General features: G+C 41.1%; 23 protein-coding genes and 4 long non-coding RNA genes across 47 annotated transcripts in view; 10 read left to right on the top strand and 17 right to left on the bottom strand.

Annotated features, from left to right (window-relative positions):
* sp4 (sp4 transcription factor) overlaps positions 1-201 on the top strand; it is an 8,773-nt gene extending 8,572 nt beyond the window's left edge. For all 5 annotated transcript variants that reach the window (XM_046417016.1, XM_046417017.1, XM_046417018.1 and 2 more), the window contains one exon: positions 1-201. This exon is cut by the window's left edge and continues 2,256 nt beyond it. The gene's annotated coding sequence lies outside the window, so the exon portion shown is untranslated.
* A 1,107-nt stretch (positions 202-1,308) lies between these two features.
* Positions 1,309-7,373, bottom strand: cdca7b (cell division cycle associated 7b). Its single transcript, XM_046417021.1, has 10 exons — positions 7,097-7,373; positions 5,604-5,747; positions 5,402-5,502; positions 4,527-4,764; positions 4,352-4,414; positions 3,972-4,154; positions 3,050-3,205; positions 2,723-2,872; positions 2,189-2,325; positions 1,309-1,791 (listed from the first exon to the last, which is right to left on the bottom strand). Exons 1-10 carry the CDS (start codon positions 7,112-7,114, stop codon positions 1,770-1,772), a joined length of 1,212 nt encoding a protein of 403 aa, XP_046272977.1. The 5' UTR covers positions 7,115-7,373; the 3' UTR covers positions 1,309-1,769.
* A 2,674-nt stretch (positions 7,374-10,047) lies between these two features.
* Positions 10,048-10,732, bottom strand: LOC124074289 (lactose-binding lectin l-2-like). The gene has a single exon (XM_046417023.1). It carries the CDS (start codon positions 10,640-10,642, stop codon positions 10,154-10,156), a length of 489 nt encoding a protein of 162 aa, XP_046272979.1. The 5' UTR covers positions 10,643-10,732; the 3' UTR covers positions 10,048-10,153.
* A 10,947-nt stretch (positions 10,733-21,679) lies between these two features.
* LOC124074290 (lactose-binding lectin l-2-like) lies at positions 21,680-22,383 on the bottom strand. Its single transcript, XM_046417024.1, has one exon. The coding sequence runs from the start codon at positions 22,302-22,304 to the stop codon at positions 21,816-21,818; it is 489 nt and encodes a 162-aa protein (XP_046272980.1). The 5' UTR covers positions 22,305-22,383; the 3' UTR covers positions 21,680-21,815.
* Positions 22,384-24,661: 2,278 nt separating this feature from the next.
* LOC124074291 (lactose-binding lectin l-2-like) lies at positions 24,662-25,475 on the bottom strand. The gene has a single exon (XM_046417025.1). The coding sequence runs from the start codon at positions 25,390-25,392 to the stop codon at positions 24,904-24,906; it is 489 nt and encodes a 162-aa protein (XP_046272981.1). The 5' UTR covers positions 25,393-25,475; the 3' UTR covers positions 24,662-24,903.
* Positions 25,476-28,161: 2,686 nt separating this feature from the next.
* rapgef5a (Rap guanine nucleotide exchange factor (GEF) 5a) lies at positions 28,162-72,096 on the bottom strand. The gene is made up of 26 exons (XM_046417573.1): positions 71,684-72,096; positions 62,830-62,880; positions 60,664-60,770; positions 60,103-60,224; positions 58,548-58,725; positions 53,191-53,272; positions 53,031-53,079; positions 52,789-52,862; positions 49,565-49,756; positions 42,998-43,143; positions 41,895-41,995; positions 38,088-38,166; positions 37,850-37,994; positions 36,582-36,673; positions 36,435-36,465; positions 36,058-36,136; positions 35,623-35,772; positions 34,809-34,906; positions 33,786-33,908; positions 33,155-33,333; positions 32,954-33,044; positions 32,824-32,874; positions 32,590-32,677; positions 32,411-32,475; positions 31,711-31,765; positions 28,162-31,344 (listed from the first exon to the last, which is right to left on the bottom strand). The coding sequence occupies exons 1-26, from the start codon at positions 71,825-71,827 to the stop codon at positions 31,226-31,228; spliced, it is 2,691 nt and encodes an 896-aa protein (XP_046273529.1). The 5' UTR covers positions 71,828-72,096; the 3' UTR covers positions 28,162-31,225.
* Positions 72,097-84,973: 12,877 nt separating this feature from the next.
* On the top strand, positions 84,974-87,833 carry LOC124074869 (interleukin-6-like). Its single transcript, XM_046418198.1, has 5 exons — positions 84,974-85,167; positions 85,255-85,448; positions 85,580-85,678; positions 85,779-85,919; positions 87,091-87,833. The coding sequence occupies exons 1-5, from the start codon at positions 85,152-85,154 to the stop codon at positions 87,268-87,270; spliced, it is 630 nt and encodes a 209-aa protein (XP_046274154.1). The 5' UTR covers positions 84,974-85,151; the 3' UTR covers positions 87,271-87,833.
* Positions 87,834-88,475: 642 nt separating this feature from the next.
* tomm7 (translocase of outer mitochondrial membrane 7 homolog (yeast)) lies at positions 88,476-92,587 on the bottom strand. Its single transcript, XM_046418199.1, has 3 exons — positions 92,418-92,587; positions 90,623-90,671; positions 88,476-88,907 (listed from the first exon to the last, which is right to left on the bottom strand). The coding sequence occupies exons 1-3, from the start codon at positions 92,518-92,520 to the stop codon at positions 88,892-88,894; spliced, it is 168 nt and encodes a 55-aa protein (XP_046274155.1). The 5' UTR covers positions 92,521-92,587; the 3' UTR covers positions 88,476-88,891.
* Positions 92,588-93,388: 801 nt separating this feature from the next.
* On the bottom strand, positions 93,389-112,477 carry fam126a (family with sequence similarity 126 member A). Of its 2 annotated transcripts, XM_046418196.1 has the most exons (12): positions 112,282-112,477; positions 105,021-105,102; positions 104,554-104,655; positions 104,062-104,241; positions 103,106-103,186; positions 102,907-103,022; positions 101,406-101,501; positions 100,822-100,938; positions 100,439-100,526; positions 98,485-98,647; positions 97,019-97,362; positions 95,506-95,644 (listed from the first exon to the last, which is right to left on the bottom strand). In XM_046418196.1, exons 2-11 carry the CDS (start codon positions 105,069-105,071, stop codon positions 97,064-97,066), a joined length of 1,293 nt encoding a protein of 430 aa, XP_046274152.1. In that variant the 5' UTR covers positions 105,072-105,102; positions 112,282-112,477; the 3' UTR covers positions 95,506-95,644; positions 97,019-97,063. The 2 variants fall into 2 exon arrangements, with proteins under 2 accessions (XP_046274150.1, XP_046274152.1); XM_046418194.1 differs by lacking the exon at positions 97,019-97,362 and having other exon boundaries at positions 93,389-95,644.
* A 1,020-nt stretch (positions 112,478-113,497) lies between these two features.
* Positions 113,498-116,310, bottom strand: si:ch73-345f18.3. Its single transcript, XM_046418197.1, has 5 exons — positions 116,254-116,310; positions 115,475-115,576; positions 114,909-114,987; positions 114,566-114,787; positions 113,498-114,462 (listed from the first exon to the last, which is right to left on the bottom strand). The coding sequence occupies exons 2-5, from the start codon at positions 115,526-115,528 to the stop codon at positions 114,065-114,067; spliced, it is 753 nt and encodes a 250-aa protein (XP_046274153.1). The 5' UTR covers positions 115,529-115,576; positions 116,254-116,310; the 3' UTR covers positions 113,498-114,064.
* On the top strand, positions 115,577-121,364 carry klhl7 (kelch-like family member 7). Of its 2 annotated transcripts, XM_046418193.1 has the most exons (13): positions 115,577-115,704; positions 116,291-116,397; positions 116,504-116,606; positions 116,874-116,967; positions 117,160-117,284; positions 117,586-117,761; positions 117,915-118,089; positions 118,267-118,409; positions 118,557-118,797; positions 119,014-119,215; positions 119,600-119,697; positions 119,804-119,987; positions 120,587-121,364. In XM_046418193.1, exons 2-13 carry the CDS (start codon positions 116,368-116,370, stop codon positions 120,750-120,752), a joined length of 1,737 nt encoding a protein of 578 aa, XP_046274149.1. In that variant the 5' UTR covers positions 115,577-115,704; positions 116,291-116,367; the 3' UTR covers positions 120,753-121,364. The 2 variants fall into 2 exon arrangements, with proteins under 2 accessions (XP_046274149.1, XP_046274148.1); XM_046418192.1 differs by lacking the exon at positions 115,577-115,704 and having other exon boundaries at positions 115,942-116,397.
* On the bottom strand, positions 121,152-125,722 carry aste1b (asteroid homolog 1b). The gene is made up of 7 exons (XM_046418191.1): positions 125,572-125,722; positions 124,972-125,222; positions 124,392-124,658; positions 123,301-124,268; positions 122,933-123,164; positions 122,620-122,812; positions 121,152-122,124 (listed from the first exon to the last, which is right to left on the bottom strand). The coding sequence occupies exons 2-7, from the start codon at positions 125,207-125,209 to the stop codon at positions 121,812-121,814; spliced, it is 2,211 nt and encodes a 736-aa protein (XP_046274147.1). The 5' UTR covers positions 125,210-125,222; positions 125,572-125,722; the 3' UTR covers positions 121,152-121,811.
* Positions 125,723-125,824: 102 nt separating this feature from the next.
* On the top strand, positions 125,825-134,114 carry smarcc1b (SWI/SNF related, matrix associated, actin dependent regulator of chromatin, subfamily c, member 1b). Its single transcript, XM_046418190.1, has 28 exons — positions 125,825-126,098; positions 126,460-126,579; positions 127,111-127,196; positions 127,278-127,359; positions 127,457-127,549; positions 127,738-127,807; positions 127,905-127,974; positions 128,070-128,145; positions 128,587-128,712; positions 128,850-128,929; positions 129,029-129,135; positions 129,263-129,322; positions 129,434-129,462; positions 129,569-129,684; positions 129,796-129,867; positions 129,963-130,076; positions 130,359-130,512; positions 130,620-130,730; positions 130,885-130,944; positions 131,101-131,359; positions 131,474-131,545; positions 131,631-131,677; positions 131,769-131,874; positions 131,957-132,096; positions 132,727-132,861; positions 133,346-133,478; positions 133,583-133,669; positions 133,776-134,114. The coding sequence occupies exons 1-28, from the start codon at positions 125,922-125,924 to the stop codon at positions 133,841-133,843; spliced, it is 2,850 nt and encodes a 949-aa protein (XP_046274146.1). The 5' UTR covers positions 125,825-125,921; the 3' UTR covers positions 133,844-134,114.
* Positions 134,115-134,251: 137 nt separating this feature from the next.
* Positions 134,252-135,801, bottom strand: LOC124074873. The gene is made up of 3 exons (XR_006845931.1): positions 135,672-135,801; positions 135,153-135,270; positions 134,252-135,027 (listed from the first exon to the last, which is right to left on the bottom strand). It is a non-coding gene; the product is annotated as an uncharacterized LOC124074873 (long non-coding RNA).
* A 1,440-nt stretch (positions 135,802-137,241) lies between these two features.
* Positions 137,242-138,125, bottom strand: LOC124074872. The gene is made up of 3 exons (XR_006845930.1): positions 138,012-138,125; positions 137,481-137,598; positions 137,242-137,342 (listed from the first exon to the last, which is right to left on the bottom strand). It is a non-coding gene; the product is annotated as an uncharacterized LOC124074872 (long non-coding RNA).
* A 1,380-nt stretch (positions 138,126-139,505) lies between these two features.
* Positions 139,506-140,500, bottom strand: LOC124074871. Its single transcript, XR_006845929.1, has 3 exons — positions 140,255-140,500; positions 139,745-139,862; positions 139,506-139,606 (listed from the first exon to the last, which is right to left on the bottom strand). It is a non-coding gene; the product is annotated as an uncharacterized LOC124074871 (long non-coding RNA).
* Positions 140,501-141,752: 1,252 nt separating this feature from the next.
* LOC124074783 lies at positions 141,753-142,721 on the bottom strand. The gene is made up of 3 exons (XR_006845917.1): positions 142,502-142,721; positions 141,992-142,109; positions 141,753-141,853 (listed from the first exon to the last, which is right to left on the bottom strand). It is a non-coding gene; the product is annotated as an uncharacterized LOC124074783 (long non-coding RNA).
* Positions 142,722-145,534: 2,813 nt separating this feature from the next.
* cspg5b (chondroitin sulfate proteoglycan 5b) lies at positions 145,535-158,470 on the top strand. 3 transcript variants are annotated; one of them, XM_046418510.1, is made up of 6 exons: positions 145,535-146,240; positions 150,555-151,320; positions 152,417-152,605; positions 153,093-153,171; positions 155,359-155,523; positions 157,280-158,470. In XM_046418510.1, exons 1-6 carry the CDS (start codon positions 146,159-146,161, stop codon positions 157,910-157,912), a joined length of 1,914 nt encoding a protein of 637 aa, XP_046274466.1. In that variant the 5' UTR covers positions 145,535-146,158; the 3' UTR covers positions 157,913-158,470. The 3 variants fall into 3 exon arrangements, with proteins under 3 accessions (XP_046274466.1, XP_046274465.1, XP_046274467.1); XM_046418509.1 differs by having other exon boundaries at positions 145,536-146,240; positions 153,093-153,255; XM_046418511.1 differs by lacking the exon at positions 157,280-158,470 and adding an exon at positions 156,470-156,770 and having other exon boundaries at positions 145,541-146,240; positions 153,093-153,255.
* Positions 158,471-167,656: 9,186 nt separating this feature from the next.
* On the bottom strand, positions 167,657-175,505 carry mrpl3 (mitochondrial ribosomal protein L3). Its single transcript, XM_046418314.1, has 10 exons — positions 175,271-175,505; positions 173,972-174,153; positions 173,789-173,880; positions 172,631-172,729; positions 170,460-170,559; positions 170,229-170,289; positions 169,883-169,994; positions 169,681-169,758; positions 169,399-169,476; positions 167,657-167,881 (listed from the first exon to the last, which is right to left on the bottom strand). Exons 1-10 carry the CDS (start codon positions 175,339-175,341, stop codon positions 167,732-167,734), a joined length of 1,023 nt encoding a protein of 340 aa, XP_046274270.1. The 5' UTR covers positions 175,342-175,505; the 3' UTR covers positions 167,657-167,731.
* Positions 175,506-176,883: 1,378 nt separating this feature from the next.
* On the bottom strand, positions 176,884-197,761 carry cpne4b (copine IVb). 2 transcript variants are annotated; one of them, XM_046417785.1, is made up of 16 exons: positions 197,211-197,761; positions 193,538-193,729; positions 190,467-190,646; positions 188,338-188,409; positions 188,001-188,075; positions 187,335-187,418; positions 187,152-187,241; positions 185,238-185,336; positions 184,103-184,189; positions 183,252-183,311; positions 182,989-183,122; positions 182,756-182,810; positions 182,504-182,555; positions 181,770-181,903; positions 181,152-181,388; positions 176,884-177,863 (listed from the first exon to the last, which is right to left on the bottom strand). In XM_046417785.1, the coding sequence occupies exons 2-16, from the start codon at positions 193,706-193,708 to the stop codon at positions 177,732-177,734; spliced, it is 1,662 nt and encodes a 553-aa protein (XP_046273741.1). In that variant the 5' UTR covers positions 193,709-193,729; positions 197,211-197,761; the 3' UTR covers positions 176,884-177,731. The 2 variants fall into 2 exon arrangements, with proteins under 2 accessions (XP_046273741.1, XP_046273740.1); XM_046417784.1 differs by lacking the exon at positions 197,211-197,761 and adding an exon at positions 194,007-194,556.
* Positions 197,762-197,826: 65 nt separating this feature from the next.
* Positions 197,827-206,062, top strand: dync1li1 (dynein, cytoplasmic 1, light intermediate chain 1). Its single transcript, XM_046417786.1, has 13 exons — positions 197,827-198,777; positions 199,029-199,102; positions 200,608-200,724; positions 200,830-201,060; positions 201,372-201,520; positions 201,606-201,699; positions 202,378-202,513; positions 202,607-202,718; positions 202,996-203,055; positions 203,194-203,238; positions 203,352-203,439; positions 203,527-203,649; positions 205,237-206,062. Exons 1-13 carry the CDS (start codon positions 198,674-198,676, stop codon positions 205,353-205,355), a joined length of 1,452 nt encoding a protein of 483 aa, XP_046273742.1. The 5' UTR covers positions 197,827-198,673; the 3' UTR covers positions 205,356-206,062.
* Positions 206,063-209,103: 3,041 nt separating this feature from the next.
* On the top strand, positions 209,104-217,794 carry LOC124074736 (catenin beta-1-like). Of its 4 annotated transcripts, none has more exons than XM_046417948.1 (17): positions 209,104-209,271; positions 210,262-210,311; positions 210,796-211,005; positions 211,115-211,365; positions 211,707-211,945; positions 213,501-213,702; positions 213,821-213,965; positions 214,161-214,264; positions 214,458-214,592; positions 214,798-215,001; positions 215,114-215,272; positions 215,385-215,504; positions 215,631-215,781; positions 215,910-216,031; positions 216,222-216,282; positions 216,537-216,732; positions 216,841-217,794. In XM_046417948.1, the coding sequence occupies exons 2-16, from the start codon at positions 210,299-210,301 to the stop codon at positions 216,725-216,727; spliced, it is 2,307 nt and encodes a 768-aa protein (XP_046273904.1). In that variant the 5' UTR covers positions 209,104-209,271; positions 210,262-210,298; the 3' UTR covers positions 216,728-216,732; positions 216,841-217,794. The 4 variants fall into 4 exon arrangements, with proteins under 4 accessions (XP_046273904.1, XP_046273905.1, XP_046273908.1 ...); XM_046417949.1 differs by having other exon boundaries at positions 209,128-209,280; XM_046417952.1 differs by lacking the exon at positions 209,104-209,271 and adding an exon at positions 209,424-209,571.
* A 1,742-nt stretch (positions 217,795-219,536) lies between these two features.
* On the bottom strand, positions 219,537-220,856 carry LOC124074846 (forkhead box protein H1-like). Its single transcript, XM_046418159.1, has 3 exons — positions 220,497-220,856; positions 220,302-220,397; positions 219,537-220,196 (listed from the first exon to the last, which is right to left on the bottom strand). Exons 1-3 carry the CDS (start codon positions 220,638-220,640, stop codon positions 219,552-219,554), a joined length of 885 nt encoding a protein of 294 aa, XP_046274115.1. The 5' UTR covers positions 220,641-220,856; the 3' UTR covers positions 219,537-219,551.
* Positions 220,857-222,647: 1,791 nt separating this feature from the next.
* On the top strand, positions 222,648-225,277 carry si:rp71-45k5.2 (uncharacterized protein LOC560783 homolog). 5 transcript variants are annotated; one of them, XM_046418155.1, is made up of 5 exons: positions 222,648-222,781; positions 223,027-223,242; positions 223,696-223,958; positions 224,058-224,153; positions 224,259-225,277. In XM_046418155.1, the coding sequence occupies exons 2-5, from the start codon at positions 223,236-223,238 to the stop codon at positions 224,901-224,903; spliced, it is 1,011 nt and encodes a 336-aa protein (XP_046274111.1). In that variant the 5' UTR covers positions 222,648-222,781; positions 223,027-223,235; the 3' UTR covers positions 224,904-225,277. The 5 variants fall into 5 exon arrangements, with proteins under 5 accessions (XP_046274111.1, XP_046274113.1, XP_046274110.1 ...); XM_046418154.1 differs by having other exon boundaries at positions 222,767-222,852; XM_046418157.1 differs by lacking the exon at positions 223,027-223,242.
* A 9,883-nt stretch (positions 225,278-235,160) lies between these two features.
* ndrg1a (N-myc downstream regulated 1a) lies at positions 235,161-248,994 on the top strand. Of its 2 annotated transcripts, XM_046417134.1 has the most exons (17): positions 235,161-235,317; positions 239,819-239,893; positions 240,518-240,553; positions 242,654-242,759; positions 243,032-243,152; positions 243,505-243,567; positions 243,668-243,728; positions 244,467-244,553; positions 244,672-244,728; positions 244,818-244,921; positions 245,095-245,151; positions 245,261-245,312; positions 245,698-245,745; positions 246,220-246,255; positions 246,594-246,645; positions 247,436-247,738; positions 247,964-248,994. In XM_046417134.1, the coding sequence occupies exons 2-16, from the start codon at positions 239,837-239,839 to the stop codon at positions 247,690-247,692; spliced, it is 1,194 nt and encodes a 397-aa protein (XP_046273090.1). In that variant the 5' UTR covers positions 235,161-235,317; positions 239,819-239,836; the 3' UTR covers positions 247,693-247,738; positions 247,964-248,994. The 2 variants fall into 2 exon arrangements, with proteins under 2 accessions (XP_046273090.1, XP_046273089.1); XM_046417133.1 differs by having other exon boundaries at positions 247,436-248,994.
* On the bottom strand, positions 248,587-255,984 carry ccn4a (cellular communication network factor 4a). Of its 2 annotated transcripts, none has more exons than XM_046417137.1 (5): positions 255,700-255,984; positions 252,443-252,731; positions 251,209-251,463; positions 249,907-250,100; positions 248,587-249,820 (listed from the first exon to the last, which is right to left on the bottom strand). In XM_046417137.1, exons 1-5 carry the CDS (start codon positions 255,745-255,747, stop codon positions 249,521-249,523), a joined length of 1,086 nt encoding a protein of 361 aa, XP_046273093.1. In that variant the 5' UTR covers positions 255,748-255,984; the 3' UTR covers positions 248,587-249,520. The 2 variants fall into 2 exon arrangements, with proteins under 2 accessions (XP_046273093.1, XP_046273092.1); XM_046417136.1 differs by lacking the exon at positions 255,700-255,984 and adding an exon at positions 253,272-255,268.
* A 15,827-nt stretch (positions 255,985-271,811) lies between these two features.
* On the top strand, positions 271,812-277,904 carry sla1a (Src like adaptor 1a). 3 transcript variants are annotated; one of them, XM_046418223.1, is made up of 8 exons: positions 271,812-271,983; positions 272,451-272,531; positions 272,963-273,062; positions 273,252-273,338; positions 273,448-273,551; positions 275,506-275,637; positions 276,119-276,248; positions 276,622-277,904. In XM_046418223.1, the coding sequence occupies exons 2-8, from the start codon at positions 272,459-272,461 to the stop codon at positions 276,824-276,826; spliced, it is 831 nt and encodes a 276-aa protein (XP_046274179.1). In that variant the 5' UTR covers positions 271,812-271,983; positions 272,451-272,458; the 3' UTR covers positions 276,827-277,904. The 3 variants fall into 3 exon arrangements, with proteins under 3 accessions (XP_046274179.1, XP_046274182.1, XP_046274181.1); XM_046418226.1 differs by lacking the exon at positions 275,506-275,637; XM_046418225.1 differs by lacking the exon at positions 271,812-271,983 and having other exon boundaries at positions 272,027-272,531.
* Positions 277,905-282,403: the final 4,499 nt, after the last annotated feature.

Genomic DNA, 282,403 nt, shown 5'->3' with positions numbered 1-282,403 from the left:
GATGTTTGTTCGTCTCCATGACATTTGATAATGGGTTTTTTGCCAGGTTAGCCTAAAAGGCTCCAGTTTATTGATATTTTTAAAACTGGTTTGTACAAATGTGTTATGTCAATAAAAAAAATGAAAGAAGGACAACTTCAAGCAGAAAAGATGCTTTGCCTGCATAACACTTGACAATAAAGTGATTAAAACTGTCTTAAATTCTCTGGTGTTTCTGTGAATCCAGCCTTAGTGAAACCCGTCTCAGCTGTGCTGTGACAGCAGACATGACCGGGCATCTCTGCTGCCTTTAAGAATAATTACTGCTCTCTGTAAGTGTTTCTACTGTTGATGCTGCGAGGATTGAAACTATGACCATTCAGTGACAGGACCATCTGTTGTCACTCACACAGCTGCTTGGACGTATTTGAGCGATTTTGGTTGGTGCGGACAGATAATGAGTCGATCAACTGTCTACATATGAAAGCATGATTTACAACAGCCCAAGAATGTAACTCAGCCATGATCAAAGTATGGCTTGTGCGAGTTCACCATCTGGTCACACACACAAAAAAAAAGCATCACATAGTATGCAGCTCACACATACCTTTGAAGCACTTCAAAGACATCTAAGTCTACAACTGCTCTGCAGCCTCGGGTGTTTTTGTGGAATTTTTGAAGGCACAAAAGGAGTTGAACACATTGAACTCAAAGTATTGGAACAGGGAGAATTTTGTATTTTGTAATTTTTATCACTTGACCAAGAAAATGAGAGCAATTGAAATCAAAACTACAGACCTGAACAAAGAGAGGTGTTTCACAGTGGGATGAAACCCTTTCTAGGAGCGGTCTGCAGATCTCAGTCACCCTGAACGTGCATGATAAGACTGACAGTGAAGACAGATAGTTAAGACAGCAGTGGTAAGATTAAAGCTAAAATAAATGTTCCTATTTCTGACTCTGACTGCATGCTAGAGATGCCGCACGAAGGCCAGTTATTAGTTTGACCTCCACCCCACCTCCCACCACAGAGGTACCTCATTATTACTTGAGATCAGCTGACCGGCACTCTGATCACTGCACAAACCAAGACATGACCTGGCTCTGACTCCACTCACCTGAGGGAAAAAAAAATAAATCACACCAGACGTACGCTTACACAAACACACACATCACTACACACTACATGTACAATAATGTTAGGCTTGATTTTCCTCCTTAAAAACAGACTCTATGGTGTAGTTTGGCATGTGTGAGACCTGAATAAGCATCCAGCAGAAAGAGGACTGCAGATACATATATAAAAACATGGCGAATCATTTAGACAATGCCACTCTTTATTAAAATTTACAGTGAACTGACAAGAACGCTGCAAAGTTACTCACTTTTAGAAAGGTAGTTGGTATAAAAGATCCTTTTGCATTTTGCATCCGTAACACAGAAAATAAACATACCTTACATTTGCCCTAGTGAACATCAAGAGTAGAAACATTGAAATGAAAATATACAACTCGAAACTGAGTAGCAACTTTGAAACAATAAAAAAAAAAACACCCTGCATCTTATGCAGCTTTAAATCAGGATATATAGAGCATATTAATAGTGTACATATGTGCCATATGTTAAGGTGACATGAACAAAACAAAATCTTGCTTTTGTTTCTCTAGCTAGATAAAAGGTTGCTCTAAACCTAATTATGTGCATTAAAATGAGTTCTACAGTACTGTGCAGCACCAGAGTCTGCTCCTGGTACCAGCTGTACAAGCAGGTTCTGGTCTCCTCTCTGGACTTTATTGCAGCTCCTTCTGAAGGCTGCGATGGGGACAAAACAAAAAATGAGCTACATCTGTTGCCAGTATAGTGATTAACTTACCAATAAACATTTAAGCATAATATGTCAGAAAACAAGACAAATAAAGAAAAACTACATATTTTGCAGTTCAAAAAACAAAGATATACAATTTTCAATCTTATGAAAAAGAAAAACAGCAAATTCACAACTGTCTGTCGTTCAATTAACTCTTTAAAAATAACAGTAACCAGATATTTTTAGGTGTTTGTAAAATTGCCTTAATTCTAGCAGACTGTCCTAATGCCACGCTCATTATGATCTTAAATACATTCAGAACATTTCACATCACAGCAGTTTCAGGGAAATCCAATCCAGGTCTGTAACATTTAGCAGGACGGTGAGAATGAGGCGACATACCTTTCCAGATACTTGTGGACATTGTCGTGGCCATTGTAGCGGGCCAATCCCACCAGGATGCCTGTAGCACAGCGGCCCTCCTTCTTACGACACAGGCTGCAGTTACACATCCCTCGGCAGATGGGACACGACCAGTTCTATAAAAGAAAAAAAAATAATAATATGTGGGTGACCACCTGTGTCTTTACACTATTAAACATGGAAATCCATGCTGAGGTTTACTGAAGTTAAGCTATTTCAGACTACTAACAATACGACTGTGATTGGAAATGTAAACCAAATCCCATGTTTTTCCGACCAGGAAACATGAAAGTTAGACTGTGCACGCCTTCAATATCGACCATGACCTAAAATCATATTTCTTATCATCATCCAACTCCTAAAATTTATCCAATTCAGGTGTGACAAACATTTTGTTTATCTTTACTGGTGTTCTTTCTGGCTTTAAAGACCCCACATATACCTCAAGCTTTACCAGATTCAAAGTGAGAGAAATGGAAAAAGAAAAACTTAACACGTGTATTAAGCACTGACCGGATCAAGCAGCACAGTGCGTACATCCTCTCCATAGCGGTTCTTAAGGCACGGCCCACAGAACTGACCTTTGGCCCCCACACAGAAACCACTGCGACACACTGTCTTGGTGTCCAGAGTCTTCTGTCTGCACTGGTGACAAGAGCTGCCCTGGAAGAACAACACATACACATACACACACAAGTCAAGTTGCTGTTTATATCCATGTCTGCTCAGACTGACATGTAGTAAATGACAGGGAGTGAGTATCATCAAACACATGAGTTGAGAAAACCTAAAAGTACAGCACTGGCAGCACTAAATGGGTAAAAGCCTGATGTGACTCACATTCTCCTTGTCCCAGATCTTGTCTTTGCTGCGATACGCTATGTTGTCCAGGTCTTCTTTGGTGATCTCGTCGACTGACCTGACGTCATACTGGCTTCTCCTGATACTGCAGCTCTTCCTCTTTCCCCGTTTATCACCAACATGTTCCTTGTCCACCTGCCCAATCACAATCAGCACATTGGAGGAAAAGCAGAAAAAGTCACTGCTATGAGGCCATTAAGGTTTTAATACCAAATTTTAAACATAAGAATGATAATTTTACTTTATTCTAAGTATAATTTGCTTGAGATTCTTTTTTTTTTTAAAGACTAAAGTTGACAAGGTAAATAACTGGTCACTGCAATTATTTATTTTGAATACATAACTTATTTTACTGAAGATCTTAAGAAACATCTCTAAATCAGTTTGAAGTGCACTACAGAGACAAAAGTATTGGGACAACCGATAATTACACCAACAGGAACGCTAATGACATTGCATTCTAAATACATAGACAGCTTTGCAGCTATAACAGCTTCCACTCTTCTGGGAAAGTTTTTTGCCCGTTCACGCGGTGAAGTATTTGTGAGCTCTGATGTTGGACAAAAAGGCCTGGCTCGCAATCTCTGTTCCTCTTCACCCAAAGGTGTTGGATGAATTTGAAGTCAGGGCTCTGTGTGTACTTGTACTTGTGTACTAGGGCACAGTCATGCTGGAATAGAGAAAGATTTTCAAAAAGTTGCCACAAAGTTGGAGGCATAGCATTGTTCAAAATGCCTTAAGCATTGAGATTTCCCTTCACTGGAAGTAAGGGACCTGAAAAACAGCCCCGTACCACACCTGAATACAATAATAAAGAGGTGCGTCATGCATCACATGTATAGGAGCTGTACAGGACTGCGTGTGTACCACGGATGTCAGCACACAGTGTTGCATATTATACCTTGACTAGTTTCCTGACGTCTACAGTCCTGGGGCTTCTGCAGGTGAGTGGCTCGCTCTTTTCCTCTACCGCAAAGTTCTCGGGAGGACGAGCCTTACGTGAAGGGTTTCTCCTTTCTGACCCCACCTCTGGTTCAAATTTGTGCTTCCGTGCTGTCACCTTCTCTGGTGCCCGCTTCTTCTTCTGCGGAAATAAATCAGTCACTGTTAAAAAATACATAAATAAAAAGTTTGAGTATGTATGTAGTATGAATGCACTTACTGTAAGCTGGCTTGGACAAAATAGTACCATATTAATACTGGGGATCAATATGTTTTTGTTTCCTCAGAGAACATTCATTTTTTGTTGTATGACTTTGAGAAACCGGTGGGTACATTCACCTGAGGGGTGGTGGGCAGAGTCAGGTCAGCCATGGTGCTCAGATCAGCAAACAGCTTAGCCAACTAAAAGACAACAACAGAGAAGACCAGAGTCAAACAACATCAGACAAGGGAGGGACAGATCACAGTTTGTCAGAATATGAAGAAAACTCCCACGGTTTTAAAGGTTGACTACCATGGCCTTGTTTTCCTTAATGTTCTTGTCTCGTTTCCTTAAGCTCTGAGACAGGAGCTCCTGTTTATCTTTGTCATCATCTTCGTCCTCGTCTTCCTCCTCCTCTTTCTGCTGCTCTTGCTGCTTCATCCTCTGCCTTCCTCTGACTCTCTGTGAAGGGGGAGTTTCTTCAACCAGCTTTTTGACATTTTTCTTTTGCGGGTCGTGTTTGGGGGCAGACATCCTTTTCACTGGAAACCTGAGGAGCAAGATTAAAAAAAAATAAATAAGACTGTTGTTCAATCACTGGAGAATCTATGCAATTCTAATGATGCAGACATGCATATCCTAAAGTCCAGGGTTCAATTTATATGTGTGTTTTTCCATTCGCCCAGATGGGTCAGAAAGCTAAGTGCCCAAAGTCAGTTCTTACTTGCTGCCACACAAATTGTTTTATTTATTAGCGGTTATCAAATAACAACAAAGACAAAAGCTAATTGTCTGTGTAATCTTGTGGCAAACTGCACAATACATATAGGTTTCATCTACATCATTTAACACTACACAACTAAACTACTTTATTATTATTATCCCGTTTCAAGGGTAACTGAAGGGCTTTGCGTCAGGTAATAGACAGTTTCACCCACCACCATGTTCTCGCAAGTGACCAATTGGTCCACATGCAGATACTTCATATTAGTGTTTATACTGGCAGTAGAAAGGCCCCATTTAGACATAAATAGTTGGTGCTTTGTCCTGCAACAGAGCTGACTGTCTGAGGAGAGACAGAACTAGATGTTCCAACATACTGAGATACAACCGATCATCTTTCGGCTAATAAAAAAAAAAAAAGGTACAACATATGTTCTTTTGCTTGTTTACTAACTGACACACACCTCAGGGCCACTAAAAGACTCCTCCTTTTTGATGGGGGGGCCTCCTCCCCATCAGAGTAGAAGCCTGTGTCCATGTCACTGTCATCCTCTGAATCCATCATCTGGAGAAAACCAGAGAGAAAAGGCTTTTAATCTAGCACTTTGGCTTCGGAATCACACCTAGTTCCATTAAATAATACAAGTAAGAATAAACATTTCATACCTTGGTCTTTAGCCATTTGTTAAAACATCCTCTGTCCTCTTCCTCCTCATTCTCGCTGAAACCTTCAAACTCCTCCTCACTGTCTGACTGGCTGAACAGATGAGCCAGCTCCGCAGTGATAAACTTTGATTTGAAACATGGAGCCTGTTGATAGACATAACAAGTGTAATATTATATGTTGTAGACATTTTTTAAAGGATGACATGTTATACTTGTCAATTATCACAACTCAGAACTAGAAGTCGGAATACAACTAATAAATATTAAAATACTGACTGTGACAACACTGTATGTGCATGTATTTCTTTAATACAGCAGTGAAGGTGCTGCACATATCACTGAGGGGCCAAAAGTTGCATTTTCTGCATCCTTCATTTGTCAGACCACACAAGGCCTACTATCCAAAAAGTTAAAAGGCACCCCGTGGAGTTTTTGACCTGTAGTAGCGTTATGGAGCTGGATCAGTTCTCACATTTTACACCAGAGGGATCACCAGAATCGAGGTCTGCTGTCATTTCTGATGGAGGATAAGTTGGCAGTTATGAAACTAAACCCAAGAACATCCTTGTCACTACAGGCCTGTGCAACTTTTCAGCCACGTCAGGGCAAGACTAATGGCAAAGTCAAACAGAAAAGGAAAAGACACTTAATGCTCATACCTGTTGAACACTGGCTTTACTTCCTCATTGTTTGGGGTCCCAGAGACCCAAATGCTGTATGCGCAATTAATAAATATTAGTTCAACCCTTTTTTAACTAAGCAACTTTTGTCAGTTGTTAAGGAAGGCCAAAACAGAATATTAAGGTTAAGTGTTTACATGCTCATCTTTTATAGCCACTTATGACAATAGTGTACAAGCTATTATTCTTATCTAGGGACAAGGCTGAATTATTTAGACCCCGCGTCTTTAATAGATGTTTGCAAGACTGTGATTTTAAGGATATAAAAGAGAGTCGAGTTGTGTCTGATTCATGTAATTATGTCCCTGGTTCCGCTTGTTGATAATTACGGAACTTTCCCCTGCAGCCTAAGGGGTGTTGGCCTCTGACCTTCCAAGAGGTCGAAACAGAGTGGACACACCTACCAAGCTCCTTGCCAAAGCACTGAAACTGCACTCCTTCGCTCCGAGCATTAGCTAACTGTTCAGGCATTTAGCCAGCATGTTAACGATCACCCCAACCGTAAAGTGAAGCAGGTCACGTGAAAGGCTGCTGGTTAATCAGGTCAAAACAAAAAGTTAAGACAAATGTTTTCAGTCTTTCTTTGACATGATGTGTGGGTTAAAGAACCTACAAAACCTACAGTCAACAAACACCTTCTTCGGAGGAGAAAGATTTGAGTGTATCTTCACAACAGAGCAGATTCAGGCCAACCAAGCCAACGTTACACGTTGATCAAATGTGATCATTTTTTGACTCACTATGACTTTTCTTCACCACAAAAACCAGAGCGGAGAAGAGAGCTACATCTCCACGATGTGCTCTGTCGCTTACCTTTGAGGTGAGAGTCATTTTATCTCCGTTCTGCAGCAGATTTCCGTCCAAGAGAAAGTTTTCTGTTGTACCATGAAAACCAACGAGTAAAGGAGGATTTAAAAATTAACCGCTAGAGAAGCCCGGCGATTGCAAAAGTAGGGGTTTTGTTGTTGGTCGCCTTATGCCAAATTTTGAAGTTTAGTCAAATACTTATTATGTTGAGATTCCACTAAAGACAACGCATTACAAAAGTCTTCGCTTTCTTTCAAATTTTCATCCAGGCCTTTCTCTGTATACTTACTATTAATCTCTCTTCTCAATCCCCTCGCTCTCAGAATGGTGCAGTCCATGATTTCGCGCGAAAACAGCTTGTGGGCGTGGTCATCCCAGAGAGCCAAATGTCTGCCATTGTGTTTTGGACACGTTTAGAAGAACAAGAAGAAGAATCAGCTTTATTGGCAATATGTTACATACATATCACATATGCTAAATTTTTTCTTTGCATAAACCATCCTTGGTTGAACATACGTGCAACACCCAGCAAATTACATGCCGTGAACACACACAGGAGCAGTGGGCTGCCATATCAGGTGCCCAGGCAGCAGTTAGGTGGTGAGGTGTCTTGCTCAAAGGCACATCAGCCGTTAATAATGGGGGGGGGGTGTTGATCATTCACCCACCCAAACTTTTCCTGCTTTTCCAAGGAATTGAACCAGCAATCCTGTGGTCAAAAGCCACTTCTCCAAACGCTAGGCCACTTAATAGTGGTGTAAACAGACATTCAGTGGTGTGGAATGTAACTACCTTCACTAAATTACAGTACCAAAGTACACAGAGGACTTGAACTTTCTTTAAGCATTTTATACCTTTATACTTGCTATACATTTCAGAGGTAGACATTGTAGCCAACTTTTTACTTTACATTTCTTTATCAGTTATAATTATTACCACTACATTGCAGATTAGGGCTTACATATGATCAGTTTATAAAACATAATGTGTTGTTAATCTACCAAGCATATAAAACAGTGAGGTCAGTTATTTTTTCAAAATAATCATAAATAAATAAACTAAAATCCTTTGTATATAAATAAAAATATAATATAGATAAAGAAAAATGCATCAGGAATATGATATGCAATGTGATGTTTATGTAGGGCCTCTTATAGCCTCCTTAATTGAGATTTTCAATGTAGGACTTTTAATGTTTGGCAGCTTCTCAGAATTATACTGGTACCAAAACAGTAACCTGCAGTTCACAGGTACGCATGGTTTGTGTATGGAATGAACCAATGTGATAACAAGTGAGCTTTTGTGGCGCTGGTAGGTGAATTGTGACAGGTTGACAGAATCAGGTTAGCAGTTTCTTCCTTTTTCCAAGATAAGCTAACCGAGTGTTAGCTGTAGCTTCATATTTACTGGACAGGTATGGCAGTTTTGTTGATTGTCTTATTTCACTCTCTGCCAGAAAGCAAATAAGCATATTTCCCTGAAATGTCAGACTTATGCTTTAATGTATTTGATTTACAACTACTTTTGTGGCAAGAAAAAAACAATAAAGGTCAGCAGCCCTACTTTGTAATGTCTAATTTTTCAAAATCAATTTCTGCATAGTTTCCAAGAGCACTCAGTCAGATGGACAATGACAGTGCACCTGCATCACACCAAGTCTGTCTGTTCTGTTTATCTCACTTCCCTGGCTCGTTTCTACTTCATCCTCCACAGTTGTTTAGTTGTCAGAAGCCTGAAAATGATAAAATGATAGAGGTTAGCAGCATCAGGAAACTAGAGCTGCACCTTGGGTCTAAACCACCACTGACCATACCTCCTCTCCACACACACAGGACATGGCAGGGATTGTTTAACGCTTCTCACAGTTAGCTGAACTCAGCTGAGATGAGACAGGGGCAGCTGGTCACGCATTGCAAAGTTATTCTGCCTTCTCCTCCCCTGCCACCACAAACTGTTTGGTTTTAAGTCTTCCAGCAGTCCTTTAAATTGAAACGGTCTTCTGTCTTCTCAGTCGCTCTCATGCTATTCCCAAACAAAAAGCAGCTTGTTGGTAGCTTAATAATCATTCATTTTACATGAATTGCAAAGCAAATCTGTCTATTTGAAAGTAAAGGTTACATGACTAAGTTGTTAATCGATAGACTCGCTGTCAACAGGATAACTTTAAAGCATTTTGAAGCTTCACTGTTGTGCTGAAAAAGACAAATCTGGATATCTTTATTCCGGTCTACCTCATATCAAACTAAGCTTTATTGGGTTTATGCTGCAATGGAGTACTGATATTTAGTCATTTTTGCAGAAATGTTCATATGAATGTTCATATGAATAAACAAAAATGTTCATAGGAATAGATGGACATTAAACTGAGTGTCCCTGTGATTATGTCACAAATATTGTGCTTTAAAACTGTATTCTGTGTATTTGTGCGTTACCACAGAACAACAGGTGGAAAGTCACTGTTCTTAATCAGAAAGAGCCTTCTCGTTGGCTAAGGACAAACTGTATGAGGAGCACAAACAAAACTGCATGCATGAGAATAGTAACTGTCGTTCCATTTCAAATCTGTGCCAAAATTTGTTTTCTTTCTTCTTTTTTCCCCTATATGAAGAGATACACATTCAACTGGATACCAGGTGTCCTGGTGATTATGCTGAACCATCAAACATAAATTTAATGAACACCCACACAGCGGATGACAGACAGCAGCAGACCTGCAAATACACAAAAATATAAATCTACACTAAACCTGCAGGACGTAGGTGGATTGAATCAGTAGATTGAATTGTCATTGTGTTTACTTTACTTACTTGTGTGGCTTTAATTCTAATTCTCTTAACAGTGTATGTTTGATACAATCAATGGAGAATATAACATCATTATGAGTCAGGACTGGTAACATTAATTTGCAAATTTTAAGGAAATTTGATCTTCTGTTCACATCAACACACACACACAGATAGAAGTGCACATTTGTATCTTTATTGTAGAGGCTTAATGCATGTCCTCAGACCAACAGGTGAACAGTGACCTGACTGAATCAGAAATTTGAAACCATTTCACTTGTTAAGTACAAGCTATGTGTTTTTCACAAACAGAAGTGTAAGTTGAATCACAGGGTCTGTCGTTCCATTTAAAGTCGCTGCCGAAGTTGAGGTGGGCACAGTTTTCATTTCCACCCTGGTTGTTTGGCTCTTGTGGTGCCCAGAAGGTAAAGTCGACTGCAGATCCATCAGACCACATCCAACTTCCTTCCTTATGGGTGTCACTGAGTCCAATCCAGGTCCAACCTTCATTAGGGTCGAAGTTCTTGACTAGGTCTTTGACAAACGTCTGTTCCTCCTGACTGTGGATAGACACCAGGTTGGCTCCCTCTGACACACAGTGTAGTTCTGCATCAGCCCAGTTCAAATGTGAGGAGACGTACTTGTAGCAACGACCATTGAAGCTGTACCAGAACGTGGGACAGTTTCCAACCTGTAGATTCACTTCCACTTTAGCTGTAGGGGACTCGGCACCCAGAGCCAGGCCAAACAAGAAGAGAAGCAAGAGCATGTTGGCGTCAGACCTTCTGTCTAAGTCTGCAGAGAACAAAATGTGCAATGTTGGATGTTTTGAAGAATTTTGTAGAAACAGCTGAGAGGCTAATTTCTTTTATACACTTCAGAGAGGGTGTTTGCACTGTTGGTGTGATATCATTGGTCAAATCCACTTGGCAATCACCGAGTTGTACACAACCACACAGTGTGTGGGTAGGAGTCAGAAAAGTTCACAAGCTCAACTGAGATGCCAGACAGAGCCTATATCCAATTCCTTTCAGCCAAATTATGACAGTAAAAAGTAGTATCTTTAGTATCTTTGTGGTTGACCAAAATTTAGATCAATACACGACAGGCAGTCAGTTTGCTGACTTTATGATTTCTCTCCACTTGTATTTACATTTTAGCTGAATGCTAATTAGATTAGCATTAGAAGATGTTTAGATTCCTGCTATTTACAATGCAAAAATTATTATAACCTATGGGAACAAAAAAAATATAGTACAAATGACTGCTCTATCCCTACATGACTGTATCATGCAGGTATATTTTCTTCTGTTATCTATTTCACAGAGATGCCGGGAAACTTTCAATGCCATGTATCCTAAGATCACTGGCCAAGTGAGGCAGCAAAAGTCATCATCGATCCATAAAACTGTTATCTCTGCCCTTGACTTTGGCACTGAGCTCTTCATTGGTAAATCCCTAAATACCTATTAATTTCAGTGTGTTACAAGAGTAGGTGTACTGTGGATCCTGGTAAATAATCAATATCTTCTTGCAACTTTGCACTGTTGGTGTGGTATCATTGGTCAAATACACATGGCAAACATTTTCTGTGGTACATGAACATAAGCCAGAAATAACCACAAGCCCACCTGAGATGTCATGTCAAACCTGTAATTTATTAACTTAACTTAACTAAACTAACTTAACTTAACTTAACTTGACATAGCGTAGCTTCAGAAAACACATTCGACTTCAGCTGTCAGAAGGTTGAGAGGATGAGAGAGTATTGCTTTGTAGTTGACTATTTTTTTTATTTACAACAACTGATCAACAACAACAACAATACTGCGACTACTACTGATGATGATAACAACTACAACTAACAATAATAACTAAGGGCAAAGGGATAAAGGGCAGTGGTTAGCACTGTCCCCTCATAGCAAGAGGGTTTCAGGTTCAAATCCCGGTCTGGGCCCTTCTGTGCGGAGTTTGCATGTTCTCCCTGTGCCTGCGTGGGTTTTCTCCAGGTACTCCAGGTTTCTCCTGCAATACCAAAAACATGCACATTAGGTTAATTGACTACTCTACATTGCTCCCAGGTGTGACTGTGTGAGTGTGGTTGTCTGTCTTTGTGTGTCAGCCCTGCAATTGACTGGTGACCAGTCCAGGGTGTACCCCGCCTCTCGGCCGTAGTCAGCTGTAGGGATAGGCTCCAACCCCCTCCAAGCAGTACAGACAACGGAGGGATGGATGGAGAAGAAGAAAAAGAAGAGGAATAACAGCAACATACCAAACATGGGCACATATTTGCATATCAACAATATTACATTACAGTAGTACAAAACCTTCAGTGTGTCCTCCCTTGCATTGTGAACTTTTTGTTATTTTTTCTTCTAACATGCAAACAAGTTTAAACTACATCATCTTAAAAATAAGAAACATTACAGTAATGACAACAGCTGATAACACTTTAGATACACCTTCTGTTGGTTTCCTGTCCCTCACACCATCTGACACCAGAGCGAAGAGATAAGGATCATCTTTCTCCTCTTCTGCCCTCTAGTGGCCACAAAACATAACAACAGGTACAGTTACATTCCAGACCTGCAGCCTTCCACCATGAACATTTTCTCAAGAATGAGCTTCCTCAGTTCCTAACCTCTGAACTTTTTTCATCTCAAAAAACATAAATAAACAATATGTTACAATAAATAACAAGTATATCACTGTTATTTAGGTCTTTGAACACACTGAGCAGATGTGTGCACCATGTACAGGTTCACTGACAAAATGACTACCAAGAACCTTTCTATGACACTAATAAAAACAGACCTTGGCTCTGATTTATCAGCTCCAGCAGGTCAAAGAATTGCTGACTTTGTCAATAATTAGAGCCAATGTTGGAGTGGTAAGTTTAATTGGTGAGTGAACCAACACAGCCTTACTGTAACAGAAAAAGTCTTTGCCATTGTGCTTTCAATATTTTGTCCATACCCTGTGTTGGTTTCCACACAATTTACAAAACACCTCTTCTGAATGAAGTGATATTCCCAGTCAGTAAGAATGACTCATCATAATCTCCCCATGAACATGATTTTGTTGAATAAAGCTACTTCTTAACAAAGGTCTGTTTCTACACTAGCTCAAAACAATGATATGATGTAGGTCAAAATACCTCTGCAATCTGTTCCACAGAAGCCAGGAACCTTTCAATTCAAAGTAACCTTTCATCTTTGAGCCAAGTCACCAAGATCTCTAGCCAAACGATACATCAAAAGCTACAGTGCATCTGGAAAGTATTCGCACTGCTCTGCTTTTTTCACATTTTGTTATGTTACAGTCTCATTCCAAAATGGATTAAATTCACCCCCCCCCCCTCTCAAAATTCTACACAATATATCCCGTAATGACAAAGTGAAACAGGTTTACTTGATTTTTTTGCAAATTTATTAAAAATAAAGAAAACAAAAATATAACATTTACATAAGTATTCACACCCTGTGATCAACACTTTGTTGAAGCCTTTTTGGCAACAATTACAACCTCAAGTCTTTTTGAGTATGATCCTATAAGCTTGGCACACTCCTTTTTAGGCAGTTTCTCCCACTCTTCAATGCAGAACCTCTCAAGCTCCATCAGGTTGGATGGGGAGTATCAGTGCAAAGCCATTTTCAGATCTCTCCAGAGATGCTCAATAGGGTTCAAGTCTGGTCTCTGGCTGGGCCACTCAAGGACACTCACAGAGTTGTCCCGAAGTCACTCCTTTGTGATGCTGGCTGTGTGCTTAGGGTTGTTGTCCTGTTGGAAAATAAACCTTCGCCCCAGTCTGAGGTCCAGTGCACTCCGGAGCAGGTCGTCAGGAAAGACGTCTCTGTACATTACAGTCATCTTTCCCTCAACCCTTACTAATCTCCCAGTTCCTGCTGCTGCAAAACATCCCCACAGCATGATGCTACCACCACCATGCTTCATAGTAGGAATGGTATGGTGATGAGCAGTGCCTGGTTTCTTCCAGACATGACGCTTGTCATTCATGCCAAAGAGTTCAATCATTGTTTCATCAGACCAGAGAATTTTGTGGCTTCATCCTGGCCACTCTACCATACAGGCCTGATTGGTGGAGTGCTGCAGAAATGGCTGTCCTTCTTGAACATTCTCCTTTCTCCACAGAGCAACACCGGAGCTCTGTCAGAGTGACCAATGGGTTGTTGGTCACCTCTCTGACTAACGCCCTTCTACCCCAATCAAGATTCAAGATTCAAGATTCAAGAGTCTTTATTGTCATTATGCAAGCATAACGAAATTTTGTGCAGATTCTCAGCTTCAAAACACACTTATAAATAGAAAAAATTAAAATTGCACACCTTAGAAAAAAATATAAAAATATAAAATGCAAAGTACAAAATACAGAGTGCGGTAGATAAAAACAAAGTGCACTTAGTGCCAGACTATGTGCATGAGTGTTTCACTGTAGGGGGGTTATTGCTTTAACAGCTCTGGGGAAGAAGCTGTCCCTGAGTCTGTCACTCAGTTTAGTTGGGCGGCCAGCTCTAGGAAGAGTCCTGGTGGTTACAAACTTCTTCCACTTAGGGACTGTGGAGGCCACTGTGCTCTTTGGGACCTTTAATGCAGCAGAAATCTTTCTGTACCCTTGCCCAGATCTGAGCCTTGACTCAATCCTGTCTCAGAGGGCTATAGACAATTCCTTTGACTTCCTGGCTTGATTTGTGCTCTGACATGCACTGTCAACGGTGAGGGCTTGTATAGAAAGGTAAGTGCCTTTCCAAATCATGCCCAATCAACTGAATTTACCACAGGTGGACTCAACTCAAGCTGTAGAAACCTCTGAAGTATGATCAATGGACAGGAAGGAACAGGAAGCACCTGAGCTCAATTTTGAGTGTCATGGCAAAGAGTGTGAATACCGAAGTACTTGTTACAATTTTCGTTTTTCATTTTTAAGAAATTTGCAAAAAATTCAAGCAACCTTGCTTCACTTTGTCATTATGAGGTATTTTGTGGGAGAAATTTAATCCATTTTGGAATGAGACTGTAACATAACAAAATGTGGAAAAGGTGAAGCGGTGTGAATACTTTCCAGATGCACTGCATCACTGGTCTATGAACCTTTTGTCTCTTCCTTTGATTTTGTCACTGAGCTCTTCATTGAACAAACTAAATAAACCCAAATAACTCTTTACCCCAGTTTGAAATGAACAATTGAATGAATCTCTTAATGCTCTTGGAGTCACAGCCATCCATAGGTACAACAATGTCGAGGAAAAGGAAGTCAGGCTAGTTTGGTATATGTTACATTAACACATCCGCTGATTCATTAAAATAAATTTAAAATAAAGGAAACAAAGTCCTGTATGGCTAACATCAAGGCTGGTATGGATTCATAAGGTTAGTAATAAGGAAGACGTTGTTTACAAACAGTTCAGTCGGATTAGTTTCATATCTGATTTGGATTCCAGATGAGCCTCCTAAAGGCCTCAGCCAGCAGTTCAACGACTGACTAATAAACATGGATACAGGGTCTCACTGTCGGCTACATCTCTCCAACAGGAACTCAGACGATCACATGTCATCAACCAATTGGAAAGAGTTACAAAATGGAGGACCCAATATGCAAATTCCCACATGTGGAATAAGTGAGAAAAGAAACTTTAATGAAAAGAAATTATTTACAAAGAACAGAGACAAACTAAAGGTGGCTGGGAATCCAGGTAATAATAGTCCAAACAAAGAAAATAATCCAAAATAACAAACTAGGAGACTGGGAGTCCAAGTAGTAAAAGGCAAAGTGAAGGAATACAGAGTTCACAGAGAAGCACAGGACTCAGAAGAATAAGAAAACAGGGAATAAGAGACAGACAAACTAACAAAACACACAAGGAGAGCACAGGTATATAAAGGGTGAGGTGGAGGTGAAAACACTCAGGGTGGGGCAAGCAATCAATGTTTTACTGTATGATTATACTTTTATTGCATCATAACAGCACTTACAAACATCATCATACTATTGAACAACACAGACATGAGCACAAACAGAGGAAGAAACAATTTCTTTACATTATCTCTAAGTGTTTCTATGATTTAGGTAAATCTACATTTATACATGTCCAAGGTGCCTTCTTTAGTTGGCCTGTATCTTAACAAATATTGTGCTTTAAAACTATAAAATACAGAAAAAAATCTGGGATTATTCAAAAGCTTTGGAAATATTTCTTTTGACACACAATTGAAGTCATCAGTTAGTATCCAACATTCTTGAGACTGAAGGCTAATGAAATAACTTCTGTGCACACATAATGTAGTGCATGTATCGCAATTGCAATTGTCATTCCATTTCAAATCTGTGACAAAGTTGGTTTTCTTTCTTTTTTTTTTCATATGAAGAGATAAACAGTCAACTGGATACCAGGGGCGCGTTTCATGAAGCAGGTTATGTGGAAACTCTGAGTATGTTAAGCCTGAAATCAGCGAAACCCTGAGTTAAGCGTTTCAAGAAGCGAGGTAAGTTAACCCTGAGATCGGGGTAAGTTCAGGAGTAAGTTAAGCCCGTTTCATAAAGCGAGGTAACTCATAGTCGGAGTCTGTTACCGCGGTAACTTAGTCTGTGAACATAACCTGGTCGGGAGCAGGTTTTATCCCAGAAACCCCGAGTTTGTCTCTGACTCCTCCCCTTTACGGAACATAAGCCTGAACCGTTTCCTTATTCACCGCGTCTCCGTCGAACCTGCTAAGTTTACAAAAATCGAGTGTCTGTTTCTGGAGGAGCCTGTAGACGAAGAAGCAATACTGATTCACAGAGAAATGTGATTGCGTCGGGCGAGGATTTTCCGAGCACGTCTGGGTAATTTTTCATCCTGTCCCGACTTTTTATATGAGCCTTATCGTTTTTCGTTACAGTCACTGCAATACCTTCACAACCTCATCCGTCCTCTCATCACTCACATCACCCACCGTGGCCGTGAACTCACCACTGAAATGTATATGCTTCAGACAGGCCGTTTGCACTGTTGGTATGATATCATTGGTCAAATCCACTTAGCAAACACTGAGTTGTACAAAATCACACAGCGTGTGGGTAGGAGTCAGAAAACTCACCTCAGATGTCACAAGATGTATCACTTACTAAAGGCAGCTGGGAGTCCAGGTAGTAAAGGTTCTAACAGGGAAATCACTCAAAAGACAAACTGAAGGAATACAGTGAGGCACAGGACTCAGAAGAATAAGGAAACAGGGAATAAGAGACAGACAAACTGACAAAACACACAAGGAGAGCATAGGTATATAAAGGGTGAGGGAACCACATGCAGCTGAAAACACTCAGGGTGGGGCAAGCAATCAAAAAAGGAGGGAAAACAGACAAGGAAAGGAAATGAAAAGCTCAACAGGACACAAGAGGAGAACAACTACAAAATAAAACAGGAAACTAACTTAATACACACTTCAAACCAAGACACCAGGGCACTGGCTCTGGGTCAGCAGTATATCAACTTAATCAAGTTAGTAGAACCATTCCAAAGACCAAACTTTGCCATGATGCTGTATCAGTCCACTTCATTTGTTTAAAGGGCTTTCATTCCTGTCTGAATGTCAAACATCCATGAAAGCTTAAGAATAAGAATAAGATGAACTTTATTGATCCCGCAGTGGGGAAATTCACCTGTTGTGGCAGCTCACAAGGACAGAAGAGGAGTGCAAAAAGCAAAGAGTGTGCAAAAACAGTTACAAGAGAGTGTAGAGGTAAAATAAATTAACAATATACAAGGTAAGTAAAAATAGTACACTATAACGCTATATACAAGTCCTCGTAAGGGAAGAAAGAGGACTAGACCATAGAATTATACAGTCAAATTACTGTATAATTCTTAATGAAATGACTTCTGTTCACACCAACACACACACACAGATAGAAGTGCACATTTGTATCTTTATTGTAGAGGCTTAATGCATGTCCTCAGACCAACAGGTGAACAGTGACCAGCTGAAAGGCTCATTTCTTTTATACGCTTCAGAGAGGGTGTTTGCACTGTTGGTGTGATATCATTGGTCAAATCCACTTGGCAATCACTGAGTTGTACACAACCACACAGTGTGTGGGTAGGAGTCAGAAAAGTTCACAAGCTCACCTCAGATGTCAGACAGAGCCTATATCTAATTCCTTTCAGCCAAATTATGACAGTAAAAAGCTTTTAGTATCTTTGTGGTTGACCAAAATTTAGATCAATACACGACAGGCAGTCAGTTTGCTGACTTTATGATTTTTCTCCACTTGTATTTACATTTTAGCTGAATGCTAAACAGCTAAACTGCACATTAGAAGATGTTTAGATTCCTGCTATTTACAATGTAAAAATCATTATAACCTATGGGAACAAAAAAAATTATAGTACAAATGACTGCTCTATCCCTACATGACTGTATCATGCAGGTATATTTTCTTCTGTTATCTGTTCCACAGAGATGCCGGGAAACTTTCAATGCCATGCATCCTTCACCTTAAGATCACTGGCCAAGTGAGGCAGCAAAAGTCATCATCGATCTATAAACCTGTTATCTCTGCCCTTGACTTTGGCACTGAGCTCTTCATTGGAAAATCCCCAAATGTGCAAACTATGCAACTTTGAAGAGAGGGAGTAACAGTGTTTCTCTTGCCATTGAAAAGCTGAATTCAAAAGCACAACAAACACACTGTTGCTGAATCCAACACACTAAACGGTGCTCAGCTGTATAAAGAGACTGTAGGGCTCTGAATAAAATGGCTTGAGGCTTCACCTTATATACCTTAAGGTTTAGCCCTTTCCACGCCTATTGTCCATCCCTTTACCATCTCTATTTTTACACCATTAAGTCATCTTTTTGCCCTGGGTCAGCCCTGGGTCAGTTGGGGACATTGTACACCATTAGGTTAGCTCACCCTGGGTTAGCTGGGTACTTTCCCCAGGCCATTATTTTTGATTTATCTTGCACCTGCTTGTCTTATTCCAGGGTCCTTCCACTAATTTATTTATTTATTTTAATTACTTCTTAAGTACAGTTTACACCAATGTTTCTCTTCTCCTGGCCCGACTTCCAGTTTTAACCTAAGTCACAGCTAGCCACAGACACCATTATTTCTAGGCCTTAAGATTTTTTAAAAATAATTGCTTTATGCAAGATTACAATAAGATATTCTTTTAAGGCTTACAGTGATAATAATGAGGTTACTTAGACAGTGTTTTTCTAGACAGTGACAGTGTTTCACTATCATAAACGGTTCACAACTACAGTTTTTACCTTCCATAGTTACAGGCCCTTAAACAGTTGTACCTTTTTAATACAGCTGCATCTTGCTTTTCTGTCAGTGGAAATCGGGACATAACATGACTACTTCATGCTATCATATGGCATTGCATACTACAACTTTAGCTCACCACAACTTATTTAGAAATTATACCACAAGTCTTCACCTCCATCTTTTTCTTGTAAGGAAATGAAGATGTTTTAGAGGAGCAGCTCTGTGATCTGAAAGGCTTCGTGTTGAGATTATTGTGAACACTTGTGGCAATAACATTTCTACTGTATCGCTGTACGCCCTGTATCCCCCCCCCCACACACACGAGCTTCCAAACATGCATCGCTACATAGCATGTAGGAATCTTGGCTTTGGATGTCTCCTCCTACTCAACAGGAACCACTAAAGTGACTGACTACACACAAACAGATAAAGATGCTTATAATACATAACCCAATGATTATTAAGGTGTGTTTTAATAAAAAGTAATCCTGGACTCTAGCATTGATACAAGGAAATAAATGTTTTTGAACTCTGGCAAGCTTCTACACTATCTTTAAATGATTATTTCATTATTGTCTGTGAAGAGGTGGATTACTTATTCATTTTGCATGATCACAGATTGGAAATCATTCAGTAGATAAGACAAGGAAATACAATTCTGTGGGAAAAAAAGACTTTCATTTATAAACAACCCAAGAGCTCTACAGTATATCTGTGCTGCAGGACTCAATATGTCCTATATGTCCTATAATATACTCAATATTTACCGCTGACAAAGTTTAAGTCCAAATTATTCACGTTAGAATGTAAAATCACTACCTGTTGTACCAAAAACTTTGTAGCTCAGGGAGAAACGTACATGAAGAATGTTTGGCTGGTTAGAGGAAGATGTTAGCCAAGCACCTCTCACCCTCTGCATCAGACAGTGGAGACTCTGAGCAGCTCCTTCAGCAGCAGACTGCTACACCCTCAGTGTAGGAAGGAGCGCTACCACAGGTCTTTCATCCCCGCTGCTGTTAGACTGTATATTTCTATGGTCTAGTCCTCTTTCTTCCCTTATGAGGACTTGTATATATAGCTTTATAGTGTACTGTTTTACTTACCTTGTAAATTGTTAATTTATTTTACCTCTACATTCTTTTGTAACTGTTTTTGCACACTCTTTGCTTATTGCACTCCTCTACTGTCCTTGTGAGCTGCCACAACAAGTGAATTTCCCCACTGCGGGATCAATAAAGTTCATCTTATCTTATCTTATCTTAAAAATAAACCACAGCTCTGAAATGAAATCAAGTAAATTAAAGGCGAGCAATAACTAAACTATTCATAAACAATTGCACTGTTGCACATTCAGGAGAACTAGTGTTTGTTGTTCTTTAGAATTATGCTTTTATTGAACCCTGACAATACTTATGAACAATATGATATTACTTAACAAACTACACCTATAAAAAGGAAAATATATTTTGCTAAATAAATTTTAACACTGAGTTGTGCACAGCAACGTAGTGTGTTGTGTATAACATAGGCCAATGATCTTTAAGGTGTGTTCGGATCAAACTTAATCCGGACTCTAAACTGACTACAAGGATTTAAAAGTTACTACACTGTCAATAAATCATTCTATGATACAGGCTATTTACTTCTGTTATCTGTTCCACAGGAATCTTTCAATCTCATGTACCTTTTCCTCTTTAGACCAAGTCACTAATATCACTGGCAAAGTGATGCATCAAAAGCCATCACTGCTCCGTGAACCTGTTGTCTCTTCCTTTGATTTTGATCACAAAGCTTTTCATTGGATAAATCCTCAATAACTCTTGGATGCTGTTAAACAATAAATATTTTCATGCAAAGAAAATATTCCATTCATTTTAATCATTTCATTTATTCCCTCTGAAATACTTCTGTACTACAGGATACATTATTAAACAAAATAGAGGTGAGCAAAATCAAAGAAAGAACATATTTCTACTATCTCTAAATGCTTGTGTGATTCAGGTAAATATACTTCGGGATTTATATGACTCCAATGTGCCTTCTTTAGATGGGCTGTATCATGGAACACGGAAAACATGGAAAAAGAGAAATCTTAGATTATTCAAAAGCTTTGGAAATATTTTCTTTGACACACAGCTGAAATCATCAGTTACTGTAGTTTCCAACATTCATGAGACTGAAGGCTGGTTAAATTACTTCTGCACACACGATGTATTTTTGTGTCTTTTTCATGTGTCACCACGGAGCAACAAGTGGAGCCTTCTCGTTGGCTGAGGACAAGCTATGTGATATGCACAAACAAAACTGTATGTATGAGAATAAGAAGAGAATAATTCATTTCAAAACTGTGCCAAAGTTTTTTTGTCCATGAGAATAAACCGACATTCTACTGAATCCCAGGTATCCTAGTGATTATGTCAAGCTGCCAAACATATATGGAATGAACACACACACAGTAGATGACAGACAGCAGCAGATGTGCAGATTCACAACAATGTAAATGTACACAAACCTACAGGGTGTAGGAACCAGTCATTTTGTTGAATATGTGTGGCTTTAATTCTAATTCACTCAGTAGTATACTTTTTGTACAGTGAGTGGAGATGATATTATTAATGCAATTATGAGAGCAACAATAGGAAATACAGGAAATATGACACTGACTCAGCTGTTAAGTACAGGTTAGGCGAGAAATACAAACAGAGGGTTGAGTATAAGAACAAGGTCTGTCGTTCCATTTCCTGTTGGTGCCAAAGTTGAGGTGAGCACAATCTTCATTTCCATCATTGTTATTTGGCTCTCCTGGTGCCCAGAAGGTAAAGTCGACTGCAGACCCATCAGACCACATCCATCCTCCTTCTCTTGGTATGTCATGGAGTCCAATCCAAGTATATCCCTCACTGTGGTCAAAGTTCTTGATTAGGTCTTTGACAAACGTCTGTTCCTCCAGACTGTGGATAGACACCAGGTTGGCTCCCTCTGACACACAGTGTAGTTCTGCATCAGCCCAGCTCAGATGTGTAGAGACGTATTTGTAGCAGCGACCATTGAAGTTGTACCAGAACGTGGGACAGTTTCCACGCTGTAGCATCACTTGCAGGCCACCTGAAGGGGACTCGGCAGCCAGAGCCAGGCCAAACAAGAAGAGGAACAAGAGCATGTTGGCGTCAGACCTTGCGTCTAAGTCTGCAGAGAACGAAATGTGCAATGTTGGATGTTTTGAAGAATTTTGTAGAAACAGCTGAGAGGCTAATTTCTTTTATACGCTTCCGAGAGGCTGGTTGCGCTGTTGGTGTGATATCATTGGTCAAATCCACTTGGAAAACACTGAGTTGTACACATCCACACAATGTGTGGACATGAGTCAGAAAAGATTACAATAAAATCAATAATTAACTGCAATCACACAAGTTATGACATAGTAAAATGTTCTACTTCTACACACAGTGGACTCTTGTCCATTTGTCCCTGCTAATTACAACGTAAAATTATTATTATCTATGTGAAGAAAAACATCACAACCCAATGATCATTAAGTTAGAAGTTAGAAGTATACCAGCCTAATCAAATCAATTGAATCAAAGAATGTATTTTTACTATCTCTAAATGCTTGTATGATTCAGGTAAATTTACTTCTGGATTTATATTTGTCCAAAATGCCTTTTTCACATGGTCTGTATCTTAACAAATATTGTCTTATAAAACTGTAAAACATGGACAAAGAAAAACTGAAATTGAAATCACCAGTTAGTTTCCAACATTCATGAGACTAAAGGGTGGTTAAATTACTTCTGCACACATGATGTATTTTCGTATCCTTTTAATGCGTTATCATGGAGGAAAGTCAGTGTTTTGAATCAGACAGAGTCTTCTCGTTGGCTGAGGACAAACTGTGTGGGGAGCACAAACAAAACTGCATGTATGAGAACAATTCATCCATCCATCCATCCATTTTCTATACCGCTTATCCGTCAGGGTCGCGGGGGAGCTGGAGCCACCTGAAGGGGACTCTGCATTCAGAGCCAGTCCAAACAAGAAGAGGAACAAGAGTATGCTGTGTCAGACCTTCTGTCTAAGCCTGCTGAGTACAAAATGTGTGCTGCTGGATGTTTTGAAGAATCTTACAGTTGAAAGGCAACTTTCTTTCATATGTTTCAGAGAGGGTGTTTGCATGCACTGTTGGTGTGATATCACTGGCTGACACTTTATTATATGCTTTTGTTGGTAATAAGGAAGATGTTGTCTACAAACAGTTCAGTCTGATTAGTTTCATATCTGATTTGGATTCCAGATGAGCCTCCTAAAGGCCTCAGCCAGCAGTTCAACGACTGACTAATAAACATGGATACAGGGTCTCACTGTCGGCTACATCTCTCCAACACAAACTCAGACGATCACATGTCATCAACCAATTGGAAAGAGTTACAAAATGGAGGACCCAATATGCAAACTCCCACATGTGGAATAGGTGAGAAAAGAAACTTTAATGAAAAGAACTTATTCGCTAAGAACAGAGACAAACTAAAGGCGGCTGGGAATCCAGGTAATAATAGTCCAAACAAAGAAAATAATCCAAAATAGCAAACTAGGAGACTGGGAGTCCAAGTAGTAAAAGGCAAAGTGAAGGAATACAGAGTTCACAGAGAAGCACAGGACTCAGAAGAATAAGGAAACAGGGAATAAGAGACAGACAAACTAACAAAACACACAAGGAGAGCATAGGTATATAAAGGGTGAGGTGGAGGTGCAGATGAAAACACTCAGGGTGGGGCAAGCAATCAATGTTTTACTGTATGATTATACTTTTATTGCATCGTAACAGCACTTACAAACATCATCATACTATTGAACAACACAGACATGAGCACAAACAGAGGAAGAAACAATTTCTTTACATTATCTCTAAGTGTTTCTATGATTTAGGTAAATCTACATCTACATTTATAAAAGTCCAAGGTGTCTTCTTTAGTTGGCCTGTATCTTAACAAATATTGTGCTTTAAAACTGTAAAATACAGAAAAGAAAAATCTGGGATTATTCAAAAGCTTTGGAAATATTTCTTTTGACACACAATTGAAGTCATCATTTAGTATCCAACATTCTTGAGACTGAAGGCTAATGAAATAACTTCTGTGCACACATAATGTAGTGCATGTAACACAATTGCAATTGTCATTCCATTTCAAATCTGTGCCAAAGTTGGTTTTCTTTCTTCTTTTTTTTTCATATGAAGAGATAAACATTCGACTGGATACCAGGTGTCCTAGTGATTATGCTGAATCCTCCGACATAAATTTAATGAACACACACACACACAGAGGATGATGAATAGCAGCAGAGGTGCAAATACACAAAAATATAAATCTACACTAAACCTGCTGGATGTAGAAATCAGTGGATTGAACTGTCATTGTGTTTACTCTGTGTGGCTTTAAATCTAATTCTCTTAACAGTGTGTTTGATACAACCAATGGAGAATATATCATCATGAATCAATATAGATAGATAGATAGATAGATAGATAGATAGATAGATACTTTATTGATCCCGAGGGAAATTCAAGATTGGTGACATTTGCAAATTTTGGAAGAAATTTTCTCTTTGATCAGCCACTGGAGTTTCCTGTCTGAATGTCAAACATCCATGAAAGCTTAGTTAAACGACTTCTGTTCACACCAACACGTAATGGCTTAATGCATGTCCTCAGACCAGCAGGTGCACAGTGACCTGGTTGAATCAGAAATTTGAAACCTTTTCATTTAACAGGCTATGCGTTTTTCACAAACAGAGGGGTAAGTTGAATCACAGCATATGTCGTTCCATTTCCTGTTGGTGCCAAAGTTGAGGTGAGCACAGTCTTCATTTCCACCCTGGTTGTTATTTGGCTCTCCTGGTGCCCAGAAGGTAAAGTTGACTGCAGACCCATCAGACCACATCCATCCTCCTTCTCTTGGTATGTCATGGAGTCCAATCCAAGTATATCCCTCACTGTGGTCAAAGTTCTTGATTAGGTCTTTGACAAACGTCTGTTCCTCCAGACTGTGGATAGACACCAGGTTGGCTCCCTCTGACACACAGTGTAGTTCTGCATCAGCCCAGCTCAGATGTGTAGAGACGTATTTGTAGCAGCGACCATTGAAGTTGTACCAGAACGTGGGACAGTTTCCACGCTGTAGCATCACTTGCAGGCCACCTGAAGGGGACTCTGCAGCCAGAGCCAGGCCAAACAAGAAGAGGAACAAGAGCATGTTGGCGTCAGACCTTGCGTCTAAGTCTGCAGAGAACGAAATGTGCAATGTTGGATGTTTTGAAGAATTTTGTAGAAACAGCTGAGAGGCTCATTTCTTTTATACGCTTCCGAGAGGCTGGTCGCGCTGTTGGTGTGATATCATTGGTCAAATCCACTTGGAAAACACTGAGTTGTACACATCCACACAATGTGTGGACATGAGTCAGAAAAGATTACAATAAAATCAATAATTAACTGCAATCACACAAGTTATGACATAGTGTTCTATGTCTACTTCCGTATTCTACTTCTCCGTGTTCTACTTAAGTATTCCAGGACACACAGTGGACTCTTGTCCACTTGTCCCTGCTAATTACAACGTAAAATTATTATTATCTATGTGAACAAAAACATCACAACCCAATGATCATTAAGTTGTGTTTGGATAAAAATGACATTGGCTCTGGGTTAGAAGTATACCAGCCTAATCAAATCAATTGAATCAAAGAATGCATTTTTACTATCTCTAAATGCTTGTATGATTCAGGTAAATTTACTTCTGGATTTATATTTATCCAACGTGCCTCTTTTTAGATGGTCTGTATCTTAACAAATATTGTCTTATAAAACTGTAAAACACGGACAAAGAAAAGCTGAAATCATCAGTTAGAGCCTTCTCGTTGGCTGAGGACAAGCTGTGTGGGGAGCACAAACAATCTGCATGTATGAGAACAATTCATTTCAAGTTTTTTTGTGTGTGTTGTTCATGTCTTTGATGGCTGTCTGGCTGTCCTGCAGACCCATCAGACCACATCCATCCTGCACCAGGCTGGCTCCCTCTGACACACACTGAAGTTCTGCATCAGCCCAGGTTAAACGTGAGGCGACGCACTTGTAGCGGCGACCGTTGAAGCTTTACCAGAACATGGGACAATTTCTACACTGTAGCTTCACTTGCAGGCCTTTTGGAGGAGACTCTGCATTCAGAGCCAGGCCAAACAAGAAGAGGAACAAGAGTATGCTGTGTCAGACCTTCTGTCTAAGCCTGCTGAGTACAAAATGTGTGCTGCTGGATGTTTTGAAGAATCTTACAGTTGAAAGGCAACTTTCTTTCATATGTTTCAGAGAGGGTGTTTGCATGCACTGTTGGTGTGATATCACTGGCTGACACTTTATTATATGCTTTTGTTGGTAATAAGGAAGATGTTGTCTACAAACAGTTCAGTCTGATTAGTCTCATATCTGATTTGGATTCCAGATGAGCCTCCTAAAGGCCCCCGCCAGCAGTTCAACGGTTGACTAATAAACATGGATACAGGGTCTCACTGTCGGCTACATCTCTCCAACACAAACTCAGATGATCACGTGTCATCAACCAATTGGAAAGAGTTACAAATGGAGGACCCAATATGCAAACTGCCACATGTGGAATAGGTGAGAAAAGAAACTTTAATGAAAAGAACTTATTCGCAAAGAACAGAGACAAACTAAAGGCGGCTGGGAATCCAGGTAATAATAGTCCAAACAAAGAAAATAATCCAAAATAGCAAACTAGGAGACTGGGAGTCCAAGTAGTAAAAGGCAAAGTGAAGGAATACAGAGTTCACAGAGAAGCACAGGACTCAGAAGAATAAGGAAACAGGGAATAAGAGACAGACAAACTAACAAAATACACAAGGAGAGCACAGGTATTTAAAGGGTGAGGTGGAGGTGAAAACACTCAGGGTGGGGCAAGCAATCAAAAAAGGAGGGAAAACAGACAAGGAAAGGAAATGAAAAGCTCAACAGGACACAAGAGGAGAACAACTACAAAATAAAACAGAGTATGCTGGTGTCAGACCTTCTGTCTCAGCCTGCTGAGTACGAAATGTGTCTTCTTCTGCATATACAAGCACTTCAGGAATACACAAATACAATCTATCTAACAAACGGTAGTAGCTATCAATACTTCAGTATCTTGGTGGCTAATGTGACCAAACTTTAGGTAAATACACTACTGGCAGTCAGTTTGCTGACTTTATGACTCTTGTCCACTTGTAATAAAATTTTAAGTAAATGTTAAACCGCTGAACTGCACATTGGAAAATGTAGAGGTCCCTGTTAATTACAGTGTGAAATTAATGCCTGTAAAATCTATTCAAACCAAAACAACATAACTCCACAATTATTAGTGTGTTTGGATAAAAGTTAATCCGGACTCCTTACTGACTACAAGGATGTAAAAGTTTCCACACTATCTCCATATTATTATATGATACAGGCCATTTTACTTCTGTTATCTGTTACACAGAAATGTCAGGAACTTTTCAATCCCATGTGCCCTGGTCAAATGTTGCATCAAAAGCCAAGTTTGATTTATCAAAATGAACTTTATATCCTGACAAGAAAACAAAGTCCTATATTATTGACATTAAGGTTGGTATGTATTCATGAGATTCAAGAAATGAATTCTGTTCATAGTGACACATGCATGTGTACATTTGCATCTATTGTTCAGGTTCAATGTCATTTGAACAACCGGCTGAATCAGAAATATGGAACTATTTCATTTACAGGTTGTGCAAAGGGCCCAAACAGAGGGGAGAGTAGTCATTCCTTTCAGCTCTGTGCCGTGGTTGATGATGGAACAGTTTTCAGTTAAATGACCATCGTCTTTTATATGCTTCATAGAGGGCGTTTGGACTGTTGAAGTGATATGATTGGTCAGTTGGTCAAACACTTTCTGTTGTATACAACCACACAGTGTCTAAACATAAGTCAAAAAAAGACCACAAGTCCAACTGAGATGTCACATAAAACCTGTAATTTATTCATTTCAGTCATATTTCGACATAGTAAAACATAGCTTTAGAAAAGACGTGTGGCTTCAGCTGTCAGATGGTTGAGAGGACATGAGGGGAGACGTATTGCTTTATAGTTGATGATTCTTTCATTTACAACTTATAAATAATAATAATAGTAATAATAATAACATAGCAAACATGGGCATATATTTACACATCAACAATATTACAATAGTACAAAGTTCAGAGTCCTCTTTTGCATTGTGAACCTTTTTTTCTTTTAACATGCAAACAGGTTTTGAACAACATTGCTTTAAAAAAAATCTGAACATTACACAGTCATGACGACCACTGATAAAACTCTAGATACACCTTTCTGTTGGTTTCCTGTCCCTTACGACATTTGACACCAGTGCAAAGAGATGAGCATCATTTTTCTCCTCTGCTGCCCTCTAGTGGCCACAAAACATAACAACAGGTACTTTTACATACCGGATCTGCAGCCTCAAACCACAAACATCTTCCCAAGAATGAACTTTACATTTACATTTTTGAACCTCTGAACATGGCACATCAACTTTTGTCACCTCAAAAATACATAAATAAACAATATATTACAATAAATAACTAGTATAGCACAATTATTTAGGTCTTTGAACACACTGAGCAGATGTGTGTTTGTGCATGTGTGCATCATGTACAGGTTCATAGTCAAAATGACTACCAAGAACCTTTCTATGACACTGAATATGAACAGACCATGGAGCTGATTTGTCAATTCCAGCTGGTCAAAGAATTGCTGAATTGGTTTCACAAAAAAGCGTTAAAATGAGAAAGTAAGACTGTGCAACTTTGAAGGGAAGGAATAACAGTTTTTCTCTTACAATTAAAAAGCTGAAGTCAAAAGCACAGAAACACACTGTTGCTGAATCCAACACACTCTGGAGTTTGTTTGGGGTTGTTAGTTTTGGGTGACTGTAAGAATGTCCATGAAACTGGCTCCACATTCACTGACAGAACATCCACAGCAGGAGTTGATGACAGCAACAGGTTAGTGTTTGTTTTGATAAAAGGACGAAGACTGAGCAGCTCATAACTCAAGAAAAATGTTTCAAAGGGAGTCTTCACCTCCATCTTTTTCTTGTAAGCAACTGAAGATGTTTTAGAGGAGCAGCTCTGTGATCTGAAAGGCTTCGTGTTGAGAAGTGTTGACCTGCACGCCCCCCCCCCCCCTTCTTTGACAAGCATCCAAACAAAGACATGCATTTAGGAATCCTCCTCCTCCTACTCAGCAGAAATGTACCACTAAAGTGCCTGACTACACACAAACAGATAAAGAACAAGGAAATATAACAGAAACACTTATAAGGTTAGTCAGATAAAAACTGCTCGTAGCTGTAAAGGGCGTGTTTCTTTTCTTAATTTGTATGTATCATTATTTTTCATGTACAATTTCTGAATAAATCCCCTCATCATATGCTGCATTTTATTTCCTGGTAATTGTACTATGAAGACTTAATGGAGGGGATTTAGGGTTTAATGGAGGGGAGAATGTAAGCTGTCAAAACCAGACAGCGTTGCCAGTGTTGTTTGTGCTTCTGTCATTATGGCCACACCCTGTGCTGGTTTCCACACAAGTTATACAAGACCGCTTCTGGAGGAAGTGATCTTTTCAGTCAGTAAGAATGAATCATCAATTTCAAAATTTCCCCATGAACATAATTTTGTTGAATAAAGCTATTTCTTCATAAAGGTCTATGGTGCAGTGTTTTTAACTATCTGATAACATAATACAACCAAAGGATTGAAAAAGAAAGAAAAATAGCTCTATTATGGGGCTGTGTTTCCATAGCAACCCAGGGTGAATGGGATACCATCCTGAAATCACTCATCGTACTGTCAGAAAGGATCTCTGTTAGGAGTCAGATCTGCTTTACATGATCAAGGACCAGACGTCATTCCAGTGCTCATTCAAGGAAATCAAACTGTGATAAAAAGACACTGGTGCCTCAGCAAATCAAGAGCTCGACAATACATCTATGCTGCAGGACTCAATGTGACATTTGGCACTGAAAAATGTATAGGTCCATTTTATATACAACGTAAAATTAACTATATCTATTCACACAATAACATCATAGAGAAGAGGGCATGAGGACTGTTTGACCAAAAGTCAACCGGGACTCTAAAACAGAAAGGAGAAGCAATAACTGTTCACTGTTCATTAATGGTGATTCAAACTCTGGCAAATTCAGGAAAGCTTTAGTGTTTTAAACACAACACAGTCAGTCAATAAACCTTACACAGATACAATACACTGTTAAGGTTATACCTTTTGTCACTCACTGAGACTATACAGTGAGAAAAGGTAAAACGATTGTAAATAAAAGTGGAAATAAAGTGTTGCACTGCCTCAGCACTGGCTGCTGCTGCTTGTGTCACATACCTAAATAACTATCACATGTATCCTGGATATACATGCATCACAAGGTGGATATGTGATATGCAGATAAAATCACATGAGACCATCATTGAGGGTAATGGTTGTGGTTGTCAGGTTATAAACAAACCTGACTTCTCTACACACTGTTTGGTGTTTGGAACTTAAAGGATGAAGAGGCTCTCAAGTCCTTGTTGACCTCGGGGAGTCCTACTAAACAAAAATAAAAGGAAACAGGCTGATAAATAACCAAAAAGCTCATCACAAGAACAAAAACAAGGGCATATTCAGTCCAACAGACACTGTACAAACTAATTACAGCCTCCTCTACGCACTGTCTCAGTTTGGCAAATCTCCGCCTTGCTGTGCAGGATCTCCTCCTGTGGACAGTTCACAGAGCGTGCGTGGATTTAGAAACACGTCTGGTGTCAAAGCCTTTAGACGACAGGCAGCTCTGTGTCTTTGTGTCAGAACATATGGCGCTTTAAAGTCCACTTGGCACCTCTGCTGGTACTGCGATTTTGTTGCGGTGAATGTGTGAGTGTGTGACATTTTGCTATACAAAGCGTCCTCTGTGTCACACGAACACATGCTCCAGTGTGTTTGTGTGTGTGTGTGTGTGTGCATGTTTAAGCACGTGGCTCCAGTTTGTGTGACAGTTCGAAAAGCGTCTGCTGATTGTCGATAATGTGCAGGTACTGAACGCTCGCCCTCACCTCTGCACTGTCGACCCCGATTACCTCGTTGCCTAAGAGATAGACACAAAACACGCACATTAGTCACACAGGAGACCTTTCTGCTGGATTCAAGAACACACACACATTGACACACATCTGGTCCAAACACACTGTATTATGGCCATATAAAGAGAGTAAAAAAACTGGAAATGGTTGCTTAGAAACTGACCAACAGACTCAAGCTGATGGTGCAGCACACTAACTTAGCTGCAGATGGCAGTAGATTCCTCACAATGAAAGGATCCAAATATAAATATTTCATCCAACAGTTTGTCACAAGAGGGGAGATAATCAGTCAGAAGAGCCCCTTTAACTAAGCCTCTCATCACATATTTGTGATGTTAGGACTACTAACTGAGTTCACTCATAAGACTCACCTGGTTGGTCACTTTGGCAGTGGCGAATCATTCTCACCGTGTCTGCGATCATATGCTGTTGGGTTAAGAGAACATATAGTGCATCAGAGCAATACCAAAAAAAAAAAAAGATTCATTCATTCATTCATAGCATACTATAATATATTTGGTAAAATATCAGCCCAACTTTTGGTTGTCTAACTTAACCTGCAGTGCAAGCCGTGTTTTTCCTCTCACACACCAGAACCTGACTGACTGGTGTTTTCTCAATTCAAACGTTTCTTTCTTTTTTGTGACATACTGCTCTGATTAATTACTGTGAAATGAAAGGATGATGGGAGCAGCTGTGCTCAGCAGGTAGAGCTGGCTGTCTACCAAACGCAGGGTTTGGCAGTTGGATACCCCAGCTCCTCCTGTCCTGGGGCAAGAAACTAAACCTCAGCTTGCTCCTGCTGGTTAGGCCAGCACCTTGCATGGTAACTTGTGTGTGTGTGTGTGTATGTAGGTGAATGTGAGGCAAATTGTGCTATCCAAATGACTGCATTTTTATGTCATTTACCATTTAAGTGATAAATCAATCCCCTGCTGATGCATCACATCTCAGTATGAATGTACACTAGTTAAAAGATGACAGTAATACCTGTCACTCATTTAATATGGGGCCTGTGTGACATTTTGAAAGACATACACTGACAGACAATTGACAACTGACTCAACTCACCAGCTTCTCAAAGTTGACCAGGTTGTCATGGAAGGTCTTATTTCCCTCATGGATGAAGGTGATATCTAAAAGCAGGTGACAAGTGAATTAAAGATTCGCTCACCAAAAAGAGTAAAGTTTGTGTGTGTGCGTGCGTATGTGTGTGTGGATGGGGATGGGGATGGGTGGGGGTAGGATACCTTTCAGGAGAAGAGGCATAAAAGGGATCTTAGGAGGTTTCATCCTCTTGAAGGCTTCCCTATAGGCTTTGTGGTTCAGAGATGGATCCTGAAGAAAGATGTAATAAAGAGGACAGAAAAGAGAGTGGAAAGAAAAGGAATGGAAAAGGAGAAGAGATGTCAAAATTTGACTCTCACTTCAAATCAAGAACAGGCACTGTGGTCTTATCTCTGCATCTGCTGAGTAAGTCTCACCGTGATGAGCTCCAACTCAGAGAAAAGCTTCTTGAACTTCCCCGGACATTTCTGAAAGGAAAGTATTCGGTCAGAATTTGATATAAAACACAGATGTGCAAACACTAAACGTAGCTACGCACACACTTACCTCCCATGTTTGGTTGAGTCGGCTTACAGCTGCTGTGTTCAGACCCATGATGATGGCAAATGCAGAGTTCAAATTTCTTTGGGCTTTACAGCTACAAATACATAAAAACATTGAGAAACCAAAGATCAGTATGCTTGGAAATCTTAATAAGTTTGATGCATGCACTTGTATTTGAATGTATTTTGGAGGGTCTGTTCTTACTGAGCTGCGATCTTGATGAACTTCTTGAGCAGTTGTACTCTCTTGTTGAGAGATACACACATGAGCACCTCGGACATGACCCACTGCTGCACCTCGTTACAGCGCTGGAGCAGGACTGAGAGCGCCGCCGTGTGGCCCGCACCAGGAGCACGGCTGAGGGTGTAGTACACCAGCTCCTGCTGCATGTGGAGGGAGGCAAGAGTGTGAGTAAAAGACATCATTTTGCTTCTCCATGAAATTTTTGATTATTTGATGAAGCATTTAGTCTTTCAAATGTCCAGTCACACAAGGTGATGTCTTGCTCTTTTTGTAAAGTCCAAAACCAGGATAAAATATAAACAGAAAAAGGAGTGCTCACAGTTGGGAATGGGAATCAAGCACAAAATACTGTAGCTGTAAGCTGTAGCCTGTGTTTCTTCATTTGTGCTATGCTTCCCCCATTTTCACAAATATTCAGCTCTTACTGACAGCCACTCTGCTGAAAGACGTAGACTTTCTGAAACCATGATCCAGCAAGTAGAGCATTTGCATCTTTAATGGTTATGCTCCCGTAACCTCTGTCATGAATATGAATTTATTATACAGTGTGTGCACATGCGACATGCATATATTTGCGTGTGTGAACATGTACCTCATGGATGGATTTGAAAAGGGTCCAGTCCAGGTGTGTGAGAGCAGCTGCCACATCCCAGGTGTTAATACCTAAGAGTCGCACAGGCCTCCTGCTTAGCTCAGCACTGTCCGTTAAAGGAGGCTGCACACACACACAGAAAGTTAAGTTAGTGCATAGAAAGGCAAAACAGACACAAAAAACACAGAACATGCTGCGCATACACACAGGTATGTAGGGAATGTGGCTGTCTCTAAATAACAGTTACAATCTGTGACCTTCACAATAAACTATAGAACAGTGAGGGGGGGGGGGATTCAAACAACACACCATTCAAAGGAAACAATATAGCACACAGCCATTACAGCCTGCATACAAGTGGACGTGAAAGTTGAGATGTTCTGTCCAACTCTGGTTATGCTCACCATATCAACTGCAATTCTGCATTTGTAGACCAGACAGCTGACCTTAACTCCTTGGACAATATGCTAATTAAAACTATTTAACTAAAACCTTTTTTTTTTTTTAAATTGGCCCAGTGTAGAGAGTCTACTGGTTTGTCAATGACGGGCTGCTGAATATACCTATCCCAACAAGAAACCAAAATCCAAAATGCATAAAAGGCCCATTATTGCAAAATTATTTAACGTTTTACAGCTGAAACTCCACTGTGAAAATCATGCCGTTACAGAACAACACTTTGCCCTGATACAACACTTTTCAATCCTGCTGTCATGGTCGGGCAACAACAAAGTAACTGCTGCTCACACCTTCTTTCTGCTGTTGAGTCAGAGTTAATAAAAGTCTTTCCAGCTTCCTCATAATGCATGACTCATTGTAACATTGTGAAAATGTGTCAGGAATTAGAATATTCATTTTCATGCCTGATTTAGCCAGAAGATGATAAAGAGTCCACCAACAATATCAGAAGCAGCAAATACCTAAATTATCATATCTCTGTGCTTTGTTGTAAAGCTGCAAGCTGCATCTCATGCTTCTATCAGTGCTCATGAGAGGCACACACAGAACAGTGCATTTATATACCAAGATATCAGTGAGATCCCTGCGACAGGCCATGAGCTTCCCCTGTGGGGTCAAAGACTCTGAATACACACAGTCGCTGGACTGTAAGACCCGACGCTCTGTAGAGACAAATATATACAGAGGAAAAAAAGGAGAGAGAAATTATAATTTGAAAAAAACAACAAAAACCTGCATATTATATTGCTTGAACACTTCACTGTGCACTGTGATTGAAAACTAGCAGAGATGTGTAAACAATGAGCTAAGTTACAGATAAATGGTCAAAGTAGATAACTAAACATAAAACACAGTTAGCCAAGAGTACCGAATAAGCAGTTGAAACAGTAACATTAAATAAAGCACAGAATAAATGGTTGAAATTATGACGTTAGCTAAAAGTACCGCATAAACAGTTGAAATTGTGAAGCTAGCTGAAAGTAAAAAAAGAGCTGAAACGTAAAATTTTGCTAACAGTAAGAAAAACAGCTAATTTTAGCTAAAAATAACAAATAGTTGTAATAATGTACATGAGAGAAAAGTAAAGAATATACAGCTAAATCATAAGATAGTCAATGAAAAGTACAGGGTTGAAAATATCCAGTTTCTTGTTTCTGCCACTTGACCAAACACACCGAAACACTGACTATTCAACCGTATTAAAAATATCACAACAATATTGACTTTTATGTAATAAATAGTGTTAAATGCCATCCAGTTTATGATCCATCTGCAAAAACTGCACTGCACTGTGTTGATGAGGGATGTCATCTGACTCTGTTGGCGTGCTGACTGTGTGCTGTATATGCATTTCTAGAGTGTGTTTGTGCGTGTGTACCTCCAGTGTGCGACACCACAGCGAGCAACATGTCTTCTTCTGCTCTGTCCATTTTCAGACCCACAATCCTCAGCAGCTCGTGGGCCTCCATTGAGGGGTGTATGTGGACACTCAGGTAGGAGTCAGCACTCACATACACGCAACAAATGACTGGAAGACGCAGGAGAAAATGTTCAGTGAAAGCAGTAAAATAGCATAAAAATACTGTGAAATCATAATGAAGCAGATGCAGCAACAATTCACGTATTTACAGAGAGAGACTTGAGTTTATTTTGTCAAGTACTCAAGCAGAAAAAAAAACTGCACACACTATGTATTAAGCAATTTGCATGTGTAAAACTCAGAGACTATCATGCATGACTACGAACAGTTCAAGGCAGTGTGTCTTGTTCTGTTTATGTGTGTGCACGTGTTGTGTTTGTGTCTGTTACTCACCCTCTCTAGTCTCAGTCGGGGGACTTCGAAGTTGCAAGCAGTTTTCCTTTAAACTCAACTGCTGATACATTTGTTTACTCTGAGAGAGACAGATGGAGAGAGAGAGAGAGAGAGAGAGAGAGAGTAAGAAATATATGTGATAAGACTGTATAGTTCACGGAATATAGAAATTCACTCATAACTTCTGTAGCATCTGTATCAGCCCGGTTACAACTCGGATTTAATTATTACAACTGAATGCACACTAGTGTATGACTGAAGGTAATTCTCATTAACATAGGCTGACACCATCAGGAAATTAGTACTTTGGTTTTGACAAAAAGGATATCATTGCTCGTCTACCAAATGACACCTTTATTTAATATGCCCCCCTTTACCTTTTGGTTTGGAGGGCAGTCATCCACAGTGCTAGGAAACAAGCAAACACAACAGTGAGGACAGATGAAGGTACGTACGAATAAATGAAAAGAGAAAAGCATACACATGGACCGCCTTTGATATTTACTATTGTCATATGTACTTACTGTCTGCGACGCAGAAGTTTCTGGAACTCCTTCAGGTCTTTCTCCAGGGTGGGGAACTCATACAGATCTTCCAAAACATACCTGTACAGGGTCTGACAGAGAAAGAAGAAAACCAAGAACCATTAAATCATACTCGTGTTAACACTTGTTGATTGATTATGAAGTATTTGCTTGTTTGGCTAGATACCGTTTGAGGGCCTCATAATAGATCAAAACATCCTAATGGCCTTCCATAGAAATGCTTACCAAACTTCTGGCACATTTCACCATGCGTATTGATGATCAAGGTGAGTAAAAGACTTAAATCCCCGTGACAACAGTGAAAGAGAAACAACAAACATAGGCAGACACACACACACCTGCTTATCGCTGTCATTGACCCACCGTAGCCTCCCATCCCATTTCCCTCCTCTGTTACTAGGCAACCATCACCTGGGTTACGCACTCCATATGAGATTATACCCATGCCAACCCTCGCACTTTGGTTTCCATGGAAACCCGGCATCGTGCAATGGAGCTGTCAGGTTGTGGAGGGACAAGTGATTGGCGAGTGTGTGTGCGCTTGTGGTGAGTGAGCGTGTGAACGAGTGCAAGTGTGATGGTGTTGTGTGTCTGTCTGTCTGTGTTTGTCCGTTTCTCTTTCACAGTCGTCACAGGGATTTAAATCCAATTCAGTCAACCATGTGAAAACATAGCAGGAGCACAGCAAATACAGGCAGGATATGTTGTCAGGAGAGTGATAATAATGTGACACTAAGTATGCGTGTGTTTGTAACACTCCTGATGTCCTGTGTAGATACTGTTTATTGTTCATGCAATATGTGGTAGAATACTTTATTTTGAGATGTGTTCATTTTATTTATTATTTGTTATTAGACACAGTTAATGTGAACAATTCTACCTCATATCTGGTATTGGTCTTTAACAGAAAAACACATATGATATACCCCCATTCCAATGATACATCATCGAAGTGCTCATATTTTTTCTTTCTTATTATCTTGCTTAGTCAGAAGAAGGGAAAGAAAAATCAGCAAGATGCGGGAGAAAGCTACAACACAGTTTACGTAAAAGACGGAGGAAAACACACACACAAACACAGCCACTCACACAAAGCACCAGTTCTCTCCATAAAATGCTTGATGTCTTGTCGTGCAGAACTCGAGAAAGAACATTTTAGAACAAGACAGAGAGACAAATGAAGATGGATGAGAAAGAGTGACAAGAATAAAAAAAAACAGATGTGATGAAGGTGAGTGGTACCACACCTTCATGAAGCTCCTGACGTGTTCCTCTTCCTTGAGGAAGTCCTTGTAAAGCCTGCTCCAGTGGGAGACCAGCTGCAGTACCTTACGTTTCCTGAAGAGGGCATCTTTGCCCTCCTCCTGGCCCCTGCAGCGGGCGCTGCTATAGGTAAGAGCAGTCATGGAGGCAACAAAGGACAGTGTGGAGGAGATGTGTATGTGTGTGTGTGTGTGTGTGAGATTATGTGCCAGTTAAGGATATTGTCCCAGCAGAGCCTGACAGAGGTCAGGGGTGGACATGAACACCAGGTAGGTCAACAGGAAGTCATCCAGCAGCATTTCTGAAACACAGGAAATGTTTCATCAGTCACTTTCAAGACCTTTGCTGGCAAGTGTTAGAAGAGAGAGTTTTGAGCATATTTATGGCATTAATACGTGGACAGTCACATGAATGTGTGTAAATGATCCATCCCATTTTCCCTTTTAATTGGCCCTAAGTAGCTTCAAAGCTGTGATAATATCATATCAGCAGTGGATCAAATGACAGCTGACGATCAATTGTGGCTCCTCATGGTGACAATCCCACAGAGAATCATAATCAGCTTTGTAAATCCCCTCCTTCCACAAAGCTGTGTAGCTTCTTTCACCTGATACTCTTTTCCTGGCTCACAATCTTACCTTTACTCACTTTCATGGCACTATTTTTTGCTGTAACATGGATCTTGGAAAATCAAACACATCAGACAACAGACAGACAAAGTAAGCAAATAGCGAATGGTGAATATCGTTCATGAGCATTTAGCAGCCGAAGAGCCTGATCTTTCCCCTTGTGAGTTGGTGGAGGCAAAAACTGAGTTAAAATGAGAGTGAAAAATAAACTTTTTATTAATCAGGTGGACAGAAACTCCTATTTAATTTAACATGCAACTCTAAGCTAACATGTTCATCCTATTGACTTAAAAAGTTAATTGTATGTCTTTTATGGCTGCTTTGTTAAATCAAATAGAAACACTTACAATTTCTTGCGCATACTTTCATGCACATTTCCTAAATAATCAACCTGACATATTATGTATCTCTGAAGACTTTCTCCACTGAAAGTCAAAATGAAGATCTGCAGAAAACCAAAGTTTGGCTGCACAGAATGAGTTTGGGGTTGAACAGGTTAAAATAGGCCTATGCTTATTTCCCTTTAAATAATGGCCTTGGATATTGCTTATTTTTTTCGATATATACTGCTATAGAGAAATAGGTCAGATTTGAAACCAAGTTTAAAGAAAAAACATTTGCCATCAAAAAGGGAGCAGGTTTTTCCTTCTCCTTTTCCTTACCTTAACAAATTCAAAAAGTAGAAATCATCAGAATAGAACCGACTACAGTGCAAGTGAGACTACAAAGATGTGTGTGTGTGTGTGTGTGAGTGACTCAGCAGGTGTTCAGTGGGTAAGAACCGACTATAAAACAGCCCTCATGGCAGCTGGGTAATGAGCCGTTGTTGGTGGTGTGAGGGAGCTGTGGTGTGTGCGTGCACACGTTATGTGTGGTGTCAAACCCTTTCTCTGAGAAAACGCGTGACCCAAATATGACTCTGTTGGCCAGAGAGCAAAGAAATCAATTATAGAAGACTGAGCAGAGGCTGTGGCATTCATATTTGATCAACCGTCTTGTCTTTAGAAATAAAAACACAATTTTTCTTAAGAAATATTTTTAGGCAGGTCTGAGTGAGCTTATCACTTTTCCAAATGCCAGCTGACTTGCTTTCATTTTCCATTTCTTTTTGGAGCCCTTTTCAATCTGCAGATGCAGAGCTCCTTCATCTATCAGTCTTTTTTTCTGCCCTCTATAACCCTCTCTCGCTGTCTCTTTCTCTCCCTCCCAAACTATGCTCATTCAACCCCCCTCAACCCCATTTTTTCATTTTCTCCTTCTCAGCAGCTACATTTCCTCCTGCTACTGCTCTCCTCCTACACTCACCCCTCTCTCTCTCAGCCCTCTGTGATGATAAATATCCATTTTCATCTTCAACATATGCCCTCTGTATTTGCCCGCTGGCACACACAAAGTCAAACACATACACAGTGGATACAGGAATACACACACACACACACACACACACACACACACAGAGAGAGAGAGAGAGAGAGAGAGAGAGAGAGAGAGAGAGAGAGAGAGAGAGAGAGAGAGAGAGAGAGAGAGAGAGAGAGAGAGAGAGAGCACCCTGATGAATAACTCATTCAATTCTGACCTTGGGGACTTTATCTCCTCTAAGAAAGACAGGAAAAAGAGAGAAAATGTGCATGTGCTGAACTAATCGCCATAATCTGCTGCTGTGTTTTTTGTTGTGTGTGTGTGTGTGTGTGTACATGGGCAGGGGTGGTTGGGGTAATCGCTCTCTTCTCTCTGTGGAAGCGTGTTCAAGCCTGTTCAACATGCTGCACGCCTAAGCCCACTAAAACGGCACACTGAAGCTCAGCGCCATCCCAGAGGGCCTCAGCATACACACACACACACACACACACCCAACCTCATGCTTATTCAACGCACACAGACCAAAAGATGCACACACACAGACAAAGACAGCCAAACATGCACATACACTTTTGATCTGCATCCCTACTCCTGCCTCTCCCTCTGCAAAAAAATATATATAAAAAAGTGAGCCTTTTCTCTGTTGAGTGAATAAATATCAGGTCGTCTTCCTCCACAAAGACCATCTCAGTTCTCTCCCCCTCTCCCTCTCTCACACATCATCCTATCTCCTTCTTTCTTCATTTGCTTCCTCCTTTTCAGTGAGATGGCTCCCTGTGGACTGATGGGAACTGGTGGTGCTGAGGAGTTGATACATAAAGACGCCTTGTTTTAAAGTAGCATAAGCAGGCAAGACCAGGGCTTATAAGATACAGATTGGGACCCAGATGTCCCTGTGGGACAAACAAAAGTATTATTTTATTGGACCTGGACTCTATTGTGATACTTGAGTTCATCATAGAAGAAAAAAGTGACTATGACGAGAAATTAGTTGCTTTGTTTTTTTTTTAAATGTACAGGAAGGATTACATCACAATTTAACATCATTTAGACCAGCTCACTTCACAAATGCTTTCAAATAAACACTTATCTAGCAGTTATCTAGTTGGTTAAAAAACTAATTAACACTTGATTGCCTCCATTGTTATCTAGTTTTGTTGAGACAATTTTTAACTGACAAAGAATTCTTGCATCTTTTAACATCTTTTTCACTGCTTTTTAAACATTTTACATACCACACAATTAACTGATTATGTTCAAAATTAGTGAAGAAAAATCAAAATGAAAATCATTAATTGAAGCTTTTTTTTTTTAAACGTGATATATGTGCTACATGGCTATTAAAACAAATGGCAAAACGTTTCCCAAGGTAAAGCAGTATAGCCAGTAGCCAGTAGCCAATAGCCAAACAGTAACTGCAGCATTGTCAAAAAGCCCAGAAGTTATTGAGAATTGTGAAAAGAAGATTTGAGACGTAACAGACCAGTGACATAGCTTGCAGCAGAAATGCCTACAACACCCTGAGGAAATCATTTCACAAACTCATTAGAGCATTTCACTTCTTGAATGTGCCTCATATCTACAGGCAGCGACATGGCCGAATGACTGCACACACGCACCTGGATGTGGTGTGAAGTGCCGACTGATTCATGTAGCCACACAAACACACGCACAGGTGGTGTAATCTCAGGGAAGCACATACCTCCCAGGTTTGAACCCACTTCGGGGAAAAACCAAGAGACAAAGAAAGGTCCAGGTTGGGTTGTGTTGTAACTTGTTGTGTGGCACTGAAAATGAAATTCCTCTGAATAAGCGGGCAGGGAGTTGCTCAGTTTTAAATACACTTTTGGTCAAACGGCCGAGACAAACATTTCAGCTGCGGTATTTACATGACAAACTGTCTAATTTTCCACTAACTTTTTGTTTTATTCTGATCCTTTTCAGCTATTTAATTCTATATTTTTATGGAAATACAACCTGGCCCTGTGCACATTATTTACAAGACAAGTGTGTTCACCCGTGTGCCTGTCGACAAACTTACCACTCTCTCTGCTCTCTGGCGCCCCTCTTTGGTCATCCAACCGCAGGTCACTCAGCAGGTGCTCCAAGATCTTGAGCGGTGTCCCCGACACCACGACGTACCTGTAAGACGAAGAGTTGCAACAGTCTTCCTCATCAGAGAATGAGCACCAAGTATGACCACTTTCATTCCTCAGTCCTCCTGCCTCCTCTTCGTCCTTGCTCTCCTCCACATCATCGTCATCGATGTAGCGAAAATAGGGAACATCAAACGTACAGATTTCTGAACTGCTACCATCTTCACCATAATTGCTATCCTCATCATCTATGTCCTCCTCATCTTCATCTATGTCTTCCTCTGCCTCTGCAAGCGTAGCTAGCTCGGTGGTCATCTTCATATCTGAACACTTCCCGAGGATCAGACCTCATCTGAAGCCTGGCGCACCCAGGAAGGGTGCTCTCCTGTGGGGCAAAAACTGCCTTGCCTTCTGCCCCTGTCACCTGAGAGCTCCAGAGATTAAAACCCTCTCTCTGACAGCTCCTTCAGAAGCACTCGGAGGGAACTGATTTCTAGCGAAGATGCTGAGCACTGTACACACACACACACACACACACACACACACACCCACATAACCTGCCTGTCACTGACACTCCCTGTATTGTGCCTTAGGTCTTGGCTCACATTTGTTTAAGTGCACACCGCTCAAAACAAACTGACTTTGAGGAAAGCCATATGTGTGTGTGTGTGCACATGATCCCAAACACATACACTGATTTTCAGAAAGAAGTAAACCAGTCTTGGTGTCATCTTTGTTTCCCTTTCAGCTGAAAACAAAAAAGCCATTCTCTTCCTTCCGCTCTGTGCCAGAAGCTAAAGCATACATTATCTAAGATACTCTCACATACACACACACACACACACACACACACACACACACACACACACACACACACACAGGGTTGACAGCACTACTGGTATTTTGCATGTACATGCAAGAGTGAGTGATTGCAACTTGAGATCCCAAAGTAAAAAGCTGAAAAGAGGAGGGAGGAGCACTATGATTATGTGTTTCTGTCGCAAATGTTAGTTTGGAGGGCTCTCATTATGTAGGAGGAGGGGCTGACCTCTTGTCGCAATCCTCTTCTCTGGACCCGCCCCCTGACGATGTGGGTGAGGGCCGGTCCGATGGCGACGTCACTGACGATGTCACTCTCTGCAGCACCAATACATCCCTTCCTCTCTCCTTCAGACAAACCCTCCCCACGGCCTCCTGTGAGAGACAGAAGGCAGGGGACAGATGAGAGGGGATAGTGAAATAAAGTGAGGCGAGGACACAACTGTTGGGAGGGAGTGAAGACACAGTAGATGCTTTTTAGCATCAACAGGCAATAAAATTAACGCACCTGTCTACATTATTATATCATCTTATAAGCTCATATAAACATTACACACCCAGGAAGAGAACAACATACATACCTGTGTGTTCAGTAGAGACTGACTGATATATCAGTTGATATCAATATTATGGGCTTATTATGGTTTATTACAAGCTATATAGGTGTCTTTGTATGTGATGGTCAAAGTGTAACAAAAAGTTACAGCCAGATGCTGTAATGCTGTATGTTTGAGGTAATTTAATATCAGTCACTACTCTTTATTGATCAAGTTTTGGGGAACATTATGAATACTGTCTCTTGTGAAATCTGTTAAAAAAAAAAAACAAATATATAATTGGTAGATTTTAAACTCTCAAATACTGTTCTGGACCTAAAAAAATGCACCATCAGACCAATTCATTTAAGATCAAAATGCCTGTCCTACACAAATGTAGCGCAAACAAATTTTCACCATTTCACACATGCACACACAGACGCTCTCATCAAAAGGAAGCATTGCATTTCCTGTCTTGAGAAGAAATACTATTGCATAACAAATAACAATGGGGACAACTAGGAATGCGGGCTGGCATTTGAAATGATCTCCCGCTCCAAAAAAGAACAGCAACTTGATCTGCGACTACGGTACACACCTGCAGTGACGGTGCAGCAGCGACAGAGCTCAACATGCACAAAGGAGCACAATGAGAGACAGACCAAGGAGAGTAGTGAAAAAGGAGAGGAAAGAGAGAGAGAGAGAGAGAGAGAGAGAGAGAGAGAGAGAGAGAGAGATCAAAGGCAGTGGACAGGAGCAGCGTCTCTCCTCCAGCTGCTGCCGGAGGGATTGAGAAGCAATCACAAGTGACACAGAGACCTCTCTATGCAGGGCTGTCTGTCTGTTGTACACAAAACACACACACCACACACACACACACACACACACACACACACACACACACACACACACACAGGACTGCATACTTCAACACTTCGATGCCACAATTACATAACATCACAGTGACGACAGCTCTTGTTTTGTTTTGTTAGAAAATATAATCAAAAAGTCCTAGGGTTCATACAGTATGCCAACAGTACAGTAATCAATTTCTGTGATAACAACATCAACCTTGATTTCATTTGAGACATCAAGGAGCCCTAACACAGAGCATTGCTAATGCAGTCACAGATACCTTTGTAAGAAACAAAAACAAGTCAATGGACAAGTAAAACACACACACTATCTCTGTGATCGTCTGATGAAAGTAGAGTCTGATTCTGAGAGACAGCAGGTGGGGTGTGGGTGTGGGTGTGTGTGTGTGTGGTGTGTGTGTGGGGACATGCCCTGATGACTCATAGTCTACAGGGGGGTTGTACAGATGTTCATCATTCTGAGGTCTGGACCCCATCTCTCAGGTGTGCTGCTGTAGGCCACATTTTCTCCCTTAACCTTCATTTACTTGTTAAAATCTAACACAATTTAAATATTGTATGTTTTTATTACTATTCTGACAAATCATTTAGGCTCATTCACCACTGACACTGATCTTATTTAACAACTTCCACATCCACAGCATCTGGAAAAAAATCTGATCTGAATCAAAGGGCTGAGGATAGAGGGTCTCCTATACTGCATGAGTCCTTTCAGTCAGTTAGCTGGTTAGTTAACTTAACTTAAGTCCACTGTCCCTATCTACGTTACAGCTAAATGATAATGCTGAGATAGCACTTGCAACTGCAATACAGAATATTCTGGTTTATTTTGACACCTTATAATGATTCATTGTTGAGGCGTTCAGGAAGTTCATAGAAAAAAACAACACTTGCCCACTCTGGTTTGATTCCCGGTAGCAAAGCCTTCATTTTGGCTGAGCATTCGAGAAAACAAAACCGGAGGTGGTTAAGCGCAGTACAGTCTTGTTCAGGACTTGATTTAGAGAGTCTTCAACTTGAGTAAGATGTCTGGAGCTTGCAGTTTCATACTGCAATTTAAAAAACTCTATAAATATTTGGTTAGTCCTCCTACTCAGCCATTCTTGACTTGAAACTGAAAAAAACACAATGCTACATAGCAGTACAGACTCACTTCAATGTGAATGAAGCATAAGGCAAAGGATAAGACTGTATTACTACCCAGCCTTTAGCTGCCCCATGAGTTTCATATCAACCAGCACAAAATAATCAAGAATCCAGTCGATACACAAACTGTAAACAACAACGTCATAATGTACAGTATATAAAAGACTACATGGTCCTCAAAGTAAACCAACCTGTGGACAATATGTACTTTTAAGCAAACATTGCTATTTCATTATGTAACCAGCTGGCTGATGTAAAGAGATCAGACACGGCATGTCATTAATTACAATATGGGCTGGCACCCAGACCACACCCAGCGGCCCAGATGTGATGGCAAGATAACAAGCTTGGTGGCTAAGTGGTCTAAAGGGGACATGCCATTAGACCACATCATCCAGGGGTCAAATATGAACTGGGACACTTTATCGCATGTCTCCCCCTTTAATCTCTCCTGACCCTTCCCCTTCCTCTACACCATCAACTACCTAATGAAACCTTAGAAATACTGTGGTAAAAAAATGAAGAAAAAGAAAAAAAGAGGGATTATGTAACTAATTATGCAGTAACTATTATAAAACAAAGGAGGAGAAAATGTTGTGCTGTGTTCCTGATACAGTTGCAGACCCCTGATCTTTCTGATAACACACTCACACTCTTTACACAGATGCCAAGAAAAACAACTCTGAGCCAAGAGTGGAGGAAGGCAGGATAATCTCTCTCTCTCTCTCACACACACACACACACACCCAAACACAAACTGAAGGCTAACAGAAAACACAGAACAAAAGTAAAACTTACAACACCCCCACTGTGCATATGTAACTATAAACAGCATTTCTCAAGAACAACATTAATGGAGCCTGAGAAAGAATGCGAGTCATGAAAAGAAAAATCACACAAAGTACGTACTTGAGTGCTGTGGAGAGCAGGGGGTCAGAAAGTTATGCAACAGAGAAAGAGGGAGAGAACAAGAAAGGAAAGCAAAATGAAAGGCAAGAGACCGAGACGGAAAGTGGAGTGTAGGGGAAAAAGTGAGAAATACAAGAGACAGCATCTTAGATGTTGTGTCAGTCCAACTGTCATATCGTATTTATACAAACTCTTTAAATTTAAAAGAGCATTTTACATTTTACAGTTTATTCAGCTGCAGAAACAAATGTCAACACTACAGACAAAACAAATACATGATACGTGGGTCGCAGGTTGGGTGGGACATTTCTAAACTGTTATGGTGGACAGCAGAACCTTTAAAGACAAAATTTCAGGATCTCCAAACTCTCTTCCAAACATAATGCATAAAACTGGATCAGTCATGTAAGGTCTGTACTGACCTCCATTACTCATTTCCCAGGGCACTCACTCATTCTCAGTTAGCAGGTGCGTCAGACCCTTTCCTCACATTTCTTCCCATCCCTTCCTTCAATTCATCCATCTGTGCTTACACCCCATCTCCACCCTTCCCTGCTCACTGTCTCCTCTCTGCAAACACTTTTTCGGCCCCCACGCTTGGGCCAAGTCTCTCCCTCTCGGGCTCTGTCTTTGAATGGTCAGACTTTATGCTCTAGAGGTTTGACATTTGGGAAAAGAAGAGGGGAAGAGACGAGGACATGCGTTGGCTGTGGCCTTCACGGGGTCAAAAACCGCGATCACAGGTCTCTCACTCACAGGAAGAAAAGGACAACGCAAAACATCTTCTGCCTTTCAATAAATCAGGACTTGTGTGACAAAAGCACTTTTGCCCTCTCTCCGTCTCTCTGTCACTCACTCAGTCCTCTTTTCTTTCTCGCTCTCACACACACAAACAGAGCAATGGGAAGGGAACACAGAGTGTTTCCTTTAGGCTCTCCACAAGGCCCACCTTTCCTCTGCACAATCTGTCATATTGTGTGTGTCTGTGTGTGTGTGTGTGTGTGTGTGTGCTGGTGTCTGTGCTGATAATGACCAAGCCATATCTGTGTTGTGATAGCTCTGGGGTCCGATTCCTGGAAATAATGGATAACAATATGAAAACACAGTGTTTTTAGGCCACCAGCACACATACGTACAACCATACATGCAAAAACACACACAGTGAATGCAACACAAGCTTCCCAAAAAGCCTGCCTGTGTAAGAGTGTGTGTGTGATGCATGCTGTGACCTGGTATAAATCCCTTGTGCAAGTGGACCTGTGATAGACTCAAATACAAGTCTGAAGTGACTAAATGACAAAGATGTATCCAATAATGCTGTACTCATATCTGAGTTATATCACTATGGAAACAGCCCACACTACTTTGTCAGAAGTTGTCTGTCACGGAAAAAAAATCACCATGACAACCCAGTAAAAGGAGAGAGGTCTTTGTGGTGAACTGAGCTGTTTGCTTGGTTTTGGTTTCTGCCACATTTTGCAGCCTAAGCTGGACAATCAGACATGCTGTTACATATCTACTTACATGTGCAGTGAATGGAAGCAAAGACTCATAACGCATGCTTCCCGTAATTACTACAGGAAGACTAAGAGCCTCTTATCAAGCCCATAAACCTGCAAAAATGAAGAATCACCGGGTTCACTTTTACTTTGCACACTTTTATCAGAGTCACTGTCGCTCTCTGTGAATTAAAGTGCTTGAGTGTTTGATGGAGCACAACTGATGACTTTTAAAACTATGAATCAGTCTAACACAAACAACATGTATTCTTATGGGTTAGATAAATAAGATCAGGATAATAAAGTGCATCTTTTGCAAAACCCTTAGCTACAGCACCCCTATAGCTGCCAATAACTCCCTTCCTCTTCCTCTTCTTGGTTATATAAGGATTTTATTGCTTGCTCAGCAGTGACATGATATCTGAAATATTTTTATATCTGACCCGTTCTACTTTACTTTTATACTTGTATTCTTGTATATGGAGGTGTACATATAATCATCATTTGACAACTCCAGAATGAGCTGCCGATGCTGTTCCCAATTAAAAGATGAGCCTGATGTTAGTTCCTATTTTGTCTGATCTGAGAAAAGGTACTTTCTGATGTGACAAAATGGGGATTGGTGTGCAGAGTGAAGGATCTTTGAACTACATGAAGGGCTCATCATGAACCTTTTAACAGTAATCAGTTTTAAAACAAAAACATTGTTCTATTCTACAATAAAGTCCTAGTCTGGACTAGTATTTAAAGTTCTGTGGATCAGAAAAATGCTCGGCTCTGTACATCTGTGTAAAAATGTGCTAGTGATGAACGAGAATATGAAATGACAAAATTCAGATGTTTGCTGACTAACATAATGATTTTAGCAGTAGCTTCACCGATCATCATAAAACTGTAGAAATATTTCTAAAGTAATGCCGTCATAAAACACCATATGTTACTATTTTTTTTGTATATGGAATGAAAGTAAAAGCATATGTACTCTGGAAAATCCCTGAGGCTGAACTTGTCGTGCTCGTGAGATATGCGTCACATTTCTCAAATAAATGCATCATGATGTTGAGTGAAATCAGACTGCATTTTCATTGCAGTTTCATTTCCTGCCTTCAGGTGTACTGTAGAGCGAGATTATACAGTACAGCGCTTCACTAACACCCCACTCATTATGCGCACACTCTGACTCAGCCTGCCACAGCACCGACAGAGCATGAACACAGGCACACAAGCTCCCACACATGATTACAAGCTGACACACATACATACACACACACACACGGACACAACTTGACAGACTGTGAAAAGAGCGTGAGATCACACTACTTAACCCATTATTAACACGTACAGTAGACAAGCTAGAGAGCTGGTGGCTGTTCTAATCTAAAGTGATCTGAATGAAGTTAACTTCTGTACATCTTCAATTTGTGTGTGTGTGTGTGTGTTTCATGTCAGTCCTCATGTAGACATATGATGCCCAAAAGTGAGAAGACATGCTGTAAACATGTGCATGTGTGTGTCTGTCCTTTACACTGACAGCAACATAAATCACGACAGTCCTGAGCAGGACTTCCCATGATTCCTCACTTAAATCCATGGGTAACTCAGACATAAAACGTGTGTGCTTAAAAGTGACGACAGTAATGACAACATTTACCACATGATGACATCCATTACTCTCTACTCATAATGACCATGCAGCCACAACTTGCCCTGCAGATTACGTGGTGAAACACCAACGAGTTTGCAGAACATCATCATCAGCTGTATCAGATATATTTCATTATATTAATGACATTTTTAAAATGTAAGCGCCACGATCACGCTCCCTACTCACCGCCTGGTTCCTGTCGGGTAGCCTGTAGTTGTGGTTCTGCAGCAGCCGGCAACCATCCTTGGCCAGCCGTTGAACGGCCTCCAGCCCCAGCCGACTGGTCAGCTCCTCACGGCCACACGTTCCCATTCCCCCACTGCCGCCACCGCCGCCGCTGCCACCACTGCTGCCCCGCAGTGCACACACCCCGCCCAGCTGCAACACAGGAGGCATGAACACATATCTCAACCCGCAGTCCCAGGACATGCCAGGAACTGTCAGAAAGTGTTAATGGGACTGAGGTCAAGACAGAAAGTTTAGTGCTTTGGTCCAAGGAAGAAAGAAAGCAGTTTGGGCATAATCCAGGATCATGCAATGACAAGTTTTCTGTTGCTCTTTAACGTCCATGTGAGGAGAATGAGATGAAATAGGAATCCTGGATCTCTCTGTCTCCCTTCGTCTCTTATTCTTTCTATCTGTTACAGTATGTAATTCCCTTTATCTGTTGCACTTCTCTCTTTGTCTCAGTCTGACTGCTCTGTGTCAGAGGATCTGGTGGAGAAAGAGTGTGTGTGATTACTAGTATGAGTGGGCGGGAGTGTGTGTCTGTGTGGGAAGAGAGTATGCTGAGTGTGTGTGTCTGTCTCCACCCTCTATAGCTGGAACTTAGAAAAGTGGGAGCTATCCTAGTAGCCCAGCAGAAGTAGACAGAGTGTGTGACAGAAAACATGACTACGTGTGTGTGTGTGTGTGTGTGTGCTCCGGACAGTGCTGGTAGTATGATGGTTATCACCAGTGGTGAGCAGCCTGGTCTGTTTATTTTCCTTGGAAGAGGGATAGATGATTATTTCCATTGGCTCAGAGCTGGTTGTGGGCTCAACTATCCCACGGTGCCATGTTCATGCAGGGGGAACACACACACACACACACACACACACAATGGCATACTCCCATGCCTTACTTTGTTTACTAGGAACACCGCCCCCCCCATGACAACACTTATCTGGTAGAATAGCCACGTACACACACACAGACGTTCTATCAGAGACACAGCCCCCTGTCCCCTGCTGCTTCCTGTAAACCTGTTTTCAGCTTCCTGTCCCAGACAGAGACCATACCAAGATAAACCTGTGTCTGTGTGTGTCTGTTGTGTGGCTGTCTCCGTCTATCTTCCCTTTTCTCCCTTTGTATCCTTAATTCTTCTTTGATCTCATGTGTTTCGGATCTATGATAAGCTAAAACTTTCAGTGGGCTGAAAGATAACCGAAACCAGATCAGACTCCAGTCTAGTTAGCTTCCAGTGGAACTGAATGAGAAAAATATTTCACTGGTAATTAAAAAACTGCATTCAAACAAAGTCTGCAATGAAATACATTGCATGATGAATCTTGCGGCCCATGTCCACTGAATCAGGCAGTGCTGTGCAGCCGCCTTTGTGACCGGAGCATCTCATTCATGGTTCATGAGTGTCTCTTTTCCTCATTCAGCTATTATTACATGGCAGTTGATCTCCGAAGAGTGAAATCCACTTGTAAAACCTCAACTCTACCCCCTCCTGCTGTCTGTGATCACAAATAGTGAGTTTAGTGCAAGTGAACTTTAATATTATTGTTATAAAGAAAATGTTCTGTTGTCAGACAACAGGTCAAGTATGAAATTTGATCGTGGCTCATTAAAAAGCCCACCATGTAAACGTAGATCTTTCCCAAACGCAGACAAAATCATTGTTCTATGAACATGACAAAGGTAAGGGTTAATGACAGCAGCGGTGCTGTGAGCACGGCTGTATCAACATCATATTCAACTACACCCACAAAGCATCTGTTACCAGATCTCAATGAGCTGCAAACGTGTTGTCAGTGAACTTGTAAAATATGAAAGAGAAGTCAGGAAAACAAAGTTCAGCTTTGAGGAACAGACATTCTGCTTCTGAAACGTTCCCAATAGCAGCACTATGACTGAGCCGCGGTGAATGCAACCCAGCTGGATCCAGTGAACATGAGGACTATGAGGTCTTGAAAAGATTACTGGGGTCAGAAACGAGAATAAAAAAAACACTTAAGCTTTATTAAACTTTCACTTGTAAAAAAAACAAAATAAAATAAAATAAAATTGCAGCCAACGGCATAAGATTTTCATGATGTGATAACAGTCTCCAAAAATATCAAGTTTTATTTTGGCTGAACACTTAATTCACAAAATGAGGACAGAAATGAAACATGACATGAATCATGTCAATCAATATAGCTGATAAGCAAACGCACACGCTATGATAATTTTCAGACCACGACACGCAGCTGCAACGCTACTTCAGGTCTCCAAAAACATCCAGATACTATGAGAGGGGGAACAATCTCTCTTTAGTTGCACCTCCAAAGTCACACACATAATGCAGCCTGTGATGAGGCTTCGTATTAAGGGGTCACAAGGCAAAAACACGTGAAGCACTGATCTAATGGTAGTGTAGTTATAATTGTGTTTAAATGTAGTGTTTTTTTCCCTCCTCCTCTTCCTTTCCCCTCATCTCTAATGTAATCAGAGAATGAATAATTGATGGAGAAAAAGAGGTTTCCACTGTACAAACATGGGACCAAAGAGTAAACTGGCCTCCCACTGCACTCTCTCAATACTCCATTTTCTATATTCAGAAACATCATGGAGATACACACATCTTGCATTCACTGACCTTTAAAAGAGAGCAAGGTAGTCAGAATAAACCAGTTATGATCTGGTATTATGGATGTCCCAACCCCGTGTTTGTCGGAGATGATGATATTTTAATTGGCCAGTATTGATCAAGTTGATCCTGATTTCCAGTCCTTTGTTTAAAGCAATCTGGTTACAGCAGCTGTCAAAATGCTTTATTGTGCTCTTAAAAAAACACGGAAATCTCTCTCGAACGCACCGCGCTGCAACAAGCAAGCAAACTGTGGAGTGGCATGGACAAACAGATAGTGTCCAGCTTTTTCACATAATGATACTCACCGTGACAGCATGCGTTTTCCCAGCAAAGGCTGACACAACAGCCACATGTATTTCAGTAACATTTCATCAGTGCACAACAACTCTAACAACCTGATTTTGGTTAAAACTGCATTTGGCCTTTTTGTTTATGCCGCATTTGAAGAAAGTTTAACAATCCCAGACTAATATCAATCTCTCTACCGATAATACACCTGTGCTATAAATGAAGGATCAGGACATGAAGCATTCCTATCATTTAGTTTAAGTAGAAGCGTGTACGTTACCGGGCTGCTCTCCTCGCTGGGTGTGCGAGCTTCCTGTTGGCTCGTCTCTGTCGTCTCAGAGTCCTGCTCTGATACTGCAACAACCAGCAACAGAATCAATTTATTAATGATAATTTGTCACACTCATTATGTAACATTGGCTTTGTCACTCCCTGTTCTTAAAAGGCAGTTGGGAAAAAAAAATCACACAAGGAGAACATCTCAGAAAAGCGCACACACTCTCAGAATAAATGCATACTTACAAGCTTTGCGAGTCTTTCGGGCAAGAGCAGCCGCCAACTCACTTTGCACCTGATGGAGGCAAAGGTGTCAAAACAAGGCAAGACACAAAAGATACATGTTTGGATTTTGTTGCCTTTATTAGATGTTAACCAATCCTTAGACACACATGCACACACTGACCGTAGAAGTGAGCCTCTCAAGAGCTTTCATCTGGAGAATCTCACTGCAGATGTCCCTGTTGCCCTCAGAGTCCTCCTCTGACCTACAACAGACACAAACAAACAATGAAGAGCTTCAAGTGCATTATATTCCCATCCAACACTGTCCAGAGACAAAAGTTTGCCACAGAACTTTGTTCTCTATGCTGCCCCCTGGCAAACCTAGAGACCGATTACATCCTGCAAACCATATACTTTCTCTGCTGAATGTTCTTACCACAGCTTGAACATTTTTTCACCTTTCTATTCTCATTCTTTGTATGAATAAATATTGACATTACATCCAAACAAAAGAGATCAAAGAGTGGCTTCCTGACGGGTGCTCAGTGGTTTCTCAGAGGCCAAACCAGTTGGAAATCTGATCACAAAGTGAACTGAAAGAAGACCAGACCACTCTAATCAAACTTAAATCAACTGTTCAAATCATTCATCAAGTCTACCAGGATCCAACTTCTCAAAATGTCAAGATTCACAGTGTTTATCCACTTCACATCATTGTAAAATTTTGTGTTTTGAAACATAAATTGGACCAAAAAAAAAAAAAAGCTTTTTAAAGACCATTGGGTTTTGGGAAAATTACAATAAGCTTTTTCACAAGTTCCTGACATTTTATACATTAATTGATGAATTAAAAACAGAACAAACATAGCAGCTCCTACATATGATAATCATGCAGTAGATGAGTGAATATTTTATACTCAGCAGAGTTGTACTGGCATGTTTTATCTTCCCTCCCATCTGTCTTTCTAGCTCTTCACTGCATGCATGTCTTTGTATCGAGCATCCCTCTCGGCACCCCCATTCCCCCTTTCATGTGGTTTCATTTTAAATAGCTCCCAGACACACCCTTCTATTGATGTTAGAGAGGCTGTGTGTATGTGCGGCAATGAGGCAGGCTGCACGTGCATGTGTTCAGAATGTATACAGATGTGTGACTGTCGAGGATTTTTTTTTTTTTTTTTCAAGCCTGAGTTCATCTGTGGTTACATTTGTGTACATCTTTATTTGTGTGTGTGTGTGTGTGTGTGTGTGTATGTGTGTGTGTGTTTGCTGTACAGACTTTGTTTTGGGGTAAACTCACTGCATCATTCCATTGTAATAATAAAAGGTTGTAGAGTTTGTCTTCGACAGTGGCAGACTACACCCGAGGGCACCTCATCCAATACCTTCTCTTACAAAACCACTATCTGGATTGGTCTCCTACACATTGCCTCACCCCCCACACACTCTTTCTTGAGCACGCACGCACACAAACAGACCAATTTGCATACAATTTGGATTTTATCAACAGATCCCAGTGGCACAAGTAATAGTTGTGAAGGAAAGAAGATGAAGCCCAGTGTGACTGTGTGTGTGTGTGTGTGTGTGCGTGTACACTGTAATCAGATATGGGAATGATAGATGCAGCAGCTGGAGAGGTGGTGATAACATGTAGCCCTCAGCCTGACACTTCAGCTATCGGCTCTCACACAGATGAAGGCAGGTAGACCAACTGACGCCTTAAAGGACTGTGAAAATAACACATTTTTGCTGTGGCAATAAGGGCCCTTTGGTGGTTTTGCTTTCCTTTCAGCATTTATGGTCAAAAGGACCTTCTCTGGAATAAGACCATCAACTTCTGACAGAACCAGATGAACAAATTATCAAGCAGTCAGTGCAGCTTAATTTCATCTTTCGCTGAGTGTTAGCGAATCGTGAGATGTGCGACGTCTATTCTCAGTCATCATGCTAAATTTATTCTTATCGGGGTCATTAAGCTTTTGTAGCTGGCGCTCATTCGGCAATTTGGTGACTCACCATGAGCCTGAATGTACCAGTGCCAGAGTGCGAAGAGGGGCACAGTGGGAGGTTTGTCACCAATCATTAAGCAGCACAGAGCAGTATTGATAGAGGATTAACATGACTGGCGCTTGCAACGCCTGCATTTTCACCACGTCAAAAATGCCTGCAGCAAGGTGTAGTCACATAATGTGATGTCTCGGATTAACTAGAACACATCCCATCTAAAGGCTTACCGGATCTTATTGTGGGCAATATATCAACCTATCTTTGATATAGATTCCTTAAGCATGAAAAATATAAAACTGCATCATTTAATCTACCTAATGCATACTCACATGTGGCTGTGATCTGAATACAGCAGAGAATTAAAAGCTTGTGCCACAATGCAGATTTGTGGAGGAGGAGAATATGATCTCTGCAGGAAACAGTGACTGTTTGGTTACCCTCCTCTCCAGTCTTTAGAGCTTGAATCTTATTGGCTTTTGCCCTTTTTGGACCACAGCACCGTGCAAGGCAAGCAAGTGTGTTTTCCCCTCCTAAGCTAAGGAGTCATTATTTTAGCTCCTGGCAGTTCTGCACCTCCTGCACACTGATATGCAGGAAAACTGGCAATTTAATTGTTATTGACCCACGCCACATCCAACTACAGCAACAATAAAGTATGTATCTAGATAACGTCCTGTATATAATATACAGTATAATGTGGGAGCACAGAGGGAGCCTTTGGAGAGTACACAGATTTGTGTAAACAGCAGCATGTTGTACAGGCAGTGGAAAAAATATGGTGTTGTCAAATTCACAGTAATAGTAGCTCAAAGTACTGTTGCAGTGCATTGCATAATATTACAAGATAAAAATAATTTAGATTAAGACATAATTTCTATGCAGAGTAACAAAATATGAAACATTCACAACGTAATCCAGGAATAAAGCCTTATGAGTTTAGTCCAGTGCTATTGGATTAGATTGGATTATACTGTGCAGGTGTTCATGTTACTGTGTCCGTCCCTTGTGTTTGATGTCTACCTGGAATCTGTATGCAATTAACATAAAGGACTGAAATCAGTGCACACAGTTTAATTTCCTGGATGGGATGGTGTTCATATCTAATCTGTCCATGCAGTTCACACTCTGATGAATCTAAAGTTGAAACAGGCTGAACTTTAAATGAACAAATGCAGTGAATTCTGCTGCAGGGGCAAAGTGGAGGACATCTTTTCACAGTTAAACTTTAATGCCTTCTCCTTACACAGCTTTCATAAAAAACACTATATATGCAAGTTTTGCCCTTACTGTAATGTGAGGCAAAGTGGAAAAGAGACAGAGACTCTCCCTGCCAATGAAACCCATTAAATTGAAACTGAAGTGGATTCAGATAGAAATAGAGAAAGAGAGAGAGTGAGAGATGTGTTTTTTCTGTATAATGTACAGATTTTAGCGTTGCAGTGAACAATAAAGCAATCAACTTTAATGAACACAATGTGCCTGGTAGAAAACATTACCGTTCGCTCGCAGCGATCCCTGGAGGCAAGCTGGCAGTGTTGACACAAACTGATTAATGACGCACACTAAGAAACATCCTCTACACATGATGCAGAAGAGATAACCCATTTAAATTAGCAGCCTGTTGTTCTTGGGCTTCAGTAAAGTAGAAATCGCATGGAGGAGGCACAACAGTCGGCTAATGTTGCCTTATCGCCTTATCAGTATCAATTTAGTGCTTGCCTCATTAGATTAAACTGCAGCAAGAGATACACAACCATAATTTAGGAGGAGCGTCGGCATCCGTTACACCTGGCTGCCTTTACAACCTTGACGCAGCTCCTTCAAAATTTGTGTATTTCTCCAATTCTAGATTTTGTAATGCCAACACGGCTGATGTAAGCAGAAGAAAATCCATGCAGATTTGCTTGCTCTGCATGCACTGGCACTGGTTGAATATAAGGTGACCCTCCCAAGACCTGTCTTTGACTTTCTGATGATGAGAAGCACTCGGATTGGAACAGATGCATCACAGTCCTCTAAAAACTATGTGTATCCATTTTTATTTAAATTACTGCATTTTACCAGTCCTCTGGTATTCTTCTTTTTACAATTTCTACAATCAAGAATTAACATTGGCCAGTGCATCCCTCAAGTCTCCTGGAATCAGCCAGTGGAGTTACAGCAGGTGTTTTCCCTCACAGCTGCAACTACTCCCCTTGTTGGTGACAAGGGAGAGCAAGACGAATAGGGGAGGGAGGCAAGGAGGGAGGGAGGGAGGAGAGGGGGGGTGAGGTGAGAGACAGAGGAAGACAGAGAGGATGCCTGCAGAGAAATGGTGCGACAAAGAGAGAGGCACAGACAGACAGCAGGGTCACAGTGACAGACAGAGTGAGAATGTTGAATATATAATCTTATCTTTGTCGACTCTGTGAAGGTGAAACATACGTGCTAAAATGACATCAATATGTCAATACCCCCCCACACCCCATTTTTCTGCACCCTGCAGACACTGTGGTCTAGTACCTCTTCATGTCATTCTTTATAATGTATCTAATATGACAGATAGAGAACACAGGAGTGCGTACAGTATGTTACATGAGATTTATATGACATTCAATTCCCCTTGCGCTCTCCCTGGTGTCTGTAAAACCCTTTTGAAGTTGACAAAGGGATGAATGTGTTGCGCCTGTTCCCTCGCTCTCTATATATACTCTATTTTTTTTCCCTCTGAACTGTCTCATTCTCTGTCTCTTTCTCTGAGTGACAGATTGAGTTCAGTAACAGCCTCAGCCGGAATCCCACACACAGGAACAGCAAAGCAGGAAACTCTGGCTGACACCACTGTGCATCTGTGTGTGTATTAGGATCATGTGTCAGTTTTTGCGTATGAGTGTATTTCTTCTATGGATGTGGTGCGAAGGTGTGTTCGCCTGCACACGAACGTGTTTCTCACATAAACAGACTGAGGATTTAAAATGCTGTGTGTGCGCTTCCACTGAATCGAGCACAGTTTCTTGTCACTTTTAAGAGCAAATCATCAGACAGACAAATGACCTCAATGTTAAATCTAAACGGAAACGCTGTCACTTCAACTTTGATATTTTACCAGAGCATTGAGCTTCCACTTCAGGTCAATGGAGATCACCCAGTATTTTACAACTGAGTCACATTCCCATTCAACTATTATCGACCTTCTGTAACAGTTAAACATCAGTGGAAACCACTAACTTGTCATTACAACAGAAAAATTTGACTTATCTTCAGTAGGGTTCACTTTTTATTTGAAATTCAAAATATTAAATTGTCAGTCTTTATAAATATCTCAATTCACAATGTATAAATGCTGCCTTAGAACAAATCTGAAGTTACCCGTTAGCCATTTACTAATCAATTTTACATCATAAAGTCAGATGAGGATTGGACTACATGACTTGTGTCCAACTTGAATCTAATTAAGTGTTAATTCCCATTTTTTCAAACTCAGTTGTTTAAAAAGTCCTACCATCCATGCACCGCAGCGTAACTTGCAGTCAGATCGTAGCAGACACTTACGGGCTGTTGGCCCCGCCTCCAGAGCGAAACTGGACATATGGGGCGAGTTGTAGGAGGAGCCTAACAGCTTCTGGCCAATCCCCCTCACTGGAACGAAACTCGCAAGAGGCGGAGTCACACTCTTCAAAGCTGAACTGGTAGTAAGAGTTGGAATCAGAAAACACCACCCGCTGATCCACTGGAGAAAGAACACACACACAAATGTGAGAAGTAGCAGCTTCCTGTCCTGTTGTGTTTTTCGTTTCTCATTTTCACAGTGACAATGAGGGACCACTTTAATAATTTATCTTTTATAATACCCGATGAAAGTGCACGTTTTATAAACACCATCATTACAGTGCAACCAAAGAGTCGGACCAAACACTTTTCAGCCACCATGTTAGCTCACCGTCCTGCATCATAAGTGAGATTACGCTACAGAAAGAAAAGCAATTGAAGCACGTATTGTATTGTTTGTACAACTGTACACAGTCAATGATAAAGTTAGTGCACAACTGTTCAGATTCAAATCAAGTAAGCTATTCAATGTGTGAGCATAGCAACCTACAGGTATCAGCGATGCCACCACATTCAACTCACCAGTTAAAGTACTTAAAAAAAAAAAAGGACATAGTGTGAATACTGTGATGTGCGAGTAATTACCACATTTAGGGCCCCACTGATGGATTTTTAAATGCCAGGCTTGGCCCCTGTTCAGCAATGTTACATTGTCTTTCATTTATTATTATGGCTGGTTATTGAATCTGATATTCAGGATTATTTTGATCACTGGAATCGGCGTTTTTAGGTCCAACCACCGATAAAATGAATTAATTTACACTTACATTAATTTACACACTACTTTGGCTCTGATTGCAGCCCCCCTTTAGGAACTAAAGCTATCAAACAAATGTGGTAAAAAGTACAGTATTTGCCTCCAAAATGTAGTGAAGTATAAAATATCAGAAGATATCCAAGTAATTGCACTTTACTTGAGTATTACACAAGTACACTAATTCAAATATTACTGTATTATTACTGTAACTATCAGTCTCTTCGATTACTAAAGATTTGTCTCTAAAAAAGAACAAATTGCTGATCACTGGTATTTACTATACTGGTGCACTAAAGGATCAGAATGAAAAAATTAAGCAAACTGTACATTGGTGCTTTATATAAAATCTGGATAAACTCTCTGTATCAGCTACGGTAGATAAGCCAGGCTGATTATTAGGATCAGGCCATGAAACAATAATAGACTTTGAATTTTACACCCCCTTGTGTCATCCATAGCACACTGAGTGTACTTTGAGTAGTTAAATACACAATGCCACAGTGTCACTTCAATTTATGGAAAGTTAGGCAGGTGAATGAAGCAGTGAAGTAATCTCTGTCTTTTCTGTTGTTAATTACCTGGTGAACTGGTTCATTGTTTGTCTCTTTATGGACGTGTTGAATGTTGCTCTGGTTTCGCTGGAGGGTTACTATAAATTTTGAAGCACGCCACAACCTCCAGGCAGGTCAGTGTGTGTGTGTGTGTGTGTGTGTGTGTGTGTGTGTGTGGTTGTGTTTTTACCGGACAGCAGGATTCCCAGCTCCAGCAGCACCTGCCAGACACGCACGGCAGTAGTCCGACAGCGCACATACACGCACTGCTCACACAGCCACTGCACCAGTTCTACGCCCACGTAGCTACGCCTGTCAAACACACACACACACACACACACACAAACACAATTTCAGTACTGTGCAGCCACACACAGCGTTACACACGCATGTGCGCTTTCTTCCCTCGGCACAAGGCTTGTCTTTTTTATTTAATCAATATCCATTGATTATTCATTAGTTCTCTGTAAGCCCTTTCCTCTGAAACACTGAATGCTTTCCATCTGCTTTTCCCCAGGATAAACTCCTAATGTATGTGTGGGGGTTTGCGTGCAATGATGCTTAAGAGTATCTATTTATATAGTCCAGATGTTCACATGATTTTTGAATGTATTTGCATGTACTGTATGAACAGCATGAGAGGTCCTTTTTTGCTCATCTTACTGCACAGACAACCAGTGTATATGCTTCACTGGACACATCGATTCAGCCCTGTACACAGACAGACACACAAATGCAGAGACAAGTGTACCGTATGATTCTGGCCAGGTGTATCTTGTCTTTAGCTGGGTATGGTCCATGAGAGAGGAAGGCATTCCTCACGGTCCGACCAGCACACGGAAAACTCTGGGAGCAGGACTGAAACATAGGGAGATCACATAAAAAAAATGTTTGCTGTTACTTTAAAATCTGAATCCGTGCATCCCATTTTCTCAACATTAATTTGAACAGGAACATTTGGACCACAGAGAGCTTTTGTGGCTACATGCAGCTGCCACTGACCGGCTCACAAGGACAGCTCGATTTCTTTCCCCCTGAGGAATGAAACATTGACTGTATGTATATGTTAGGCAATAATCCTGCTATTGACACTGTGGTAAATAAGACTGCATTTCAATCAAGCTGTTCTGTTTACATGAGCGGCTTGCTCTGGTCCATCCATATTCACATTTACACTTTACAGAGCAAAGCCGACTTAATGGCTTATGAGGATCCATTCACATTATGTTACAGCATGAGAGGTTCCCTCCAGCGTCAGTGTCTTTGGCTCTACGCCACAACTTTGTGGTTACATGGGAGCAGATTTCGCATGAATGGCTGCACTTCAACATGTCTCTATAACTTGTGTTATAGGATAGTAGGGCAGGCGTTACATAAATGGGCCAATGTATTGCAGAATTAAAAGGCTCCTTGTGAATTTTTGTAGTGCGTAATGGAGTGACGCTTCTAAGAGTGTGACTCCGCTTTGCTTGCATCTTGTACACATGCAACCACAAAATGCACATGGCTGACATTCTTGCAAATGGTTTTACGTTGGCAGAAATATGAGGGCTAAAGGTAGGAAAGACGATAAAACCTTGGATGTAAACAATTCAGGTTTTAAAAACACTAAATTGGCTTTTCAAATGTTTCATTAAGAAGCAAATGAATTTAACATGTACGTTAGACCTCGAAAATTAAACAGTGTGTTTAGGAGATAAAAACTGAACATACACATAGAATGTCTGTCTTCAAAAAAACTAAGCGAGGTCCATTTATGGCACATTAAAGTACTGGTGATTTTATCTTCCTAACTGGTCTAGCACACTGTGGTATTTGACAGGCACAGTTTTCATTTCAGCTGTTGGGCTCATATCAACCTGGGCTCAAAGGAGGTTTGACTTCAAATCAAAAGTACTGATCATCAGCAAAAGTGGCAATTCAATTAAAGACCCTGGAGTCAATCAGGGTCACACAGCCAGCCCTTATGGGTGTCGCTGATAAAACAAAATTGATTTGACAGGTAATTAGATCAAGTTTTGACAATGACAAATGATTTACAACTCTACGTTTGCTGAAATGTGCCTTGCTGCAGTTTCTCAAATGTCCCATCAACTGGGTTTTTATTTTTTTGAGAATAAGTCTGAGGTGGAGTCACATATTTGCACAATCATGCCTAATTTTTGATGCAGCTGATCACAAAGTTTGACAGTCAAGAGGTAGAAGTCAACACTGTCTTTGTATGCAGCAACTCCTTTTCATCAATATATTTCTTGATAAGTCCAGCTCTCAGTGACTGGCTTCAATCAATTCTTCAGAAAATATTTTCCAGACTAATGACTGAGGTTAGGAGATTTAGATTGGCTTAAACTTGCTTGTGGCTCCACTTTTCAAGCATCTGCCTGCTTATGTGCTCATGTGTGAGTTTTTACCAGCGTCACACTGCTTTGGGTGCCACATCAACATTAGGCTCCAACGAGCCTAAAGAAAAATCTAATTAAACACAACCAATAAAAACGCTGAACAGAGCTGAGGAACAAACACTCACACAGACCCACAAGGTTTTATTAGCACAATGGCAACAGCATCTAACCTTCACACGTTGATTTCTGTCATTTCTAAAAACTTTTTAGTTAGCTAGCAGTTTCAAATGTTCAAAGAAAAATATACCTGTGTAAGACATATAAGCCCTCAGGTCTGTTCAGAGTGCAGTACTGAAGTATTTGTCAAATCGCATTATAATGATGCTTGACAAATTAAGACTCTCTGTGTGAGGCTGTGAGTTTGTGTATGTAGCTGGTGAAACGATATCAGAATAAAGCCCAAGGTAATATCACCAGTGATGTCATATGTATTGAGGCAAAACAAACACAATTTTGCTGCACAGAAAAACTAAAGAGATGACATCACTGCTGTGTGTGTGTGTGTGTCTCCTTACCTTGTGTACTGTAGTTCCAGTGCTCGGTCCCGGGATAGTGTCAGGTGATTGCTGTTGAAAGAAAATACACACAGGTGCGCACACACACACACACACACACACACACACACACACACACACACACACACACACACATACAGGGTAAATACACTGAACAAACAAGACTGACATGAGATGGACCAGTTTTACCATTTCAAAAACATTAGTCAGGTTTTGTTTAAACCAATAGCAGAAACCTCCATAGCTATTGCACACACTTTCTGGCAATATTTAGAGCTTTAATGTATCACAACACAATGACACATATTATTGCAATAGACTTGGAGAACATGACCATGTATTTTTGCTTGAGATAGCATGATGATTGCCTGACTTTATCAGCGACACACATTAACTTAAGCACTCATCAACACAAACCAGTACAATAGTAAACAATAATAAAAACACTTTTATCAGTTCAATTCCTCAACAGCAAAATTCAACTGTCAGTCGAACAGATAAGATAAATGTCTTCATGGCTACTATCATCATGCTGTAGTCCTTGCCCTGGGTGTATCCACTCCACCTCTACCTGCCCTGTCAGGAAATAAACACTTAATCTTTATGGAATATTATGCCACTGGAGGAGCTCGATGGCAGCGTTGACACTGCGATGATAGTAAGAGTTTGATCAAACAGAGCGGAAAACAGCACTACATGCAGCCATCTGGTTTTGTCTCTCACTGCAATGCAGTATGTTGTAATGTTATTTACCAACACCCCATCTCGTTGCTGAATGAAAAGTTCGCTTCAACTGTTTCACAATCTCGTTTTCAAACTCAGATTGTTTCAAACTCACATTAACAGACACTTTGACAGGAACAAACACTATAAATTTAACTAAATTAAGTAAACATAAAACAAAGAATGCTTGCAGAAATACTGATGCCTTTTACATTATCAGGTCTAAAATAACCAATTAGCCAGGATTTTTTATCTGAAGGCAGATCACCTGTGTGTGTGATCAAGGTGTGACGAGTAATCCAATAGCTGGCTAGTAAAGTTCCTGACTAAAACTACATGACCAAAACAAAAGCAATTAGTTCAGTTATATAGTGGCACACATTACAATTTCTGCAGTGGCTCTTTTCTATTTGAATGAGCCAGCATGCACAATACTAAGACCCCCGAAACTGGAGCAGCAAAATGGAACTCAGCCATTATTCATTTGGTTATTTAGTTATTTTCCTACTGTGACGTGTCAAAACGTTTATTCCTATTGTCTCTGTATATTCCAAACAAATCTTTGAAAGAGTTACTGAAAAGTACCTGTCTGTAGAAAGTTACCTGACAGCCACCTTCCATGTATATAACTCAGTGTTTGTGCAAAAGATTGGCGAGTGAGGTCATCAAGAGGCCACTTTCTGACTTTCTGACCATCTCACTAAATGCTCGGTCATGCCTGCAATATACAGAATAATCTTGCTGCTGTGACTTGCTGCTGTCTGCAAGAAAAGGCTTATAGAGAATAAAGCCAAGGCTAAAAGGCTTTCAGAACAACAATAAAGTCCTGTACGGGCAAAGTCAAGTGGCCAATTAAATGCAGGACCTTAAAACTGCTCTCCATGCAACTTGACCCAACTTGAAAAAGATTGAATAAAATGTTGAGTCCAGTGTTGAGCACTGTCAAAAATCCCCACATGCAAACGTCCAAGAGAATATATTTCATCAATTTTATGAGCACTTTAATTCTTGCAGTGGCATTTGTATTGAGTCTTAGAACAATACAGCATCATTATAAGTGGATATGCCTGAGAAAATACCAAATACTGGTGTGTGTCTTTGAAAATCCCTAATAAAAATGCAAACTATGGATGGGAACACATTGAGCGACAGTTCAGTAGCAATGCAACTGGTGTGTGAGATCACACAGTGAGGCAGGATCACTGATAGGGCTGTGGGTTTGATTCCCACTGGAAACATTCACAAGTTGGGCTTGTGCTGGCAATCAATGCTGCCCTTCGACACTCAATGGCTGACATTAACAAACCACCAGATGATGACAAACAGAGAGAAACAAAGAGATCAAATCATGGAACAAATGAAAAGCACCGCAGCAACTGTGGAAGATGGAGGTAGACAGAGAAAAATAAATTAGACTGCAAGAGGAAAAGGAGGTAGGAAAGCTGAACAAATTACAAAGGTCTATGAATATATGACCGGGAATATGAGCATGACAGATGGAGAGGGAGAGAGATGAGGTGGTGAGAGACGGAGAGACTGTTTTAATTGTACTCGTGAAAGGGAGAAAAAGTGAGCAAGACAAAGACAGGGAGGGAGAGAAACGTACGACCATGGATTCCAGTTGCAGGCGAATGAAATACAGGGATGATTAGAGAGATGTAGAGCAGTGCGTGTGATCCTCATTAGAGCGATGATACTGTCTGGGATGTCTCGCACACAAGCAAGAGGGAACACACACACACAGTCGTGTTTCCATCACTTTTGGGGACATTACATAGACTTCCATTCATTTCCTGGAGGCTTAACCACCACCTAACCCTAACAATAAACATTACTTGCCTAATTCTAACCCTAAACTTAAAGCAAGTCTTCACCCTAATATTAAATGATTTACGTTGTGGAGACTGTGGCATTTTGTCCCCGTAAGTAAGGTGGGTCTTTGTGTTTAAACAGATTTTTCTCCCAACAACTACAGGAATACGTATCCACACACACACACACACACACACACCTTATCCAAAGCACATGTCTGCATCACAGTTCACCAACTCTTCATTAAAGGAACGGTTTGACATTTTGGAGAATATGCATATGTTCTCATGTCTGTGTGCTAAATCTAAAGTTATAGCAAACAGCTGATTCTCTTAGCATAAAGACTCAAAACAAGGAGAAAGCTAGCTTGGCTCTGGAGAGGTCAACAAAAAAAAAAAACAGATAGTTTGTGGCAGAAAAATGTTTGATTAGTTCGATTAACCAGCTGTTAGCTTCAGTAAATTAGGTAACAATCCAGTTGGATAATGTTGAGAGTAACTAGCACACTGCTAACGGCGGGTTTGTGGACTGCTAATTTTTGCACCGTTTTGCTGGGGATTAACAAACCAAGTGCCTGCACTATGACAACGTGGTTGTTTTTCTCACCTTACCGTGAACTGCTAATCGAGTGACTCAGTCGGTGTACTGGTGGAGTAGAAGGAACTTTGTCAGACATTTAATCGTCCAGATAGCAACAAAGGACGATATATGGGAGCACGTGAGACTGGATTTTGAAAACGTTGCATGGTAATGTTGTCGCTTTTTCAGTTTTAAAAGGTGCTCTAACAATTAAGTCTACATTTAACCAGCCTCACACTGTAGCAAAACAGAGACAGTGTGACTCCAGTCCAGAAAAATTGTCTTACAGAAAGTTAGATTTCAGCTAAATGTACATCATCTCAGACAACCATCGACATCACCCCGACATTGTGTTCGAAGCCTCCAGGCAAAAACCAGTGATTCACGTCCCCTCGTGAATGGAGGAGACTGTGCCTCCATGGGCTACTACTGGAGCCAAGGGGGCTCATGTGCCAGACTATTTTTGAGTCAGGTGCAGTGACTTCAGCGTCACCAGGAGGTTGGTACAGAGTCCAGTAAGCCTTCAGACAGAGCCGTTTCTAACGTTTGATGCTAAGCTAACCAGTTGTTGGTTTAGTCTTACTGTGTATTTACCAAACAGATCAGCGGAAGTGACACTGATCTCACGCTTGGCTGGACAGTGAATAAATACAGTTCCTAAAATGTTGAATTACTCCTTTAAGACTACGTCCACATTTATCTGGTCTCATCCTTCTCTCTGTAATCACTTCAACTGTTTTCATCCAGTCTAACTCACATTTTAACTGCTCCCATAGTCATACTGTTCTCTTTCTAATATTGTCAGACAGCTGAACAGGAATAAAATAGTGATTTGACTGCGGCTCATAAAGGCTACGTGATGACCAAGAGAACAGTAATCTCTACGCTGCTGCACTGAGAGGTCGATAAAATCACTACTTAATGATCGTGAAGTCTACTGACAAATTACTCATGAAACACAGGACTACTCACTAGTCAGTCTACAGACAATGTAAAACTTTTTGGATAATTGATTAATCAGTAAGTAACTTCCACACTAAAATACATAACATTCCAGCCTCTGAATTGTGAGGATGTCCTGTTTTCTTTAGTTAGGAATATTATTGAGCATGTGAACCGTTTGTTGTGAAAACAATCATCAGTTGAACCCCTACTGTATTACTGACATTGAATGAGAGGCCACAGAGAAAGCTGGAGGTGACACAAAGTCCAAAGATGCACAGTTTTATCCCTGTCACAATAAAAGGCAAGGCTGGAGTTTCAGATGCACCCAAATTGGAAAACATTTTCAAAAGGGCTCAGTTTCTGGTTGTGAGAGAACGGCAGCTTAGTGTGGACGTCCTCCGAGATATCAGCAAAGATGAGAGGTTTTCTTTTCCCTGTGTTTGTGTCTGTGAAGACATGCGGTGTTTGGACTGGGGGTTAAGTAGAGCACACCAGCCAGCCAAGCACACAGACTAAATAAATTGTTTCTGACTCTCTCTGTCTCTGTCTTGCTCCTTCTTTCTCTCGTTTGTCTTGGTCGCTCTATCTTATCTCTCCATCTCTCCCTGTCTGGTGAATACAGATCTCTCGAGGGGTCTTTGTTTCTCCACTGTCGGCTCCTCTCACGAACACACGCTGCTGGAGGAGGTGTTTCATTCAAACTGTATCACAAGGCGAGAAGAATATCTGCCGGCTGAGTTCCTGTGAGTCTCTTTGTCTGTGCTTCAGTTCCTCACAAAGACACACCCCTCCATCACTGGGTGTACAGTCCATTTCTGTCAGTACACCGGAGGGCCACAAGAGAGTGACAGAAGAAGAGAGGAGGTGATGAATGAGGAAGCACATGCTGACACGCTTATCTGTGTGATGACTTCAAAGTGTGTATACAGCGCGAAAGAGAGAGAGAGAGAGAGAGAGAGAGACCAGCAGAGAGCAGGGTCATTATCTCTAAGAAATGGATTACTCTCAGATTAGATTGCTGAGCACAGTGAAGAGCTGTAGCACGGTATGCTTGGCAAGCCCCCTCACACACTCACGCACACACACAGCAAGCTCCTGTCGACTCCTCGACAGATCCATCATACGAGGAAGTCAAAATGGAGACATCAAAGCAGCTACAGCTCAATGAAGACAAGAAACCCACCTGCCAGCCCACGCCCATGTGCCAGCACACACGACCTTTGGCTTACCGACACTGCACTGTAGTTATAAAGTTAGAGTCAGAGTTAATAATAAACAAAATTTGGGAGTTATATTTCAAGAGAAAATAAAGCAGCAAAAGTTTCAGTCAGTTAATCTTTAAAGCAAAAATTCCAAAACAAATCGTGTCATTTTTCACCATATTCTGACGTGTCTAGGATCAAACTATCATTTTATCAAAGCGGAAAGCAATCTGCATATTGTTAGCGTGTGCATCCAAAACAAGAACATTTCAGACACTATGAAACTAGATTTGGCTTTGAAAACAGATGTATGTATTCTCTTCAGACAAGTGTTCATCAAATATGACTGATTTAATCAAGATCGTCAATACCATGAATAAGTAAGATATTCATAATTCAAAGTGGAACTCTTATTCATTTTAAAGACAGTATTTTCAACATTTCCTATTCTGAGTGAGAATTAATGGCCACAGTTATGGTCACGTTTGTGATGCAGAGCCTTTAGGTTATCACAGTTTTTAACCAACATAAACGCCCTGATATATTCCACTTGGACATTTGTCTTGTATTTTCTTTCTTTCATGCATAATCTGCTTTTGACAATCCTGCATATACACTTAAGCACGTATTATTGTGCATATTTTTTCTTTCGTCAAGGTAAGGTATCCCTAACTTGAAGTGAAAGCTTTTAATGACGTTCGGAAGCAAAAAGGTGGTTCTGGTGATAATGTGTGTGTAGGTTTATACAGCGAGAGTGAATGTATGTTGAGCCTCTCTCTCTCTCTCTCTGTCACACGCCACCTCTCACTCACCCTTTCATCTTTCTAATCTCAATGTATAATGCAGCTGTGGATGTGAAATATTGCTTGCAGACATAAGAACACATCACAAGCTACTGTTTTGCCGCATGTATAATGCAGAAATGAGATCATCTTCTGAGGAATATCATCAACTTTCCTCTAAGACAGTGATCATAAAGTCTGTTGGGCTTACATTATGACTATGATAATCACATTTTCCAGTCTAAATGATACACTTTGAGCATCAAAATATATCCTTTTTGTGGGTCCCAGTATTGTAAGTCAAGGTCTGTGATCAAGTTTTAATCCACAAGAAGATTTGACTTGACAACTAGACGTCACATCAGTCAGTGTGTTTCTTTTATAGAATACCTCTCCAAATGTCACATTTAATTAACAAAAATCTGGTATTGTGTGGAGACCACAGCATAGTTTTCATTCATTTTATTAAGAGGAAAGAAAGACAAAGAAGCTAAAACCCCAAACAATACAGCACAATCAAATTGGGAGTGCCTTGATTCAGCTGCGTTCTCAAAAATACTGCATATTTCCACTTCATCTGCCTTCAACAAGCATAATTTCCTTTGCTTGCATGAAGAATATAAACAAATAGAGAGGCAACCGCAACAACACACGCGCACATGTGGGACATGCACACTTTCAAGCCTATTACTACAGTATGTGTTTTTAAGTCTAAGGTTTCCTTGTAGTTTTAATGTTCTATTGGTCTGTGATGTTGGTTCCACATATCGGTTATCAGTCTATTTGATTACTAATAATTGGTATCGGCCCTAAAGAAAAAAAAAAGCAAGCAATCAGCTTTGCCTGTGAGCATCTGCCCTTCCATCCCAGCTAGTGTGTGGATGAATGGCTCAACCTGACACCTCACTGAACTGTGGTCAGATCTTTGAAGAAGGAAGATTAGGAGATAAGGAACCTTGTCAGGCAAGTGCGATGAAAGTCAAAAAGTGGGAGAAGTGTTTCTTCAAGCAAATCTCTCCGCTCCCGCTGTCATATTACAGCTAATAAAGGACAAATAATACCAGAATACCAGAGCAAGTCACAACAGAGGACAATGTAAGACAGGACTGTCAAAGGTGAGGTTGCTGCAGGCTGCAAACCAAAGGCAACAGATGGCTCTGTGCAACACAACAGTTTCCATTCACCTCCTAAGCTCTCAGCAAATATCAAAGAAGCACATGAGGTAACGTGAAAAACTGCTATGTTGGTTGTTTTGCACTTCTAAAGGTCCCTAAATATGAGAACAAAAAAGAAAAAAAAACTGTCCAGCTCATATCATCCCTCCACCAGAGACAATAAGAGCTGACATAATGTCACTGCTTTCTTTTTTTTCCCCAGCATTTCCGATATTTATTGCTGTTGTAGAGCAGGGCAAACACAATGCATGGTAGATGCTCTGTCACATATTTTTGGAGAATTTATGTGGACAAGTGTGTGTCTGTTAAAGTGTTTGTGCCAGGTGAAGCATAGCCAAGTGCCAGTGTCTGGAGAGAACCGGTCTGCACACAACAGCCATACCTTTACACTATTTACCAACGCCTCATGACAGACAGACACACACACACACACACCACAAGTTAGATGATGACAGACGGAAGAAAACTCGCCAATTTTTTATTCAAGTCAGTAGTCCCTTTTCTTTCCTTCAGTTCAATCACAGGAAACAAACAATAACACAAACATGAAACAGTACACTCCTCAGTTAGATGACTAAAGCACAGCCTGCTACTGAAGTAACACATCTATTCATCTATTCTTTCTGGTTTTATTGGAATGTTTTTGTCTGGACTGTCTTGAAATTCATTATAGGATTTACTATCGTTGACTTATTACCACAAGAGAACAATACTGCATTAATGAAACAGGTAACAAGAACACTGAGCAGCCTCAAAATGAATGCCCATAGAGGGAATCAGAGACATGTTTTGCTTTTTTCCCAGCTGCCACTGACGATGAAGATGAGCGGAGCTGACACTCTGAGCAGATATTTGGCTTGTCAGGTGTGTTCTTTCCACATCAGGGCACACGGAGTCACACACATTTACTGCTTAGTAGGCCGATCATCACATAACAGAACCAGAGGACCCATGAGACTGGGGATGTTAACTGAGGTTACTTATTTGTGTATTAACTAGAGAATAGAGTTGCAACAATTAGTCCAGTAAGTGGTTAGTCAATTAACAGAAATTTAATCTACAACAGCTTTGATAATCACTTCTTCATTTAAGTCTTATTTGTTTCTCAAACGTGCTGTTTTTCTGTTTTAGATGATCTTGAGCTGACTATCTTTGAGTCGTGGGTGGCTGGATGTGAAAAATAAGACATTTGAAGACATCACCTTAAATGTGAAGGGCACTTTCATTCACCGTTATCACATTTTAAAGACCAAACAACAATCCGTTACATATATATGTATGCATTGTGTGTGTGTGTGTGTGTGTAAGCAGGTGTGTGTGTAGTGAATCTGCTGAGGGGGGTAGCAGCGTTGCCTTGACTACCGGAGTGTGAAGGTATGATGTCCAACAGCAATTGGTTATTATGGATATAGCAAGCGCGCGCACGAACACACATACACACACACAGCCTCTGCGACAGTAAGGCTTGAAACAAAATGAAAACACCTGAGTCGTGACGGGGTTACGAAACAGTCCCACAGCACAGAGCGGTGTCGGGAAAACTGACGGTTGGAAAGATGAAACTGTCAGTCGTTGCTAACAAACATAAAACACGGAAGGACGGACAGTCACTCAGCGGTCGCTTTGAAATACTCACGCTCTTCTTCCGCAGGTGCAGCCCGTGCTTCAGTAGCCCTGGCAGATCCCGGATTTTGTGTTTGAGCTGTGCCTGGTCCCGTGCGCTCCGGTTCCATCGCAAGCCCGCGAGCAAGCCGTCCTCTGTGGGCTCGGATTCCTCCATGGTTCCCTTTCCCTTCTCCCGTCTGTCCTCGAAGTGCCGCCTGCCTCCGCTCCGGCTGTCTACTGTATCCTCACGAGGCGTACCGCCGCCGCCCGCGCCCGTTCGCCATTTCCCCCCGCCTCGCGCTCACACTCAGCGACCTGCATCTGCAACCAGACCGCGCGCAGTCGACCTACCGAATGTATTCCGCAGCACGCGACGCTGCTCCACCCAGCGTCCTACTCCTCAGTACTACCACGTTGAAGTGTGTGTGTGTGTGTGTGTGGGGGGGGGGGGGGGGGGGGGGGGGGTCACAGGTGCACAGAAGCATTGCATCACTTCCACCTTTCATACGTTGACCGGTCTGACGAAGGAAGAGAGGCAGCCTACATTTGAAAAACGCACCACATTTTAACTGTTGCACGAGTGAACTTGACATTTCAGCATCTTTTTTAATGTTTATTGATGTCATAAGTTGTAAATTTCATACGATATTGAAGATAATGTTCGGGAGGGGAGACAGGCTACGTCATCACATTACCTGGCTCAAATTTCCATAGGTAAACAAAGAGCAGCCACAGAAGGTGTATGTGGGTGTGGGAGGGTGTAGCCAGTGTGGTTCACTGACAAAGCCCATTTTTCAGCCACCCACCCCCCCCGGTTTGTGTTTTGCCCTGACCGTGTGGGGCTGCTGTGAAGCCTGGGGCTTTGCATTCCAATCAAACCTGAAGGCAAGAGGTGGGTGAGCTGAAACAGGAGAGGGTCTCACCCCTCAGTGCCGTGGGTGGTTGAAGATGAGACACCGTGCCTCTCATGTGGTTTTCATGACATGCTGCTTATTGGCGGTGGTTTAAACTAACTCCAGACACACAGTGTGTTTCTCTTGTGCATTAACTGGAGCATGATGGAAAAATTTGCAGGGCAATATCAACACACATATGTGGCACCTGGTGCACCTGGTGGTTATTGTATCAAAGAGGAAGCATCTTCTCACGTCTCTAAGGCTTTCAGCTTTTTTCCACAGGAGTTCCCCACATCGCTTCATAGTGGATCTCTGATTTTGCCATTACGTTTGTCCAGCAGAGAGCACTAATGAGTTCATGTTTCAAATGCAAAATGCCCTGCACAGAACATGCCTTCATCACACTTATTTAAAAAACAAATTTAAGGCATCCTTGTCAACAGTTTGTTTACATTAGAATCAAAGGTCCGGACATGATTTGGACTCAGCATTTACGTCACAGCTAAGCATATGTTTTTCTGAGAAGTAAATACTCAGCAGTCTTCATTTAACAACACTAGCTGCTGCTCTCAGGGTATTTCCAGAAACCCCAATGACTTTTCCTAGGATCTGGATGGAAATCTATTCTATCGGCTGTATGATTCACCTCTAAGTCAAACAAACTTCTGCTATCTAGACTGTTTTGGTGTGAGAAGCTTGGTTTTGAAAATATCACCTGTAAGGACGTCTGCCTTCTCACAAATATAATCGAAAAAGATGTGACTTCACCTGTAGTGCTCAAAGCACCAAAAAAATACATCTGAAGAACTCAACAGCCATGTCTCTTTCCAGTGATCATGAGCTGGCAAGATAATCCACTGACCTTGCTGTGAGAAGGTCATGTTTTTCAACAGCAGTCAGCAGAAAACTATTCTCATTTTTAATTGGAAACCAACTGGTTGCACTTCCCTTCCACTGCAATGGGAAGCTATTATTCTCCAGAAATTCACTGTATAACTATAAAAAGAAGTCTTTTAAAAGAACTTTCAGATGAATGTGATCTTAAAGATAATTAATTTGGATTCAGCTGACCCAAGAGGATCTGAGCCTGGTACTCAAGAGGACATAAATCAGAGCAGAGTTCAGCTTGTGAGGAGTGGGTTCAGTTGTATAACTCAGATGTCGAGTCCACTTTCCTGATAGGCCTTGTAATCTGGGATAATTGGCCCCTTTCAGGGACTCAGATTATACCAACACCACCGCTGTTGGAGATAATGGGCCGGAATACATCGGCTACAATTTGGAAGCTGAATAACACACACACACACACGAGGAAAAACTCTTTGTTTCAGTCTAGTTAGCTGTAACATTTCATCTCTCAACATCGTAAACTCAATTTGGTGCTGCATCCAGACTCCTACGAGGGGGGAAAGGAACAGTCTACAATACTCAACACAGACACACAGTTAGGACATATTTATCCACTGTCTCCATCGCTCTTGGGTTGTATATCAGTGTCACCTTTCCTATTGCAATAACGGCATCAAATCTGAAAGTTTGTACAGGATCAAAGTAAAGTTGCACTCAGCTTTGCACCTCGTGATTTTTTCTGTCTAGGTTGTCAGATTCAGACTGTTGCATGAGTAAAAACTATGAATGATACGAAACTGTAATCTCATGTTTTTTAGACCTCAGATTAAATCAAGTTTTGTAGCTGTGTAGTCTTCTCACAGTGGACATAGAAAGAAAACAAGTTTGTGCCTACTTGGTTTGTGAATCCATCACATTGTGGTGAAACTATCAAGAAATGCAGTGGGGGAAAGAGAGAAAAAGGATCTATCTCTAAGTATTTCTCTGTAACATTAAATATTTACAACCAAATCAGTGGCAAAGTTTGGAAAACCCTAAGAAATTTTTGATATATTATTCCATATTAGCTTCATTTCTTTATTTGTCATTATTTAATAAACTAAATAATGCTTCTGACGTTGACTGTGTGGGTATTGTTTGATCAGATTTGAACGATGGCACTGGCAAGCACATTCTGAGTGGTCGACTGAAATATATGACATCATCTCCACCCACCTCAAACCAGTGAGAAAAGAACGTGCAAAAGAACCGAAACGCAGAAGGCGCTCATGTGTAACAACCAAAGCTGTTCTAACTTTGGTAGGAAATAGTGGGTTTGTGTAGGGGCCCCATCACTCATAGTAAGAAGCTGATTGAGAAAATGGGATTTCAGCACCCAGAATTTTACTATCAAGATCAAATATTGTAAAATATTTGCATAAGATGTCACTGAAGAGTTTGCATTGGATACAAATCCTGTAGTAGCATCATATAGTTGCATATGTCTATGTGTCACATTGGACAAGACGGAGGACAAGCTTGATAATCAGCATTCCTTATTCACAGAGGTTCAGAGGACTGAAAAAAGCAGTTTGTATTTAGACTTAGAGCACGAGCAGCCGCCTGAAAGAGAAAGAAGGAAATAAGGAAAACACTCAGTGGTTGCTGAATTGCTGAAGAAGCAAAAGAAGAGAGGGGGACTTTGGGCTTTCTTGTGCCGAGTCTGGGGGATGATGAAATATGCTGATCTGCGGTCCCTGGGGATCACTGAGACCAGCCACTGATGTGCACACACACACACAACACACACATACACGCACGCACACTTACTGTCACATATGCACACACAGCAAAATCAAATAAACCTGAATGTACAGCATTTGAATGAATGAGCTCTACATAGTATTGCACATACAGTACTATACAGTACAGCGGGGTTACATGATGATACACGGGGAGATGGATTATGGGGGAGGGGAAGTGGAGCAAAGGAAGAGATGGAGAAAGAAAGAGTGAGAGGAACAAGAGGGCCAAAGCAGGGAGAGTGAGATAGTAAACCAATTACCATAGGACTGGAGAAAGCCTTTCATCCCAAAACTGTCACCACACACACACACATATACACACTTCTATCTGCCGCTCTCCTGCATACAAATACAGTCTCCACACACACATGTTCAGGCATCTTTCTTTATCACTCACTCACACACATATTCAGAGCTGTTTTCAAACAAATGCACTCCTGATTAAATATTGAGGAGTGCCTGTGGCAAACTGAACAGAAATACAGTTCCTCCCGTCTCTTATAGAGCTCGCCATGTGTGGAAGAAGGAGGACAGTGCGCCAAAGGACGGGAAAGAGAAGAAGACGCAATGAACACGGTGGCCTGAAAAATAGGCACAAAGGGAAAAGGAGAGGGTAAAGAGGAGTGAAGGAGAGGAGATGAGATGAGAGAAACTGAGAGCAGACAGAAAGAAGGAGCAGTACGCAAAATGCTAGAAACAGACGTAGACAGATAATGTTTAGAAGAACACAAGCAAGACTCACATAGTGAAAGAGCTGATACTGTTCTGTGCACTTTAAAGCAACTGCCATGATCTTTATGCATGACAGATGCTAAAAAGAAAAATAAAAAAAACAGTTTTTTAGACATCCTAGTTAGCTTGCTGGTCCATCACTTTGGTCCAAAGTGAAAAAAAAAAAGAAATTTGGTACATACATACCTGTGGCTGAGCAGGGTGAAATGTAATAACTTTGGTGCTCCGCTGATTGTTCATCGGTGTCATAATCAGGCCATATTTTTGCTTTGCCCAATAAAGACCAAACACCTGCAAAACTAAATAGCATTCCCTTTAAGCTGTACTGTGAAGCCTAACAATTAGCAAATGTTAGCATACTAACATGCTAAAATGTGAACATTTCTAGCAGTATAGCCTACTTTCTAAACATCAACATGTTAGTATTTTCATTGTGAGCATATTAGCATGCTGATGTTTATAATTAGCTCAAACTGTGCCGCGGGACAGCCTCACACAGCTGCTATCGACACTGTGGTCGATACTCATAGTCTTGTTTAAAGGTTCAGTCTGTTGGATATAGTGGCATCTAGCGGTGCTGTTGCAGCCAACTGAACACCCCTTGTCTCATCCTCCCCTCAGGTGACAGCTAAAAACGTGAAAAACACGAAAGGCCCTCCCTAGAGCCAGCGTATGGTTTGTTCGCTCTGGGCTACTGTAGACATGTAAACATGGCGGGGCAATATGGTGGGTCTATGTGAAACAAGACCCACACCTTCTGTAAATATGAGGCTTATTCTAAGTAACAAAATTCAACAGCTCTTAGTTTCAGGTGATTGTAGACTAATGAAAACATTAGTATGAATATTATATTCCTTTTCTGCCCCTTAATCTTACACACTGGACCTTTGACTCAGTCTGGATGTTGGATTGACTTATTGTTATTATAGATGATACTACAAAACTTTTTCCAGATATATGTTGTAGAAACTCTTAACTTTAGGATGACACTTATTTGTTCTTGCTGAGACAATTAAAAAGCCTTTAGATAAAAAATATTTCAGATATGCCACAGTAATTTATACATATATGACTGCTTAGACTCATTTGTACAAAAGTTCAAGTCCAAACACACACCTCCGTGTCCACACAGGCCCACAAGTGATTTCTGTCCAATGTGAAAGACATATATTATTTCTGCGATTTGTGGAGAAAGCCAGAACAGTTCATTCCATATTGTTGCTTCGGGATGTCAGAGAGGATTGGGTGTTCATCCCAGATGCTGCATGACTGCCATCTAGCAGTGACTATGGTAAACTGCAGGTTGAGCAGAAGTTCACTGGTACAGACTATGTTGCAACCTCTTCATGCATCAAATTGTTAAGTGCAAACTTTGAACCTTGTCTTTAGCGATTTTGAAGGCAAGCAAGTAGGGATGCAGGCTTTAAGTGACTCATTAAGCTTAAGGTTTTTAAGATCAGTGCAGTATTTCAACTATCTATATTTCAGCTATATCAACAACTTCCAGTTGATTCCAAAACGTCATTTTTTTACATGCTGACCCCAACATAGCACAATGATTAGGCAAATTTATCATCAAAAAGAAACAAAAATGATAAACGAAATAATTATCTATTGCAAATAGGAGTTAAGGTATTATATCCACTGATAAAAAAAAGGCCAACTTGTTGATTTGATCATCTGTATAATTATTTAGACCATCGGCTGGATATCCAGTGTATAAATTCCATAAAATCTGCTACTTTTCAAGCCTGTGCCATTTTCACATTTTAAGTCAAACCATATAATGACCCTGAACCCAAGGGGTCCTGAAAGTCCCTGGTTGACTGCAAATCTATTGGTTTCGGTTATATATGCAAATTTCATGGGGAATTTGCACTGCTGAAAAACATTATTAGGCAATTTTGTGGCTATAAATGAATAGATGAATAAAACTGACTTCAGAATTAATTGTCTTTTTGTGCAGCCAGTGTCACAGAAACACACAGCGTAGGATGTCTGGTTTCACTGGACTTAATGGGAACTTAGGGGCAAACTTTGTGTTTTGCTATTACAAGTTAAGTTGCAAATGTAGGAGTAGGACTGCTTTATTGTAATATTGGAATTTCAGGATTTATGCATGTTGTATTTGTCAGGGATTGTCACTGCATTTGCCAAAAACAAACATCACATCTGGTTATAACATACAGTATCATGATATAAGTTGATATTGTCAAAGAAAATTGTATAAACTGTGACAGAAGATTTTATTTATACTACTAGCCTCCCATTACTATACAAGACTCATTGTTTATATTATTTGGGAATTGTTTCACAGAGATTTATAATTTCACAATTATTTTTTGTATATATATATATATAATATGACACACTGAACTATATTCTGTGAGAAATAAAAAACTGCATATAATGAAAGCTTACAGAGGCACTACACTGAATACGCAAGCAATACACATCTATACAGACTTAAAATGTATGTTTATGTAAAAAGTCAATAAATTATGTGCAAGATTCTCTCCAGCCTTATTTTGATGCACATGCTGTAATATTTATTCAAGTTAAATTTATATTAAACTTCTAAAGAAAATGGCCACTGTCACTCACACATTCATCCTGACAGTACAACTAACAACAGGAATTGTGGTCTGAATTTCCCTGAATTTGAGTATTATTGATAATGAAAGAACAAAAAGAGGATCTACCTGATTTAGAGGCTGGATGTTTCCATTGTCAGTAGAATTAAGATGACACTGACTTTGAGGACATTAGAGGTTACAGGAAAAGACCAAGTGGGATTTTCAACTCATTTCCACTGGGTAGCCTTTAGGATATAGGCAATATATAATTACAGGGTTAATGCTACATACATTCTGAAAACATTACTCAGCATATTTCCACTAGTCCAAGGTCAGCTAGTTTCCTGTTGCTCCACAGTTTGTGCTTTTGTTCCTCTCATGCCTCTACTGTAATTCTTATGACTAAGAAAGGGAGGGATCATATTGGTTACATTAAATACTGCGCATATAATCCCTCTGCCACATTGAACCTAAACAAGGTGAACCAGTTCACAGGCATGTAACTTACTACGTTCTGATGTTTTAACTTATATGAGTTATAATGTTCTAATGAGTTATAATATCAGTCATGATAGTGATGGGAGCATCCCTGCATGCAGCTGCCTGCCTCAGTGGGGAGACTGTCTGACCATGGGATAAACTCATTTGTAACTTTGCAAATGAGAGAAGGGGGAAAATAAGTAAGCTTCTAAAAACCTCTGACTGTTCATGTTTCACCAAGCTTATTTGTTGATGATCTCCTCATTCTCACTTCTTACTTTAGTGTGGGTCACACATTAGTGGTTTGTTAAGGTTATAACAGTGTTTCACATGCTTACACAGCACTGCGATGGTTCCTACACTGATCTGTCCTCAATCTGTATTACTGAAAAGTCTCTGGATGTGGTTTGTTAGATGATAATCAACAGAGATATTTCACTGCAGATATTTAGGATCCGATTTTTTTTGATGACATCATGTGTTGGCAAGAGTCCACAGCAACCATACAGCTGTAGGAGGTCTGTGTGGTCTGTAACATTATAACTTATATACTAACAACATAAGAGTCAGCCCATCCTGGTGTACATTCTGTATTTGACAAAATAGCCTCGGCTTAAAGTCCATTATTAGCTCCTCTGGAATTTTTGATCATTTCCCATAATCTTTATTAGCAGTTGCAATGAAGATGTTCATATTTCCATTTTTTCAGAGCACTTCATGGACTTGTCATCCATGTTGGCTTAGAATTCGAGTTATCGAAAGCTCAGAACAACAAGTAATGGACCTTAAAATTAGATTGTTTTATGGACTACTTTGTGAACTTTGACACTCCTCTGTAGTGCTATAGTTAAATGCACAACATCCTTTTTATTCATGCATATGAAGACAAAAAGGTCAGAATTTCTTATTTTATTATATGAATTATTATTTTATCTAAGCAATCTGAAAAAATGCAGTAAAGCACAATGTACATTCAGTCCAAGCTGCTTAGTGTTAAGCCCCTTTTTAAATGCAAATCAACAAAAAAAAAAAGTCCAAACTTTACAGTTGCACACGTGCACATTTTGGATCAATCCCTCTGCAATACACTGAAGAGAATAAATATAATAAATATAATTTAAGGGTGTAGAAAGTTCATTTTCAATAGGCAAGACACTGCTGTAGTTAATGAAGTGTGCATGCTCTGAACTTTTGTGGTAAACTATAAATTACTATGGCCATAGACACAAAAAGAAATGAGAGCGAGAGCTACTGCTTCCAGCTCAGCATTCTTTCTTCCAAGACAAGAGAATTAAGCACAGTAATCACTCAACTTAAATTAATGAATGTACCTCAGTACATTGAAGGTTCAGAACTAGGACAGATACATTATAGTATATTAGCCAAAATTTTGCATGTCCACCAAGCAAAGTGGAAGTGTGTCTTGAGCTTTTCAGCAGGGAGGAGAATCTCCACTATCAGCACTTTCCATTAACCTCACAGCCTCAGACCCTGCAACCACTGGGTTATTCTAAAATCCCAAATTGCCCACTGAAAGTACCAAAACACTCCCCGATCAAAAGTGGATATAAACCCGTTCTTACATCATCCAGCAGATCCAGCATTAGCTAGAATGCAGGCTATTGCTTTATTTTTTTTTTTTTTTACCCAATTTGGGAGTTCTCAGATTTGATTCCCCGTGAGTAACACCAACATACAGAGGGAAAGTTACACATGAAAAATAGTAGCAGGGGGAATTATAAAGAATTAGATATTTTTATTACAAAGCACCTCACAGAGCCTGTGGATTAAAGCTTTAATGATGAGAAGCTCCAGTGCTGAATTGAATGGAAGCAAGATAGTTGCAAATAATGAGTATTTGAAATGAAACGTGAAGAAAGAAAAAGAAAGTTGTGAAAACATAACTGAAAGTTAGTGAAGGGAGTGGACTTTTCAGAATAAAGAATAAAGGAAATGATTTTTCTGCAGCTCGTTATTAAGATAAAATCGTTGGTACTCACTTGTTCCTTCTTTCAAGTAATTACAAGGAAACAATGTGTGTGAGTAATTACATAAAGTACAAATGAAACATGAAGCTCATATCCAGGTTAAGGTCATATTTTGTCAAAGTTATGAGCGTCATATCCCAGCCAAGTTTCACAGAATGATGACGCACTGTAGAATATCCTGGATCTCAACATGCTTTTTTCATTAGGAAAACTGAACTCAAGAATTCCACATAGTGTAACAAAATCCAATTTTTTATGTATAAAGGGTCAGATAAAGTGGCGAAAGTCAAAATACCAATCTTACAAGAAACACTCCTACTGTACTTCTACTAAAAATGGAAGAAAAATCCTCCTCTCCTACCCCAAAGGAGATTCCTCAAAAACACTTGAGCACCACAAATGCTATAACTTAAAAAGACAGAAGTTAGGAAATGCACTTACATTGTTTTTGCAATTAAATTATTGTGTGCTATCCCTGAGTCACTTCTGAAATACAAGGCAACAATTGGTCCCTTGATAGTGAAAATAAACAGAGCTCATACAGGAATAAAAACACATTTCAGGACTTACGTTGATTATCACAGCAGGGACAGCATTCCGGGAAAGGGAGGTAGATGAGAAATCCTTCTGCTGTTTCAGGATTACATGCAAGAATTAGTCAGAGCCTCACAGTGTGTGGATGGTGCAAAGTGGTACAGTGATAATCAGTGTTAAATCTTATCAAAACCAACTCAGAATAATATGATACATGAAATGAGAGTGTGTGCAAAGAAGATCAGATAGCTGTTGTGTTTTCCTGTTATGGTCAGGACTTAGACTGCAGCTTAGAGACAGTAAGTAAGACAGTGGGTTTTCTCCAGGTACTCTGGCTTCCTCCCACAATCCCAAAAACATGCAAATTAGGTTAAATGGCTACCCTACATTTCCCCTAGGCGTGAGTGTGTGTGTGTGTGTGTGTGTGTGTGTGTGTGCTTGTCTATCTTTGTGTGTCAGCCCTGTGATTGATTGGCACCCAGTCCAGGGTGTACCACGCCTCTCACCTGTAGTCAGCTGGGACAGGCTCCAACCACCCCACGACCCTGACAGATAAGCGGTACAGAAAATGGATGGATGGATATTGGTTTAGTGTTTTGGCATGCTAATAATTGTGAATTAGCAATAAGTATATTATAGCTGAAGCTGATGGGAATGTTATTAGTTTTTCAGATATTTAGTCATAAACCAAAGCTTGTTAGAAATTAACACATACACACCTTGTCTGTATAAAATTTCATGGTAATCCATTCAATAGTTGTTGAGATAGTGGTGGAAGAACCAGCCACTAGAGCTTTGTTGTTCAAGTGGCTGAGAAAAACATCCAGTTTTAGAAATAGCTTGTTTGATAGAAGGACTGTGGAAAATTACAATTATCAACAAAGAGGTGTCTAGTAAAATGCACAGTAACTGAGGCGCAGGATGTTTCAGTGAGAGGAAGCAGTTGTCTTGGGGGAATAGCAGTGGTCTTAGAATTAAGCCTTGCGGTGTCCCAGCATTAACTTTGTGAAAGATGTAACATGATCTGTCTCATAAAACATGACAAAAGTGCCAGATTTTAAATAACAATTCTGAAATCAATCTTAAGTTACAATCAACTCAGAACAGCTCAGTTGAAAGAATAATTGCAAAATAGATGACCATCAGTGTGTGGAATAAAATTTGTCTTGATTTTTTGGTTTTGAGCTTAGGCTATTAAAATATTACAAATATTATACTACGGTATTTGAAAAACACCAGGCATGGTGTAGAATTGCTAACCTATATTAGTTAATATGAAGAAGGATTGCAAGAAGATTGAAATTACGAGAAAATTGAAAGCATTTAAAGTAAAATTGCAAGTATGAAACAAAGCAAACAATGCTCTTGCTTCACAAGTCTTGTAACTTAAAAAGTTTCAAGGAAATTTGGATATGATGCCATGGCCAACTATCTGGAACACCTAAAACTGAAACTGTATCACAAGCAACTAAGAATGTCAATCTAATACAACAACATTGTTGTTCTACATTTTTCAATACACCTGTGTGAGGTTTTATATGATCACAAGCAGGAACCCAATGGATAACTTTAGAATAAGCTTCCAAGCCAGCAGGACAAATTGAACTTCCTCACCAACTAGATATGTACAGCTTCTCTGAGACATCATTTTTTATTTTCTGGTAACTCAGATGCCAAGATATTTTTTGACTTTCATTAGAGGGGGATGCACACATTTGAGCTACTTCAACTTAGAGTATTTTAACAGACCTGAAATCTCAAGTTGACGAAGTTTAAGGTATAAATAACTGTAACTTGGAGTAAGTAAGATGCACTCCAAACTTATTTTCTTAAAATAATGGCTGATCTGACTTCTGATAAAGCCCTGGACCCTACACTCTGCCCCCATGTTTTTAATGCAGACTTTCCATTAAAAGATTAATCAAGTGATGTTGAGACCTGACAATGCGCCTCCAGAGTCACAGAAGTTAAGCAACAGTTGTCGCAGGCTAACCAGTAAATAAACCATGATGTGTAAAATGTGAATTGTCCCTTTAACAGAAGTACAAAAATCTTTAAAAAAAAATTATAAAAATAGTGACAGGAGTGCCCCAGTGGGGGGAGTCCCCGGGCGAGGTCTCCCCCACACTGGGGGTGATGGATAGGATTAACATCTCTGTCATTTTACAGCATAGAAAATTCCAAACTGCTCATATTATTGTCTTCTTTAAAACATGTTGGAAACCAGTGGTACTAACTTGAAAAAAGTGTCTAAGGCTGAAATTTCCAGGTGAAGGATCCACCGGCTGACATGTAAGCCTGCCCTGACTGGAGAGCATAACGGTGATGAAACTGGCATACAAAAGATGATTATTTCTGTATGTTTTATTGCATATGGGAATTTAGTGGAATTGACAAATCTTTCCTCATTAACATAACATAAATATACTGGTCTTATTTATTTCAAGTTGATGAAACTTAAAATGTATAGTTTTTATTTTCAGACCATTTTAGAATGACTACAGACACAAAACTTTGTAATGTAACTGTTACTGTAAAGTTTGTCAGTGTGATTCAGGAGTCAAGTTCGGTTAACTTGACTTGATTCACAAAAACACTTAAAACAACTAATTATTCAACTTAAGTCAGATATTTAAGGCAGCAGTGTATTTCTGACTGCCATTGTAATCACGGTTGTCATATTCAAATCAGTTATTAAGATGCAGTCTTGCAGACTGTGTGATCAGGATGTGACTTTGCTTCCCTTGAAATGTGCAAACTCAGTTTCATGACTAATACTACAACAGGAACATGACACACAATATCAGTGTGAGGAAACAACAAGAAAATCGCTTATTGCATACACTAGTTAAACTTAATTGCAGAAACATATTCTTTACAGTACCAGAATAATGATAAAAATCCCTGCCTGATTGCTCAGATAGGCCTGGTGATCATTTCAGCTGGTCGTGTGAGAGGAAGAACACCTTACATCCCAAGTGTTGCTAAAATTGGCGTGGGGGGGGGGGGGGGGGGGGCATATGTAAATAATCCACAAAGTTGCCAGAGACACGCAACTAATCCCTCTGTGTGTAATTAAAACCAAAAGCCTACCGCAAATGTGACTTCCCCGTCATATATTTTGTACATTTGATCTATACTGCTTTTACCATCATGCAAATGTATGCTTTTGAGTGGATTTTCCCTTTAAATTATTTGGCCGAAAATATCAAAGGGATTTTTTTTTTTTTTTTGTATACAGTTATGTCAATGCGAGTGTGTGGGTGTTTAAAGCGTGCTTTGTTATTGCTTTACTTTCTTAAATATATATATATATATATATATGTTTAACTTCAATTCAATTAATTTAATTAAGTTCAATAATCCCGTTATTACATCTGAAGGAAACGGAATCAAAGCGGCTTCTACGTTAAGTTTCTGCTCTCGCTCGTCATTTTGAAGATGGACACTCCCGCTATCTTCATCAAAACCACAATCAGACACCGGATGCTTGACGCAAACATTTAATTCCGAAGCTGCTTGCAGGGATGTAAATTGGGAAATCCCTCCAGTCTGAAGAATATAAAATGACAGCCCATCGCAAAGACAAGGCAACTCCTCCTGGGCCCGACAGCCCTCAGCATCAGTGGAAACTCAGCAAGAACTTCCCAGCAGCGCAACATGCCCTCTAAACTCAGTAAGTGATTTGCAGCCTGTGATGCCATCTCTCGTTTCCTGCGTTTCTTCCTCTTTCTATTCATTCATGCTTTCCTTCTCCAAACAGACGCGTATTCGCTCTGTGCGGTGATGCTGGCCGCTCTGCTGCAGTGCGCTTCCGGGGCTCCGTTTGAAAACTCGCCCACCGACAGTCCTGCAGGTGACCCCTCAGGTGACGACGGGGAGATTGAGGCGTCCACTGACCAACTGAGAAATAACTTGCAGCGGGCCATTGACATTACCAAAGCACTCCAAACGGAGGTACGTGCTCAATGTTTCATTTCACTGATATATGGTGTCTGATTTTTTCCTCCATTTTTTAAAGTTATTGTATAAAGTAGCCGAAACTGCACTCCTGCCTGCCATCACTTTGCCTGTTGTCATTTCCTCAGTTTAAAGATGAATTCCAAGGTCAGGTGGATTACGAATCTCTGAAGTCTTACCAAGTCTCCTCACTTCCAGAAGGCAATCCTCGCTGCAACTTCAACAAGGTAGCGTGTCTCCTCCTTTCTCATCAGAAGATAAAAAAAAAACTGTGTGATGAGTTTCATTTGAGCGCGCACTAACAGTGACTTTGTGTTCTTTCTCTAGGAGCCTTGTCTCCACAGGCTGGTCCGGGGCCTGCTTACTTACACGGCTCTTCTCAAGTATGTGGAGAAGGAGTACCCCGGCAGCACGATCCCGTCACTGGCAACACGCAGCAGCTGCCTGATCACAGAGATCGCAAAAAAGGTGGGTGTGAGATGCTGCATGTTTGTCTTTTTGGATTGAATTTTGTAACAGTGTTAATATTTGATGGTGGCCATTGTGTCAGGCACTGTTACTGTTACTTACTTTTTTTAAGCATCTTAGTTAAAGTCAGTTAAAAGAAGCCTATTTAGCAGTGCCGTTGCTAGCCATTCGGGTTCCCTAAGCACAAATGCTTTGTGGTGCCATATCGTTACTAGTACTTAGCCTATTGTGATGTTTCTTTCACGAGCCTGACTTTTTGGTGCCCCTGCTGGCACTTGGTGCCCTACGCGCTGTGCGTAATGTGCGTGTGCGGAGCAACAGCGCTGCTATTTAGATCCTTCACTAAAGTAAAAGTAGTACCACTTTGTAAATATACTCCAATATGAGTAAAAGACCTGCCTGCTGTTACATTACTGAATATTATTGCTGATACACTCATGTGTATGTTGTATTTCACAGTAGTAGCTTGCCAGGGTGGAATTAATTTGTCCTAATTTGTATATTTTGGAGTTAACAGTGGCAGAGCTTTGTACTAGAAAAACTCCTGAGTTTTGTATCATGTAATCTGCGAACTAGAGTTGCTACGATTAGTTAATAGATTGCTGGATTGAGAGAAAATTATCAGTTCTCAAGTTATCAGCCCTCTTGATAATCGATTAATCATCTCATTTTTCAAGCAAAAACATCAAACATTTGTCGGTTCCAGCTTCTCAAATGTAAGGATTTGCTGCTTTTATTTGTCATTTATGATTAAAATTAACCAATTAATTGTGAAACTAATCGGCAGACTAATCAATAATGAAAATCAACGTAAGTGGCAGCACTACTGCAAAGTAACAAATAACTATATCTATGGCACATAAACGTAGTTTGAAATTACAATATTTTATTCATAAATGTAGTGGAAGTGGCACAAAATTGAAATACTCAAGTAAAGTCATTCAAATTTGTACTTAAGCTGAGAACTTAGTTACATTCCACCACTGTTTATAGCTCACGTATTTACCGCTCTACTTCTAATGTCAATTGTACAATTGTCTTTGGTTAATTTCCCTCTGCGATATATGAAGTATCTATCGATCCATGTTTTTATCCCATCCTATTGTGAATGGATTGTGTCGCATCCCAGGCCTTTTTGTGATCATACATCACTGTCACTTCTGCCTCACAGATGAGGGCCCCTGGACAGGTGATCGCGCTGACGAGCAGCCAGGACGAGCAGCAGCTGAGCCACTTCGACAGCCTTGACAGTTTCCACAGGAAGATGACCGCGCACGCCATCCTGTACCACTTCCACTACTTTCTCGTTGATATCAGTAGATTAATCGAGAAAGCGGAGAAGCCCAGATGAAGTATAGCCAACAGGATTACGGTACCTGTCAGTTTCTATTACCAAAGATGGAAGTATTTTAAAAAATTGGTTATTAAGGAATACCTCAGGGAAATTGGGTGGCATTAAGAGGAAAGTGTTAAAAGTGCAAGCTCTGAGTGCGCTGACTGTAGGTGTAGTGGGCCTACAGCAATTTATAACTGTGTGTATCTTAAAGATCTCAGAGATTTGCTTAACCACTATTGCATAACTTATTTGATCTATTTATACTTGGTGAAAAGTGTTATTTATGAAAATACGCGGTTGTGGGTTTCTTGCACTAGAAATGCAATTTGTACTTCAGAGTGACTTGATTTGCTTCATTTCTGGATTGTGATGATGTTGCTTGAGCAGCACTGTTACTTTCTATTAGAAATTGAAGCAATAAATGCATCATCTACTTCTGTGAACATTTTTATATTTACAGTACTGTCAGTGGTTATTTATTGAACTGAGTTTCTACTAATTTAATTATAATGCAACCGAGTGGTGTTAAATTGTGTCAATTTTGTGCAGAAGATAAAAATAAAATAATTTGCATAGATAAGAAACAAGTTTCTTCATTCCAACGACTGTCGCACATTCACACTCTGCAGTTATTTTTAACGGCACTTGCAGATTTTATCAGGATGGAGGCTGGAAAATATGAGTATTAAAAAGAGAAAATCAAAAAGTGTAATGAGCAGTTATCTGTGAATCATTATTTCTGTTATTTGGCAGAATCTTGCGTGGACTTTCCAAACTTTTCCATAAACATACAATCAAATCACAATGAGTTGGGTTTTTGTTTTGTTTTTTCTTAACATGATTTTTTTGGAGCAATTTTTACAATAAAGACACACTTTTGGTAGTTTTAAGATTAACAGGAGTCCGGGTCAGTGGTGGAAGAAGTTTTCCTTGACGTCAGTGGAAGGACTAATACCACACTCTAAACATAGTTTATAAATTACCCAAACCTCAACATCTTTTTATAAGCTCAAAACATCAAACTAAAGCTGTTAGATAAATGCAGTGAAGTAAAAAGGACAATATTCCTCTTTGAAGTATCATGAAGAAGAAGCAGAAAGTAGCATGGAAAGAAAAGACTCGAGTCAAGCACTAGTACCACAGAGTACAGTGGTACACACAAGTACCACTGCCTGAATAAATGTACTGCGTTACACTACACCCGGTAATAAAGACAAAAGTGACATTTCAGTGAGGATTTAATTTCAGGAACTTTAAATTACAAATAAAAAGAGAAAAAAACGAGGAATGAATTTTGTATCCAAACATCACTGACAGACATTGCAAACAAAACACCAACAGATAGTCTAGTCAAGACTACATATTTGCAGAGACAAAGTCTTGATTCCAGTTGGTTTCTCCAAATATCTTCTATCCATGTTGCAGACACTCTCCACAAATGTACTGTATATGTATGAGACCATAAACAGTATGGCCGCAGGTAATATTCATTCCTTACTTCTCAGACACTTAAGAGTGTGATTTTTGGAGTGAAAAGTGATAAATAATGTCCATTTTCTGGATTTCCAATGACAGTTGGGTCACATGGTCTTGTTGAGAGGGGAGGACTGGACTGTATGTTGTGTGGACACGTTCCTTAGCCCCATAGCAAACTAGAGAAAAGAAAAATAGTTTCAGTTCGACTCCAGAAACTGTAGAGCTGATGTACAGAGCCCAAGAGCTGCTGTATCATCACTGAAAACTTTTTTTTCCCCCAAATATCTTCTAAATATATCTTTAACATTCACTGATGACACACCAACACAAATCCTTTAAACAAGACAGAACTTCTCAAGTGGTTTCACCTGACAGTTAAAGCATCTGATAAGGTATTAAGCAGTATCAGATGTCACGTCGTGTTACTAAATGTAGGAAGTGTTTAAGTCATCTTGTGTAGCAACCACAGATTAAAAACAGCCAACATTATCTAGATAAATGGATACTCAGAATCTGCAGCTGTCAGAAAGAGAAAAAGCAAATCAATTAAATGAGAGTCCTGTTCCTGCTAACGGAAAAATGTTTATTACATTTATATCATTACTGTATCAGTCCCATTATTTTGTATTTCCCTTTCAACGGTTCATTTTAGCTGAGGGTCAAAACGCATCTGAGATGACTGAAGGGATATTCGAAGAAGGATATGTGAACTACTTGCTCTTTGCTTATTACAAACCAAACATGTGGAGGAACATTCAAAGACATGAACTTCAATAAATTAAAGAGATATCTTGCAACACCTGAGGGGTATACTATGAAGCAAGTTGGACATAGCCAGGCTTTCTATGTGTGAGCTGGCTCAACAAAACCTGAAACACAGTCACATATAAAGAGTATAACAATGGTGCAACTTTGTGTTAGCTCTGGCTTTCTGCTTCAGGCTGTGCGTGTGTGTGTGTGTGTGTGTTCCTCTGGTGTGTCATTTGACTCGGAAGAACCGCGCAAAAGTGCACTAATCATTGCTGCCAACCTCAGCTAAGAGGAGCAGGTTGCTATTACGGAGAGCTATGAAGATGAAAATAAAATCTAAAAAAAATTACAGCGAAAGCACAACACTGTTGCTGCAAATAAGCCAAGAGAGAAATGCGGATACCACACATTTAAACATTAAAGTCGGATTTAGATCAGACTTGATCCTTCATCATTGCCAACTGAATGCATGTGTGGTCCTGTCACAAAAAACCGAAACGCAATGCATACAGTTTGTGTTTCTGTAATTGCACCCCAGTTCAGAAAGTTTGCATATATAAACGCATTCCTTCTGCCGAGAATCTCTGTTGCTCATAGAGAATAGCGTCAGGGAAAGAAAAACGCAGCACTCTTAACAGTCATTTTAATCAGAAACTTTGAATATTAACCTCCTCCAGATCACATTAGGTGTGCAGCATAAGTTACCATGGCGATCTAACTAGAAACGAAAGGAGAGTCACTTTTGTGACACTGAAAATCCCTGGCTCTGACATCGTAGGAGGAGAAACTGTGGATTCTGGTAAGACATGTCTTGACGCACTTTGCGGCTGTAGAAACACTTCTTGAGGCAAAGGTTTATGGCATTGTTGAAGTTATTATTTCACTGAAGTTCTATGTCAGCAATCTTAACCCACGATATGAAGAACTACAGATTTGACTTGACTGACAGTTATTAAACCAACTCATACAACAGATTGACAGTTAGCCCACCTATTCCACGACTAAAGGAAATATGTTGCCGCGACACATAGGTGTGAAATAGAAACTTTTTAGCGTCACATTTCACACCATTCTGCTTGTTACTTCTGAAACCACACATGATTTGACAGGAAGCACAAATGTCAAAACAACATGTCCTCACCTCAAAACTGTGGGTTCAGGCATTCCTGGATCTGCTCCTCGTTTGAAACCTGCAAATCAAAACCATACAGAAGAACTGAAGCACACTGGTTTACTTTTGAGAAAAGTGACAGTTGTGTATTATGATTAGCTTCAAGCATCTGGTAGAGCAAATCGAATTTCTACCAATTAAATTTGTGAGCTGCATGTGCACTTAAGAATGATAAAGCAAAATTCATTGCATCACAGAGCTGACATCTGCTGAGGTCTTGCAGATCTCACTTTTGTGAAATGGTGTGAAAGAGCCCCTTTAATTACATCAGGAACATGGAGAGCAGCACATCTGACTCACCACCTCACACTCTCTCTCACACACACAGAAAGGAAAAGACTCATTTCCCCAATATTTCTGCTGGCTACATTGAGAGGTCATGAACGGAGTCAAGCATGATGCAACGGATTCTTGAGAAAAAGATAAGAATCTTGGACGGCTAAATACAGTCTCAACTTACTCCTCCCTTAACCATACAACTGAATATTTCTGAGTTTTAAGTTATCAATTACATGTTCAGAGCATAAAATATCCGCATTGCACATGTTTTCAGAGACTGAGGTGTGCAAGCCGCACTAAAAAGGAGTTCATTTTGGCATAAGAAAAATCCTCAAATCCTCTCACAAGACAAAGACAAAATGAAACCATATCACTGACTAGTTGTTGTAACACTATCACAAATGCCTGACACGTACAGCATTAGACACTGCAGCTGGGCTGCCACTCAAGGTTATTTATTATCGATTAATCTGACAGTTATTTTAACAATTAACCGATTCCTCATTTAGTCTGTGAAACATCAAAAAATGTGAAAATGCTCATCCTAATTTCACAGAGCACAAAGTGCTCATATTATATATATAGTCATATTGGTCTTTTATCCAACCAAAAACCAAACACTCATCAATTACTATCAGAAATGACAAACAAGGAGAAAATCCTTACATTTGAGGAGCTGGAAGCAGCAAATATTTAGATTTTATTTTTGCAGTGAAGGGATTGAAAAGAGACAAGAGAAAGTATGACATCAGCGCTGGTTTTTCCAAAACGCTGAAGTCACGAGAGGGCAACTCTACTGGCTGTGAGGTCACATATGCAAAAGTGTTAAGGTCCCCACATGTACAAAAAACCACAATCATGTATTTTAGTACTGCACACGTGCCCTAGACATAAGGCACGAAAATAAAATGTTTTAGACTTATATGTAGTAGGTACTCGAAGGGGAGGCACTTTCAACATTTTAGATCCAAGCTCATGGGAACTGAGCCTTGTGCTTATGATGCAATAAAAACTCTCACATGCTAGTAAGGTCGACAATTCGCGTTCATAAGGAGCACACGGACAGATTTATCATTTACTGCACTCATTGAACAGTTCACCCAAGTAAACAGGACTTCTTCTACAACCAGTAAACATTATCATGCATCATATTACACGCACAGCAGCTTTGCTTCGCCGGAGGGCAATCTGAAATCTATTACCTCTTCGCTTCTAACACGCTCAATCTGAATGCTACAAATCTTATTCACTTCATTTTAACAGATCTGCAAATGAATTCATTACTTTCTTCTGTAACGTGGTGTTTGAATAACAGCTGACAATTAATAGCTGTGTTAGTTCAAAGTTGTGGTGAAATCACGCCCACAAGCCATGGAAAAAAAAAAGTTCGTAGCTAGCTCGTAGTTGCTAAGCTAACTGGCTAACGTGAGCGAGGCATGTCTCGTCAGCCCACCGTGTTCTCTCCTGCTCCTGTTCGTATACTGACCGAGGTACAGCACAGTTGGTATAAAACCCCATCGGATGACAAACTGGCCGCACTGGAACAGCTGCTGCAGCCGCTGTTTGGTCTCTTTGCTCAGTTTAGCCATGTGTTTATCCTGAACAGTGGAAACGCTGCTTCTGCCAAGGACAACGAAAGAGGAAGTGACGGAAGAGATCCAGCTGTTTGCCGACGTTGTCCCTCTTTCATGGGCTGCCATCTTGTGGACAGATGTGTAACTGCCCGTCTGCGACAACTCATATTTTTTAAAATTCCCATCTCACCAAAAGCTAAACACACTAATTTCAGACTATATTTTATATATTTATTAGTGTAATGAATTATATTCAATTTATGTATATATGGATTTCAAGAATGTTTGAAGAATTATTAGATATCTGAAAGGGAGGGACCCTTGCTCATCTTTTACATTGTTAGACAACATAGAACTATGGGTTTTAAAAGAATACAATTTTTTAAAAAATAGTTTAATTTCAAGAAAGCAAAAAAAAAATCTATGCACAACATATTTTTAATGTAGAAACCTATATTATATGATAATACATAAGTTAAAAAAACACTGATTGGGCCTTTTCAATATCTTTGATTACAGCACAATTTTGTCCCAGAATCAGCCCTGATTTTGACAGCTCAACTAAGCTTTTCACATTATTCTATTCAACCACACCCTTCTGATGGTGTTAAAATATCAGTCTAGCTTCAGCATACTTAATAGTATTTACATTTGGTATAAGAAATTTGCTCATGTAACCAGTTTAGAAGATAAAGCTTACAGAACGTACACAATCCTATTTCCAGAGACGGTGTATTCAGTCATGTTAAAAAATAAATTTGCTCACATGGTCTATGTATAAATGCAAAGAAAGCCCCTGAATTTTATAGTTTTGAGATTCTGAAGTCATCACCGTCATATTTGGTGAAGCAGAGACAGAAAAAAATGTTACAGAGCCCACAAGTGAAATATAGAAACACTTTATTCCCAGAAGTCATAGCAGTGAGTTATCTTCAGACATGAAAAGGCCAATATAAACCAACTTTAGTATGATGTACAACAAGAGCTTACCCATTCACATTCTGTAAACCCACACACAAAAACACGATGATTGTTATTGTCCCACCATGCTACTGTATGGACACTTGACAGCTCTAGTACACAGACAACAGGACACATTTCTGCTTGAGCCAGGGACAGTATGAACGCCTGATTTAGGACATCAAATGTAGCAGATGGGCGGGGTTTAATTCCATTCTTGGTGCAAGAGAATATCACCAGGTCATGTCACATGATGCCGTGAACAACAAGGAGGGACACAGGAAAACACATCACCAAAGTACTACAAACAGCTGGAACGGTGGTTGGATAAGGAGAGAGAAGATGCCCTATTGCCCTGTAAGTCTTCTTACTTCAGAATGCACAGGAATAGGTTTAGTTACAATTTAGCCATCTTATTCTTTTACCTCTGTAAAAGTAAGTGGAGTTCAAGTCTGTGGTTTTAAATTTTTGGATCAACAGCTAGGTGCAAAATTGGTTCGAATCTGTACAGAGCAACAAAGTGCATCTCTCTCACAGGAACATACCACAGCTGAGAGTGAAACCACTCTTGTTCATCATAAGAAAATACCAAAGTTAAGAACACAACTTGTTTGCTTGTGCAAAATTCAGTACTTAAAATCATACACACTCATCGTCCCCGATCGTCAAAATCAGTCTTGTCATTTGTCAGAAGTTGGAGTTATATTTTTGCCATCAAATGCACAGCAATTCAAGAAAGTGCTAGAGGAGCGACACAAATATTGCTTCTCCATTGTGTTGGCAATACTGTGCAGTTGTAAACAAAGAACCAATTCTCATCATTCTGGTTGATTATTTAGCGGTCACTTTTATTGATGTGCAGAAGAATGCAGATTTTTCTTGAAAGAAGCACAGCTATATCTAAAATATACAGAGAGAGTTTGGGTAATCTTCCCAACAAATGGAAAACACTGAATAGGAGAGATTTGTATTGCTATTAGATGGGACTTATTATTTTTATTTCATTTTTTTAAAAAAAGTAGTAGAAACAGTTGTTCCAATTTGGAGAATCATACCTTGTTCATGTTCATATCAATCAGCAGCCGTCACTCTAAAAACAATTGCACATACACACATACAGTACACACACTCAAGCATGCTCCTGCATACTCAACACCTGCCCTCTAACAAACCTGGGCAAGGTCAGGATGGGTGTAGTTGGAGAAGCCATGCAGGGCATCAAACACCAGTTAAAATACTTTTCTAATGCTTTCCCACACAGTTTCTTTTAGGAATGAGTTTTCAGTGCACCCATTCATGTCAGACTGCTCTGCAACGCAGTGTGGTTTTGTCCTGGCACGACATCACGGCAAAAGTACACTAGTAAAAACTGTTGAAGCTGGAGGTGGTGTCGACGACATCCTGCCTCCATCAGACTCAGAGGAGACTGTGCTGGGCGAAATAAGCAGAGATGAACTGACGGAACTCTGAATGTCTGAATGGAGCAGGGCAGCAAGCTGCTTTACACCACAGGGGATCAAAGACGTTAACACGCAGTGACGAGGGAACCAGAGGGAGTGTTTGAGGGCCGTTGCAGCTGGCATGGCTTGGAGTTCCAGGTCACAGGTACAGGGTCACAGGATCAGAGGCAAGGGTTCAGGTAGTCAGGAGTCACAAGAAGTTCAAAGGTCAGAGCCAAGATGCACACTGATGCTGGGTGAGCGTTGCGTGTGGTTTGGCGCTGGACTTAAGTACCCCAGCCCTTCCTCCTGCAGGCTGCAGGAAAAGCGGCCGGCTTCTGAGGCGGTGTGGTTGCTGGTGGCGGGGACGTTGCCGCTGGCCACCTGCTCAAAGGAGCGAGAGAAGACGGCACTGGCAGTGCGCGTCAGACTGGTGAGAGCTCCTGCCTTGGGCACCGATTGGCTGGAAGTGAGTGTCAGTCGCTTGATAGACAGCTCTGTGTTCTCGCTGGCAGCCCGGCCCGTGGTCAGAGGGCTCGCCTCTTTGTCTTTATCCTTGCTGGTGCGCCCTCCGAACCGACACTTCTTCATGGCCTTGGCCCCCAGGTTCAATGTGGTGACGCTATTGCTGATAGTGATGGTGGGTGGGGTCATGTCAGGCCCCACACCACATGGCCACACCCCTTCATCCACCTCTGAAATATCCATCAGCTCATCCGGGGAACCCAGATCCACTGCGTCTGTGAGACAGACACACAGAGGGAGACAAGCACTAAAATGAAAAAGAGGAGGATGCACAGGAAAAAAACAACTACCTCATCTGTCATCCAGCCCATCTGATCCAATCAAGTTATTAAGCTGAACAAGGCTGAAAATACATTATGTAGTACATGTTTTGCATGATGACTTTGATCTTTGGGCTGCATGACAGAAAAGCTCCATCACTGTCCAGCAGGTGGCGCCTTCACACCCTAACTGCAGTTGACAGGGACATCTCATCACTTGACATGAGACAATGTAAGTTGTGTATTCGAGCCCAGCGCACGTTAGCTTAACAATCAGCTGGTTTATTGGCAGGAGTGCATGTTTTGTCCCAAAGGCAGGAGAAGGCAGAGTCTAAGAGCACAAGCCCAGGAAAGATCACAAAGGAAAAGTAGAGGAAGGCAAACAAAAGACACAAGTTAACCCTAAATACACATGTTCCTCTTCACTAACTCTAAAGACAAACACACAAATATCTTTCTTCAAGGCATGCATCCACACCTGTGTAAGTGGCCAACCGCCTGCATATGCACAAACACACAATTCTGAACACCTGCAAACAGCTGGTAAACAGACAGATATGCAGGTCATGTTAAAATCTTTCACTGTCAGATTTCCCCTGTTTAAAAACAAAAACAAAACAAAGCCCAGTTTTATCAGCTTCAAATAATTCAAGACCCGCATATCTTTCCTCAGCTCCTAGCTACCAGTCAGAAGGAGGTTATCTGCCCCCAGGAGCAACCCAGGAGTAATGCGTTGAGGCGTACCGAGGTGTGCTATAAGAGATCCAAAGGCTTACTGATCCCTCGAGGAACTAAACCATAAACAACACTGTGACTGCAGACTGCTAACAGAGGTATAATATCTGGACTGAAGGTCATCAGGAATTTTTGTTATCAGTGACCTGATATGGCATTAGTGTGACTTTTATTAAGCGATACACAGCTAGAAAATAGAAGTTTCTATCTAGTGTGTGTTGTGTTTACTGTTCATAAAGCTACTTTTACCAACTGCTCCTTGTTTAACTGCTTTTAATTAGATTCATTTCATTACATTGATAGTGAGTTTCAGCCAAGCATATCTTATTATTATGCTTTTTTTTTTTATTTGGTTATTGATCTGTTATTCAGTTAGATTTTGAGTGATTAACTTCATTTGAAGGAATCTCAGCAGGAGATCTTCATGAGGAAGCTTTAGCAACAAAGGAGAGAGTAAATGAATAAATGACGCTGCACAGACAGATGAGAGGAATAGTGCAATTAGGTGAAGAGAGGTTGGTGAAGCTCAGCGCAGAAGGCAAAAGGGGAAAGTCATCATGCAGCTTTTCAGACCACGCCCCCACACACGGTTACCTAGGTTACCCCGGGAGTGGGGCAGGGGGAAGGAGGGGCTGGACCTTAATACTGGCTCCTCCCTGTGGAGGCAGGCCCAGAACCCTCATTCTCCACCATCCGCCTCACAGACTTCTGCCTCCTGACCTCCTGACCCCGCATACTGGAGTCATGACTTCGGGGGTCCAAGCTGACCTCGGAGGCGGAACCCAATGTGTCGCAATCCGGCTGTGCACGGCCGTCAGTGCGTGGCCGCAGGGAGTCTCCGTTGGGCATTCGCTCGCCGCTCACACCTGTCACACTGATCTCGGGGATGGCCACGCCCCCCAGTGCAGCCTCACTGTCTACACTCACCTCCTGGGACTCTGGTGGGAGGCATGAGGGCGGGGGGGTGATGCGACAATACACATACACACACACACGCAAAGACAGTCACGTATCATGCACACATATGTGAAAAACAAAAACACGGTCATGTGCACAGGCACACACAACCACACACAAGACACACAGAGGTAATCAATGTAATGGCAGAAAAATAAAAAGACAAAAATCATAGTGATCAGAACATAACACATGGTCTAAGTACATGCCGTATGGAAATGAATATGAATACGATATTTGAATGGAATCGCATTTCACACATGGCCACTGCTCACCCCAACACATGTATTAATATTTAACAGTATTTTCTTTCATCTGCTCACAACAAAAGTTTTATGCATAAACAAATAGCTGGCACTGATAAGCAGATAGCCATGAGTTTAGAAAGGGCCGTGAAGATCAAGATGACACCTACTCATTAAACCAACTGAAAGCTGTAATTTACCTGACTTATCTGTATTCTTGGAGAAGAGGGTGTCTCTCTCTTAGTTGAAAACAACATAAAGACTGTCAACATTTAGTCTAATAAAAGCCTAATTTGCTTTCTGGTCACTGAAATACTGAGAGCTGAAACTACACAGAAGACAACATATTCGTATTCATACATAAGTGTACACACTGTAGTACATCTGAACTATAAATACACTACCTGATCTGATTTCCTGTCAAAGTAGTTCATGTGCCTTGTTAAATCTCTTAAACAGAGAATGCTTGTCTGTCTCTGTACTGCTACCAACTTGAGCAAATCCTAACAAATCTGACAGGAAGTCACGGTTTTCAATGAGTAGATTCTAATAAAGGTAGACGGCATGGAAACTGAAGAGACCGAAGGATGGCAACAACACTTAATAACAGTGAAAGCAGGACATGAAATGGTAGGGTGAGTGAACAATGAAGAGATCGAAACCTGTTGCTCTCTCCTTTGGTATGGATTTGTTCTTCAAACAAACAATTCTAGTTTTTACTACTCCATGAAAATGTGACCACAATTTTCTTAAAGAAAAATGGGAAAAGTGTGTGTGAGATCTCAGCAACTTAAACTCCCACATTTGTGTCTCTGCACCTCAATTTGCTCCCCCACCCCCACTGTGAATGAGTTTTACCGTGTCTCTTCCAGCGGTGTCCCCTGATAGAGAGGGAGGTGACAGCATTTCGGGAGATCCTGGAGGAGGTGGGTGTGATCTCCACCTGGATACTCCGTGCACCCTCTTTGCTGTTGCTCTTCAAGGCTGCGCCATGCAGTGAGGATTTGATGGCATTACCCACCTGAGAATGATGAGACGCACACATTGACAAATGTTACTGCTTCTTAGGATGCTGAAGTTCCACAGGACATTTAACCAGTGGCTCCCGCCCAGTGAGGAACTGGACTGGCTTTCTGACAGGAGAGGAGCCAACAAGTTTTAGTCAATGTTACCTGGTGATAATCCTGTTCCTTTTGCCCCCCCCCCATCTCACTACAGGCACATTTCTTATCTGTTGTGCTACTTCTAACCAATCAGCGTGGACACCACAACAAATATCCATCCATCCATTTTCTATACCGCTTATCCGTCAGGGTCGCGGGGGAGCTGGAGCCTATCCCAGCTGACTACGGGCGAAAGGCGGGGTACACCCTGGACTGGTCCATCGCAGGGCCAACACACAAAGACAGACAACCACACACTCTCACACTCACACCTAGGGGCAATTTAGAGTAGCCAATTAACCTAATGTGCATGTTTTTGGTGTTGTGGGAGGAAGCCGGAGTACCCGGAGAAAACCCACGCAGGCACAGGGAGAACATGCAAACTCCACATAGAAGGGCCCAGACCGAGATTCGAACCTGGAACCCTCTTGCTATGAGGAGACAGTGCTAACCACTGCACCACCGTGCCGCCCACCACAACAAATATGATAAACTGATATTAAAATTTACAAACCAAAATTAGAAATTGCTTTCCTTGATTGAAGGAACAAGTAGAAGAAACAATGAACTGATGTACAGTTTGTATTAGATTAATTGTAAAAACACTCCACACTCTAAACCGATCCGTTACACATGTTTAGATTCTTCTTTAAAGCTGACACTTTTGTGTCTCCCAAAAAGATCCAAGTGTGAAGGCACTGGTCCCGTACACGATGCAACAAGCTGCTTTTCTGATACCACTTAGATGTGTTGTGTTGTGTTCTTAAGCAACACTGAAGTTCCAAAGAAGGGACCATAACAATATCATCCGATTAATAACTCAGTGACTGGCATTTTTATGCACAAGAATAAACTTAAAAGCTTAGCTAAAACTGATTGTGTTACGCAGACTGGTGATATAAGAAAAACAAATAAGGCTTTGTCTTTCAGTCTTTATTAACACCATTTCACAAGTCTTTCTGTAATAACCTCTGTACCTGCTGAAAAATCTCAAGTGGCACTTGCACTAATGATCATACAACAGCTGAGTACGTAACATGAGGTAAAAGGCATCATAATCACAACACAACATGTCTTTTGTCTGTGAGGCTGCAACACATCGGTCTCACGAGGTACACGTCACCAAGCTATGCTAAGCTAGCAGCCACCTGGTGTGTTCCGCTGCAACAAGTAAACAAATCAACACACTGGACAACAACGCTGACACTTTCATGCCGCCACATAGCAGTGTGTTTGTTCATGATGTGTGTCCACAAAGCTGTGTCTCTATTTCAAAAACATCTTTTCAAACCCCAACACTATTCTTATTAATGTGAATCCAAAGGTTGTGTTTTGATTGTTACACCTAGCCTTGTGTAGTAATACTGCAATCTTAGGTTCAATCCTCTGCTCTCAGGGCCTCAAGGATTATAGCTTAACGGAGCAGAGTGGAAAGCATGTAAATAATCTAGTGGGATTACACTCTGCTTGCAGTCTCTGACACACACATAGACCAACACAATACAGCGTAGTGTGCTCTGCATGAACCAAAACCACAGGCTAGCATGTGTGTCTAAATCACATGCTCTCTAACAAGCACGCACACACTACAGGTCCAAAAACACAGTGAAGTGAGATGTGATAGCAGCAGAAAAAATGATCGCACCCACCAACAGAGCTTCAGGGAACAGCTCTAGCTGAGCCCGATACAGAACGTCATCCAGTGCTTTGGATCCCAGTTCAACTTCCCCATTACACCTGCACACAGACACGGAAACAAGTAACACAGCATATGATTCTCTGATACAGATTTAAAGTTTCCTGTTGCACAGTTAGTAATATTGTAGCCCTATGGAGCTTCTGAGGAGGCCCCCATTTTGTTTCTCTCGTGCACACGCATGAGGATGCAGATGCGCACATGCAGATGATTCACCCTGTAAACATAAGTTTTGTTTGTTTGCAAGAAAACCCCACAGGGCCCATTTAACAGCATGATTAACAAATCAGAGCTTGATTCGGCTGTTTGTGCAGGCATGTGTGTGTGTGTGCTCACAAGGCGTAGTGTATCCCTGTGATGAGCTGAACCAGGAAGTCCGATGTGACCGTCATTCGTGTGCTAATGCCTTTATAGCGCCGCATCTGCTGCCGTGGGTAACCGCATATACACACCCTGGAAGATAAGCAATAAAAACACAATAGTGAAGCTTGCATTGGAGATACAGAGAACATCTGACCAGGGAAACCACAACACATCATACAAGCCGCAAGAAGGAGGATTCAGCTACAACTTAGAAAGTTAGGGAAAATCAAAGCTGATGACTTCTCTTCAGCTCTGTGCTTATTAGAGCAACGCTCAACAGCAGCTGGCAGATTACCAAAATCACTGAACTGGGATGTGTCTACATCACAGGAATATCATATAGCAGATATCTTGGCTCTCTCTGGCATTACAGTCTGTAAGAGGATCAGATAAGTAAAGCAGCATTTGTGTGTGCGTGTGTGTGTATGTGTAAGTAGCCTCCTCAAAACATTTAGCACCAAAAAACTGTCAGTATGAAACTATCACTTAAAGTCCTCATGACAAGTAACAGCATATTTAGCTATACTGCTATAATGATGCATGTGTGTGTGTTTTACCTGGAACTGAGCTGGCAGAGGGATTGGAGGGAGGTGGAGGTCATGTAGCTGAGAGCAGCGTTGTAGCACAGCAGCAGGAAAGTCAGCACCTCAAATCTGACCAGCACAAACGTACCATTAAAAAAGCACATTTTATGTCCAAAAAGACCTAAAAACATACTGTAGATACATTCACAGGAAAAAGAGAGTAAAATATTTCTAAATTAAATCTGAAGTCATCAGATAAATTCTGGGATTTCTTGAAAAAGAGTAATCCAATCTCTACATTGCCCACATTAACCCGCAATACAAGTTGACTGTCCACAGGTGGGTCAGAGATTCAGGTGTTTTGGGTTTGGTAATCTCACTCCATTCAAACACCAACAGATTTTTGTAATTTTCAGTCTTCAGTCCCAACCAATGCTGACTCAAGCGACATCAGTTCAATTTATCAGATTTTCCACCACTCAGCAATAAAAAAGCTTAGTTCCCTTTTCATATAGGAAGTAGAACTCCCAGGCACCTACAAATAGAGATCAAAGTATCTCTTGCATGATCTTAAAAAGCAGCCAGACTTATTTTGTTACGTAAGTTGGAAAAAAAGATTTACCAATCTTTGCCCTGAGTCTGAAACAGTAAGGGAAAACAGTACTGACAAAAGTTGGAGACGTTCAACCGCAACCACTTTCAGAGTTCGGCTGCAGTGTAGCATGATTACATTAATTTAGGAAATCCTAAAGGCAATATCACAACTTCAAACACAACAAAGCAAAGACAACTGCCTTGGGCCTTCACTGATGCTAGTGCACCATGCCTAAAAATAACTCTGTCTCTGGCAGCTCCTATCATCAGACTCTCTCACAAGTCTGACAATACTGAAACTAGACTGCCTATTAAGGTAACTATATTTAATGAAATTATCAGACTAAATTGACTTAACATTTCTGGTAACAGTCAAAATAGTTTGATGGATTTGTGTCCCAACAAAGCCATTATTTTAACACTCCATCTGGGTCCTGGTCCAGTTTCATGGACTGCTGTGTGAAGTTCACACACATCCTGTCAGAAAACGTGCAGCCTGTCAAGAACATGACTACTTTAAATTTGCGAGGCAATGTTTGTTTAATACTTTCGTTGTTAAAAGGCATCAAACGAAAATCCTTCAAGAGTGCAACCTCTTATCAGTACAATGCATTCATCATAGTGCATTTAACATTTTGAGACAACTGATGTGTCTGAATACAATGTGGACAGCCCAACACTAACAATATAAGAAATTCATTCCTTTGAAAAATGTTCCACATTTACTGAACTTGTCAGTGTTTCTTTGTCACAATGTTCATCCTCCTCCATGTGTCTTTCTACTTTGGTTGTTGGCATGTGTTGCTGCCAAGTCTAAACAGGCAGACTGGCAGCCTTCTGCAGGGAAAGCCCATTTAAAACAAGCACAAGCTCCACCCAGTGGGAACATCAGCAAGCACCCAACAGACTTTAAAGCAAGTGTGCCTATCCAGCCTCTTACCGGTTCTGTGCTGTAAAGGTCTCTCTCTGGAGGTGAGGCCCGCTGTACACCACCCTGCTCAGTCCATGATTGGCTAGAGCCCCTTCTGTAAGGGCAATGGAGCCAATGGCTGAAGGCTAGAAGTGGGAAGATGAAGATGAAGTTTTTAAACTGAACATTTCAGCAACAACAAAACACAAGATTTGTGCGTGTTTCTCACCTCATGGTATACTGAGGGTTTGGAGAGGGAAGGGACGGTAAAAGATAATACTTTACTTTGTCCATCTTTATCAACTATTTCCTGTGAAAGAGAAAAGCAGGAAGGCCATTACAAAATGTTTCTGTGGGTGAGGAAAACACAGTGCCCTGAACCTGTTCAGAGCGTGTGCTTATCTCTTCAAGCACACTCATATGTGATGCGTGGGTGTTTGTGTATGTGGACCTCAGGGTCTCCGTTTCTCCACTCAGTCTGTTGGTGTATGCGTGTGTGCCTATTTGTGCGCAATATTGTGTGTACATGCTTGCACAAACCCCGGGGTTTTGGTGTCCCCTGTGTGCATGTTAATGTCAAACAGATTAATAGGAGCCAGCCACTGTGTTGAGTGACAGCTGACCTATTCTGCTATTCAGACAGGAAGTTAGGGGACGCTGCACTTTGCTGATAGATAGGACACTGGGAGCCAAAGTGGATGAAAACAGGACCATGCTTTAATAACTGCTAGTGCTGGCATCTTCACATGGCAAGTAAAGGACATTTACGAGATGAAGCCCATCCATATTATGTGTTTGCAAAGTCACTGTGTTTCAGTTCCCTTATTTCTAACTCGCATTACCCGTCACTCTCCTTGCACAGCTGTGTAACAAGGCAGTGAGGGCATAAAGTAATCTTTCAAAACACATGATGCAGATCCTAGAAACAGTTGAGTGGTTATGTCCGCTGCTTCTAGAACATGTACTTGCTCATTTGCTTTGGATCAAGGACTTTTTTTCTAGTGTTTTTCTTTGCTCTTATCAAACAGGAAACTATTTGTTATTAACAAGAGCAGCTCTCCTCTACTGATGAGACATAAATCAGACCAACTGTGACATAAGAGGTGGTATTGAAAATTTAAATGCACACACATAAACAACTACCACCATCCATTCACCACTACCACCATTCATCACCTCCCCTACCAGGTTGTAAATGCCCAGCAGCAGGGCCTCGATGCAGCCGGAGGTGTGTGGGTCTCTGGCTGCGCTGACGGACAGGAGGCTCCACAGGAGCTCTGGCAGGAACTGCAGCGTGAAACGCTGTAGCTGTGGCTCACCACTCCGATAAAATTCAAACAACTGGTGACACACCGGTTCCAGCAACTGGGGGGGGACAGAAAACCAAAAACATGGGCACATGGATACATCACAACCATCACTGCAACTGTAATTAATTTTGCATGTGGCATTTATGGTGTGCACACAATGTCAGAATTAAAGACAGCAGTATTTGGGATGTACAGTATATTGGACAGTCAGACAAAAAAATAAATCAATAAGACAAAATAACATAAATATACTATAACGTACAAAATAAAATGAAAACAGGACAATAAACACAAAGGTGCTGGTCAAAGGTTTTGATAATGATTGATAATATTGCATGAATAAAAACATAAAGGAGTGTTTCCATACATCGCTGTAATTCTCTCGGATAACCTTGTAGAGTGCAGGGACCAGGGCACCTTTGTCTTTTAGCGAGGCAGCATAGCTGGACACAGCACTGTCAGGGAGGGTCTGAAACGCACACACAAACAAACGGCTGAGGTTTGACACGCTAACTGACTTACCAATATCCTAAAAATAAACACACACCATGATAAGTTGAGAAGTGAGAACCAACTCCTCAAAAATTTGTAAACGTAGTCTAAATTTGATCTGTTTACAGTTGACAGGGTGCACAGATATTGTTTTGGAGCAAGAAATCAGCTTGATATTATGGTTATAGGTGGATGAGAAAGGATGTTAGTAAGAGTGATTATATTTTGACTAAATCTTGATGAGAAAGGCAGTGATAGTCTCTCTATGCAGAGACCATGCTGCATACTAATCATAGATTTGTGCTTTTTACACTCTCACTCACACACACAGTAAAGCAGTACCTTAAATTCTGACAGCCATTCCTCCACCACTCCTTGGTCCATAGCCAACATGTTCCCTCATCTGCAGTGGAGTCACCTCTACCTTAGAGAGAAAGAAGTACTGTATAAAACACACACTCTGCATAATTATTGAGACACAACAAATACATAGTGCATTTGTACATATACACACACACACACGCACATGCAAGCAATGAACAGCTTGGACAAGGATTTGCTATCTTGACAAAAAATATCCCATTACAAGCAGCAAACAATGCCATGACAGTGGTGAATAGTGGCTGTACACGCCCCAGGCATCGATTCAACACTCCAAAGAAGCATAAGTCTCTGCATCCTTTTCACGCTCCTGTTTGTTTCCCCTCGCATTCCTCTCCAGACACACACACACCTCTGCAGCAAGTACCTAACCTATTCTCAACTCAAGCTCGCAAATCGAAAAATCACCCACACAGAGAAGCCTGGCTGGCTTTGCCGTTGAAGCACCGATGAGAAAAAAAATGTGGCAGAATTTAGATGCTTGTTGAACAGGCTGTACAGTCTGGATGTCTTTAAACGGAGTCAGAAAAAGGAAAACGGGCTCTTACCTGCATTAGCTCACATTTACTCATGTTCAAATGAATGCGCTGCTCCTCTCATTGCTCTTGCATAGTTTTGATATTCCTTTCTATCCATCACAGCACTTACGCTGTCTGCATCTTAACTTCTCTCTTTCCAGTTCTCAGCATCTGACTTGCATGCCGGTAGCTTATTTTCCACTGAACCCTCAATATTATATTATGCTATCTCTTATTGACTTATACTGCACAGTGTTTCTTTTGCTCTCACTGCCATTTTAATTCTCTGTGTGTGTTTTAATAAAGCTTTTGCTGGTTCCTTTCCGACACTGTTGTTCTGAAGACACAAGATGCAAAGGCAGAAAATGGGAGAAAAGCAATATATAGAGTAAGAGGAACAGAGACAAAGAACAACATCAGTAAAACTTCAGGTGGGATTTTGAACTACATTTCAAAATATCAGCTCCAATGTGCGGGTGATGACAGAGGAGAATATGTCCAATTCAGACCCAGGGTAACGGTCAAATTGAAATTTTGACCTGATAATAGTGCCAGGGTAAGGGTGTGACTTAAGTTATTACAATTTAATTTTCTTAAAAAGGCACAAGGATATCTGTGCCAAATATTTACTAGTTCTAGTCCTGAAATGTAACAAATTTCTGCTTTTGTTTCATGTCAGTGTAAATGCAATACCAATGCTTTGGGAAACTGTGATGACCATTCTGTTCAAAGATCAAACAAATAACTGAGAACAAAACTGAACTGAAACAAAAAGAGGGTAATAGTCAAAATAAGCAGCAGTTGTATTCCCTGTCCTTCCGTGTACTGGGTCCTCGTAACCAACTCTGCACTGTGATTATCACCATAAGACAATGACTGATGAGGAGGACAACTTCTCTATATTTTTCTGATGATAATCCATCAGAGATTTTCCACCAGTAGTTTGTTTTCACAGGTAATGTTGTGTCTGCACTTTGAAACTGCGAGCCCCTCGGCTATGCTTGCCATTGAATGCAGAAGTCCATTTTTGGTATGTCTGGTAACAGAGGCTGGGGAATAAAAAAAAGAGCGAAAAAGAAGTCCTTCTATGTGCACATTTGTCATCCAGAAACATGTGCTCAAACAGTGTCTAGAGACTAAAAACATTTCATCTAGTAGATGACACTAAAACACACATAAATACACACACATTTTGCATCTCTGGGAAGACAATATTCCAAACATATCAAAGACACACACAAGATTGCAGATTCAGAAGATTCAGAGGGTTCAGCCTGATTTTAAATCATCATTATTTAAAAAAAAAAACCTGACATATCTTTCATCACAATACATCTGCAATTCATGTGTGCGTCACAAATTTTTTTAAAAACCATTTATGGAGGCTTTCATCCTTTACTTTTCACATACTCGTTTTGCTCCGTCCTTTCGCTCAACCTGCCACACATCACTCATTTCTCTCCCTCTCCCCACATCTTCCCTGCTCCCTAATCTGTCCTTCACGCATACAAATGTTTTATTCTGTTTTATTCCGGTGCTTGGTCGCTCCACGGCAGCCAGGTGTCTATTTATGGACTGTACCAATGACAGGAATGACAAGGGGGGAGGGGAGCCAGTGACTCATGAAATGGGGAAGGATTATAAAGCAGAATAGCCTCCATTTAGAGAAATTAGTCCTTTGTGGCAGTCTGTTGTTCTGTTCTTTCACACTGGTGAAGAAAACAAGGAGGACAGTGACGTCCAAAGCCAAAATGTGCATCTTAATGGAAGGCTCACGAATGACAAAATAAAAGGCTGTGATTAGAGAGCGGGTGAGTCAGTCCTCCAAGTGGACGGGTTTCTCCTCCTACGGAGTCACTTATAACTGGTCAACCCTGTCCACACTGTCGTCTGGGGCCTGTCATCTGCATCCTGAAAAAGATACTATAGTCAGCAGCTGCCTGCAATGCCGCCTACCCATGTCATTTATCTGCCTCCTACCTCAACAGCATGTTCAGGCCACTGCAGCAACACGTTTGCAGTGTCTCAAAATGATTTTAATCATAACAAGACAGCTACACCGAACAGAAACTTGTGAAGAGTGCAAAGAGTCTAAGGATGTAGGGTCCCACGTCCTGTACAGACTGTAAAGCCCCCTGAGGCAAATAAAAATGACTTTTAAACAAATTACATTAAGAGTCAATCTTACAAAATAAGTGTCTTGAATATTCATAAGAGTTTTAAAAAAGTGCCAGCCAAATGTGACAACTAGAACTGCAACTAACAGTTATTATCACCCTGCTGATTATTTCCTTTTGTCTATTAAATGCGAGAAGTAGTGAAAAATGCCCACCATAATTTCCTAAAAACCCAAAATAAATCTCAAAGATACTTTGGTTTTTAAGATAAACTAGAAAATTAATTTATTTGCCCTTAAACAACAAAGTCATTAATTGACTAATCAAGACTGGTTGAAGATAGCTTATTATTTCATTATTAAACCTGCCCATTTTGCAAACTTCACTGTACCATTGTTATTTGCACTATTGTTTCTTACCTTAGCTTCATCAGAATAGCTAGTCAGCTAAATTTGTTTTCAAATGTTTTAAAGGATGTGAGAATTCATCTACCTGTTCCTTTTTCTCAGCTGGGTGAGAAATTTGAAGGTTACCTTCAGAAACACAATGAGAAGCGGCAGTGACTACAGTTGTGAGCTATTGAGGATTCTCCCTACTCACTCGAGCAAGGCGGCTTTTTGGCTATAGGACAGCCTTCCTGAGACAGTCAAAAACTGAATCTTTTGCCAGCAACTCTTAAGAGTCGATATCATCGTCCATAGTGATTTTTCACTGTTTACATCATCGTGCACAAATCCAGACATTTCGCAACCCAAGTTCCAACAGTTATCAAGCAAATATCTAGGCTGTATTTTCATACTGCATGCGGGCACAGGCAGGCAACTGGTGGAGAAAAATAGAAAACTAATTGCCCTGGGAGTACACTACAGAGCGTAATTATGTTATTAGGCAGGTGGTTGTCTTCTGTCTTAGCCTGGCTAACTGTTATCCATCTCTATGTCATTATGGTGATCATGACAGAAATCAATATTAACCAGACCAAACAATGCAGCAGCTGGTGCTCATCTTCTAGGCAGCTCAACCGCACTAACACACACATGAATAAACCAGTGTTAAGGACAAGTGGCAAGGCAGGCCTGACAAGCACAAGTAAGAAACCAGTGAAGCAACAACAAGGAGATGGATGGTGAATACAGGAGAGCGACAGGTAGGCTGTGCAGGAAAGGAGGACAACAGATCAGTGGCTACATTAATAGAGGGAGAGATAACTGGATGTATATAGAAATGAGGGATAAAAGAATGCAAGATAACCCAGGGGATGGATAACTAAAGAGGAGTGAGATAATAGAGTCAATAAAGAAGAAGAGGATTCAACCTCCCAGGCTCTGAGAAACACATGAGACAAGGACAGGTACTGAAACACACACTTCTCTGATCTAAACAGGCTCAAAAATAGATTTAATCATTGTGTTTTGTAGCCTAGTTTGGTTTACTGAGTTTTTCCAAAAGTGCAAAGCTCTGATATATCCCACTAGTTGCAAATGAGTGATGGACATCGTGTCATACATTGCACAAGCGCTTGTTCATTCAATGTCTGGTTTGACAAAACCTGTTCCTGTGAGCTAGCTAAAGTTGACAGCTCGTTCCTTCTGAATTTACACCCACGCCTCTATCTTAAACTCTCTGACACACAAACACAAACACACGACTGGCTGTCTAAATGAGCTTATTTTTGACTCCTCCTTCTGAAGGCTTCGTCAGACACAAACAGGTTTCCTCTGAGTTAACATTCCTAATCCTTGTTGTAAGGGCACTTGCATGCTCTGAGAGAGTTACTGTCAACATGAAGCAAACAGACCATAGCCATACTACTACTTTACATGGATACATACAAAAAGCACAGGAAACAAGCACTATCGAAACAGAGTGTGCTCTACTGCTTGGTAGTCAAGTGAGAACAAACCTGTATGAGGAAGTTGGTGGAGAGAGTATAAAAACAAGTATGTGAGAACGAATTAGGGGGACACACACATGTACTTCCCTCCCTGTTGTAATTTCCTATTTCACAAATGCTTCGGAACGTGCTTTTTTTTTTCCAGGAAGTGAGTGGACCAATAAGATCGAAGGGGAGAATTGAGGGAAGAAAGGAAACAGGGAGAAAGACGAAGTGGGTGGTTTTAAGAGTGACGGAGCTGCCCAGCTGCTTTTTCCTGTGGTACAGGGTTCCACCCACATGAGCTACTGGTTAGGCTGATAATGACAATGATGACACCCACATCACTAAGCCCTCAACGAATTAAAGCTACAAGGAGACTAAAAGTTGTGAAACAGAACAAATAAATCAAAAAACTAAATCATCTAAAGTATCCTCAGCTGCCTTAACTCTTTTACAGACACACCCAAAACACTAATTAACTGTTGAACTGCACTATTCAATACAGAACCAGGAACTACAACTATATGCCTCCACCCAAAATTTCCAAACTAGGTCATTTAACAGCTGTCAACAAGTTGGACCAGTGACTCCAGGTTTGTTTCAACTTTAATGGGAGCAAAAGCAGTTAAGATGCAATTTTGAGGAGCTGCAGGCTGACCAACTAAAGGCAAAGGCCTAGTTATATAACTGGTTATAAAGGGCACAGCTTCTAACATGTCCAAAGCTCATAACCTGACCTGATCTCCTGTTCACCCCCACTCTTAAGAGCTGTTTACGCCGTCTGCCCATTCCTCGGTCTTCAGCATTTTGTTTTAACATCTCTCTACAGTTTATATCACATAGTTTTCATGCTGTCTGCTGCCATATTCTTTATATGGACTATCTTGGCCTGAGGTTAACCCTGTTGCATCATCAACTCCCACCTAGCGCCCCACAAGGTCTTCTTCAATAGCTTCAGTAGCAGGTTGCTTATAGCTTAGAGGAAGGGGGAGGGCTGGGTGGTGGTGGGGTTCTGCTTCTGCTTCCGTTTTGTTTCTCATTCATTTGTACACACACACACACACACACACACACATACATATATAGCAGAAGGCTGCCTGTAGCTAAGTCAAGATGACAACAGAGTCTGTGGTTGGTGCGTGTGTGTGTGTGTGTGTGTGTGTGTGTTGCCACTGTGGGAGACAGATAGAGAGATCTGACAGGGAGGAATCCTCTTATAGCAGCCTACGCGCCTTTCTCCGTTGCCTCTAAGCCAGTGATGCATCTTAGTCCATCCTCTCACTCCTCTAATTCCCTGTCTTCGTTCAGAAAGCAAGCCTGAAGAGAACAGTGATTAACATCACTCTTTTTTCTATTTAAATGCCATCTTTTATCTCTCCTTTTTCAATGTTTTTGCCTCAGCTTTTCTTGTCATACCTGAATATCTATTCTGTAATCTATTGATGTTCAGCCCTAAAATGTCACAGATAATTAGCTTGACTGCCTTGCTTTTTCCATTGAGCCTATTGTATGCTGCATATCTTGCCGTCAAAAGGATGCTTTTGCTGGGAAAATCCATTTAGTGACTTGGGTTTATAAAATTAGATGAAAGGGGGATTGCAACTGTTTCTGCCTGTATATTTTAGAAAATAGCATGCATGGATGACTCTAGCTGTGATGCTGGAGGACAGCAGACCCCCGCACGATCTTCTTGCTCTATGACCTAACACGCTTCACTGTCAAAAAGCATTAAGAGAAGCAGCCATGAATGCCACACATTAACAAGTCCATGCATACTTTTAATGCGTGCACACACAAACAAAACTCCAATGACACCACTTCAACAGTGCGCACTCACCCACCCAACAAACCCATCTACTGCTAACAGGCAAGCCTCCCCCTAATGACAAAGGCAAACACACACGATACGGAAAGCAAGGACAAACTATGAGCTAAGCCGCAAACAGTATCTTGTTTGAACAATAACTGGAACACCACAACAAGCACGGCTTTTGTGAAGGACACAAAATGTAAAACAACGATAATGCAACTTCTAACAGCATGTACTGTAGTGAAGGAGTTCATTTTATAGAGCAGGACTGCCATGGACTCGGTGGCAAATCTTCACACTCAACTATTAGAAAAATCCTAACAACACTTTATCTGTCAAAGCACTTTGCAGTGGTGTCTCTACTGCTGAAAAACTGGTGCACACACACTGCAATCGCCTGTGGAATCTTAACAAGTATTTTAGTCCAGACAGTACAGACACCCACGGCTGTTACAAAACAGCATAAAGTCAGGTACACACAGTCTGTCTCTGTGACAAACGTGACTTAATCTACTACACTAGCAAAATGGTTGCAATGGAAACCTCACTGACTACTGTTTTATTTCATGTTGTCTAATTTTATTGGTATCCAGAGGCACTGATAATCAGCTAGTTTGCTACAATGACAATCGGTAACAAAGCTTGGGTTATAGAAAGTGAGAATCTCTCTCAAGTTACCGGCAGCTCAATGGCGTTATCAGCCACACAATTCAGTGTATTCGTTAACCGGTATCAGCCAGAGATTGTAAATAAATTCTCCGCGGTCGGTCACGCACTCTCTGTCTTGGCTTGCTGAATGACTACGAGCTGTCACTACGGTTGCTTACAGATTAGCTTGCTAGTTAGCTAGCTTGGCTAAGGCGCGACACCAAGTAAACTGGGGAAGTTAGTGATTACTTACTGGCATACTATCTGGCAATTTCCTGGTATGGCTCTCCTCTATCGTTTCGACGAGACGGGTAAACGGCTATCACTTCGCTACTCCATAAATCTCCTCAATAATTCATCAACATCAGCTCCTTCCATCTTCATTACTTTCACCACTCAGAGTACCTTATACGAGGGGACTTGGTCTCTACGGAGCGACAAGCATCTAAACCAATGAGTGAACGGTATATAATCTAACTGCCACACCCCCCACAAGCTGAGTCCAATAGAATTAGACGCTATCTGCAAGTTAATAGTTTCCACGGTCATGGTAGGTTGTCGCTGTCAGTCACCCGCTCTTTGACAGAAGCGTGATCTACCAGATCTACCACTTTAAACGAATCACATAAATAAATAATTAACTGACATTTGAAATATGATTGCATTGCACTGAATAATTGATTATACTACAGGATATAAATTGCCTTTTGAATGTTGTTTAGTCAATATTTCCCTCCGTTTGATTTATGTATTCACATTTTAATTATGAATATAACAAGTTATTATCAATATTTTAACTATTTTGTCGCACTTAAACGGGATCTAATCAAGGACATAATTAATATAGGTTGCCTCTTTTAAACAGCTACAGTTACTTTTTTATTTTATGAAATTTTAACTCAATTTACTCGCTTGATTTCCCAGACTTTTTCATTTGAAAATGAGCAGCTGGTTTTCAGGTTTTACCCACCACAGTCAGAGTATTTCATTACAAATTTATCTGTAAAGCTTGAGGCGAAAGCAGTACTGTAAAACTGTCTCCCTCAGATAAATAATGCACTACACTTGACAATGACCTCTGGCACAATAGATTCTCCAAAATTAATTATCACAATGGCATATGACCATGTGTTTGTTTGCTTTCACATTAAAAGCAGACGGAAAGCTGCAGATTTTAATCAGTTGATAAACCCTTGTAGATAATAAGCAGCAAATCTGCTTCCAATGAATATTACAATTATAAAACAACACACCCACAATCACAACAAATCTCTGGCCCACTTCCTATTAATGCTATAGGAAATGTTGTCTTGTCCTGTCCTGTTGTTTGTCACATAATAGAATATTATCCGTTGCAGTTCACAACCAGAATACTGTCTTACTTTATACAATCTTTCCTCGCGGAGGAGTTTTGCAAAATGGACAGAATTTTAAAAAATAGTAATGCATTTAATATTCTGATACCTGACTCTGGGATTAAAGAATTTATTTATTTATGCAGTGCAATTTCTGAAAAACTTTCTAAAACTGAAAGATATGAAGAACTGTTAAAACAGTAAAGTGAGTGTGCAGTGCCCCCTAATGTTAGCTAGGAAAATCACACCCATCAAAGTAAATACTGAAAGTCTTTACACAGGCAACATACTGTACTGTCTTTTAAGTGTTAGAGTGAGTCGTTAAAATGTGAACGAAAGGCGAAAAATAGCAAAATAACGTCTTGGTGTTCTTGCAGCAAACGTAATACAATAAGCTGTAATGGCCTGCAAAGCAGAGTGTATACTCGGTACATTTCAATACATGCATGACGTTCATGTGTACTTTTCTAACACTCCTAATGTTGCTGCAAATGCAAGGATATAAATGTAGGTTACTAATATTTGGCAGAGTTGCGCACATTCACAAACTGACTGTTACTAGGTTAGCAGTCCTTCCTACACTCATAGTTGTCAAAAAGTGTGTATGACTTCTGTAAATATTAGAATCCTGCCTGTATTGTAACTGCTGGGCTCAATTAAAGTATTTAAAATGTGCATGAACTACAGATGAGCTCCTGCTATCTGTGCAACCTCAGTGAGGACTTCGCAAGCTTGTTGTTTGTATCCCAGTGACAACTCCTTTGCCCTTCTTGCTTCCTTCATGTTCTCCTCCAGGTTCTCAGTTAGTCTTCCAAACTCCTGGTAAGTTGATGCGGCCCCCTTCACTTGCTCAGCCATTTGATCCCCGCTACGGAGCAGCCAGCCTATCAACTCTTGAAGTTTGGTACCCTTCGAGATGGTGGCCTTGGCACTCTCACTAGTACCCTTCAGTTCATCCCGAGCCAACTGCAGATCTGGAGGCAGTGGTTCCTCCTCCCTTTCCTCCGTTGATCCCACAGGAACGACATTGAGGGAGAAATCATAGCCCTTTATCATAAGGGAGACCCTGTACTTGGCCTCTGGAAGCAGAGACAGAAGGAGATCAAAACAGAGAAACAAAGGAAACAGAAAATTGAGGCTGCCTTCACATTGCCTGTACTGAGCTCTGACTGTGTCACTCACCGTGCTCATCTCTGATCCTGCTCACACATTCGGCTAAAGCCAGGGTATCACTGTGGTTACAGTCGTAAGTCTGTTGCACATTTCTGATGTGTCGGACCATGCCCTCATAGCGTTCCTGTTGTTCATTGAAGGTCTCGGCCATGTCAGAAAACCTCTTGTCCAACTCTGACACACACACTCTCCTCATCACCAGCCTGCCAATGCGCTTCACGCTCTGTGTCTCTGGTTCCCACAAAAGACACACCAAAAAGAACACCAGTAACTCATATAATCTACAACCGTATGCATTGGGAGCGTACAGTTTTGAAAGACAGAGACATAAACGTTTAGAGAAATGTTGTACCGCTGTGTGCTGGCCGGGTCAGCCTGGCTGATTCAGCTTCGGTCAGGTCAGATGGTCTGGGCTGCAGGAGAGGCTGCCTCTGAAAGAGCAATTTTCTTTATATAGAACCTTCATATACACATATAAATTTTCAGAAAGAGATATAAAGCACTAATAAGGCTTGAATGAAACCTGGATGCATGTGACTACTTTGTCATAAAATCAATGCACCGTGTTGTGTATTTCTGTTTCACAACTGGTCCGCACTGCACACTATGGAGATCTTGTTATACTGCAAGGTTCCGTTGTATCAATTTGAAAACTGTGACACAAACAGTTATTGAGTTGAATTCTTTGTCGTCTGAGACACCTTGTGAGAATTCTGACATGTGAACTTCTTTCACGATTCAAACACATTAAAGCTTTCTAAATGGGTGTAGCCTATACTCATCACCGTTCTTACATTCAATTAAGATAGTAGTAATGGCTTAATTCAATAAAGCAAAGCAGTGATCAAGTTTCTCGTCTGAACTCGAATGAAGGCACTTTATAATCTCATCATCATTTACATAAAACTCAGCGCATACCTCGTCGTCGGAGTTTCCCCCTGAGAAGCAGCAACAGCAGAGAAAACGGAGCATTTCTGCCGCTGGGGTCCACGCTGTTAATTTGTTTTCGGGTCAGTTATCCTAGACAATGCATCCGCAGTCCGAATACCACATTGCGTCATTGTCATGAGACTCCTGAAAAACTTTTCTTCCTGGTTATGTTTTCTGGAGTGCAGATCTGAGCGTGACAGACAGGTGCGCCTATACAGGTGAGCTGCTGCAGCGAAGCAATCAACACGCTGCCATTAGTTGTATCAGTTCTCTAGCTATACGTATAATTACATCTGAAATTCCAAGGGATACTACTGCAACGTTTTTGCTCTGAATACCAAAACCTACTTCCTTACAAACTATTTTAAAGGATAAACGGGCTACACAAGTTCTGCGGGTCAATGTGTAAGTTTGTCGCTCTCTCGGTAGAGGGCGGACGTGAGTATATTCAAGCAAAACTGAAACCGTAGAAGTAGAAGAAAATCATAACCCGAGCTAAAACCTGAGTTGTAGCTTGAATGATATACCACGTCAGTCAATTTAATTATTATTTCAACACTCGACATCAAGTCTGTCTATTTGTTCTTCTCTCTACGAGTTTTCAAGGAGAAGCTGCCGTCAAAGTGGCGGCTTTTTATTTCGTAAAATCACTGCAAACTGCTGGCTGCAGATAGCGAGTGTACAGTCAGTAGCTGAGCGACAACAAAGAGACTGGAGCTGCACACTGCTGGCAGTGGTGCTGAAAGTGTTTTTCTTACATTTCTTACATTAATCTGGCTGATATGACTGGGGTGGCCTCTCCAGAGAAGGCGTCAGGCTCCAAGAAGAAGAGCGAGAGGAAGTGTGCCAGCAAAGAGGAGTATAGACAACTATCTAGCATCATGGGAGTGATGAACAACCTGAGGAAACAGGTGTGTGTGTGAGGGAAAATAGAAAACAGGACGCATAAGGAGTTTGCTCTGTGTATGTGCTCTTCTTCATCCTGATACTGTTTAAATGTGCGTGTGTTTTCTTCAGGGTACGCTCTGTGATGTGACCCTGGTGGTTCAAGGGAAACACTTTCCTGCCCACAGAGTTGTGTTGGCTGCTGCCAGTCACTTCTTCAGCCTCATGTTCACCAGTAAGTGTGAACACAAAACAGCATAATCATGGACAGGACAGACATTCTTGATATTTTGTATGCTGTCTTTTCTAATGCAACATTATCCTTTGGGAGATAACCGCTGTTGTATCTTGTCCTAATTATGGCAAATACACCAAAATTATAATGGATAGTTTTGACTGCTAAACTGTCACCAAGCATAGCAGGGAAAATATTTAATTCTGCCATCTATTGTTAGTATGGGTCTATTTTCTGTGAAGTCCAAAGCTCTTTCCTCACCTCCAGCGAGAATGATGGAGTCGATGTCCCATGAGGTGGAGCTCAGGAGTGCTGAGCCTGAAATCATTGAGCTCTTGATTGAATTTATCTACACAGCTCGGTAAGAATCCTCATTTTGAGACTCACAATCCGACTTCAAACCTACATATAAAACTGTGGCCTGCTGATCCTTATCATAATTTCTGAGAAAAGCAGCTACATTTTAAAGAAGATTAGAAAATCCTGCTCTGTTGTTTTCATCCCAGAAACAGCTGATTGATGATACATGTTTGTGTGTATGCGCGTGCACCAGGATTTCAGTGAACAGCAGTAATGTCCAATCATTGCTCGATGCAGCCAACCAGTACCAGATTGAGCCTGTGAAGAAGATGTGTGTGGAGTTCCTCAAAGGACAAATTGATGCAACAAACTGCCTTGGTAAGAATCAGTTAAGGTTAAGCCTCATTTTATGTACCTTTACCCCATAATTTTGCTTTTTGACCCTTACTTTATTTAACAACCAGCATCAGTTATTAAACAACAAGGGACAAACAATTCCAGCTGAGTGAGTTTAACCAGTACATTTGCCTGTTTACATTTTTTTGGCTAGATAAGAGTCTGGTATGTAAAATTAAGAGCATCTTTGCTTATTTAAAAATTAAAGTCATTTTTTCCCCACACATATTTAGGTCAGGCCTGCCGAATTCATTAGACTGATCCTTGGCCCGTCCTCCTGCAGGTATTTCCACCCTGGCAGACTGTATGGACTGTCCCGAGCTGAAGGCAGCAGCAGAGGACTTCTTCCAGCTCCACTTCACTGAAGTCTACAAACTGGACGAGTTCCTGCAACTGGACGTCACACAGCTCACACATCTGCTGCACCAGGACAAACTCACTGTCCGTGCTGAGGCCCAGGTACACATGTATACATCATTTGACCGGAATTTCATTGGATGCCTAAATTCTCAGATGTACAATTCTGCAGTTTTTTGTGAAGTTAAATGTGCAAATTATAATAAGTTAAAACACATATGTTCTTGCATGTTTTGTTGTTGCATTTGTGTTTAGATTTATGATGCAGCAGTGCGCTGGCTGAAGTACGATGTGTGTAACAGACAGCAGTACATTGTGGAGGTGTTGGGGTGCGTTCGCTTTCCTCTGGTCTCCAAAACATTCCTCTCCAAGACAGTGCAGGCTGAGCCCCTCATCCAGGACAATCCACAGTGCCTCAAGATGGTCATCAGTGAGTCAGAGGAAACAGAAAAACACATACACACTAACCATAATTTAAAAATGAGCATAAACACACAGAATACCTATTGTATTCATCTGAAGGAACGTAAAACAGGTTGGTATAATGAGGAGCATACACATACACACACACAAAACAAAAATAAAACTGCCTGGGCTTTCATCCCAGGTGGGATGCGCTACCACCTGCTGTCCCTGGAGGATCGAGAGGATCTGGGAGAGAGCAGCCGACCACGACGCAAGAAGCACGACTACCGCATTGCTCTGTTTGGAGGCTCCCAGCCTCAGTCCTGCCGTTACTTCAACCCTAAGGTACTGAGTGTGAAAGTTCAACAGAACAGTTCATATTAATCCAATCAGGCATTGCAGAAACAAACATTATACCTTTAGGTTTGTCCAATTAAGTCTACTGAAATCATATTTTCCAGTATTTAAATGACAGCCTGGCTTCCCATACAGGACTCCAGCTGGACAGACATCCGTTGTCCCTTTGAGAAGCGGCGAGATGCCACAGCCATCTTCTGGGACAATGTGGTCTACATCCTGGGTGGCTCACAGCTCTTCCCCATCAAGCGAATGGACTGCTACAATGTCCTGAAAGACAGCTGGTACTCCAAGCTGGGTCCACCCACACCTCGCGACAGCCTGGCAGCCTGCGCCGCCCAGGGCAAGATCTACACATCCGGGGGATCAGAAGTGGGTGAGCATGGGGGCAGAAGGGAGGGACCTGGGATCGGGGAGGTTTATGTGCATTGGTGATACTGGAGTGCTTGTATGGGATTGTTAAATTAAATTTGGAGCTTGTTGTGGTTTATACTTCCATTATGTTCCATTTACAAAATAACACTGTTGATCCCTCATTGAGGAAAGAAAGCATTTAATGATGCTATTATGTGCCGTACGTGCATGTCTGCAGGCAGCTCTGCCCTCAACCTCTTCGAATGCTACAACACAAGAACAGAGTCGTGGCAGGTAAAAACCAGCATGCTGATGGCCCGCTGCAGCCACGGCTCAGTGGAGGCCAACGGGCTCATCTACGTCTGCGGAGGAACGGTGGGCAACAATGTGTCCGGCAGGGTCCTCAACAACTGTGAAGTTTACGATCCCAACACGCAACAGTGAGTAACATAAAAATTCATCTCAGAACTGTAAAACCCGAAGGATAATGTGAGACCTTTTTGCGATTGGCTTGTTTAGTTTTTATTGATTAATAATTAAATGAGATGAGGAGAAAGAAAGTTTGGTTTAAAAAAAAAAAAAAAAAGCAGTATCCCCTAAACATCTCATGAAACAGGAGAAATTGCCTCGTTTTCAGTTTGACAATAGCGATTGTTTTCATTTGATCTAGTGGGTTTTTGAAAGACATTTATTAGATCTCAGACGGGCAGGGAGATCTTTATCAACAAAAATGTCAAAACTGGTTTTGTTTTTTTGTTTTTTTTTTTACTGGACAAAAATTATCTGTTTTTTTCCTGTAATACTCTCCATCTTTCTGCCGTCAGATGGAGGGAGTTATGTGGGATGAGAGAGGCCAGGAAGAACCATGGGCTGGTGGTGGTCAACAACAGGATCTATGCTGTTGGAGGGCAGGGGGCAATTGGTACAAAAACTAGATATTACTATAACCACTACAATGATGAAGAATGAATAGTGCTGTAATAACACGAGTGAGCATAGCAGCTTGTTTGCGTGTGTTTATTTTCCAGGTGGACTGGACTCGGTGGAGTACTATGACATTGCCAGCAATGAGTGGCGTGCTGCTACAGCGATGCCATGGCGAGGCGTAACGGTGAAGTGCGCAGCGGTCGGTGAAGTTATCTATGTGCTGGCAGGGTTCCAAGGTGTGGGACGGCTTGGACACGTCCTAGAGTACCACACTGATACGGACAGGTTGGTGTATTAACTGAATATCATAATAATAAAACTAACTAACAGACATTGGAAATGTTCCTGTCACTGATAATGCATTTTAAAGTTTGCCACAAATGATTTTGATTCACTTTTGTCTGGTCATTTTTGAGTCACTAATTTTTCACTCAATGGGCAGCTGTGGTTCAGGGCGTAGAGCAGACTGTCCTGTAATCCCTTGCCGCTGATGCCCCCCCCAGCAGAATTACTCCTGACATATTTTTCATCCGTGTGTGTGTGAATGGTTATCGCTCCTGATGAGCAGGCAGCACCTTGTATGGTATCCTCTGCCACCAGTCTGTGAATGTGTGTGTGAATGCATGAATGCTGGCTTGTGTTGTGCACTCTGAGTGGTTGGTCAGATGAGATAAGTCCTATTTAAAGTATAGTCTGTTTAAATTCATTCATTGTTTGTTTGATTATTAGATGAAATGGTACCTGTTTCACTAGTAAAGACCTACTGATAAAGACACTTGCATACACCATTTGAGTTGCAGTTTTTCACAAAATGATGCTTAAACCCCGAGTCTAATTATGCCAAAATTACTGAAAGTTTGGGTCTGTTTCTTCTGTGCATTTAGGTGGGTGACCTGCAGTAAAGTGCGAGCGTTTCCCGTCAGCAGCTGCCTGATCTGCGTGGTCGACACGTGTGGAGTCAACGAAGACGAAGACATGGACCTCATAGACTCTCAGTCACACGCAGCATCTGCTGCTTCTTCATCTGCATCAACATCAGCATCCTCATAGCACAAGGGGAGAATTCAGTTAATATTAAGTTGTGCCATTTGTGGACTGTTGTGTGTGCTGCATTTGACTATGGAGCTGACTTACATAAGGCAAGGCCAGACTTTTCATACCCTTACAGCGCATACTGATGTATGTATGTATGTACTTATATATACTTATGAGAATATTCATGTGTGAATATTCATTCATGTGTATTTAAGCAGTAAACTGGTGTTGTTCTTAAACTATATCCAGCCATTAAATTTCTCTGTAAATGTTAGCTGGGCCAGAATTGCAGGTCAGTATGTTAAAGTGCTAGTACACAATTTTATGTTGACTTTTAATGAGAGAGGATAGTTAGGCTGGATGCTCACTCATTTAAGAAACCCCCCCACAAAAAAAAGACTCAATACAGTCTGATTTTATGGAGCATGTATAAACATTTTATTTTCAGCCATATGTGGATACGAGGAAAAAATAGTGTGATCATTTAGGAAACACGCTGATGAGTTTAATTTCTATATTTTGAAATACATAGAGAAGTAAAGTCAAGCACCAATTTCATAAATATTCTTCTTGAGGCAAATGCTGAAATAAAAACGAGATTTCATGAGTTGCTCATTAAGAATGACACTAGCTGCCATGAAACATTTTTTCTGATTATGAACAGATTGTAAAATAAGACATCTGTACATTTACTTTTTAAATCTTTTGCTGCTGTAACTGAATAAAACTGCTGCGTTAAGCTGTTGCATTAATAATAGTGACATTACTTTAATAAAAGCTCTAAGAAATCTGCTAAAATATGGCAAGCATTGGCTTTGGTAAAACTGATGTGTTGACCACATGATTTAAGACGTATGGTGAGTATTAGTGAGTAAAGTTAAAATAGTGCAATAGAATTATAAAAGCTTGACATTTATTGGTAAACATTAAGAGTTCTAGCTGTTGACATCATTGCACTTGACATCGAGTAATTGTAGCAGCCCCTGAGTTTGTTTAATAAAACGCTGGAATGTCACCCCTCATTTGGCCACTACCAAGTGCTTTATGTTGATCTGTTCATTTGTCTCTACCTCCTCAATAACCATCATCAGACTCTTCCTCACTCATCAGGAGAGCAAACCTGTTGTTTATCTCCTCGGTCCCTCTCCCCCGTCCCCCTCCTCCCCTCCCACCTCTGCCTCTCCCTCTCCTCCCTCGCCCTCCACCTCTCTTCCTCCTCCCTGCTGCCGAAGAAGAAGGGTTGCTTTTGAAGCTGCAGTTGCTCACAGCGTCCAGCAGGGAGAAGTAGAGTTGTCTGGATGAAGAACCCCCTGGTAGGAAGGATTCAGCAGCTCTGCCCCCATTTATATGCCTGAGGAGGCCGTGCACCAATGTACCACTAAATAACCTGAGACAGAGGGATAGGGTGGCAAACAAATTACAAAACATATATTTTTTCTCTTGCCCACAGTGCTGTCTGCAGATTTTTTTTTTTTTTTACATATTGTTACCTCAGGTCCATCCCAGTAAAGTGAAGAATTTGGAAAAAAATTAAAACATTGAAAAATTCTTGAAAAAATCTTAAGTGATTTTATTCTTATATAAAAAATGTCTAAGTTGCTCTTGATTTTTTTTCATGGAATTTACATCTTTTAAGCAACACATAAAATTAAATAATCCTTCACTGTACTGGGATGGTATCAGACAGTTAACCTCTGCAAATAAAACTGCATGACCACTAGATGATAAGCATTTGTTGAAATTTGGATGAACCAAACCTGTAAGTGAATGACTAGAACTACCAAAGAAATAACTGACAGACTGATTCATAAACATTAGCTGTCATAGTTCTCATTAGGTGACAAATGTATTGTATCTGCTTTTTCATTCCCCTAAGGCTTACCATGATAGGTGGGGTTCAGGCATTGGCAGCAGCAACAGCTGATTGAGACACAGTGCACTCCAGAGGCACGCCTGCCATTGGCTGAAACTGTGAGCCGCGCCGACATCCAAGCCCCGTCTCTCACCTGGCCTCACACGTAGTCGATCCAGGCCTGCCAACACATTGCGCTCTGCATCCCGGTTTAGCTGTGGAACTACGATGATACACAGCAGCAACAAGGTGTAGGTCATGCAGAAGAGATTGCTGTTTGGCTTGTTATTGAGATACATTTTGTTACTTTGTGGAGCAACACAAAAGATACAACACAACTAACAGGCATGTCGGCACGGGGCAGCTCCGGGCTGGTTGTTGCTGGACAGTTCTCCATAAACCATGACCAGCAATAAAGCCTTGAGCTGGGGCTGTGAGGGTGTTGGCATGGCCTCTCGCAGCCAGAAGCCTGTCACTGCTACAGCCAGCCTCAGGTGGATAGGAACAGGAGCCAGAGCACACTCCTTAACACCCAAGACTTCTAGCAGGACACCAAGACGAGCTGCCACAGGAGCCTAAATGAAATTAAAGCAGAAAATTGTGAAATGTAAATAAAACACAAGAACAAGTTCTTTCAAAAAACTGTAAATTCCTGGACAAAACAAAATTTTTGCAAATGGAAACATACATAATTTTTGTTGTCATGTTTACCTGGTCAAGTCTGTCCAAACACAAGGGTGTTCTGGGCAGATGTGCCTCTATCTGGCTTTTCCTCAGGTTCAGGTCCAGCCGGTCATACTCCTCTACACACAAGGGGGTACTAGAGCCCTGAGTCTGTGCTGCACCAATTGCTGCGTTAACACCCTGCTGTGTGTGTAAAACGATTCCCTGACCCCGACCTCCACCAAGCTGTCCACCTCTCTGCCCCCTTCGCCCTTGCCCTCTCCCACCTCTTGTACCCCTGCTGATGTTTTCTTGTACCCTCATATCCTGTGCTTGGACATCTTGACCCCTATGCAGTAATATCCCATATACAACCTGGCGGATTGCTCTGGCAGTGATGTGGCTGCTGGCTAGCTTGCTGTTCTCCACCTGTGGAATAAGCAGGACCCTCTGCATTACCACAGCATTCACCACCAAGGGAGCTAACTGTCCCTGCGCCGCAGCCAGCGACAGATACTCTGGCAGCCCAGAGATCAGCCCTCCGGGAAGAGCCTTGCCTCCAGAGAACCAGCGAGCCAAAGAGCTTTGAGGAGTGATGTGGTACTCCTGCATACCTGCCAGCAGCTGTGAGCTAAGCTCACTCTTCTTGCCCCTAGGACCGCCACCTCTGCCTCCCTCCCCCATTAGTCCACTCACTTCCCTTAGGGCCTCCGCAGGACATGAAAAAGTGGACAGCCAGAGGAGGAGGCCCTCAATACGAGGAGAGCTACCTTTACCCTTGAAACCCCCTCTCCGTAACGTGCTCACATCTAACAGACTCAAGAGTGTTTCAGCATCTTTTGGAGCACCGTAGTCATTACCAATCAGGACAGCACATAAGGGTAGCAACTCCGGGTTCATGCCCCCAAACCAACGACACAGCCTGTTGGTGGTGTAGCACAGGGCAGAGATGTAGCAGTGAGAGCCTTTACCATTAACACTGCTCCACTGGAAAAAAGGGAATGGCAGGTAACCACCTAAAATAAGAAAACAAAGTACATAAAAATATGTATTGTTGTGTTATGTAAAATGCAAGATACTATAACTCTGTTTGGATTAAGCTTAGAGGGCAGTAAGAAATATTCTGTTACCACACACACCTGGAAGGTCAAAGATATAAAAGTCACTGTCATTGGTCAGAACAGGGCAGTTCCACTGGTGAGCCAAACATGCAATTTCCCTATCAGCCTCAAATGGACACTGAACCAGTGGGACTCCTCTCTGGATGAGGACCTGAATGAAGACCTCTCTTGTGAGAATGGGGAGAACAGAGCCACTGCGGCCATGAGAAAGACTGTCTGCCTCCCTTATCTTGGACTGCAGACGTTGACGCAGAGTGGAAAACTTCTTGTCACTGGGGTCAACACCTTAAAACCACAAAAAAGACAGAAAGTAATTGTTTGAGGGTGTTAAAGCTGCAGACAAATTAGTGCAAATTGTTGATCTACTTTGCAACAAATGTAAAAACTGCTTCTCTTTAATCTAATTCTTTCACTTATTAAAATGAAAAAAAAAATTGTTGTATAAGGAAAGGGGGAAATATAGTTATCATGTCTTCTCTTTGAATTGTATCTTGTATATAAAAATGTACTAGGAAATGTTAAATATAAAACATATAAAAGTTCAGTTTCCTAAAAATAAAGGAGCTGACAGGGCGTTGCAATCCTAAATCATCCTTACCTCCATCCAATACCACGTATGGCTGGATATTACAGGCTGCCAGCGCAGAGAGGAACCGGGTGAGCTGGGATGCAAAAGCACCATATTCCCCTCCATGCTGCTGGTCTAAATAGTGGTTAAAGTAGAGGCGGAAATACAAACTGCAGCCATCAATGACCAGGCGACTGTCCCTGAACTTCACATCTTGAAACAAGTGTTTGTTCCCCTCCACAAAGGTGGTCAGACCCTGGACACCCATAGGATCTCAGGGCCTAAGAAAAACATGGAGTGAAACGGGATATGAGCTACTCACAGGGGTGCTGGTGCTTCAGAGACAGGCAAAGTAGTTTGTGGTGCTTGGTTGGTCTGGGGGTGTGGGTTTTAGTTTGCAGGCAGATTGCGAAAATAAAACTCGCACAAAATCACCTGAATAGTGTTTTTTCTACAGGATATTAAGACCGTTTCTTGGAAAATCACGACACAACGGAAATTACTGCTATAAAACATAAAATATAGAAAAATAAAAGCAATTGATTGGACCACCATTAAGTACATTTGAAGCAATTATTCAAAAGATAGTTCTGAATTAGAGAAGTGAAATATTTAAGAGTTGCTACTAACCAATGCTACCTCAATTCACGCTACTTCTGTTTACATGTCTTGCGCAGTTATTTCCTGGTAATGTTACACTTCAAAGTAAAAGCCCTCTTCTGTAACAAATGTGTGTAATGCGCTGTGTATATAATATATTTTTCGTACAATTTAAATATGTGATGGTGAATCGAATAAGCACGCAATTAAATTACAAAAACGTATGAAAATCCAAGAGAGTTAAAACATTCAAAATTTGAAAACCCTTATGCCGAACTGCGACGATCGCGTTGCGCCTCGCGAGAGAAAGTGAGAACGTAAAAGCTAGCGAGCGCGCTAGCCGATTTTGTTCACCCGTTTGAGACTAATCCCGTTTTATTATGGCCACAATGTCCGTGGGAACAAACCTTGGGATTCCCGGGACAAGCCAAGCCAGCACCGGAACACCCACACCCCGGAAAAAAGACAGCAGTCCGTCCGCTAGGTTCTGGGAGAGCCCGGATACTTTAGCCCAACTGGAGGTGGTGCGACAGTGGATCGGGAAACATTACAAAAAGGTAGTGAGCTGACTAGGAAGCTAGCTAACAAGCTAGCCTCCCCCTGCTAGCAAATGCAAGGGCTCAGATTGTAAACAAACTCTCTCTCATATTCCATAACGTTACGTTCACACCATCCAGAACGATTTGTATAATTCATTAAAGGGGTGATGTATCTGTCGAGTCTAAAAATGAAGTGATAAAAGGATGAAGTGTTCAGTAGCTCATTCCTAGAGGTTTGTCAGACCAAATACAATAGTTGCAATATTTGATGAGATTGTCGGTTAAATGCAGTAGGGCGTAGGTTGCTGTAACGTGTGACAATGAAAGATTATCTTCAAATTCATTACAAAATGTGTGTGCATGTTTCTGTGTCCATCAGTATGTGCAGGTGGATGCCCCGTCGTGTCAGGTTCTGGCTTCAGTGACCCTGCAGCTTCTCCAGTTCCAAGAGGATGCATTTGGCAGGCAAGCTGCCAGTCCTGCTCTCACCAAGCTACCCGTGAGTCTGTCTCTCATTGTCTTTCGATTGCTCATTGCTTCATTTACAATACCTTTATCCGTATGGGTGTTGACAGTGTCCAGAATTTCAAAATGTTATGATTAATGCAGAGTTAGTCTTCTTACAAGAATGCAAGGAGTTTTCTTTTTAATGTAATTACAACCATGTATGTGTAGCACATACAGCAATGAATGCTACATGGTTCTACATAAAGGAGAACACATATTGAGTATAAAAAATAAAAAGTAATGCAAAGTGTATTGACCAAGTATAAAGATGACTGTATAATTGTGTGACAAGATATAAAGCAATACAGTAATTGGATAGATACATTTGTTTGACAATAATAATGCTGGTTTCGAATTAAAATAACAGATAATGCAAACAGATTTTTTTCTTAAAGCCTCTTTCAATTTGTGGTCCTTATTATTATGCAGAAGGAGTAAGTTGACAGAAGATCTGGCAAGTTGGGTTAAAAACCTGCAAAGAAATGGCAAAACCGAGACTTTTGGTTTTACAATTTATCCTCAGGCACAGTGCTTCCTGGATCTGCGGCCAGGGGGTGGACTCTGCCACATTCTTGGGACTGCCTACAAGTTCAAGGCTGAGCAAGGCTGGTGAGCTGCAGGTCTTGGATGTCTTTACCTTTTTTGGCGCAACATCTTTCATATAATCTCTTACATTCTCTCCTTTTATAGGCGGAGGTTTGACCTGCAGAACCCATCAAGAATTGACAGGAATGTAGAGATGTTTGGTAGTATTGAAAGAGCGCTGATCCAGGTAACATAGACTGCCACACCCCCCTCCCCTCAAGCGCTCACTCACATACAACCCCACCCCACTGAAGAACTTGTTTCTGTGTTTTGTGTATCCACAGAACAATTGTATGTCACTGCCTGTGGTATATGTGGACGCCACACTAGATCAGGAACTGGCTGGAAGACTTACTGCTATTATCGCAAAACACCAGGTACAGAAATGCAGAGAATTTTAACAGAGCAGACAGAGTGTTAGGAGGAGATGGAGCAGAAGATGTTTATAGGTAATATAAGTATACTGAGACAAGTCTGGATGTGTAGTGAGAGTATGAAACCAAGGGTAGATTTGATAATGCAGATAAATGTCAGTGCTACCGGGTCACAGTTTACCCTTCCACAGGGTACGCTCACTGAGGATCGAGCACTCGCCAGTCACCATGTTTACCCTTCGCCTGCTTCTTCAGAGGAAGGTCAGACAAAGTTTGTGCATATACATGTGTTTTTTCTTCTATAATGCCTCGTTCATATTTAACCTGATACATTTGTTTTACGCACATCTATTTTCAGATGAATGGATGCGTCCAGTCATGCGGAAAGACAAACATACCCTGGTACACTGGGGCATGCACCCTGACAGGTAATGCACAGACACACACAAACACACACACACGCTCACTCGCTCATTCACAAACAGAATAATTACTTACTGTGTCTGTTGTTACTTTTCAACAGTTATGACAGTTGGCTGTCCTCAAGTGATGTGGAAGGAGAGGTTGAAGAGCCACCACATTCAGAAAAGCCATGGCGGGTTAGTCAAACAAAAACCTACCTGAATAAGTAGCCAAGGTGGCCTAACACCATGGGTATACCTAATTACATGACACTGTTTTCTGATACATTTACCCTGTAAAGCCATACATTAATATTTTGCACCTCACAAGATGAAAGTATACTAGTTAAATGTAATGCCTGAAAATTAATCTTCTTGTCTCGCCTGTCGTGGTAGCAGGGCTGGATGCTAACTTGTACTTCTCAAGGAGTAAATGTGCTCCTCAGTTACAAAAAATTAGGAACACAGTGAAAATCTTCAAGTAGAACAGATTTTTTTTATATAGTCTTTTATTTGATATTATTTCACATATTCAACATTTGACCTGACAGACAGAAGTCAATTTTAATGGCATTTGGTGATATGATGTGACGTTCCCCACATTAATATTCATTTTGTGTGGATGCGTGTGCTCTCCAGGTCCACGCTGGCTGGGTTCTGGATACAGATGCTTTCAACGAGTGGATGAACGAGGAAGACTATTGTGTTGATGAGAGGAATGTACCGGTCATTCTCCGTCAGCGTATTCACCTCCGAGACGAGCAGGTTCATGTGAAGCTGTAGTCATGTTTGTGTTGCTGATGTGATTTCTTTCCTGATGGAACATAGAGACAGCTGGGAAATATGAGAAATGTAAACTCTTGTTTCCTTACTTTTTTAACATCATCTACTCTCTGTTGCAGGACTCCAGATCCACCCCCTCCAAAAAGAGAAGACGTTCCCCCTCTCCTTCCTTTGAGGGCAGGAAGAAAGGAAAGAAGGGGTATGAAGCTATAATTTTAAATAAGCAGGAGGGTATACTCCTGGTGTGTCATGTAAGTGCACAAGATGAGCATTGATTTGTGTGTGTGTGTGTGCAAAGGAGAAGACGTGGACAACAAGAAGAAGAGCCCGAGGAGGACTTAACCAAAGACATGGAGGACCCTACGCCCGTTCCTAACATGGAGGAAGTCGTACTACCCAAGATAGGTAAAACATGAGGAATGGCAACTGGGAAATTCCCACGTAAAAATATTCAATAAAGCACTGACTTGAGTTTGAGTATTCAAAAATCATTACTTCGCTAAATCATTTTATTGTGTCTCCATCTTTGTAGTCAACTTAAAGAAGGACAGTGAGAATACTCCTGTCAAAGGAGGAATCATGGCTGATCTGGGTAGGTTGTGTTACATGTTCAAGTAGCATGTGTGAATGTGTCTTCCATTAAAAAAGATAAAATATGGTTGGTCTTGAGTTTTCACCCTTCCTTTGCTTTTTCCTTTTCCAGATGAACAGGAGGATGATTTCCCAGGAAGGGTAAATATAATGTCATTTTTCTCAGTCAGAAAGTTCAGAGGGGTTGGTTCATCTGTATGAGTTAGTTTCTTTATTAAATTTATTGTGTGTGTACATGTGTGTCCAGGAAGATGAGGAGGGGAGAGGGGAGATATCTCGCTTCTCTGAGGGAGAGGACAACGTCACAGAGCAAACCCATCATATCATAATACCAAGCTACACATCTTGGTTCAACTACAACAGGTAAATAAATATGCACATGTACGCATTTGTTGTTGCTGTGACTCTAAACTTTGCTATCTTCAGTACATATACAGTTTGATAGTCTAAAAACCTTCTATCCATGCAATCTAGCATTCACTCAATAGAGAAACGTGCATTACCAGAATTCTTCAATGGAAAGAACAAGTCCAAATCTCCAGAAATGTGAGTATTTCAGATATTCAGATTTTGCTATTCTAGTCTTAATCAGATGATTGAGATGGTGTCGCTAAAAATATGATAATTCCTATACACTACAGTTACCTGGCGTACCGTAACTTCATGATTGACACATACCGACTCAACCCCCAAGAATACCTCAGTTCAACTACCTGCAGGCGAAACCTCACTGGAGATGTCTGTGCTGTTATGAGGTACAGTTTAGTTTGTGGGTGTTTGCCACCATGCTATGTCTGCTGCATCTGCTAAATAAGGTGTAGTGTGTGGGTGTTGTGAAATATGAATGTATTAACAAATTAAATCTGTTAATGTTGGGAATGAACATGCAGTTTGCGGTGTGCTTAACAGGTCTGCAGTTCAAAAGCCACTTTTATTTTTAATTACAACAAAACACATGCTGGTTTGTCGGCATGTTTTGCAGCTGAAACAGAGTGCAGGTAATTAAAAAAAAAAGGAAAAATATTCTTTGCATCCAGGGTTCATGCGTTTTTGGAGCAGTGGGGTTTGATTAACTACCAGGTGGATGCAGAGAGCAGACCCCTCCCCATGGGACCCCCACCCACCCCTCATTTCAACGTACTAACTGACACACCGTCTGGGCTGGCCCCCCTACAACACAAACCACTGCAGGTAAAACACATACATTCAGAGCACATGATAGCAGACCTACACAGATGTATTTGTAACACACATTTGTGTCATTTGAAAGGCCTCCTGATCAGCTGTCATTCTTGCAGGTGTCGGCCTCGCAGCACATGTTGTTTTTCCCAGAGAAGAGCAGAGAGAAGCCTTCAGACTGCCAGAATTTTGGCCTGCGCACAGACATCTACACCAAGAAACACCCTAAGGTGGTCTCCCACTGTAACAATAAACACATGTTGAAAGTGACTTCCAGCTGACCTAATTTCATTTCATCCCAGTTTGATTTTCATCTCATTTTAATCACGTATTTAAAAAGTTGTTTGAATTATTCTACAATAAGTCTCATAACACCTCTCTCAGACTAAAGGAGCGAGTGCAGGAAGGGAATGGACAGAGCAGGAGACCCTCTTGTTGTTAGAGGTAAGACATCCACCTGTGTTTTTGGCTTTTTATCACAGATCTTACACATGCTTTACTGCCTTCCTAAAAGGGAAGTTTGTTTGTGTTTGACTTATGAGAATCTTTTACATCATCAGTCTTACCCCTTTCTGTGTCGCTCCTGTCTGTCTCTCTCAGGCCTTAGAGGTCTACAGAGATGACTGGAACAAAGTATCCGAACACGTGGGCTCCAGAACGCAAGACGAGTGTATCCTCCACTTTCTTCGACTGCCTATAGAAGACCCTTACCTAGAAGACTCCTCGGCCTCCCTCGGCCCACTGGCATACCAGCCTGTGCCTTTCAGCCAATCAGAAAATCCCGTAATGAGCACTGTGGCCTTCCTGGCATCTGTAGTGGATCCACGGGTGGCGTCATCTGCAGCTAAGGCCGCACTGGGTGAGAGGACAGAGGGAGGAGAGTTTACTATGTGTGCAGCAGGTCATGGTGTAGTCCTGAGATAGTATACTACTGTGTGTACTGTGTGTAGTGATTCTATATCTCTATCTTCAGAGGAGTTTTCCCGAGTGCAGGAGGAGTCAGTGGATAAGATCTCTGAAATGTCCAACCATCCAGATAAAACAGGTAAGACTGTAATATATGTAGACATAATCACATTCAAATGCATGTCTCCATGCCTTCTACAATGCCTCTCTTCTCTGTACTCCAGAATCGATGGATGCAGACAAAATGGAGACCAACTCCACCTCCCATCAGGTAAATAGGCAACAAGAGCTTGGAGAGAGCTTCATTGTATCAGCTGGTGTTTTTTTTGGCTTAACTCGAGTGTTTTGTGGATCCGTTTTAGATCCATTTAAGGGCAGATGGGCTCAAGGTGGAACCCAGTGCCAAAGTGGAGGGAGAACGAGTCAAAAGGGAAAATGCTGAGAATATACTTGCAGAGGATAGAGATGGTATGTAAATATGTACAGAATGTGTATTTACATGTATATACGTTACATGACTGACTGTAGTCAAACTATTTCTCTGATGCAGGAAGAGGAGATGACGATGAGAGCCTAGGGCGGCGGGAGGGCGACGGGGATGAGAGGAGAGTGATGGAGCAGGAAATGGTGGAGGGCAGTGTCACCACGGCGGCAGCAGCTGCTCTGGCCTCAGCTGCCACAAAGGCCAAGGTAAAGCACCCTCTTCCATTTCAAAATGGATCACTAACAGAAATGTGCAATAAGAAATGGTTGGAGGCTTTTAAAAGAAAGAAATTCCATTGTGTCACAGGCCTCCTGGCAGCCACAACAGACAACATCTTGGAGGTCAATTTAAGACCTGACTTTCGTGCCATGTCTAGTCTTTGTGCTAAACTGAGCTCACCAGCTGCTGGCTGTAACCATACAAATTTGTGAGCTGCATCAAGAGGTTTCCTGCCCGCAATCGTAGCCAGCATTCATGATAAAGATCATTTTAGCAATAATAGACTCCTTACACCAGTGGGAGCACAATGTCACAATGTAGGCCTGTAGTTATAACAGTTGTTGTCCTGCCCCTAGTTACTGATGTTTGATTTGACAGATTTCTTCCATTGAGCTTCTTAATTTATTTTTCCTTTCCTTCCCTGCCACGCACTGTCACACCCAGTTTATTCTTACCTCTTATCATATTCTCTTCTTTCTCAGTGTTTTCCTTCTTTTATCTTTCCCCCCACTACCTTTTTTCATTGCTTCCTTCCGAACCGTCACTGCCACCGAGTTCCTCACTCACTTATGGCGGTCTCTTAAACATTCTCTGTGTTTGCCTCATGTATTGTCCAGCACTTGGCGGCAGTAGAAGAGAGGAAGATAAAGTCCCTGGTGGCTCTGCTGGTGGAGACCCAGATGAAGAAGCTGGAGATAAAACTGAGGCACTTTGAAGAGCTGGAGACCATCATGGATCGTGAGAAGGAGGCGGTGAGTGAATATAATATCTACCATAACCCATCGAAACCCTCACTCTGCTTGATCATTTAAGTCCTTCTGTAGTGTCTAATTATAAAGCAAGGCCTTTCAGTCTGTCTATCTGTATGTTCTTCACATATCATATGAACTGTTCCTTCAGTATACTTCACACTAGGCGGGTGTGTTGATGGGTAAAGCTGTCACGATACCAGAATGGGTTAACCCTTCTGCTCAACAGCAGTGATTTTTACCTAAAGAGGCGAATTTTGGTGATAACATTTTGATAACCCTGCACAGTGTTGAGTTTGAACTTATTTGGATGAGCAGTTCTCAAGAAACCTGCAAGCAGCAATATCAGAAGCCAAGCAACTGGCCATTCTGAGTCCCGTCCTGGTTTTTCATATTTGTTGGATATTGTGTTTATATCCAGAAACAACATTTAAATGTCTGGAAACCATAATTAATTTGTGTGTGTGTATGTGTGTGTGTGGAGCAGTTAGAGCAGCAGCGGCAGCAGCTCCTGTCAGAGAGACAGACGTTCCACACAGAGCAGCTGAAGCAGGCAGAGATGAAGGTTCGCCAGCAGAGGGAGCAGCAGGGGCAGCAGGGATACACGGTGCCGCATTCAGGTCTGACCACACACACAAACCAAAAATCAAACACGTCTAAGAGACAACACACCTGCCTTTATCATCTGCAGTTCTACATCTACATTTTCTGTCTCCTCCTTCAGGCCAGGGTATACCAAACCGAATGATACCTGGCGGAGGAAATTCCCAGGCGATGGCCCCTCGACACCCTGGAGCTCCTAATGGCATGTGTGAGTAATTTTTACTGTTGCCACAGGTTCAAAAGGCTGTTTTTGTGCTACTTTGAATCTGACTCTGTGGGTGTGATGACGCTAACTTCATCTGTTACTGTCTCAGATCCGTCCTCGCAGCCTGATGGGATAGCACCAGCTCAGCCAGGTCCTCCAGCGCCCAGTCACAGCTGAAGGGACCGCAGAACAAGACACACACACGCACACACACACACACACACACACACACATCAGTCCTTCAACCAGAACACACATGGAAAATGTAACACTGGCGTAATTGTTCAGGAACACCAGTTTAAAAATTTACTGAAAGACACACAAGCACACAGACACAGTTGATGTGCATTTGGTCAACGGCTCAGTTTGTCTTATCTGTGAAATATTTGTGCTTTGATGTCAGAGTTGAGAATTCAACTCATTAAAGATGTTTTACATGAAACTGAAATAGTAGCCCAAGTGGTTTCAGCACGTGTGTGTTTATTCTGCTTTCAGCAATGTATGCATCTTCATGAAACATTTCCAAGTGCCAAGCAACTACACAACATTAAAATAACATTTTTTTTTTAAATCTCTCTGTATATTTCTGACAGCTTGGAGTAAAAGTTAGGAATACTTGCCCACTCACTGAGGTACACTGACAGAATCCACTTACATTTTATTTTTGTTTTCAATCATGTATATTTATTCAACAAAGTTTAGGAAAAAAAATTAGATTTTTCTAAGATGCATTGTGTTCTTGTGTTGGCCTTCTGTTGCTTCACAGACAGAAGGCCAAGTATGAGTGTTTCAAAGGCATTGCTAACAGAGTGATTAGTTTAGGTTTTGAACGCATCAGTGTACAGCGCAGTTTTTCCATCTTCCACAACTCCAAGAATGACCAGTAATGTGGGGATGGATGTGATCAAATCATTCGGCTGCTATATGACATCATGTTTACAGTTTACAGCACTCAAACTGTGTAGGCTAACAATTATTAAATCTAAGCTTGTACCCAATATTACTTTTGTTATTCAATCATTTGTAGTTGATGGCAAAATTTCTCATCATTAATCATTCTATCTGTCTTACCTGAGTTTGACTCCTTAACCAAATACCAGTGAGAAATTTCTGAACAACTCAAATGTGTCTGACTACTACAGAAAACAATTAAATGCTTTTTCTGAGATAAAGAATGGAAGTGATGGAATTCACAATTAAACAATTAAATGATAAAAATCAAATGCATCTGTATCAATAGGTTTGATTAAACATCAACACCAAAATGACCCCAAAAACAGACTTTTATTTCAGTCATGATTTCATTGACAGCGCAGTTGGTTTCAGAGGAATGAACTCGATCAGATTTTCTTTTCTTTCACCTACAAAAAAAAATAATGTGGAAGAATAAAATGCTTTAATGTTTACTTTTAACATCTAATAGAGCACAGTTTATTCATTTCTCGTACAAAAGAAGTGTGTTTGGAAAGATTGTTAAATCACTTACCAGGCGCATGAACAGTATCACTCCTGCCACCACTGCTGCTCCAATCACCAGAGCGCACACAGCAGCAGTGGATATGTTCAAACCCTTAAATGCATAGGACCCACATTCAAAATTTAACCTAAAAAATAAAACACAGTCAGTACATATACTCACTTGGTGCAGTACAGAAATACTGTGCAGTTATTTATTTGTGCCACAACATTTGCTTCAGATGTTTGTGTTGCCCTCAGGATGAATTGTAGCTAATTACTCTGGTAATCCTCTGATTATCTAGTTAACAATAGATATGAAATAAAATCAAAATACAATGATTAAAATGATCTAACAGTTATTAAATCAATGCATTTACCCCCAGAGGATATTTCTTTTCTTGAATATCCAATGTAAACAATATAATCAAAATCATAATAAATAATCAACCATAATAATCATAATCAACTTTTTTTGGCAGTATACTGTATATAGCACACACTGAATTACACTAGAACATCATCTCTACCTGATGGTAAAATTACTTACATATCCAAACCCATCCTCGATATCTTATTTTTCCCTGAACTGCAATGTTCCAGTGGGCAGCTGTAGTGTTCAGGTTTAATGTGAAGTTTTAGTTTCAGATCTACATATTTTTGTAGGTTGGTTTTAAGTGTTTCCTAAAACAGCTTCCTAAATGATTGTTTTTCAGCCCATTGCAGCAATACAGAAGCAAGAAATAGAAAAATAGTGTCACTGAAATGAACAAAAACCTCAATAAGGCAATATCGGCTTTGTTGTGTATTTATTTGACCTTGGCCAAAGGAGAGGCAATCATACAGTTAGGCAGACTGTAAAATTATCTCTGTCTTTTACTCTGTGCAGGCTTCCTTTATACAAGTAGTTACCCCGCAGGATGCTTCTTGTGTCGCTATGTAGCCCTGGCTGACATTCAAAAACACAGAGACCCAGGATGTTTCTCGTCTCATTATCTTGCACACCCGTACACAGGACTCTAATGAATCTAGCAAATTTCCTGTTGCATATCTACAGACATGAAACACTAAAAAGAACAGCGTTGCCATGACCTAGGGCAACATAGCAAGTTGCTATAACAAGCTGTAACTTAATAATTTTCTTCTACAGTAGTTCTGTCTACCATTTTCCAGTATTTAATAGCGTTGGATGAGTTACTTTTACTGAAATAAAAATACCAACACGTGTTTAGAAACACTGTTGCAAGTCTGTACTGCTGTCTTCCAGAGTGCATAACAGTACAGTTTGTACCACATAAACAGTATAATTCTGTTCTTTAAAATCCATGTAATTATGTTAGCTTGTTTTATTTATCATTTCTTGCTGGTGGTGCCAGCTTAGAGTATGTGATTTCTATGTCAAGACAACACAGAAGTCATTTTATTAAACAGCAAAACTTCCACTTTTGTTCTTACCCACTGAAGGTAAAAATAATCCTCAGCTGGCCACTGTTGACCTCAATTTTTGTTGTTCCTGGTTTCCTATTCCTAAAACACAAGGAGTTCACCATTTTGTGAACTCTTGCATTGCAACAGTTTGCTGGTAACTTCCATGAGAGTAAATGTAAGTGTTCCGGGACATTGTCGTTTTCACTTCTGTGACTGTTGAGTAAGCCTTCTGAATTCAGACTACGTAATCAATATGATAATCTTTAAAATCCACAAACAGACCAGAAGCTGCGTCTTTCCTCCCACAGTGACATCCTGAATGGAGCCACTTGAAATGGTTTGATTCTGAACACCATGGTGGAAACTGGGAGTTTCTGTGTTTGTTTGTTTTTGTTTTGTTTTTTTGTTTTTTTGTTTTTTTTTTTAACATAATATTGACTGCTTAATCAAATGCTTTGGTTGTTGTGGTGGTTTTTCCTTCCCTTCCTGCACGGCTTCCTAAATGGTTGTTTCTCAGCCCAATGCAGCAATACAGAAGCAAGAAACTGAGTAGTTCTGTCTGCCATTTTCCAGAATTTAAAAGAGTTAGATGAGTTACTTTTGAAATAAAAAATACCAACACGTGTTACAGAAATACTGTTACAAGTTTGTACTGCTATCACTAAGTTAGAATAAATATCAACACCAAAATGTACTTCAGAAGCATAGACTTTATTTCAGAGCCACGAATTCATCAAAAGTGCAGTTAATTCCAGAGGAATGAACTTGTTGATCAAATCTTCTTTTCCTCCACCTACAGAAAAAGACACTTGACACTGATATTGTGGAAGAATAAAATGCTTTAATGTTTACATTTAACATCTGATAGAGCACAGTTTATTCATTTCTCATACAAAAGAAGTGTGTTTGGAAAGATTGTTAAATCACTTACCAGGCGCAAGAACAGTATCACTCCTGCCACCACTGCTGCTCCAATCACCAGAGCGCACACAGCAGCAGTGGATATGTTCAAACCCTTAAATGTATAGCACCAACATTCAAAATTTAACCTAAAAAGTAAAACACAGTCAGTACTGAGTCAGTACATCTACTCACTTGGTGCAGTACAGAAATACTGCAGTTATTTATTTGTGCCACAACATTTGCTTCAGATGTTTGTGTTGCCCTCAGGGTGAATTGTAGCTAATAACTCTGGTAATCCTCTGATTATCTAGTTAACAATAGATATGAAATAAAATCAGAATGCAACAATAAAATGATCTAACAGTTATTAAATCAATGCATGTACCCCCAGAGAATATTCCTTTCCTTGAAAATCCAGTGTAAGCAACACTGGTATATTGTCACTTTTACTGAAAATTCATTACGGAGCTTAAAAATAGTTTTTTTTTGTTTGTTTCTTTATCACACAACCAACAATACAAATAGAACATCATCTCGACTTGATGGTAAAATTACTTACGCGCTCAAACCCATCCTCTATAGCTTATCTTTCCTTGAACCGTAATGTTCCAGTAGCAGCTGTATCGTTCAGGTTTACTTTCAGTTTTATGTGTTTTTGTAGTATGTCGTGTTTTTTTCCCCTCCCTTCCTGCACGGCTTTCTAAATGGTTGTTTCTCAGCCCACTGCAGCAATACAAAAGCAAGAACCTGGGTAGTTCTGTCTGCCATTTTCCAGTATTTAATAGCGTTGGATGAGTCACTTTTACTGAAATAAAAATACCAACACGTGTTTAGAAACACTGTTGTAAGTCTGTACTGCTGTCTTCCAGAGTGCATAACAGTACAGTTTGTACCACATAAAAAGTATCATTTTGTTCTTTAAAATCCATGTAATTACAGTATATTCAATTATTTTATTTATCATTTCTTGGACAGATGGTGTCAGCTTGCAGTGTGATTTCTATGTCAAGGCAACACAGAAGTCATTTTATTAGACAGCAAAACTTCCACTTTTGTTCTTACCCACTGAAGGTAAAAATAATCCTCAGCTGGCCACTGTTGACCTCAATTTTTGTTGTTCCTGGTTTCCTATTCCTAAAACACAAGGAGTTCACCATTTTGTGAACTCTTGCATTGCAACAGTTTGCTGGTAACTTCCATGAGAGTAAATGTAAGTGTTCCGGGACATTGTCGTTTTCACTTCTGTGACTGTTGAGTAAGCCATCTGAATTCAGACTACGTAATCAATATGATAATCTTTAAAATCCACAAACAGACCAGAAGCTGCGTCTTTCCTCCCACAGTGACATCCTGAATGGAGCCACTTGAAATGGTTTGATTCTGAACACCATGGTGGAAACTGGGAGTTTCTGTGGGTTTTTGTTTTTTTTCATACATAATATTGACTGCTTAATCAAATGTTTGTGAGAATTTTTTTAAACAAGTAATCACAACTCAAAATGGGTTTGACTATTCCAGAATACAGTTTAAGGGTTGTGGGGCAGCTGTGGCCTAGAGGTTGGAGAAGCGACTTGTGACTGGAGGGTTGCTGGTTAGATTCCCCCTGGACTGGCAAGAAAAATTTGGGTGTGGTGGAGTGATTAATATCCCCCTACCCCCATCTCCATTAGCCAGCCGATGTGAACTTGAGCAAGGCACTTAACCCCCAATTTGCTCCCCGGGCGCCTGACAACGGCACAATCCCACTGCTCCTGTGTGTTTCATTGCATGTTGCATGTGTGTGTGTTTCAATCAGTGATGGGTTAAATGCAGAGAAGCAATTTCTCGGCTTGGATTAATAAAGTAAATACATTAAAAAAAAGAAAAAAAAAAGTAAACAGGCAACAAAGGCTAAAAAATAAACTATCCTATACTTTCAGTATGCATAACTCCATTGATATTTCCTGAGATACAGAATGGAAGTGGTGGAACTCATGACAACAATTAATGACAACAATGTAACATCAAATATTATCAGTATCAGTAAGTTAGAATAAATACCAACACCAAAATGTACTTCAGAAGCATAGACTTTATTTCAGAGACACGAATTCATCAAAAGTGCAGTTAATTCCAGAGGGATGAATTTGTTGATAAAATCTTCTTTTCCTCCACCTACAGAAAAAGACACTTGACACTGATATTGTGGAAGAATAAAATGCTTTAATGTTTACTTTTAACATCTAATAGAGCACAGTTTATTCATTTCTCATACAAAAGAAGTGTGTTTGGAAAGATTGTTAAATCACTTACCAGGCGCAAGAACAGTATCACTCCTGCCACCACTGCTGCTCCAATCACCAGAGCGCACACAGCAGCAGTGGATATGTTCAAACCCCTAAATGCATAGGACCCACATTCAAAATTTAACCTAAAAAGTAAAACACAGTCAGTACATCTACTCACTTGGTGCAGTACAGAAATACTGCAGTTATTTATTTGTGCCACAACATTTGCTTCAGATGTTTGTGTTGCCCTCAGGATGAATTGTAGCTAATAACTCTGGTAATCCTCTGATTATCTAGTTAACAATAGATATGAAATAAAATCAGAATGCAACAATAAAATGATCTAACAGTTATTAAATCAATGCATGTACCTCCAGAGAATATTCCTTTCCTCCAGTGTAAGCAATACTGGAATATTGTCTCTTTTACTGAAAACTCATTATGGAGCTTAAAAATAGTTTTTTTTTGTTTATTTCTTCACACAACCAACAATACAAATAGAACATCATCTCTACTTGATGGTAAAATTACTTACGCGGTCAAACTCATCCTCGATAGCTTATCTTTCCTTGAACCGTAATGTTGCAGTAGCAGCTGTATCGTTCAGGTTTAATGTGAAGCTTTACTTTCAGTTTTTGTAGTATGTCGTGTTTTTTCCCCCTCCCTTCCTGCACGGCTTTCTAAATGGTTGTTTCTCAGCCCACTGCAGCAATACAAAAGCAAGAAACTGAGTAGTTCTGTCTGCCATTTTCCAGTATTTAATAGCGTTGGATGAGTCACTTTTACTGAAATAAAAATACCAACACGTGTTTAGAAACACTGTTGTAAGTCTGTACTGCTGTCTTCCAGAGTGCATAACAGTACAGTTTGTACCACATAAAAAGTATCATTTTGTTCTTTAAAATCCATGTAATTACAGTATATTCAATTATTTTATTTATCATTTCTTGGACAGATGGTGTCAGCTTGCAGTGTGATTTCTATGTCAAGGCAACACAGAAGTCATTTTATTAGACAGCAAAACTTCCACTTTTGTTCTTACCCACTGAAGGTAAAAATAATCCTCAGCTGGCCACTGTTGACCTCAATTTTTGTTGTTCCTGGTTTCCTATTCCTAAAACACAAGGAGTTCACCATTTTGTGAACTCTTGCATTGCAACAGTTTGCTGGTAACTTCCATGAGAGTAAATGTAAGTGTTCCGGGACATTGTCGTTTTCACTTCTGTGACTGTTGAGTAAGCCATCTGAATTCAGACTACGTAATCAATATGATAATCTTTAAAATCCACAAACAGACCAGAAGCTGCGTCTTTCCTCCCACAGTGACATCCTGAATGGAGCCACTTGAAATGGTTTGATTCTGAACACCATGGTGGAAACTGGGAGTTTCTGTGGGTTTTTGTTTTTTTTCATACATAATATTGACTGCTTAATCAAATGTTTGTGAGAATTTTTTTAAACAAGTAATCACAACTCAAAATGGGTTTGACTATTCCAGAATACAGTTTAAGGGTTGTGGGGCAGCTGTGGCCTAGAGGTTGGAGAAGCGACTTGTGACTGGAGGGTTGCTGGTTAGATTCCCCCTGGACTGGCAAGAAAAATTTGGGTGTGGTGGAGTGATTAATATCCCCCTACCCCCATCTCCATTAGCCAGCCGATGTGAACTTGAGCAAGGCACTTAACCCCCAATTTGCTCCCCGGGCGCCTGACAACGGCACAATCCCACTGCTCCTGTGTGTTTCATTGCATGTTGCATGTGTGTGTGTTTCAATCAGTGATGGGTTAAATGCAGAGAAGCAATTTCTCGGCTTGGATTAATAAAGTAAATACATTAAAAAAAAGAAAAAAAAAAGTAAACAGGCAACAAAGGCTAAAAAATAAACTATCCTATACTTTCAGTATGCATAACTCCATTGATATTTCCTGAGATACAGAATGGAAGTGGTGGAACTCATGACAACAATTAATGACAACAATGTAACATCAAATATTATCAGTATCAGTAAGTTAGAATAAATACCAACACCAAAATGTACTTCAGAAGCATAGACTTTATTTCAGAGACACGAATTCATCAAAAGTGCAGTTAATTCCAGAGGGATGAATTTGTTGATAAAATCTTCTTTTCCTCCACCTACAGAAAAAGACACTTGACACTGATATTGTGGAAGAATAAAATGCTTTAATGTTTACTTTTAACATCTAATAGAGCACAGTTTATTCATTTCTCATACAAAAGAAGTGTGTTTGGAAAGATTGTTAAATCACTTACCAGGCGCAAGAACAGTATCACTCCTGCCACCACTGCTGCTCCAATCACCAGAGCGCACACAGCAGCAGTGGATATGTTCAAACCCCTAAATGCATAGGACCCACATTCAAAATTTAACCTAAAAAGTAAAACACAGTCAGTACATCTACTCACTTGGTGCAGTACAGAAATACTGCAGTTATTTATTTGTGCCACAACATTTGCTTCAGATGTTTGTGTTGCCCTCAGGATGAATTGTAGCTAATAACTCTGGTAATCCTCTGATTATCTAGTTAACAATAGATATGAAATAAAATCAGAATGCAACAATAAAATGATCTAACAGTTATTAAATCAATGCATGTACCTCCAGAGAATATTCCTTTCCTCCAGTGTAAGCAATACTGGAATATTGTCTCTTTTACTGAAAACTCATTATGGAGCTTAAAAATAGTTTTTTTTTGTTTATTTCTTCACACAACCAACAATACAAATAGAACATCATCTCTACTTGATGGTAAAATTACTTACGCGGTCAAACTCATCCTCGATAGCTTATCTTTCCTTGAACCGTAATGTTGCAGTAGCAGCTGTATCGTTCAGGTTTAATGTGAAGCTTTACTTTCAGTTTTTGTAGTATGTCGTGTTTTTTCCCCCTCCCTTCCTGCACGGCTTTCTAAATGGTTGTTTCTCAGCCCACTGCAGCAATACAAAAGCAAGAAACTGAGTAGTTCTGTCTGCCATTTTCCAGTATTTAATAGCGTTGGATGAGTCACTTTTACTGAAATAAAAATACCAACACGTGTTAAGAAACACTGTTGTAAGTCTGTACTGCTGTCTTCCAGAGTGCATAACAGTACAGTTTGTACCACATAAGAAGTATAATTTTGTTCTTTAAAATCTATGTAATTATATTCAATTTTTTTATTTATGTTTATTTATATTTATTTATGTTTTGAATAGATGTTGTCAGCTTACAGTATGTGATTTCTATGTCAAGACAATACAGAAATCAGTGTATGAAAGTAAAACTTCCACTTTTACTCACTGAAGATAAAAATAATCCTCAGCTGGCCACTGTTGATGGAAGCATCTGTTGTTCCTGGTTCCCTATTCATAAAACACGAGGAGTTCACCATTTTGTGAACGCTTGCTTTGCAACAATTTGCTGGTAACTTCCATGAGAGTAAATGTAAGTGTTCTGGGACATTGTATTTCACAAACACCTGTATTGTTCAGGTTTAATGCAAAGTTTTAATTTCAGTTTTATGTGTTGCATGTTTCAAGAGATATCTTTCTGCACATTACAGCAACTTCAAATCAATATATATATAACATCATGACATGTTGTGGGTATGTGAAATAGGTCTATTACATCATATGAGTGTCCTTTGTTAAAATGGTCACCTTTGAATTCTGTCTGCTGTTCCATCCATTCAAGCTCAGTTTAACATGAAAAAGGCAATGAACTGTCCCCAGGGACTTTAGTTCTGACCAATCACACACAAGCTTCTGGTCAATGTGCAGTCTGTAAAATCACATATTGATGGTTAGAATTTATCTGCTTTTCACCTATGCTCTCCTAACTGTCAGCACCACACATCAACATCAGATTTTACCTGACCAACAACTGAGTTGTCTTTTGTGTTACGACAGCTGAAGGTGTGGTGGTGACATGTTACAACAGCAGCAACTTCAATGAGCAGAGGCAAACATACTCTGATAAACTCTGTACGTGTTTTTAGTGTGAAAACGTTTGAAATATACACACAACCACACACACACACACACACACACACACACACACACACACACAATGATGCACAATGAGATGATCTAACAGACTGAACATGCAAATGTCGTTAAATGCAAATAACAATAAACAAGGATCATCAAGGGTTGCTGAAGTACAATAGTTTTGCTATGACATTGTGAGATTGGGTTGTCTTTTTTTGACTGAGGTCCAAAGGAGCAATTCAGAACATGATGAAAGCTGGTGTGTACTTATGGAAATGAAGCTTCCAGCCTACAGTGGACGATGAAAATAGACTTTGCTGCTCTGAGGAGACCACGCTTTGTTACCTGCTCATTGTTAGCCATGCATATTGTAGGCTTTGTGGATGTGGATGTAGTTTTATAAGTATCGTCTTCTCCTTCGCCCCAGAGTGGGTGTTGCAACCTTTGACACACACTCACTGACACACAGGGAATGCACTGGAGGGGATTTGGACATCCTGTCCACCCCTCACTGCTCCACACAGGAACAGGATGGAAATACTGACGTGGCTTGAGCACAACATGCACAAACACATGCACGCACAGTGTCTGGCATCGACCAAGGTGTGCTATTCTCCCATTCTGGTTCTTAGTAAGATCCATCTGTTCATCCTGCACTAACAACACTTTTGTCCCCATACAGTCCGCAGACTAACCTATCCTGCTGATTGTAACTAGCCTGGAAATAATAAATCCAATAAGAGCAAGGGTCTAAGGACAGGATGTATGTAACTGTTTGTGTATATCATGGTAAATCAGTGCGTGTGTGTGTGTGTGTTTGAGGGTGGGGGTGGGGGGGTGCAATTTTGTTCTGCTCTGTTTGGCAGTGCATCAGTGAACATTTCTCTGTTTCTCCATCTCCACCGCTCTCCAGCTACCTCTCCTTCAACATTTGCCCATGTCTGACCATCCTCTGAGTCCCATCACACTCTCTCTCTCTCTCTCTCTGTTTTCCCCTCATGTGGCTGCCCTTTTCTGTCTCGCTCTGCCCATAATTCCACTCTTTTGTCGCTTACAATGTGGATTTGAGGTATGGGCTCAGTTTAAATTTAGTACATTTTGTAGGATAACTGATGGGGAACAGCAGGACGCAGCGCGCAGCAGGGAATGGGATCAAATCACTGTCAGTTCAATGAGTAATATTTGAAGCTGCGTTTTTATCACCAGAGACAGAGCATTTGGTCTTAATTATTTCATAATGAATTTGTCATAATCTCGTTTAGGTGGAGAGTGGGCAGTCAGTACCGTGCAGGCCATTTAGTTAGCTGTTTGTGACAGTGAAGGATACAGAGAAACGAGAAAATGGATTAGTGTCACACAGCAGTCGTGACATGTGTGGACATGGAAGCATGAAATAAAAATGATGGCATTTAGGTTGTTAGTCGAATCTAATGAGTGGTGTGTGTGTGTGTGTGTGTGTGTCGTTTGGTGTCCTGTGGGAAGGGGAGAGAAATGGATGAGTGAATTAATAGAAATTACAGCTTTTACTGGTCAGGGAAATGTGTGTGTGTATCTCTGTGTGTGTGTGTGTGAGGGGGGTGATACAGCAGCAGATTGCAATTGTCTGGAGTCTATGTCATAATACAGCATAACAGTAAGAGGATTATCGACTCCCTGTGTACATACATATAAACACATACACACACACCTCGCTTTGCTGGCTAAAAGAAACATGCACCCAAATAACCCCGTGACATATGAACACCACCCAGAGAGCGAGAGAGACTCTTGGACATGATGTTCACACACATTAACTGAGGTGTAAAATGGAGCATATTGACTTCCAGTGACAACAGACGCTGCGGCTTAAATCCCCCACTCAGCCCCGTTCTACATCACCTATAACAGGCTGAGGCTGGACACTGACTGACGAGCATTTGCTCGGGTGTGTGTCCGTGTGTGCGTGCTGGCACTTTGACACCTAAACGCACTGTGCGCGCGCCCCCTGCCGTGCTTTGCCTCTCACCGCCTCTGTGGCCAAAAGAAAAGGTTTAACGGACCGTATGCAGACAGGCAGGCAGGCAGCGACGAACCCGGCTCATTAAAATCTCATCTGCAGACCCTCTGCCGGTCGCGCGCATTACTACTACACCTACTCCCTGTGCTGCTGGTGCCGCCGACGGACCCCAAAGAGCAGAGTGATACGCGCGCGCTAAAGGTGTGGAGGAAAGGGCACCCGCTCGGTACAATGGAACCGAATCCAAGCCGTTAAACGGCTCAGACACACACATACACAACAGCTGTGAGAGAAGCCAAACGTTGGGGAGTGTGACAGCGACATGGCGAAAATTAGCAAGATCTGAACTTTGCAGGATACGCTGCGAGGATTATCGTACAGCCACACCATCTGAGCGGCACGGCGGGGAACGGGATCACAGTTTGCATCCGTGTGTCATAGGGATCGTCTACGGTATGGCGCGCCGTGACAGTCGTTTGGGGACCTGGCAGGTGCTGCTGACCATCTCAATGGTCATCATTCCCCTGTCTGCTCACGGTAAGTCCGCTGGAGTCCCACCCTTCGCATATGTGTGTGTGTGTGTGTGCGTTTGTACCACGCGCGCACGTGCGTGAATCAAATCACACCTGCATTCACATGACATGGAAAATGACAAATGCAAATATTTATGCGTGCGGCACGGGGATGCAACTGCCATTTATAATTTGGACACTGATGGTTAATCTTTTCTGATAGAAAAAAATCAGTAATCTTTTCTATTGTCAGCACTGACACTCTTTAAGCCTATAGTAACCTGCAAGGCACTGGTAGGCTGATTTTGAATTCTGTTTCGTATGAGCACTTATATTTTTTAATTGCATTCATAAACCATGGCATTTGCAATGTCAGTGGGCTCATTTCACAGATCACATTGCATTCAAAAGACTGTCAATCAATCATTTCGCTTCGCTGACAAATCCAGTGGTGTGACGTGATATTTTCTGTCTGTCATGCTGAGGGCTGCTGCAGTGATCATTAATGACTCTTGAACCAGTGGCAGTGGACTTGGTCTGGCCAAATGTATGTCCATTCGGGGTGTATGGTGGTGGTGTGTGCGCGTGTGTGTGTGTGTGGGGGGGGGGGGGGGGGGCTCTTCCTCCTCTAGCAATTTAAATGTAACTGTTCTAAATGTTGTAAGCTGTAAGCCACATCTGTATAAAGAAGACATAAAGCGCCGTGGGTGATCATCAGAGAGACAGAGACATTTGACAGATCAGGAGCCTGCTGCAGCTGCGACTCGCCGCGGCGGTGCGTGGCCCAGACAAAGTCTGGATTAGGCGCACCGTGGCCAGGCCACAGGAGGTCTATTCAGGGAGTGAATTCCTCCAGACATCCAGGGGAAGCCCGAGACAACCGGGCACGCAACACCACTCGCCCCACTTAGCCTTCTCATTTACTGTCCATCCCCCTGAGACACGGAGACAGGCAGTGAGGAAACGAAAATCTGACACAACCAGTCTATGCTCTGCTCTGTCTGTCTGTCTGTCTGTCTGACACACACATAAGCGCACGCGCTGAGAGTGGCGTAAATGTGTAAAAATCTTAGGGATGTAGAATCGAGCGAGGCGGCCGCTGCCCAGCAACAGGGTGGCTCGTGCACGCAGAGGGTCGCCGGGGTTCACGTGGGAACGCGCTGCCGCTGTACTGCCTTCCTCTCCTGTCTCGCAGCATCTCGCGCCCTCAATGGGTAACCGCCCGTTAACACTGTGACATACTGACCAGTAAATAGGCTACACGCCCGGCCTCCTGTCTGTCGCTCTTTAAACTCCCGGCAGCACGTGGCTGTCGATAGCCTATGTGATTTATTAGGAGTAATGCAGGCGAATCTTCATTTATTCATTGGCCACCTGAGGAAAATATCCTCTCTGTGAGCCTTAAACGTTAACGACAGACAGCTGAAAATATAGCCTTAATAATCCTTGAATGTTCCTATAAACGCTTATGGTGACTGTGTATGAACTCAGTAAACTATGATGACCTCATTTTCCAAGTAAGCCAAGTATAGCACATGCTGCAACTCACTCATGCACAGAATCGCATGAGTTGCAGCAAATATTGCTTTCATAGCAGGTCTGTCATCATAAATGGTCACTTAAAACCGTATTGATTAATTAGCCAGTTATTTTCTCTATTAATCAATTTGGAAAAGAATGCATGTCTTCAAAACGTACAAATTTGCCAGGCTGCTCATTTCAGCTTGGTATAAAACCAATAAATCAGTCCCTGCATGCACACAAACATAGACAAACACAGCTTTCCTTGTCCGTGATATCCTTGTAAGCCAATATGGATCAAATCCAGGCTCTTGGGTGCACTTGCATGTGAGTGTGTGCGTCCACTGTCTGAGTGAATGCATACTGTGAGGTCCATCTGCCCTGTAGCCCAAGAAAGCTCATGATATGTCACAATAGATCAGATCATCAGCATTACCCTGACTCCATCTTACACACACACACACACACACACACACACACAGAGATGAAGAATACTGTTTATACTTTAGAAAAAGTAAAATTCACCCAGATTAATGGGTGCACACCATTAAATGGGTACAGGCTGCATGTTGTATTAAATGTTAATTAAGTGGTTCTTGGTTAGTTGTCCATGATCAGGTTTATGTGTGTGAATGTGTGTAGGTACAAAGTAGGACTAGTTGTGTCTCCATCCAACAACAACTATGCACAGGACACCTATTCCCACTCTGTCCCGCTGGTAAGGCTGCTGGGAATCTGCACTGTAGCCAATTACATTGACCTCAGGTGAAACATGTTACCATGGTGAAATGCTCAGTGTGATGCCAGAGGTGAAGAGCTGAGCAGCAGTTAAAGGCACAAACCGTAGCATTTCAGAGATGCAAATTTTTAAGCAGGGGCTCATGCTTTCAATTTGCCCGTCTTGCTCCTGTAATCTCTTCATGTTCCCTTTTTCTCGTGTAATCGCTCTGAGACTGCCAGCTGCGAATGGGAAACTGCATCTAAATCTCAAAGCGAACAAATTGGCGGATTAAACCTTTAAATGAAATTTGAATTGGCTGTAATCAGTTTACACTGGTGGAGCATGTCTATCTCTTTGACGAACTGCAAAGCGTTCAAGTTCATTCCACCTCAGTTTTTCCCAGAGATGGAGTTGGCATATCAACACTTACTGACTGTTTAACTGAAAAGCAAGAGAGAGAAAGAGAGAGAACACTGGATTCTCTGTTTCCACTGCAACTCCTTTACACCGCTCCTCCTTTCAACATGGCACCCCTTTACATCTCACCATGGCAACTGTGTGTGTGTGTGTGTGTGTGTCTGTGAATCTGTGTGTGTGTGTGTGTGTGAGAAAGAGGGAGAGAGAGGTGAATCTCATGGTTTCTCAGTCACTAGCCTTCGTGACTTGAGGCACGTTCAGATGGTTTTAGCATTAGCTCTGAATGAAGTTCCAGACACTGAAAGCAGTGATCTCATTGGACACAGTGATTTTCAGGGCGGCAGTGGGAGAGAGACTGTCCAGCCAAGTGTTTGGTTGAGTTTGGTCACTTGTGCAGATGTGCCAGTGGAAAAGTGTGAAGAAATGGGTTCTTGAAATGCAGTAATTTATGGCAATATTACCTCCAATGCAAAACAAATCTTTCTTTCTGTCATTCTTCATAGGTTGACATTTTGAGAAAAACACCAACACCAATTTGCCATTTTGCCAAACATTCAATGAGAAAATTGATATGAAATAAATATGAAGCTACCACTAGCAGCCAGTTAGCTTGGCTTAACAAAAAGTCTGGAAACAGCAAGACCAGCTCTGTCCAAAGATAACAAAAGTCAACAAAAGTTCAGAAATTAGCTTTAGAGGTGCTAGTAGGTGGATTTTGTCACAGTCAGGCTATTTGTTTCTCCTTGTTTTCTGTCTTTGTGATAAGCAGCTGATATTCCCCAATACTCAGCCCAACAGGTTTGGTATTTCTGGATGCACATCATGAGTTTTCAGTGACTGGCCCATTGGTGGCTACTGCATGTTAATAGGTATTTAAGAGATCCCGTTCTCTCTCTCTTGTTCTTTTTGTCTCTTTGCTTCTGTGCCAGAATGTGTGTGTGTGTGTGTGTGTGTGTGTGTGCATGTGCGTCGTTCTCTACAGATGGCCAAGAAGAAGGAGAAGTGCCTGACCAGTCAGCCTCTAACCTATAGCACTAAATCCTAATCTAATCCTCACCCAGTCTCGGTCAACAGAGCATGTTAGTCCATCACTCAATGTGCCTAATCTTACATCGCCACAGTCTGATTACACGGCAGTCTTCAGCTCTTGTTCTGATTTCTTTCACAATTAATCACTTAGCCCTTAGACTTGAACCACAGCAGGAGCCAAACATTTTCACAAATCAGCACTCGCATGAAAACACATTTTGTACACATTGCACATTGTGTTTTAATTGTACCGTCTATTGTCAAAATCAGATGAATTTACAGTGAAGGATGTGATGACATTACAATGTTCTCCTCAAAAACCAGACTGAGAAAGCTTTAAGGCTTCTCTGCAGAATACTGTAGGAAACTATTTAAATTATTCATGTGTCGTTCCTGAGCTACAATCTTTATCAAACAAAATACAGATTGATTGTACTGTGCCTGGGACCTTGGGATCAGCTCCAATCCAAAAAAAGCTGCATGTGTGTATACAAGACTTTGTCTGTCTATGTTTAGATAAGATCATGGAAAATACCTCAGTCACTGATGTAGTGTTGATGGCAAGTTATGTTAAAAGGGGATTCAATCAATGTTACACATCAAAGTCACTTTTTGTAACACTCTTTGACGCCTTTTGTGTTTGACTAACAGGGAGGCATTCACTGACCAGGCGCCACCATCACCACAACCAATCATCTGTCAGTAAGGAGGCCTTGAATGCCGGGATGGTGCTCAGTGATGACTCAGCAGAGAGAGAGCACCTGATTGGAGCAGGACTCGGGCTCGGGGCTAAACTCCCGCTCAGCTCTAAACACCACCATTCTCATAAACATGCCCACCTTGACTTCGTAGAGGAGGATCCACCTGTGGGGGAGGAGCTCACTGCTGGAGGGGCGGGTCCAGACCAGCCCGGAAACCCCTTATCTGAAGACGTCATCACCGTGGAGTTTCACAGCCCTGCGCCAGATATTGTGCCCTCTGATGATTGGCCCAAAGCCCTAAAACCCCAGAAGCAAAAAGGGGGACCCCCAACTCCATGGACACTTTCTGACTTTTACGACTACCTGTCCCCTGACGACGACCTCTCTGCATTAGATGTGATCGCAGTACCTGAGCCCACCCCTTCACCCCCTGCCGACATGGAGGATGAGAATCCACTGCTGGTTGGTTCTCCTGCTGTTCCTGACAATGTCAATCCTAATGTGGAAAGCGGGCCCTCCTCATTCGCCACTCCCATGCCAGGACTGGAGAAGGGTGATGGGTTAGGCTTAGGAGGTGCCATAGGAGCTGATGGCTGTAGACTGGGCTTTGTGCGCTCTGGACCTGGGGTTTGTGTGTCTCAGTGTGATATTGAACCCAATTTCTGCTTTAACGGAGGAGTGTGCACCGTGGTGGCAGGAATGGGAGCCTTCTGCAGGTGAGGAAAAACACTTGCTATTTACAGATAAATTTCTTGCCCTTAGATAAATTGTAATAAGGATAAGTAGCATATGCTAATATACATGCATATATACAGTATGTGAGTGGCAGCAGAGGGTGGGGTGGGGTGGGGTGGGGGTCATTCCTCTTTTTAATTTGTCATGTTGGGATGATTTCCAATATGTTACCTCTCCAACACAAAAGAAAAGATTTAGGGCACACTTAAGAAGAGCATACAAACACTGAGAACACAGACACGCACATAGATAGAGTTTGGCTTAATATGTCATGACCGTTTGTCAAGATCACAGCAGGGTCACCAAAGGATTAGCTCAGTTTTGGGGGCAAGGGTAAAGGGTGTGTGTGTGTGTGTGTGTGTGATGACTGATATACACACAGTATACACTTCTACAGTCCTACAGGAACTGTCATCTTCTCCTACAGGAAGATGACAATGCATTAAGGTCATGCAGGAACGCACATGTAAAAAAAGACACACATACTCCTAGTTCACATACACACGTGTTCAGACACATACACAGACACACACACACAGCACACATTGACAGTACCATCTGTCCTATCCAGCAGCTTCATTGTAAGCTTGGAGGTAAACTGTTGCTCATCTCACCGTACCTGCTGAGTAATATCACACACTGGCATGTATACACATTCACTCATGCCATGCACACGTTCAAATACTGGCATGCAACTGCACGGAGAACAGACAGGAATATGGAAAAGACACCCACGCTCGCATACACATGAGCACACACGTTTCCTGATCCTTTGATCTCATTAACGGCTGGGCTGCATGCCGAATCCCTGCTTTGCTGGACAGACCTCAGGACACCGTGTCATCAGTGCTGAGTACCACTTTACACTCTTTACTCTGCCTTACATACTATCATATGTGGTAAATAGCTAGTACAGTGGGTACACACTCAAACCTCTTGGATTTCTTTTATACAGCAGGTCAGGAGAGAGGAACACTGATGTTTTTCAGTGCTGTTTTTCTGACCTCACAAGCAATTATCTCATTGTCACATGAAATAAAAAAAGGCAATCTTTCCACCTTGTTGCTATGCATCCAGGTGCAACATGCAGGACTACATTTGGAACAAAGGCACGCGGTGTGATTGGGCGGTGACAGAGTTCCAGGTGCTGTGTGTGGTGGTGGGCGTGGCCTCCCTGGTGCTCATCCTCCTCTTCATGATCATCGTTTTCTTTGCCAAGAGGCTGCACCACCTCAAGAACGAGAACAAGCGCCTTCGCAAACGCAGGTCTGTGTGTGTGTGCGACAGAAAGGCGAGAATATAAAAATATGTGTTTTTAGTTACACTGTGTGGTGAGTGTTGAGAGAGGTAGCTGTGACTATGTCTGTGTTAATTCCTCTAAGACTTAGCAACCTAGCAAGTGATGATAAAGAGAAGAAGAAGAGGGAGAGAGGGAGAGAGGGCAGAATAGAGCTAAACTTAGATGGAGACAAGTGAACAAGTGGTGAACAGAGAGAAAAAATCCATCCAATAAAATCAGGTTTCTCAAAGTGGCCCTCAGAGTCGATCTAATTCCATTTAGTAAGCAGTGAATTATGCAGGATAAATTTGTGATATGTGTCTCTAGCAGATGGTTTAACCCCAGTTTCACACTGCGCAGAACAGCGTAGGACAATGTGGACCTGTGGTGATGCAAGTGCACAAAATAAAAAAAAAAAACACAAAAAACTGCTAAATATTTATCACACAAATCTCTCTCTTTGCCCTCCTGTAGTAAGTACCGCCCACAGAGCACCGAGCCACAGACGGACGGCCTCTCAGTTTCCACAACAGCCGATGGCTCGCAGCCAAACGTAAGGAAACTGTGTGACACCCCACCGCCCGCTCCCCAAGCTCACACTCACAACCTGGCGTACTATGACAACATTATCTGTCAGGTACGCCCCAACTCTCCTCATGTTTGCTCTCCCTTTTTTCTCTCCTTCCAGTCATTGTCTTCATCTAACTCGTTCTGTCCCATTATCTGCATCTATGATTTTACTTTGTCTCTTTTCTGTTATAACCTCCATCTATTGTGCTCTTTGTTCATGATGTCCTGTCCTGTGCTCTCTCTCTGCCAGCGTCCGTAGGGTTTTATTTTTTATATACATTCGTCTGTCTTTGTGTCTCTGAGCATGGCCATCTATCTGTTTGTATTCACAGCATTTACACGCAACTAGTGTCATGCAAACAACTCACATAACCTTGATACCTTGTTAAATCACTAACTTCCCATTGGGATGTCCATGTGCAGCTGTGAATGTACAGTTTTTAAGGAATTTAACACTCACTGATCCCCTCAGAGGCCATCAACAGCCAGCTATACCTGGGAGTATAAACCCAGAAACCCTTATAACCACTTCCAGGTAAGCAGAACGGAAACATCCACATTGCCTGCAGCAGTTTTCCTCCCTGCCTTTGCTCCAAACTTACCTGCTGTGCAACCACTAGGTGCCAGAGTCTGGCTCTCGTTTTTGCTGCAACCCTCACCTCCGCAACTCCTCCTGCGTCTGATCACCTGCGCTGTAGGTGAAATGATTAATCGCCTCCTGCAAGGCTTCCTGCACCCCATTGTTTAGAAGTGTGATTTAGTCACCGCTGTGTATACTTCTGCCTCTCTTCCCTGTGCCTCTACAGCTTCCCGAGAAGCTCGATAAGGAAGCGGGCCTCCATTTTGTTTTAACTGCTTGTTTCACTCTTGTGCCCATAAAGCTCAGACGGCCATTTTAGGGTCCCTGCGCACCAGATTTCCCATACTCTACCCAGTTCTCTACCAAAGGTCGTCCATGTAGTGCTTCTATTAAGTCAATTTTCATTCTGCAAAAACATGTGTGTGTGTATGTGTGTGTGAATATGAATGGGTATGCACTGATGCATAGTCACGTGTGTGTGTATGTGTGTCTGTGTGTGTGTCTGTGTGTGTCTGTGTGTGTCTGTGTGTGTCTGTGTGTGTGGGTGGGGGGTGGGGGTTGCAATCAGATTTATGTGTGCCCCTGTTTGGTATTCATCAGTCATACTCGCTTACTGGGTTACTAAGCCAACACAGTATCTAAGGCTACTGATGCATGGCTTAAGTTTTAATCTCAATAAAAACTGAAGAATCTTGTTAATAGAGGCAACTGTAAACACATAGATACACACAGATATAGACAGCGTTTATGAGAATGATAGGACAAAAACATTTTCCTCCCATGATTTTAAGCTTTTTTGAACTTGTTGCTAGTATGAAAGGGCATTTAGTGAGTTTTGTCCAGCAGTAGCCAGGGTGACTGATCAATAGTGTCCTACTTCCTGCCTGCTGTGCCCTTGACCTTCATATGTCTGTGACAAGCTAATTAATCGATGGCTTGGTCATTTGCTAACTGACACATGCAAATGTACACACACACAATAGCTTTGTAGCTCTCTGACTGCTTTCATTTACTGCATTTAACACACACACACTCTACAAACACAAGCACAACTGATGGATTTTTTTCAAAATCACATTTTCACTCCATTGCCCATATTTGGCTGGGCAAGTGAATAAAGTGTGCCTTGATTTTTTAATCATCTGTAATCACTGTTGGCATATATGTTCAGCGGTTGTAGGTGAGTGTCTGTGACTTCCGGATGCTCTAAATGTCAGGTCTGGAGGCTAAAAAGCCCCCGCAGACACACAATCTGCAATGCAGTTTTTTGAATGCCAGAGGTCATGAAAGATCCTCTCTAACTCAGAGAAAAGCTTTCTGGGAGATTTTTGCTTTGGACATAACTGAACTGCATGTTTTTGTTTTTGGTTTTAGTTTTTGGGTTACATGCACATTTAACCAGTCAGAAGCGCTGCACAGTCTTTCCCACAGGTGCACATACATCCACACAAATTCATAAATACAAACACAAGAAACTGATGCACTTTCACAGTGTGTCCTCTGTGTGTGTGTGCGCGCATGTGTGTGTGGAGCAGTGTTTGTATATTTACGTGACAGGAAAGTATAAAAAGTCACACGCTCTCCCCACAGGATGACCCTCAGAAGCAGGAGGACCCGGCAAAGTCCCCACAACCCAAGGAAGAGGGGTCAATGAACATCCTCAACTCTCATTCCCCGAAACACGAGAACAACCGTCCAACCTCCGTCGTCCACGACCAAGGCCACACCCCGAACAACACAGAGGAGAACGCTGAGGTAAACATGCTCCAGAACAACCTGGTATAATGTCACCATCTGTCAACGTGGGCTACTGGAGAATCAGACTAAAATATTCAATGAGCACACAAACAGTAACAAATTGTGATGGGCTTACATTGCTCACATGGTGCAAAGTATTTCAAACAGTTCAATCGGGCCTAGAATTAAAAATGAGCACAAAACCAATTGAAGGAAACAACCTGAGAAGCACAATAGTCCTGTTTACAAGGTTGCCGTGCCATGCTGATCATTTAGTGGCACCGCTGCCTCCTTTCTTTCCTCTGTCTGCATCTGGCTGGACTAAAATCTCTAGCTTGGACCAATTTATGACTGACTTTCCTCTCTACTAATGCCCTGCCTTGGTCTTTGGCCAATGAACTCGCTCCTTTATTGTCTCCTCTCCTCTTTTCCCCAAACGCTCCCCTCACCTCTGCCTGCCCCGCCTTACTGTCTCTCTCTCTCTGACCGCATGCATTGGTGTTATCAACGAAAAGTGTCTGAAAACGTAATATTTGCAAAAGAAGTAAGTGGAAATCAAGTGAATCTGTATTTGCAAAATATTCATGTTTGACATTGCTTATAAGTGGATATGTCTAGATTACATGAGGTCAAAGTAATTGCTTGGAGTTGATATTTGGATCTATATACATATATCGCACATGCTGTGTCTTGGTTTTCAATGTGATTTATAATACTTTAATGTTCTTGAGGTTCTTTTGTACTTTTTTGGGTATACATGGAGGATTATAGTTCCCGGTTGTTGGAATAAATCTTTTTAATTTTATCCGGCTTGCCCCTGTGTGTTGCTCTGAGCTCTCTTCTCTCTCGCTCCTCTCTGCATGTCTGCTCATGATGAAGCTAACTACTGTCCAACCACTCCCATGCTAATAATAACTGAATGCACGGCTGACCCTGCTTTTGTGCTACACTGGGCTGCTCACAGATTACACCACACAAACAATGGCGGCCGCTAGCCCATTCAGCACCACGGACAGCTCTCCAGCCCGAACAGAAGCTGCCACAAGAGGAACAAGAGAAGAGTTTTAATTGACAGTCTCCTGTCTTCATTAATAAGGGCAGACATACCTTTCTTTTACTTTGTTTACTTTTAGAAGGCAATATTTGTTTGATTGCACAAATCGAATTCCATCTTTAGTCATTTGATGTGTGTTCACAGTCGTGGTCCAGGATAATTTCTGTTTAAACTCACAACCCATCTCATTAATCATCTGACTGTTTTTATCTTTATCATTTTCTTCTACATGTCTAATGCTGATTTGTTCTTGTCATCTGTCCTGTGTTCATTGATGGATTACTGAATGGGCTTACTGGGCACAGGCCCAAGGGGGCCAACCTACTGTCATTATCACATCTTTTTTTTGTAAAGTCACGGAGCACAGTAAAAAGTAGAGCTGTCCTGATGACAGTTTTTTTTTTCAGTCCTGATTTTTCATGATAAAATTTACTGGATATATTACCAGTTTTACAGGTTTCTTAAGTAGGTTTCTGTATCATCACAGTTTGCTATAGTTTTTTGTATGAGCCGATGGGTAAATGTCGTTTGTCGTTTGTTGTGTTGTTTCAACTGCAGTCAGTTGTACTGCAGATGATATTGTTTCTGTGCCCAGAGGTCCATTGTCTCATCATTCGTCCGTGCCCGTATTTCTCTGTGTATTCTTATTTCATACTTTTTGCCTCTGTGACTGTCCCTACATTGTTCCATCCGCCTCTACTTACCATATTTCCACATCAGGATGGAGTCACTATTGGCCTGGAAGTGCTCCTCCCCAAAGACGTCAAGCTACACCCAGAGACCAGCCCACCTCTTCAGTATGACGTCTTCCTCTACAAGGTTGGCAACAATGGAGACTCTGCCTGTCCCAGCAAAGTTCTTCCCACTCACAGCACCAATTCTTACTCCTCTTCTCATCCCATGCCCAAATCACCCAAAACACCCAAAACACAGAAGTTGCCCATGGAACCTAAATCACCAAAACACACCAGGGAACACCCACCCAGTAACCGTGAACCCTTGTCTGGAAGGCACTCCTCACCTGGCCGTCACCCCTCACCTGGTCGCCACCCATCACCCAGTTGTCACTCTGCACCTGGGTGCTATTCTTCCCCCACCTGCCATCCATCCTCCCACCACTCTCCCTCCCAGTACAAACGCATGCCTACCTCCTCCTTAACCCCGCCTCAGCTGCGCAGGCCCAGAGGTCGGTTGCAAGCATCTGTCTCAGAGTGTTCGGGGACTGGCAGAGTGTACCATGGCGGACACATTCGTCCATCCCCCTCCTCGCCTCACCTCACCCAGCCACCTCCATCACCATCTAGGATGAAGTACAGCCCGGTCAGCACCCGATCGCTGCCACCTCTCTCCTGACCAGGCCTCCATCCAACCTGGCAACCATCCACACAAACGCACAAACATCTGTCATAATCTAATCTATCCAGAAATGTATCCATCATGGCTCTAACTCTTTTCTTAGCGAGTTATAGATCATTTATCTGTCATCCATCTTTGCATCCTGCCTTGGCACATTCATACCCAGAGGAAGAGCACACCACCTGGTTTTGATCCATGGAGCCAGAAAACTAGAACTGGAACATACACCACACCAAAATGCATACATAAAATACTGCGTAGTCACTGCAGCTGAACATCAGATCTCAGTGTAAATAACAACCTCTCAAAGCTCAGGTTACTGCTCATACAAGCACAAAATGAACCACCACATGTGAACACACTCTCCTTGTATGGTGCCAACGTCAGCGTCTGCTGAGGATATAGTTTGTAAAGGTTTCATAGAGGTTTACATCATTAGCCTTAGTGTTATCAGTGGTTTATATAAATTTTTTGATATTCAGTGTATAAGGTTATTTCATGTTTTCACAGGCTCTTTTTGGTATGTTTTTCATTTTCTAATCCTCAATAAATAGATAACACACCAAAGCGTGCAGTATTGTCTTCTAAAGTTGGAGAGCATGAAGAGAAACAAATTAAAACTAAAAGATACAGCAGGGTTAAGAGAAGAGACAAGACTTTTTGTGTTGCCGGGCTGCATACTTAAAAAATACAGGAGACTCTACCGCCCCCTTGTGGAAACAGCTCCACATTTATCTCAGGTTTAAAATCATCAGTGGAATAAAAGCTTATATTTTTCATAGGAGTAAAATGGGGATGTATGGGGCTGTTTTTTATCGGATCAGGCTCAGCTTCTTACTTCCAGTGAAGGGAAATCTTAATGCTTCAGCACGCTAAGACATTTTGGACAACGCTATGCTTCCAACTTTGTGGAAATAGTTTGTTGAAGGCCCTTTTCTATTCCAGCATGACTGTGTCCCAGTGCACAAAGCAAAGTCCATAAAGACAGGGTTGGATGAGTTTGGTGTGGAAGAACTTGACTGGCCCACACAAAGTCCTGACCTCAACCCCATCCAACACCTTTGGGATGAACTGGAACAGAGATTGTGAACCAGGCCTTTTCATCCAACATCAGTGCCTGACCTCACAAATATGCAAGAGAATTACCACAGAAACACTTCAAAATCTTTCAAAAAACCTTTCCAGAAGAGTGGAAGCCGTTACATCTACAAAGCTGTCTGTGTATTTAGAATGTGATGTCTTTAGAGTCCCTGTTGGTGTAATGGTCAGGTGTACCAACACTTTTGTCCATGTAGCGTATGTGTATCTCCATAACCCGTGTACTTGGGGTTTCAGGAAACATTGCTCCCCATTATGAGCCTATCAGCTCAAAGCAAGACTGTGTAAAGTTCCCTGAAAAGAGGCCACTGCCACAAGTGACTAAAGAAAGACTTTAAATGCTAAAGCATAAAGTGTAACAGTAACACCAGTAGAGAAGAGTGTGTGACTGTGACTATAATATCAGTGAGACACCAATAAGTATCTTACGTTTGCTCACATTAGCTCACATAAGTCTCCAAAAGCTACTGGTCATAGCTGGCCAGGTGAGGCATCAGATGCAAAATGTGGAGAACTGAGTGAATTTTCTTTCTTTTTAAGATTGTGTCATTTCTTCTTTCAAAAGTTATAACCTCTTACGCTAAAATGCAATTAAAATCATAATCAGCTATCCATTTTTTATTTTGTTGTTTATATATTTTTTAAAAAAATGTTCTTGAAGTATTAGAAATCCCATTTCTCCCTCAGCCTGAAACAAGTGTGCTGCTGTCCATGACTGACTGATGAGCTGCATCCTGAGCCTCAGCAGGGAATACAGAGTAAACAGCCATGAGGGTAACGTCCAGGACAGAAACAGTGTTTAGTGTAAATTATGCAAAGACATGCCATCTTTGTTCGGATTTGAAAAAAAGGGTGCATCATGGGAAACCCAGATAAAAATCTTTTTTATTATGCAGCAGACTTTTTCCAGATGGTTAACACAATGTCTGAAGATTTTGAAACAACAGTAAGTATTTAGTTTAGAAAAAAATGTAATAAGGCTGCAGCAGACAAGAACATGTAACCCAGTTGGACTTAGGAAGATGTCAGACAAAACACTCACTAACTAAACAAGACAGTACTCAGTATTCATCCAGTGGAGACATAAAATGGAGAGAACATGTTTTTCCCTTTGAATTCCATCACGCTGGGAGTTTCTCCTGCACTTTTTCCTTGTGTTGTTACTGTAATATTTATAATGCCAGGGGTACTTCTTTCCCTCTTTGGTGTTGAGCACATGGATTTGCTTCTCACTGGCAGCAGGCATTTCTGTTTCTTAGGGCAATTCAAATTAAACTTCCAACATATTTCTCACAATGTGACCTCCTCCACGGTGGTTAAGAGCTGCAAGCTGCAGTGGCTCCACTCTTTTGTTCTCTTACTTTTTGTGGATGAAAAGCACCTCCTACTTCCAGATGGATCAGGTGAAGGTGAAGTTATCCTTCCTGCTGTTCTCATTCATCAGAAATAGGCTGTGTCGAAATGAAAAGAGTAATTGACGGGTTTAAAAGTGGAGTGTCTGTATCTCTGAGTGACACTCAGTGCCTCCGAAGAGTGCTGCTCTCCCTGTAAGGTGCTTACAGTGTGTCCTCAGTATTGCCAGGCTTCTTAGCTGTTGAAGCACAGAGAAATGCCCCAGTGCCTCTTGTGCAAGGGCAAAGAAGAGATCAATTGCGTGCACAAAGTTTTGTTTCGGAGTAACCTTGAAACTAAAATGCACTTTGAAGTAAAAATATGGTTTACAAGAAGTTCTGTTTCTGTGTAAGAACACATGAACATTTAGTTCAACACTGATTTTTGCTTGCATTTTAGCCGCAATAAAGAAATGAAAGACATCGGTGCACTGACAGGTGAGCTGGCCTCCTTTAAATTCATGTATTCTCACAAACCATAGATGAAATAACATAATAACCTTTGTAGCATAGTGGATAGAGGTGAAAAACTCCAGAACATAAAGACCAACATCTGAAATTCTTGTTTTTTGTTTTTTTTTACTGATCTCTGTCTTTACCTTGCTGCAGTGATGCAGGCATGTACTCCAGGGTGTCTCGCTACACCGTGACATCCCAGTTGGGTTTGATAGATGCAAAGGAATACTCTTCTGACCACATCCATGCACATGTGGCTTGAAACCTGGAGCCAGAAAGGGCAACTTTTCAGCCTAGATGAGCGTTAAGTCTTTGATAAACCTCTATGTTACGTCTTGTTGCACTGTAGTATGGCCAAGAAGCAAACAAAGTGAGAAGAATGGAAGAACTATGAAACAGAGAGAAACCAACAAATTAAACCTACAAATACTAAAAGAATCACAAACCACAAAATTTTTGAATAAGAGTTTATTAAAGTAAAAATGACATGTGCTGCTGTAAAGTATTACAGTTTGTATTACAGATCGTGGTTTGAAACAGAGCAAAACTTACAGATGGTACCACATTCTTGATCTCACTAAGGCTTTTTTGTCTGCTGTCAGAACATCTCTTCTTTATAAAACGCAGCCAAGGCATCATAGAAAAATCCTGCAAAAATCCTTCAAATGATGGTTCTTTTATTGTAACCATGAGTACATTTGAGCTCCTAGTGAGAATTTCTCTGCATGACTTGATTAGAGTTCAGGACCTTTTCCCAGTATCCAAGTTTTGTCCTATATAGCCTGATCATAGTCTGTTTGAACAAAGATTACTTCAAAATAACCTCTCAGGCTCGGTCTGCGTCTCGCTGACAAGACTGTTAAAATATTTACAGCACGAGTGAGAGCATGCACATGTGAAACAACACATTCAACGGCTTCAAGTTTGGAAAAATACTGCAATTTATCAGTTAATGTGCAGTTTCATGAATGTTCACAGGTCCTTTCATGACAAGGTGAGAGATTTGTCACAGATCTTTTCTGCTCATACACACACACACAAACACACACACACACATTTTCCTTATGAACAGTTTCTCTGCTTTCAGTATGCAGAAACACAACATTACACATATGCTCCTCAGAAAAATGCTTCCTTTTTTACACATTCCCCACTTCTGTCTCCATCTCCCTGTGTGTGTGTGTGTGTGTGTGTGTGTGTGCAGCTGCTGTGTAAGCCACTGAGCGGCAGTGTTGCCCCACAGTCCGACATGTGCACTGCTACTGTACACACACATGAGACCCTCTGGCACTTTGTAGTCGCTGATCTGCATCTTCATCAGCATTCACTGTGTGTGTCATCTGAGGGAATGCGTGTGCTGATTCAACAGGATGCTGTGATAATTGATATTGTTATCATGTAGAAATCTGGATGATCTCTGATGGTCTCAGGCATTATTTAAAGCTTTGCGGGGGATGAAGATGAGAGCTGGGATAGTGCACAGGTGTGTGTGTGTGTGTGTGTGTGTGTGTGTGTGTAGGATGGATAATATATGGTGTGCAGTTAAAGCTTTGCTTGGTTGATGAGATGATATATCTGCATATTTGCATACTGCATGTGTGTTAGTGTGAGCCTGTGTGTGCGTGTGTGAAGACTACTTGAGTGCAATTCCTGTTGGCAACTTCATTACTGCCTCTTTAAGTAAGCCTACAAAGTATTTTTGCTGACCCAAAACAGATGTCATTTTCTCTCACTTACTCCCACTCTGCCCTCCCTTCTGTCTCTGATATACCCCCACCCACCCACATACACAGCACACACACTGCACACACACACACACAACACACACACACACGTCTCCTGAGATGCCTTCAGATGAAGGATTTTATAATTAGCTGGATACCCACGTAGCACAGTGAATTGCCTGCATTTCTCACACAGAACCCAATTGGATTTTTAATCATTTCTGACAAAAAGTTGATTCATCTGGTTATTTACTTTCAGCAGCCAAGAAGTGGCCCTGCATAATCTAAAATGCAGTCCATAATGATCAATACAACTTGGATATTCTGAGTTCATGTATCTGTTGTTCATCCTCAACAGACACAAAAACTCTGATGGTTTTCGAGATTGAAAATGACGTTTCTTGATGCGTTTTACTCTCCAGAATATTAAGAGACCCCGACTCACTGTCTGTCCCTCTCTCTTTCTCTCTCTTTGTGCTGTTGCTTTTGTGTGAGTCAGACTAAATGACTTCTATTCAGGAGTGAGAAATGTCACCACTTTGGCTGTAAGGCGTGGGTGTGTGTACTTTTTGAGAAACAACATTGTAAAGGGTCTTTTCACCCAAATCACAAAAAGATATCTTCTCACTCACACATACTGGCATCCTGCCATGCAAATATATTTGGTCTTACTTGACTGGATTCAGTCCAGTGTTATTTGTTGGTGCTTAGAGCTACAAAACAAAATTCTATTCATTCTTTTGTATCAGAGGTGTGACAGAAGCCTGGGCAGCACATATCTCTAAATCTCAATAAATACAACCATGTGCTGAGACAGATACCACTATGATTTTTATTTAAGTCTAAGTCTGGTGATATTCTTCTTCCAGGATTTCAAAAAAGTAGCAATGCTGTCTAAACTAGTTTAGAAATAACTGAGCTATTTCAAAAACAAAAAGAAGAAGAAGAAGCATATAGTGATGCTTTTTTGAAAATATGAGAGACAGACAGGGAAGTTGGAAGGTATTGACACACACACACACACACACACACACACACACACACACACACACAGATAATGTCACAGATTAACCTGCTCCCTGAGTGCTGAAGGTCAGATGAGAAGAGAAGTTAACTGCTCACAAATTCAACCTTCTTCCCTCCCTTCTCCTCTCCTGCTTCTTCTCTTTAGCTCCTGTCATTTCATTTTTCACCTGAGGTAACATCCCTCCCTCTCTCTCTCTCTCTCTCTCTCTCTCTCTCTCTCTCCCTCCCTCCCTCCCTCTCTCTCACTTTTTACCCCCCACCTTCAGCCTCCTCCCTTGGCTTCCATATTGATTTACTCAATATCCCGCGGTCACATTCTTGTGGCGAAGGTTTCCGGCTGAAAACCGCTGACATTTACCTCCCAGTTACAACACGGCTCATTTAAACCCCAGAAAATAGTGCACGCTTTTATGGTACATACTAAAAGGAAATGAATGAAAATGAAAGCTAAAAGGATGGTAATATTGCAGACATTTTGAACACCAAGTGCTGTAATGATCCCTTTGCTATCCTACTGTTATGCCAGCTCTACTTTCCCTTTGGTCCCATTGCTAACATGGAAAAGTCTCAGATTCAAGGTAGGTTTTAATTGGTGGGAAAAATAGAGAGATGTTGAAAAGCAATGGGAAAGACTGCTTTTGTTATGTTAGAAAATTACAGGCACAGGACACACACACACACACACACAAAACATATCTGAGGGCAGGATGGGAACACCTGTGGAGAGGAAGGTGGGGACCCAAAGGCTGCACCCTGCTCTCACTCAGTGGTGCTGGAAGGAAGGAACCCAAATTTATCACTGTGGGAGGGGCAGGAATCACACACATTGCACATACACACACTCATGAGACGCAGGTGTGCACAACTGGGAGGGGCTTGCCACAGCAGGACAAACCAGCAGTGAGGCTTAGAGGGATGTGTGGTGATGATAATTGCAGTTCTTGCCCCCATTTAAATGCCTCTTACAGGATTAAATTATAGGAGAAAACATAAATACAACCATCTATACTGAGGGATCACATAGGGAGGGATCAGTTCATGGAAGGTAATGCATGCAGTCATGCAATTATTTTCTCTCAGAAAAATGTGCCATGAGCAAAACAAAACATTATGCAACACGTGACACACAGAAGAAAAATCAACTCACAAATAACTCTATTATAAACTCCAAATGTCACTCAGGCGCCTGTTTGCAGACAGTGACTGTATTCAGACTAATATAAATAACTTAATGTTCTCTGTCCTGTGAAAAGATTAATTCATTTATTCATTTCTCTCGTTAATTGACTCGAGAGCTTACATAAACACATTATAATAGCAATGCCTGCTAATGCTGAAGTCAGTGTGAAATTGCATTAACGTTCTCTCGTTCCTGTCTTCTCTCCTGTTCAGTGACTCGCTCCCGTCACTGTAGGATGGATGGATGTCTGACCGAGGGAGTTAATGTGTTCAAGAGCCAGCTGTCCCTCAAATAACACACTCAATAATTCATATTGCAAGAAATACACCACACACAAACACACACACACACACGTACTGATCTCTACGTATGTGTGTGTGTGTGTGTTTGCTGAGATGCAGGACAGTTCAACACTTTTTGTGTAAACTCGGCAAGGAAGTGGCAACGTAAGTGCTGACCAGTCTTGGGCAGAATCTTTGCTTGCTAAGGAGGCAGTAAATGAATGTGTGTGTGTGTGTGTCCTCCTTACTAATGAAAATCAGATCTCCCATGTGTTGAGCCAGCAGAAGCGCAGTAGATCCATCATGTCAGAACAGGGTCAAACTCACAGGCCGACCTTCACTCAGACACTCCAAGTAATTTCCCCAAAAGGTTTCGATTCAGCCAAAACTCAGCTAGCTCTTTAATTAGCAAATGCAAATGGACTCAGGGATCAGATATCAGAGAGTGTCACAGACAAGAAGGAAGGTAGGTGGCGGTTGGTGCAAACTTTTAGATAGCCCACCTAGGTTTGCAAACTTGTGTGTTTCCTGCTGAGTGGTGACACAGGGAGGCCTGTGTGGGCATGTTGTCTTTAAATTGCTTCTTGCTCGCTTCCACAGCTCAACAACTCATCTACCGTTTTTTTGGTGTTTTCGGGTCCAGTTGACTTTCAAGTCTTGTCAGAGCAAGTCTGTCGTCAAGTCCTAGTCAGGATGGTGATAATCAATTACCCCGAAGAGCAGGGATACATTCTAAGTCAAAGTAAGGCTTTCAGATGGAAAACAACATAGCAAGAAGACGCCTAACGTGACTGATAGGTGGAACTAAAGTCATCTCTTCAGGGTCGATAAGCATGCACAAAGCATCACACCAATAACACAGAGGACACTAGAAATGAAATGATAACTATGTATATAATGTTTCCATTACCTCAGTGCATGCTGGGAAGCCATCAGACACACCCACTCCTGATGTGCTACATGACACTGAGGCTACAGTTTAGCTGCAGTTTGGATGCGGCTCAACTGAACCTGTAATGTCCAGTTTAGTGCGCAGTAGCATATTTAGCCCCTGAAACATCTGGTTTATCTGGACAGACTCACAAACCGCAGTTAAAACAGAAGGCAGCATATTCTGTGTGAATGTAGTCATGTTGCCTTATGGCCCTGACATTAGTCTGTTAGAGCAATGTAGTCCAGTAAACCAGTGGTTCCACTCTAACAATCAATACCGAAGCATACATAATCACAGCCTAAAGATACTCTCCTTGAATTCCTTGTTTCCATCTGGAGTCGGATCATTACTTCACTGGGTGGATCCCTGCGTTGAAAACCGACTGACTCTCGCACGCACTCACACACCAGGCTGCAGTTCATCGTCTTTTCTTTCTGCTCTGCTGATTTAACAGGCACACACAGACATACACACACCTCCCTCCCCATTCTGGCTTCCTCACCCTTTCTCCCCTCTCTGCTCTGCTCTCCTCTCCTCCACCCCCACAAGAGCCTGATGATGTGCCTGCTCCATAGAGCAGGACTTTCAAACGATATCATTACCATTTCAAAGAACCTGCTGCTGCCTTATGGACCTACGAGCTGTGGCATGTTATAAGCAGGACGTTGTTTGCCACAAACTGAATCATAACTTTACACCTTTTTTTTTTTTTAAATGACAAGCAACTAGTGTATGGTACACATTTTCTGAGTCTGTCAGTTGTGTTTTGGTTAATGAGGAAAAAAGAGGCATCAGTACTGTGCGTGTGTGTCCGCTGTTGTTGCATGGTGCCCTGTGAAGCCTCGCGGCCACTTGTCAGCGTATGAAACAAAAGCCTCATTTTTGCTTGTCAATTACATGGCAGATATAGTGCAGAGGCTGACAAAGAGAAGCATTGTATCACAAGCAGGCCTCTGAGGATAGATTTACCCAAAACTGGAGTTGAACACTTTGGAGGACATGATTCTCGTTTGATTATTTATTGCCCGAGAAGGTGAGGAAGAGGTCCACACAGTGCAGGGGAGGGGAACTGGCAGCACCCCAGCTTGAGATTTTCTCATTTAAATACTGATGAACACACACACAGACACAGACTGAAGCGCTCAGCGGTTCCTGCTGCAACATTTATGTCTTTATTTATCCTCTTATGCACAAATGTCAACCTTTGTCATCCTCCATCCCTGCCTCTTTTTTTCCTACCCCTTTAGTCAGCCTCCACACATTCACCAACTCATTTCTCCCACCCTGCTTGTTTCTACTCCTTTGTATTTGCTTCCATGCCTCCTACCCCATTCGCTGCTCCACCTTGAGCTGCATACCCTTTCCCTCCTGCACTCCCCTTACTTTCACCCTTGCCTCGCTTCCTGCATCTTCCAATCCTGCACAGATATTGCACATTTTTCCACAATATCTGCCTCTCCTTTGTTAAATTTCATTGTCTTTTTTTCTCCCTCTGTTTGCTTGGGGATCCTCCAGTGACATCATCACTCCTACAGTTACCATGGTTTCAGGGGAAAGGGACGGTAATAACTGTATAACTGTTAGGATCAAACAGACTGGCTTGGTGCTGTTGTATCTCACACACACAATAAAGTGAGAGTGGCTCAAGGCATTTAAAGGAATTTCTCTTTATTACAGGATCCAGATATATTTTGTGTGTTTAAGTGGAAATGTGACGTGTGTGCGGTCAGGTCAGTGTTAATGATGGATCTGTATGAATGAACACGTCGTCGTCGTACAGGTCTTCGTCCAGGTCACCTTCCTCTTCAGTGAAGTGGGTAGGGAAAGGAGGGTTGAGCAGGGTGGACTGCCTGGTTGGGAGTGCAGTATCTCTCACCTGGAACACACACAAGCACACACACACACACACTTCATGGACAGCTGAAAACATGAAGTTACTGCTGAAACAATTCTTTGAAAACTGTTACTGTTAGTCACTTATCAAGCAAAACAGGAACTGTGACCTTGAGCAGTGAAAAATATGTTATTTTCTAAAACGTTTTAAGATCAGATCAATCGAACATCCAACATACATGAAGTTAAAGCTTAATTCAGATAAACATGAGGGATTTAAAGGAAAACTAGGTATGCACGTAATCAAGCACACTTGGTACCAGCCTCACCGATTTTCATTCAACTCTCTTTATTTCCTAGTGCTGCTGCTGCTTCACATTAAAACTATTCAACAGGCAAAACATTATGTGGCTTTGAAGGTATGCTATGCAGGATTTTCCTGGAAAAAAACATACATTATAGACTCATAAATGTAATTGCTCTCAACACTTAAGTTCCATTAGAAGTGAATGAAGGTATCAATATCTGCAGAGAGCTCGCCCTTTGCCCGTATTCTCTTGGTATTTTGCTGTGTTGGGGAATTATTAATGCCTTTCACACAATCACACAAGTTCGTTTGGCTGCACAGTGAACAGATACACAAGAAGCTCTTCTCTTGAAAGTAGTTGCTATAGGAGTGTTTGCTGTAAACCAAACTTCACTCCCGAGGACTCAATCTGAGTCAATCATAAGCAATATCGGGGGAAACTACTAATAAAATAATGCAGGTAACATTTTATTGAAACAGTATTTAGGTTGGCAAAATCAGTATCTGTTTAACCTTCCCATATGAATTTATTCACTCAACATTTTTCCCGCTGGTCACAGGGGAATCTTGACCTTCAGTCTGACAACCTCTAGGCCTAAATAATTAATCAGCTAAACATAAAACAATACTCAACTATCAATCAATCAGTTAAAATTTTGATTAGGTGCAGCCCTGTTCTTGATAAAACATGGTTGTTCCTCATTTACATAAGGGACATTAGGGCTGCACATAGTAATAAAAACAAACAAAATTGAACAAACGTTATTAACCTGCATGTGTCCCCTGAGGGTAATATAATCTGAAGAGGAACCAGATGTGTGTGTGTGTGTGTGTAAGACAGCTGACCTGGGTGAAATGCAATGCACATTTGTATTCATTATTGCTCGTCTGCAAACAAATAATAATGTGTGTGTGTGTGTGTGTGTGTGTGTGTCTGCGTGCACACACACACACACACAGTGAACACAACACAGTGTGTATGGAGATGGATGCTGTGGATATTACTAACATCATTGAGGAATGCCCTCCCACTCCATCATAGAAAACACACACACAAACAGATACAACATATGCACACTGCTGGACAAGCATAGCGTCAATGAAGATGGATCACAGTGTCTCACAGGTGTGACAGCGTTATACGGGGGCAAGGTCACTGGTCCCTGTCAAATAACTAAGCATGCTGGGGGTTGACCTTCGACTCACTTCAGTCCTGAGTGTGTGTGTGTGTGTGTGCGTATGATTATTTTTACCTTCAGTAAGCAGTTCCTGTGGCCGGGGACAGAGCCGTTAACATACAGCACATTATACTTGGTATTGACCCTCCATATCTGGAAGACAGCGACAGACAGAGACAGGGAGCGAGCGAGAAAGAGAGAGCGAGAGAGAGCGAGAGAGAGAGAGAGAGAGAGAGAGAGAGAGAGAGAGCAGACATATGAGAGAATATTGAACTGATATTGCAGTCAAGGACAAACAAGTTCAAAACCACATCCATGTGTGTGTTTGTCAGAGTGTGTCCTTGCAAGTGCGCATACCTTCAGTCCATAAGCCGTGACGTATGTGTTACCCATCCTGCCGGGCATCTTTTTTCCTTTGAAAACTTTGGCTGGATCCTAGACGCAGATGATGAACGACACACACGCTCACATTGCTGGATTATGAGAAGCCAACTGCTCATGTCTGGCATGGGGATAAAATTTTTCATTGCATGCGTGTCTGCGTGTGTGTGTGTGTTACCCCTCCAGGTCCAGAAGCTCCTGGTCTGCGATGAGTTTTGGTTTGACCGTGGCTGGCCGGCTGCCCGCTGAACCCCCATCGCTTCATTACGCCTTGAAAGCCCTTACCAATGCTACACACAAACACAACAAAGATGATTCATGTTTGCTCACCCTTGTTTTCAGATTAGGATGGTTATAAAAAAGACAGAGAGAGAACGAGAGAGAGGTTTGCACTTTCTTGCAAAGTCAATAACTTAACTATCATCAAAATGTGATGCTGGAGCTGATAGAGACCAAGAAGTAGAAAAGCAAGCCAAGGAGAGAGAACATCGATGAGGACAGAAAGTTGGCAGAGCAGAACTTACGTTTTGGCTGTGACGTCCACATACTGGCCAGGACGAAAATGTGCGGCATACAGAGGAGTGCCTGCACACACCACAAACAAGATCATCATTAAATCATCACTAAACGGGCAGAGCACTTCCTCTGCTGGCCACCATAAAATATTAGAATCCAGCACGCGATACATTCAGTTTTATGAATGAGTTCTGCTTTAATTGTAAACTAATAAGACGTGTGTGTGTGTGTGTGCATACCTGGCTTGATGAGGGCATTGTCGGAGATTTTAAATGTGGCGATTTTCTGTTTCGGAGGCACTCCAGCATTCCTGAACACCTCAATTTTCTTCTCAGACCTCTGTCAGGCAGAGTGATGGGAAGACAGAAGAATATACAATGATGAAAGGAGGGATCTAAACTGGTAAAGTACAAGCAGTGAGCAGCATTTGGACTTTGGCATTTCAAAATTAATCGTAGGCCTGTTATGACTGTACAGAAGCCAAACACACACACACACACACACGCACACTTGGCAGCCAGTGTCTCTGACATTTGTTTCACTCGACTCACTCTCATCTCAGCCCCTACAGTCACTCCAAACTCTCTTTCTCTCTCTCGCGCTCTCCCCCCTTCTGTTGACTGAAAAGCGGTCTGCCAAAGCTTCACATTCCCAACAAACTCTGCCTGTGGTTGCATGAGGGGCGGATTCAAATAAACTTCACGTTTGACAAGTGAAACCCTGAGATGGGCCCATCAAGCATCAACAAGGATGAAAAAAACCAAGGTGCGATTTATTCATCCTTTTGCTTTTATATAGTAAAAAGGTGGATGTAACATTTAAAGGACAAATCCCTCGTCATGCATACTAACAGGTGATTTAAAAAAAACTGCTTCAAAGATTTCTACCTTTTCGCTGAAGGTAGTTTAAGTTCAGAAAAAGCTGAGGAGTCACTGAAGTCCTGTCTGTCACCGCATGTTTCGTTTTTTTGTGTTATAGAGTTCTGATATGCAGTCTGAGTTTATTACGAGCATGAAAGACCCTTTTTAAATAAGCGTGCCTGTCATTGTTAGTGGGACATGGAAGCAATGAAATCTACTGGTTCCCATTTATTTAGACACCTAAGATGGAATACCGTTACTGATGGTTAGTGGGTGAGTATAATTTCCTGACTATGGGTCTGTATTCATAAAAGGTCTCAGAACTGGAAGGTCTGATATGAGCTCAATGCTTCAGGGAAATTACACAATTCAGTTATGTTTCCATAAAGCTGTCACAATGATTTGATTTTTTTGCATGATGATGAAACACAGCCTAAACTATAAAAAGATCAGAAACAAGTTACTGGCAGATGAGTTGTGGGTGCTCTGTGGTATGATAAGATATCATATTCTAAAACATTAATACAGCACATCATCATTTTCAGCCCTGTTTGTGATTGATGTAATTGCAATTGAATGTTAAGAAACCGTTTAAAGTTTTGAGGTTATTATGGCATGGACTATTCAATACATCATTTACTTTTTAACAAAAGGTGTGTTATATTTTTTGTGTAGTAAAGGAGACAAAGTAAGTAATACAATCTGATGAATTCAGAAGCAACTAAATGTACTATTGCTGAAATTATCACACTCAGAGGGTTTGCTGCTACAGCCTTACTTAGTGTGGCAATCCAACCAGTAACTAATTTGCTATTCCCTACCCACCTAAAAAATACATCAAAAACAGTGTCAGGTACTTAAAAGACCAACTTATTTTCATGTTTACCCTAATCAGCCCATTTGTTCGGGCCTCTCGTGGCATAACAAAGCAGTGTGTTTATTATCCCGGGCTCATTACTTTTCACAGTATAATCTAAGTAATATTTTTGTTTTTCTAAATTCCTAAATCCTTTTATACCTGCAGTAACAGATGTTTTGCCTATACTTGATCTCCAACAACTTCTGAGGGAAATATCTGGCATTTTAGTTGCTAACTGTTCCACTATGGATGTACTGTCTGTCTGCTGTTTGGTGCTGTGCAGGTAGTGTACAGCAGGGATATTGGGGCTTCTTCATCTAAAATGATGCTATGATTATGGTAAGAGTGAACCAAAGAGTAAAGTTGCAGGCATAACAGCTAAACAATGTGCTAAAATTTGCCATAAGGCTCGGTAAAGCCTATTCGGGTGACAGTTCTTTGCAGGATCATAACTTTGAGCGACTTCATTCATTGCTTTCACACTGCCTTTTGACACTTTGCAATTACAACAATACAGATTATCGCCACTTGATAGAAAACAAATAATGATAACAGAGTGTGAAAAACTGGATCAAACCTCAGCTTTAAAAACAGCAGTTACATTTTCAACAAAAATCATTAATGTCAACACATCCACTTTTGATGCTGGGGTAAAAACCTGACACATGGCATATTAAGTACTGTTTCTTACATGGAATGGCGATACGTTTTTCCCTCCTACCACAAGGGCCGCGGTGTGACCATCATATTCTTCCTTGGACAGGTACTTTACTACATGGCAGTCCTGCACCTGAAAACAACAAAAGAAATTTAAAAAAAAAAAAAAAAAAAAAAAGAGGGTAGATTAACAATAGTTACGGTCTGATTCTAGTTTTCATTGTTTCACTTTCACTCATTTCATCCTGATCTGCAAAATAAACAAATATGCAATTTTTATGAATATCCCTGGTTTTAAGTATTTTAACATGGTGCCACCAGCTAACTCACAAGACACTTAATACACTTTGGCCAATTACAATCAAACAACTTATCTGCCATTTTGCATTGCATTTGCATCGCAATACATTGCAATAAAAACAGAAGAGCTGGACAGAATAGGAACAAATATCCCACAAAAGTCTGAAGTTGTTTTTGAAGCAACTTCAAATATCTACACAGTATTTATTGGCTGCGTGATTTCATACTTTTAGCGTCACTGCAGATAACACATGTACCAAAATACCAAAGTGGTGGGAGTACTTTCAGCCTGAGAAAGTAACTTTAAATATTCCACTTTTCGAGCACAGATCGTGCCTGAATCACTTGAAAACAGAAAAAACTGACTAAACGTGACAAAAGTGAATCAGCACATTAAGTTTCTGCATGGCTTTGAATCAGACATTAACAGTCTGACGTTTAAAACTGACATTTTAATGAAATTCAAATAAGTTTGTTATGCAATGCAGAGCACAGTGAACACACGGCCACAGCTTGCTTTCAATTTACTTTACGGACACAGTGGTCAATGTGATTAAAACGTGATCTGAATAAGCATAACACCAAATATCTCCTGTTTGCACCTCTGTGAAGGAGGGGAAACTAAGCTAAGGAATGCTGAGGCTTTCTGAATGCATAATCAAGGCCTGCAGGTGTTCAATATCTGCTATCTTCACCCACTCTCCAGAGAACAATCCAATTTATCTGACTTCTTTTCTGACCTGTTGGTCATGCCATTATGGATGACAATCATATGCGTGTATGATTCCTGAATTGATGATTGATTCCTGATGAAGAAAGCCTGCAGCTGTTTTTGTACTGGAACACAACAGAAAAATCCACAGTTGTTTGAACGTGTGTGTCTGCCTGGTACCTGTAACATGGTGACAACATGTCTTTCTCCTGTTTTCGTCCAGATAGGAGCCATCCCCAACTTTACGGCTATTAATCCAACTCTTCGGCTACCTGGGAAGAGGAACAGATGAAAAGACGATTTAAGTGTGATCCAACACAAAGACTCATGGTGTATGCAGCTTTGATTAATCATGGCACCCACCCTCTGTCCACTCATGTCGCTCCCATGGCTCATCTTTGAGTGGGTTGAGCTTTTCAGCTGTTTGTCTTCTGTATTCTTCTGCCATACTCTTCCTCATGTACTCCTGGTTATCCTCTGTGAGGTGTTCCTCAAACCAGGTTGTGGTCTTTACTGTCCTAATGCAACTCGCCATATGGGCAGGGCTGCAAGAAAAAGAAATGTATGTAAATAGCTGCAATTATTTACCAGGAAGGCCATCAATATTGTCCAGGGTTAGACAAATAATGGCCAGATTCATACTCTCGACAGTGCCCAGTCAACAGTAATACATACACTGCTCACACACTTGTTTATTTTAGAGCTGAAACTAACAGCTACTTTGCAATGTTGAGGAATGTTCACAGATAATCTTTGTTAATTTTTTTTGTCTTATTTTGTTTGACAAACAGCCCCTGACAAACATATAACGTTTACAATAACATCAACAGAGATAACCAACAAATTCTTCCCATTTGAGAAGACGACATGGCACTTTTGCTGAATGAACTTCACTTAATTTTGACAAAGTGATTAAATGACAGCTAAAACCAATGGTCCTTAATTTTCTGAGTATCATTATTGCAGCATTATTTATGTAGTCACTGTATAACTTCTGCTAAAATTCGCTTTGCTGCGTCAGATCTCATGCTTCTGCTTGAGCACGTCTCTACTTATCAGTCTGTTGCTGCAGAGTCACAATGTACTTCCCGATGACTAACAAGCAGGCCAACACATTCACACGGACAGTTTGGACACTTTAAGCGCATAAATGTCACCGCGTAATTACGAGTAAAAAACGCAGACAAAAAAAGTTACAGGGGACTGAATGAACCTTGGTGACAAAGGCTACCCACATCAGCTTGCAGATGGCTATAAATCCGTTATGCAAAAACTGTACTGGCTAAAGCTGTGTGCGGGCTAACGTTTCATGATGAAAACACAACTAGACAACACTACATATATACCGTGACGATATACCAAACGGCAAATACAAATATATACATAAAACGTAGGAAATATTTGTAATTAATTACTTTAACTATCGACTACAAATCAGAGGCACTTCGGCCAGGTTAGAAGTTATTTTTAAAAGAGAATATGATGACATTTGCTAATCTGTTGTTAAGTTACAGGCTCCAGGAAAACGACAGGACAGCACCGAATTTACCTGCAAAAACTATATCGTTATTTCGCCAAACAAAATAACAAAGTGGATTAGCCAAGCAATACGTTGAGTTACATTAGCACAGCCAATAGCCAGTTAGCAGTAACATTAGCTACCTTTCAGTTGCTGCTCGGAGAGAAACGAGTCGAGTTCCCCGCTGAAGAAACCGACAGCTCCACGCTGCCATTGCGCTCTTTTATGTACACACTTACTCATAAATATAAAAAAAAACACACACGCTAGAAGGGCATGGGAGCTACAACACACGCACAGCCATGCTTTCTTTTTCGTTCTGTTCTAAATGTCACCCTGGAAACTTCCGGTACCTGACCAAAATAGTTCCGCAGCACTAAGGCCCATGCCGAAGGTTCCGCACAACCAGCGGTTATAGTTTTTAGCAAATATCTTGGGACCTTGCTAAATTGTTAAATCTAATACTATTATACTATTATAAATACATCTTTATATGAAACTTAATGTTGCTGACGCCTTGGTACAAATAACTCAACACGAAACGAAAAAAATGGTGAGTTTCAAAGTGCATTCTTGACCTTGAGAATAGTGAATAACAAAAAAGTTTCCCTTAAGGTCCACTTAGATCAACGGATGGGTGTGGCCAGTTGTCATGGAAACGCTTTTGTTTACATTTCCGAGCAGGATAGCGCTTACTATGTATGTACTTCTAGTGATTTGGTTATTGTAGATTTAAACAAATTCCACTAATTTCTTACTTCCCTTGATATCTCCTGAAGTATAGAAATATATTGTAGGCCTCACTGTCACTTTAACTAAACATAAAATATAGCTCCAGAGAATTATATTAGGTTTAAATAACAGGAGAGAATTAAATTGTGTGAAGGGTACAGTTTTGCTCTTTTTAAATGGTTTCTCCCAGCCTTCCTCTCAGTCTCTCAGCGTATCTCTTCTGATGTGGGTGGTCTCTGAAAGAGATATCAGGAGGCTCATGTGCTGAATACTGATCTGACTGTCGGAGACTGAGGCACGTATGGAGTATGCTCTCAGGACAACGAAACTTTGGTTGTCCTAATTAATTATATGGAGATTAGTGAAATAATTTATTCTTGAATCTTGATTTCTTTCCAGGAAATGTAGAAAGCGTGAAAGAGAGATGTAGTGAATGAAGGTGTCTGTGAGCTGACAGTGTTATTTGCATGAAGGGGATGTGCGTGGCAGCTTGAAGTATTGTATTGTGCTCGTTCATTCAGCAATAAGGCAGGACTGGCCAAGACAGAGAGACAGAGGGAGATGTGTGATATCCAACCTGCATATACAAACAGCCTGTATATTCAGTGGCAAACAGAGAGACAGATGCTCATGGGGTAGGAAAAATAAATCAACTAACAAGCTGCCACCTGCTCTGCCTTTGTTATTCTGGATTATACTTCCACACTATATGCCTGAACAGTGACACAAACACACACACACACAGTCAAAGTTGTCCTTGTCAATTAGGAAATTACATTGTTTTGCATAAATTCCTCTGAGACTTAACCTTACAGTGGCCATAATCACCAGCCCCAATGCTAACTCTAACGTTGACCAAAAACAAAGTCTTAATCTTAGATTTTATGGTTAAATTTGGGATGACAGCTTATGTTCCCAAAAGGGAGGTGTGTCTACTATGTGTGGCAGAGTGAACATATTGATGTTTCCTCCATATGATTAACACATATACATATATGTACGCAAAGATCAGATCACACCAAAATGAGAAAAACCAAAGTGTCTTTATTATAATAATAATCATGCAGAATACAGAAAAAAACAATTTTCAGCTCACAGATGAGTGTCTACCACACACGCTTTACTATCCTCCCAAAACTCTTTACAATGTAAGAAGGTGATTAAGAAATTATTACAATTATTCTGTTGTTCAGTTCCATTTAGCAAAATCTCCAACAAAATCTGTAGAAAAGAACCCAAAACACCCAAGACAACCCTGAATGTCACTCAAATGACAGAAATACTTTATTTCATAACTAGCAAGCGACTACTAGAGATTGGATATTAGCAGGAGCTGAATTATGCATGCATTTATGCAGTACACTAAGGGGGACGCTACCATTCCCAGAAATAACATTTGCAATGCAAATCCTAAGCATTTCCAGCTATGCAGTCACATATTTTGGCTTTTTCTACACACAGATCTTTTGTTCTATGTACTTGCTAGTTATCTAAATAAGGTAGGAGTGTCATTTCTTTGGGTGGGCTATGGTCTGTCTGCATGCTGGTTCAGAGGACTGCTTTTGTTTTTTCTATAAACATCTTTCAGATATACAGTAGATAGTAATAATTTCCCAGGTGATGCCATTGTGGCCAAACATGCAATAGTCATCAATGGAGTTGTTCAAATTGTTTCACCAGAACGAGCTAATTCTCTGAGCTAGACTACTGTATGTAGTATTTAGTATGATTATGTGTACATGTTTGTTTGTGTGCATATGTGTGCTTGTGCTTTTGCCTATGTATATGTATTATACAGTACATAAAGTATATATTATATATATATGTGTGTGTGTGTGTGTGTTTGAGTGTAAGTTTGCACGTATTCCATTGTCAGGGACTGAAGGTTCTTGTGGACTCGAAGTCCGACATACACTTGGGTTTGATGCCTTTAGCGTTGTAGTAATCCACCACCTGATTAGGGACTTCTGCCAAAACACTTTTGGCCAATGCAGCTGGGGAGGCCTGGGAAGACAGATACAGACAGAAAGAGGAGGAGAGAGGTCACAAATACACACAATTCACCAGCCATGCGTGACTGTAGACTGCTAGAATTTACTTTTGGACCTTATGCTGTCAAAGGTGCAGACCTGTGAGACTGATTTGATCAGACAAGCTCATATGACACCCCAAAAACACCCCCGGTTTCACCTTTTGTTCTGTAGTACCATAGCTTGGTTTCTGTATATGTGGTCAAGGAGAAAAACGCATCAGGTCCTGCGTACACTGAAAAAAAGCAATGCACGAAAGCACATAGTTTACAGTGTGCAGTTGAAAATAATCATTGTCATAAACCCTACTTAAGGTTATTAGTCCACTTGTGTTTGATCCTATTTGCCATATGGATTTTGACATAATTTGATAAAATGCAATATTGGTGGGTTAACAATAGTTTGTGATAACTTAAGGCTGAAGGAACTCTTTCAAATTATTAATGACAAACACCTGTTTATGCTGGTAAACTCCATTTTGATGGAGTGGTTGATTTAATGGTTTAACACCTGTCTTGACACTGTAATCTGAGGTATTCATGATCCTGCAGGTTATTTTATTTAAAGTTAAAGAACTGTCATAATCATTGCAGCTCTTTGATTATTGGTTACTGTATCCTGATCTATCATGTCCTCTAGATTCCAGCGAGGGCTGAGATGGGCTTTTGGGTTATGGGAGAAGGAGCTGTTGGGTTGTTCAACAATTGTTTTTGAACTTCTGCTTGTTTTCATATGACTTTTCTGATGTTTGCTTTTTTGTATTACATATACAGTAAATAATCAAGTTGGTCACTAAAAAAACTCCCTTTCACAACGCACAGGATGATGTCAAAAATGAATCAAGTTCAGAGCAAAGCAGATTTTTGTTAGTTCATAAAATGTTAAATGTTTCCTTAGATCAAAAGAATTGAGGAGTTAGGAGGAATCAAGTGAATAAATGGTAGATTGTTTCTTTTAAATGCAAAGCACATGCATAAAATAAATTCTGCAAAAATACTAAAAATTATACTTATAATCCATCCATCCATCCATTTTCTATACCGCTTATCCGTCAGGGTCGCGGGGGAGCTGGAGCCTATCCCAGCTGACTACGGGCGAGAGGCGGGGTACACCCTGGACTGGTCGCCAGTCAATCGCAGGGCCAACACACAAAGACAGACAACCACACACTCTCACACTCACACCTAGGGGCAATATAGAGTAGCCAATTAACCTAATGTGCATGTTTTTGGTATTGTGGGAGGAAGCCGGAGAACCCGGAGAAAACCCACGCAGGCACAGGGAGAACATGCAAACTCCACATAGAAGGGCCCAGACCGGGATTCGAACCTGGAACCCTCTTACTATGAGGCGACAGTGCTAACCACTGCCCATACTTATAATCACTACTGAAAAAAAGGACAAGCTTTCCTACACACACACAGACAAAGAGAGAGATACACTCACTCACACGTAGAGGGCAGCCAGTTTACTGCATGCACACACATGCTCCCACATCGCACACACTTCTGAATCCTCAAAGACGGTGTCTGTCGTACTCCGTCTCACATAATTCCCCGAGACAATGCATCATCAAAGTGCACTCGCTCCCCCACCCCCTCCTCTCATCTCCACCCTCTCTCCTGCTCACTCTGCTCCTATCTACCTGTTATCCCCCCACTCTTCCTGTCACACAGAAGCTTCGTCCTGCTAATCCCTTCTGAAAAGAAACGACAGAGCAGAAAATCACCTCTCCACCTCTGTCACACACTCCCTCGCTCTCTTTTGTCTTTAGCTCCGGTCTCCTGTTGACCCCCCCTCCCAAACACCACCAAGATGTCTCTCTCTCTCTCCGCTTTCCTCTTCAGTTTCCTCCAGATTTTATTCTTCATTTCTCCTCTCTGACTACCTCTATGTAACTTTTGGGTAAAGTATATGTTTCCACTGCCTCCTACATTCCCTCGTATCTCCTTTTCTGTTTAGCGGGGATGTAATTGGTTGATTTCTCAACCTGTCACAGACCTGACTCACCATAACAGACCCAGCCAAACAGACCCTGTCAAAGCCAAGAAAAATTAATGCCACCAGAGAGAGACACACACAACCACACAAACACACACACACTGTGAGCAGATAGCTGATGTGTTTTGACGAGCACACCAAGCATATTACGCCCACACATTCACACTCGTTGCCCCCTGAATGCAGTGCTGTTCGCCACCCACCCGAAGCACACACACACACACACACAGATAGAGCCACTGTTGAAGTAGAACTTTTTAAATGCAATAGCTCGGTCTGCCTCTGCATTTACTACTGAAATTGGTCAAGGTTTGAAAATTGGAATACAATGCTTGGTTCCACACACTTCCTCTAAATCAGGGTTCAGAAATTAAGTTCAGCCATGGGCAGGGATTTCAGCATGGGGAGCCAACATTTGACATATATGGTCAGTCCTATAACTTTTCAATATATTTTGTGTATTAATTTTATTGCCAACATGTCAGGTGACACCCACTTGGGGTTGTGAGAGACAAATGTCATGGTCAAACAAGGCATAGGCTCCAGCCATGGAGTAGAAACTCCATGTGAAACTATACTATGTAACCTTTTCTGAAGAGCAGTAAGTGGCCATTGGATGGTAACATGAATTGTTGATGCGTAGCTTAAAAAACCATAGATAGAGAAGAGTCACTGATTGATTGTTATTAGTTGTTATGATACCATATTTACTGGTATTGAGCTTTGTGTTTGCACTGTTATTTGCAGTAGATTTGTGAAAACTCGTGTAACAATTCTGTTGTAAATTACAAAAGTGAAAACTTGAGCTTAAGAGATTTAAACCACAAGTTGCTATGAGCCTGGCATGTTGAGATGAAGAAAAGAAAATATAGAGAAGTGAAAATATCAGTGCAGAACCTCAGTTGTTGTACTGAAACAATTAATGAGCTGCTTAGCCACACTTATAGCCCTGATGTGCAATTTCTTAACGTTTTATGACAGCATACTCTTTCATGACCTCGCATTTCTTATTCCCTTTAATGCTGTTACCCAGCGTGAGAAAACTCTGAAGTTTGAAGGAGGAGAAGCAGCAACACAAGGATCAGAAATAGCTGAACTCCATTCTGCATTCTGCTGCATTCTTATATAGTGCCTCATTTGTATCGTTGACTGTAAAACAGAGATGGACGACATGACAGCTCCCCAGAAGTGAAACCAAAACATCTCAGTTGACCCCTTGAATCTATTTCTCTGTCACCCTGTACCTCCAACTAGCACCTACATGTTTGAAGTCCTTGAAGGGGACAAACTGGACAATGTCACGGAGGACGGGCTCGCCCTTTGGTGAACGCAGGATCCCATCATCCCCGTCCAATATCTGCATGTCTGTGAAGTCTGCATTTCCCACTCCGACGATGATTACCGACATGGGCAGGTGGGATGCGTGCACGATGGCCTCCCGTGTGTCCGCCATGTCAGTGATGACGCCGTCTGTCAGGATCAGCAGGATGAAGTATTCCTGGTAGGACGGAGAGAAATTTGTGGGTGAAAGGGGGTACTAGATGTTTGATGAATATTAGGTTTTAAAAGTGTCTTCTTGTCAGGGGCTAATTTGAATAAAACTCACTCTAATCCAATGTAGAGCCAGAGAGAAGCGGGAGGCATAAAGGCAGAGAGGAATCTGCATTCTAAAATTTATGACTGGAATTAAATTAGTATAAATCACTTCTCCCCCAGCTTTTCAATTCATCCCTTTTTGCTCTTCTTTGTTCCTCTGGCATCTCACTTTTTGTCTTTTCATTGCTTTTTATCTTCCGCTTGTCTCGCTGTTTGCCAATGCAAACACCAACAGTCACAACAACAGAAACAAAATGCTCCAGACTTTCTAATTCTCTCTCACCATGGCCTCTTTGGTGTGCATCTCCTCGGAGGCAGACGAGGCCACTTTCTGGATGATTGGAGCGATGTTGGTGGGCCCGTACAGCTGGATCTTAGGGAGGCAATTCTGGTAGGCTTCCACCACCCCTTGGATCCCTACAACACACACGCATGCACACACACACACACACACACACACACACACACACACACACACACACACACACACACGTATCTGTCTGTATGTTGGACTGCACTGACCTTGCCAAGTCAAAGTTCTTTTGCATGCAAAAGTATCTGCTAAAATATATCAGACTCTGCACATGTGATTATGCTCCAATGCGACTGGGCATTTTTCATTCCCACATACAGCAGTCCGCAAACACAAAGGCTGACACACAGACACACACACACACACACCTTCACTGCAGGAACACAACTATGTGGGGAGAAGAGCGCAGAAGCCCATTTCACACATACAGATTAGTGTTGTTTTTCTCTGTATCTTAGAGCCTGAAATACTTCCTGCAGCACAGCAACAAATCTCCTAGTTGTGTGTGTGTGTGCGTGCCTGTGTGTGTTTGTACACGTGAGAGAAAGAAACAGAGAGTGGGGACAGATATAGAAGGAGAAATATGGGACTGACAGTGAGAGAGAAATAGGAAGCGGGCAGCAGTGATACTGAAGGACTGTTTTGGTCCCATTGATGTATTATTGTTAAAGTTTTGAATCGAGTATGTTTGTTTGATAGCTCACCGGCACATTCAGGATTGTCCTCATCAAAGTTCACAGCGAAATCATGCGAAACCTTCATGTGGGGCAGAGAACACAAAGCATCTTACCGTCACGTTAAACCAGACACTCGGCACAACACGTTCAGTCCAGCTTACAGGTTGACAGATGCATTCTCCTTTCATGTTGATCAAAAGCAAGCTGTGCCTCTGAAAGAGATCTGAAGTAGCCAGAATTCCCCCCTGCAACTGGAAACACACATCCTGAATGTCCTACCTTGAAGTCAGGTGGTATCAGTGCTCCAAAACCAAACGCAGGGAACATTTTATCACTGGGGAAAGACAGAATGATGCAATTTAATGAGTAAGATAGAGAGCAGTTTAGGGTGAAGGATAATAATTACATGATAAAACATACAAATCTCATTTCATGCAAGGATTTGGCCCTAAGAGAGAAACTCTCGTGTTTGTCAGCATTCGCTAAACAATGATTGTTGGAGTGGGTTCAACCTGTCATAGTCTTGGCAGATCTCCCCTACAGCAACCAGCGCTTTGAGGTACTCGTTGGGCTGGTAGGGGTGAATGTAGTGGAGGGAGCAGCTGTTTCTGGGATCCCCATTGGATGCCGTGAAGTCTATTGCCACCTGGGACAGAAACATCAATACACACACACACACACACACACACGTACGCTTGCAAAGCTTGAGTGGGCGTGGCACAGGCAGTGACGTGCTGCTTTAAATATCGAGGACATTATAGGTGACAAAACTTACCGTGAACTGAATCTGGCAGCCTCCCATAATGTAATCCAGGAAGGAATACATTTTGATGATCTGTCAGGAAAAATGTAGAAATTTAATATCGGATATGATAAGCACGGAATGAGATAGATGGAGCTGTGGTCGACTAACATTACTCAAGTCAAAACTGACTGATGACAATTTTGATAAAAAGTAAACCGTTTTGTTACAATGATGTGGAAATATACTTCTTTTCTCAAACTTCTTTGCACTTTGGTCTCATGGCCATAGAATAAAGACACCATCCATACCAATATTGGTTACTAATAAGCTCCATTTTATTTCTTTGCAAAGCCGTGGTTTTGGACTGTACTTTGAGGAAAACAGGCAAGCTGAAGACATGACCTTAGACCGGAAATTGTGAGATGGGCATTTTTTTTTACAATAAGGCCATTTGATGTCCATTAATTCATTCAAACAACCAATCAACAACGAAACAAATTAAAGGCACCCTGTGGAGTTATTTTGACACTAATAGTGCAAAGGAGCAGTGATTTTATGTGTGGGTCATGCCTGAAGATGCACATATATGCAGACACGCAGGCAAAGCGACACACATTCTAGCCACTGGTCTCACACTATTCCCTTAACTGTGTAATACACCAAGAAGCTGGAAATGTGCTGATAAATGCAGGTAAGAAGAAGACTGCTAGCAAACAAGCATGAATATAAACAATGCGGGATTAAAAATTCACACTGCAAATATTACATGAAGAGATAAAGCATACAAAACGATTTCATTTGTTTGGAAGAAAAAACCTCAACTGGGCAGCTTAAATCAGTAAGGAAAACAATCATCATAAGAGGATGTTGTGTTACTTTACCTTACAGTGGTTGAGAATGACAACACCAGAGTTCCTGTAATTCTTCTTCTTCATCTGGTATTTGGGGTTGATGCACTCCCATTGAATCTGGGAAAACACAGACACACATTCATGTTAAGGGTAAGCTTTTCTCTGAATTCTTACTTCTTACTGCTCAGCCTGAAGCAGCTGTCTATTAGTTTGTTACCCCAGAACTTTAAGATGATCAATTTTATGATCAATCTGTCAATAATGTATGGACAGAGACAGCAATCTGTGAACGTTGTAGATTATCGATCAGAATAAAATCTACAAGCTACATTAACCTTTAAAACACAGTGACTGTGGGCATTAAGACAGCTGTCAGGTTGTCACTCAGCTCTGCCACATGGAAGGTTTACCTCATATTGCTGTAATAATCACTTTAAATAACATCATCATCAGTTGCATTGTGACTGGTTGCACTGATGCAACATCCCTATCATAATTATCATGTCAGAGATCATGTAAATATTTCTTGGAAAGGAAGATCTGTTGTGTAGCTGAAACAACTTTAATATTCTAAAAGTTAACTAAACATGGTTTAAAAGTGAGTTTTTGATTATAGGCTGCATATACATAGTCTTAATGAGGTCTGACAGCATGTTTAAAATTAGACACATTGAAATGCACTCATTGTTGACCAAGATATCTTAATGTAAACTAGACATTTCAGAATTGGTCACTTTGAGCCTTAGTCTTATCTGTAGTTGCTGTCACCCACATTTTGTGTGACATCGGGTTACATCTGAATAAATATAAACCATTGAAAAAAATGGAAGTAGCACTTTATCATCCTTTAAGGAAATTAAGTTGGTAAATGATGAATGAGTGGACTGTCCTGGATAAAGTGTAATAGTGTTAACTTATTAACTCCTTTCTCCACTCCTGTTTTATAAGATAAATGTCAAGGTCAGCATTGGCATGCATTAATATTTCTAGCTCCAGTGAATTCTGATGGAGGCTCTGCTCTTTATTTACCCGTTGCCATGGTGAATCACAGGGATCAGAGCCCCAGGTGTGGTAACCACATTAAACACTTTGAAATGACAAAGATAAAACTGTTACGCAGACTGTTGTTCGTCTAAATAAATTAGTGTTGAGTCATTGTGCTTACCTGTTTGCCCTCCTGCTCTGATCTCACCTCCTTAAAGGTGGTCTGAAACTCCCCAATAAAGTCATGTTTTCCATTAGAGTCCCAGTCCCAAACTGTGCACTGGAACAGACACATACACAAGTGCACACATTCATTCAGCGCAGCTGCAACACTGTCACCTAAAAGCGCACACACACACGCACACACACACACACACACACACACACACACACATTCATGGCATGCAGGGAAATGCCATGCTGAATGATTGATAAGGCGGTGTTGGTGGGGGGGCAATGGAGCGGTGAAATATTAATCTGAGGATGCTGCGAGGGACGCGGCTTAAGAGACAGCTTTGTGTGTGTGTGTGTGTGTTTAGGCGTAATAGTTTGTTTCTCTCAAAGGAGCTAGTAGACAAGAAAAATGGCCTCAATCACCAGTGAAAAGTGGGGGTCAGGGGGGGCCATGGCTCAGCACATCATAAAGAAACCATCCCATCATTCTAAAAGGTGACAACAAGCACCAATATGTGGGCTGTGGAATTTGTACGATCAATAATATCCAACAAATTTGGTCAATAGAGAAACATGTGTACACACACACACACACACACACACAAAGGTTTAATGGCTTTGAATGAGTAATTTCGCTCTTGAGTTTTGTGACCTTCTTGCACGAGGTCACCCCAACAACTAGTGATCAGAACCAATCCAACAACGCTTGATTAAAAACAACAACCGGCAGTAATCCCCTTATTTCCTGTCTCCCACTTAAGCTGCCAAGTGGCTGCACCTGAAGCCTTTTTTTGTCTGTGTGTGTGTCTGTGATCATTTGTGCATTGTATGCGTGTCTATGTTTTTGTGTCTGTCGTTTTTGCATGTGAGCGAGCAAGCGCTCATTTTTGCAGCCTTGCTTCCACTTCAACTTGGTGAGAGCTGTGGGAGAGAGTAATGAAAAAATGAAGAACCTCCATTTCATTCACTGAATACTAACTGTTGGATGGAGAGGGAGAGAGAAAAGAGACCAACAGGGGATGGAGGGAGAAGTAGAGAGGTTAAAAACCAGATAAGAAAAAATACAAAGAGGAGGGACAGGCGGACTCTGCAGAGGAGGGTTATGCATTTATGCATTGGTCAGTTAAGAGCCTGGTGAAAAGGAAGCACTGGTCTGAATAGAAATCTCTGCCCTGCCATTTCTCACTATAGCTCTGACGCTTCAAACAGGTAGCCCTGGAAACCATAGCCGATGGCGTGCGTGCGTGTGTATGCATGTGTGAGTGTGTGAGCCCTTTCTCCTGCTGTCAGGACCCATGCAGAGTTAAGACGCCTTTGAATATTTAATGAACAAGCTCATGTTTATTCATGGAAAGAGTAACTGTTTGGGGCTGATGTGTGGCTACCACTTTCACACATACGCACACACACACACACACACACACAGACATGCACACACAGATCTATTCTGGCAAATAAAGGTGAGAGTTTAGGACGACCACTGAGCTCTTTCACACCCGTCTGGCTCTTTAAATAACACATCAGGCATCAGGGTACGCTGCCTTCCCTGATGCCTGATGCCTGATGAGTTGACCTGAGCTCAACTCCTGGGGAAGAAAATGAAAGGAGATGACTGAAGCTGCTTTTCTGATTTGGTTTGATTCGATTGTATACTTGAGGTTAAGTGGTACTTTGGTCATTCCTATGTTTTACAAATCTCATAATTTGTATGCTTCACAGAAAAACACCTGGCACAGAGACATCTGCAGGCCTTCAGGCCTCTCCCTCCAAATGTTCATTGTGTTTCCCTGAGGTCCTTAAATAACAAAGATGTTGCCGAGGCGTTTGCATGCTCAAATCGTTGCAGATTAAGTTAAATGTTAAATAAAGTGATGTTGCCATTAATATGAACTGGAAAAAGTAGTTACAGTTGCAGAGTCACCTTTAGCTCCCTGTCGGGGTCACCGCTGCAGAGTGTGTTCAGGGAAACTTTGAAGGATTTCCACACTGGGCTCAGGTTGTTCATGACCGTCTACAAGGTACAGTGCAAAACACCACAGTTTTAGTTAATCACAGCTCTCACGTTACATAACACATATGTTTGTTTGCGTGTGCATGTGATTACCTCAGTTCTGTGTACGAGTGACTCAGTGCCGTCATCATTTATTCTGAAAATCTCCAGGAAAGGGTCTGATTTGCTGAAAAAATCCTTCAGAGAGAAAACATGCATGTAAGGCAAATGCCTAAGAACTGCCTTTGATAACCATTAATCATTCATATAATAACAGAATCAGTCTTTCACCCCATATTTCTTTCTTTCTTTCTTGTTTCTTCCACCCATCCCTTTCCTGTCCTCCCTAATTTATCCGCGCCCCCCCCTCCCTCGCTTTCTTCTGTCTTTTCCCTAAGGCACAACTTGTTTGGATTAGTCATCCGTGGCTGCGCGTGCATGCGTTTGCGCGTGGAGGCTGAAAATTAATATAGTTATCTGTGTGCGTGGTGGGGTGGGTGAGATAGGAGCGGGTTATGGGGTGAGGTGGGGTGCCCACCTATCTCAGCAGGCCTCTTCTAATGCCAGACTGTACTTCTGTGTATTGTGTGTGAGTTGCTGCCTCATGAAATCCCACAGCACTCCACCCACCTACACACACACACACACACCTGCCTGGCAGCCCACACACACACATGCACACACTAACTCATATCTCTGAATATTAATTCCTCTCATATCTAAAGGAAAACTGAAACTGTTTTTCAGTATTTTTGAAAGCACACACACAGACACACAAACCTTGTCGTCTAGCTTACGAGCGCTGAAGGAGAGTTCAACATAATCGTCATTACCAGACAACTCCTCTGCTGTCACCTTTATGGGGTGTGAGGGTGGGGGTGGGGAGATCAGGAGAAGGGGGAGACAGACAGGGAGGCAGAAGGAGGTGAGAGAAATAAGATGGAAATGAGGAACAGAACAGTTTGAACAGGGAACATCATCAAATTAATTATCTTCAGAGAGTCTGAGTGCAAGAAGTGGTGCACGTGTGATTTGTGTGTGCACGCATGTGTGCGTGTGTGTGTGTGTGTGTGTGTGTGTGTGTGTGAGACTGTGGTGGGCTGAAACAGTGTTATACCGTTATGGAAGACTTTCCAGCAGTGTTTCCCTGTTTGAGTAGAGCTTTGGTCAATTTCCTCTGAGAGACGATCTGAAACAAACACACTCAACAAAATGAGCCTCCACGTTCCAATGTTTCCCCCACAGAGGGACAGCTTGTCCTGCTTGTGTCACACTGGTGTCACCAATGTTAGCATACATCTACCTGCTTACATCCAATGGACATAAAGCAGCATGGCAGAGTCACCTCTGTTACTACCAGTCAGATGTAATTTTCTCTGCTGTTGTGTCACTGGTTTGATCTGTCAGCTTCTTGACTCTTTCCTCCTACGACTATCCTACGAGCTGAGTGGCTTTTAAAAATAGTGGTTGTTCAAGTTTACATGGGGAAGTATGGGGGAGATCAACTGGGTGTCAACCACATAGACATGTGAACCGACACAAAGAGCCAAAGCACACGACAGCTTCAAAGAGCTGCGCGGTGAGGAGTCATTTGAGTGTTACTGCACAAACAGCAAAAGTGATTTGCAGGTGTTTTTCATTGGGGGCTGATTACTGGAGTGTCTACATACACGCTTGTGTTCTTTCATTTTGCATGGAAAGGATCTATAACTGAAAGCTTTATGTACAGAGTGCACCAATCTGAGTTTGCTTTTCATTTTCAGTTTTGATTAAAAAAAATTGGAAGCTTAAAATGTGTTTCATTTCAAAATTAAACATCCGGTGTTGTAATAGAACACTTTTAACTCGTTTTTTCCCCCTCCAACTCCTGAGAAAAAGATAAGCCGAAAGACACAACAAAGCTTTGTAGAGCTGCAGAGTTGGAGAATAATTCTCTGTGGGTTTATTGCATATATGTGATCCATTGGTAATATATGAATATTGATTGCGACCACTCTAAGGACAGGATGTCTTACACTGTCTCTAATGATAATGCTGACACAATCTATCTGTGATATGCCCTTCCCTGGATACATTTCCCAGTGATGACACCAGTAACTATACAGCATCTGTGCAGCAAAAATGAATGCAGTAAAAGAACAAATGGCAATGCTCACACAGTTTCAACCAGACCTTTATGTTATCTGTCTTCATTTCAATTATACAATCAGTTGCCATAAAATATTCATATGTGCCTCTGGTGCTTTCATATTGCACTGATATAATGCTGTCTTTTTCTTGCTCAACACTATGGATACGCGACAGCATCGAGAATGTTGTTGTTTAGACTCAGACTAAATTTTGGCAGCATGTTATCCCATTTCAGTAAACCTCCCTGCCTCTCGCCTCTTGGTTCTCTCAACTATTGAAAATCCACCAGCTTTGTGTTGCTGATAACATCTATGGCAATGGCAATCGGAATCTAGCACTTTTGGTATTTTTTGAGCCTCTGTCCTCTCTGCATTTAGCTCGCAGTTTCCTGAAATCAACTTGTTAATGAGTGCTACTGCAATTACAGATTTCCTTTAAAAAAGATCTTGGATATTTGTAAAGGAAATAAATAAAGCAAAAGTTTAAATATTGATTACATCCACCTCATTAAGAGGGCCAGCAGCACCATTAAGGAAGAAAGAAGGCCATATGCATTAGTGTGTGGACATGTAAAGGCTTTGTAGACATAATTTAAAGCAGCCTCAGGGCTTTACGTAACTAAGGACTCAAGGACAACGAAAGCTCACTGTAAATGCAGGTAGTGACAGTAGCTGACCTCAAGTGAAGAGATCACATTAGGATTCCTTCCACGGCTGAAGTTATCTCTAATCTTAAAGTTGCTGTCTCACCCTAATTAAAATACGCTTTACCTGATACATACATTTAATATACCAACAAGCTCAATGCACTTGACAGAGGATTATTCACTTCACTCTGTAATTCTTAAACCCAAAGCATCCATGCATGCTCTACACTGATAAACCTAACACCCAACTGTATGTGATATACTGGCTAAATGCAGCTGTAGAAGCACGCTCTCATCATACACGCTTCTGGTTCTTATGGTGAACTCACACTAACATGTGTACAGATGTGCAGCATATATGAACTACAAACTTCTCTCACATCCACCACGCAGCCTGTGCAGTGACCTACCCAACGTGCTGTTACATATTCACTCGTATAAGCCTGACCTGCCAGGAGACACACACTGACCTGTCCTAAGGTGCACTCCATGGCTCCCAGAAAGTCGGCATCACGGAGGCCATTGTTGCCAGAGCTGATGTCATGAAGTTCAAAGCGGAGCCTCTGGACCTCCTCAAAGTAGTAGTCCACCAGGAAGATCTTGGAGAAGACTGGGCTGCTGCTGCTGCGAATCACCTCTGTACGGTCCACCTGCAAAGGCAGTAGTGCATGGACACCCATATGCAAAGAGGTTCACCCAAATACAATCAAGGATTTTGAGATCTGACGGCTGAGTTTTGCCAAATTAAGAAACCCTTGAACAGATCATGGAAATTATGGTTGATGGAAAGCATCTAGAAGGTGGAATTGCAATAACAAATATGAAATTCTAAAACTATAAAACTGTTCATTAAAGCCTTTTCAAGATCCTATTAAATATGAAATACTGAATTGAGTTTTGTAATTTGATTGTTGTTGATTTGTTGAAATAATTACATATTAAACTCTTTAAACTGTAAACTCTCTTATTAATCATTGATTTTATTTCCCAGTTAAATATAATTTCATTCACTACTTCATAACCATTTGTAAGAGGTACTTTATACACATTGTGCTCAACATCTAATGACAAACAAACAAAACTTATTTTATTCTTGTGTTAACAATAAAAATCAAAAATCAATATCTTTACATCACTTTGTCATATAGCAAGAGTCCTCATGAAATTATTGACATTCTAATATGCTTCTGTGAAAGTAGTGTTTCATAAAACTGTGCTTTTTTATTTTGTCTGCAGTCGAATTGAATTTTTTGTGGTCTTTCCAAAAGTGAACTGAGGTATGAAGAACAAACTGGCACTGTGCATTGATTATGAACCTCGGTGGATTTTTTAGCATCACAGCAATTACCACAAATAGCTATTAGCACATTGTTTACACTTATCAACTTGAAAATTGGCAATATGGATTTTTCTTGACGGCTAAAATCACACAAGCTGTTTGACTACACAGAGGAGTGGCTACAGTTGCAACATTGATCTCGCATTTTCTTCTCTCTAACTGCCTCATGCAGAAAGAACACAAAGACAAACAAAAGTCTGTCTAAGAGCTGCCAACAAAAGCTATCCAACACTAGCAGGAATGACTGGGTCCCTTTTACTGTTGATAACCCTTTGGCACACACACACACACACACACACACACACACAGTACAAAAGTGAATGGCACACCAGCTGACTTGACAAACACACACAAACAGATTTGGCCTTTATCTGACTCTTACTTCAACAGGCTGGCATCTCATTAAAGTTAAAACAACACAAAAATGCACACACACACACACACTCACTCACACACACACACACACTCAAAAATACTTGCCCAGTGGTTTGAACGCTATCTCAACAATTATTAAATTAAGATACGCTGAATCTGATGGGCAGTGATAACATTTGTCCATTCCCACACTTTCACTAAAGGGTTTATCGTAACACATAGACACTAATTCTCTCTCTCTCTCTCTCTCTCTCTCACACACACACACACACACACACACACACACACACACATGCACATACACACATATATACACACACACACACTATAGGCTATCCACAGGGGGCTCAAGATTTAGTGCTCAGAAAGTAGTGCAACATTACTCTGTCTTTGGAGACTCCACAAAAAAATCCACTTTGTACTATGTGTGTGTGTCATGTAGAGTTAGTGCCTGTGCCAATTTGTGTAAATGAGCAATGTGGGTGTAAAACCATGTACGTGTAGAAACGTCTGTAGCACTGCATGTGTGAGGGTGTGCATGCATGCGTGGGTGTGCGTATCTACATATTTAAAAGGACGACTCAACACTCATATGTTACATGTCTTTCCCAGAAATAAGGAAAAGCGAAAGATGGATGAAATTCCCCTAAATTTATCATTTCCCCTCATGCTGCGTTCTGACAAAGTTCAGCTAAAACGTGTGCTGCTGCTGCTGAGACTTCAATGGGAATAAGAGGTTTCTTAAAGCAGGAGATTCCATCTGAAGTCCCTGACAGAGCTGCTGGATCTCGAAAAGGAGCACTTACTAGCAATTCTCCTCCATTTTCTCCTCCATTTTCAACTGCTAAGCAAACCATTCTAGGAAGATATTGTCTCCACCTGTTTGAGATATGTTATGAGATATTGTGTACAGTGGGTTCAGTAAAACTGGACGTGATTCCAGGAAAAGACGCTTATTGCTCTCCTGATTTTCAACATCAGGACATTTGCAGCAGACTGCTTGTTTCGGAGGGCTAAGATGAACAGAGAGACAAAACCAGCACACTTTCAATTTCAAAGTGACAAAAGCATTTGGATAGATTAAATACAATCAATCCACAAAACACCCTGTTGCCCTCTGTGGCAATTAGCATACATAATTTAGAAGAACTATGCATAAACCCACGATTTAGTGTGAGAAGGTTAACGACACAATCACAGCCCCGCACGATAACACAGGTCGTTGATTACACACAATCATTTAGTCAAACATGAATCCAATGACACACTTGAATAATTTCAAGTGTTGTCCAAAAAAAATTTCATAAAGCATCTTCTGCGACTGAACCTGACGAGCAGATGAAAACACTTAAGTTTCCAGTCTAACTGGAACATCAGGTCATGGATAAATGATGAAGATTATGAAAATTCAATAGAGCTACAGTAGTCACCTCAAGGACACTTCTTTTCACAGAAAGTGATGCTTAATATTGGATCAACTTTGTAGTACAGTAGAAGCAAAAAAAACAATAATAATAATAATAAACAGAGCCCAAAGATAAAGTGTTGTGGAAGTGAAAGGTTTCAAAGTATAAGTTTACAGACCATAATTTTAAATGGACTCCCAGTGCAAATAAAAAAAGCTCCTCAAATCACATCCTAATTCATAAATACAGCATCAGTATGCAGTATGTAGGTATCAGACTGCACACGCATTCATGCAGACTCACACCTGCAGCTCTTAAAATGGGCAAATGAGTGTAGAGTACTCTCTGTCGAGGACTCTCTGTCCAGTGTGAACGTTGTACTTTGTACCTTCACCCCACCCACCCCCCACCATCACCGTACCTCAAACCACTGGCCGTGCGACTGCATCTTCAGTACCACACAAGGGTCAGGTTTGGAGAGAGCGTCGCGGTCCGAGATCCCGCGGCAGGCCACTCTCAGCTCCACTTTGGTCAGACATGGAGAGCTGATGAAGCCCAACGTGGCCTCTGCCGACTCATAGATGTTGCTCATGATGAACACACTAATCACACACTGAAAGGAGGGATGGAGGGAGGATAAGAAATTAGTTACTTTAGATAGATAGATAGATAGATAGATAGATAGATAGATAGATAGATAGATAGATAGATAGATAGATAGATAGATTAAAAAATCTCATGCACTGCAGTACATTTGAACTGTTCTTTGCCTTGACTTGAGCAGATGTAGTGGCCCTGACTAAGCAGACAGCACTCAAACTGTTCAAGGTCAGCACTCTGAAGCCACTGAGTACCAGACAAGGTCCCCTTAAATACACACAAATACAAACCTGCTGTACCATAGAAACACAAACACAGCGACACACTTTCATACGTCCTATACAGACACACATTTGGATGCATGTACACATTCTGTATGCAGATTAGCATGAACAAATCGGCATGCACGCACACACTCACACACATACAGTGTGCTCTGCTGTGTAACCAGAACAAATCTGCAGGTTTCTCCTCAGGTTTCCACTGAGCGTATAGTGTTCACAGTCCATAAATAGAAAACAGTTCAAGCATCTAATCGCTGTGACACAGACAATTTCCCCATGATAATGTGAATTGAGCTGTTAATCATCAAAAATCAAAAATTCGTTTAAATCGCATTTTACTGTAATTTATCATCACAGTAAAGGCTGGAAATATCTTTTCATTTGCTCAAGGTGAGAGTGAAGAGAGGTTAGTCATTCAGCACTAATTCCAAGCTCATTCTTCCAAAACTTAAGCGCATATTGAGTTCAGGCCAGGAAATGTGTTGACAGAAATATCTAACGGGGCAATGATGCTCAGTATTACATGGGCATGGCAATAACATTTCACATTACAAAGGATGGCTGTCTTGATCTTAAAGGTCCCATTCAGCCATCAACCACCCACACAGGTGTTTTCAATTATTCTGCTTAATTAGATCTCTTTTCAGAACTCTGTGGGCGTGTGCAGACTCAGCTTTAATTTTGCTGCACCTGATTTAATGTAATTCCCAGTTAAACTCCACCCACCTTCAACTTGACCAGAGATGTGATTATCCAAATGTTCTGAGTCATGCGTGTGGGTGTGCAGGACCTTTAAAGGAATAATTTGAATAGTTGGTTAGCTTAGCATAAGTTCGGTAGTTTACACATTATATCTCATTACTGTATTTTGTAGATACACCTTTGGGCAAACTTTAGGTGGATTTTGTTAACTTTGGACAAAGTCAGACAAGCTGTCTTCCCTGATTCCAGTCTTTATGCTAAGCCAAGATAACTATCTCCTGACTGTAGCTTCATATTAAATGGAACGCTACAACTGCGGTATCAGTCTCCGTATCCATAAATAACTGTCATATCAGTGCATTTAAAAAGGCTTCGTAGCATCATTGTTCATACTTTAATACCCTCCCAAGAAGCCTACAATTTCTAAAACACAATCCAACTGACACTTAAATCAAGCTAGAAATGTATTAGCCTTACATTATATTGGAAATACTGCATTACATGTATAATTAATCTCAAAATGCACGGATCCATTGTCCAGGCCCATAATGTGCATAGAGAGAACTGGGTTGAAACCTCCCGTAGCCTCAAGTCCAGTAAGCCCAAACTAAAGGACCGTAGGTCTGATGTGCTAGATGGTACAAACTGAATATTAATGCAGTGGTCTAGTAGTATCATCCTTAGGGAACTAAGCTCTTGGAACTGGGTCTGACTCTGACCTGAATGTCTCTCTCTCTCTCTCTCTCTCTCTCTCTCTCTCTCTCGTCCTCTCTGTCTTCCATAATTCATGTTCCATGTGATTATTTTTAGCTAAGCACACTGAATTGGCCATATATAAAGAAACGGATGTGGACAAAGCCACAGGGCAGGTGTGTGACATACAGCCAGACCTGTGTGTAGGTGGCATGTAGTTAGCTGTCCGTCTGTATGTGCCGCCCTGCACGGTGGTGCACACTTCTGCATGTGTGTGTGCAGGAAGCAGCAGATGCCCGTCTGTTCCGGTTGACAGCAGATGACACTGATAGTGACGGAGGATGTGGAAGATTTCTGCAGCTACTGTATAAGAGCTCATCTGTGGTCACATGTGTTGCACATTGCCAGAGGCAACAAAGAATTTTCCTACCACACTTCGTCACAGGATCTCGCAATAGCGTCCCGAAATGTGGTTTAGTCAGGGCTGACAACTGGATTAATTTGTTAATTGTGTACAGTAACACCGGTCAAATACATCGGTATTCAAAATTTGGTGTTTTTCCTCAATCTGTGCACATCTCAAACTTAATCACAGGGCGTGTTTTAAAGAAGACAAGAAATATGATGGCAGACGAGGTTTCACTGTTTGTGTTTCACTGTTTTACTGTCAACCAAAAGACTGAAACTTGCAGAATGAGATGCTGAACGCTTCATAAACAAAGTTGAGTAAAAACAGAACAGGAGTGATTGATTGCTGGGCGCTGTAAGATCACTTAAAATGATTCAAATCCCCCTCACTGTCAACTCTTATTCTCCACAATCAATCATCCCAGAGCTCGATTGCCACGACCCTTGACTGCATTTTGTCCATGTGTGTAAATGTCTATATGAGTGCAACCATTCACCTTCACATGTTCCTGTGTGTAAAGTGTTTGTGACAGATGTGACACTAATGATTCAGACACGGGAAGGTCCATAACACTCACGTACACTGTAATTGCTCAGTCACATATTGATTAACGGGCAAAATACTACTGACATGGCCCTCGTATAGGCACGATCTAAGAAACTATGTGGCATGTTCAGCAACCCTATATGGAATATTAATCAAGGCGGGTGAGAGCAATATCCTCTGAAAGAGCAGACACATAAAAGGCGGCTGGATAACAGAAAAGACAGAGGGGAGTATCAGAAGCGAAGCAGTCTGGTGTTGCAAACTCTCAGTGTTATTAGAGCTGACAGAGAGGGAGAGAGAGAACCAGGGAGAGTGAGGGAGACAGAGGTTCTGTGAGGGGGGATTAGAGAGATGGAGTGAGAGAAAAAACTGGAGGCAGGCAAGTGAAAGTGAATGAATCAGTGGGGAGAGAGGGCCGGAGAATGAAACGGATCTGCCCCTGTCACAGGGCTTATCTTGTCTTATAGCACTCCAGCAGAATAAAATTAAAACAGAGGCTTTCTAAGAGTACCGTAGCCTACAAAGTATTCTCCATTCAGAAAATGGATTTCTCAAGTCACTGTGGATTTCTTTTAGAATATATTATCTTACTGCCTTGAAGTAAAAATTATAGTTTTATGGCTTATTTCATTCTACATAATATTAATAAACCCACAAAGTCACACAAGCTGCGAAACATTAAATACGAAGCAGACTTTTCTCTTCCAGATGTATAAGGCTATAAACATCTGATGTCATCATATACACAATATAGAAAAACGTCCAGGACAAATGTTTGAAATAGCCCGTGTGGCTGTCATGCACCGGGAAAGACATGCACAACCCGGGCTGCTCCTATCTCCTGCAGAGAGAAAACTCACCTTAACGACCTGGAGAAAAGATCCGAGCGGAGCCGAGGAACTTCACCGCCGTTTACTTGACAATCACGGATACCTCACCGCCTCCGGACCCATCTCCCTCTCCTCACTCTCTTTGTCTATATGTTTTCCCTCAGCCCCCTACACTGCGGAGCTCAGCCGGTTTGCCGCTGACAGCAGAACAGGAGCTGTTTTCTAATTCCCACCGGACGAGCGCGGTGAGGATGCGTTCCGGGCGCCTGGGTTTACTCTGGGTGAAGGATGGGGAGGAGGAGGAGGACGATGCTCCACTTAACTGGAGTTTGTAATCCACTGGTTCCATCGGTGGCAGCTGACAGTGCAGTGTGGGGACCGGCGACTCATCTGGTACAGTGCATCAGCGCCATCTCGTGGTTGTTACAGTCAACTGGCACTTGTTCTAAAACCGATTTTCTTGGTCTCAGCTTTGATTGGCTGCGATGCGCCTCAGCGGTTTCATAATAAGCGATGACCGTACACCTGAGACCACTTGGTAGTCAATTTAAAGTTCACGCTGCTCACCAGATTCATCGGTTCAGAAGAATTTAGATGCATGAGGCGAGCTTGTTGCTGAAATAAACAGGGAAATTATAGGTCTTGGGTCTCTATTTTATTTTTAGCCTCTTGAAACTACTTTGTTGATTTTATTAATTCAAGTTAAGCTAAGTTTCTAATCGTTTTACACTTTATATTGGAGGGTATTTAACTGCACTTAAGATTAACTGTGCAGGGCTACATTATGCTACTTTTGTGCTGATAAAACTGTTTTACTTGTTTTTACTAAACCTGTTCCAAAATCACTGGTCTTCTTTACCTCCGTTTCTATATTGACAGGCCAGTCAGTTTGAAGAGCATCCAAAACGTGGCATTAGAGTTTTATCTCTATCCTGTAGGCTTAGGCCCCATGCCATATTATTTACAAATCAACGCACTGATTTAGGAGGAATCACTTTTAAGAGGATATGCCCATTTTGTAGGCTAAATATCCAAATGGATGACTGTTTTGAAAGCCCATTTATCCTGATCATTTACGCTATTCTGATAAATCGGTCGGAATAGACATGCACTGTAGCAACATATTTTATGGTAGCCTATAATTGTCACAATAGGCTAGGGTTTGTACTACCAGACTCTTTGGTTCATTGTTTCTGTTATGTAAATATAACATAAAACGTTGATACATTAATGTCTCCTGTAGACTCTTTATTACAGATTTGTTTATTGGCATGAATCATATTGCAGTTGAGTTGTAAACTCTCTTCCTGCACATAACTTTAAGCGTATGCTCAGTCCAGTTCCGCCACTTTGCGGATGAGATCATTCCGTGTCTGGGGCAGGGATCCCAGCTTTGTGCGGACGGACCACGCCCCGGCGTGCGGTGCATCAGGCTAGGTTAGCACACAGCTGCTACATCCGGGCGCTCGGCTCGGTTTACAAACCCTGCGAAGATGGCGACTTCAGGGAGGAGTGCATTATTATCCTCCACCTCAGCTGGGCCTAAGAACACACTGGAAAACTCTAACCCAGAGGAGGATGACGGACAGGACTTATGGTGGGCGATATGTTATTTGAGCTGGGCTATTACGAGCGGGGTTTGTGAGCGCAGAGGGTCCATTGAGATGGGAGGAGGATGGTTTGACAGCTAGTGTGCTAACGAGGCTAGCTAGCATCAGCACCAGACTGACTGGGCGCTTGTGATACAGCAGCAGTAGCTCCCTTTAGCTACTCGCTGTCAGCCGTTGTCTGTTAATGAATGAACAAGCCCTGTTTGGCCGTGTTGTAACGCGGCTGTTCTGTCTGCAGGTCCACCATCCTCAGTGAAGTGTCAACCCATTCAAGATCTAAGCTACCGTCTGGGAAAAATGTCCTGGTCATGGGTGGGTATCTTGTGTCTGTCTGCAGTCTCTTGGCTGGCCAATAGGCATCGTTATCTTGAATAGTCTAGGAGCTGGTGATCATCTCATCTTGGTAGACTTAATACTGCTTTATAGCTAAGCTAGCTTGTACCGGACTGATGGTGCTTTTTGTGTTCAAGCCTGTCGGCGAGTGCGCCGGCTCGCAAAGAGAGGGACAGGTGTATTTTTCTGAGCGCCTACATAAACACACACACACACGCTACCCCATCATGAGAATCGGGCCGCTTTGAAACACTGCAAGTCATTCTAGCATCCAGTGATGCTAGTAGCAGCTAGGCGGAGATGATGCTGAAGGGACAAGACAAACCATCAGCTTGTGTTTTTTGAAGGGGGCCACGGGGCTTTATGTGACCGAAGCAGACAGGGTGCCTCCCTGTCTCGCTCAGTCCTCGTGTCCGCTGCTGGATCGCACACAAACACAAAACACACACGGTCTACACATCCGCCTCAGATAATCCGCAGCTTGCTACCCATTTCAGCTAATCAGCGAGTTGGTTACCGATGTAAAGTGTGGTTGTAAAGCCATTTGTCTGTTATGCCGTCTATGACAACATCAGTGAGCTCTGCCTTATGATGCGTTCCCCCTGTCGGTTAAATTAATATGGCATGGTGCAAGATTGGATGCAGCCCTGACCTTATAACACACACAGGAACAATAACAATGTCATGCTGTCTGCTCTGAGGTTAGCAGTGATTCCAGGTTTCAGTGATCGCTGGTGTCTGTTGAAAACAGCAAACTCTAGATGATGAAACGATGTGAATTTCTCAAGGGGACTGGATTGTTTACTCTGAAGATGAACCGCAAATATATCTGGAGCTGCTTGTTGGTTATTTGAATAGGTGACACAAAATACATCTGCATGTATTGTTCCAGTCATTTTTCAAGCAATAATTTCAAATATTTTCTTGTTCCAACTTCCAAAAATTCTAAATGCTCTAGGTTTCTTTTGTCCAGTGTGACAATAAATTGAATATCTGTGGGTTTTGCACTGTTGGTTAGATGAAACAAGACATTTTCATATATTATCTTGAGCTTTGAGAAACTGTGATGGACATTCTACATTTTGTGGCATTTTGTAGACAAAATGATTATTTGTAGAGGTTGTTGCAGCCCTGTATTTGTGCAGTTTTGTGAAATCCTAAGTTTGGATAGTGTGTGTGCACACTATTTCCTGTCTATTAGCCCTGTGATTATTAACTCTGCATTGTGTTATTATCATAGTTCATAGACAGAGGACAGCAGGATACATAGGCGAATTATACACTTCTGTCTGTGCTGTGGTGCGTTGGCCTGTCTTGGACAATTTGCTACTTAATATGATTTTAATTTTATTGAATATAACTTATTGAAACTGAAAGCATTTATGGTTCAAGTACAAAAATGCAAGATTATCATTATAGCAGTGGTATCTGACATTCATGAGTTTACTTCTCATAATTCTGTTATTTGCTGATTTTGTGTTTAGGTGAGGTGGGGTCAGGAAAAACCACCTTGGTTGCAAAGCTACAGGGGGTTGAAGAGTACATGAAAGGGCGTGGCCTGGAATACCTCTACTTCAGTGTCCATGATGACGACATTGATGGTAACCAGCAACTACAATGCAGTTGTTTTTTTGGATTAATTTGAAAATACTGCAGTGTGGCTGTATGGAAGTGTGTCTTTGTGGTAATCTGTTGTGTGTGTTTAGACCACACTAGGTGTAATGCCTGGGTGTTAGACGGAGACCTTTACCACAAAGGTCTGCAGGGAGTAGCTGTGCCAGTGGATTCGATCGGCAACACGTTGCTGCTGATAACGGTTGACATGTCGCGGCCGTGGAACGCCTTGGACTCTCTCCAGAAGTGGGCTGCCGTCGCTAGGGAACACATCGACAAACTTCGGCTCGCCCCAGAAATGCTGCGAGAGCTGGAGCACAGACGTGAGTCACACTGACAGCAGTCAGGCTGACAAGTAGATAAAGTTGGAAGAAAAGTGAGCAGCAGTGTTTCCTCATTGAAATGCTTTTAGGGGTAAGAAAACAGTCCTCACGTGAGTGAGCTTTAAAAAGCTTTGTTAAAACAAAACAAAACTTTACATTGGACCTCCATAGGCTTTATCTAAGGAAGCCCTGTTAATAGTATGATAAAACCACATGTTTAATTTTTTAATTTTAAATTGTACTCTCTGCTTGGCCTTAGTATTTGTTTGTCATTGTTTGTGCACGTAAATGTTGTGCATATGTGTGTGTAGTTGTAAAACAGTTCCAGGAGTACACAGAGCCAGGGGAGGATGGCACCCCGCAGAGGAGGAGTGAAGATGAGGAGAGCGTGCTGCTACCGTTAGGAGACAACACACTCACACACAATCTGGGAATACCAGTGGTAGTGGTCTGCACCAAGGTACACACACACATACATTCACTCACTGACTGCATTGCATCGATGTACACAAATATCTATCTGACACCTACTTATCTGACCTCAGTGTGACGCCATCAGCACGCTGGAGAAGGAACACGACTACAGAGACGAGCACCTGGACTTCATCCAGTCTCACATCAGACGTTTCTGTCTGCAGTGTATCCTTCACTTAACATTGTCTCTGCCCTCAGATGCTGTGAGCTAAAAGGTGAACAGTAAAATAAAAAAAATAAAAAAATTATACTGTCTGAAAACAATGAAACTCTTTATCAGTACAGTATACACAGCATGTATGTGTACAGTATACACAGCATAAATGTTTCTGTCAGATGCTGAGATTTACAGCACTCTTTTACATTTTGCCTTCTGCTTTCCCAGTGTCCAGCTGTTTGGTGATGAAGGATGGTGACACAGCTGAGTGATTGCTGTTATCAGGCGTTTTGTTGTCAGGCCAAAGGCCAAGTTCCCAGCAGTATTGTAAATGAAGTACTCTGGCCAGTGTGAGCTGTATCTGAACTGTTGTTTTTGTTGATATTGCTTTGCTGCAAAGAGAAATGGATAAAAGTCATGGATTGCCCAAGACTGTTTGAAATTGTTTGTTTTTCATAATCTCAATTCAATGCCGAGCAGAGGCAGTATTAAAGTTTCAAAGGCTATTGGGTTTCAAATGAGCCAAGGGTGATAGATGTCGTAGCTCTTGTCTGTGTACTATAACCTCTTTTTTTCGGTCTTGCTGTTGTGATACATAGCTTCTTTTGCCACTGTGGTGTTAGTTGCATTTCTGTTCCTGTACTCAGAAATGGCCATGCTTAAAGTATCCTTGACATTGATGTCAGATGGGGCATCTCTGGTTTACACATCAGTGAAGGAGATGAAAAACCTGGACATCCTGTACAAATATCTGGTCCACAGACTCTACGGCTTTCCCTTCCACTGCCTGGCACAAGTGGTGGAAAGAGATGCTGTCTTCATGTAAGCCTGCTTGCGTGTGTGTGTTCGTTCATACATACTACTACAGGGCTGTAGGACCATCTGTATCTTTTTTTGTCTGTCCTCTGCTCTCAGTCCATCAGGTTGGGACAATGAAAAGAAGATTGCCATACTTTATGAGAACTTCCAGACAGTAAAAGCAGATGACAGCTTTGAGGACGTAATAGTCAAACCGCCCATCAGAAAGGTACAGGCTCCCACTAAATAAACTGTTAACTCAGAAAGATCCTCTTAGGCAAGCTAAGCTTAAGCTTACAGTGCAGCAGATTGATTACTGCCGTAATATTACGTATCATTACCTTCTACATTTTTCACAGCCAGTGCGCTAAGCTTTACCCAACATCCCTGCAGGGATCATGAGAGTTTTATCCAATCTAATTTATTAGCTGTTATGGAGCTGTAATGAAGAGCTTGATGTGAAAAAGACTTTTAAAAGACAATTTATTTCTCTTGCTTGTCACCAGATTGTACATGAAAAGGAGATTCAGGCAGAAGATGATCAAGTGTTTCTGGTTAAACTACAGGTCAGAAAACATTCCTGTTGTGTTAATGCCAATTGGTTTGCTGCTTGTGGGTACTTCAATTAAATCTGACTTGAGGGTCTTGATATGTTAATTAACTACTAATTGGTGTGAGTGTGCATATTGTGCTCTAATTTGCAGTCGCTGCTTGCCAAACAGCCCGCTGTGACAGCAGGACGGCCAGTGGTGAGTACTGCCCCCCCCCCCTTTTTTTTAATGTTTTGGCTCATATCTTATGAGCCAAAAGGAAACGTCATTCCAGTTTCCATATGTGTGAAATAAACTGTTGCTGTTCGTAGGACACCACCAGCAGGGCACCTACTGGTTCCCCCAGAACGAGTAATCGCTCTGCAGCTGCCAACGTAGCAAACGCCATGCCACAGTCAGGTACATCATAGCATGACCATTGCTGTTTATGTGTGTGTGTGTGCGTGTGTTTGTGTTTGTTTTAACTCTCATCCCTGTTGGCTGCAGGTCAGACCAGTGAGGGTGTGTTGGCCAACTTCTTCAACAGTCTACTTACAAAGAAAGCGGGTACAGGTGGGCCCGGGGCGCCAGGTGGCGGTAACAACACTCCAGGAACAGTCCGCAAGTCAGGTGAGAATGCACACTAGCAGCTAGAGCTTTCTACCTCCCATTTTTCGTCCTTCAGTTTCTCACCTCCTCACTTTCCTGTCCTCTACTCCAGACATGAACATAATCTGACAACCACACAAACGATCATCCGTCATCTTACTGCCTGTTGTTTAGCTCTATGTGACTGTCATCTCATTCTTAACTGTGCTCATAGTCTGTCACTGTTAACATCATTCACGATGTATGTATCTATATGCGCTAGTCAGAGGATGCTGGCCACGTTAAGGTGTGTGTAAAAGAGATAACCCTCATTTAATATTGCTTGTGTATGTCATTGCTCAATCTCAGAAGCATTCTGATATTTCCTTTGACACCCCCACCCCTTTAATTTTGTCTTTATCTTGTTTTGGGAAAGAAGGATCCGGCTTATATGCATCAAAATGTGTTCAATGATTTCATGTTAGTAAAAGGATACAGAACAGCCAACATGTCTGTTGCACTCTTTTATTTTTGCCTCTTTGGTTGGGGAAGAAACCTCCCCTCCTTATTCTCTGTCTCTGTCCGATTTCCCCCCGAATTCTTTGGCATGTTGCATTGCATTTCTCACTACTAACATCTCCCACAAACATTGCACATGATTATAAGTAAGGCTGGTCAGTATGGAAAAGAAATATATCTGACATCCGGCTTCCACTTAGGCCCATTTTGAAGTAGATGCCTTCAAAACTACAGTATATCGTATTGGTACTACTGCAGCATTGAAACTTGGATGAAACCTTCTTGCATACCGATTAAATTGCATGTCTGGCATTCATTGGTTAGCAAACCCAACATTTGTCTCATGGAATATGGACAGTTTTGCATGAAAGGCTTGACATTTGGTGCAATAAGAAATAATGTGTAAGTAAATGAAAATATAATTGGTACTGCCAAAGGTCTGCTTGTACAACATGAGCATGAAGAAGTGATCAAAAAGAATTCACAATGATGATATTGTCACTAGAGAAAACTTTAAAAATATCAATCGGCTATCAGTCAAATTCATCTGTAACTTGTTTATTGTGTGTTTGGTCTCTTTTTCTTTTCTTCTTTTTGGCTGGAGGGAGCATTTTGTAACCATAATTGTACAAAAAGAACCAACCAGATGAACTGATGAACAGAAGAATCACAAGGCCTGACTTTTATCTGTCTACCGCTCTGTCCCATTATGCTCTGCTCTGCTTCCTCTGTCAGCTGACTTGGAAAGACTGCAGCAGTGGGTTTGCAGCTGCTCTTCATCTTGCATATGAGATGAGACACCATAAGACCACTGAAAGCATTCGAGTCCTCTGCAATTGCTGTAATAAATTAAATACATAGCTGTATTAATAAAAGTAAAAACATGTTGATGCTATCCCATTCATACGATTGCTAATGCTGATATTCAGTATTTCACCCAGCTCTTATTTTAACCATGTGTAATGGCCTTTGTGCTCATTGCGTTGTGCCTTAACCACTTAGTGCTGTTAAAATGCTGTTATTTATTGCACTGGCTGAAATGCTTGTTCATTTGTTTGTTTTCCAGGAAATGTAGGTACTAATTTGAAAGTTTCCATGCATCCAATGCAGGTTCGAAGCTGGGCCTGGGCGATGTACAAGCGGAGCTGGACCGCATATCCAGCCGGGAGACTGACTCAGACCTGCCCAACACCAATGAAATGCCTGCCACCGACGGTCAGGACACATGAAGACTAACACTATTCATCCTTTTCCCCTTTTCTCCCCTCCTCCACCTCAGTCATCCTCCACCTCCCTTGTCCTTCCTCCCTCCGCTCTCACCCTTCTCTCCATCACAAAGATGTCAGAAGAAAGAGGGACGTAGGAGGAAAAGCAGGGGTGGCCACACTGTTTTGCCTCTCCATCGTCTTTCACTTTCTCTTCAAGGAGAAAAACTCGCCCTCTTCTCCCCTACCACTCACACCTCCCCCTCCCCCCTTTCTCTTCCTGGCTGTTATGCAGAGGGCGAGTATTTGTCACTGTTACATACAAGACTGTCTGTTACGTGAGAGTAAATGGATATTGGGGACCAGTGGGGGCGTGGAGGTTAGGTTAAAGTGAGAGGTGGGTTGAAAAAGGTTGGTTTGATTACAAGAATCAAAGTGAAGGCGTTTTCTGTTTTGTTTTGTTTTGTTTGTTTTTTTTTTTTCATCAATTTCTTGTGATGGCGAAGTTACGAAGTTAGCATTTTTACTGTAGGAACCGCTGAAGGGCGCATGTTGAAGAATCTGCACTTAGGAGGGGTGATTGTGTGATGGTGTGTTTAATGTACGTGAGGGAAATTCTCGCCTGGTCTGAGGAAGAGATTGAGAACAAAAAAAAAAATAATCATGCCTGAAACAAAATTGTAAGCAGTCTTGTTTTTTAAGATGAAGGGACAAACATACCAGTACTTGTGTGTGTGTGTGTGTGTGTGTGCGTGTGCGCGTGCGTGTATGTGTTATGTGAGAGTAAGGCAGATCAAGAAAATTAAGGAAGTTACTTCAACCTAAGCCTGTATGTACTGGGATTTTTGGCTGTTTGCATTTCAACCAAAAGGCAAAAACAAAACCATTACTATGCTCTCACACTAAAAGCTCTGACAGCAGTGAATACAGCCCTTTATGCTACACTACACAAACTAAACATGACAAAATATACAATACACTTTAGACACTCAAACACTTGTCCTGTGTAGAAGGCACCTAAGGTCCATGGTGGCACCCAGTTTTACAATTGGTCAAACTTCCTGTCGCACATTGTGCTCAAACCTGTAGATAACAGACAGTGCACTGCAAAGGGAGGGCGGTAGAGGGTAGCAGGGGTCGGGTAGCTGAGCTTTACTTGTACAGAAAGAAGCACTAGTGGTTCAGTTCCATAGTTACTGTGGGTGGGATGGTGGGTGGGCAAGGGGCTCAGGACAAGGGAAGATCACACCAAGAATGTACAGTCATTGTCTCGCTGATTGGTCCTGTTATTTCAGAGCTCTGTGTTGGCGTTTGTATAATCAGATCTGTTAACCAGTCAAATAAAAGGTGTATTTATTCGGATTCATCCACCTGGCTTCTCTTTTTTTTCTCTCTCTTCTCACTCTGGGGAAAAAAAGTTACATTTTGTGATGGGGAATTGTTACAAAGGACAATAGCTGCTTACAGTTGATGTTTTGTCAATTAGATCTCATGGGTTAGAGTCCATGTTGGTAAGCAAAGCACTGGATTTTGGGATTTCCTGGTTTTCAAATAAATTATCAAGACCAATGGTAAAAACTGGGTATATGAGTGACCCAGTATATAACAAAAAATAAAACAAAATAACAAAAATGTTAAAATATTTTTTGTCGGTTTTTGGACATTTTTTAAGTTAGTTTTTTAAGCCATTGTGTTTTTCAGTCATTTGCTGGTGAGGGTCTACTCAGTAGCCTCAAAAATAATTGTGGGGATAAAATAAAATAGAATCTTATTTATCCAGAGGAAAATTGTTATGCCACAGTAGCAACACAAAGTAAGAACGGATGTAAATATTATACATTGTAAATGCATTCTGTTATTTTCTCCACCCTGTGTTGGCTTTACATCTGCTGTTTAGTCGATCCTGGTCTCTAACCATTCTGAAGGATGGCTGGGCTGATTTATATTGTTTATATACAGTGTATTTGTACAATCCTCCACTGTCTTGTATCTGAGTAATTTGTCTTCATACTTTCACAATAAAAGTGTTTATGTGCAGCTTATTTTAATGCACCACACTGATGTATTTCCATGAGCTCTAAGCAGAAAAATACATTTTAGATCATTATGCAGGGCTGGCATAATTTCACATCTAGTGTGCGCTGAGTGACCAATTTTTGCAAAGAAACTGATTAGCGTTTCTCTTTTAAAAATAAATCTGGATTTTCGATGTGTAAAAGTTCCTGGCAGCCTGTCTAACAAACATGCTGTAGTTGTGCTTTTTATTGTCTTTTCTGTTTACCATGCTGTATTTCATTACTTTCTCAATGGTAAATGAAATATGTATGCTTCTCTTTCCATCACAGTTGGAGACAGCTGAAGAGCTTCATATTGTTTTATTGCTAAGGGTTTGATGTTTGTCCCACATACTGACAAGAAAGGAACAAATAAGAAAAATCCATAAGCAGTCACTGGAATAAATGTCATCACCTTATGATAGATTCATCTAAGTAGTGTATGAAAAAATATATTATCACACTTCCATTTTCTCTGGCAGCATGTGGTCTGTCTTGTTGCTATCCTCTCACTCTGATATTATTTATACTACTTTACTTTACTCTGTGCTACTTCATTAGCCTACCTCACATTTCTGTCACTTTGAGATACGAGTATAAAATGCCCCCATTGATTATTGTTGCATATTAAATGATGATAAGTTTCCTTTTTCATTTCTTGCAGTAACAACCTCTGTAGGGACATGTTGGACTTTGACATTGTTTAGTTTATAGCATACATCAGACACAAGATCATGCACTATACATGAATGGTACTTTCTCTTTTGATCAAGGTGAACTGCAACTGGAGTGAAGCTTGCGTGTATATAATGCTAAGAAGCTGTAGTACATGCACAAGTAGATGTTTTTAAGTGGATGTTAAATATCACACTGTATTTAAACAGGTGCATTATAATTTGATTACAGTCAGCCTAAGATTATTTGCTCAGAATGGAAATTTTACACAATTTCAAGAATTGACATGATGTTTTATGTCTCTTAAAAACACACAAAGTAGCCTGCATGTAACCCAGTATATCTGAGTTTTGCTGTCAGTCTTCAGTCGATTAGAAATGAATTGAACTCACAGTTTTTGTCACAAGTTGTGCAGTTCATGTCGCGACAAAAGCAAATATAGCGACAAATGACCAAATGCCATTTAAACCACATACAACATATTATCATGTCATTGTGGCCATTGCATGTTTCTTTTATGACAAAAGTTTTGTTTTCAAGATTTATATTTCATCGTGTCAATGTTTTATAATGACATTCAGCAGCGTCCTACGTTTATTAATTTTGTGTAATTTTGTTTTTATGTGTTTAGCAAGTGTGTGAAATATTGATGAGTGGAATGGTTGACAAGCAACCTTCACATTTGTCAAATTATGACTTTACTGAATTAAGATAAATGAATGAACTAAACAGAGCTATTAGGGGAAATGTTTGTGTTTCTGAGTTAACTGCATGCTAATTAAACCCCTCCATCATATCACAGCTCATGAATCACATTCCGTTCTAATGAATGCACCTCACCCTCCCCTCTACTACAGCATATCACACATCTTTCATTTACGTGGGTAAAAAAATGGCCAACTGCTCTTAACATAAAAATATATTAATAACTGGCACGAACTATAATATAGTTGTATAGTAGTAACAGTTTCCATGCTGAAACTGTAGTTAAAATGGCGCCCTATTTTTTCTAGTGCGGCAGAATACTGTTTTTTCTCCTTCGCCATCTTGATGTTCGATCGCACAGGCGGAAGCAACATCTTCGGCGGAGCAACAGCGGGTGTGGTTCGGACTTCTACGGGTGGTTCACCTAGCAGCCCTTTCCCTATTTTCAGCCAAGAGAAAGGAGAAAATTTCTCCGACAAGAATCACGGAGGAGCCGCTCGACTCTGGTAACGATAGTATGTTTACTACATATATTATACATCGGATTCACAGCGCGTCAATGTTTGCTTCACCAGAGAAATCATCTTTGGACAGGGAGGGGGCTCCGGTGGGGTTTTCTGATTTGGCTGGCAGCACAGCAGGTTTTGTACGGTGGTACTTGGATCTACTTTTCATACGTCCTTATTAGCTAAGCTAAATAAACCAGAAGAAAAATTTGGATGGTTCGCTTGAAAGTCAGGATTCCAACGAACAGCTGATTCGTAACAGTAATGATTTCTAACACTGGTCAAACCTCGGAACAAGTGGTAACAACTTAGACTTTGTGCTTGAAGTCCTAAACGGTGTTTGTTTATGTTAGCTAGTTAGCTAACTAGCGGAGGGGTTAGCAAGGCACGTTAGGTTAGCCTAGCGAGCTTTCAAGGTAAACTAGCCAACCTGTTAGCTAGCAGTGGTGGCTAGTACACGCTAGCGTTTCGGTCTTGAGGTATAAGCTTAAACAGCATGTTGGTGATTAATACAGTGTATACAGTTATCTGGGTTTTTTGTTGTGATTGCATAGCCAGTTATGCTCGTAGTTTAACCCACAGGCGGAGTCATGGAAGTGATTGCGGGGCGGAGGGGGTAGTTTCTCTCATTGGAAACCCTAGCTGCGAGGTCGGAACTTGGCCGTGGTAGGGGGGAGGGGGAGAAATATGCCTTTGATGTTATTTGCCGCTGAATGGTGAATTGTGTTCATGCTGGCCTGGAAATACCCACCGCCTCGGCTGGAGGTGGAGGCTCGGCATTTCCCCTCATAGCTACGTTAGCAAGGCAAACAAGCGTCTGAATCATAAAGAGCTGGCTCAGGTAGCACAGAAGACAACGGATTTATTATTGAGACCACGTAGAAGAAATGCATAAACGTTACGATTAGGTTTGACTTTGGCAAGCAAAATCTCAGGACTGAGTGCGAGTTGTCTCATTTTCCCCTGTGCATTTGTGTTTTTTTTTTACAGACATAACTGCTGTGCGGGCCGAGGGCAGGCAAAAACAATGGCTACCCAGTGTAAGTATGAAAAAACTTTGATACGTTTTATTATGCTGATACGGTTATTGATAATTTGACTTTTATGTCGGTATTTAAGAGTTTCTCTAACCCTTGTACTGAAAAGCCTTGAGGCACTGTAGAAACTGGAAAAATGTGAGCTAGGTGAGCACATGTCACGGTATCCCAAGTAATTATAATTTGCCTTTTGTTACACCTGAGTTTCTCCTTCCGGGAAAAAAGGTGTCTAGGAATTGTTATAGCAGTTTGAATTTTGCATGCTAAGGGGACTGGGAATAGAGAAGCACAACCATTTCCCTAACTTTATGTTTCACTTTTCTGAATTTGTTGAAAAAGATTACTTTTTACTTTTTTTTTTTTTTACTAATTTCATGTATCCATCTTTATTTTTCTGAAAACTATATTCATTAACTCAAGATTACCAATGTTATAAGATTGCATCAGTCATTCCTTGTGTTTCTCCTTTCTGTCCCTTCATATGTAGCTGATTTGATGGAGTTAGACATGGCAATGGGAGACAGCAAGGCTGCAGTGAGCCAGTGGCAGCAGCAGTCCTACCTGGATTCAGGCATTCAGTCTGGAGTCACCACCACAGCCCCTTCTCTGAGTGGCAAGGGAAACCCTGATGCCGAGGAGGATGATCCTACTCTTTATGATTGGGAGTTTAACCAGCCTTTCACTCCTGAGGGCACAGGTAAACAAATACTGATTTCTATCATACTACACTAGCATAAATGCTATGCCAAAACCTCAGATTGACAAATTTCTATGATCTCACAATTGTCATTTTGCATTACTGTCAGACATTGAGGGATATGCCATGACCCGGGCCCAGCGTGTGCGTGCTGCCATGTTCCCTGAGACCTTGGAGGAGGGAATCCAGATCCCTCCCACCCAGCTGGATGCTGCCCACCCAACAGCAGTGCAGCGCTTGGCAGAGCCTTCTCAGATGCTGAAGCATGCTGTGGTCAACCTCATTAACTATCAAGATGATGCTGAGCTGGCAACTCGTGCCATCCCTGAGCTCACCAAACTGCTCAACGATGAGGACCAAGTACGTGTACAACTGGTTATATTCTCAGATCACACAATGTAGGGGAGAAACGATTCTGAAACCAAGACCAAGGCCTCAATACAAACATTCACAGACTTGTGTCTCTTGACTCCACTGTTTATTGCCAGTCCAGTCTTCAAAAGGACAAAAACTGTGAAAAACACGCTTGTCCTCGAATTGGATTCCCTTCTCGTCTCTTAGAAACAAATAAAAATAAAAAAATAAGTGAACCAAACTGTGGTTTGGAGAATTGTTATACCCTTACAAATGATACTTTCTAAGTAATATTTGATGTCTTGTAAGTAATTAGCAGTGTAGCCCTAACATTGTCTGTTTCCTAGGTTGTCGTGAATAAAGCAGCTGTAATGGTGCATCAGTTGTCAAAGAAGGAGGCATCGCGTCATGCCCTCATGCGTTCCCCGCAAATGGTTTCGGCTGTTGTTCGTGCCATGCAGAACACTGGTGATGTGGAGACTGCTCGCTGCTCTGCTGGCACCTTGCATAACCTTTCACATCATCGTGAGGGGCTCCTTGCAATCTTCAAGTCTGGAGGCATCCCTGCACTGGTCAAGATGCTGGGGTAGGAAACCGAAAGAAATGTGGTGCTCTTTACTGCTTATGTGATAGGAGATCATCAGTGTGCACACATACAAATGGTTTGAAGCTAGCAAGAACAATGCACAGAGGCTGTCTAAGAGTGGTTTTTACGGAGAGTTTGTTGGCAAGGAATCTGATGACAAAGAGTTTTGTTTTTTTTTTTTATAGTTGCCATAAATTCCCTCCCTCCCTTGGTACACAAAATTGCACTGCTTCATTAAAGGTCCTAAAGTTATTACATCCTATTGGCAACACATATTTGTAACATTCTTTTTTATTTCAAGCCTATATGAGACTGCCACAAATGAACAAAAATATGTTTACATTTGCATGACACACAAAGTCTCGCCTTCTGCCTCTCCTTTTTTCTTTCTTTCACTCTGTGCTATGGGTAAAGGCTGGTCACAGTTAAAAAAAAATGCAACAGCATATTCCAGCACTTCTAAGTCAAGTGCAAATAAAGTCAAACAGTGTTTATGGTACATCTTTTAGCAAGCATCAGCCTTGATAGGTAACTCACCTGCACAGAGAAGCACACCTTAACAATCACAACAACTCCGTGGTTTGAATGCATGTAGCTGAGGTGGACAGTCTTGAAGGTGTCTGCAATCTACTTTTTAAGCAAATTGTACAGATCGCAGTCTTTAATTTCCTCTTACTTCTGCTCATAAAAGTTGCATGACTGTATTGACTCGCAGGCCCGTGCTGTGTGAACAAACTAATAGCATGATGTAGCCACATAGATGGCGGCGTGGCTTAGACGACTTAGTTCATGACGCTCTTCGTTGGATGATGTATTGTAAATAATGCAAGATGAGTTATTGCTAGCAACATGGCATTTGATGGATACACTCTTAACTGCAATATTTTGTTTTAATGCTGCAAATGGAAAAATTCATAGCTTGTCTAGAGTTTACAGGACATTATTTCAAAATTTAAAAAAGTTTGCTATGTGCATTGTGATTGCAATTATATAGATGCTGGTAATGGTTTTTAGTCAGATTACCTTGCCTACATTGTCGGGATTTGGATTATGTAACCACACTATATGGAAAAATTGTAATCTTTTAAACCTCTCCAGTGTAGTGGTGGTCTACATTATGAAGTCACTTTAAAGTTTCAACCAAAATTTAAGTAATTCAATTTGTTTGTTGTGCTTCTGCACCTCTTCTGCCCTAATAATCCAACAATCAAGGACCAGTTGAGCATATTGAGTGCTGTAGTGGTGCTCCAAAGAAACAGCAGTAATTTTTAGATGTCTGCAGTTGTGATCAGCTGGTCAGATCAGCACATTTGTTGTTTGTGGACAGCATGCTTTACTGTATTGATGTGCAGTTGCCAAGTTTCTTTGCTGGTCTTACATGTCACATGGTATTTTTCATAAATTCCTGATGCACAACAAAAAAGCCAACCTAATTCTCTTTTTCTCTGTTTGGTTCCAGATGTATAATGCACCATAATGTCAAGTTTTTTTAATATCATGCTACCATAGCTTTCCCTGCTAAAGTTGTCTCATCATTTTGTGTGTATTTTTCCAGCTCACCGGTGGACAGTGTTTTGTTCTATGCCATCACCACACTCCACAACCTGTTGTTGCATCAGGAGGGGGCAAAGATGGCAGTGCGCCTTGCTGGAGGACTGCAGAAAATGGTGGCTTTGTTGTCCAATACCAACGTCAAGTTCCTGGCAATCACTACTGACTGCCTGCAGATCCTGGCATATGGCAACCAGGAAAGCAAGGTGTTGGAACGTCTGCTTATTTTCACATCCATTTATATTTATTAGTTCCCTCGCATGTCTACTCACTCCACTTTGCTGGTACCAGTTCATAGCATAACTAAACTTGTCTTCGTTTTAGCTGATTATTCTGGCCAGCGGTGGTCCCCAGGCCCTGGTCAACATCATGAGGACCTTCACATACGAGAAACTACTGTGGACCACAAGCAGAGTGCTTAAGGTGCTCTCTGTTTGCTCAAGCAACAAGCCTGCAATTGTAGAAGCTGGTATGTACATACTCATACTACAGAAATAGAATAGAAACACAATGCTGGGAAATATACATAAATCGAAATGTTTTTGTCAACTCTTTGTACTACAACTGTGGGCATTATTACAATTTCTGGTTTGTTGTTTGTTACAAAGGGGAAATTCCTCTGATGTAATGAATATGCTTGTTGTATTTTGACTTGTGTATGTAGGAGGCATGCAAGCCTTGGGGCTTCACCTGACAGACCCCAGCCAGCGACTGGTCCAGAACTGTCTCTGGACTCTGAGGAATCTTTCGGATGCTGCCACTAAACAGGTACGGCAAATGCTCTATATAAATGTAATGTAATGTTACTAATGTAATGTAATGTTCAGTAGGATTAACTCAATGTGTTAAATGTCCATAATGTGTAACAAAGAGAATAAAATGCTAAATTGTTTAGAATTCCTTAATTCCTCTGCTCATTTGTTTTCATTTGTCCCTTCAACCCATCCTCTGCTGTCTCCAGGAGGGAATGGAGGGTCTCCTGGGGACCCTGGTTCAGCTGCTGGGAAGTGATGACATCAATGTAGTGACATGTGCTGCTGGCATCCTCTCCAACCTGACCTGCAACAACTATAGTAACAAACTCATGGTCTGCCAGGTAAGTACTGTACGGCAACTTTTTCGTAAATTCATTTTTGTGTCTTAGAAGCCAAGACACTTGACATTATCAGCCTTTGTACATTACTGTATATCTTTCTGTCTCTGTGGAGTGTATGTTATGTATTCTGATATAAATTCTTTGTCTGCAGTCTTATTTTTTTTAATGTAGTAACACATGATCTGCTGATTGATCTTATTGTCAGGTTGGAGGTATTGAGGCTTTGGTGCGAACAGTGCTCAGAGCCGGCGACAGAGAGGACATCACAGAGCCAGCGGTCTGTGCCCTGCGTCACCTGACCTCCCGTCATCAGGATGCTGAGATGGCCCAGAATGCCGTGCGCCTTCATTACGGCCTGCCTGTGGTGGTCAAACTACTGCACCCTCCATCCCACTGGCCACTAATCAAGGTCACTAGCAGCGTTTTCTTAGACTAACATCATTTTGGATCTTGCATGTAGTGGCATCATTGACTGGATTTCATTCCAACTAACTGAAATGTTTTATTTCCCCTCTATCCAGGCTACAGTTGGTCTGATCCGTAATCTGGCTCTTTGTCCAGCCAACCACAGTGCTCTGCGCGAACAGGGAGCCATTCCCCGACTGGTACAACTGCTTGTCAGGGCTCACCAGGACACCCAAAGGCGCACCAGCATGGGAGGCAACCAGCAACAGTTTGTGGTGTGTAACCAAGCCCCCACAAGCTTTCTTTATTTTAACATTTGTAAGTTTTGTTTTGTTTTTTTTCTTTTTACATATGATTTCCTTTCCTCCCAAACTCAAATGCATCCAGGAGGGTGTGCGTATGGAAGAAATCGTGGAAGGCTGCACGGGAGCTTTGCACATCCTGGCCCGGGATGTCCACAACAGAATTGTCATCAGAGGGCTCAACACCATTCCACTCTTTGTCCAGGTAAAACTAAATCGCCAGCCTTACTATGGAAACAAACTTCTGCAGTCACAAATCAGCTGCACAGAGGTGTATTTAATGTATGATGTGTTAAATGTAGTCTTCCTCTTTGCTGTTCGCCATCCCCAGTTGCTGTATTCTCCAGTGGAGAATATCCAGCGTGTGGCAGCAGGTGTGCTGTGTGAACTGGCTCAGGACAAGGAAGCTGCAGAGGCAATCGAAGCTGAAGGAGCCACCGCACCCCTCACTGAGCTGCTGCATTCCCGTAATGAGGGAGTGGGTGAGTATACATGCACAAATGTATAAATGTATGTAACTATAAATTTCTGATTGTCTGAGTGTTGTCTGCGCCGACACTACCTGTGTGCACTGTTGTTTACATGAGTTGTTTTTCTGCATTGTCTGTAGCGACCTATGCTGCAGCTGTCCTGTTCCGCATGTCTGAGGACAAGCCCCAGGACTACAAGAAACGTCTGTCGGTGGAGCTGACCAGCTCTTTGTTCAGAACTGAGCCTATGGCCTGGAACGAGGTATGCACACGCTTTTTGGTGTGTTCACACTGAAAAAGCAACCAAATTTATTGGACTTAGTATCAGTATTTTATAGTACATACCATATACAGTTAGTCATGTACTACAGAATTGGGGAAAAGGCATCCACTCTCCACCATGCAGGCTGGCTTATGTCAGATTTACTCATTACGGTTTTGTCTTTTTATAGACTGGAGACCTGGGACTGGATATGGGAGCTCAGGGAGACCCTCTGGCTTACAGGCAGGATGGTAAGTGCCTGTTTTTAACACTGATGAAATCCCTTTCTTATTTATTCTTCCTTTGCTTTATGGAATTTGTTATTTAAAACCATCTGATTTGTGGTCTCTATTGATTGATGGGAAAGAAAAAAAATAAAGTGTAGCTGTATTGAATCACTGTTCATTTGCTGACGGGGGAGGGGCGCAATTATTCTATACTGTGTAAGTGTGATCGGAGCCTTTGCACCAGTTTTAAGTTTTTGGGTTTTTTTTTTTCCTTTCAGATGGAGCCTACAGAACCTACCCCGCAGGCTACGGCCAGGACTCCCTTTTGGACCCCATGATGCAAGGTGCTGACTACCATGCTGACGCTTTGCCGGACCTGGGTCACCATACTGATCCATTGCCAGACCTTGGCCACACCCAGGACCTGATGGACAGCAACCAGCTGGCCTGGTTTGACACCGACCTGTAGGATTGGTAAGACAGACCCCTGCAGAAAATTTATAAGCTCACAGAAAATGCATTATTGATGTATATAAATAACAACACATTGATTGGAAATGTTATCCTGTGGTCTTTTTGCAGTTGTATTCTGATAGAACCTGCATTGTGATTGGCCTGTATTGTCTGAATCAGCATTATGATTGGCCTGTAGAGTTGTTGAAGGTAAAGAGAGGAACAAGGGGTCTTGGAAAGTGCCTGACACAAGAAAACAAAGAAGATGGTTGCCACTGGAATGTTAAAGCAAGTCGAAGTGGGCAGGGGGAACATGGGTTAGAGTATCAGAGAGATGTGGAATCACACAATGGAGGTCTTGGAGCAGGTTACCTAAATGGATGAGTGCACATGAGGTGGATCTTAAAAGTTTGAAACACATATGTTTTAGCCTTGCCTGTATTCTTATCAGTTTTTGTTTCTATTTTTCTTATTCTATTTTTTTATTTCTTTTTGTATTACTCATTCTCTGTTATGGTACTGACCCAGCTTGCCTTCGCACTAGCCATCTTCATTTTCTCTTCAATGCTAATCATTTGTAATTTTTTTTTTAAAACGTATATTACATGTAGTGTTAAGTTATAGTGATATTATACAATGTTCCTTTGGTTTATGGCCGAATGTGTAGAACACTAATAATCAGTTGAATTGTACTCTGACTTAAAGTGTAACATTGTGTAGTTTTTTTTATAATCTCAAAAATGGAGAATTATGCATTCTTAATATGTGCTTGTTTAAGCATAAAGTATGTCAGTGTCACAAATGTTCTAAAGAGGGATATGGGTGAAATTGCGGGTGGGTTGGGGATAAATCTAGAGACAAGTGTTTTATATACAGTATCACTGGTAGGTTAACAACTATTTTGTATGCTATCATTGGATGTCTGATAGAAAAGTCTTTAACTCTATCATTGGTGGTCTAATAAAACCGAGTTTTATGTGCTATCAAGGGTAGCTAGTTTGATGAACCAGTTGTAGTCCTGCTGTGCTTATTTTGGAGACGAGGTTATGACACGGCTGAACAATAAAATGGCATTTTATTTCATTCAGTCTCTGTTTTGTGTCTTCTGTCCAACCACGTCATATAGTGATTGTTTTCTACGGACAAGCTCCTGCAGTGTGACGTGGAAATGAATGCAGTTCATGGCCTGTGAAATTGTGGAACGCTATCTTCAAATTAATTCAACTAGTATTTCTTATATTTTTGTCGAATACTTGCCCCTCATCAGTTGAAGGGTGACGCCAGTTGGATAGTATAAGAAAATATCAACAAAATAAATCTGCAGTACACACGTTGGAATTGTGGCACATTTGGCAACTACAGTGGATATTAAAAACTGCTGAACTGAGACTGAGGAACTGAAATAAGCTTGTGCATTAAAATATGACTAACATACTTCTCACTAATGTATTGAAGGTTGCTGCTCTCCTCTTCACTGGTAAATGTGTTTTAAAAGATTTAAAATTATTCTGCATTTTATATATGTAAAGATGGATCACAGATTCAAGTTCTGAGAGCTAATAGTGAGTAGAGCTCAGTTTCTGAAATAAAAAGTATAAAGCTGTAACAGCTGTTTTTGAGTCACACACAGACTGTGTAGGGGATATAGAGGGAATGTGTATTAAGCAACAAGGAAAGGCCAATAAAAGTGCTATTGATTGTCCTGAAAGGATTTAGCTTGAAAGCATTATTCACTGCCAAAAGATGTCAGAGAGCAATTTAATGAGCAACCTATATTTCAAATACAAAACCTAAACTCATTACTACCAGTAACTTGACAACAGCTCAAATGAGATAGGATATTTCATGCGCAATCGTTGCACCTCCAGTTATTGCACAGACCCCTCTGATTGAGAATTCATCAGCAGGGGGCAGCACACACCACAGACTCAGTGTTGACAGAGCCAAGGCATGATGGATGGGTTTCTGGTTGTAACGTGAGTAATACTGATTAAGTTCACCATAACCTACAACACCTGGTCAGGTGGTGAAAATTTCAGGCTAATTTATTAATACAAAATCTCATTAACATGTAATCACTGAGAATAAATGTACATAACAAAACAAACCTGCAGGTTTATGTGGAAATGTTTACACTTCACTATATTCCAATTTATTCATCTTTTAAAGAAAACCTGATATATATTAGGTAGATGCATAAAGGTTTGTTCTTCCACAAAGAAATCACCATCAGAGACAACAGCTGTAATGAACGAGGTGACAAACACTGGAATGTGGACGATTAAACAAGGACAATGCTGTTCGATGACGCCCTTAAGTGGAAGCTTTTGGGCAACATTCCGGTGATTTTCAGCTCATCTGAGCTCAGTGATCACACAGCAGGAGTGCTTCGCTGAAACAAAGTAAACATGCATCAATTGATGTGGATTCTTAAGTAATACTGTCTTATCTCAGCATGTGCTGTGTTGTTTGAAATAAGAAACCACAGAGCCAGACAGAATTGTCTCATATGGAAATGTACCACCATATTCACACAGATAAAGGAGCAGCAGTGGCAGAATGTAACAGAGTATTTTAGAGTCTCTTATTACTTTACTTAACTCATTGAGTTAAGTTTTGAACAGGCTGAACATGGTGATCAGTGTGTTGAAGGTACAGATTGTTAGAAAGTAAAACTTGATTTGATGTAGTGAAAAAAGAGGTGTAAGTCATGACAGCAAATGCCTAAAGTCATGAGGCAAATTTGCAGCAGAATTCCTCTCTACTGAAACAAGCTCAGTTTCTTTTCATATTTTATTGAAAAGTGCTCCAGAAATCTGGTATGTCAGGTAAATCGCACATTATAGCCAGAGACAGAGAGCATCGTGGGTAAACATGGGTACAGAGTAAGTGATGTAACTGCTGTGTGGGCTGGTGAAATAAGAAGCAGCACTGGCTCTTGTGTATTCAGGGAATGAGGCCTCCGTGTACACCTGCATCCTCTTCATGGGCTTAGCAGCTCCGTTAGCACCGAGTCTGTGGTGTGTGCTGCCCCCTGCTGAGCAGATGGGGGAACTATCAGCTGAAGATCGAAGGAGGAGGCTCTCTTCAGAGTCCCAGCTGAAGCACCTCTTCGTCCCAACTGGTCCGTGTGTGGACTGAGGCCGCTGCTCTGCTCTGACCGGCACACCTGACAGAGGAGAAGCTCTGGGAGCCTGAGCAGAGGGGCCGTCTCTCTTCAGGAGGGACTCAATGGAGAAAGGACTGCTGAACTTCACCTCACATCTGATCTGAACAGCTCTGCAGGCTGCAGGTTCAGGAGAGCGGAGAGCTGAGCGGCGCTCTGATGGTCTGCTCGTGTTCTCACTTTCCACTTTGGAGGCCAACTCAGGAAAGAGCTGCAGGATTCCTTTGAAGTGACGACGAACCATCTTTGCCGTGATCTGAGTGGGGTCCAGTTTCCAGTAGTTTCTCTTACTGTCCAGTGAGCCTGGAACCACTGGAATCTGAAAAACACAACACAAGGTGTTTAGAGACAGACCTGATGGTTTTCCTTTCATAACAATAATGGAATCATATGAACTCTCAGGAGGTTTGGAATGAAAACTTACCTTGACAAAACATTTGTTGGTTGATAAACAGACTCTGATGTTGTTCTCAACAGATTTTCTGTCTTCACAAATGAGTGGTGCCAGTCTGTCCATCAGCTAGAAAACATCAAGTTGAAATCAGAGGTTTCAAAATGAATGGTCTGTATGGTAGCTTTCCTAAAGACAGTTCATGCAAATGTTCTGACTCTTTCTTACCTGCGTGAAAGTGAGCATCTTGTCTGGAGCGTCTTGCAGGACCACAGCGATCTTAGCCAGGTAGGTGGCGCTCTTCCTGAACAGACGCTGCTGAGAGCTGCTGCCTGGGACGAAGAGAGGCAGCCAAGCTCCAAACTCCTCCATCCTGCTCTGCTTCTTGTTCCTTGGAGAGTCAGAGGAGTCCAGTCCCACACAGAGCAGCGTGATCACAAGCTCACCGAGGTCAGATGTGGACCTGAAGGTGTCCGCTGTGAATATGAGTCCTGCTGGGACAATAGGACATCAGAGGGTGTGCACTGCAGGTTAATGGGGACCTTTTGATAAGCAGATGAGCCGTTACTGCTGGGGGTGGAGCCAGACATCACAGTAATAGTCCATTTCCAAAAGTTCATCAGCATGTCTGTATGGACGCTCTGACAGTCTGATCTGCCTTTTGTTCTCCTTAATAGTAAATTTATCCAGACTTTAAAATGAAGACTAACATGGCATCTTTAACTCTTAGAATTTTATTTGTGTGTTCATCCATTTGAATGTCTTCTGAGGGCAGTTTTCTGTGGTTCTGAGGCTTCCTTTAGAGTAACATATACAAAAATATTTTTGCTGAACTGGCTAAAGCAAAGGGCAGATTAAGCACATTCTAGACCAAATGTAAAGATTTTACAAGATTTGTCTCTAACTTTTAAAACTATGATGATGTTGTTCAAAAGTCAATGAGTCCTTCCAACCCACCAGATATTTTGAGACTTTCTTCACATTAGAGGAGGAGACATTTCTGCCGTTGCTCACTAAAAATGAAATAACACAGTCTGAAGTTGTTGTAAGTGCACTCTTGTATTCATATAAAAACCAGATAGCTGCTCAGTTTGCTTTGCAATAATTTTTTTTTCTGTGAATAGGTTTACTGCTTAAGGCCAGCACTGTGAATGCATTTTTAAATTACCCTTACGGTGCTATTGAATTGAAACCTGTATTTATTTATTTATGATTTATTCAATTTATTGCTTATTTTTGTCGTCTTTATACATACATTTCTACAAACATCATATATTGTACAATCTGTAATGGACAAATCAGCATATTGCCACATTACAGACATGAATTGTCTTGGAGATTCTTCATATATGAGATGAGCACAAACAAAACGTGTCATTTAGTGCTAACATGTGCCGCATTGAAGTGCTAATCTCCTTTGATTTTGCTAATCTCCTTTCCTTTGCAGTGTCAGTCGGTATTGTAGTCACTCACAGTGGACAGCTTGTTAAACAGGTCGTATTTCCAATCTCTCATTCCGTAGATAAAAGGGAATTTATTCACAAAGAACTAATTCTCTTTGTCTAAGAATCTGGCTAAAACAATTGAAATATTCTGAGATTTTGATGTTTCTGAGGCAAACTGAGGTCAGATGAGGTGTGGAAGTCTTATTAGTGTTATCATAGGTTAATTTTTTGTTGTTGTTGTTTAGGTGGCACTGAAGCCTCTGAAAACGTTTCAAATCACAGACTCATCAGGCAACTCAAAAGACTGGATGCTGCATCCTCTGCATATTCAGAATCAGAATCAGAATCAGAATCAGAATCAGCTTTATTTGCCAAGTATGTGTGACCATACAAGGAATTTGACTCCGGATTTTTCTCTGTTTCTGTTTAGTTTACCAAGAACCATTTTAAATTTCTTTAATTACATACATTCTAAATATTTAGCAGACTAAACTTGTGGATTACTTGTCTTTGAAGAAAAAAGAAATCACTCACAGGCAAAGTGAACCTTTCACTAACACACACAACGCAATGTAAAGACTTTGTCTGAATGAATTTCTTGAAATTGCAGAATCGTTTTAACAAATCTGAATAAAGTGTAATATATTTGTACTGTTTACTAATGAACTCTTAATATGCCAATGAATGATTTGCTCTCTGTGCTGGTCTCCTATTCTAATAGACTGTTGTTTCACCTCACTGTGGTTATATTGGAGTGATTATTAAACATTAGGTCATTTATTCAGGCATAGTTTTAGCTGAAGTTCAGGAGCAGTAAATTGTAAATTAACTATTTATCCATATTACTGGATGCAGCTAACTTTGTCTGACAACTAAAATAAAAAAAAGGAAAATCTCAGTTCATCTGTTTGAGGTGTGATCCAACTACCAAACTGATCAGACCCCAACAGAGTAGCACCGCTCCAATCAAAGACAAGTGAAATCAGCTGATTCGGTCAAAATGGAAACCTGCAGCTCTCTGTTAGAGTCAAGTTCTGTTCTTTTTTCCGTGTAAAGCATTCAATCCAGGTAATGAGTTGATGCATCTGAATGGGGATCACTGATGCAAATGACCTTTGTTATTACTTGGAACAACAAAGGTTTGGCTTTAAAGGAATGACGTGCAAACTGCTGCAATGTGATTAGATTGCTCACTGGAATGTCACTCAGCTGTCTATTGTGTATTATCAGACCAGCCTGTGACAGCCTGGCTTAAAAACAATGTTTGTTTTGTCTTGCAAGACGGAAACCTTATATTGTATTTCAATTTAAAGTTTCCACAGGGTCATAAACTAAAGCAGGAACAACACACACCTGCAGGTAGTTGATAATCAGCTGAAGTTTTTCTGCTGCTTCAGTGATTACTGCTCAGACTGAGGTGGACCTGCATTTCACCAAAAAGCTTTGGTGTGAGTTCACTTTTGATTATTCAAAAGGTACATGTCAAAGTATATTTGATGACTGTTATTACAAATTATTTTAAATGGCAGGTTTGTAAAATTGACTTTTCAACAATATCATCATAGCTTAGCAAAAGTTAGAGACACTCACATTTTTGTAAATTTGTAAAATCTTTACATTTGGTCTAGAATGTGCTTAATCTGCCCTTTGCTTTAGCCAGTTCAGCAAAAATATTTCTGTATATGTTACTCAGCCTCAGAACCCTCAGAAGACATTCAAATGGATGAACACACAAATAAAATTCTAAGAGTTAAAGATGCCATGTTAGTCTTCATTTTAAAGTCTGGATAAATTTACTATTAAGGAGAACAAAAGGCAGATCAGACTGTCAGAGCGTCCATACAGACATGCTGATGAACTTTTGGAAATGGACTATTACTGTGATGTCTGGCTCCACCCCCAGCAGTAATGGCTCATCTGCTTATCAAAAGGTCCCCATTAACCTGCAGTGCACACCCTCTGATGTCCTATTGTCCCAGCAGGACTCATATTCACAGCGGACACCTTCAGGTCCACATCTGACCTCGGTGAGCTTGTGATCACGCTGCTCTGTGTGGGACTGGACTCCTCTGACTCTCCAAGGAACAAGAAGCAGAGCAGGATGGAGGAGTTTGGAGCTTGGCTGCCTCTCTTCGTCCCAGGCAGCAGCTCTCAGCAGCGTCTGTTCAGGAAGAGCGCCACCTACCTGGCTAAGATCGCTGTGGTCCTGCAAGACGCTCCAGACAAGATGCTCACTTTCACGCAGGTAAGAAAGAGTCAGAATATTTGCATGAACTGTCTTTAGGAAAGCTACCATACAGACCATTCATTTTGAAACCTCTGATTTCAACTTGATGTTTTCTAGCTGATGGACAGACTGGCACCACTCATTTGTGAAGACAGAAAATCTGTTGAGAACAACATCAGAGTCTGTTTATCAACCAACAAATGTTTTGTCAAGGTAAGTTTTCATTCCAAACCTCCTGAGAGTTCATATGATTCCATTATTGTTATGAAAGGAAAACCATCAGGTCTGTCTCTAAACACCTTGTGTTGTGTTTTTCAGATTCCAGTGGTTCCAGGCTCACTGGACAGTAAGAGAAACTACTGGAAACTGGACCCCACTCAGATCACGGCAAAGATGGTTCGTCGTCACTTCAAAGGAATCCTGCAGCTCTTTCCTGAGTTGGCTTCCAAAGTGGAAAGTGAGAACACGAGCAGACCATCAGAGCGCCGCTCAGCTCTCCGCTCTCCTGAACCTGCAGCCTGCAGAGCTGTTCAGATCAGATGTGAGGTGAAGTTCAGCAGTCCTTTCTCCATTGAGTCCCTCCTGAAGAGAGACGGCCCCTCTGCTCAGGCTCCCAGAGCTTCTCCTCTGTCAGGTGTGCCGGTCAGAGCAGAGCAGCGGCCTCAGTCCACACACGGACCAGTTGGGACGAAGAGGTGCTTCAGCTGGGACTCTGAAGAGAGCCTCCTCCTTCGATCTTCAGCTGATAGTTCCCCCATCTGCTCAGCAGGGGGCAGCACACACCACAGACTCGGTGCTAACGGAGCTGCTAAGCCCATGAAGAGGATGCAGGTGTACACGGAGGCCTCATTCCCTGAATACACAAGAGCCAGTGCTGCTTCTTATTTCACCAGCCCACACAGCAGTTACATCACTTACTCTGTACCCATGTTTACCCACGATGCTCTCCATTTTCGTTTGTGAATGTTTTTTTTTTCTACTTCCAAATTGCACTTTTACATGTTTTATGTTTTTAAGTGGAGCACCCACTTCTTAGATTTTCTTTAAAGTCAGACACGCACACTTTCAAACCACGCAAGGCCCATGACTGGTCTTGTGTGTCTCATTGTGTCTCGATTGCTTATTTTATTTGTGGCTTTTACTCACTGTTAAGTGGACATTGATGTTTTCCAAGAAGTTCTACTTCAAGTGTACTACAATATTTTGTGCATGCAAAACTTTTGTGTCTGAGGGGTCAACATAAGAGGGCTCCATCATATTTCAAAGTTTTGATTGAAATGCAATATAACACACTTCCTTATGTCAACCTGGAAACGATTAAAGCGGTTTCCTCTGCATCCTGGTAGTTTTGTCAAACTTTTTAGGTGGTGTTTTGTTCAGCAATGTTGTTTCAATGTTTGTTTGTCTAGTTATAGTTCGGAACACCCATTACTCTCACCTGTAAATCTAGGCCATGCCATGTTTATGATGTAAAGAGACTCCCATAAACCTGCCATAAACTACAACATCTAAAGGTGAATGCTATGATAACGTACCATAAACTGCAAACCATTTCACTACCTTCACCTTTCAAGTTGGCTGAAAACTGGACTTCAAACCTTGGTCGCTGCAGTTGCCTTATTGAGTGAGTGACATAATACTAAGTTGACTGACCACAGTGGCAAGGTTAAGTTGGGCAAATAGGTATAGTGGATGAAATCTGTTTACTTACTTCCATTGTCTGGACCGTAACCTACTTAGTGCATCTGAATGACAGAGCACAAGAGTGTCTCTCACTCTGCGAAAGCATCTTGCTGTTGGGTCACATGTACTGAATGTTAATGTATAAGCCGGTCAGTCAACACAAGATGTATGAACTTCACAAACAGATTTGGTAAGAAGTGCTATGGCAGACTGCCAATATTGTACAAGTGCCAGGGATTACCTGAGACGTTTAAAGCTAAGAACGAGCAAGAAGGCATTAAATTAGACTGAAGACAACACATGTACATTTTTTTTAAAGTTTGCGTCTAACTTCAGTTTTATATTAATCAATATGTGAAGCTAGAGGCTCACATTCAATTTTTCCAATCCAAGCAGATAAGTCAAACATTTGATTTTACTCAAGAGTTTGAGTGGTCTGAGGCTCAACTTGGAGAAAGCAGATCTAAATCATAGGGCCCTGCATACTCCACGGCTAATCTGCGTTAAAATAGGCTTTAAATTACATGGCGCGTTTCTAAATGTGCAATGGTGAGTGTTCCAGTTCAGGAGAGATTGGGTTTTATTTCTGTCATTGTGTGGCATTTTTGATTTATGAAGAAAATAACTCATTAGATCAACTGATCTGAGTTAATTCTTATTCATTTCATTCCCATACTTTACAGGTCTTATCAGGGTCAGGAATCTCTCGCAGTCTTATAGTCCAAGGCGCACTGAGGGGCTCTGTCATGAGACAAAAACTTGGCTGGACAGAGGGCAAGGAAGAGGAGTTGGGTGAGCTCAGCATTTGGCATTGCATGCCCACGACATACTTTGACCTCGTGGGATTACTGGTGGACGACCTACATCGCGACACAGCCCTCCTGCCCTCTTTCTTTTCTTTTTTTTCCTCTCCCTCGCTCTGCTGACTGGTCGACAGAGATAACACTCAGAGAGCAGAGCCTGGCAGTCAGACGGGATGGCTGAGCATGTGACTGATTGAGTGACACACTGAGGGACGGGAGACAAAAAACACTTCTCTCTCTTTTTTTCCCCATTGCATCTCATTTTCTCTCCCCCTCCATTTCTATGCTTTTGTGTAAGTTACACAGGATATTGTATTAACTCCTATCCTGGGATGACAAAAGGCCTTTGCCAGGCCCACTAGCTGCTTTGTTTGGAATGTTTACAAGCCCCAGAGTTTACTGTGACATGCAGAATTTTGTATAAGTGTTGAGAAATGATGCCAGGAGGACTGGGCTGACAAGATTTCCTTTAACTGCACAGTCGGAGGAAACTGGAGCTCGTTTGTCTGTCTGTCTATGTTTAAGGATTAACATCAGTTGCTGGTTTACTGGCTGAGTAAACTGGTTCAAGCATTAATCCCTCTGAATGCTGTATTGTGCAGAGGATTCTCACTGTATTTGCTGCACAGGCCAGTGTTGCTCTGGGTGTCACAGATTCCCTGACCCTGTATGCATGTGTGTGTGTGTGTGTGTGTTTATGTTACAGTTCTGATCTGAGCCCTCCTTCTACTGAACCTTTCCAATAAGACCCGTGTTCTGGGTCAATAACAAAAGTACATCCACAGTGATATTTAATGTTCTGATGCTGTTGTTTTGATAATTTGACTGATTGCCTTCAGCCCTCGCCTCTCAGCATGGCCTGTTGTGTGTGAGTGTGTGCAATGTCTCAGGCTAATCCTCGACAGTTGCTTTGCAGCTTGTTTACATGTAGGCCAGGAGACACCATGGAAGCCTGCTGCACTCAGAGCAAGTGTACTAATATTAGCTCTTCCATTTCCTCCCATTTAACACTGGAGCCTCTAGAGACAATGACTATCGCACTCTCATCATGGCTTAAAGTCTCATGCTTTGACAAATACTTTAAAAATACTACAAATTAGCCATTTGGCTTACTGTAGAATTAAAGAAAAAATATATACTTTGGGGAATACTGTAGTAATATTACAGTTATGCCCTGTGGTGGATGAAGTATTCACATCCCTAACTCCAGTAGAAATAGCAACAAGACAATAAAAAAATAATCAGAAAATTAGTTCTGCAGTTAAAAATTATTGATAAAATGTATGCACTCATGTAGCAGAATGACCTATTTGTGTCATTTTTGATTCATAGCTATGTAAACAACACAGTAATGTTATAAGCCTCTGTAGTAGAATGGTTTAATGTATAACAATGCATCATGCCATTTAAACTGATCATGTTCTGTGTATGAAATCTTAATTTGCAAGGGAACAATGGCTGTCTTTAAAAATAGGCTACCTTAGAAATGTAAAATAGAAAATAACATAAAACTGAAATACTCTCAAAACTAGCAAGTAACAGAAACAAATACAAATAGACATAAAGTAAGTTTAAAGCAAAACCAGGAGTCACTGAAATATTAGGCTTTTATTAGGTTTTTCTTAAAGGTAGGTCTACAGCACACTGCACTTCCTGTAGCTGCTCATGCCTTAATGTCCTTCGGTGTCCTAAAGGTGTTACTCGGATGCAAGTAGATAAACAAGCACCACGTTGACGGCCGTTCACAACAAACAACAATCGGGATAGTCACGTCCCGCTCGTCGTCCTCGTCCCGGTCCCGCCCTGCACCGCCCACAGCCGCTGCCGTCCTGAAACTACTGCATCATACAGCCTGTTCATTCTGCCCGCTGGGTTGTGCTGCGTTCAGGTACTACACATTAAAAACTAACAGCTAATTTCTTTGTGGCTGTTGTTTTATTTCGAAAGCTACACGGCGTTGTTTGTGTCGCAAGTTAACGAGAGTGAAAATAATCTATATTTTACAATCATAAGCATAAATTAAGATAAGATAAGATAAGAAATTTATTGATCCCGCAGGAAATTGCTGAAGTTAGAAGTACTTTAGAAGCTTCCATGTCATACCACCTTGTAATTTCTGCACAAACTATCTGTTCCGTTGTCATAAAGCAATTAAAATATAATAAATTACTAATTACAAATAACACTTATGTAGTTTTGAATACAGGTCTTTGATTTACAACAGGGAATTTAAACAGTCTTTACTGTTACTTTTTCTTTCATAAAACATCTGAAAAATTGCTCCACCATTATCCTTTTCTTCTACTTTCTGTCTAATCACACACGCAATATTTACAACAGTCCTTTAAGGCAGCATTACACACAATAAATGAGCCTTAAAACTACTGAAAAGTATTTCAGGTATTTCAGCTTCACATTGTTTTAAAATCCACACACAGGAATTGTGCTATCGAGGAAAGCATAGCCTTTTTTATTTTGACCTATCACAAGGTGCATCTTACTTGATCATTGATGGAAGTATGCTGATCACGATTTACAGTGTATTTGACCTCACACCTGCTTTTGATAACCTTCATCAACAGTACTGATTCTTGTTTTGTCCTCAGGCAGTATAAAGTGACCTTTGATTTGCAGCAGTGATATTTTGGACTTTTATTACCTGCTATTTGAAGGGTATTCTGTTTGTTTATCCTCACTATGAGGTTAATAAGGAATAATTAACTGCTGGGCTATCTGGGTCACCACCCAAATTTCCACTAACTATTAACAACAACTCAGACAGTAAAGTAAGCAGCACGATATCACAGTGCTCCAATTTTGTGTCATACTTTTCAAAACAAAGCGTCAATCATTAAAAATGTGGCTCAATATGCACTCGGTCCAGCAGAGCAGTAGCTGTGCTGGGTTAATCAGCTAGAAGTTTTCCTTGACCATAAAGGAATCTGTAACTTTGAGGACGCGCAGTCAGTCAAAACATCCTTCACACACACACACACACACACACACACACACACACACACACACACACACACACACACACACACACATACACAGGAATGCACTCACCTGCTCTTTGTATCAAACTTTAGATATCTTTTAAAGCAATAGTGAAACATTTTGGGGAAAATGTTACTTTGCTTTGAGGCTGGCAGTTTGCTGGGTGAGAACATCTCTATGCTATATCTTTGTGTCGAGTATATGGGTATAGCCAGCAGCTGGTTAACCTGCCTTAGCATGAAGTCTTGAAGCAGAGGGAAACAGCCAGTTTTTCCTCTGGTTCTGTCTGAAGATAAGGAAATCTGCCTACCCACACCTCTCAACATCACAAACATGTTATATCTCATCTTATTTGGTGAAAAAACTTTAAACAAGACAGTTTGTGCTTTTACTGGGTTAGAATATGTGCCAGACCATTTCATGGAAAACAAGAAACCTCCTGAAGTTGCTTGGCAATCTCACTGTGATGCAAGACTGGATTGGTGACCTTCAAAGGTGCAGGTAGGTGGATTTTGTTACCTACAGAGCTAGACTAACTATTTCCCCATTTATAATTTTTAATGTCAAAATGTTAAGCAATTCCTTTGTTTATTTGTCTTGTTTTTTAGAGGTAATGAGAGCTTCACACCAGTTTATAATCCCACGTATTCCAACTCTGCACAACTCCTCACCCGCTCTTTCCTACCTTATTTCTTCTGATGCCTCATCTTCACTTACCCACAACATACCATCACCCCTTATATCTGTTTCATCAGACATCCCACCATCCCCACCCCAGTAATCCAAACAGCTGTGTCCACTGTTTACATTTAAATCCTGTTGTTCCGCAGCACATCAGCTAATTTTCCTATGTGGAGGTCGAGTGAAAAAAGAGTTCCCTCTGTATGTGTCGTTCCGTTTGTCCTAACAAAATGTAGTCTCACCCACTAGCTAACGTCCTGTCATCCTGACCTCACATACTTTCCTCAGGAATCAAAACAGAGGCTTGTTAGGTGCAGTTTCCACTTCAGCAACCGGTCCAACTTTATCTGTGCAGGCTGACCTGCTGCTGGAATGTTTTGTTCCTGCCAGATCTTAATGCAGAAAAATAACTTTGTAATAGGCATCAATTTGTCACCAGTATGACTACCTGAATCAGTTTGTTGCCATTATAATTAAATAAAATTTTCATCTCATCTGTATTCATCCAAGTGTTTCATCACCAATGCCAAGCGTGTACACAGTCACAGTAGGGTTGCACGATCTGCACATGGCACAGTGTAGAAACCCACTGAGAGTGCTACACCAGCTTTGTTCTAATGTGTCAGCAATACCCACTGTGCCTTGGCATGTTTACCTCGTCTAAAATTGGTGCTGGTGATAAAGACACCGCGACGATGGAGAACTTGACAAACAGTGACCGCAGCTCTGAGAGGATTAGGTTAGCTCATGTCCACTCACTGTTTGTTTATCTTCTTTTCTTATGCAACCCATGCTGTTCACTCATACAACCACCACTCCTTTGTATTCCACTGGTCTGCATCTGTTTCCTTCCATCCTAATGATTTACAGAGTTTCAGATGCCATGAAAGGGCAGCTATGCATATCAGATTTTCACTTGACCACATATAATCATTTGTTCTTATACAGTTAAGACAGTGTGAATACATGAATGAGCACACTTCAGTTTGTTACTAGCCTTGTGCCTTTGCTTTTCTTAGAAAAAGCAAGAGGGTTGTTCCCTTTTTAAGATACGGCCTTTAATAATTACACAGACTTATTTGTCTCACTGCACTCACCCACACAGAGTGTGTCAGCTGACTGACAGCATGGTTACATGACTCTGAAATGCTTTGATATACAGCTTTGGTAGCAATTAAGAGGACAAATGTCTTATTGTGGTTGACATATCTTCTGAGATTAAAGCACCTACAATCGACAGGAGTACAAACTCAGTCAAGGCTTAAGGAGTGTGTTCATATTTTGTGTCTAGTCAGTTTAACCTTTGTCCCCAGGAGCGCCCAGACCAAACAAACAATGTTATTAAGGCTGTACTGTTTAATGATGACTGTTACACATCACTAACATTTACCCAGCCTGGTTAGTCACTCAGTAACAACCTTATCAACATCAAGAGAAAAGAGGACAGTCTTATCATAGCAGTTACTGCACCTTATTTAGATAATCAATATTGAATATAGGTCGGGCTGAGGAAAATTTCACATCAGGACTGTACAGAAGTGGAAATCAACACTGCAGGAAAATTCACTTTACAGCCAAATAAAAGTACACAGAAGACTTGCTGCATAAATTCTTAAAAAACAAAAGCTGGGTGCTGGCTGCTAGGGAGTGAAAAGAGATCTCTTTCCAGGAAACCATAAAACACACCAACATGCTGAAGTACTTTAGAATAATCATTCAGCATGAATAATGTGACAAAAAAACAAGATATTTTTCTGAGATATTTTCTTTGAGACCACACGGAGGGTTGAGTCAGATGACTTTGAAATGTAGACAGTTACGTCACGTGGCAACTTGTGTAATTAGTAACACAATTCATTGGATTAAAAAAAAAATGTACTTCAGATTTTAACATTGAATACATTGGATGTTATTCTACCAAAAAATGAATGCAGCGACCAAAAAATTCAGTTCCTCAAATATTCTGTTTTCTTTATTAACATCTCAACACATTTGTGATGTGGATACAGTGCATTTTGTTTATTCAGAGGTTACAGTTTACAGTACACGACAGATGTCTATTCCACAACCTGTGGGAAGCTTAGTAATCATTTACAAAACAGGGAAACAGAGAGAAATGACTTACTTTGATATACAGGGCATATTCAAAACATATTATTTTTTGTTTTCCTTTTTGTTTTCTTTATAATTTAATGCCTAGTAGTTATTTATTTATTTTTATGTTCATCCATTCATGGTAAACTTGCTAGCTAGAAAAGGGGTTAACAGCTAGCTTGGTTTTTACTTTGTTTTTTTTTACTTTTTGTTTAAACGAAAGCCCATGTTGTGTTGTGTTAATTAGTGAACTTTAGAGGAGGTGGCTGGTGCATTTTGTTACCTTCAGAACTATTTGTTTATGCTAAGCTAGGCTGACTAACTACTGGTTATAAGTTCATATTTAACAGACTGAGAGCGGTACTGTATCTAACAAGAAACAAAATCAGGCCACACACTGCTTGATGATTGATTTATGATTTATCTGGACCACACAGGCAACAATGGAAAGCAGACTTCTCAGTATCTTTATTATTTTTACAGAAGTTTTGTAAAGATTTAACACAGAAGTCAATAGACACTGTTTGCATCACAACATTACCACTGTGTTCCTTTTCACTGAAAACACTATACCGGCATACCGTTTGTGTTAGTCACAAATTTCCGTCGCTTCCCAGATCTTTTACTACGTGACACATTTCATGTCATGTGTGTCTGAATCACCCATTCTTGCTACAAGCATGTTGCATCACCGTGGTTGCCATGACCAGTTGAATCCAGCCCGGAGGAGGGCCACACAAAGAGTCTGGGATGGGCATGTATTGAGAAAAGATGAATAAGAAGCAGATGTCAGGAAATGGCTCCTAATCATGTTTAAAGTAAATACATTTGCTGTACCTGATTCATCAATAGTAAGTGAAATGGATGAGCTTTGACCTTCAGCGTTACATATTGTGTCTTTTATTATCTGCTCTGTTTGCCCTGAGCAGCAGCGCATTGTGGTCATGAACTTATAGATTAAACAAACTTGATGACCCTGGGCAGTGAGCAGTTTCAGCTAGTGGAATGACTGAATTTACAGTGCAGGCCTGCTGTATTAGCAGAGGAGCGAGGAAAAGAAGGAAAGAAGATCAGGACAAATGAACAACACAAAAATCAGGATCTACTTTGTTATAATGTTTCTTGAAGAGTTCAGCATGTAAAAGTTATACAGTATATTCCCATTATAGCATTCCTGTTAGCATGTACTTACACAAACTCATCCAATGATTTTTTATTTTTCACTTCAATCAGCCAAGTGCTTCATGGGATGAAATAATACCGTAGTTACAATATAACCTACATAAAGAGTGAAGCGTAAACCTGAGAATCCGAGGAGCTCTGGTCTTCTTTTGCCTTGTAAAGTCTGCCAGCTGTTCCCACAAGAGCTGCAATCAGCCAGGTTAAAGTCCACTAGTTTTATCAAGCATTGAGACACTCTGCTACCTACATATGCTGCACTGAAGCTCCCACTCAGGAACAGAGTCAGACACATGAGCTCACACACACAGACACACACACACATGGATGCTATGTAATGTTTTTATTAATAGCCACATATTTTCAGTTTGATTTCTGTCCATCAGTATTGTTCCTCATGTTTTCCAATCTACCAAGTGACCGACCTAAAATTAGCATAGCTGTTATATTTTTCCCCTCCAATGCGCCCATTGTCCAGTGTTGTCCTTCTGAGGGCCTCACATTACAAGCCTACAGTGCGGCTATTGTATCTTGACAAGGACCTTTCACACACTCATTGCCAATACTAGCACTTATTGGCAGATTCACAGTATAACAGTCACACTCCTGCAGGTGTGGAAATTTCCCTGTAGAGCTCTTAACTGAAATACATGCTTACTAAGTGAAACGAATGGATCTGGAATCACAAACAGCGGTGCTCAGAAGATGCTGCGGGATGCACTTATACACACAAACCACAGTACTCAGATTACATGGGCTGTGTGCATGCTCAAATGTGTCAAGAGGCCATTCAACACAGGCCATTACTTTAGATTAGATATCTATTTGAATTCGCTTACAGGGGAGATTGCTGCAGATAACATGTCTTTCAAGCTTTCCCTCACAGTAGCATCTGTGCAACAGCTCACACAGAAGCAAACTGTTTCTGATGTGCTATTGGTTATTGCATCTGTAGGACGAGCTAACTCGGATTACACAATAGCTGTGTGATATCAAGGAAGAGCGCTAGGAGTCAAGGAGAGGGAAGGGCTTCCCCTTTGTACAGACTTATCTCCTCTTGGCCTCAAATCAAGGTTGCAGGCCTGGCTGCATTCCTAGCTCTTAGGCCTCACACGGCCACATCTTTAAAAAAGAAAAGTCAGCTGTTGAGAGCCTGCAAAAAAATGTTATGACATTGACTCCTCTGTTACAGTGAGATGAATTATAGCGTCCAGTGGGATGCAGTGCAGATTCCTGTCCACGCCCTGTTAATTCACAATGTAGAGAATCAGCTCTGTTATACCCGTGTAATTAGCACCTGAGCATGAAGGTATCAAATGAGTCACATCAGGAGGTGTGCTGATGGCGCAGTGACAATGCACACAAATGGAGTGTTGGCTTTTGACACATCCCACCTCCAGCTAAACTGTTTTATTAGCACTCATGTGAAATAAAAAAAACAACAACTACCACACACCAAAATAAGGAGTACTAGAAAAAGAAAAGCGCATGTGAGCACCTGAAATAACATTAGATGAGATTAAAAAAAAAACCAAAAAAAAAAACACGTAAGCTTTAATCCATAATAAGGCGTCCCAGGCAGTTAGTCTGCTAATACTGAGATAGTATTGGCGATATAGCAAAGGCGGGTGGATCCACTGAGTTACACTCATGACTCGCTGTCATCAGCTTCCTCATCATGCAACCGCTGGAAAGAGTCAAGCTGCGATATCAACCCCACAGCTGCCGTCCTCCAATAGAGAGAGCAGAGAGAAAAGTAGGGCGGTCTGCACGCCCCCAAGGCTTTATAAAATTCCCTCATACATCCGCCTTGCGCCGCACGTTATAAACAAAGCTTCTGTCACTGCAACAATTTACGCTGTGTGAAACGAGAGACAAAAAAAGTTTTGTGGGATTTTTGTTTTGGGAGTGTTCATCTCAGGACAATCAGAAGTTAACAGGTAGGTTTCCTCCTCAAATAAGTAACTTACTTTATTCTTTTCATTATTTTAATAAAGAACTGGGCGCCGTGTGTCTCGCTGCTTGTCTGGGCATGTTGTTGTTACTGTTTGGCAGTGCTGAGATACAACTTTATTAAAGGCCATTGTTTCATCTCATTCCCTATTTTTTTTTAAAAGGAAAGACTAACACATTTCACATGTATTCCAAAATCTGTGCAGAATTTGCGCACAAGCAAAGCGCGCGTTGGTACACGTACACATACTTTATGAGAGGACATTTCTGCATATTGTGCTATGTTTCTAAAAGGCAATTTTACAGCAAGGTAGGACGCTCCCGTGTCTGTGGCACGTAAACAGACAGAGGATCGTAGATCAGCATGCTTTACACACGTGACACTGGAGGCACACACAAGAAAAGGTTGTAGGCCTACATACTGTAAGAGGATATTGTATAACAGTTCCTCTTTGCTTTCTAATCTCGATATTAAGAAAACTAAAATTTGCATTAGGGTGGGATGGGGGGGAGCAGATAGTGCTGAATCAGAAGGTGTTAATCAACAGAAGGAAATGAGGACAGTCTACCAAAATATAAAGTATATATTATCATCTGTTGGTTGCTATCAAAATAACACCACATCCTGACCCATTTTCCAGCTGTGTTTAGTTTCCCAGCTGACTCTAATGTTGATACATCTCACAGTAAGGTGTTTTTGAGTGGTGACCTCCACCCTGGCACCCATTCACCAACTAAGGTACAGTTTTAAAGGAGACCCCCCCACATTTTGATATCTTTTACAGTCTGAAAATGTAGGTCTGTGTCAGCTTAGTCCATCAGGCCTGCTGCTGCTGTTGTGCTAATATTTCAGAACCAGGGATTTGACAGATTAAGCGAGTTCCCAAAGATTAGGGAAGCAATCATTGTTTCTGCAGATGGATGCTGCTGGCTCGTGGATTTAAAACTATATGGAGGCAATAGAGGAAGGATGGCCTGGCCTTGATTCTGCGCTCTCTAAAATTGGAACTCACTCTCCAAATCTAATCAGTACATATGTTGCTCTCTCTCCCTCGCCATCTCTCAGCGAACAGAGAAAGAGTTTGGACTCATGTTGTTTTGTAACTTGGATTTTCTGGCTTAAAGTAGTGTGTCCTATCTCTGGATTTACCGTGGAAAACAAGCACTAATGTGTTACGCAGGATTGCATCTGTTTTGATGTTGTTTTCTCTCCAAAGCTCAAACCACATTATCTCGCTGTCGAGTGAAAACATCGGATTTTTAAAATGTCAGCTTTTTAGGAACCAACACATAAAACCTAATCATGAGAATTATGGCTATTGTCAAAGCTCAAAGAGCAATGGATAATCAACTGGATGATAAGAGCAGAATAATGTAGTCTTATAAACAGTTTATTACAGCACATGACGTGTGCCGTTGTCTTAGGAGCAGTGAAACTGTACGAGTACAACAGCACACGTCATGTACTGTTGTCTTAGAAGCAGTGAAACTGTATGAGTATTTCACCGCAAACTACAGACTTTGTGTTCCTTGGTATGCAGCTGATTTTGGGCTACACATTTCAGATCATCTCAATATCCTCCCCCTGTTTCCTGTCCATAGTTGCATAACACGGTCTCACTTCTGCCAGGCCAAAGCTGCTTCAGTGAATAGTTTGTTTTCTTCCCACAGCCTGACATTTATTTAAAAAAGAAAACATACACAAGTTTATAGGGAATATGCATGTGGGAACTGGTTTGACTTAGTTAAAGACAATGTGCGGCTGTTGCCCATGTCATGAAGCCATCTTGGAGTGAAGCCACTTTAAAGAGAGAGCCCCCTGCTGCAGCAGCAACATAAAATCCCTGTGAGAAAAAGATGCACTGCAAAAACATCACTTCCCTTTTAATATTTTGTTTCAGGTGTCTCATAGCTGGCTGAAAATCTGAGGCACAGCACCAAACTAACCCTTTTACATAATTGTCATGCATTTATCTGGATAATTTAAATGTTTTTTCCATGGCAGTCATTTGACATGCGCTAATCTACATCTATGTAATTAATGTGAGAAATCATTGCGTAATAAGTGTTACTCATAGTGTCACTCATATCTTGTTGCCTTGAATTAGAATCTTGCAGGTTCAAGCTAATTCAAGTCCCTCCCTCTTTGCCAGGTGAAACATTAGTTCAGCCTGGCGAACGGTTGGAGGCACACCGCTGGTGTAAACAGCAGGTGACCTAGTTTCCTCAGTCTGCTGCTCAGCCAGACTATCTCTCTCTCTGTGCTGCCAGCCTGTTAACAGGTGGTGATGGTGGCCAAGTACAGAAGAGGTCTCCACTCTGTTTGTTAATGAGCTCTTTGGGCTGGTTTTACACAGCCGTGTTTGCAAATAGGGTTGGAAATAGGCTTAAAGCCTGTGATTTTTTTTTCTTTTCTTCTAATCTGAATTGCTCTGAGATCTTTTGATTTTTAACATCATGAACATGCCTTCTCTCACATGGCTGTGGAATCTAAATGGGGGAATGATTTCTTGTCCTCCCCTACAAAGCTTCAGCAGTGTGATGGCCATCATGTTGTGGAAGGCCTCAGCAGAAAAATGAACCTGTTGTTTGATACTCCTCTTCCTCTGTGCTATTGTGAGATCTGGCTGGCTCCAGTCTCTGTTCTCCCAAACAGAGGAGCATGTGTTCGTATGTGTGTGTGTGTGTGTGTGTGTGTGTGAGTGTGTAATTGTGTCCAGGGCATGTTCTGCTGGACAGCCATCATCTTCTCATTTGAAATGGAATGAATCACTTCCTCTAATAAGACCACCTCGCTCTGATGGCCACACTGTGGTCCACTGTAGGTTGATGTTGATTGGTTTTCTGTTGATGGCTTTAAACAAAGACAAACGGAAAGAAGTAAGAGAGCACAAAACAGATGTAAGAAGTCCGGCGAGAGCAAACATAGCGACCGCAACCAAGCAGAAACCAAGACAAACACAAAAGTGACAGAGCTAGAGGGAAGAAAAGAGGCTGGGATTTGTTAAACCACGGGAGTCCATTGCTTCCTGTGTATGTTTGTGTGTCTGTCTGTCAGTGAAGGCCCCCTTCAGCAGGGGGAGAAGGGACGGCAGGGTCCGGGCTCTCAGGAGCCACCAGTGCCAGTGGACAAAGAGCCCTCTGAACTGGCTAATTTGATTTGCATGCAGAGCCACAGCTTGCCCACTCTACTTCAACACAGTATCATGATCCACAGCACAAGCTGATGCCTGGCTCCTCTTCACACCCCCCTTTTCATTTCTTCATTTTTCACCCTCTTTTTCTCACTCTTGTTCTGTTTGTCTGTCCCTCTCGTCTTCTTCCTTTTGAGCCTTTCTCATCATACAGGGCATCGGTGCTATTTTCTGAAATATGTTGAAACTATCATCAGTGAGAGACTGCTTCAGTTTTCAGTTCTGTGGGTATTCAGCTCAAGTTGTCTGTGAGACTCCAGTTTCTCTCTGTGCCTCTGGGTGTGGTGGCCAATTGTGTGGTGTGCATGTTAGAGCAGATCACACCACCTGCCTCTGCATGCTCCTGTCTGTGTGTGTGTGTGTGTACGTGATTGTAATCAGGTTCAGGTCTCATTTTGTTAGCTTTGTGTGGAATCACGCCCGCCTCAACTTTCAAACAGACCGTTGCTTTATTGGAATGTATGGAAGTACACATCCTGTAATGCACCAACCATTGCCACACTTTTAAAAGGCGCTTATAAATAAAATGTATTATTATTATTCTTATGCAGCAGTGAATTAGAGAAATAAAACACTTTCCTTTAAATTTTAAGAGGAGATCTAAATGCTAACAGTGATGTTAGTCTGATTTTTATGGGTTGAGAGTTCCACCATTTGGGAGCTCCAACAGCAAAGGTCCAGTCACAAACCGGGATGGGCACATAGTGCACCTCTTTTAAATACTCAATTTGGAAAGTATATAAAATGCAGGTTGAAGATTTTATCTGGGAAACCAATTTACCTAAGTGCTGGGATGTCAACAGTTTGAAATTGGGCAAAGGCAGCAAGTTTTATTGTTGTTGGTGGGAAGATGTCATGGATGTGGTGATGTTTGTGAAGGAGCCGCCTGATAGTGGCCAGGGACAGCTTTCTCTCTGCTATCCACCTGTTGCTGTATAACACTGGGTGTTCATTTTTCATATGAAGCTTCCCTGAACACCACTTCTTTCGCTTCTGCTTATTCATCTTGACATTGAAACAGACGTCCTTCTTCATCCTCAGATGTTTGGCTCTGAGCCACAAACTGAGAGGACAGAGAGGAAGAGGTGGGGCCGACCCAGTAAGAGATGAAGGCCTAGCAGCCTATAGTGTCATTATAGAAAATGAACCAATGAACCAGTTTTCCCAGGTATTATCCAAACATATCTTTCCTTTAGCAGAAGCTGAAGCATGTTCCATCAGAAAGGCTCATAACCTCTGGAAACACTGGTTGAACCAGTCACTCACTAATTCTTCTGATCTGTCTCACTGCCAGGCTCTGCAGCTCTTTGAAATGGATGACATCCAGGTTGTTGAGTCCAAACCCCTGCTGGTTGACAGGGAATTGCCGGTATGTATTCTGAACAGAGCCAAGTCAAAAAATGTTCACAGAAAAACTCTTCTCAGAAATGTGTTCGCTTGAGTATTGTATTGTATCAACTTACATGATTTATACCTGAAAATGTTCTTGTGTGGTTCATTCGTCTGTGTGTGGCTTTTGCTGCATATGTGAACTAATAAGTGAACACCAAAAGGTACATTTTACAAAGAAATACTCAAAAATCATTATACATTACTTACTAGATATCCCCTCCATAATTTCTGACTTTGTTCTGTCAAAAATGTGACCCATTAATGTTTTTAGGATTCACTCAAATGACTGAACATATATAGGTTTTTGTGAAAGCTTCTGTGTGCCAGACACTAGTTACAAAGGTAGTGTGCTGACCTTTGTCCTGATTGCCATACCCATCACTTATAACACTGAGTTCTAGAAAGAACACAGTTCAACCATTAATCGTTTGTCTGCAACAACAAAGTTGTACAGCTGGAATTCTACTCGTATGAGGTCATATGTATTTGAAAAGACATTCAGTGACAGGATGACGCACTGAGGACATTAGATTATAGCTTGTTAGTTACACTGTAATTGCATTAGTTTTATATTTTCATCACTCTGTTTTTTTCCCTGCAGGGTCTGAGGGAGGCTGTACAGCAGCTTGTTATCAAGGTATGTTTGTTGACACATGATACAAGCAAATAAAAACCTTTATTGGTCCCACCAGTTGTAAACCCAGCTTTATTATTTGACAGTTTTGTTGACAGACGATGAAAATCATTGGTTGTATAAGCCAGAGATTCTATGCTGTTTCTTATTATATTAGCTGGTCTGATACCATCTAGTGGTGGATGAAAAGAAATACTCCGCCCCTAATCAACATAGCTCTGGCAGTGGCTCATTTATCTCAGTGATGACCATTCATCCGCTGTGATTGTATTAGGACTGAAATCTAATTGGGCCTGCGCTAATTCAGTCAGCTACTGAAAGTGATGAAAGACATCTTGGACTGGATAGCACAACTCCTGTGCACCAGCCTTTTCACTTTCTTCTCCAGTGCTTTGACACATGCTCACACTCACATTATGGGTAGTTTATGAGTACTTCAGAGTCTGGCTGGGCGCGGGTTCTCAGGACCACGGACAGCACTCAGACTCTTAATCTTTAAGGTACAGAACAGACATGTATTGATCTTACCCTAAAAAAATGGCTTCAGTCTGTAGGAGTCAGAGTGTGTGAGTCTGCGGATCTTCTGGTCAGGCAGACATCAGTTTCCCCACTTTGTGATGCATATACTTGCATTCACAAATACAAACATGCACTTAACACACAGTATAGGATTATCTCTCCTGTGTAGCTGACGTGCTTGAGTGTGTCCTGTAGAGGCGGAGGGTAGGTGGAGCTAGGTGAATCCTCAGATGTTTACATGTACATCACGTCCAGTAAATAGGTTATATGCCTCTTTGGATGTTCCCCCAGAGCAGATCCCATGCAGTCAGAGCTAGTTTGAAAACTAAATAACAGATCATCTTGTACAGTGTGGCAGACTTGCAGGTCAGGTCACCACAGGGCAGATTAGGGTTTTTGTTTGTTTGTGATTTACTCTACATTCAAACCAATAACAGAAAATGTTGATTCACTCGTATATTTTCATGTTTTAGAGGTTGCACTTAAGAGTGTGTGTCTCATTTTGGAATAAAATTCTTCAAATACACAAAATTATCAGGACAACTTCCACCTTGAAATGAAATTAACGTTATTCATATATGTTTGGAATTGCAAATAACTTTTTGAGTATGTATTTTTACAAAATAGTTGCGACCGTTGAGCTCTTTATAGTCATGAAAGACTGTCTACTGGTGCGTTAAATTTTGAGATAATAGTTTGAGCCATTCGTGTGAAAATGTTCCCCAGAAATACTGCTGAATAATGACTGCAGCACATTTTCTCATTGATCACACACCCCACACTTACTCATCGTGTCAACTTAGTATGCAATGCCTCTCTGTCTGACATTGGTTGATCCAATTTAGGGATCTCTTCGTCTAGAGTTAGCTTGTTTTGACCAGCCTGCAGGCACCATGGGAGGCCAGGAGCTTAGGCCAACTGGTAAGCAGTGGGGGTATAAAACGCAGCTCTCAGAGCAGGGCTAAACAACTTCAGAGGCTTACCAGCATTTGGATCTATAGCTCAGGGAGCCACTGCGACCACACTTTTTCACTAGCGAGCAGCGTTGAACTCCTCTCCTGCAAACATGGTTCTGGAGGATTCTGATGTGGAAATGATTGTTGCTGAGATTGAAGTCAGCGTGAGTAGACTAATATTGAATTTTTGTGCTGAGCACTTTTTCAGTGGATTTGTTGGATTATGCTGCCTGCTGTCTTTCAATAGAGAGTAGCTTTTATATTTACGTTTCACGGTTTGTTGGACGGAATATGCTTTGAATAATCAGACAAACTTCAAAGTATTTTGGTTGTTTTTTTAGTTTAAGTAATTTTTAGAAAGGAAAGAAAAAAAGGCTTTAACTTTTGATGGTACTGATAAGGTTTTGGCAATTGAATGAGGCAACAATGAAACATGTTGGAAATGCATCATTGCTGAAATGCATTAATGAAGATCCTGTGTGGCTAATTGCAATGGAAGTGGTGGTAAATGTATTCATGTTTGACACATCACTCTGCCGCATAAAGTTTATCTTTTTGAATGTTTTATTAAATTGTTTTGTACCTGCACATTGTTTTTTCTAAGTTTGGTAATTTTTTGCACCAACAGGAGCACGATGTGGAGACTCCTCATGGAAGGATCCACTGTACAATGAAGGGTGTTCCCAAGGCTGACAGACCAGTCATCCTCACCATGCATGATATTGGACTGAACCGTAAGCCTTGCTTCTTACTAAGCTCTACATAGGTGAACCACCTGTTGCTGTAAAGCCTGGGGCATTTTGAATTACTGCACCATGTGGGATCAGATTAGGTTTCCCAAGCTAACTTTGTAATGTTAAGTTTACTACATTCTAATATTAAAACTCTTCCAAATCCTGCAAGACAAAGAGGGACAACACCTGCATGTTACACAAACCTTCACGCTTAAGCTCAATTCCACTTCTCAGGCCAGGATAACTTATCCACGTCTGCCTCCTTTTTCCAGACAAAACCTGCTGGAACACGCTCTTCAACCATGAGGACATGGCAGAGATCATGCAGCACTTTGCTGTGTGTCACGTTGATGCACCCGGGCAGCATGAGGGAGCTAACACCTTTTCCACTGGGTAAGCCAGACACACAAACACAAACGGTCACAGACACGCACACACACACAGAGGCAGTTAATGCGAGACCTTTGACTCGACAGGTAGATCACCGCGGATGTACTTAAGACGACCTAATTTGACAAGTGTGTTGTTGGGACGGGTGTTTATCTCGTTCAGCCTAATCTCTGCTTTGATGGTGGGACTTTGCCTCATGTTAACGCTTCCTGAACTGAACAAGACATGGAAACAGTAAAACACAGATGATATTACAGGCTGGTGCTTAGGAGCAATATAGGCCAGTGATTAGACAGTAGCTATTATTGAATTATTAACTGAAGTTAATTTTGGAACAACATCTTTTGTTTTCCAGATATGAGTACCCTTCTATGGACCAACTCTCTGAGACCCTCCCTCTGGTGTTGAAGCACTTTGGGTAAGTTAAGCTGCAGTTTTCATACAGGCAGTCCACACTTTATTTTAAGACGTTTTTCTAACCTGTTGTTCTAACAGTATCCATGCATGTCTGACTGCAGGCTAAAGAGCGTCATTGGAATGGGCATTGGAGCCGGGGCCTACATACTGACCAGATTTGCTGTAAGTTTCCCCTCTCGATCAGACTTAATAATTATGAGTTTTAATCATTCTAGGATTAGCAAAGCCAGCTAATGTCTTTCTTTTTGCTGATTTTGGCAATATAATGCTGCTTATTGCTTGAGCCTGCTGAGGCATAAAAGCCTCAGGAATGTTCCAGATCAGCTCAACACTAACACAGTGCTCAGTAGGGATTCTCACTCTGTCGACACAAGCCTGACAGAGATAGAACTATTAACTCCTTGCTGCAGCCCTTTCTGTAGCTAAATCTGTTGTGCATCATTGCGCAGTATATTTTTCTTTAAAATTTATTTAAACAGGAAAGCCTCTTTGACACCCTTTGACCAAGAGGTGCCCTGGTAGCTCACCTGGTAGAGCACGTACCTTCCAAGCCTGCACTCAGTACCAGCTCGGGCTCTTTGTTGCATGTCACCCCCTTTCTCTCCTGTCTCTCTCCATCTGTCACTTTCTAAATAAAGCAGAAAGTCCACAAAAAAATGAAAAAAAACCCCACAACCCTATGAACAGCAATCACAATGAATTGCTGACAGGAAACACATAATATGCCACGAGATCTAAATGAAGCTTAATAAAAACTAACCCAAAACTTGCCAGGACTGACACATCACGATTTTAAAATACCAACAAAACATTAGCTACCTGAACCCAGGCACATGTATTTAGCCATATGTGTCGTTAATGCGTTAATAAATCTCAAATTTCATGTGGTGTGTGCTTTAGCTGGACTACCCGAACATGGCAGAGGGGCTGTTGCTCATCAACATCAACCCATGTGCTGAGGGATGGATGGACTGGGCTGCCCACAAGGTAACACACACATTAATATCTGAAGCATACGCGCATAAAACTATTATGCTGTTAAAAATAATAGTCTGCAGATAAATGCCAAGTTGCAGCTAAACATTGTTCTTATGTCTAATTTCAGATCAGCGGCTGGACTCATGCCGTGCCTGACATGATCATCACCCACCTCTTTGGAAAGGTACACTTCTGTTTGAGCTTTGATTTGAGTCTCACTCCACTAGTACAACTCACTGTGTTGTTAACACATTTTGTATTCGGTCACCACAGGAGGAAATCCATCACAACCAGGACCTTATTGGAACATACCGCCACCATATCTTGAACGACATGAACCAGTTTAACCTGCACCTCTTTGTCAAGTCCTATGAAAGGTAAAGACACATAAGAGTCAGTCGCCATGTTGCAGAGTGAAATTACAACTGGGCATTCCAGGGTTAGAAAGTTCAAGATCAGCTGAAATCAGCTGAAGATTTTCGATAAGTCTCTCTCTCTCTCTGTCTCTTTCTCTCTCTCTCTCTCTCTCTCTCTCTCTCTCTCTCTACAGTCGGAGGGATCTGGAAATTGAGAGGCCGGTCCCTGGAAGCAACGTTAGGACCCTCAAGTAAGTTGTCATCAAGCAACAATAAAGCATATTTTATGCAGATCACATTATATTAGATCTAATATTTCCCCAATGCGGATTTGTAATTGAGTGTGTTTCCTTTATCCAGGTGCCCTTCTCTGCTGGTGGTTGGCGACAATTCTCCTGCTGTGGACGCTGTGGTGAGTTGTAGCACAACCTCTTGTTGTTCACACAGCTATTAAAAACAAGGTCTTAAAGCTGATAATTAGACTTCTCATCGTCGTTAATCCAGTGAACTTGTGCTGGCCGTGTTTTCTGTCCACTCCAGCAACCTGTTTGAGCCCAAAAGATATTCAAGATTAAAAGACAGTACAAACGTGGGAACAGAAATCAAGTGATACAAGAGTAGTTTTAATTTGTTAATGGCTGCTACTTTTAGGTCAGGCAATCCAAAAAGCACTACTGACTTGTTATCAAATAATGTAATAAAATAATTATTTTATAGGAATTTATATTTTTATCCTGCAAAATATGGTCAATAATCCTATAAGATACGTTAGTAAACAGTGTTATTTGTGCCTACAGGTTGAGTGCAACACCAAGCTGGACCCAACAAAGACTACCCTGCTTAAGGTAAAGACTTGTGTCCTGCCCGCCCGCCCTACGTCTTGTCTCATATCCTTATTCAGATGACAATAGCCTCGATGGAAACACATTGGCTGATAAGATTCCACTGGCTCAGCGTTTACCTGGTGACATATTAACCAAGGTTTAGGACAGCTGAATGTGTCCTCGGAGGTGACGTGCGTATGCATGTCTCCACAATCTGCTGCAGCTGACCTACTTGTGTTGGCCTGCGGCAACCTTGTGATGCACAACCGAAGCCAATTGGCTGTTAGAGCTAAAATGGGTGGCATTTATTGGGGTTAACTGTTCAAGGTGTAGAGGAACACTGATTGGAGGTAGCGGGGACAAGGTGTTCGCCGTGTTCAAGTTGGACATGTGGCGTGTAATGGGGGGTAATGGGGTGTGTCCACTGCTGTGCATAGGTACAAGGACCAACATGCTAAATGCTAATGGTCTCTTTTGTATTTTCCCTCTGTCCAGATGGCTGACTGCGGAGGCATGCCCCAGGTTGACCAGGTGTGTATGTCTGTGTTTGTGTGACAGAAAAAGAAAGGAAAAAAGCTTGGCAAGACACTGTTAATGTTCTATAGCAGGCTGCACAGAACTGGATAATCGTTGCAGAGGGTCAGGTGGATGGATAGATGGCATAAGAAGGTTACACTTAAGAGCATTAACGAGTGGCAGACATGAACCACAGTTGTCAGGTTGTAATCCTCCGCCCTGAGCAGCACCTGCTCATGGCAGCTGTCATATCTTAGACCCTGAGCAGTGAGGTGCTGGATGAGAGATTGAGTCGGTCAGTGTTATGTAAGCAAGTATGATAATTAATGACAAGATGTTTTTCTTCTCTGCAGCCTGGCAAACTGACAGAAGCTTTCAAGTACTTCATTCAGGGAATGGGATACAGTAAGTATTCAAAATATGCAGTATTTTTTTGATTTGGTGACATGCACTTCTCAGACAAGCTTAGGTTAATATTGCCATGACGTTGCTATGATGTGGCAATATACATTTATATACAACATCCTGCCAAAGGTGAGTTTTCTGCCACCTTGTGGTGAGATGAAGATCTTTGGCTTTATATTCCCCTCCTCACCCCTTGGTGATAGTTAATAAATGACTCATGTACTCACTGGGGTGTAACTCAAACTCAGCCTAAAGTCAACTCCAGACATTTATTGTACTACAGGGTGTACAGTGAAGAGTATTGGAAGCACTGAGGTTATTTACCAAAGTCATACCACTCAAATAAAAGTCTTGTATTCCTAAAGTACGCAGGTATTATCAGTAACATCAACAAGAATTAAGTTAAAATGACCAGTTATAGCATTATATATCAAACCATTGGATGTTCGTTCCTGATACAGATACGTAAACAGCATTTTAGTGTTGTATTTAGTGGAAGTGAGTCTGATTCTTGCTATTTTATATGCTCTCAGGTTGTTCGATTTACTGTATAACACAAATTATATTTTGTATCTTATGTAACAAGTGACCATAGCTCTCTGATGAATGTAAGGGAATAAAATAAGACAATATTTACATGTTAAATGTTGTGGAGTAGATACAGAGTAACAAAATACTCAAGTACAGTGCAAATACCCCAGAAGGCACATTAATGAGCACTAGAAAAGTCTTAAGTCAACACATTACTAAATCATCCTCCTCCACCAATCTCCTCCTTGTCACTCCTCAGTGCCCTCTGCCAGCATGACCCGTCTGGCCCGCTCCCGCACCGCCTCCGGCTCCAGTGTCACCTCCTTCGACGGCAACCGCTCCCGTTCCCACACCAGCGAGGGGAACCGCTCCCGCTCTCACACCAACGAGGGCCGCAGCCGCAGCCACACGGCTGAGAACCAGCGCGGCCGCTCCCACACAGAAGGCTCCATGGACGGCACGGCCAGCGGCAACGTGGACCAAGCCGTGCCCAAGTCCACCGAAGTGTCCTGCTAAGTGAACCTCTACTCTCCAGACGCCCAAATCTCTCAAGTTCCCTTCGGTTTGTGCTGCGCTGCCTCTAACTGACACTCAGAAACACACATTCCTATGCACACACACACCGATGTGGAGGGGAAACTAGGATAGCATACCTGGAATTGCAAAAACGCACAATGGACACTCATCTCCAGACTATTCAGTGCAGCTGACACGCCCCAATTTGAAAATATGATGTCTTTTTAATGAGAGCTTAGGGTCAACTGTATGCCTGTTTTGTCATTCTCAGCTCGTTGGTCAGGTTAGTGTGCAGTAAGGGGCAACGCAGCATCTGGGGACACCGAAGAAGAGAATGTCGGAGAAAGCTGTGGCTACGAGCACACCAGCCTGTACATGTATCTCTCATAATCTCTTATACATAGAAAAAAGTTTTAATTTCCATTTCTGCATTCCTTCGTCCTGTTTTTATCTATTTTTACCGTATTGACACAGCTTTCTCGAATATACCTGACTGTAAATTACCGTTTTCTGTTCTCACTGTAATTGTATGATCATTTATTCTTTATTTTCCATGTTTGAAGTGTTGTCGTTTGTACGTAGGAGCAGATTTGTAGATGAGCGAGAACGGAGAGGCACTTGGATAAATAAAAAAGGCAGTCTGCCTCACACATTGCTACTTTGAAAATTAAGTGACAGACATCAAGTACATATTGAACGTACTGCACATAATATTGTTTCATCATTTCATTGTTCATTATCCTTGAGTTTCACTCTCAACATTATGTGTTATTTGAACTCTTATACATCCATTCATTGGTGGACTTAAATAAATCTTCAGGAATGAAAATGATCATTTTTAGTACATTCCAACGAGACTGTACGCTTTGCCATTAATCAAAATACATTCCGAAATTCAAGTTGAAAAGCTTTTGCATCATATGCTTTATTACTGGATCATGGCTTCAGAATAAAAATATTTCTTTCTTCTTTTTTATGATGATTTCTATGCAATCAAGCACAATGGAACAAAGATGTGCCATGGAATTGTTCACTTTTTAGACGTGATGCTCCTATGTGGTTGTGGATTTTTGGGTCAGTGAAGTGATAGATCCACATGTTAACATGAGGATAGCCATAGAACTTACCTGACACCCTCTACTCCCATACTTTACTTGCACTACAGCAACATTTTGCTTTGTAGAACACATACACAGCTTTGTAAAGATGCAATGCACACCATCTAATGCTGTAGAAAAGCATAAAATGACATAACAGTTTGTATTTATAAAAAAAATTACAATAAAAAAAACTTGTAACTGATCTTCCCTGATCCTGTCATTATTACATATGTGGTCCTAAAATAAGGCTTTGTCTTAGGAATCTGAGTCCATTGTTGTCTTTTTACTAACATTTATCATAAAGTACATTTTATGAAATATAAAAGAAAATATATACAGTAAAGACTTATTATCTAATCTGACTTGTGTGTTCAAACACAGAGAATGTTTGACTGTTTCTGAAAGCATCTCAACAACATTGCACGAGTTATTACATATGCAAAAAGCTCCATAAATAAATTAAGCGTTCAGTATTTCACATACTCATTGAACTGAACTTTCATTTGTAGTTGCTCAAATATTCTTCAAAGACACATCGTGTTTTATGAATCCATTCTGGAGACACACATACATTTCATATTTACAGATTTTTCCAATAGGAAAAAAAGACCTTAAGAAAATCCCTTGTACATATTCATACACATAACCAATACAAATTATTGCATAAGAAAGAGGAGTCAAAAGAAAGGCCGGATGATCCCACAGGCTGAGAGTGTGACTGACACCCGCTAGTTCATGACTTCTGGGAATGCATAATAACTCTCCAGCTCTTCAAATATGTCGTTGGGGTTTCTGCAGCTGAGGTTGCAGAAGCAGGCCTGGACCCACATCATCTTCCAGGTAAAACCCGTCCCATTAGGACACTCGAACTCTACATCAATGGTTTTGGACTTGTAGGGGATGCAGCAGCGCTCATCTGTGCAGACTCCGCAGTATTTGGGCCTGTATGGTTTCTTGCTTGTGCAGCCTGAGATGGTGAGGTTTGAAGGCAGATCTTCTCTGTAGATGTTCAGACATTTCTTTCCCGGCTGATGGAGGAATGGAGTAGAAAGGTGTAAAGTCTTCAACCAGCTTTTAGACTTTGACTGCTTAAGATGTAAAAGAGAAATGCTACCTTGATGTGTTTGGTGATGTCGACCTCACAGGGCCGCAGGTTGCAAAGGCGAGATTCTTTGACCAGCTCACACTGCTCGTTGGCGTTAGAGATCCTCAGGGACAGGCCGCGGCCACAGGTCTTCGAGCAGGGGCTCCATGAGGTAGTCTGGGTAATGCAGTTCTTGTGCCAGCTCCTGGTCTCAGCTGGGGAAACTGGATCAACACATAGAAGTGAGGTAAACAGAGCACAAGCAGTAACAGTGACAGATATCACAGTTCATCTTTGATGTACACTCATACGCTTTGGTTCCATTTAAAACCGTTGGAGTTTCTTCTGGGAGTTTTTCCTTAGTCGATGTGAGGGTCTAAGGGCAGAGGATGTTGCTACGATGTTATGTAAAGCCCTTTGAGACAAACTGCTTGTAAAAATGGGCTATACAAATAAAGTAGTCTTGTCTTGTCTTTTACATAGTTAAATGTAGATTTAGAATAACACCACTCCAAGGCTGTTACAATGTCGTTGTATTCCTTGTACAATGACAATAAAGGCTTCTGATTCTGATTCTGAGTCAACTAATAGAAGTTTGAATAAAATATAGAAGAAATGCATTTATTGATATTAAGATATAAGATTACCTATTCACAAGCTAGATTTGGAAACTATAATCTAAATTTGCTTGATCAAAATCCTGTCCAACATTTTTCTCTTCAGTGGACTGCCTTGCTTTTTGTTTTTACTTTTTTTTGTTGAACACCAGTTGATGACAGTTTCTACATTTATAATAACTGACAAAGAGAAACAGAGGAGGAACACTGCACCCCATAGTATGCTCTACCCCATCTAAATCTTTAAAGTGGGTTTACCAAGTAATCTGGATCTGATTAGTGTCCTTATGCAACACAAACATATCTTCGTTCACAGTATTCCCTCTGCACTGCCCTGCAGCACTAATTGACTGGAAATTGGACATGACCCAGCAATAGTGTGAGGGTTTGCACAGAAAACCACACATTTAAAACACAGCTGCTACTATGTTCTTTTTACAAACCCAATCATATCCACCCACTACTGAAAAACGGTTCCCTATCGGTCTCTAGTTTCCTTACAATTCCCTTTAATTTAGCTCGTCTTGATGATTTCAGAATCAGCCTGCAGCTGTGTTGCATTCACTGAGCTGGAGGGGGATTTCGGAGTGCTATTGGGAATTGTAAAAAAACATTCAATAAGAGTTTGCAAAATGAAGCTCGACTTCATGGTGCACCACAATATAACACCCCTTCCTGGTATAAGTATAAACCATATATAGCCAAGGCATCCTACCCTCTACTGCATGTCGCGGTGCTGTCTTGCGCCCTCTTTTGGGCTCATCACAGATCCATTTCTCACAGCACTGTCCTGGGATTTTGATCCGACGTGGGGTTTGGCACCACACCCGTGGAGGCTGGGACTCTGTGCACAGTGCTACACAGCCAATGGCCCCATTCACGCACACACACTGGTATTTACAGCTAGGCTTGAAGCTCTGCCCATTGCGGTAGATCACACCATCGTGCTCACAGCCTGTTCCCACCATATCTGGCGGAGAGGAATGACAAGCAGTCACATATTACAGAGATTTAGGTTGACTGCAAAGAGGCGTATTTCTTTGCATTTATAACCCAATTAGTTATTAAAGTAAATATTCTTTGATGCAAAAATCTGTGACATTGCAGGACAAATTACATTATGGTTTGACACTTTCTGTTGCCGGCTAATTTCACACAATATTAATCAAAAGTAGCAGTAAAAAGCAAAAGTAACAAAAATAAATTAACATGTTTTTTCCATTAACTCTTGTTAAAAGTGCCAGACAGAGATTTCTTTGCTGCAGTTTGTGCAGAGTGAACAAAAATCTGTATAGTTAGCATGTGCAGCAATAGACAAAATTACAAGGATGGAAGGAAATAAAACCCGAACAGATCTGTTGAATTACCACCTTAACCAGGTCGTATTATGATCACCTTCTTACAGCTTGAACCGCAAACTTTCCTTCTTTTATTCTGTAACTATATAATAACATAGAACACAAAATTTAGTATTTTAGAGTGAAAGTGAAACATATGGAGCAACTAAATTAGATTTGGGTGTAAGTTTGGGCTTCATCTGTGGCAAATGTCACTTAAAAAAGATCAAAAGCTGTTTTTGCATGTCCTGGAGTTGGATATTGTTTCAAATGTATATACTTAAACTTCAGGCTTCTGATGTTAATGAGCCTCTTCCATGTGTTGTTTGTAATATGACCCACATGACATTTACATCCATGCAACTGTTGTTACTCAATTAAAAATATTTTAATCACCCACATTAAAATGCATTGCTATTCTGCCCAAGTGACACCTGTGCATCAACCAGTGTTGATATGGCAGCAAACACCTGCTCTACTCCGTTACAATCTGGTCACCTGTACCGCGGTGTGAATAGTGAACCTAAAACATTATGTCGGAAAATAAACAAAAATATTCCCCGCTGTGTGAAAACTGTTGTTTGCTTGTCAGTTTCTGTGAGTGACACTTACATGCACACACTCCTTTTTCGTACCTAGGCTTGTCCGAGCTGTAGTCACAGTACAGTCCCTTGTGGTAATCACATGTGTCTGCCTCATTGCATTCCTCGCCCACTTGCCGAGCGCAGGTCTTGCAGCAGTCACAGCCGTCCATGAGGAGGCTCACACCCGGTGGGCAGGTCGGGGTGACCCGAGGACACTCGCAGGGCCACTTGCAGTACTGCGTACGATTGTACAGGCCCACCACTGAGGGCGTGACGGCTGAGGCAGGCGGCATGGCAGTGGAATTCTGGGAGTAGGCCTGGAGAGAGGAAAGTAGAAAAATTAAGCCTAAAAGACAGGTTCAACAATACCTTTCTTAAAAATAAATCCAGTTTAGCAAAGCACGGTGTACAGCTCATATTCCATATCAATTATCAATTCATCTCTGTACTGTCTTAAATGAACCTTCATTACATACATTACACGTCACACAAAGTTACACACTTCAGTAGCCATTATGTCTCTGTGTTTGCACAAAATCAAAATGCCTTCTTTTATTACATTCAAGGGCCCCGTATGGTGAGGCAATATTCTTAACATCCTTAATCCTTTTGCAACCCCGTCTCAGAAAGTTGCTGATACAGACACTTCTGCTTCAATGCCTAAATGTGTGAAATACATGGTAGGCTGTTATGCTGGTCATGCTGTGCAATAAATCAAATAAGACTATAAAAATGATTAAACACCCAGTGAAGATAATCTCATTAAATCAATAACAATGTCCAGTCTTGTATATGCTTAACACTCTGGAAGTGTTCCATCATCATATTTATAAAAGCCAACTGTGCTGAACACTTACGCAAATCCTGTCTGTAACTTCATCAGCTCCTCCCCTTCGGTGTGTTTTCACTCTCTTAAAAGCAGATGTTTTCACCAAAATGAGACACATGAGCCACATTAACAGCCAAGTGCTTGGAGGTCAGTTCCAGAGGATGCTTGAGTCTCAGCAGAGCAAAACTTGTATCACTTTTGTGGAGGCCAATTTCAGTTCTGCTTGTTCCGAGAACACGGTGTGCTTGAGAAAATGCCAGGAGATTGTCTCCAGGTCATCGTTAAGTGAGACGCTGAGAACTGCCTCTTAGGCGGAGAAAAGTAATGTTTCTGCCACACTCTACAAAATTGTACATCCTTCAGCCTAATATGGAACTTTTCTGCCAAAAACACATAATATATCAATTTCCATTCAACTCACATGAAAAGATGGTAAAATCATTAAAGAGCAGACACCATATCCATCAAACTGCCACTCTGTTGACTGGTGTAGACAGGGAGGCAAACAATGCACTGAACATCCAAAATTATCTGTGTACTCATAAATCACCATTTTAACCATATGCTCAGAACAGCAGAGCAAGGACCTTCTGATCCGTGCAAGACACACAGACACGTGCAAACACGCACATATGTGCACGCACATTTAATCCATAATTAATTGTGAGGAAACATGCTTAATCATCTTATGCAAGCCTGTACCCTATGTCATATCCCTGAGCTTGTTCTCCCCACTTCAATGGAATTATGGTCATATTAATAACTGCTGTGCACAATGTTGAATGCTAATGCAGATAAACGACTTTTAATCACAGCAGTGCCACTAAGCCAGTCCCCAGAAGAGTTAATTTAGCCTGAAGCCTGATAGAAGAACCAAAGCAACAAACATAGCTAAAAATAACCATCCATCACCCCAACAAAGAGAGGAGAGCAGAGGGTGGGGGTTGGGGTGTTTCACAAGGTAATTATGATACCAAGCTAAGCCTAATGCAGTCATCATCCTGGCATTGTTTATCTTTGCTGACTAAATACAGCATGATTTCATTATTGTCAGGAAAGGGTGGAGTAACAGCACTCAGTGTATTACAGAAACATATATTTAAGAAAACTTTAGCAATACTGCAAGCAAAAGGAAGCAATTATTTGGTGATCTCAAAATAATCTGACTTGATATTTGTGACACACTCACACTTCAAAATAATCATGTATTTGAATGTTTTCCAGTGTGACCTCAAACACATGTCGTATTTTAGTGATGGCCAGTTAATGAAAGTGGTGCAAGAACTGACAAGGACTGATGACCCTCCTTTCCTCCCTGCTGGTTTTAATCATTTTGTCACACCAGATGACCTCTGATCTGTGCACAGGCACGGTCAAACTTAAAAAGAACTCTTTTTCCAAAAATGCTGTGGGGCAATGGAGAACCTGTCACTCAGGAATAACGTCTTAAATTTCCCTCCAAAAGGTCAAGACACCTAAAAGAGGCAACATGACTTTAAGTGGTTCTGTTCATAACGTGCTATGAGAATAAGAATGTAATAAACTGCATGACTACATTACATTATCAGCCAAAATGATAACATCCCATAATATATAATGTATTAATATGACCTAACATAACACTGTTTAGAGAGATATTTTCTTATCTTTTGAAATGTATTAATCAATTTTCTTGTTGCTAAATAGCTTTAAAACTCATTGCTTTTGTAATTTGCCAACGCATCAAACTTTCAAAAAGCTGGCAGATACTGCGGCGGGGAGACTTTGGAAAAAGAGAAGCCTTTAAAAAGCTTGTTCCAATATAACCACGAGATGGCGCTAAAACATAATAAAGAACAGAAAGTAAAGCTGCAGTGACGCTGCTGCCAGAAACTCACACTGCAAGTTTAACTCCGGGATGGTTTAAGGCTGAAAAATGACTTCTCTTCGGAGATATGAGAGACATTTATAAGGAATAAATTGCTTCAGGTCAGTCAAATCTACCCTGACTTTCCGTTATCGGTCAGCCCTGACTTATCTCTAAGGAAGGATGTTATTTGGATGACATTTATTAGGCTACAATAGGAGGAAAAAGAGCTCACCAAAAAAAATTAATAAATAAAAGATAAAACATTACGCCTCACTCCCCACAAGAATATTAACAGCTTTTTTTTAGTGTAGCTAAATGAATTACTTTATGTTGCCGTGAAAAAAAAGACTTGATTACCACCAACACGTGTAAAATCCCCGCAGGAATAGCATATAAGCTATACAGGCTCAACAGTCATGACAACACTAAAATAAAACAAAATAAAATAACCAGTCAGAGGTCGCTAAAAGCCTACAGTAAACTACTACAAACGTGTTGTAAGTCACAGAAAGTTTACATCTTTTCACAGTGTAACCAGCGGGCAGTAGAGTTGTATGCTGACAGAACAACATTACATTAAAGCTGAGTTTTCTATCCTCCGTCCCACCTGTTGAATCCCGGCTGCTGTTAGAATCCACAACAGGAGCCAACTCATCACTGGTGACGAAGTGCAAATGCATTGAATCCAGAATTAATCCCGTTTTAAACGCTCGACACGCCGGTCTCCGCAGGTGTGCTACATCCTCCTCCCGTCGCTGTCATCTCGGCGCACCTCCGTCCGTGTGCCCGGTCCGGGACTGACAGCCTGTTAAAGAGCCCGGGCTGACGTAAGGTCTGAAAGGACGAGCCCGCATACTTCTGTCAGGGTTTTTCTTCTCTCTTCCCTCCGCTCCACTTTCACCCGATCCTCCTCCTCCTCCTCCTCCTCCTCAGGCAGCCCTCTTGGTTAAGGCGTGTCTGGAAAGCCAAAGACGCTCAGGGCCAGAGTCAGAGGTCCCTTTGACACTCAAAGTAAGTTTTGCCTCATTTTAGATTAAAGGACAGTCACACAAGCCCATATGCGAATTCAAAGAGTTATTGGTTACTTTTACCGTCTCTTTCTTGAGAGGCCATTCCCTAACAAGGTTTCGTTGTAAGAGATGGGGGACAAAATCCACAGTCTTCTGTGCAAAAATCAAAGTAAAGTTCAAAGGAGAATCCAGCAGCCCCAGAGGTTCAAATCAAGTGCATATTTTTTTGTGCGAAACTCCCTTTCCCTCTGATTACAGTGACCAATAACCAGTGCTGAAATATATGTACATTTACACTGTAGCCTGGCAAAGTTTAAAGTTGATGAACTTTACTTTATACTTATACTGCACTACAGTTCATAGGGAAATATTGTACTGCTTTAGTCCTCTATATTTATCCATTGATTTGCAGACTACAATTTAAGTTTATAACACATGAACTAAACTGTGCATTTTTTTAATGTACATTTTGTATTTTAAATATGTGAAACTATCCAACGGTAGCAGTATAAAATGCTAACTGAGTGTCAGTGAAGGCATCGCTCATAATAAACGCCACACAATATACCATAGTAAACCATTCACAGGGGTGATTTATCAGTGTTATGAGTACTTTTACATTTGATACATTTTATTTAATACTTAAGCTACATGGGCCCTTCTGTGTGGAGTTTGCATGTTCTTCCTGTGCTAGATATGTGTGTGTGTGTGTGTGTGTGTGTGTGTGTGTGGTTGTCTGTCTTTGTGTGTCAGCCCTGTGATTGACTAGCGACCAGTCCAGGCTGATCTAAGCCCATCTTTATATGCTTTAAGGCCACACTGTCTCTAAAACGGATGACTCAGCAGTAGAATGATGTGAACCTGCGCACAAAGTGTTGGAACGATAATTTGTTTTTAGAAGGAGTGAATAAATATACCCTACAGGTCGCTTACCTCCTACCTACAGTATCTATTTTAGGGCTGGGACTGTGTCTGGCCCACAGATGTTCAGTTTAAATCAATGATGTCATCTATCTCAGAGCCTGCTACTTTGCTTTCCTCTCATTTTCCTGGGAATCTAAATGTTTTTCTTTGAGCAGATGCAGGCGGGAGCCAAAAGAATTCCTCTTTACGCTGCCATTCAACCATATGGAAAATATCTTTTATTACAGTCATGCATGGACCTCTCATCTCTGGTCTGTTGATGAAAATATCATTGAGAATAACCTAAACTCTGTGAGAATTAGGCACCGTAGGCAACAAGAGCGAGGTGCCCCAGGCTTGAACCCCTGTTATTTACAGGCAGCCCTGTTGTCCCTGTCAGAGAGCTGTCAGCCTCTGAGCTGATCTGAGCAGCTCGTCTCTCTCTGCTCTCCACAGCACAATGTACCCACACTCTCTCTGTCTATGTTGCTCTCTTTCTGTCTGCCACTTCAGTCCATGTCCATCCACCTCAGTTCAGTTCATTGGCATATTTGTTCAGTCCTATGAAGAGATTAAAGATTTAGTTTCTTTTCTCTGCACTTGATTGTTTTGTTTTGTAGTGATAGAGGGAATTTCAAGCATCCAGTAGCCCATTACAGCAGTGTAGGTTAGTCAAAAGTAAGCAAACAAACAACCAAACAAGGCCTAACTGTTAGTGGGGAAAATAGACTAAACATACTAAATAAACTAACATATTGAGTTTTTACATTATTCTTTAATTCCTGTGTAAGTTTTCCTGTTGTGAAGGTTTTGATGTTTTCCTAATGTCATGTAAACCAATGTTCAGTGTAGTTATGACAAGGTTCTATTCTATTTCTTGCTGTCTAATGATTTAATTTACATTATTTTGATTTTCCACAGTCAGTTGACTTCTTTAATTTTCCAATTCCCTGTGATTTCCTGTGTATATAATTTGTGATGTAATATTAATATAGTTTTATCTTGACACAGAATTGGATGTGTGTACAAATCCAGTTGCAGTAAGTAGTCTTTAAGTAAGTAGTTCTCCACTGATACACATCTGAATGTGTTTGAGTCCTCTGTAAGCTAAATGGGAAATCTGGCCTCACAACATTAACAGTGTGGCCTGTATTTCAGATACACAAAGTAACAGTGTAACAGTGCTCCTGTGTGGATCCTCCTGAAGTTGCCCCGCTAAAAGGACTCAGCACAGAGCATGCTGTACACTGTACAGTTGTACACTGAGGCATGTAATGTGATTTTGGGCTTAAAAAATATTGATCTCACTTGAATGTGATTAAAGGTTGAGTATGTAGGATTTAATATCATATTGGAAGAAACTGAATGCAATAGTCACAGTTATGATTTCATTAGTATAATCACCTGAAACCAAAAATCAAATCAATGTGTTACCTTAAAATGAGACTTTTATATCTACAAAGGGAGCTGGTAAATGTGAGACAATTATGTCTTATGTCATTCATTTATAATTGACATAAGAGCTTTTTTTCCCATAAATCTTTATTCAACATTTAAAGATGTTCAGTGGCTCTGTACTCACTTTCTCACTTGTTGTCACTTTCCTTCCTCTAACCTTTCTCTTTTCCTTTCTTTCTCTACTTGTCTGTCAGAAGGCAGCTCTCTCACACCCCAAAAGTCTTGCCACGAACAATACAGAGACAGGAAAGAAAACTTCAAACCACAGGTGGTATCATTCACGTTCGTGTTTGCATCTGTCCTCCATTTTCTGGTCCGATACAATAGCAGTAGTTAGTGTTAACTGCAAAGCTTTACATGAACCTGTAGTATGCATCATTAGATGACGTCAATCAAAGAGCTGCTGCGTGCCCACTCATCTGTGCTCATGTGTCTGTTGTGGTGCATTTGGCAAAGAAACCTCATAATGAAAGTAAGGTCTGAGGCGACTACTGCTTTGTTCTCACATGAAGTGGATATAGAGCTCAATTTGTCAGCTGACCTGAATTCAGGGCGTTTTATGATTTAGTTGAAGTTTAAAGTTGAGGGTTATTTGGATAACTTAGCATAAAGAGTGGAAATAGAAGGAAACAGGCTAGGCTGGCTTCAAAATTCATCCACCAGCACCTTGAAAGCTAGCTGTTACTAAAGCTGTACTGTTAATAACCCTAAGACTATTCCCTGAAGTCTTATTGTCACTGGGTGTTTGGTAGGAAATCAGCAGAAATTTAAGGAAGCTGGAGTTTAAGGAAATTGTAGAAAGAGTTAAGGCACATTGTTAGTTTAACACTTCAGGTAAAATGTTAATCAGTCTGGGGGTGCTTTAAGTTTATTTTTAAAGTACTGAACAGAGCCAGTCTAGTTGTTCTCCTCTGTTCTCAGTCTTTCTGTTAAGCTAAACTGATTGCTAGGGTGCTAGGGTGACACATAGTTAGTTTACAGATGAGATTGGTATTGATTTCCTACTTTCCAAGCAAACTGACAATATATGGGCCGGGTGGAGAGGTGGACACCACAGATACAGAACTCTTCTGTACAGTCCGATATCTATACTGGGAACAGTGCATAAATGTTTCCACCACTCATTCATTCATAATAATGTTGAGCTAAAAGTCTCCACTGTATTTGCTAAAAAGTGGGTGGGTGTGTTAATCACTGATCTGTGCTACCTATAATGTGCACATTCCTGTATGTGAGGCAGAATAATACACAGCACAGCCTGAGTAGTAGTGCAGTATCTGTCTCATGAGAGCGAAGGAGCCAGAATAGCACTCTAGGTATAAAAGTGTGATAGATGGCCTGATTACAGAGGCTGACCATCTATGACTCAAGTCTTGCATAGCTGGTCAAACTGAAAATCCCCTCATTAAAATCCCCTCATATCACAGAGGAGCCTTGAAGTCAAACCATGTTTTGGAAATCTTCGAGCTTCAAAGTCAAGTGGAGTCGGTAATCCTCCTTAGAATGGTAGAATGAATTTACAACACCTTGAGGCGACCAAGAACTGCTGAGGTGATACATGAAGTTTCTTCACAGCACACCACTAGTGTGGGAGAATTTCCTTTGTTTCTGCTGGCCTCATAATAGACTTTAAAACTGCTGAAAACAGCAGAGTGTGTTCTCTCTGAAACTTGAAATGGCCCAAGATCAGAACAGTCAGTCTTGCTGTAAAAACACATTGGCTGTATTTACAGTTCAACAAAAGTTTGAAAGTTAATTTAGGTGCAGTAATTATTATGCTGCGATTACTGGAATAGCTCTTCAATCAGTCAGAATAACTGAAACAAAACCAACAGTTAGATGAGAACATTGACATAAGCAGTAAATATGAAGGTCCCACCACTGGACTGTTAGCTTGAACTGGAAATGAGAAAACAGTTAGCAACAAAATCCTTTTGCAAACACCTCTAAATTAGTGGGCAATTGGGCAAGAAGGTTTTTTTGGGCCACTCCTTTATTCAATTCTTCCCAACAATCTTCCATTAGTATTAAAAAGGGTTTCTAGTATCTCATTTTATGCTGCTGACTCTTGAACACAATGAACACAATACAATTTGAGTAGATGATGATGAGTTTAAATTGGTTGTGGACTGAATCTACAACAATGTATTTATTCTTAATGTGTTCAAACCGATGAGTGGTGTAATTGGAACAAAACACTCAACACATATGTTCAAAACCAAAGCCTAAGCTCAATATAAATAACATTTCAATAACACAAGTAGTAGAAGCCAAACTTTTGGGACTTGTTATAAGACAATAAATAAGGGTGGGATGAATGCATACAGACAGTGGTAAGTAATATTGGAAATGTTCTGTCTGTAATTAAGAGATGTGCAAAATGTCTGACACATCAAAACATCAAACAAGTAATTCAACCTTTGGTTTTATTTGTCATTTGGATGACTGATCAGGAGTTCGGTCCAATACTTAATATATATAATATATACATAATAAGAAAACTGCAACAGGTTTTTAATAAAGCAGCAAGTATAGCTTTTTCACTTGGGTGGAGAACAATTGAATGAATGTCTCTCTTAGTTTGAAGTGAGAAATAGATTGATGTATTCATTTATGGTTTTATTAGGAACATCATAATAACAAAGACACCCTTTATGTTTTGCAAAAAATATCTTTTAGTACAGATATACACAATCATTCAGTGAGAGATGCTGAAATAGGTTCTTTCAGTTTGACAAAATAACTTTAGTTATTAATGTGCGTATTCTTTACTGTGTAATGATGATATTTATTTGTTTGATCAAGATATGAGGAGATGCTGTCTGTTTTTTTGCGTGTTTGTAACACTAGTAACACTGTGTTTGATAGACACTAGACACTAGTGATGCACCAGTCGGCTCTGAGTTCAACGAGTTTATCACAGTAATTGTCTCGTTTCCTGAGTTCAGAGTGACGACCTGACTTCATGAAGAAGTTTCAACAACTTCAACAATACCACACAATGTCAATACAACTCCTTTTCACACACACACACACACACACACACACACACACACACACACACAAAGCATATGGACAGATAGAAGCTGAGAAAAACAAAAACTGGTCATTTGGTGAAGCCTGATGTCACTGTATATTTATGGATTTATTGATGAATTAGTGATGTGCAGAACAAACATTCAACATTCTGACTGATAGTGGGTGGGTCAATAAATAACATGTTATGTCTTGTTTGTTTCACACACAAAAAAAAAAGTGTTAACACAACATGTTTGTGGTTTAAAAAGGGACTTAACAAGGAAGTGACTGAACACGACTAGAAACAGTCCCTGAAAAACCACAGCTTGTTGTTTTTATTTTTCAGATTAAACAAATGAGATCCTAACATGTTAATTAGTGAGCCTAGGTGCTTGTAGGCAAACAGTGTCTTGTTGCCTCAGACAGAGCCAGGCTAGTTGTGCCCAGACTGTATGTTAAGCTAAGCTAACCAGATGCTGGCTATACCGTGCAGACAAGAGCACAGAAGTCTTCTCAACTAACATTCGGCAAAAAAAAGTGTATTTCTGTGTTTCCCCAAATTTCAAACTATTTTTTTTAAACTTTGAACTTAGTGAACCATATGTAGGCCTTTATACTTAAATTATATTATGAGTGCCTGACATCTGTGTGTGTGTGTGACAGAGAAAGGGCATGGCAGGCTGTGCTCAGGCCAGTCCAGTAATTAGGGTGTCTTTATATAGCTGTGGTCTGAGACTCATGGACTGAGGAAAACATCTGCTGGGCTCCACAGATAGAAGAAATCTAAATGAGCTCAAAGAAGTGTGCGATTCCTCATGTAACTTCAAACAAAACTCAGTTCAAATTAATTCAACTCAGACAGATATTTAAACTTTTGATTTGAATAATGTTGGGAGCACAATATATACCGAATGAAAATGGATTATTAATGTATTATTCTTCAGAGAGATTGCACAACTCTGTAAATGATTCCCCACCTTTAGTGATTTAGAACTCTGGAAGAGAGATGTTTATATAAAATCAAGTTTCCATTCATGTCTGTGTTTTTGTTGTCAAGTGGAAAATCACACATTGTGCAAACATTTAGTAAGACACAGCCCTGCCAAAAAACAATTTTAGTTTTTGGTCCTATGCTGTCTGCCCCTTTTTTTTAATTTATTTATTTATTTTAATGAAAAGTGGTGTTTTATAAATATGTACACTCGCTCAATTACTGTATGTGCCAATGCACGCAGACGCTGCCACAAACAAGCACTGACACCAGGGCTAAAAACTGAACAATAATGTGCTTATGATTTAAAATGATTTAGACCAAAGGCTTTTAATGACTATCATTATTCTCTCCGACTAGCTTGTTTCCACCTGCTGACCCAGCATGGTTAGATTTGTAACTTCTGTGACACATTTTTGTCTGACATTTCCTTTTCCTATCAAAGAACAGCTTTGATATTAACTCTTTAACTGTCTGCAGCTACCGACCTAGACAATAACAGATCAGTCTGGATAGAACCAGCCAAACTAAATGGAAATAAGAAGTTTAAGGAAGCTGTTTTTAGTTCAGATCATATTTGAACAGTTTTGTGTCAGCTTTTAGTTAGCTCAAAAGCTATATATACTATGTATATATATATCTATATATACACACACACACACATACTTTTTTCTTTTTGATCATGGTTATATAAAATCTAAGAAAGAGAGTAAGGAATTCAAACACTCACACCAGGTGACAAAGGATTTATACAAGGTAAATTTGTCAACAGGATGGAGTGTAAAAGAATATTTTAGTGTTGTAGAGTTTGATGTTACCAAAAACTCAACATCTGTGTAAATACAGCTTTTGTGTCCAGGTAACTTAAGTTGAAATTCCTCACCTCCCATCAGCCTTGTCTTTGTCCAGGCACAGACATGCCTGAAGAACATATTGCACATGCTGGTACTGTGCCAATGTACAAGCATTATAGAGTATGACAGTGTGTGTGTGTGTGTGTGTGTGTGTGTGTGTGTGTGTGTGTGTGTGTGTGTGATGTGCAACAGAACATCAGTGCGCATGTGTATGTCTGAATGTGTGCTCTTCAGAAGTTGTGGTTCACATCTAAGACACTGTGCCCACGTCAAGCTTTTGTGCTGCTGAGTTCATTTGTTTAGCTTTTGGCAGACAAGAGGTGACATGAAGACAAAGTGAGGGATTTGGCATGCTGCGAGATCCCATCTGCTCTTAAGATCTTGGCTTTTAACAAAAGCTCCCCTTTGGAGCATCTGTGTGTGGGTCAACAATAAGCAGCCCAGTGAGGCATATATGTTTCAACTCATTGTGGCTTTGGCTGTAATTCAAACTCCAACACTGGCTTGACTTCCTTGTAGCTAGCTTGTATGTTTGAGAAACACAAACATGGGACAGCTTTTGGATACGTCTTGGTTATAAATGGCGGATTCATTGAGGTCCCAATATTTCTTGATTGCATGAGCCCAGCCCAAAGTAAGAATGCTTTGTCTTAGCATGTTTATCCTGGCTGACCTGCTATCTCCAAAGTCCAAGCCTCAGGATATGTGATTCTTTTTGTAAGCCAAGAATCAGCACAAGGTGCTATCTGACTTGCAGATGGGTTCACCGCACAGAGATCATGTCTCTGCTAAGGCCATTCACCATCTGTTATCACAATCCCTCTGGATCCTGTGCACGTCCAAATGAGTGACACGGCGAGATGACTTGAGGCATTCTCAGGCTTTAATGCCATATCTCTTACATCTAATCCCCTCAGCATTCAGGGACATTTGACTGACATCATTGTCACTGCAGGTATTTACCGTCATTCTGATCCAATCAAGCTAATGGTTGGATATGACAAATTTCAAAAATAACCCACATTTGGATGCCTTTAGATGTAAAGTTACAGTGCAATTCATAATCAGTGTTTGTGATAGGGCTGAAAGGCTGGAACAATCAGATGAAACTGCACAGGGAAAAGCAGAAGAGGAAAAAAGGTTGTAAGGTTGTCTTATCTTCTCCATCTGTTGAGAAATTCAAAAGGTTAAGGGGAATGCTGGAGCCATCGCAGCTGAATGGAGTTTCTCAAAGTGAAGTGAGGCCATAAACAGGATTTAGAGCTGAGCACATCCCTGGAGAACCCGCCATAGCAGAAAACCGCACTTTAAATGTCTGTCTGGCTTACGCAATCACAACTCCAAACCTGCACGGACCAGCTGAAAATGAGATGTGACAGGGTCCCTTTTATGCCATACACTTGTACATATATATACATATAAAGACTGCAAAGACATCAGCAATCATTCCATATGGTTCCAGTCTGTTTCCTTGGACCTTTCCTGCTCTGTGAAGTTGGTAATGGAAGAGAATGAAGGCCAATTACACACTGGGATGAAACACAACCTGTAGACATCTCTTCAGTAGTGCCTGCACTCGACCCTGAAATATGTTCCTACACAGCAGTTTAATGGCTAGACACTGTCAATATAGTGCTGACCCGGGATCCGATCCTCCTCAGTGCATGTGGCTGTTAGCAGCTGTTGACAGGTGAAGTATGGCCTCAAGTGTTTCCTGTTTTGTCAGAACAAATTGTTCCAGTCATGTACAACGTCTTTGCTAAGCTTATAGTTTGTATCAGTTTGATGTTATACAACTTCTGTTCTAGCAAACAAAAAACAACTGAATTCATTTTTGATGCATCATTTTGTAGATACACTACACTACTTATTGAGTGAAAACGGATGAGATTAAAGTTGAAAAACATCAAAGCAAATAAAATGTAGCCAATTTGTGATAGCGGAGATAACAGTGTTACTACCCTCGTCCTACACTGTGATGGAGCAACACAAGCCAGTCCTGGTCAGTTCGGGCTCCATACCTTGAACACAGATGACAATGTGAATTCCAAAGTTAAAAACGTCAGGCAGGAATTTCAGGAATGAGGGAAATGACAGGAATCACATTACATGTATTCAGTGATGGTAACATATGTGGACTCATCAAGCATTTGTCCCCTCACAGAAATACAGAAGGAATGTAGTTTTGCTTTATTAGTAAAATCACTTATTAAAGTGTTTTGGTGAATAGATTAAATGTACAACTGTCCATCTTTTAAGAACCATTAAAGGATAACAGAGTACAACAACAGGACAAGTAAATCAGTCATAAACCAGCTCAGTCATGTATTGATTGAGTTTTCATGTGGGCTAAGTTGAACAAGGGTGTGTTTTATGAATTCAATTTTTCATGTGTGTTATTCATTCTCCAAAATGTACATGGTGCCACTTAAAAGACAAGAGGAAATATGCTTTGACTGTTGTGCTTACAAAGACTACAAAAGACATTTATTTCACACATAAAGGACCCTTGAGTTTCGACACCTTTATGCCAAGAATCACAGTCTGCCTTTTGGTGTGTTCTGTTTCACATCAAACGCATCAGTGTATTTAGTTGAGTCTCGCTTTGCTCTACAGGCATCCTACATCCATGTATAGTCTAGTAAAGCTTGGACAGCCACAGTTGCACAATAAATGGACCATAAATTTAAGAACTCTTTGCTATTAATTTTTATGGTTTAATTGTGGATTGTTTCTCAGAAAAAGAATAAAACCAATGATCTACATGGGGCACTAGCAGGGGCACTGACTGGAGGAAGGTTTTGGGGAGAGGAATGATCTGGAAGACCAGCCAGTGGAAAAATAATTTTGAAGTGTTTCCTTTATTATGTAACAGTTGCTTGGACTTTCCTGAAAAGGTACCAGCATTAGTTCTGTGTGTCTGTGTTTTTTGGGGGTTTTTTTGTTGTTGTTTTTTTTGTCAAGCGAAGTCAGTGAACATGGCATGTACATAACATTATCTGCAGGGCCAGGACTTATTACATTCCACACAGCTAAACGTCACTTATTCGCATGTTCACGGCGAGCAAACACATGCTCCCACACAAACTGACAACAGCATGAATGTCTTTATCAGATATGACTGTGGGGCTTATTTTGGGATTTACATGTCTTAAAAACAGCAGTGGTCCTGTATGTTTGCAGGGTGGTGGATGTACTTTCACAGGTGCACAGTGAAAACATGCATCATGAAAATAGCTCGCTAGTCTGTAATGACTGGGTAAAGGATGATGACGCAGCGGTAATCAGTAAACTCCCATCTGGAGCACTGAAGAGAGCGATTGCGTCCACTGATGCAGACTCTCATTATGGGCTTGGCAAGGCTGGCTGGCAAGGTAACCAATAGTTACCCTGCCCTGAATGTGAAGGCTGGCATTATCTTGAAGTGTGCGTGTGTAAGTGTGCATGTGGAGGTGGAGATGGAAAGCAGGGAAGCCAGAATACACAGGTGGGCCTCATAAAATCACTGCTAACAGAGCTTGAATGACACCCTGACATTAGGGAACACTTTCCCTCTTTGCAGAGCACACCTTTGGGGATTATACTGCAGTGAGACTTGTTAGTTTAATGGCTCAATTAGTGCAAAACTGCACCTCATCCACTAATGAATGCAAAATCTGTCCTGGAATAACCTTAGGCAACCTTACTCACTTTGAAAATTAAAGGCGCTTTCAAAATACTTTACGCATCAAAGTCAGTTTACTGACTGGGACTTGGAAGTCCTACTCAGCCAATGAAAACACTTGTATGATGTCTCCTGTGGCTCGGCTGGAAGCTTTCTCGAGTCTGAGAAAATAAGCCTGACAAAATCATCAGTGTTATCTTGGACTGTGTGTGAGGACTACAAATTTGGATGTGTGGAATTTTAAAGACCTACATTAAAAATGTTCCTCACATTGAGCAACAAACTGAGCAAAAACCCATTTTTTAAAAATAGTTATTAGTATTAGTAGCCTCAGGACTAACCACAATGACAAAAATACTGCATTTCTTCACAATAAAAGGCACACGGTATTTTTTTTTAGTTAAATGCTGTTTGAAACAGCAGCAGTAGGAAATGTTCGGTTTGCATTAGCAGTAAATCAGTACAACTCAGACATGGCTGCAGAAAAACAAACAGAGAGGCTAATATCGATGAGATAAAATTGAAAACATTTGGATTACATGTTGCAACATCTCCTCTTAATCCCTTGTGCATGTAAAGTTCAGATCCGGAATGGTGGACTCTGCCACGAACAATAAAATTTCCTAAACAGGGAGTTAATTGCTCACTCTAAATACTATGCATTAAATGGCTATTGCTGAAAAGTTGATCATAAATTGCATCAATAATGTGATTTCAGACCTGGATATGAATGAAAAGGAAGAGCAGCATCACAAGGCCAGTTTTGTGTTATTCATTACTGCGGCTTCTCTTCATGTGAGTTATTTTGCCAAGAGGGTCCAGCCACAGCTCTCTTAAATACCTCCACTTAATTAAGTGCCATCATATGGCCCAGTACTGGGTTGTTGTTTTTTTTTAATGATGGCCGCGGTTCACAGCAATGTTAGTGATGTAATTGTTATAAGCGATGTTTTCCGATACACAGCTGAAAAAAAAATGCTATTAAGTCAATATTGCAGCAAACTGGAATGAATGTTTCACGTCTGGAACGGTTTTCTGGTCCAAAAATTGTTGATCCACTTTGGAACTTTGTTTTCACATCCCTGTCAGAAAAGACTAAGCAGAGGACAACTTTGCAGGCCTGTGCTCTCACTCACCAACTCAACTATAATTATGTAGTTCTTAGCAATGACAATCTCAGATTTCTTAATGCAAATTTCATCTAATTATGTTTCCATTACAATCATCAAAATGATTCCGCTAAAGTGTACCCGGCGATCATACGCTATGTTATTATAGATATTTTAAATGATCAAATAATAATAATATAGAAAAAACATTGCTGCTGAAATTCAACAGATTATTCCAAGGAATATTTGTGAAAGCCTGAAAGAATGCATTAATAGATGTGAGAAGCAGGGAGGGCTGATTACTTGTGCAGATGGTTTGGAGGATAAGATGCTCCAGATGCCTGAATGGTCCACATACCATGACCACGTTGCATTAATGATTACAGGCTAACTGGTGGAGGATTTGGGGTCCTGTACGTACTGTAAGTATTTGTGGATCTAAGTGTTCCAAACCTACAAAGTCTGTGGATAAAACTGTGGCTAAGTGAGCTGCAGATACATACACGTGCACATATATAGCCAACACACACCCCGTTCCTGTCAATCCTGTGGTTTGAAGTCCAGTGGGGTCAGACTTGCTTCTGTATTTAGATACTGCTTATTACAGTGAGAGAACACAACAACCGCATAAAGACTAACTACCGGTGTCTGAACATGTGGAATGTGTATTGTTTTTAGGAAAAGAGGAACTATGGAAAGCCTCACTGTAACAAAGCTCACCTCCTGCTTCAACTCCCTGCCAAAAAGCCTTAAAGCCATAGGAGCACATCCTGATTTACACACTCTAAAAAAGAAAAAAAATTATGATGGGAATTCCTGACAGTCAGTAATTTTGTAGATTTAGACAGAGGGCGTGGAAGTGACTTCTCTTGAAATGTTCAAACACATAAAGTCTCCTGCACAGGAGCCACTGGCAACCGTGGCCAGCATAAGTCACAGGCTGGGAGCATCTGTCTTCACACGAGGCAGAAATAGAGTACATTGCCCAGAAAAAGTGCATACAAATCACTGACCATCTTCAGAGTTAGAGCTTAACTTCCACAACGTGTTATAAAACGGGCACTGGGACATCAGTCATGCAGACCACTCAATTATGCATGTGAGGAAAGCATCTGACAGCTAAATAGCAGCTTTATAACCAGGTTAACACCTGTTGCTCTGCTTTTATGACCTTTTTGTGACTAAAGATGTTACAAGTATATTGACATCAGCGTAGATCTATGAAAAAAGACGCTTGAATTCATGGATTCAACAATACTGATAAGGATGTGTAGCAGCTTAATGCCGGCATATTTAATTTCTCCCTTTGTCTTAACTGCACTAGTCTCTGTTGTTGATACAACTTACCCCACAGGCTGAGTTTCACCTGTGTTATGTCTGCTAGTGACTCATTCACAGACACACATGGCCTCGACACTGTCAGTGACAGCAGGAGCCAGGACCTCAACAGGAAAACAGAAAATATATTAAAAAAAAAAGGCTGTGTAGTCAAGAAGCACAATGTTCCAGAGTGAAGCAATGGTGAAGTCTAGTATGCATTTACAGGACTTACATATGAATTTTGCACTTTACTGCTATATCTGAGTATTTTTACGTTATCTTACTATCTATCTGACAGCTAACGAAAGAATATGATCAGTTCATCGTGTTTCGTGAAAACGAAACTACACAACCCTAGTTTGAATTAGTTTCACCACCTGTACAAAGGAGAAATGTTAAATGCTGGTTACACATGAATTAGTCAGAAACTAGATAAGAATCCTTCAATAAGATAAGAATCCGCACATGAAAGCAGAATTTGTAGGCAAGGGACAAAATCTTTGCTACTGAAACATCCTGGTTTCCATGAAGGACAGTATGGACCTCACAATAATTAAGGCACCATGTGCTGATAATACTTCTGTACTATCACGAAAGTATTTTTAAAGCGTGGTATTGCAATTTTTACTTAAACTCAGGAAGGAGAACACATAATAAAAGTGCTTCTTCGGTCATTCATTTAGCTACATCTCCCATTGAGACTTTTCTTTACTTTGTGATAAAGGGCATGAGTAATACACCAAATTAACACTGAATACACAGTATAGTACAAGTACGTGCACTAAGAACTGTTCACAGCAGATATTTGCATGCAAAATTCTCACTGATAATTCAAGTGAAATATAGCTTGAAACATCCTGGAATTACACCAGCCACAACAGTTAGTCCTGGCATCCATCACTATAGCTACCACCCACCAAGCCTGACACATAAACCGCCCATTTCAACCTAAAATGTTGCAGCTAAGTTTAGATGTGATGTGACATACAATTCCCTTTATACTTCCTCTCATATTTATCTGTCGGACCTAACTCTCCTCACACACAAACAACAGGAAGCCAGCAAAAGGAACTGCCAGCTCAGTGTTTTCTGCCTCCAACTGATAGCTGCCAAAAATGTTAAAAATTTCACAGTGATGCAGATGTGAAAACAGGTGACATGACACCCCTATTTATCTACTCAAATCTCCAATAGTTGAACAATGAAGCTGATCTCGCGCTTTGTCTCTGTTTTTTTGTTTTTACAGTGTTCACAAATGAAAAGTGGCAGAGGAAAGAGGCCTGACCTTCTGCAGCAGTCTAACCCAGATTTTAATATGGAAAATACAGCTAAATTGTCTTGAGAATAATGAAGTGTAACAGAGGAATATTCTTATGTAACCACTGATCCCAAGCTTCAGATATACTCAATCTATCCTTAAGGGTTGAGCTTGATAAATGGAAAACATGGTGACTGAGGGCGAATGCTTTGTCAAAATAAAAGTTCAGTTTTATTTTTAAATCTTGGCTTGGCTCATGCAAAAGAACATTTTAACAAATCATGGGCGTTTTGCCAGACTGGTATAATACATCAGACACATTTTTAACACAACTTTTAACATCTAATGAGTAACATCTAACAAGAGCTTTTAACATCCAACGATATTAAACATGTCATACAGACTGTGACGTCTGTCATCTCAAAAGGTCATGGATCAGAAACTGAATGGTTTCGGGTTCCTTCATTTGAAGCTTCGTCATTATGAGATACTTTCAGACACCAAATAAAAATCACATGCTGAAGATAACAAGATCACACTTCCAGTTTACACTCTGCAGATTGATTCGTGGGAGAGTCACTATGGACTTCCAAATACTGCTTTCATTTCTGGTGACCATTAAGGAAAGGACTAAGCTTTGTTTTGTTTTGTTGTACATAGAGTGGATGTACAACATATAAACACAAATGGTTTATATGCATAAGCAAAGCCACTAATAACAGGTGCGAAGATATCTCCTTCTGTCCAACCAACTGATAAATTACTAAATATTATACTTATTTATACTGATTCTCAAAACTGTTGATTAGTTTTGTGTCAATCAAATCATTTTAGCTCTAATTTTTTATTAAATTCCATCCATAACAATGAAAATTTGACCGAAAAATAACAGGTTATTGGATAGAAACAAATTATGATGATCTCTAATGGAACATAACCAAGATAAAAAAACATACTGACATATGCTTCACAGTTTAAAAAGCTCTTAGCCTTCAAAAGATGCTTTCAGTCACTCCAAACAACCACATGTAGAGGGCTACTATGTACCTTCTTATTTCATGATCTGCTTGTGTGTCTCAACCACACTTTAGCTAGTCCTCTTCCTCATTTCATTACAGGAAGTGAGTTTGCTGTATGATGCAGTGCTGTCGACACAGTCTGTGCCAGGTCACTTGTGTTGCAAACTCTAGTGAACATGGTGCCTCCCTAATGCCAGTGTCTGCTGCTGCCACCATGCCCTGTTTGGGCCATCGTCTCTCTCAGCACAGTTGATGCCATCACAGCAGGCGAGCTACAAGTCCTACAGGTATTTGTGTATATTTTCACCACATCAGCTGCTTCTGCTATGTACCTTTCACGGTTTCTGTATCGAAGGAACTGGTATTGCTTCACACCGGTCAACCGAGCACAGTCTGGTGTAACTTACGAATATGCGACACATTGGAAGGATGTGTTGAAATGCATGTATTTTGGATTCATCATAGTGCAAATTATGTAACATGACTTTGCAATACATGAATTCAGTATCATTAATCAGTGTTCAGTACCCAGAACCTGTGCTGCAATGGAAAATTAGAGATAGAGTCTAGCCTCAGCTTCCCCATTCTGTCAGCTGATATTGTTCAATGGTCAGCTTAAAGGAAGTTAGAAACTACATGGTGCGGCAGCAGAGAGAAGCTTAGTGGTATAAAAAGTAAAGATGAGTACATGAGTGGAAAATTGAAGCGGGGACTTGAGGACTACATTCACAGTATCTGTCTGTCCTGACTTCAGGCTGGAGGATGGGGAATATGATGCGAGGTGTGAGCACCAGAGACAAGGTCGACACAGATAACTGTGACGGCTCTCTAAAGGGTAAGAACCGCCTAAGATTTTTATATAACGGCATTTGTTGTGTACTTCTGCAAATACTTTTTGGACAGTGCATAATGAAAGCTTTCTCCATTGCTGTCAGACACATTTTATTCATTAAAAAGTGTGGCATATCCACTATATTTTGCTTTTCTATCCCGACACACGGCACTGTAGCACACGGACCTCATGTTTGCCAGTTATTTGTTTATTATTATTTATTTATTTATTATTTATTTGTTTATTTGTATATTAGGATATGCAGACTATGTTAACAGCCTGATGGCATCATTTTGAGCTACATTGACACAATAACCAAAGTAATTACAAATAATTTGGAAGTTTTGAGCTGAGATATCATTGGACTTTTCCATTATGTCTTTGTATCAGCATTTGGCTGTGTTTGTAAATGCTGTAAATATTGTTCTTGGCAGGTACAGAAGACGAGATTTTGGTGGTTCTTGAAGACTACCCGTCTGCTGAAATCAGCGAGCCTATCTACAGGATGGGGGAGAAGCTCCGAGTCATTGCTCAGTATGATCATGTTTTTACATTCTCGCTTAGAAACAATCCAGTTGTTTGATCCATATACACATTTGGTAGGTAGAAGCTCTTAAACAGCTATGAGGAAATAAAATCAATAGAAAAAAGGTTTCAGTATAGAGAAGTGTTCACATAAATACGTCAATGGTTAATTCCTCTTTGCTTGTTTATAATGTTCAGGGAGGCCTACTGGTGGAGAGTTCGCTCTGTTCAAACAAGAAAGGAGAACTACATACCCAACAGCCACGTGGCCAAAGTGTACCATGGGTAAACAACATTATACTGACACTGTCCTCGAGTATTGACCTTCTTGATCTGTTCGAATTCAATTTGGTTTATTTTTTGTTTGTTTTATGTTTTTTTGTTTTTGTATCAGTTGGCTGTTTGAGGGAGTGGAGAGGCAGAAGGCTGAGGAGCTGCTCAGTCTGCCTGGGAACAGAGTGGGCTCCTTCCTCGTGCGGGAGAGTTCCAGAGAGAGGGGTGAGACGTGTTCGTTTGGTTAGACCGTTGCTTTCTGTAAAAGTTAGAGTGTGGCGTCTTAGCATCGGAAAATAAAAGCCTGTCAACATGTAATCGTGGGCTGAGATTAGATCAGGATGATGTTCAGATGAGCACAGAGGAGCAAAAATCAAGCAAAGATGATATCGAGCCACGTCTAAAGCACGAAGAGGGATCTGTCTGTAAAGGCAAAATGTCTCAAAAGACAGCAAGAATCACAAAACAATTTTCTAACAAAATTGATAGCACCCTTTCATCTGTAAATATGTACGTCATAGATATGTAATTGTGAACCTACCAACACTTCTAAAGGGAACAAATTACATTTGAAATGATTTATACAGCACGGATTTGGTTTGTGAGTCTGCTGGGCCACAAGTGCAGTAAAGACCAGTAAAGTCATTTTAGGCTGCCTGCCTTAAATGACTTTGGGGGGTTGGAGACTGATGGCAGTTTAACAAGGGGGATGCTTTTTGGTTATTTATACCGAGTATACTGATTATACTTTTATATGAACTTTTGACTAAATGACTAAGCTTGTGGGGCGGCACGGTGGTGCAGTGGTTAGCACTGTCGCCTCATAGCAAGAGGGTCCCAGGTTCGAATCCCGGTCTTCACACTTGTATGTGGAGTTTGCATGTTCTCCATGGTTTTCTCTGGGTACTCCAGCTTTCTCCTGATATTCTGGCATGCATATTGGCTACTCTACCTACCTTGTCTGTCTTTGTGTGTGTACCCTGCCTCTTGCCCGTAGTCAGCTGGGATAGGCTCCAGCCCCCCCGCGACCCTGACGGATAAGCGGTATAGAAAATGGATGGATGGATGGACTAAGCTTGTGAGGAGGTGGACATTGCTTTACAGAAGTCTCTTTAAAAAGGGGAATTATGATCAGTTTTGATCTTATGCAGTGAAAACCCACATATGAACTGCTATTTATAAAACCTTACTTTGACATTTTTATTACTTTGGCAAATCTAGAACTTGCTTAATGATTTTCCTGCTGGTTTTGTGGGAGCATAACAGTTTGGGATGTATATGCATCTGAGCCTGTGGTGGCCTGTGCATAAGCTTTATGAACAAATCTGAAATAGGAATTATCATTAAAAGGCTTAAGGAGGTGTGATGCACGGTGACATGAGTGAGTGCGTGTGCTGACTCTATGCACAGAAGGTTGATATCCCTTCATAGCAGCAACCCGGGTTCAGGTCCAGCTGCATGTCTTCCCCTCTGTCTCAACTCTCTGACTGCTCTATGCATTACATGCATAAATGCAACCCTGCCACCAAAAAAGTGTAAGGGATTAACATACACACAGCATCGCTTAACTGTTTCATATTACTTAGCAAGACCATTACTTTTTAATTCTTTTTAATCTGCTCTGTCTTACTGCACCACTACAACACAGCGACGACACAGCTGCGTGTTTGGCCACTCTTTAGTCCACTGAATAATACGTGTTGCCTGGCTTCAATCTCCTCTGCCGTTATGACTGTGATCTCATCTTCCAAAAAGTTAGATTTTTCCCTTTTGGTGTGTGACTACTCCTGATTAAACCCTTATTCATGTTGGCATTATGCAAGTGGAAATCACAAGACAGGTGCTGTCAATTTGAGATTTATAAACCACTGGTGCGTAAGTTAAAAATGGGATTGAAAGAACCAGCTTAAGCAAAGTTTGTTATACTCAGCACCCTTTATGAATCAAATGTAAACATACCATCAGACAATGACATCAAGAAAAAGTAAGAGCATAAATCTAAGAACATTTTTATACATGAGGCCCCAGGATTATCATACTGTTACTTCTGATTTTATGTTATTCCAACATTTTTGGTATGAATGGATGAATAGTTACAAATGTTCTGGCAAATTTACAGTGACCTGATGCCACTGGTGTTGTGATAGAAAGCTTACGGTGTATGGTGTGTCACCCTCAGGTCTGTATTCACTGTCAGTGAAGCACAGGAGCGTAAAGCACTATCGCATCTTCAGACTGGATAACAGCTGGTACTACATCTCCCCTCGCCTCACTTTTCAGTGCCTTGAAGATATGATCAACCACTACTCTGGTGGGTGAACGCACAAACATTTAACTAAACAGAAAGACAGGTCTGAGAGCAAAAATAAAACAAACATGACAACCTGTACAACCATACATGAGCACCAAAACACTCAATTACATGCACTTAGGCTGAAAATAATGTCCCATGTTCTTAATATAGAACTATGTCTTATCAGTGGCCAACTCTCTATATATTTCCTGCTCTAACAGAACATTGTTGAAACAAAACAGGAAACGAGATACCATATGTGCGCTTGATAATGACCACTGGTGCATACACAGCGAGAAATTATAGCATTATTTGCTGTAATAGTACAGTTATTCTGGGCCGATGTGCACTGCCAAACTAACCCTTGACAAGTTTGGTTTGTGTGTATGCTTGAGCAATAGAGTGTGAGAGTGGTTAATGCAAATGATGCAACATTTGATGTGTGTTTGTCTGTAAGTTTATGAGAAATACTTTACTTCCCCCATCCTCTTCTCATCAGACTTTGCAGATGGCCTATGTTGTGTGCTGACGTCCCCCTGTCTGTTGGGCGCAACCCCGACGTCAGATGCAACTTCTGGAGCTCCACCTGTAGTCATGAGGCGCAACTTTGACTGGAGGAAAGTAGACAGGTATAAGAGAGGCTTAGTGATGATTGTTACCAGCTTTGATCTGTCAGCATGATACTGCATAATGATTCTAGCAGATCGTACCTTATTTTGCATCAGCTGATTCCTGGTCTTATACTATATGTCCAAATAACAAAGATTACAAGTTAGTTATTTTGTGTATAAAAAGTTGCAAAATATTGCAACATTGCTTTGTTGAAATTGTTTACCAAAGATATTTAATTGACTATTATATGCATGTGAAAGAAAGAATCTCAACTTTGAACCAGTTATATTTATTATGGTTTGCATATTTTGAAAAAGAAATTGAAAAAGTGAAGAAATTTCCAATATTAAGATGCTAATTTGCTCATTTATTTTTCCACCTCATTATCAGAAGACAGCTAGTCAGCGCTGACAGCAGCTGCAGCGACAACATGCTGAGCTACGGAGTGAGGAACAGCATCGCTGCCTACCTATCCTTTTCTGAGAATCCACCCTCCGAACAGATGAGAGCAGAGAGCAGGAAGAAAAAGAGTAAATCTGTTTACGGACTCCCTGATAGCAGCCTCGCAAACACTGAATATGAAGAGGACTTCTAGAGACAGCAGAGGGATTCAAAAGACTGGAATACCACATTTCTAATGTTGGCAGTGGGCTGCACTGCGCGAACATTTAAATTAAGCATCCCAGACATCAAAGTGTGTTTTAGTTTCTAATGTGAGCACTTTGAAGGACTTTAACAGTAACGCAAATTGCATGACAACTTACATGTTGACTCAACCGATGAGACAAGCGGACAACGGTGCAATTGAACTGTGATGTGTATTCAGCACATGGGCCGGAAAAACGAACAGCCTGGCATTATGATAGCTGAAAAACAGACTTGAATGCTGCGCTTGCTCCTGGGTAATATTGATAAGTATATGAGCATTAGTGGCTTTCAAACTATTTTTTCTGTGTTCTTAATAAATGTTGTATGGGAAAATATATTTGACACTGACTTAATTTCAGCAGATACTGAGCAACATAAGCAATAATTTGGAGTCATGTTTGCTTCCTTCTGATCAGCCCAATAGTCACTCTTCTTCTGGACCTAAAACCAGAAAAACCAGTCAAAAAACCAGTAAAATATCATTTTGAAAATCAGAAACTCCACTTTATTCATAGCTGATTCCCTAAGAGAACAATTATCTTGCAGAAAAAGGCTGCTATTACAACGTCATACATACACAAACCTCACACACATCTTTGACAAAGTACTGAAGCCAACATGAACATTTGTGCGTCATGGTTGCATTGTACAAGATCTGAACCAGTGATTATGATGTAGTATACTGTGCAGTCCGTCCATGTGATTTGTGTTGCTGTACTGTGGCGTGTCGCTAATTTTAAGCTTTTGAGGACAGTTTGTGTCTTTTGAACAGAATCCAAGTTTAAATAGCGCAGTGACTACAATGGGCATAAGTTCTGAGAGTTCCTAACTTCAAATTTCCTCACAAACATCCTGCCAAACTGTTGATAATTGTTGAACTTCCTCTTTTGAGCCGATTCTTGCCAGTGTGACAGTCTCACTAATTTCACATGTTTACCATATGACAGTCTGACTGAACAGCTGCTATTTAATAAGGCAATAAATAACTGTATAGCTTTAATAAATACAGGCAAATGCTAAACATGTATCGTCCCTACAGAAGTATTAATGCCAGATAAACTAGAAACCAAACTACTCTCTAACATTTTCATATTTGTGTTTGAGCAACTTCCTCTTTTGCATTTAAGAGCTTGACCCAAACGTTATAAACCACTAACCCCAAAGAGTAAACTGCATGTGAAAACATGAACGTGGATCTAATTAAAGAAAACAGTATGTGTCATTATCTACATCTTTCTGCCCATTGCTGGTACATGTGACTCAGAAAGTCAAATACATCCAGCAAGAAGCACAGTGGAGCCAGTTAGTCAGTGAGGAGGAAGGTTCAACTGCATGTTCGATTTTATTGCCTCTTTATAGTTTCAAACAGCGGTCTACAATGTCGGATCAGGTCCCACAAGAAAGGTTGCAGGATGAACCTATGAGAGGATTGTCATGAGAGGATTTCAAGCTTTTCTAAAATCCTTGCTTTTGTGTGAAATGCTGTACAGCTTGATCTCAGTTGTTCGGGAATGGAAAAATCACTCTGCTTATACGTCATAGACAATCATTCTTTAATAAGTGCTGTCAAGTGAAAGAGCAAAAAGGCTGGGAGGTGCTGGTTTGAACGAACTGACACTCGGCCTGTGGATGTGAAACTGCATGGCTGCTGCATTCACTTGCTTGGGGAAATTTACAGAAAATACTTAAGCTGGTTAAGCCCAATTTCAGAAAGTTGCTATGCATCCCCAAAGGTGGCAACTCTGCCAGTCTAATTTATTAGCTTTCATTAAATTCATGAAACCTACTGTGTGTGAGTAGTTAAGATGATGTCAGCACTTTCTTCTCAGTTAAAAAGCAAGATCAAATACTTGTGTTTCCTGGTTTTAAGGTCTCGTAAAATACCTGAAAGTAACCAGTTGAGAGAGAAGTCAAGCAATGAGTCCGTGTATGTGTTTGTGTGTGCGTGAGTGTGTGCGCGTGTTGAGTGGAACAATCAGTGGTGCAGACACTTACACATCTGGTAGCCTACTGCTGCACCATGCAGAGACTGTTGTCCTGTCAGCATTACTCACTCCTCACATTAGGCTGCCTGTCCAGACCACGTGGAACCAGTGGAACCAGTCTAGAAAAGACTAGAGATGAAGCCAGTTGTGCTCTCAGTGAATTTGCTGTTGATCAATGAATATATATTGTGATTAACTGACAGTACTGTACATTACAACTGGAGTAACACAAAGGGTGAAGTTTGAGAGTTTGTCCCTGAATCAGAATGAGGAATAAGTCATGGAAAACATATCTCAAGGGACATTTTTATATTTAAAATAAACTCAACTCTCCCTCTGACCAGTCTATTCATCTGTATTCATGTCAGTAAACGTTCAACAACAACAACAACAAAAAAAACAACTTTTTCCCTGAAGTCATGCAGGCATGTTTTGCAATACCAATGCAGATATGAAAGATAATATTCCCTCACCCTGCCAATCATCACAGGTTTGTGCGAGTACATGGTGAAAACAAACGCTCTCAGTGGAGTGAAGAGACGAAGACGCCCGCACAGCGCATGTTGTCTTACGAGAAAGCCCTGGGTTCAACATGACTTTATGAGGAGACAAAGGGGATCCAAAGACGAGTCCCTTGTTCCCATCTGAATCTTGTTTGATGTTACAGTGGATGTAAGCACCAAGGAAAACACTCCACCAAAGCACTTTGGCCTTACAATTTTTTCCCCCCTTCAACAAAAACAAGAAGAGGAAGGAGAGTCAAGGCCCGTTCATGTTTCCATCTCATGGCACGGAGAGAAAAAGGGGGATAAGTGAAGGAAATTAAGAGATGGAGGGAGATTCCTCTTGCTCCAGCCTGTTTTCTGTTAATCAGCTTCTTCTAACCTCGCCGTATCCTCTCCTCTACCCTGAGGCCCAGCTGTCCAAACCTCTGACTTCACCGCTTGTGAGCTGGATGCTCACTGGTGAAAAATCCAGGAAAATGTTTGCTTTGCTCGATCCAAAAAGCTTTCTGAGCTTTCTCGCTTGTTAAATAAAACTGCCGTGCTTCCACTCTATGCTGCTGCCTTCAACACATCGTCACATCAAACTGCAGCTGATTCCTGAAGTGGAAATGTTTTCATATTGATGAACAGCTTTTTTGCTGGGATTTCAGACTTAAAATATGAGTTTAGTTTTGTGCTTCTCTTTGATGAATCGTATATACAGGTTGTGTGTTCATCTTCTGTAAAAAGAAAAAAGAAAAAAACTCTCACAGCATGAGCCATTATTACTTTCAGCTTAATTTGGTCCAAAAAGTGATGCTCTTCTCTAACTTTAACCGTGACCACTTCCTCCTAGAAGAGAAACGAGACTACTGAGAAATGAAGAAATCGACCACTAGTGCTAAAATTGGCAATGGCAAAGTAAACCTGTGAAAAATAACAGATTACCAAATGCCAAGTCTGACTGTTGTTAACCATTTTTGTCTAAACATGTTTTAACATGTTTTGTATAGCTTATTGCGTGTAATGCTGCTGCTATCAATCAATCAATCTATCTACCTATCTAAACCTGTGAAACCTCCTCAGAAGAGCCCCAACAGCAACACATCAGAGTGCCCACTTCATAAACAGCACATGAGAACATGTCCTCTAGTGTTGAACCAAGGGCCTCAGCCAATACACACAACCCAACCATATCCAAGTCTGTCTAGAGAGCTACGGGAAAACAAACAAAAACCAAACCCTACCAAAAAAAAAAAAAGCTCCAAACGTCCACATCTTTGCCAGGGTGTTCTCATGTGAACTGCCAGGAATCTGTGCTCTCATTCCTGAAGGCATTTCTCATACGTAATAGTGCTGAATGAGGCAGTGGCATTCATTGTGCTCATAAAGTCCCTTGTTTTCACATTCTGTATTACAAAATTAAAGTTCAAAGGAAAAAGAGACAAGAACAAGACAATCACTGCAAAACTGTAAGCACCACTATGCAGTGCTGTACTTTGTGTGCTTTCACTGACATGTTTGTGCACTGGTTTGTAGAAGTTTCCTGCATAAGGAAACTTTTCTTTTCCTCATCATAACTGTTTCATTAGCTGGACTTGAGCAATCTTGGTAATCGTTAGCTGTGCCTGGCATTTTCTGTTGAGAGCAAACTGACACCACACTAAAGGTGAACAGCACTGGAACTCTTCAAAATCTTAAATGAATGCTGAAAAGTCTGTCTGAATGAGCAAAACCTTGCAGGGTATTTTTGAAGAAAACATCCAAGTGGATCTGGAAAGCTTCAGTCAGGGAGAGGCACAACTGAGCTTTTCTGGGAAACAGTAGAAGGACGGATATTTGGAGGAAAAGGTACGACCTGGCTCCGCTGTCATTCAACCGCTAGCTGAGTTCGAGCTCATAGCATCCTGCTTGCTGCTGTGCTACAAGCAAAAACCAGAAGTGGAGAGTTCCTCTTGGAGACAGATTCACTTTCCATGAGGAGGTTTTCAAGCAGTTTGCCACGTGGCCTCTTAGAAATAATTAATGCAAGTCCTATGCAGGCACTTTCTAATTAGAAATGCAATTGTTGGTAAACCCAAATAAGCCCAGTTGGTGACTTAATATGTATACATACAACCCTTTCAGTGTCTCATAAAAATGTCTTGTTAAATTTTACTGCAGTGGCGAGAGAAGGCATGTGGTAGGAATCTAAAGCTGGAAGTCCTTAATACCTGTAAATTATTCCCCGTGTGCGCATGTGGATTCGGCGTCTTACCTGGCAGTGCACATGTTCTTTCCATTGCCCTGAGCTCCTTTTAAGCCCCATTTGTCTCTCAAGAATGACAAGTGGGATGACAGCTGGGAACAAATTAGCATCAGGAATGAGACTGAAGCACGGCGTACTCGTGAAATGAAAGAGAAAATCAGGGCATTTGAGATGGACGGGCACCAGGTCAAAATGTGGGCAAAAGATTGGAGCTAATGGAATTATTGAACTGTTCATTTTGCAACTAACTTGTGACTTCACAGACATTAAAAGAACCCCAAAACACCTTGTTTGCATTTTAACTTATATATATAGAGACTGACTTGACCAGACGCAAGATGAAAATACAACATCCCCGTCAGCAGTCAGCAGTTGAAAGAAGCCCCGGTTTAGACCACTTCCTCTTGTTTTCACGCCTGACAAGTCAAAGAGAAATAATTGTTGGGTGAAAAGCTTGTGTCTCATAGATGACAACTTTTGCAGCAAATGATAGAAGGGCGGTTGGGTGGAGGGGGGTTGGGTGGTAGGCATTTTTATTTTAGAACATTTTCACACAACACAAAAATGATACATGAGCGTTTGGTGAGAACAGTCTTTTGCCAAGAACATCTAATCCTTTTCTCTCACACACGTACTGTAAACAGACTCATACTTAAAATAATGATATCTTCCTTATCTTTTTTATCCTTTTTCAGAAACAGATGTCTCATCTCTCCGGTCATGCACTTTGTGAATCACTCTGTTGATGCAAACTGCTGTGTCTTTAAGGAATAGTTTGGGATTTTTGGTTGTGGACTTATATCTAC

This window comes from Scatophagus argus, chromosome 17, assembly GCF_020382885.2.
Source record: "Scatophagus argus isolate fScaArg1 chromosome 17, fScaArg1.pri, whole genome shotgun sequence".
Classification (NCBI taxonomy): domain Eukaryota; kingdom Metazoa; phylum Chordata; class Actinopteri; family Scatophagidae; genus Scatophagus; species Scatophagus argus.
The sequence above is the reverse complement of the archived record's forward strand: the minus strand, read 5'-3'. Positions and strand labels throughout refer to the sequence as shown.

Excerpts from the sequence above, each read along its gene's own strand:
- cdca7b (XM_046417021.1), bottom strand. Across the intron at positions 4,765-5,401 it reads AGTCTTTTAGTGGCCCTGAG|GTTTCCAGTGAAAAGGATGT; the intron begins GTGTGTGTCAGT and ends CTTGCTCCTCAG. Across the intron at positions 4,155-4,351 it reads CTCTGCCCACCACCCCTCAG|AAGAAGAAGCGGGCACCAGA; the intron begins GTGAATGTACCC and ends TTATTTCCGCAG.
- LOC124074289 (XM_046417023.1), bottom strand. The coding sequence starts at position 10,642 with ATGCTCTTGCTTCTCTTCTTGTTTGGCCTGGCTCTGGGTGCCGAGTCC.
- LOC124074290 (XM_046417024.1), bottom strand. The coding sequence starts at position 22,304 with ATGCTCTTGTTCCTCTTCTTGTTTGGCCTGGCTCTGGCTGCCGAGTCC.
- LOC124074291 (XM_046417025.1), bottom strand. The coding sequence starts at position 25,392 with ATGCTCTTGTTCCTCTTCTTGTTTGGCCTGGCTCTGGCTGCAGAGTCC.
- rapgef5a (XM_046417573.1), bottom strand. The coding sequence starts at position 71,827 with ATGGAGGAATCCGAGCCCACAGAGGACGGCTTGCTCGCGGGCTTGCGA. Across the intron at positions 32,678-32,823 it reads CTGAGTTGGAGCTCATCACG|GATCCATCTCTGAACCACAA; the intron begins GTGAGACTTACT and ends ATCTTTCTTCAG. Across the intron at positions 32,476-32,589 it reads TATGCCTCTTCTCCTGAAAG|ATATCACCTTCATCCATGAG; the intron begins GTATCCTACCCC and ends ACCTGCTTTTAG.
- LOC124074869 (XM_046418198.1), top strand. Across the intron at positions 85,679-85,778 it reads CTCGCTGCAACTTCAACAAG|GAGCCTTGTCTCCACAGGCT; the intron begins GTAGCGTGTCTC and ends TTCTTTCTCTAG. Across the intron at positions 85,920-87,090 it reads TCACAGAGATCGCAAAAAAG|ATGAGGGCCCCTGGACAGGT; the intron begins GTGGGTGTGAGA and ends TCTGCCTCACAG.
- tomm7 (XM_046418199.1), bottom strand. The coding sequence starts at position 92,520 with ATGGCTAAACTGAGCAAAGAGACCAAACAGCGGCTGCAGCAGCTGTTC. Across the intron at positions 90,672-92,417 it reads ACCAACTGTGCTGTACCTCG|GTTTCAAACGAGGAGCAGAT; the intron begins GTCAGTATACGA and ends TTTGATTTGCAG.
- fam126a (XM_046418194.1), bottom strand. The coding sequence starts at position 105,071 with ATGTTGGCTATGGACCAAGGAGTGGTGGAGGAATGGCTGTCAGAATTT. Across the intron at positions 100,939-101,405 it reads CTCTGCCAGCTCAGTTCCAG|GGTGTGTATATGCGGTTACC; the intron begins GTAAAACACACA and ends CTTATCTTCCAG. Across the intron at positions 98,648-100,438 it reads TGTTCCCTGAAGCTCTGTTG|GTGGGTAATGCCATCAAATC; the intron begins GTGGGTGCGATC and ends CATCATTCTCAG.
- si:ch73-345f18.3 (XM_046418197.1), bottom strand. The coding sequence starts at position 115,528 with ATGCTCCGTTTTCTCTGCTGTTGCTGCTTCTCAGGGGGAAACTCCGAC. Across the intron at positions 114,988-115,474 it reads GGGGAAACTCCGACGACGAG|AGGCAGCCTCTCCTGCAGCC; the intron begins GTATGCGCTGAG and ends TTGCTCTTTCAG. Across the intron at positions 114,463-114,565 it reads CAGGATCAGAGATGAGCACG|AGGCCAAGTACAGGGTCTCC; the intron begins GTGAGTGACACA and ends CTCTGCTTCCAG.
- klhl7 (XM_046418192.1), top strand. The coding sequence starts at position 116,269 with ATGACTGGGGTGGCCTCTCCAGAGAAGGCGTCAGGCTCCAAGAAGAAG. Across the intron at positions 119,216-119,599 it reads TACGATCCCAACACGCAACA|ATGGAGGGAGTTATGTGGGA; the intron begins GTGAGTAACATA and ends TTCTGCCGTCAG. Across the intron at positions 119,988-120,586 it reads TACCACACTGATACGGACAG|GTGGGTGACCTGCAGTAAAG; the intron begins GTTGGTGTATTA and ends CTGTGCATTTAG.
- aste1b (XM_046418191.1), bottom strand. The coding sequence starts at position 125,209 with ATGGGTGTCCAGGGTCTGACCACCTTTGTGGAGGGGAACAAACACTTG. Across the intron at positions 124,659-124,971 it reads ATACGTGGTATTGGATGGAG|GTGTTGACCCCAGTGACAAG; the intron begins GTAAGGATGATT and ends TGTGGTTTTAAG. Across the intron at positions 123,165-123,300 it reads GTTTGGACAGACTTGACCAG|GCTCCTGTGGCAGCTCGTCT; the intron begins GTAAACATGACA and ends AATTTCATTTAG.
- smarcc1b (XM_046418190.1), top strand. The coding sequence starts at position 125,922 with ATGGCCACAATGTCCGTGGGAACAAACCTTGGGATTCCCGGGACAAGC. Across the intron at positions 127,197-127,277 it reads TTCAAGGCTGAGCAAGGCTG|GCGGAGGTTTGACCTGCAGA; the intron begins GTGAGCTGCAGG and ends CTCCTTTTATAG. Across the intron at positions 131,360-131,473 it reads TGCAGCTAAGGCCGCACTGG|AGGAGTTTTCCCGAGTGCAG; the intron begins GTGAGAGGACAG and ends CTCTATCTTCAG.
- cspg5b (XM_046418509.1), top strand. The coding sequence starts at position 146,159 with ATGGCGCGCCGTGACAGTCGTTTGGGGACCTGGCAGGTGCTGCTGACC. Across the intron at positions 151,321-152,416 it reads GGAATGGGAGCCTTCTGCAG|GTGCAACATGCAGGACTACA; the intron begins GTGAGGAAAAAC and ends CTATGCATCCAG. Across the intron at positions 153,256-155,358 it reads ATGACAACATTATCTGTCAG|GATGACCCTCAGAAGCAGGA; the intron begins GTACGCCCCAAC and ends CTCTCCCCACAG.
- mrpl3 (XM_046418314.1), bottom strand. The coding sequence starts at position 175,341 with ATGGCAGCGTGGAGCTGTCGGTTTCTTCAGCGGGGAACTCGACTCGTT. Across the intron at positions 173,881-173,971 it reads GCGACATGAGTGGACAGAGG|GTAGCCGAAGAGTTGGATTA; the intron begins GTGGGTGCCATG and ends TCCTCTTCCCAG. Across the intron at positions 170,560-172,630 it reads AAAACGTATCGCCATTCCAT|AGGTCTGAGAAGAAAATTGA; the intron begins GTAAGAAACAGT and ends TCTGCCTGACAG.
- cpne4b (XM_046417784.1), bottom strand. The coding sequence starts at position 194,087 with ATGTGTACATGCATCCAAATGTGTGTCTGTATAGGACGTATGAAAGTG. Across the intron at positions 188,410-190,466 it reads TGGAGTGCACCTTAGGACAG|ATCGTCTCTCAGAGGAAATT; the intron begins GTCAGTGTGTGT and ends TGTTTGTTTCAG. Across the intron at positions 177,864-181,151 it reads CCTTCAAGGACTTCAAACAT|GCCTCCCCAGCTGCATTGGC; the intron begins GTAGGTGCTAGT and ends CTGTCTTCCCAG.
- dync1li1 (XM_046417786.1), top strand. The coding sequence starts at position 198,674 with ATGGCGACTTCAGGGAGGAGTGCATTATTATCCTCCACCTCAGCTGGG. Across the intron at positions 199,103-200,607 it reads GAAAAATGTCCTGGTCATGG|GTGAGGTGGGGTCAGGAAAA; the intron begins GTGGGTATCTTG and ends TTTTGTGTTTAG. Across the intron at positions 203,239-203,351 it reads TGACAGCAGGACGGCCAGTG|GACACCACCAGCAGGGCACC; the intron begins GTGAGTACTGCC and ends TGCTGTTCGTAG.
- LOC124074736 (XM_046417948.1), top strand. Across the intron at positions 213,966-214,160 it reads GCCTGCAATTGTAGAAGCTG|GAGGCATGCAAGCCTTGGGG; the intron begins GTATGTACATAC and ends TTGTGTATGTAG. Across the intron at positions 214,593-214,797 it reads ACAAACTCATGGTCTGCCAG|GTTGGAGGTATTGAGGCTTT; the intron begins GTAAGTACTGTA and ends TCTTATTGTCAG.
- LOC124074846 (XM_046418159.1), bottom strand. The coding sequence starts at position 220,640 with ATGGAGGAGTTTGGAGCTTGGCTGCCTCTCTTCGTCCCAGGCAGCAGC. Across the intron at positions 220,398-220,496 it reads AGATGCTCACTTTCACGCAG|CTGATGGACAGACTGGCACC; the intron begins GTAAGAAAGAGT and ends GATGTTTTCTAG. Across the intron at positions 220,197-220,301 it reads CCAACAAATGTTTTGTCAAG|ATTCCAGTGGTTCCAGGCTC; the intron begins GTAAGTTTTCAT and ends TGTGTTTTTCAG.
- si:rp71-45k5.2 (XM_046418155.1), top strand. Across the intron at positions 223,959-224,057 it reads AGATGCTCACTTTCACGCAG|CTGATGGACAGACTGGCACC; the intron begins GTAAGAAAGAGT and ends GATGTTTTCTAG. Across the intron at positions 224,154-224,258 it reads CCAACAAATGTTTTGTCAAG|ATTCCAGTGGTTCCAGGCTC; the intron begins GTAAGTTTTCAT and ends TGTGTTTTTCAG.
- ndrg1a (XM_046417134.1), top strand. The coding sequence starts at position 239,837 with ATGGATGACATCCAGGTTGTTGAGTCCAAACCCCTGCTGGTTGACAGG. Across the intron at positions 243,729-244,466 it reads ACATACTGACCAGATTTGCT|CTGGACTACCCGAACATGGC; the intron begins GTAAGTTTCCCC and ends TGTGTGCTTTAG. Across the intron at positions 246,256-246,593 it reads GCATGCCCCAGGTTGACCAG|CCTGGCAAACTGACAGAAGC; the intron begins GTGTGTATGTCT and ends TCTTCTCTGCAG.
- ccn4a (XM_046417136.1), bottom strand. The coding sequence starts at position 253,370 with ATGTGGCTCATGTGTCTCATTTTGGTGAAAACATCTGCTTTTAAGAGA. Across the intron at positions 251,464-252,442 it reads CGAAAAAGGAGTGTGTGCAT|ATATGGTGGGAACAGGCTGT; the intron begins GTAAGTGTCACT and ends CCTCTCCGCCAG. Across the intron at positions 249,821-249,906 it reads ACATCACCAAACACATCAAG|CCGGGAAAGAAATGTCTGAA; the intron begins GTAGCATTTCTC and ends TTCCTCCATCAG.
- sla1a (XM_046418223.1), top strand. The coding sequence starts at position 272,459 with ATGGGGAATATGATGCGAGGTGTGAGCACCAGAGACAAGGTCGACACA. Across the intron at positions 273,339-273,447 it reads GTGGCCAAAGTGTACCATGG|TTGGCTGTTTGAGGGAGTGG; the intron begins GTAAACAACATT and ends TTTTTGTATCAG. Across the intron at positions 275,638-276,118 it reads TATGATCAACCACTACTCTG|ACTTTGCAGATGGCCTATGT; the intron begins GTGGGTGAACGC and ends TCTTCTCATCAG.